At 36.1% G+C, this 288,358-nt stretch overlaps 7 protein-coding genes and 3 pseudogenes across 14 annotated transcripts in view; 4 read left to right on the forward strand and 6 right to left on the reverse strand.

The window, feature by feature from the left end:
• Positions 1-5,863: 5,863 nt before the first annotated feature.
• On the forward strand, positions 5,864-17,339 carry Plek2 (pleckstrin 2). The gene is made up of 9 exons (XM_077800126.1): positions 5,864-5,890; positions 6,041-6,205; positions 9,145-9,326; positions 10,726-10,817; positions 11,117-11,304; positions 11,488-11,589; positions 13,553-13,636; positions 16,393-16,471; positions 17,212-17,339. Exons 1-9 carry the CDS (start codon positions 5,864-5,866, stop codon positions 17,337-17,339), a joined length of 1,047 nt encoding a protein of 348 aa, XP_077656252.1.
• Positions 17,340-20,881: 3,542 nt separating this feature from the next.
• On the reverse strand, positions 20,882-41,610 carry Eif2s1 (eukaryotic translation initiation factor 2 subunit alpha). The gene is made up of 8 exons (XM_026385187.2): positions 41,484-41,610; positions 37,438-37,679; positions 32,737-32,816; positions 30,014-30,165; positions 24,357-24,463; positions 22,953-23,050; positions 22,408-22,551; positions 20,882-21,432 (listed from the first exon to the last, which is right to left on the reverse strand). Exons 2-8 carry the CDS (start codon positions 37,676-37,678, stop codon positions 21,307-21,309), a joined length of 948 nt encoding a protein of 315 aa, XP_026240972.1. The 5' UTR covers position 37,679; positions 41,484-41,610; the 3' UTR covers positions 20,882-21,306.
• Positions 41,611-42,014: 404 nt separating this feature from the next.
• Positions 42,015-59,466, forward strand: Atp6v1d (ATPase H+ transporting V1 subunit D). Its single transcript, XM_026385202.2, has 9 exons — positions 42,015-42,255; positions 46,424-46,541; positions 49,653-49,732; positions 51,561-51,628; positions 51,945-51,989; positions 54,463-54,566; positions 55,152-55,218; positions 56,818-56,896; positions 58,794-59,466. The coding sequence occupies exons 1-9, from the start codon at positions 42,215-42,217 to the stop codon at positions 58,933-58,935; spliced, it is 744 nt and encodes a 247-aa protein (XP_026240987.1). The 5' UTR covers positions 42,015-42,214; the 3' UTR covers positions 58,936-59,466.
• A 1,969-nt stretch (positions 59,467-61,435) lies between these two features.
• Positions 61,436-158,288, reverse strand: Pals1 (protein associated with LIN7 1, MAGUK p55 family member). Of its 4 annotated transcripts, none has more exons than XM_026385155.2 (15): positions 158,115-158,288; positions 128,012-128,096; positions 121,384-121,671; positions 109,769-109,977; positions 101,419-101,496; positions 100,690-100,836; positions 93,178-93,339; positions 92,220-92,297; positions 79,171-79,354; positions 78,312-78,383; positions 77,889-77,960; positions 75,518-75,685; positions 74,337-74,539; positions 70,024-70,134; positions 61,436-64,394 (listed from the first exon to the last, which is right to left on the reverse strand). In XM_026385155.2, the coding sequence occupies exons 3-15, from the start codon at positions 121,646-121,648 to the stop codon at positions 64,218-64,220; spliced, it is 1,926 nt and encodes a 641-aa protein (XP_026240940.1). In that variant the 5' UTR covers positions 121,649-121,671; positions 128,012-128,096; positions 158,115-158,288; the 3' UTR covers positions 61,436-64,217. The 4 variants fall into 4 exon arrangements, with proteins under 4 accessions (XP_026240940.1, XP_026240938.1, XP_026240939.1 ...); XM_026385153.2 differs by having other exon boundaries at positions 121,384-121,923; XM_026385154.2 differs by lacking the exon at positions 158,115-158,288 and adding an exon at positions 157,657-157,715 and having other exon boundaries at positions 121,384-121,923.
• On the forward strand, positions 71,073-72,114 carry LOC113180263 (uncharacterized; annotated as a pseudogene).
• Positions 89,699-90,892, reverse strand: LOC144255338 (prothymosin alpha). Its single transcript, XM_077799814.1, has one exon. The coding sequence runs from the start codon at positions 90,718-90,720 to the stop codon at positions 90,388-90,390; it is 333 nt and encodes a 110-aa protein (XP_077655940.1). The 5' UTR covers positions 90,721-90,892; the 3' UTR covers positions 89,699-90,387.
• A 12,239-nt stretch (positions 158,289-170,527) lies between the features above and the next one.
• LOC113180274 (X-ray repair cross-complementing protein 6 pseudogene) lies at positions 170,528-195,182 on the forward strand (annotated as a pseudogene).
• Positions 195,183-195,344: 162 nt separating this feature from the next.
• Positions 195,345-215,627, reverse strand: Garin2 (golgi associated RAB2 interactor family member 2). The gene is made up of 6 exons (XM_026385113.1): positions 215,541-215,627; positions 212,684-212,837; positions 209,143-209,342; positions 207,819-208,371; positions 204,552-204,799; positions 195,345-195,378 (listed from the first exon to the last, which is right to left on the reverse strand). The coding sequence occupies exons 2-6, from the start codon at positions 212,831-212,833 to the stop codon at positions 195,345-195,347; spliced, it is 1,185 nt and encodes a 394-aa protein (XP_026240898.1). The 5' UTR covers positions 212,834-212,837; positions 215,541-215,627.
• Positions 215,628-226,700: 11,073 nt separating this feature from the next.
• The window catches only part of Gphn (gephyrin), a 602,355-nt gene continuing 540,697 nt past the window's right edge, over positions 226,701-288,358 (reverse strand). For all 5 annotated transcript variants that reach the window (XM_077799519.1, XM_026385121.2, XM_026385119.2 and 2 more), the window contains 7 exons: positions 282,145-282,266; positions 259,613-259,700; positions 247,065-247,138; positions 242,683-242,747; positions 239,756-239,859; positions 228,942-229,038; positions 226,701-227,685 (listed from right to left, as the gene is read on the reverse strand). In XM_077799519.1, coding sequence (XP_077655645.1) covers positions 227,552-227,685; positions 228,942-229,038; positions 239,756-239,859; positions 242,683-242,747; positions 247,065-247,138; positions 259,613-259,700; positions 282,145-282,266 — 684 coding nt within the window. In that variant the 3' untranslated portion in view covers positions 226,701-227,551. The remainder of the gene's footprint in view (positions 227,686-228,941; positions 229,039-239,755; positions 239,860-242,682; positions 242,748-247,064; positions 247,139-259,612; positions 259,701-282,144; positions 282,267-288,358) is intronic.
• On the reverse strand, positions 280,337-280,755 carry LOC113180282 (proline-rich protein 13-like; annotated as a pseudogene).

Below are 288,358 nucleotides of genomic sequence, written 5' to 3' on the forward strand. Positions count from 1 at the left end.
TCTCCATCATTATACAAAGTACATGTATGAAGACTTGAATTAGGTGTCAACATACCTTATATACAAACAGAGATATGAAAAAGTGTGGTATATATGTGTATTAAGAATTGTAATGGGGGCTGGGGTTGTGGCTCAGTGGTAGAGTGCTTGCCTCGCATGTGCGAGGCGCTGGGTTCGATCCTCAGCACCACATAAAAATAAAGTAAAATAAAGATTAAAAAAAAGAATTGTAAAGGGCTGGGGATGTGGCTCAAGCGGTAGCGCGCTCGCCTGGCATGCGTGTGGCCCGGGTTCGATCCTCAGCACCACATACAAACAACGATGTTGTGTCCATCAAAAAAAAGAATTGTAATGCAAAAAAAAGTACATGTATAATGGTATAAATTGACACGAACATACTTTATATACAGAGATACGAAAATTGTGTAATAAGGATTGTAATGCATTCCACTGTTGTCGTGTATTTTTTAAAAAAATAAAATCAATAAAAAAGAAAGAAAGAAAGTGACCAGGTCTCACCAAGTTTCCAAGTCTGTCCTTGAATTTAAGATCCTTCTGCCTCAGCCTCCCAAGTACCTGGGTTACAGATATGTGCTACTGCCCCCAGCAACAAGGGATTATTTGTGAGGCCAGAGAATCAGGCTGGAATGCCTTACAACCAAGAATGTTGCAGCCAGACAAAAGTACCCAATGGCCGTGGGTTAGTGTTATCTCTGTTAGAAGATGTTTCTACTGGAAAATTTGTTGCTGAAAGTTTTGGACACTTGTCTTTGATAACTCTAGGATCTGGGTATCAGAAGAAACTGTCCTACTATTGCCCTTGCCAGAAGTTCCCATTTCCCCATGTTTGTTTGCTGTCAAGCACACATCAGGGCTCTGCCTTGGATTGACAGAAGCCTGGTCACCTACCTATTCTCCAAGTGCAAGGGATTCTGGGAAGTTTAACATTTTGTCCAGGGAAGTACATCTCTGTTTTTGTTTTTTTCTGCTCAGCATCTGTTGGTTACATTTTTCTCCTCTTCCATCACCCGCTGCCTTCCTCTTTTCCCTTTTGGGAAGTTTGGTAGGGCTGTCATAACAAGTATCACAAACTGACTTAAACATCAGAGGGCCCCCCCCTCAAAGTTCTAGAGCCTCAAAGTTCAAGATCAAGGTGTTGGCTGGTTTGATTCCTTCTGCTTGGCTTGTGATTGACTGCCTTCTTGCTGTGTCTTCACGTGGTCTTTCTTGTGGAATGTAGATCTCTGGTGTTTCTGTGTGTGTCCAAATCTCTTCCTATAAGGACACCAGTCAGATTGGATCAGTGCCCACCTAATGATCCCATTTTAACTTGATCACTTCTTTAAAGGGACTGTCTTCCCATACAGTCTCCTTCTGAGGTATGGGGTTCGGACTTCAGCATATGAATTTGGAGGCACGCAAGTCAGCCTAAAAGATCCATGTTTTAAGGTTTCACATTATTTTCCCTCTCTTCACCTGATGACAGCAGCTGTACCATCCATTTACCTTGCATGCTCTTCTCCCTAGTCCAGGTACGACCTTGTGTGCCAGTCATTTGCTGCCTTGAATTCTTCAGCATCCAGAAGCCCCAGGCCAGCCTGGCTGGTGCCAAGAGTGTCAAGACCCCCACAGCAGGGGGCTCCCAGGGAATGAGGTCCTGAGACTGGACCATGTAGAGAGAAGCAGAGGGCCCTAACAGCTGAGGAGTCAGATTTAAACCTTTTTTGTCTTCCTACATCAGATAAAACTGTCAATCCTTGGACTGCATGTACCTTTTGTCAGGAACAAAGGGAAGGGACCCCGCTCTTTTTTTGTTGTGGTGGTTCTGGGGATTGAGCCAGGCTGCTCTCCTACTGAGCTACATCCCCAGCCCTTTCTCTTTTTTTGAGGCAGGATCTCACTAAATTGCCCAGGCTGGACTTAAACCCGCCTCAGTCTCCTGAGTAGTGGGGATTATAGGCCTGTGCCACCGTGCCTGGTTCTACAACTTTTGATAACCTAATAGCTCCCATTATGTGCCGAGCATGGAATAGAATCATAGCACCACAGATGTGAGAACTGAAGGGGTCTTTGATATTAATAAATGCTAGGCAAGGCCATGAGTGATTTTGGGACTTGGTCTTTGATCCAGATAAAGCTCATCTTTCTAGGTTAGAACATAGTTCCAAATTGGGTTCTGCTTAGAAATATGCCAAGAAGGTGCTTTCCTGTGTACCAAACCCTACTTTCCAGTCCCTCAGCAGAATTCCCCTATCCATTGGTATGTTCTAGAAACTAGTTCTCTGCCTGCACCTGACTATGCTGACCCACCTGAGAACATCTCAAACAACCTGCCTTGTATGCCTGCTGCAGCTGGTTAGGCTAGCCTGGAAGGTCCCTTAGCGCTGTAGAGTGACTGACGCTTCAGCCTTAGAGATTGCCCAGACCCTTTGACTAGTTACATTCTTTCTAGGGATTATATTTTAAGGAAAGAAAATCAGAGACACAATCAAAATTTATGTGTGAGAATACTCATTGTAGCATAGTTTATAACAGACAAGAAAACAAACAAACAAACAAATTCAGTCACAAATAATAGGAGATTGGCAATTATACATATGAAGAGTAGTCATAAAGAATATTCCAGGGGGCTGGAGTTGTGGCTCAGTGGCAGAGCACTTGCCTCACACATGTGAGGCACTGGGTTCAATCCTCAGCACCAGATAAAAATAAATAAACAAAATAAAGGTATTGTGTCCATATATAACTAAAAGCAATACTTAAAAAAAAGAATATTTTTAGGGCACAGTGGCACAGGCCTGTAATCTCAGTTAATCTGGAGGCTCAAGCAGGAAGATAGCAAGTTCAAGGCCAACCTGGGCAACTTGGCAAGATCCTACCTCTAAATTGAAAACAAAATTAAAAAGGACTGGAGATGTAAGTCAGTGGTAAAGCTCCCCTGGGTTCAATTCCTACTACAAGAAGAAGAAGAAGGAGGAAGGGGCAGGGAGGAGGAGGAGGAGGAAGGTGAAGGAGGAGGAGAAGAAGAGTTGCCCTGGGGTGGGGAGGCAGAGCTCGGTCTGCACCAAGGCCTATCTGGGCACCCCAGTGCCAGCAGTGAGTACTACCCTGGCAAGTATGGAGAGAGTCCTGGAGGACAAACGCAGAATCCTCTGTGTAGTCACTTTGCTGCTGTAGCAGGACAGGATGAGCAAATAGATGCTGCTGAATTGCAGAGAGGTCTGCCACAGTTGGGCATTGCTGGAGGATACAAACCTTTTAACCTGGTGACTTGTCAGCTTGCAGTTTCAATGGTGGATGGAGACAGGTTTGGCATGATGGGCTTCAATGAATTTAAAGAACTCTGGGCTGCATTGAATGGCTGGAGACAACACTTCATCAGTTTTGATGGTGGTAGGAGTAGAACCGGGGATCCTCAAGAATTGCAGAAGGCGCTAAGGACAACAGGCGCTGAGGTCGACTCCCCAAACCGAGTTCAATTGCAAAACAATACAGCACCAGTGGAAAGATCACCTTAGACGACTACATGGCCTGCTGAGTTGAGCTGAGGGCTCTCACAGAGAGCTTTTGAAGAGGGGACTATCGGCAGCAAGGTGTTGTGATTTTCTTTTAGGATGATTTCATTTAGTGTTTCCTGATTGTCTAAGAGGAAGCTGTAGGTGGAGCATTCATTCTCTCTGGAGTTTGCATTTGCTAACTCTTTGCCTTCAGCAACATGTAAACCTACACGGCTACTTCCCCTGACAGCTACTGTAAAGGTTACAACTGTATACACAAGTGAAGGTTTGTTTGTAGTTTTGATAATGAATTCTTTGGAACTTGATAAGGCCAAGTCTGTTATACCAATTAGAACTCCTTGAGCTATTATCAATCATACTTTATTTTCCTGCTAAAGCTCTTTTATGTAAATCTGAGTGTGCAAAATGTTTAAGTCACGTTATAGACTTTACATTGTGAGACATGTAAAGCTTTTAATGAAGCTACAGTTGTTATCTTTCCTAGGAGAATGTGGTTGAAAGTTTTGTGTATGGAATATTCTTATGAAATGGTGCAGACCCATTTGGATACACAAAATAAACAAATGTGGTATTCCATGTCAGGGTTCACTGAAGTAGAAATTTAGCTCAGGCTTTAGACTGATATATATTTTGATTGCTTTATAAATGGAAAGGGAACATTGAGTGATTATTTTCTGCATCTTTTTTTTTAGTTTCTTTTTTTATATATGACAGCGGAATGCATTACAATTCTTATTACACATATAGAGCACAATATCTCTGGCTGTATACAAAGTATATTCACACCAATTCGTGTCTTCATACCTGTACTTTGGATAATAATATCCATCACATTCCACCATCATTTATAACCCCATGCCCCTCCCTTCCCCTCACACCCCTCTGCCCTATCTAGAGTTGGCTATTCCTCCCACACTCCCTCTCCCTACCCCACTATGAGTCAGCCTCCTTATATCAAATAAAACATTTGGCATTTGGTTTTTTGGGACTGGCTAACTTCACTTAGCATTATTTTCTCCAACTCTATCCATTTACCTGCAAATGCCATGATTTTATTCTCTTTTATTGCTGAGTAATATTCTGTTGTGTATATATGCCACATTTTTTAATCCATTCATTTATTAAAGGGCATCCAGGTCAGTTCCACAGTTTAGCTATTGTGAATTGTGCTCTATAAACACTGAAGTGGCTGTGTATTTCCTGCCTCTTTAAAAAACATATTGATAATTTGAGGGGCAAATACTGTTCCCAAGTCTGTCTTTGTCATCATCCATTCAAACCTTTGTTAATTAGACTGAAGAATCTCGTATACTATAAACTTAATTGTGTAAAAAGAAAATGGATAAAAACAACTAAGGAAGTGTATGAAAATATTAGCTGTGGTTATTTTTGACTAATGAGATGGTAGGTGACTTTAATTTCCTTTACACTTTTCAGTGTTTTCCAAATTTTCTGTGTATGCTTCTACTTTAAAGTCAGAAGGTGTGTTTTTAAAATGCTGGTGACCCATGTTGACATGTCATGTGTTTGTGCTTTTAAAAATATACAGCAAAAGGACTGGAATGAGTGTCTCAATGTTGATCTGGCCACTACCTTGTAAAGCAGGTCATGGATTTGTTTTTATTCCTTCCTACTACTTTCCCAAATATTCTTTAATAAATACTGTTTCATATATATATGCAAAAAGAAATATAATGGTGTGAGAAAATGCTCAGCAAGGCTAAACAAGACAAAAGTGAGAAAATAAAGCCATATGTAATATGGTCTTTTTATGTGTGTGTGAGTGATGCTGGGGATTGAATCCAGGGGCACTTTACCATGGAGCCACATACCCAGTTTTTTTTGCTTATTTTTTATTTTGAGACAGGGTCTCTCTAAGTTACTTAGGGCCTCACTAAGTTGCTGAGGCTGGCCTTGAACTTGCAATTCTCCTGTCTCAGCCACCCAAGTCACTAGAATTATAGGCATGTACCACCACTTCTGGCTTGTAATATGATATTTATTTTTTTTCTTTTCAGAACTGGGGATTGAACCCAGGGCCTTGCATATTCTAGGCAAGTGCTCTACCACTGATAAATATGGTCTATTTTTTTTAAAGCGAAAACTAAAAGGGAAAAAGACTGAAAGGAAGTGTCAAATGTTAACAGTGGCTGTCTCTTAGTAGCAGAATGATAGGCGCGTGACTTTTTTTCTTCTTAATAATTTGCAGTTTATCTCAAGGTTCGTGACCAGGAACAGATGGTGGGTATAGCTCTGTGGTAGAGCACTTGCCTGCATGTGCAAGGTCTGGATTCCACTCTCAACACTACATAACACACAAAAATTTATAACCAGAAAAAGGCCAAATGGCAACCAGAAGGTCAGTGCCAAAGGTATTTGCCAGATATCCCAAAGAAATGTCTGAGAAAGATCCAAAATACTGCTGTGTCTCTGTTTCCAAAGCACATCTGGTTAGCATCTCTCCATGAACATGGTGTCCTCCCCTCTCTCCCTCACCTCGGGGCTTTCCTGTCTGTTCACAGGGCCACATTGTCCACAACTGGAAGGTGCGATGGTTCATCCTTCGGCAGAACACGCTGCTGTACTACAAGCTTGAGGGGGGTCGGAGAGTGGCCCCTCCCAAGGGCCGGATCCTCCTGGATGGCTGCACCATCACCTGCCCCTGCCTGGATTATGAAAACCGTCCGGTAGGTGAAGGTTCCTGCTGTCCAGCTCCCCACCCCAGACACTCCTCACCTCTGGCTCTTTGGGAAGGTGGTGTGGGTAGTGGGAAGAGCTCGGAGTTATAATTGAAAGACTTGGTTCAAGTCATGGCTCAACCATCTTCCAGGTACCTGACCTCAGGCAGGTAGTTAAACCTCTCTCAGTCGTCATTGTCGTCTGTAAGATGGGATGAGATAATTACACCCAAATATCTCCTATGAAGAAATGGGGATATGAAGCCATGGTTTAGATGCTTTATGGAGAAAGGCACGGTGGCACACACCTGTGATCCCAGTAACTTGGGAGACTGAGACAGGAGATCACGAGTTCAAAGCAAGCCTTGGCAAAACGTAAGGCCCTAAGCAAATTAGTGAGACCCTGTCTCAAAATAAAAAAATAAAAATTAAAAAAAAAGGACTGGGGGTGTGGCTCAGTGATTAAGCACCCTTGGGGTTTAATCCCTAGTACAAAAAAAAAAAAAAACCACAATAAATGAAACCCCTGAACTCATAGGTTAATTTGTTGACCTACTACCTCTTTTTTGTGTATCTGTGGTATGGGAATTAAACCCAGGGGTGCTTTACCACTGAACTATACCCCTAGCCCTTTTTATTTTTATTTTGAGATAGGGTCTCACTAAGTTGCCCGGGCTGGCCTTGAACTTGCAGTCTTCCTGCCTCAGTCTCCCAAGTAGCTGGAATTACAGGTGTGAGCCACCACTCCCAGCTAACTTGTTGACCTGCTATCTCTTAATAATCTTTAGGAAACAGTGGAGAGCAGAGGTATTGGTAGATGGGATGGAGATGGGAAAACTATGGTTTAAATTTCAAAAAAGAGAAACAGGCTAAATTTGCTGGAGTTATGAGCTTCATGTTAATTCTACATAAAATTCTCAAACGGGTTTGTTATTTGCTTAGTTCATGAGTATTTGGACTAAAAGAGACTGAGAGTAGCCAACAGATCCACTAAGAACAAATCATAAAGCATATATAAAATTACGGAAGCTGTAAAAAAGGGTGCACCTAGATTTTTTTTTAAATTTCTAGTCTCTCCTGAAATTCTTTTCATTAAAATGGTTAATTGCAGACTGACTGTACAGGTTCTGGATCTGAGTTCACTCTCTTCTTCCATGATAGTGATGAGTGAATGTTAACTTGGAGGAATATCTTCATGGGGTTCCTTGGGGCCGTGAGCCAGCCATGCCTTATTCACCATTTTCACTATTAGTTTAGGTGAAGAATATTAAGATTGCAAGCAAAATAAGTTGGGAGTTGACATTTGGGAAGCAGAATCAGAATGAAGTAGAATGTTTCAGAACTGGCCTACTCGGGTAACATTTAATAGAGTCAGACTGAAAGATCCCACAACTTGTCAAAGAAACTCCTTAAATGCCCATTTACATTAAAAAGTGCCAGGTGCGGTGGCACACACCTGTAATCTCAGTGACTTGGGAAGCTGAGGCAGGTGGAGCTCATGTCCAAGGCCGGCCTCAGCAACTTAGTGAGACCCTATCTCAAAATAGAAAACAAAAATGGCTGGAAACGTGGCTCAGTGGTAAGCCCCTGAGTTCAATCCCCAGGACCAAAAAATAAATAAATGAAAGATGGGAAAATGAAAGGCTCTACAGTGCCTGGAACTGCCCACACTCCTGTGCTCCCAGGCGGTAGCCTCTGATGTTCTGCACCCCTCAGATCCTGGAGCAGGATATTCCATTCCGTGGGCCATCTGTGAGAGTGCTCAGTGTGTGCAGAACACTTAGCAAGAGTGAACTGGTTGAGGGTTGGGGATGTGGCTCAGTGGTAAAGTGCTTGCCTAGTATGCCCAAGGCCGAGGTTCAATCCCCAGCACTGCAAACATAGTAAACTGGTTGAGAAGGAGTGTAAACTATATCATATCCTAACACAGAGCGTGGAGTTGGGTTCTTGTTTCATGAATGTGAAGAATGAGAACCTCAGATACAAGGGTGAGAGTAAAATAACAGATAATAATAAGTAATAATAATAATTATTGATACTATTATTAATAGTTATTATTAATAATAAAATAACAGATAATAATAAGGAATAATAATTACTTATTAGAGTAAGAGGAAGAAAGCAGAGCTCTCAAAGAGAGAGGGGTCCCAAGAGAGGGATATCAAAGAGTGACCCTTGTCTAGGAGTTTATATAAGTTTAAGGAAGTCAGCCCCTGCCGAATCCTGGGTGTGGTGTTTATTGTCCATGTGCAGCCTTTAGGCCCATCAAAATATCCACCAGGCATTTCCCCTCTTTGGAGAGGCATGGATCCCAGTCACGTAGATCCTGATTTTAAAATAACCTTTTTGTAAGTTTCTTAGCAAATATCTGCAAGTGCTGATTGTGCTTTACTGCCCAGGAAGTTCCCCGGGGACCCATCTCCCAGTCCTCCTTGCCTTATCTCTTTCTCCTGATGTCAGTGGAATGTGTGAAAGACCTGGGAATGTTTAAACTGGAGGGAAAATAGGCTCAAAGGTGGTGTCACTAACAGTTTTATTCAAGGGACCATTAATAAGAAACTCAGACTCAGTGAGCATCTCTAGCTAAGGGGCAGAGGTGGGTTTTGGTCCCATTCAGCCTGGCTGTAGAGGCTGAACGGTTCCCATTTCAGTGCAAAGCTGTCGTGGGAGGAGAGACTAAGTGACCCCAGAGGCAGATTCTGGACAGTGTCCTGGAAGCAGTCCTTGTGCTGACTAATCTGTCCCAAGGGGAAAGGCTGCTTTAGGAGGCCGTGAGCTCCCCACTGCTGGAAGTGTCTGAGCGAAGTTTCACAGACCACTGGGGTAGAGACAAGGGGCCAGGGCACAGGCGGTCACTGGACTACCCCACCTTGGCCCTGTGGTTTCTGCTGACCGCGTGCTCTGGCCTGCTGTGCCTTTGAGTGCCGTCTGACTCTTTCTTCCCACAGCTCCTCATTAAGCTGAAGACCAGGACTTCCACAGAGTACTTCCTGGAGGCCTGTTCTCGAGAGGAGAGGGACGCATGGGCCTTCGAGATAACAGGGGCCATCCATGCAGGGCAGCCCGGGAAGGTCCAGCAGCTCCACATATTAAAAAACTCCTTCAAGCTGCCCCCTCACATCAGCCTGCAGTGAGTGCCCTGCCTGCCCCACCCCTTCAGCCTCTGGCCTCTCTGCAGCCTCTCCTGTGCGCCCAGTGGGGAGGGGGGAGGTCCTTGGGGAGGGGGGCTCTATGGTGCTACACAGGCCTGGCTGGGACCACCTTGTGCTTCAGGGCTGTCAGCTGTCCCTGTCTGGGTCATACTGACCTGGGGATGACCTGAACCACTAGCCCCACTCCTATGAAACCTCTTAGAACTTTGCCACTTTTGCCCACCTTGTGAGGAGGTAGAGACCCCCCCCACACTCCATTTTAGACAGGTGCTCAGGGCTGTGTCACAGTTTCTTAGGGCTCTCCACCAACCAGGTCACTGGTCTTTTTGTAGCCTGGTGGCACAGATGATGTTTTCTGGTAGCAGCTGCAGTCTTGCTGGGTGAGGGTTCCTCGTTCATTCATTCAACAAACTGTTACTGAGTACCTCACAAATATGTGCAATTATCATGTACCAATGTTTAAAATCAGAAAGAAAATAAATAGTTATTGAGTACCTACTGCATGCCATGTACTGTGCTGGGTGCTTAGCAGACGCAGGTAGGAGTAAACAGGATCTCATCTCTGGGGCCTTCCAGCCCCAGTGTATACACATAAATGAGGAAAGATCTTCTGTTGGAGGAAGTGATCGTCCCATAGAGCAGAAGGAAAGCTGGTCAGAGGTGGAGGTGATAAAGTAGGGACACTGTTGCAAACACTCCCAGGCAGCCAAACCCTCACACCCATCACAGATGAGGGATGTGGGCTGGGAATGCACCCCACTGACTCAATGGAAGAGCACTTGCCTAGGATGTGTGAGGCCTGGGTTCCATCACACACACACACAGACATTGTGCGTCCATTCTGGGCTTTTAACTCCATGCCAGGCACTGAAATCTGGCCTGTGCACTTTCTGTGTGTCGAAGGGCTGCTAAGCCGTGGCACATGTGGGGAGGACTGGGTGGGTGGGTTGTGGTTGGATTCAGAGAGGCTCAGCATTGAGAAATAGCTGGAGGATTTGCGCTGAATGCAGCAGATCATAGAGAAGCGTGTTGGCTCCTGCACACTCATGTTTTGTGTCTTGCTGTCCTGGGGATTGAACCTAGGGTTTTGTGCATGCTAGGCAAGTGCTATCCCACTGAGCTATCCCCCCAGCACTATTGTTGCTTTTAAGTAAATCCATAGCTCTTTCGCCTCACTACAAGGGTAATGATTAGATGGCTGAGAAGAGAAATGTCTGAGAATCCTATCAGATTCTGATGCGTCATGGAAGGCCCCCTCCCCTCTGGTGTGGATCACACCCCTCGCCACATGCCTTATTCCCTGGCAGTGGCTCTTGGGTCCTCCCTTGAAGCTCTGTGTGACGAGGATCCTTCTCCTTTGCCTTCCTTCCATACCAGCCGCATCGTGGACAAGATGCACGATAGCAGCAGCGGGATTCGGCCAAGCCCCAACATGGAGCAGGGAAGCACCTACAAAAAGACCTTCCTGGGTGAGCCTGCCCATCCCAGGGGCTGGGCGAGGCGGTGGACACGGGACACTTGGGACCCGGGGATCAGTGGAGCGCTTGACCAGCCCCTATTGAAACCAGAGCTATTTGCTGAGCAGTGGTCTGGCCTGAGATGGCCACATGGGTGTGGTCGCGGCTGTGTGTGGCCGGCACAGCCTTCAGTCTGCTCTTGGCTCGAGCCCGAGTCTGCCTAGGAGGAGGGGGAAGGTCACAGACAAGCACCCTAAGGAGGGTGGGTGGGCGCCCGTGGTCTGATGGGTGCTGCCCTTGCCCCGGCGCAGGCTCCTCCCTGGTGGACTGGCTCATCTCCAGCAGCTTCGCGGCCAGCCGTCTGGAGGCGGTGACGCTGGCCTCTGTGCTCATGGAGGAGAACTTCCTCAGGCCTGTGGGTGTCCGGAGCATGGGAGCCATTCGCTCCGGTGACCTGTCTGAGCAGTTCCTGGACGACTCCACAGCCCTGTACACTTTTGTAAGTTAGCGGGGCTCCTCTTGCCACCAGGGGAGAGGGAAGAGGCAGAAAGAATGGGCACAGGGAGAGGCCGAGGGTTGGGGACAGCTTTGTCCCCAGGAGGCATCCTCTTTCTCCTGCAGCCCTGAGCCTGGGCCTGGGGCTATTTCTGTAGCACAGTCCTTGCTCCCTCCTTCCCACTAGGCTGAGAGCTACAGGAAGAAGCCAAGCCCCAAGGAAGAAATCAGTCTGAGCACCGTGGAGTTAAGCGGCTTGGTGGTCAAGCAAGGCTTTCTGTCCAAGCAGGTATGGCTGCCTTTGACAGGGAGGAGGGGGATGCTGAGGAGAGGCAGGAAGGAGCCCCTGGGGGGAGCTGAGAATGCTAGAACACCCCCATTACCAGCAGGGTCTGCAGAGCAGTTGCAGAAGCCAGTCAGACCATCACACGCCCAGGTGTGGGGAGTATCCGGGAAAAGCATAAACACATGGAATCATCACAGCACTAAAAAGTAACTTCTGGGCTGGGTGTGGTGGTGCACACCTGTAATCTGAACAACTTGGGAGGCTGAGGCAGGAGGATCACAAATTCAAAGCCAGCCTGAGCAATTTAGCAAGGCTCTGCCTCAAAATGTATACACAGTGGAATATTACTCAGGCTTAAAGAAGAGTGAAATTATGGCATTTGCTGGTGAATGGATGGAGCTGGAGAATATTTTGCTAAGTGAAATAAGCCAGTCCCCCCAAATCAAAGGTTAAATATTTTCTCTGATATGTGGATGCTAATTTACAGTAAGAGAGGTGGCTAGGGAAAAACAGAGGCAGAGGGGAGTGAAGGGAGGGGAGCAGGTATGGGGGTTAGAAAGGATAGGAGAATGAATCAGACATTATTACCCTATGTACATAAATGATTACATGACTGGTGTGATTCTCCATCATGTACAATCAGAAGAATGAGAAGTTATACTCCATTTATGTATGATGTGTCAAAGTGCATTCTACTGTCATGTATTACTAATCAGAACAAATTAATGAAAAGAAAAAAAGGCTGGGGATATAATTTAGTAATTAAACACCCCTGTGTTTAATCTCTGGTACCAAAAACAAACAAAAAAACCCCAAACAACTTCTGCATGATTGTTTCATTTCAAAAATTTGTGACCTGCTTCTTGCACAACAGGATCCCCGTCTGTGTTTAGGTTCTTTACCAGCCACACGACTGTGTGTTGACCCCAGGCCCCTGCTTCTGCTGAGCCTGGCAGGAGTCCTTACTGAGGGCAGTACTGAGGCCCCTGGAGGAGCATGAAGAGGGTACAGGAGAGACTCATGAGTGTCTTTCAGGCCAGAGGCTAAAGAAGGTTTATGATCTAGGGTCTCAGGCCAAAGAGAGTGTTTCTCCACACACACATCAGATTAACCTTTTACACATTTAGTTTTTATCGAGTTCTATAATGGATTGCTTCTTTTTCTGATGCAGAATGTAATGGTGGTTTTGCTGTAGATGGATGCAAGTGTAAAAATGCACAAGTATACATGCAGCTGTAGTTTTGTTTTTGAACTAAGTTGACCATTAAAGAGCTGGTGGAAGTTGGTGGCCTTGGGTTCAGGTTGACACCTGCTGCCCCTGTCCCTCTCTTTTGCACCAAGTAACGTCAGGATAATGCAATCCCCTTCCTTTTGATGCCAACTGTCCTTGGCTCTGTCAACTAAATATGAGGGTGTTTTTACAGGAGGCTCACTGAACATGTGAAGTCTGTGACATATCATTGCAATCTTCAGGAGTCCTGTGGACTGTTTTTATTTACTTATTTTTTATTTTTATTTTTGACTGGGGATTAAACCCATGAGTGCTTTATCATTGAGCTACATGTTATTTATTTAAAGATTTTTTTAAAAAGTTTAGTTGTAAGTAGACACAATACCTTTATATTATTTGTTTATTTTTATGTGGTTCTGAGGATTGAATGCAGGGCCTCACGTGTGCTAGGCAGCAGCTCTACCACTGAGCCACAACCCCAGCCCCATACTTTTTATTTTTTATTTTGAGGCAGGGCCTTGATAAATTGCTGAGGCTGGCCTTGAACTTGCCATCCTCCTGACCCAGTCTTTTGAGTTGCTGGGAATACAGGCAGCGCCACTGTGCCTGGCCAGACTCTTTTGTTTTTAATGAGGTTTTTATTGGGGTAGGCTGGCTTGTTGGGGTTTGGTGCAGGGAAGTGGAAGAAGATGGAGAGCTGTCACCAAGGACCGTGGATCCGTTTCTTTGCTGCAGGGTCACAAGAGGAAAAACTGGAAGGTGCGACGATTTGTTCTGAGGAGGGACCCCGCTTTCCTGCATTACTACGACCCAGCCAAAGTGAGTGCCGTGGCTCCCTGGGTGCCCTGCTGCCTCCAGACACCTCCCAGCAGAGTAGCAGCCGCTTCTTCCCGCCCTCACCCTGAAGGGCCAGCTGCTCCTTCCTCTCCTGCGCAGCGAGTGGATTCTTCTGTGCCCACTTCTTCCTATGGAAAAGCTTCATTATTTTGAGAAGAAAAACATCTTTTACTTTATTAAAGCCCACTTCCCAGCCTCTTCCCCCTTTGCCATCTGAAGAGCCCATGGACTCTGCCTCTTCCACTCCTTGTTCTCCCCTATGCTTTGAAACATTTCTTTTGTTCTTTTCTTTCTTTCTTTTTTTTTTTTTTTTTTTTTTGTGGTACCTGGGACTGAACCCAGGGGCATTGTGTCACTGAGCTACATCCCCAGCTTTTTATTTTTCATTTTGAGACAGGGCCTTGCTAAGTTGCTGAGGCTGGCATCAAGCTTGTGATCTTCCAGCCTGAGCCTCCGGAGTCCCTGGGATTGCAGGCCTGGGCCACCATTTCTTTTATTTTCTTTCTTCCTGTTCTTTCCTGCTTTTCTTTCTTTCTTTCTTGTACTGGGGATTGAACTCAAGGGTGCTTTAACATGGGGCTACATTCTTTTCTCCAGTTCTTTTTATTTTGAGACAGGTCTTGCTAAGTTGCTGAGGCTGGTCTTGAACTTGCAATTCTCCTGCCTCAGCCTCCCAGGTTGCTGGGATTACAGGTGTGCGCCACTATGCCACGCTACTCCATTTCTTTTTATTATATGTAAGCCATAATTTACTTCTTTTCTTTTTTTTTTTCATAGATCCAAGAATTGCTTGCTCTGAATTTCAGAAAATAAGTAGAGCCTCATGCTGAATTGATCTAAAAAAAAAAAAAGAGTGGTCTTATAGTCAAGGCAGGCCGCTCAGCCTTATCTTGGTACATGTATGATTTTCTTTTTTTTTTTTTTGAGATAATGAAGAGTGTTTGGGTGTAGTGGCTCACCCCTGTAATCCCGGCTACTCTCTGGGTTGAGGCAGGAGGATCACAAATTCTAGGCCGGCCAGGGCAACACAACTTAGTGAGACCTGTCTCAAAATAAAAAAAGTGCTGGGATGTAGCTCAGTGGTAGAGTGCTTTCCTAGCATGAAGCTTTGAGCTCAATCTTTAGTGCCCCCAAAACAAAACACAAAAACACAAAAAGTAAAAGAGTTTCAGTCAGGAACCCCTACCCTAAACACAGAGTTGGTAAGAACCCATGGTGCACTGTTAGGCCCTAAGGAGGGTTAAAGACCAAGGAGGGACATGGCAGGAGGGCTGCCTGAGGGGTCAACCAATGAGCCTTCCAGATACACACGTTGAAGCTGGGTGTGGTGTACTCACCTGTAATCCCCGTGACTCAGGAAGCTGAGGCAGGCGAATTTCAAGTTAGCGAGGCCCTAAGCAACTTCGTGAGAGTCTGTCTCAAAATAAAAAATCAAAAGGGCTGGGGATGTGGCTCAGTGGTAAAGTGCCCCTGGATTCAATCCCCAGTATCCAAAACACAAAATAACACCAACACCTCCCTCAAACAACAACAAAAACCAACAACAAAACCGCACACATTGATCTCAAGCCTACTTATAGGATAAAGGTCAAACTTCTCTGTGGCTACCTCAAGTCCTTTTTTTTTTTTTTTTTTTTTTTTCACTGCTGGGGAGGGAACCCAGGGCCTCAAGCATGTGAGGCAAGTGCTCTACCACTGAGCAACACCCCTAGCTCATCTATTTGAGCAAAATTGGGGGCGGGGGGGGAACAATCAACAAAAAGAATAAAATAAAACTTCAGTTTTGCCTTAACTTAGTCCAAGGGACAACTACTGTCCCTTGATGAATTTACAGAAGCCCAGTCAGCATCCCTTAAAGACAATTTAATTTCTCCCTGGCTTTGCCTTCATCCTTCCTCCTGCATGGGCTCTCTGCCCATTGCCGCACCCAGGGCTCACTTCTCAAGGTTGATTCCTCTTCCCCCAGAGGCTGCCCTTGCTCCGTCCCTCTAGGTGTGGATCTCCTCTTCCCCTGGACTGTCCCTTCCTTAGCATGATCAGTATCATCATCTCTGGCATTGTTACTTAACCATTTCATTTTTGCCCTATTTCTTGCTGCCTGCACCACTTATTGTGAAATTCATTATTGATTAATTAAAGGGACCCAGGGGGCTGAGGCTCCTGGTGTGTAATTGTCTGAACCATTCAGAGATACGACAAGCCACTTTTGCTTCATTCATTTTCATATCCACCATGTAGCAGAGACTTGTATAACCGTGTCTCCTATGCAGGAATATCAGTGTTCAGAAGTATGACTATGTCTTTTTCTGATTGCTTGGCAAGACACACAAGAGGGTTAAGGAACTGGTGCATGTTTCTCCTGGTAGTACTGGATCAGAGGCTCAGTTTGAGATATCTCCAAGAATGAAGGATTGATATTTAACTCTGCTAGACCTGGTGACAGCAATGTTGGTGGCACTCCTGCTACTGGGTATGAAAGGAAGAGGCCCAAACTTCCTTATTGGCAGTAACTTGGACACATGATGCTCAAATTTAGCCTCATCTATTACAATTTATCGACTCCCTCGGTGCTGGGAATTGAACCCAGAAGGCACTGGTTCAACCACTGATCTACACCTCCCACCCTACACATAACTTGGAATCCTTCTTTAACTGGCCTGAGGATGATTATAGGGGAGAGTGCAACTCTTCCTTTTTGTGCGTTCGCAAATCCTAATTAGATCTCTTTTTCTCTGCAGGAAGAGAACAGGCCAGTGGGTGGGTTTTCTCTTCGTGGTTCACTGGTGTCTGCTCTGGAGGACAATGGCGTTCCCACTGGTAAGGTGCAGCTTCAGTCCTGGCCTGAAGATCTCAGGGGCCTTCCTCTGCATTTCAGGAATCCCCCTCTCCTGCCATGGAAGACTGCGCTCTGGGTGCTGAGTAGGGCTTTAATCAATGAGATAATGAATGGTGTGAGTTTTGAAGTCAATTTCAGAAACAGGAAAAGTCCATATGGCATGTTCTTAAGAGTTTTAAGGATACAACTCAATATTTCTCATTTTAAATATTCTCTCTCCTCACATTCTGTGATTGCCCATAAACTCCTACCTATGAATCATAGCTCGGCTCACATGGTGCTTCATTTAGTAGCGCACTTTTGTATCTGTTATCACATTAATTCTACAACAGACAGCTATGGTAGGAAGATATTCCCATTTTGTGGATGTGGAAGTTGAGGTTCAAAGTCATACAATTTCAAGTCAGACACCGTATTCTGTGCCTGCTCTTAACTTTCACATACTGGATTCTTGGATGATTCTTTGAATGACGCTGTAGGTCTGTGGCTAGCATAAGGGGCCAGAGAGAGGATTTCCAGAAATGTCCAGACTAACCAGTAGCAGGCCTTAAAGTGATGAGGAGGGAGAAGGAAGGATAAGGCAAAAACATGCACCTCATGGGATTTTCTAACCATGTACATAAGAAATATTCCTATTTGTCCCTTTCTCAGATGACTTTCATCTGGTTCAAGCTGAAAGTAGACATGGATATTTAATCACTGATTTATTTTTCCTACCTAGGGGTTAAAGGGAATGTCCAAGGAAATCTCTTCAAAGTGATCACTAAGGATGACATACATTATTATATCCAGGCCAGCAGCAAGGCTGAACGAGCAGAGTGGATTGAAGCTATCAAAAAACTGACATGACAAGACACTTCGGGAGCAGGACCAGGATTCCTTCCTCCTACCAGATTGTAGACAGGATTTCCTGAGAATGGAGTGTGTAAAGACTTTCATGTTGGGCTGGGGATGGAGCTCAGTGGATCTGGGTTTTATTTCCAGCATCAAAAAAAAAAAAAAAAAAAATTAACATTGTACATTTTGCACTGCTTTGGAGTGAGACTGCTGAAGAGTGAATTCCTCAGGTGCCAGTGGTGGTGCTATTTCCTTCTCTATTTTCCCATTACCAACCTGGAAAGCTATTCTAGGACAGCCATTAGGCATCAGTATCTTGACTTCTGCCCATCAGGATAGACAGCTATGATCCCTTTTTTGGAACTCTCTGTATATTTAGTTTTTTTTTAATGTGGTCAAACCCAGTGCCTCATGCATCCTTTTTGAAACTCTGGCCATTCTGTAATAAATAAAATTGTACTCTCCAAGTAGCTTTCTCTGAAATGTCAACATCTTATTTTTTTCAAATGCAAATCAACATTTGTTTCTGCTTTTAACTCCTTAATAAAGTTTTATAGTTTTCAAAGGTTTCATAAGTTGAGTATGGAAACATTTCAAGTGATCTGCCACTAAGACTCACTTTTTTTTGCCCAGGAGCATTCTACCTCTAAGGTACATTACTTTTTGAACTGCAAATTGAATCCAGTGGTGCTTTACCACTGAGCTAAACCTCCAGTCCTTATTTCTTGAGGCAGGGTCTTACTGAGTTTCTGGGGCTGGCCTGGAACTGGTGATCCTTCTGTCTCAGCCTCCTTGGAGTTATAGGCCTGCACCTCCATTCCTGGAGAAACTTTGGTTTTAGAATAAACACTGAGACAAATAGGTACCAACGAACACCCCCAGTTGGGAGATTAACCTAAAATAGTGAAAAGTCTGTATCATAGTATTTTTAAAGAACATTTTTATTATTTTCAAGTTTATACAGTGATCTGGCATAAGCCATTGCCAGTGTTCTTGCCAAGTACAAGTGCTTGGACTTCAATGAATAAATAAAATATGTAACCTATATTTAAGGGGAGTGGCTACTTCCATAGTGCTTAAATAAAAACGTGTCCTCTTAAGACTGAACCGTCTCCTCTATTAATTTTGTCCCATAATAACTGACCAGGATTGGGGAGTCCAAGCTGTTTTACCTTATTCCTACTCTTTAAAGCACCATTTTCTATTTGGCCTTTTGCTAATGTCTAAAGTCTATTGAATTTTATTGCTTTAAAACAATTTTAAAAAAACGTTTATTGCTTTTTGAGTATTGATTGGTGCTTATCTGAATTAAAGTACACTTGGTTTAATGACTGCCCAATCTCAAAATTGGCATAATGGTGCCTTTACATGGGAAATAGGATTTCTAAGAATTGGAAAGTAGGTGACCATCAGCTTGAGGCAAATCAGCAAAATGGTACTAGCATTAAAACTTCTTAAAAATCCCTACTATTTAAATTGTTCTTGATGTACACGTGAATTATAAATGGCTGAGGTATGCCAGCTGAGTAATAACTCTGCTTAGCATGATAGTGATTATCATATCTCTGTAGCTCCCCAAAGTATCTGAACATTGTATAAGAATCAGCTTGTCTTGCTATAAAATCCATAAAAATAAAAGAAGTTCAAACCTTCCTATTTCCTTTTCACCATTTTCAATTAAGGTATGCACAAGCAAGACTCAACCTGTTGCTAATTTGGTTCTCAGAACTAACCATTTGACCACAGAGGCTGAGATGGAATAAACAGGTAACATGAATATTTTTAATGAAAAGGCTTTGGTGGAGAATCAGGATTTGGATAGGCTGCTCAACTGTCATTGTCTGTCCTGTTTGAGCTGTTCAGGAATATGTTGTTTACCTTGTCCTCAGGTATCTTGTCCCTATTTTTAGGTCAGCATATAGACACTTTTAAGTTTAATCTGTTCTCGTACTCTTATCAGTGAAACACTGATCCTTTCTTTGGCTAGGGTCAACAATTTACAAAATTGTTGCAGAACTGAGTAAAAGGCCCACATAGGATAAAAAAAAAAATCAGTCACCATGGAAACCACCAATATTTTCCAACAGTTATGGCTTTCAAAGTATGAAAACTTCAGTAAACATTGAATTTCCATGCATACACCAAAGGAGCACCTATTGTATTTTGGTAACATTTTGATGCTAGGAATTTTTATAAAACTTTGATGTTTCAAATATAGAAGTAAAAATTTTGTGTCAATCTTTAATATATCCAGATTCTATTCCCCATGTGGCATGTTGGCTGGCAAACTTCTTGGAATGGGCCATCTGAAGTTAAATCTTTGTATTAAAAAGCTCACACAACCTGACAAAGTAAACAAACGGACAAACTTTCATAATTGGCAGAAACTCTTTCACCAATAAATTCTTCTAAGTATTTTCTAATCAGTTCCCCTTTAAAAAAAAAAAATACGATCATACTTTTGTTGTCAAGGTTGGCCTCAAACTCCTAGGCTTAAGCAATCCTCCTGAAGCAGGTCTGACTATAGCTGTACACTAGAGCACCCAACTCCAAAAGCATTAAAAAAAAAAAGCTGTAATGAGTTACATCTAGTCCTGGGTTGACTAGGATGAGTTGAGTTTGATCTGCAGAGTTTTGTTTTGTTTTTGGCACCAGGGATTGAACCCAGGGGCACTTTACCACTGAGCCACATATATTTAGAGACAGGATCTTGCCGAGTTGCCTACGGCCTTGCTAAGCTGCTGAGGCTGGCTTTAAACATGAGCCCCTCCTGTCTCAGTGTCCTGAACCACTAGGATTATAGGTGTGCACTACCACGACCGGCTGATCTATGTTTTAATAGATGTTCTTAGGGCTAGCAGTAAAGTTCAATAACTAGTACCTCAAATATCCTAAGAGATTAAATCTACAAACACACCAAAGTAAATCAAGATTTTCTACACCCGACTACTGTGGCTGTACCATCAGATATATTACCTGTGAAATTAATTTTGTGCATATACTTTTATAACAACTAGTTCTTGAAGATAAAATGTAAAAAAAAAACCCCACTATAACTGCATTCAGACAAATCTATATTCTGTTATAAAGAGAACCAAAGATCTATGTGGTACCTAGCAGATATTTTAAAGGGGGTGAAAAAATATCAAAATTTGGGTAATGATACTCAAAATAAGTAAATCAAAGAAGCAGCATCTTTAAATACAAACATACTTTACCATCTTGAATGAATCAAACTTAAGCCAAGTGGTTAGTAGATCAATAAGGACCCAGTGTCATAAACTCTCACAACCACAAGTTGTCATCAATCTCAAATAGGTTAAAAGGCACATAACAATGTAATTCTTTAATTGCATTTTAAGGCTTTACACCCTCCAAGGGTCAATATCACTGTGATTGAGTTAAAATCATTTTCTCTTAAAAGGGTTTGTTGTACATATCCTTTGATAACTTGCTCTTATATTTCTGCATCTAGACCAAAATAAAGATAAAAGAATTAGGGTCTTCTCATTCAGAATGCTTTTAACTGGTGACAAGAAGGAAGAGGCCTATAGTTAAATATCCCAGAAATTTATTTGATTTTTGCTTTAATACATTTTATATAGAAAGATTGGGATTGTTATTGTTTATTTTGGGGGCCCCTGGTAAATCTCACGGAGGCACTGAACTCAAAGGGTGCCAATCTGGAGACATCAGAAATGGAAATCAGAAGCCCAATTTTAGGACTGTTCTAAGCTCAAAGATTTTCTCTCGTGAAATTGGGCTGCTCCCTTAAAAAAACGTGTCAAGAGTTACTGTGTGAAAACAGCTGACATTTAGGAGGGCATTTCATGTTTTACAGTGTTGGAATATTTAAATACTTGGAAATAAAAAATATTCGGCTTTGAAGTTTTCAATACTGGAAAACTTTCAAGTCTAGGGTTTATAGCCAAGAAGGGCTGCTTCATGTTCCTCAAATTAGACTATGCTTCCCACAAAGTTAATCTTCAGCTTTTGCTTCCATTTCTTCTGCATCATCATCTCCATCCACTTCTGCATTTTCTCTCTCAAGCCTCTCCAGCTGCCTTGCAAGTTCAGTCTCATCTGTATCTGTGACCACCTTGGGCTGTGGAAGCAGAGGCATAATTTCAAAGTGAAATAGTTAAATAGCAAATTCAATTTCAATACTACCATTGCTTAGTGTTTTAACTCTTTTCCCTGCCCCAGTACTGGGGATTCAGACCAGGGCCAGTCTACCATTGAGTTACATCCCCAGCCCTTTTCTGAATTTTACTTTGAGGAGGGTCTTGCTAAGTTTCCAAAGTTAGCCCCAAACTTGTGATCCTCTTGCTTCAGCCTCCCGATTAGCTTGGATTACAGGTGTGCACCTGGCTAATTTTAACTCTTAAAAAAAAAAAAAAAACCTTTCCTTTCTTAACAACTGTCATATCTATTCACTTTTGAGTGTTGACTTAACACTAACAAATTCTACTAGTTAAAAAATAGAAGAAATTTGAGAAGTACAAGAAAAAGAACTGTGTATTAAAATGGAACTGTATTTTCTATCATCTTTATAATCTAAAACTGTTATCAGTGGATATTACTCCAAGACCAAAAATATCCTACAAAGAATGTATCTTCTGGGCAAAATAAATTACTGCTCCTTTTTAGAGAAAGAATCATACATATATACACACAAGTATACGTATGGAAATTATGTTTCAATTCTTGTTGAGCTGAGGGAAAGACAAGAGCTTATTCCTAATTCTAAGGTCCAATTTTAAACATCCCACATTCAAATTCTAACAATAAATTTCTCATTTCTACTGTTATTTTCTCATTTCTACCAATGTAACATCAGTGAATGTAGGCCTGAATGTCCATCCCACAAAAACATTCTAGTGCTGATAATTCTTATTTATCTATAAAGCCCTTTTTAGGAACTCTCTGCATCAATGATCATTCTATATTTAGTAGATTTACAATCCTAAATATATTCAAAAGGCAGTGATCAGGTATTTTGGAATAAAAATCATTTATAGGTGACTCAAGTTTCCTACAAACTTTAAGAACAAAGGAAAAATGAAAGCACTGAACTCACCTCCATTTGAACATTGAACACACCCCTCTTTTCCTCAATCTTTTCTTTGATAACAGCCATAGCTTGATTGAGGACAGAGAGACCTTCTGTCCTCTCCAGGGTTGTCGTGGTCATCACATACCGAGGAGGAGCTATTAGATTAATCTAAAGAAGACAAAAACTCAATTATGAATGTACCTATACAACACAACTACTAAGATGTTTGAGGATTTGTTTATTAATCTCCTGCACTAACAAATCATCCCAAAACTCATCTCTCAATTCTGTAGGTTAGCAATTTGGAATGTTTATTAATGTAGCAAAAGCTAACTGATATAATGATATTATCTAGTATTATGATACAGTCCACTAAAAGACTAGGAAGAATTATGATTTGGGAGTCTATGGTGGCTGACCTAACTATAGTCATCATTAGCACAATGGTGCTAACTGCCCCTAAACTGAAGAAATCCTTAAGACATTCAATTTTAAGAACATAAAACATGATCTTTCTCATGTGTAGTGCTGGGGATTCAACCCAGGGCCTTGGGTGGAAGATGACTCACCTTGATGGGCATTGTTTCTGTAGAACAATTCAAACCTGCTCTCAGGGCTTCTTTTACAGCATCAATGCCTTCATAACCATAACAAGCCACTTCAATATCTAAAATTATAAAAATCCAAAAACTGATACCAAAAATACAAGAAACATTTAAAGGTTTAAAAGAATCAGAGATATAGCAAATGTACTAGCATTCAAATGCTTATGAAAAGGTCCATCATCCTATCAATTAGAAATCAATCCCAGTTATTAATTTTCACAATTAAAAATATTTGAATATGTAGTAAAACTATCTTCTCATCTATATTAAACCACCTAATAACAAAACTATAGAAGACAAATTTAACAAACACTTTAATAGTAACCTGTCTAGAACTGCTTAGGAATTGCTATTTGACCTAGCAATTCTTAGGAATTAGTCCTAAAGAAAACTATGTAAGTGAGTAATTTATGAAATATTATCCAGCTATCAAAAAGAACAAGATTCTTATGCTCTGCATGGAAGGGTACCAGTGACAACAAAAAAAGCTAAGTGGTGGAAATTCTACATGGTATGATTTAAGTTTTGTAAACAAAAATTATATATGACCCTAGACCACTTTTTTGGGGCGTGGTGGTGATTGTGGTGGGGAATGAACTTAGGGCCTCTTGAAGCATGCACTCTACTATTGAACTACATCCCTACTCCTAGTGTATGTTCTTATATAGTATTTGTATAGAAAAAAATGTCTCAAAGAAAATATTTCCAGCTATTAGCAATCATTCAGTCCAGAATCATAGTCTATTGAAATAGTTTGTTTTGCTGGGCTTGGTGATGCATGTCTATAATCCCAGCGGTTGAGACAGGAGGATCACATGTTCAAAACCAGCCTCAGCAAAAGCAAGGCACTAAGCAACTCAGTGAGACAAAATCAGGCTGGGGATGTGTCTCAGTGGTAGAGTGCGCCTGAGTTCAATTCCTGGTACAAAAAAAAAAAAAAAAAAAAAAAATTTTTTCTTTTTCATCCATGGTGCTAGGAATCAAATCCAGGGTCTTGGTACACACTAGATAAAGTATTCTACCACCGAATCACTCACCCTACTTTAAAAAGGGGCTAACCTCAAGTTAGCTGAACTCATGACAACAATATATACATTTTATGACTCTGAAGAAGCAAAAATAACTTCTTGGACTGGGAATGTAGCTCTGTAGTAGAGTGTCTGCCTAGAATGCAAGGGACCCTGGGCTTGATCTCTAGTATTGGAGAAGGGGAAAAGCACCCAAATCTCAAACTTTTCTTATTGTAAAAAATATTAGAATAATTTATACTCGTAGACGCAGAAACATACTCTTTGATAAATCAAATTACTTAACAGCTTTTTTGGAACATGCAAAATATTTTAAAAAATCATTTAGGAAGTCAATTACCTGCTCGAATTTTGACAGCTTGTGGGGTCAAACGCCTATTAATATTGTTAATAAGTACTTCCCGTTCATCTTCATTCAAATCTAAACTATCCAAAATAGATGGATCTCTGATAAAACAACAACAACAACAAAAAAACAAAGGGCAAGGTTACAATATCGATAGTTATGAACCATGACACAATACACCACAGAATAATGCATGTAACAATAAAGCACTGGCTTCAGTGTCAGAATTAGAGTTGAAAAGCTGGGCATGGTGTTGTTATATGCCTGTAATCCCAGTAACTTGGCGGGGTGAGGCAAGAGGATCACCAAGTTTGAGGCCAGCCTCAGCAACTTAGCAAGATCTTGTCTTTAAAAAAAAAAAAAAAAAAAAAAAATCATGGCTATAAGAATGGAAGAATGGTAACACCTTAACAAGCAAAGGGAAAACAGTTACAGAAAGTTATGATAGATAAGGAATGGCATGAGTAAATATCAGGACTGTATAACATGGGGTATAGTTAGGATGCTGAAGGAAGACAAATGAATACAAAGTTGGCAAATGACATGTTTCATAAAAGAAGAATCATCTATCAATAAATTATCAATAAATGTGATAAGCTGCTAATAACAATGTGCATGCTCACCAATAATCAGAAGCATGCAAATCAAAAGGTATTAGCAAAAGGAAAAAAAATCTTGAGACACACACCAAATGGTGTTGAGAATAAGGGGATATAGGAATATCTACAAAGTTGTTAGAGGGAATTCAAATTAGACAAAAAATCTGAAGAGTAATTTTGAAAATCAAATCAATAAAAAGAATACACGTGTATGTGTGTGCGTACATACTCACACCTATACACATAAAATCTGATGACTTGAAAATTCCATTCCTGTGTACATATCCTAGAAACGTACACATGTACATGATTATTCACCGTAATACTGCTTGAAAATAGAATGAAAGAAAAAAACCCCTAAATATTGCTTAATTTTTTTGGTACTGGGGATTCAACCCAGGGGCACTTTACACTGAACCACATCTCCAATCCTTTTTTTTAAAAAAAATTTTATTTATTTTTGGAGAGAGAGAGAGAGAGGAGGGGGGGAGGAGAGAGGGAGAGAGAGAGAGAGAGAGAGAGAGAGAGAGAGGGAGAGAGGGAGAGGGAGAGAGAGAGAGAGAGAGAGAGAGAGAGAGAGAGAGAGAGAATTTTTTACTCTTCATTTTTTAGTTTTTGGTGGACACATCTTTATATGGTGCTGAGGATCGAACCCAGTGCCCTGCACATGCCAGGCAAGCCCACTACTGCTTGAGCCACATCCCCAGCCCATCTCCAGTCCTTTTTATTTTTTGAGACAGGATCTCACTAAGTTGTCCAGACTGGCCTTGAACTTGCAACACTCTGGTCTAAGCCACATAAATCATTGGGATTACAAGTGTGTGCTACTGTGCCTGGCTAAATATCTCTTAATAGAGGAAAGACAAAGCATATTCTCAAAATGAAATATTATATGGAAATTAATATGGATGTAGTAGGTATACATCTATCTATTTGAAGAAATTCTGCTCAGTAAAGCCTTATAAGGCAAAAAGATACAAGAGATTAAATGTTAAATATACAAATTATTCTACGTGACTTTTATGGATATGTGTACAAGTTGCAAATCCCTTATCCAAAATTCTTAGAACCAGAAGTGTTGTAGATTTTTTTCAGATTTTGAAACATCTGCATATACAGAATACAGTATTTTAAGGGAGGGGATCCAAGTTTAAACATGAAATTCAATTACTTTTCATATATATCTTACACATATATCCTGAAGGTAATTTTATATAGTATTTTTAGTACCTGTATTTTTGGGGGTGTGTGTGGGGGGTTTTGGGAATTGAACTCGGGGCACTCAACCACCGAGCCACATCCCCAGCTCTATTTTGTATTTTATTTAGAGACAGAGTCTTGCTGAGTTGCTTAGTGCCTCACTTTTGCTGAGGCTAGCTTTGAGCCACTACGATTACAGGCATGCGCTATTGCGCCTGGCAGTGTACCTAGATTTTGACTGCATCCCATTACAGGAGATCAGATGTGAAATTTTCCACTTGTGGCTTCATGTCTGTGCTTTAAAAGATTCAGATTTTGGGGTATTTTAGATTTTTGGATAGAGGATGCTCAATGAAATACAATGAAACCATAAAAATAAAATGATAATGATACACACTAGTAACTTCAGAATAGAGGTTACCACTGATAAATGAGGGGAATGGGTCTAGAGAGGAAAAACACTGTTTCTAATGATTTCAGAAGTTTAATTTCTTAATTAAAAAGAAAAACATGAAGCACACACAGCAAAGAATCAGTATTTGTTAAACCTGGGGAGCTGCTACACAGGTTGATGAAGCAAGAGAAGAGTAAAAGGGAGTAATACATACCAAGGCTTAGTGGTAATGGAGGAGGTGCTGGAGACAAAAGCTAAAGGGGCAAGCTAGGACCAGTGATGACAGTGAACCAGAAAATATACTGACTGCCTAGGTGTGGTGGCACACGCCTGTAATCCCAGCAATGCTTAGGCAGGAGGATTCTAAGTTTGCTAGCCTCAGCAACCTGGAGAGACCCTAAGCAATTTAGCGAGACCTAAGTCTCAAAATAAAAAATACAAAGGGGCTGGGGGTTTTGCTCAGTGGTTGGGGTTCAATCCCTGGCCAAAAAATAAAATTAAATTAAAAATAAAAGACTGGGCTGGGGATGTAGCTCTATGGGAGAGCACTTGCTGGGCATATGTGAGAATCTAGGTTTGATCCTCAGTACCATAAAAAAAAATAATAAATTAAAAAAAAAAAAAAAAAAAGGCTGGGCATGGTTGGCATGTCTCCAATCTCTGTGACTTGGGAACTTGAGGCAGAAGGACTGCACGTTCCAGGCTAACTCTGGCAACATAATGAGAAACTACCTAAAAACAAAAAACGAACAAAAATGCTGGAGATGTAGCTCAGCGCTAGAGTGCCCCTAGTTCACTCCCCTGTACTGCAAATAAAGAAATAAAAATGTACTGATCAAAGAATGCAGAATAGAAGAATAAACAGTGCTTAATGGTTAACAGAACAAACTCTGGATGGAGCCACAATGTCTGGGATTGAATACTGGCTCTATGATTTGTTGGCTTGGTTACCTTGAACAAATTATTTACTCTTTTCCTCAATTTCTTCAACTATACAGTAGGGATAATAATGGCACCAAACCACATATTGTTAGAATTATGTGAAGTTAGCTATTATTATTATGATTCCCACCTTTCTACAATGTGATTAAAAAAAAAGTCACATGAAGACAAACTGGAATGGTATGCTGGGGGCTCTACTAGATCCATCCAGGTCTTGCTCATCCACTCTAAAGTTTATACGATCAACACATCCTGGCAGCAAAAAGGTTGGAAAGTAATCTTAGTGGTGAGGCAGCTCTAGAGCATTAACATCTAGGAAGGACTAAGAGGTAAAGAAACAGAGACATCAACTGCAAAAAACTGAAAGATTCTGGCTGCTAAATGAAAACAGTGCTTGCTAGAATTTGACGGAAGGTCAAAACATTTTTTTTTTTAAGTATAAATCAAAGAAACCAGAGAATATTTTTATGCTGATGGAGCAAAATCAATAAAGGGAAAAGATGAAGATCAAAGAGGGAGTAACAGAAATCACTGAGCAGGAGCTGGGCAGGGTAGCAAAGATTAGATTGAACAGGAAGGAAATGAATTCCAGGAGCACAGAAGAAAACAACAGGTAGGACAGAGATAAGTATGTTCATGATAGTGGGCATAAGTGGATAAGTGTCATGGTTTGGATATAAAGTGTCCTCAAAGACCCATATGCTAAATGCTTGGTCCTCAATGCAGCAATGGAGATTATGAGAAGTGATTGGATCATCAGGGCTCTGATCCTGTCAGTGGGTTAACAATTTGAAGATATTATTGGGAACTATAGAAGTGAGACCTGGTTGGAGGAAAGTCACTGGAGGTATGCCCTTGGGATCTGTATCTTGCCCCTGACCCCTTCTTCTCTCTCTGCTACTTGGCTGCCATGAGGTGAGCAACTTTCTTCTATTACACACTCCAACCATGATGTTCTGCCTCACCTCAAGTCCCAAGTCATGGAGCCAGTCAACCACTGACTGAAATCTCTGAACTCTTTCCTCCTCTGTTGTTTTTCTCAGGTTATTTGTCACAGTGATGAAAAGCTAACATGAGGAGTCCTTGTGCAATGGCTCCTATTTTCTTTGTAAAATAAAAAGGGAAGTGAACACACCAGCTAAGAGTGAGAGAAGAGAGGTAGAGTGTTTCTGACAAAGAACATAGAAAAGCTCTAAAACAGTCACTATAAAAATGGGAGGAAGAACTGACAAAGAGCAGAGAGAATGTGAGGCAGCAGTGAAAATCTAGCAGAGGTTGGAAACCATGAATATACAGCGGCACCAACCTGTGAAACTGATTTTTCCTAGCAGCACTCAGCAGTCTATAAGTACACAGAAAGAAAGCAGGAACATCACTCCAAGGCTGGATGTAACAGAAGGGAAAACAGGGCAAAAGCTCATGATATTGGCAAGAAAGTTCTTGAAATGATAGTTCATGGTATCTACACTGGATAAGAAAGAGAAAGCAGGAAAGGGTGAAAAGACAAAAGAAAAAAACAGGTTTAGAGTAGAGTATAAACCTAGTGAGTATAACACATAAAGGAAGTACACAATTTAGGGTCCTAAGACTTGGAATAAGCTTTTATAATATAAGAATTTAAGAAACAGAGTAGGACTAAGTGGGAGCCAAGACAGAAAGAACAGAATATGCATACATGCTAAGGTGGCACACACTTGTAATCCCAACTGTGAGGGAGGCTGAGGCAAGAGAACTCCAAGTTCAAGGACAGGCTGGGCAACTTAGTGAGACTCTGTCTTAAAATAAAATAGGGTTGAGGATGTGATTTAGTTGGTAGAGCACTTGCTTATCATGTGTGAGGCTCTGGATTTAATTCCTAGTAACTAAAACACATGGATGCACACAAATAGAATATGTGGATTAAAGGTTTTAGAGGCACAGCAAAACCTGCTGATAAAAAGGCCCAGAGTGAAACATGGAAGAATGGCTAAAGTGGCATGGTTGAAGGTCAAAGAAATGAGGTAAAGTAAATAAGAAATTATAGTTTTGGATGAGATATCCACACTGGTCTGAAGTCATCTATAATAAATAATGAAACCAGGAAATAAAAATAATGTATAATGGAGTAGTGTTAGATGAAAGCAAGTGGGTTATGAACTATATAACTATTGTATATGAAATTACAAAGACTTGACTATGTAGGATTGTCCTAATGCATGGGGCTTTTGTTTAATTTTTTGGTACCAGGAATTGACTCCATCCCCCCTTTTATTTTAATTTTGAGATAGGGCCTAGCTAAGTTGCTGAGGCTGGCTTTGAACTGGCAATCCTCCTGCGTTGGCCTGCCAAACTACTGGGATTACAGGTGTATGCCACCATGCCCAGCTAGCATGGGCCTTTTTGTACTTAAGATATTTTTATCTAAATATGGCAAGAACTTAATAAATGGATGGTGTGAGTAAAATGCTGGGCTATCAACCTGTATGCCAGACCCAACAGCTGACATATCAGTACAAGCAGAATCAAGGTGTTCTTACGAGACTGCATGCTTAAATGCATCATAGGCACCATAACCAGGTCTCTTGTATTTGTCATCAAAGACCCAGGCAGTCCTCTGGAACAGGCTTTCCAGTTGTTCATCCTTGGTATATTCTAATACCTCAGCAACATGACGAAGAATGCTATAAACCTAGAAACAGAATTAAAAGCTCAGTAATTTCAAGAAATCTATAAAAACGTTATTGCTACATTTCAGTAGATAGCATAATTTGACAGTAATTCTTTAATAACAAAAGTTCTCCACACTAGCTTTTTTGAGCTAAAAAGAAATATTCACTTTCTCATAATAATGTATTCAAGTGAGTATAACACATAAAGGAAGTACACAATTTAGGGTCCTAAGACTGGGAATAAGCTTTGACAATGGGACCAATTAACATCTCTGAATTTGTTTCATTTGGGAAAGGGAGCTCTTACATGTATTAGATATATACAAACACATACTCTAAATAGAAAATTGGTATATAAACATAAGTTCTTATTACTCCACATGAAAACACAGAACCAATTGAAACTTAAAATTTAAGATTTCTTTTTCTCTGCTATCATGTAACAATTATCCTTCAGCATCACTCATTTGCAAAACTACTTTTCTAAGTTCCCAAAAATAACACAGGATTTAAGAGGAGAAAAAGTATTTGTTTTTCTCATATACTTTTTAGTTGTAGATGGACACAATACCTTCATTTAATTTACTTATTTTTATGTGGTGCTAAGGTTCAAACCCAGTGCCTCACACACATGCTAGGCAAGCACCCTACCACTGAGCCACAACCCTAGACCTGAGAAAAAATATTTTAAATGGTTTTAATGTTAGTTACATGTGAATATTGATCGAGGAAAGGTACTAATATTGGCTGTTTCATTTTATCACCTTATCATTCTGGTAACTTTTTTTTTTTTTTTTGAGACAGATGGAGTCTTGTTGCATTGCTCAGGCTGGTCTTAAACTTGTAGGTTCAAACAATCCTCCTGTCTTGGCCTCTTAAGTAACTGGGACTATAGGTACATGCAATCGTGCTGGGCAAGTTTAACAATATAAGGGAGACCCCCCCAAAAAAGAGGAATGTCTTAGAACATTCCTCAAACTTGGTGGGACTTGAGATTCTGCATTGCTATTAAGTAGTGGGGTAATGCCAAGGGCCCATGTTGCTGCTCCAAAGACATTATGAATGTTAAGGTCCTATTAAAAAGAGATTTTACTGATAGTATTTTCAAAGATATAAACCATAATATATTTTACTGATGTGGGAATGCATTAGTAAAACAGAGACAAAGAGAGATCTGGATAATAGTCTGATGGGCATTAACCTTTTTTTCTCTTTTACTGAAATTAACTGAAATTTAAAAAATTGGAACATTACTTCCTTGGTATTTTATCTAGAGGACAGGACCACACATGACAGAAAGGAACAAAAGATATCAGTGGAAAACACAGAAACCATAAACAATGGTATTAAGAAAGGAGGATCCTGGGGCTGGGGTTATGGCTCATCGGTAGAAAGCTCATTAGCATATTCGAGGCCCTGGGTTTGATCTTCAGTACCACATAAAAATAAATAAATAAAATAAAGGTACTGTCTCCAACTACAACTAAAAAAATAAATATTCAAAACAAAACAAAACAAAACAAAAAAAACATAAAGGAGAATCTGAACTGAGGGTATAGCTCAGTGGTAGAGTGTGTGCTTAGAATGAACCAGCCTTGCAGTCCACCACCGGTATCACAAAAGGAAAGAGAGAGAGAATGACCAACCGCCTTATTAATAACAGGTTCCTGTTTTGATATTTTAACATTTGTCTCTGCTACCTTTACCTGAGAACAGTGTTGAAAGACAAGAACTACATTTTACACATCCCAGTCAGAATAATTAAGCTAGGCTCGTGGAATGTGATGATCATTATTATCCAAAGTATGAAGACAGGAATTGGTGTGAATATACTTTGTATAAAACCAGAGATATGAAAAATTGTGCTCTATATGTGTAATAAGAATTGCAATGCATTCCACTGTCATATATAAATAAAAGATAAAAAATTAAAATTAAAATTAAAAAAAGAAATAAGCTAAGCTACCACATGTGGTGGCATATGACTGCAATCCTTGTTACTTGAGAATCTAAGGCAGGAATATCACTTTTTCCCCCTCTTTTTGGTGTTGGGGGATTGAACGTAAGGCCTCACATATGCCAGGAAAGTACTCTACCACTAGGTCATATCCCCAACCCTAGGAAAGCCTACTGAGTTCAAGAGTAGCCTGGGCAACATAGCAAGACCCTATCTCAAAAAAAGTAAAATGGGAGTTGGGGTTGTAGCTCAGTGGAAGAGTTTTTGCCTAGCATGTGTGAGGCACTGAGTTCGATCCACATTAAACAACAACAACAACAACAAATAAAGGCATTCTGTTTACCACTACCAGAGTTAACTTAATCTACAATGGCCTCAAAACACTAACTTCTAGTACTGACTTGAGAACATCAGATCACTAGAAATGCTTTCTGGTAGTGGCTTGATGAGATAAATAACATTGTAATTGTACTCTTCTGGAATTAAGTCTTCAAATTAGATTTCCATGTAACACATAATTGAAAATAGAGTAACAAAAAAATGAAAGTTTTTGTTTTTCATTTTTCTGCCAGGAAAGGCATATACTGCTATTTATTAAACATAGTGCACAAATTTGACTCAAAAATGAACTTACAGTTTTAGATTTTGTGAATTTGTCTTCACATTTGATTGCTTCCTCTGGAGAAACTCTTCTTTTTGACAAATCGATATATCCTATGAGAAAATTTTGGAAAAAATCATCAAGTGCCAGCATACCATTCTGACCAATTCTTACAACCAAGTTGATTACTATAATCTTACAATTATTCCCCACTAAAATCTTATCAACAAAAACTGTGTAAGAAAGATGAGAGATTCTGATCTGTTTTCAGAAATGCCCTTTAAAACAGTCTCTATTACTTTGGTGGAGGAAATTAGCTAGTCAAATGCCTCTCTATCCTCTACTTTCTTCCCTGAGCTTTTACAGAGTAGAAAGTCACTCTAATTTGGTTTAGTTTAAGAGGTTAACCTCAACAGAGGTCACATACAGACACCAAAGGAACATAAAATTTTCATCTAGCAAGTGACTACCATATCCAAGTGATGATGACAGACGCTTTACTTAAGCACCTCATTAAACTCTTACAACAATTCTGCATAGTAGATCTTTCTTCTACATTAACTTGTCAAGGTGCATCTGTAATCCCAGTGGCTCAGGAAGCTGAGGCAGGAGAATCACAAGTTCAAAACCAGCCTTAGCAATTTAGCAAGGCCCTGTCTCAAAATAAAAAAGGGCTGGGGATGCAATGGTTAAGCACCCCCAGGTTCATTCCGTGGTACAAAAAAAGAAAAATAAGTTCTAGTGTGGCAAAAACCCGCAAACTTGTTCCTTGTTAGGATTTCTAGTGCAATGCTAAATAACAGTGATGAGTGAACATTCTTGCCTTGTTCTCTATCCTAGAAGAAAGTCTATCTGTAGTTTTTTCCCTAGACATCCTTTATTAGATTAACAAAATTCCCTTTTATTTCTAGCTTGCTGACTTTTTATTAATAAATGAGTATTGAGTTTTTGTTAAATGCTTTTTTACATTCATTAAAATGAATGACTGGAATTCCTTTGATGTTAATGTTAATGTACCCGGACTGTTTCAGATTCTGAGCATTTCTTTCCTCAAAAAACCATGATTTATACATAGTAAACTTCACCACTTTAGTGTACAATTCTGAGTTTTGTTAAAAAATACAGTCATGTAACCACTAACCCTCAAATCATTATAAAAAAACTAACCCTCAAATCATTATAAAAAACCAAACAGGTTTTGTTGTGAATATACATTTTAATTTCACGTGGATAAATACCAAGAAATTGGTATTGTTGGGTTGCATAGTACATGTACTTAATAACTGCCAAATTGTTTTCTAAAGTGCATGTACCATTTTTGCATTTCCATAAGCAGTTCTTATCTATCAGTTTTTTAAAAATATATATATTTTTTAGTTGTAGGTGGACATAATACCTTTATTTTATGTATGTATATGTGGTGCTGAGGATCAAACCCAGGGCCTCACATGTGTTCGGTGAGCATTCTACCACTGAGCCACAACCCCAGCCCACCAGCCCACCTTTTTTTTTTTTTGAGAATAGTCTCACTTGTTGCCCAGGCTGGACCCAAAACTCCTACACTCAAGCAATACTACTGCCTAGACTAGCCCCAAATCAACCCAGGAAATACCAGACAATAGGCAGAAGCCTTTGTGCCTCCAGATCTGCCCAAATCATTCAAAATAGCCAATTCTAAGTTGTTTATCCTGCCCTGGCCTAGGATTTCCTGCAACTCCCTCTGCTTTCTGACTAAAACTGCAAGGTATGGCATGGTATGGGAATACCCCTTCTCTCAAGAAATATAATAAAAATCTTCCTTTGATGGCATTGACCTCTTTGTGCCATCAGTCATCTTCAACAAATTAAAATCTTAAGTGTACAAAAAAGACAAACAGCTTAATGCATTAAAATTTTTTTTTTTTTTAGCTGTAGACAGACACAATATTTTTATTTTTATGTGGTACTGAGGATCCAACCAGTGCCTCACACATGCTAGGCAAGTGCTCTACCAGTGAGCGACAACCACAGCCTGATAAATGAATTTAAAAAAAATTAATAAGAGGGGTAAAATAGTATTTTACAATTACTCACATATTTCTTGTTACCGTGAAGAATTTCCTTTATCATTTCTTTTTTTTAACACACACACATATTTATGCACATGTGTGTGTGTGTATGTGTGCGTGTATGTATATATTTAGTTGTAGGTGGACAGAATATCTTTACTTATTTGTTTTTAAGTGGTGCCAAGGACCAAACCCAGTGCCTCACACATGCTAGGTAAGCACTCCACCACTGAGTCACAATCCCAGCCCCCGCTTACTATTTCTTATAATGCAGCTCAATTTAGCAATTGATTCTCTGAGTTTCTATTTACCTGAAAATGTCTTTATTTTGACTTTCATTAATCAATATTATCTTAGGATACACAATTCTCATGTGGCAATTTTTTTCTTTCATTGGCTTAGAAATATTAGGCCTCTATTATTTCCAATAAGAACACCATAGTAATTTGTATCAGCATTCTTATGTATGTAACATGTTATTTTCTTCTAGTTATTTCCAAGATTTTCTTTCCTAGTAATTTGGTGTGCCTAGACATAGTTTCATTAGCATTTACCCTGTGTGAAGGCTGTACTTTGCAAAATTTACTTTTCTAAACAGATATAGGAAACTTTTGGCTTTCAAACATACTTTCTGCCCCCTTTCTCTTGTCTCTTCTACTATAATAGAGCTTTTGATATTGGGTAGATGATTGAGGCTCTCTCCATATTTTTGTACCCCTATCTTTTCTGATTTGTTTATTTTCAATGAACCATCTTCAAGTTTCACCGAGCCTTCTGTTTTCTTCAATATATTGTTAGCCCATACAGTGAATTTTTCAGATATATTTTTCAGTTATAATTTATATTTATTTCTTCTTTAAAAAGTTTTTAACTTCTCTAAGATCTCATTTTGTTCATTCCTTACAAGTATATTTTCCTAGTATCTTTAAGCAGTTATAACATCTGGTTTTAAATCTTATTTCCTAATTCCATCATTTGGATCACTTCTGAGCCGGTCTTCAGTGACTGCCTTCTCTTTCTAGAGGTTGTATTTTCCTATTTCTTTGTATGTGTATTAAGTCAGCTTTACACTGCTGTGACCAAAAATATCTGACAAAACAACTTAAAGGAGGAGAAGTTTATTTGGGACTATTTGAGAGGTTCAGTCCATGGTTGCCTGATTTCATTGCTCTGGACCTAAGATCAGGTAGAATTATCATGGCAGAAGGGCCATGATAGTTACTAATGGATCAATTCACCAATTAACTCACAGTCCTTATAAACTAATCACTTCACCTTTTTAACATTCCTGGCACTGTCACATAGCTTTTGGGAAATACTTCATACCCAAACCATTTAACAGAATGTTTAGCAATTTTGAACGCATCCTGGACATTGTTGAGTATTTGGCAGAGACTCTAGATTCCTGCGAGCTACTCTTAAGAATAGGATCCCAAGTTCAAAGCCAGCCTCAGCAACTTAGCAAGACCCTGTTTCTAAATAAAAAATAAAAATGGCTGGCGATATGGCTCAGTATTTAAGTACTCCTGGGTTCAATCGCTGGTAACGGTACCCCTGCCCCCATTAAAAAAAAAAAATGATTTTTAAACTCCACGACTCAGGAAGCTGAGGCAGGAGGATTGTTTATAACTTTGAGGCCAGCCTTGGCAACTTAGCAAGACCTTGTTTTAAAACAAAATACAACAAAAATGGTTAGGGAGTAGCTCAGTAGTTGGTACCCTGGGCACAATCCCCAGTATCCCAATTAAAAAAAAATATTTTAATAGGCAATTTACTGTCTGTGGGAAGTAGCTGAAATCATCAGATTTTAATCCTGTTGGGCTGCTTGCTTAGATACTACTCTTAGATGTTAGTAGTTCATGGGTCAGCCAGAGATTTGGGCAGAATTTACATACAGACTTAAGGGGTCTTCCTTTGTGGATTTCTCCTTTAATGCTATCATTACTACCATTTTCCACTTGCTATGACTGTCTAAAATACAAAACTGCAAAATATAAAACATCCAGTGTAGTTCCTTTCTTCAAAGTATTGACTTGCCTTCAGTTTTGCCCTGCTTTTGCTTTTTTCTCATTGTCTTTTGGTAGTTGTATTTTTCTGTGTCCAGGGTTTATATATGTACACAGTCCTGATAAATAGCTCTTATTTTAAAAGTTTCATCTAATAGGACCCTAACCCTTTTGTATGGGCTCTTTTGCACTGATTTTTTCTTTAATCCTACCCTAGAGATCTTCCCCTATCAGAATATTTAAAATCTCATTTTGAATAAAAAACACACTGATTTATTTAACAAGTCTCCATTTTGATTGTTTCTTTTTAATTAATACTGTACAAATGCTGCTTAGAAATAGTTATATGTATTTAGCCAGGCACAGTGGCACAGCCTGTAATTAAATAAACAAATACTAACCCAAGTGGTCTTGCTTAGATGGCTAACTGACATACTTCTCCAGCAACTTTGGTTTATAAAAAAGAAAGAAAGGAATTTTTAAACAGTAGTACACAAATAAAAAAATACATATATTTAAAAATAAACTGAGTTAAATTCTTATAATTATTTTATTAATTTTCCTCTCCCACTCCTTTTGGATAGTATTGGGGATAGAACCCAGGGCCTTGGCACATGCTCTTGAGCTGAATTACACCTCCAGACTATAATTTTAAAAGTCTTAAGATATTTTTCTCTTACCTTTTTCTTTGTCCACTCTAATAACAACCACACATTCATTCCTGCCAATTCGGATGAGTTTGTTTATAGAACGGATACGCCGTCTGGATAATTCACTGAGAAGAATCATGCCTTCAATGTTGTTGTATTCTAGCAAGCTGACATAAGCTCCCATTTCAGCAATGGACCTTACATTCACCATCACTACATCTTCCACCTCAGGAAATTTGTGTTGGTAAAATCTACAACTTAGACCCGGCATTCTGCAATTTAAGCAAGAGAATCAAATTAAGTGTTCAGTTAAGGTCAAAATAAATGTCAATTTTCTACATCTTGCCAGTGAAAGTAAATAAAAGATTTGTTTTCTCATCTCTTTGAACTTCTTAAATAGTATCAGAAAACAGATGGGTATCCAGGAACCAAGCTTTAATTTTTATTTTGCTCTACCTTTTGTAAGCTTGGGTGATCCTTTGCCATCAGTTTTAGAGAAATCATAAAAAATAATGACCATCTATAAAGTACCCTGAGACTTAAGGATTAAAGGAATACCTCAAGAATAAAATACTATTTTATTACTACCACTTTAAAGAATATGAAATGATGGGAAGCATCACCACTGTTATAAACTTGTCAGCAAAATCCAAGCTACTCTTTCTCCGAGTCAGCTAAGATTGGATGTTACCACCCAGTAAGTAAAGGGAAGAATTTTCTGACAACTTAACCCTTAGCCAATATACCAATGATATATACAATCTTTTTTTATTTTGTAGTGCTGGAAAATGAATACAGGGTCTCAGGCACACCAGGCAAATGCTCCAACCCTGAGTTACATCTCCAGCCCATTATCACTTATTATAGCCAAAATTAAAGTATCAGGTATCAAGGAAACCAAAACCTAAAAATTTATTATAACAAAATGTTTAACAATTTTTTTCCTTTTAAAACACACTTGCCCCTCTAATTTTTATTTTGTTGAGTACCCAATTTTGAGAACAGCTTTATAAATCTCCGTTTACTACAAAGTTCAAGTTTCTCTCAACCCCTAGGCTACTTTCAGTACCACCTTTCTTATGATCCATAAGCTGGCATTATGTCATGGGTAGAAGTATATTTGAACAAAGAGGCTCTCAAATTAATAGTGGCTGATGATTTTCACGTTTTTCTATTAACCTTAACCCATTTACTGTTGGCAGAGTTCAGAAGACAGGGAGTAATAGGACCTAAAAGCCTAAGAAAAATCTATGAAAATTTATTTAATAACATTTTTGTTAACAGGGAAATATGGCTGCCAATAACTGACTTTAGGCAGACCACCTACATTCAGCATATGGAACACCAGAGTTATGCTGCAGTGCAGTAATAGAGCTGCCACCTGTCACCCATGTACACCTTACCACTGGGAAGATATCCATGGGACTTATATTATCTTTCCATTACCTACCAGGTCTTATATGATTTGGTCACCACCCATCTCCTTGAGGTACCACTTTCTTACTTATTTCCACCATTTTACAGATAAAGAAATTGAGGCACGAAACCAACTTGCTCTTTCATATACTGATACCTATGAAGTTTGGATCCAGAGTCTTTGTTCTTACAAATCAGGATATATTTTCTCTCAGTATTACTGGCAAATGTGTTGCAGTAAAAAAATCTTAAACAAAAAGCAACTTCAATATAGATATTCAGTGTTGGTAGCATATACTACAAATTCAGGCAAACTATTAGCATCAATCTATCTTGTTTAACAAACAACAACATATGTGGCAGTCAAGTATTTTTCTTGTAGCTTGACAACATAAGGATTTAGCAAACAAAGGAAGCAGACACTCAATGGCCAGAATTATCCACTAAGAAATAGCTGAAATGGTTGTTTCATTTTAAAACAGGGCTCTTTCAGGGGTGGGGGAGCAGCTGTTGCCAAATATCTGTACATAATTACATTTGAAAGTTTAAAGAGTCTCATATAGATACCAAATTAATGATATGGAGCAATTTTTAGAGATTTAACAGATATCAACTACATTTTCTTTTTTTTTTTTTTTCACAAAGTTTCTCCAAAAAGTAAAAGTGATGCTTTCAGGGAAAAAAGGTTTAATTTAATGGTTAACAAACATAGGAAGTTAGAAAATAGGGTAAAAGAATCCTGAAAAGAGATATAAAAACTATTTCTTTAGGAGGCAAAAAAATCTCTTCGCAACATACAGAATAATGTAATGTTGCTAATGATGCTATTCACAGCAAAGAAGGAAAGTAGCTAGTCACTACAACCATCTGCATATTGTTTAATAGATTTGAACATGTCATCTTATGAAATGCTAGTAACTTTTTTTAAAGTGAGTTTTTTAAAAAAAAACTAGCTCCCCCCCCTCAGGAAAACAGAAACCACACTAGATATTTACTTGGCCTTTTCTATCATTTTCAAAACATTCAGATTTTTAAAATTTGGACTTCAACAAGTGTCAAGTCAGGCCAGTAGCCTCTTGTTCTCCTACTTACTATCTATAGTTGCTAGGGAAAGGTTCCCTTTGAACTGCTTTTCTCATCAATACTTCACAGGTTTGTGAAGGTGTCAATTGAAAATATATGTAAAAATATTTTGAAAAGTGTATCATACTACCCTAAAATTAAAAAAGGCAAACGAAGTATCATTTCCATTTTATAACTTGTTAATCTACTAGGTACTATACATTACTGATATAAGATTCTTACCTAAGGAATTAAATATAAAGTTGGAAACAATCTAATATGCAAACAATTACAATATAAAGTACTACAAAAGACATAGTGAAACAATCAGTTAACAGGGAGCCAAGAAATAGAAATATTAAATGACTTCCTCAATGATAAATGCATACCAATTACCAAAGCAAAAGCTAAACTCAAGTCTTCTGACATTAAATCTGGAGTGTCTAACTAGAGAGCTTCAATAGGCCAAAGCACTACACAGCTATGTGTTCTGATATAAAAGACATCAATTATCTTTTGAAAGATAATAACCAAACTTCACACTAATTTCAAATACTTTGCATTGTCAGTAATGTTGCCAGTGGTCGATAGGACTTATCCCTTAAACCAGAGCATGGTTAAGTCACCATAATGGATACAGAAGTCCACATTCCTTTCCAGTGTATTGTGTTGGGAAAACTCATGCGCCTCTAAAATAATTCTTGGTTTGTAAGTGCTATACAAACAAAACTTTCAAACTGTCTCAATCGGGAGAAGAAAGTTAAGACTTCTATATCAAGTCCTTTCTCAAAAAAAAAAAAAAAGTGCTTCTTGCTTAACGAAAATTAAAGCAGCCTAAGTTTGGCGTATAACTAAAGGGACCGTACGATGTATAGGCATTTAACTCTAAATTTTTGGCTTTAGTTATGCAAAATTCTAAGACTACAGTTCTATTCTCACCGTTTCCAAAATGAGACGAACAGATACTAACAATATTCAAGGGATGATTCATTCTACAGAAACGCACAACTCGAGGGATAAGGTATCCTAAACTTCAGTTTTAATTATCAGATTAATAAACTATTAATAAACTAAATTATCAGATTAATAAACTATTCTAGGACCCAGCTCTTTTCCTATTCTACTGGTTGTCTGAGAGGTATGAATTCCAGAGAATCGGGAAATTTCTGGCAATATCGCTGGGCGGGAGAAGTGGGGACATACAGATTTAAAATAATTCTCAGACTAGGAAAAAGGCCAAGCGCTCAGCGCCCCGGAGCAGGGATGGGGTGTCAGGGCGTTTTCCCGAGGTCGCCCCACCTCGGGGCATGCTCTCTTTAAACATATACTGAAGAGTGAGTAAAATCCACTTGGCCCACTTTCCTTCCCGAGATTTCTCCGCTGATACAACGTTGGCTCTGGCACACAGGAAGACCGACACAGAGCCGGAGAGGAGGCCCTGGCTGAATCAGCGGGCGGTGGCGATGGTGTCCAGACACTTCCCGCGCCGGGTCGGGAAAAGGAGGGGGAGTTAGCTCGGGGCCTACCCTGTGGACCACTCCTGTCAGTAGACAAACTAAAGTGGGTTCTAGGGTAAACCGAACTGCGGGATTAGTCACCTGAGGTATGTGTGTGAATCCCGCACTGAAGTCCCGCGTCGAGCTCTTTAGTCCGAACGTTCAGACTTGGTAGATCAGTACCAGTCGCCGAGCAGCCGCAGCGTGCGCCTCGCACCACCCCAGCGCGCATGCGGAACCACCTCTCACCACGCAAGCGCCGAAGGAAAAGGCCCTTCCTCTCCATCGATCATAGAGTGTGGGTCCTCCGAGGACCAGGAATGTGGACCACAGAAGGATCTAAAAATTACGTTTTCTAGCTATCTTTAGATTTTTACAAGTAACCTCCGAGGCGTGTCAAGCAGGCAAGATTCTGATTCGTTATCCTCGAAGAATGAATCCTCTCAAAGTTTTAATTAACCATGAGATGGCGCTGTGACTAGAGACGAAAGATGGAAGAAGAGAAGAGGTGTTCTCTTTTTTCGCTCAGCACGTGCAGCGATTTGCTCAGCAGCCAGGGAGCTGGAAGGGGAGGGGCTGGGAGTCGAACCGGAATTCCGCGGTGCGCGCGCCTTCATATCCGGGCATCGTCTGTGTCCAGCCCACTCCCTGACGTCTCCGACAACTGGAAGCGGAAGTGAAAAATGGGTATCCCTGCTACCTCTTAGCAACGCGAGGGGTCATGTGACACAAACGTTGACTCCAGTAGAGGAAGGCACGGTAGTGGCCAGTACTGGAGCTCTTGCCCCCTCGATTGCCCGGCCGGGGATCCGAGCCGAACAGTCATCGTCAGAATGTCGGGCAAAGACCGGATCGAAATCTTTCCCTCGCGAATGTAAGTAAAAGAACGAGAGGAGTGGCGCTCTCAGGTTCAGGAACGCCTGTCTGGAGCGTGATCCCTCCGTACCCTGGACCACCAGTGAGGTTCCTAGTTTCCCGGCCTATCCTTTGCTCTCTTCCAGGGTCTTGTCTTGAACCCAGGATTCTCCTGGGTGAACCAGACAGGACAGGGAGATAGGAAAAGGCGCCGGTCCTACTGGCTTCTGTGGAGGTCCGCAGTCTTTATTCGTTAGTCGAGTCATTCATTCCCCTTACGGTTGTTGAGCCACGCACTGGATTTATATAAGTCAAATGTCGCCATCTCTGACTTCACAGAGATCACCGTTTAGCGGCGCGACGGAAAAGTCGAGGGGGTTTGTTAATGAGAAGGGACGTTTACCGCCACGGGAAGCATATAGAAGGTCCCTTAGTCAAAGTGGGGATTGATTCGAGTCGCCCTAGCTTGGACGTCGGATTCAATCTTGGATTCCCTTACTCATTTTCCAAGATCCTGAAGTGTCAGCGGCGGTGGGACTGTATCTCTGCGTTTCTGAGGCAGTCCTCTTGCTATTACCACTGCACCCTTTTAAAAGATCTCTGTTAAGACTGCTCATCACATTGTTAAGAGGATATTTGTTTACTACATATCGTTCTTTCCCATCAGCCTGGGGGGCTTTATCTAGGATGAGAGAGCGTCTTGATTAAATCGTCCATAAAGAATCTACAGAGAATGTTCCTTGAACCAACCCATGCTTTGAATTCTGTTCAGTCCTGTACTGCCTTTTCTATTGCCCTGAAATCATTGTCACATCGTTGTCACATCGTTGGTCAGTTGTAATGAAAGTTTTAAAGTTTTCACAAATGTGCTTAACAACTTGTGAGAATAAATATTGTTCTTGTTTGTGCTCTCTTCTTTCTTTTTTTGTCTTTGAGGAAGCAGAAAATAAGTTTTGATTCTGATACTTAGATCTCTGCATTATCCTGTCCTATGGGGTGTTTTTCCTCATCTTGTAATTTTTCTTACAGTATATGAGGACCCTTAAACAGTTATTTTCAGACTCCAAACTTCTGTCTTTGCCAGTGTCACTATAGCTCTTAATGAAATGAAGGAATTGTAAATTTGCTCTTTACTTTCACTCAACTGACCATTAGGTTGATTGTACTAGGCAGGAAAAGAGCTAGTTGTGGAGAAAAGCGTATCCTGTGAAACAGATAAGGATAGTACTCCGTTGGGGTAACTCCGAAACTCCATCCAAATCTCTGCACTGAGAAACAACAGTGGCTTGGAGCAGCATAAGGCCATGCCCTAGGATGACCTTAGCTCCCCATTAAAATATGGTCATGGGGTATAGCTCAGCAGCAGAGCACTTGGCTAGCATGCATGAAGCTCTGGGTTCCATCTCCAGCACTACAAAAATTTCAAAATAAAATGCTTGCCTGAAAAAGCTGAAAGCTGCTAGGAGAATTAAATATTTGTTCTATCCAACTCCTGATCAATACAGCCATGACTTCCGTTTCTTAGAGCATTTACTGAAAAGAGTTTTTCTGTAAACCTTTAAGAAGTGTCCCTCTGAAGGATCTGAGAGTACTTTTGAAATTTAATCATTGGGAAGGATAAGGTCTCTGTCTCCCAGTCTCTGTGGCAGGATAGAACCCTAACTTCCATAATTGCCAGCTAACAGACACACCAGGCCTAATTGCATTTACACTGACCAAAGCTTTGTTATTTTTCACTTCTCTTACTCAAGGCCCACTCCCTCATTCTCTTTTTTAACAAGCCCAGTTACTTCTACACAAATCAAAATGTAGCCCAGTGCTTTCCCTCATGTGACACAGTGGTTCCTGAATAAAATCTTTCCCCATTGTTTTAGCTAATGTCTTTTCTTTGACAGTAGTCAGAATGATAACATGTTTTTGTTTTTACTTTGGAATTTTTTTGAGTCTAGAGAAGCACAAATGGACTTTGGGCTTAGACAGGAAAAATGATAGGTTTGTGAAGGTGAAAACTGCTATTTGGGAGCACTCAAGTTGAGAGGAAAATCAGTTGCAGGAAGTAAATATTTTCCCCAAGGCTTGACAGCAGTTCTTTGTCATGTAGTCAGATGTCTTTGATTCAGCTGAAAACAAAGTCATTGTCCTAGCTGAAGGTCAACTTTTTTTTTTTTTTTTGGTAGGCCTGAGCAGTTCTGAAATTTGTAAAAGAACAGGTTTTAAAAGTCCTAGGCTAGGGCTTGGGTTGTGGCTCAGTGGTAGAGTGCTTGCCTAGCACGTGTGAGGCACTGGATTTGATTCTCAGCACCGCATATAAATAAAAAATAAATAAATAAAGGTTCATTGACAACTAAAAAATATTTTTAAAAAAGTCCTCAGCTAGAAAATGCACTGGCGACTTCTGTTTCATCAACAGTCCACTCATGATATATCCTCTGAAATGTTGCTTTCACTCACTTATGCACTGGAGAAAACAAAACAAGTGTAGAGTGGAAGCAAAAGAGACATGAAAGATTTGGAGTCAACAGAAGTCAGGCAAATCCAGGTTCTTTTGCATATTAGCTCTGAGCGCTTGGGTGGGTCATTCATAGAGTCTTCTGAAATTAAAATTTGCTCCTTTCATTGAGATGCAATCATCTAGCAGGATACTACTACTAATAATAAATTAGCAGAATATTAAATTATTATTAAAATTGTAGGCAGACACTGTGGTGTACATCTGTAATCCCAGCAGTTTGGACACTGAGATAGTAGGATTACAAATTCAAATTGCCAGCCTCAGCAATTTACTGATGCCCTAAGCAACTTGGTGAGACCCTGTCTCAAAAAATGAAAAGGGCTGAGGATATATAGCTCTGTGGTATATTGTTCCTGGGTCGAATTCCCAATTAACTCCCCTCCCCCCCAAAAAAAATTATCAACCAGTTTACCTGTACACTCTAAACTTATTGGAATCTTCAGTAGTAGGATTTTACCAAAATTTGATCCAAGTCCTTTCAGCCCCAATTCTGGTATGTAGTGTCAACAATACTGTATATTAAATGTACACATTAGTGTGGATAGCTCCTGTTCAGGCTGGAAACTGAACCAGCTTCATTTGATTAGACCTCTTGAGGCCAATCAGGGCACAGTCAGCCACTGCTAACTGCTTTGCAAGGCAAGAAATGTTATTTGCCACTACTAGACATCTTTAATGTGGGATAGAACTGAGAGAGTGCAGCTTAGTGGTAGAGCACCTTCCTAGCATGTGCAAGACCCTAGTTCAATCCCTAGTACCATGAAGGGGTGTGGGGGTGTGGGATGGGGGGGTTGAGGGGTGAGGAGGTTGAGAGGGTATTAAGATGAGGCAGTGTGGCAGTGGTTGGGATACAGTGTCCTAGGTTGAGCCTTTTTAAGAAATGGTACTGGGGTTTGAACCCAAGGATGTTCTACCACTGAACTATATACTCCCAATCCCTTTATTTTAGTTTTTATTTTGAGATAGGTCTCCTTAAGCTGTTTCGGCTGGCCTTGAACTTGTGATCCTGCTGTCTCAGCCTTCCTAGTAACTGGGATTACAGGCATGTGACACTGCACCCTGCTTGAGCCTTAATTTTCATTCTTTTGCTATTACAAATAAGGATGGAGTACTCATCCTTAATTTTAGATGTGTTTTTGTATACATGTGGGAATAAATCTCTAGGATAAGTTCCTCGAAGTGGAATTGTTGGTCTTGAGGTTAATTGCATTGCAAATTTTTCTTTGGGGTGCTGGGGGTTGAACCCAGGGCCACATGCATGCTTGGCAAGTGCTCTACTACTGAAGTAATCAGCACCCAAATTTTGATTTGTGTTAGTGGATAGAATATTTCAATCTCCATGGAAATTGAAACATTATTAAATATAACAAGTTAAGTAAGTATTTGAACTATGCTGTCATCATAAAATAAATTTCCTGATAGAGCATATTATGATTTAATAAATACTCCAGATATTGATTATAGAATTGTTTCTGTTGTAAGTAAATAAACTTTTATGGAACAATAAGGGTAGAAATTTCTAGTATTGAGAAACAAGTTAAACTTCTCAGCTACAAATTTTATATTTTCTCTCATTATATCAAAAGAATAAAGGATAATTTTAACACTATGTTATAGAGATATTTTATGTCTTTGAAGCAAAAACAATGAATGTTTTTGTTTGTAATTTCTGTAGGGCACAGACCATCATGAAGGCTCGTTTAAAAGGAGCACAAACAGGCCGAAACCTCCTGAAGAAAAAATCTGATGCCCTAACTCTTCGATTCCGACAGATCCTGAAGAAGATAATAGAGGTAGAGTGAACTTTGCTTAAGCAGTATTTATTTTATAAATATCTAAGGAAAATCTAGCATGGACCTTGGCATTTTATTATTTCTTTTTTTCTTTTTTGGAATTGGAATTTGAACCCAGGGCCTTGTGCATGCTGAGCACAACTCTACCTCTGAGATATATCCTTAGCACTTAATTTTTAGTTATTTTAATTAAATTTTTTTCTTTCAAAAGTAAAAACACCATTATGACAAGTTTACACTAGAGAAATATATAGAAGTTTATACTAGAGAAATGCTAGCATACATACATATAGATTTTAGTTTTGGGTAGTTCACTTAATGAAATCCAAACTCCTTAATATGCCTGCAAAGCCACAAAGCCTCACTTGATCTGATCTGCCCCCTGCCTGCCTCTCTGACCTCATTTGGAGCATTCTTTCTGTTGTCCTCCAGGGCCTATCAACTTTTTCTTCTCCCTAAAATGCTCTTTAGGAGTGGCTCACCTGGCCATTCCAGTCTCTTCAGAGAGGTCATTGTTGATTACACAATCTGATGTAACCACTATTTTTACTACTGTCACAACTTTTTATTTTATTTGTATTGTAATATGTACTACTATATAGCATTTTCTTCTTTGTTTTGCCCCACTAGACGATACAAGTTTCAGAGACTTTTCAGCACTGTATTTCTAATGCCTAAAATAGTGTTGGCGTATAGTAAGTTTTAATCAGTACTTTTTGGGTGAATGATAAATGAATACAGAATTATATATTTTAAAAAGAAAAGGTTCTCTTATATCTTTTCTTTCCCCACAATAATCCTTTCTTTGTTTTCCAGAGGTAGTTTTTCTTGACATTGGTTTATGGTCTTTCATCCCTATGTCACCTATTTGAAATGAAATATTTGGTAGCGTGTACAAAAATTATCACACATGCAGAGGTTATATACATTTATAAAATCCCATAATATTTCCTGGTCTGCTCCCTTCTCTCCCCTGTCCCATGATGGCAGAATGTGGACAGCTTTCTATATCATTACATAAAAATCTTGTCTCATTCTTCCTCTTCTTTTTTTTAGTTGTTGATGGACCTTTATTTTATTCATTTATTTATATGTGGTGCTGAGAATTGAACCTACTGCCTCACACATGTGAGGCAAGTGTTTTAACACTGAGCCGTAACCCCAGCTCTCTCATTCTTTATAATAGCTTCATGGTATTTCAAAAAATTACATGGATAATGTAATTTAACCTTACCTCTGTTTTTTTTTTGTTTTTTGTTTTTTGTTTTTTTTTTTTTAAGGTACTGGGGTCTGAACCCAGGGCATCCTAGGCAAGTGCTCTACCACTAAGCTACATTCCTAGCCCTTTTTAAAAAATGTCATTTTTGTGGTACAGGGGAGTAAACCCTGGTGTGCTTTACCACTGAACAATATACCCAGCCCTTTTTGCTTATTTTTTACGTACACATTTTATTTTGTAATCATTTTAGATTTATAGAAAAGTTTCAAGGACAATGCAGAGAATTCCCATATATCCTTCACTCACTTTCAGTTTCCTTTAATGTCATATTTCTCGATATGTTTGTCAAATCTAGGAAACCAACATCAATATATTACTATTAACTAGGATTTCACCAGGTTTTCTTTAATGTCTTATTTTTGTCCCAGATCCAATCCAGGATGCCATGTCACATTTTCAGTTTTCTCAGTCTTGGTTTCCTTATTTTTTCCTGACCTCTTCAAATGAGGCTGTGAATCAGGCATTCACATACTGGGTCTGAGCATTCATTTGGCCACCTACACGTCTTTCTCTGCTCAGTGGAGCTCATTATAGTGAATAGGAATATATGTGGTGAACTGAGGTTTTCAACAGCAGATCTGAGTGGTCAGAATAAAAAAAGGCATAGTCCAAGTAGAGTGATTGATATCATCTACTGATTTCAGAGGTTTCAGTCCACTTTTGTCCAGCTCCATTGCTCTGGTCCAGAGGTGAGACAGAACATAATGGCAGAGGAATGCTGCTCAGCTTAGGACAGCCAGGAAATAAAGAACTTTTTAAAAATTTTGCAACAGGGTCTCATTAAGTGACCCAGACTAACCTCAAACTCCTGGGCTCATGTGCTTTTTCTATCTCAGCCTCTTAGGTAACTGGGACTATAGGTGTGCACCACTATGGTTGACTTATAGTTTTTGTTTTTTTTTTTAAACTCTATTTCTAAAATGTCTAGATCATTTTATTTATTTCTGGTTGGGGGCAATGTAAGGGATTTATATTTATCATTTGTAAATGGATGAAGAGTTGAATGGTTGCTTCATTATATTAAATTCCCATTTATATCTAGGCATCTTTTTTTTCTTTCTTTTCCTTTTTTTTTTTTTTCAATACTGGGGATTGAACCCAGGGGTGTTCTACCACTGAACTACATCCCCCACCAGCCCTTTATATTTTTTTATTTTGAGATAGCATCTCACTACATTGCCATGACTGGCCTCGAACTTTCAATCCTCCTGCCTCAGCCTCCTGTCTCTCAGATTATAGGTGTGTTTTGCCACTCCTGGCCTGGGCTTATTTTCCTATAAAAACACTTTGTTCTACTTCTTATCTGTTCCATACTAGATGTATTTCCTTATTGTAGCTGTAGATTTTTACTACTTGGTCAGCCAACTCCCTGTCCATCTGACCCAATTTTTCTCCTCTTTCAAAAAAATTATTGGATATATAAATTTAAATTTATAAAATTAAGTTTTCCAGCTGTCCTTTAGAATTGGTGTGGCATTAGGATTTTTGACTCTTTTTAAATTCACTAGTGAATTTAAAAGATTAATGAGAGCAAATCACATGTTTAGGACCAAGATAAGTTCCTCAGTAAATATTTACTTTTGTATTTACTAATGCATGTGTTCTAATGCTTTAATTATAAAACTCATAGTTTTGCAATGGTGTTAGTGATCATAACCAAAACTGTTCAAAATTGGCAATTTTTATTTGTTTTGTCATTATCAAATCAACATTTGTTACTGATATTTCATACTTAGCATCAAATAGGATAGCTATTAAAGGAACTTAACTTTAATATAATTTTTCCTTATAAAAAACTTGATTGAATCTGCTGTGGGTTTATACTTTTCCAGACTAAAATGTTGATGGGTGAAGTGATGAGAGAAGCTGCCTTTTCACTAGCTGAGGCCAAGTTCACAGCAGGGGACTTCAGGTAAGATGACACAGCAGGCTGGTTTAAAACAAGTTAGTGCTTTCAGTTTGTGATTTCATTGTAAATCAGTCTAAATTTTAAAATGTATAAGCATTAAAGACAAATAAATGACTTAGTAATAATAAGGAGAAACACTTAACCCCCTCACTACTGTTACCATCCACAAGTGTCTTACGTAGTTGCAGGCACAGGATACTTGATTTTTATAGTTCGTTTTTATTTAATGTGGTATCATAAACAATTTTTCCTTATTTTCACATGGTTATACAATCTTCCTCAAGGTGTACCATGATTTACTAATTTTTTTCTCCTGATGCAGGTTCTTTGGGTTGATTTTCACGTGTTTGAATATTAGAGAAAATACATGGGTTTATATTTTTTGTTTCTATTTAGGCTAAATTTTTGAGAATGGAATCCATTAGTTAAAAGGCAGGAGCTTAGCTGGATGTGGTGATGCACACCTGTAATCCCAATGGCTCGGGAGGCTGAGACAAGAGGATCTCAAATTTGATGCCAGCCTTAGCAATTTAGTGAGTCCCTGAGCAACATAATGAGACCCTGTCTCAAAAAATAAAAAGGTCTGGGGATGTGACTCAGTGGTAAAGTGCCCCTGGGATCTCTCCCCAGTACTAAAATAAGCAGTAGCTTTATGGCTTTTGTCATATCAGTATATTCTTTTTTATTTTTATTAACTTTATTTTATTTATTTATATTTATGTGGTGCTGAGGATCGAACCCAGTGCCTCAAACATGCTGGGCAAGAACTCTACCACTGAGCCACAACCCCAGCCCCAGTACATTATTTAGAAAAAGGATACACAGTAGTTTTCAAACAGTCTGTGTCAATTGAAAGTGTTGGTGATTCTCCAAATAACCTTGTGAGGTAGGTAAGCATTGTTATTCTCAGTTTAATACTTCCAGAAGTAAGATGGCTTGTGAGGGACAAGTGGAAGTTGTTTTTAGGATTTTTTAATTTAGTTTTCTTTTCCCAATGACATTATGTCTTCTTAAGTAGGTGCTTTCCTTGGAGGTAGGCCTTACAGTCTGAAGGCCTTATGGCCAAGTGAGGTGGTAGACTAATGTTTGCCAGTGCTGGTAGGATAAACAGCTTGCATTGAAAGTTTTCAGCTCAGGGAGGAAATCAGTAGTATGTAAGTGTGCTTTAGAATGGATATGGGGAAAACACTTTATGTTGGAACCAGATAGGGAGTCAGGTAAAACCTGAAAGGAAGTTGGAGTAAAACATTTGAACCACAGCTTAACCAACTACACACAAACCTAAAAGAAAGAAAGTTTCTTCCAAATTACACTAGCAGAATGGGAACCCCTATCACAGATCCACGTACTGACTGAAAATTAAAAAAATCCATGTACTTTAGAATCATCTGTTGAATATTTCTTTTTTTTTTTTTTTTAAAGAGAGAGTGAGAAAGGAGAGAGAGAGAGAGAGAGAGAGAGAGAGAGAGAGAGAATTTTTAATATTTATTTTTTAGTTTTCGGCGGACACAACATCTTTGTTGGTATGTGGTGCTCAGGATCGAACCCGGGCCGCACGCATGCCAGGCGAGCGCGCTACCGCTTGAGCCACATCCCCAGCCCCCGTTGAATATTTCTTATGCCTAATGTTTTAAGTATTGTTCATTCTCTGTTCTCTGAGCCCTTCCTATGGCAGATTTTCCCCTTTTCTGGCAGAAAGACAATTACCAAAACATACTTCATTGTGACATCTCATTCTTCGTCTCATTTAATGTGGAGACTTAACTCATTGGGTCTGTGTAGGTTGATTTCTAAAAATAAAACTAAATAAAGGCTTTGTCTTTTTCTGTAGCACCACAGTTATCCAAAATGTAAATAAAGCCCAAGTGAAGATTCGAGCGAAGAAAGACAATGTAGCAGGTGACTTTTCAACTCTTTAGAATCCTTGGAGGAAAAAAGGTGACATTTAAAAATTAACATTTGTACAATAATACCTTGATATGCCATTTTTTCTTATACTTAGAACAACTTGACTGACTTTACATGTTAAAACCATTAATAGGTCCTTATCATTCAGAATTGAGAAGACAGGTTCTGAATTCATTAATCGAAACCAATTATAATTCCAGGCCTAATCTCTTGACTTCTGAGTATTTGGTGAAAAAGAAATATAGGAAACAGTAGTTAAGAAACAGTACTTCAAGACCATGTTTATAAATGCTTCTGTATTTAACAGGTGTTACTTTACCAGTATTCGAACATTACCACGAAGGAACTGACAGTAAGTGTGACACTTTTTTTTTTTAATATGTGTGTCTGGGATCACCTTTTTCCCCTTTATTTTTTTTTAATTTTTTATTTTTTTAAGAGGGGGGGAGCTTTTTAATATTTATTTTTCAGTTTTCGGTGGACACAACATCTTTTATTTTATTTTATTTTATTTTATGTGGTGCTGAGGATCGAACCCAGCGCCCTGCGCATGCCAGGCAAGTGTGTTACCACTTGAGCCACATCCCCAGCCCTTCCCTTTATTTTTTAATTTATTTTTTCTTGGGTGCTGGGGATCAAACTGAGGGCCTTGTGCCTGTAGGCAAGCACTCTACCACTGAGCTACATTCCCAGTCACCTCTTTCCTCTTTAAATGAACCTGGTCCTGGAAATGATACTAGTCAGACTGTTTTACAGTTCAGAAGTTCCAGTGTTAGAAGTTCTCTTATTAGCTAAGGTCACATTAGTTAATCAGATAATCAAAAAAGTACTTTGGTAGGAGTCAGAAAACATTGTGCATCTTAGAATATTTCATTTGCCAGGTGTAGTGGAGTGTGCCTATAATCAGCTACTTATGAAGCTGAGGCAGGAAGATCACAAATTTGAGGCTAGTATAGGTAACTTCGTGAGGCCCACAATCAAAATAAAAAAGAATAAAAAGGACTGGGGATGTAGCTCAGTGTTAGAGGGCTTATAGTTTCAATTCCTAGTACTGAAAAATGTTTTATTTTAATGTAGATATATATAATTTTATAATCATTTGCTATTTAAAAAATATTAAGCCTTTTCTTTTGTTAAGAATACACTGATTAGACTTCTGTGTTGTCTTTCTGCAAAAACTATACCTATAATGCATTGTTTATAATTCTTTGTAAAGTGGAATAAAATCTTAGATGCTATGATGTAATCTTTTTCTTTTTTAGTTGTAGTTGAGCACAATACCTTTATTTTATTTATTTACTTTTATGTGGTGCTGAGGATCAGACCCAGTGCCTCACATGGGCAAGGCAAGTACTCACCACTGAGCTACAATCCCGGACAACTATGATGTAATCTTAATGCTGAATCTTTTTTTAAACCAGAATTGAACCCAAGGATGCTTAACCCCACTGAGCCGTATCCCCAGCCCTTTTCACTTTTTAAATTTTGAGACAGGTTCTCACTAAGTTGCTTAGGGTCTCACTAAATTGCTGACGCTGGCTTTGTATTTGTGATTTTTCTACCTCAGCCTCCCAAGCCACTGGATTTACAGGCATGCACCACTGTGCCCAGCTGAATCTTTTTTATAGCTCCTTTCCAGTATTTTGTTCTTGTCTCACTCATTCCATTTCTGATTTGGTAGCATTATTTTGTCTTCCAGAAGTAGAATTGCTTTTTCTCCATAGAAACAATATTCTTTCTTTTGGCACTCGTGCCTTATTGGTTTGTGTTATATATTCAATTATGAAATATGCAATATTAAGTATGGCTTATATACAGAAATAGAGAGCATTTCTGAGAGTCCCCTCTTAATGGAGAGCCACTGTTGTTAGAACAAAGAGACCAGGCTGGATGCAAACTTCGCAAAACAGCCAAAAGCCTTTATTCAGGAATGGGATCATGGTTCTGATGGACCCACTCTCCTGTGGAAAATGAGCCACTGAACAAAGGAGGGGACTGGGTTTATATAGGTTATGGGTGATTTAGTGAGTATGTCAGTTTGGGCACTCAGGAATTTGGTCTTTTGCTTGGGGGTCAGTAGCCAGCACCTGGCAGGATTTATCTTGGAAGAGATTAGTGTTTCCTGGAGACTATCATTCTAGGTTTAATTGAAGCACTTTTTTCCTCGCCTGTGGCCAGCATCTGAAAAGGATTTATCTTGAAAGAGATGAAAGCCGTCAATGTAAGGCTTTCTTTTTCATTCCCCTTTCCCAGGCTTCACTATTTTGGGATTTTTCGTTTTCCATATCTAATACTGTCCTGTGGGCAACAGGCAGTGTAGTTTCAAAGGAAGCTAGTCAATTGAAGGGTGGTCAAAAGCTTCTCTTCTAGGGCTGGGGTGTGGCTTAGTAGTGGAGGTCTGCCTAGCACATGCAAGGCTCTGCCATCCCCAGCCCCAGTACTGGGGAAAAAAAAAGTTGGGGCTGGGGCTGGGACTCAGCAATAAAGTGCTTACCTAGCACGTGCAGGACCCTGGGTTCGATCCTCAACACCACATAAAAATAAATAAAATGAAGGTATTGTGTCCAACTACAACTAAAAAACATTAAAAATTAAAAAAAAAGTTTTCATCTCTAGCTGTAATAGACTAGAATCCTTCAGGGAAACTGTTTAGCAGATGCTTCTACAGTGTCTGGGAAGTGAGATAGGCACTTTATGTTTGCATTTAATAGGAAATAAGAGCATTTGTTTTTCCATGTTTGGTGTTTTTCTGAACTACCTTTTAGGAATTTTATGGGAGATTATTTACTCTCTATTTGCAAATGTTGTCTGACTGGTTTTTTCAGGTTATGAACTAACTGGTTTAGCCAGAGGTGGGGAACAGTTGGCTAAATTAAAGAGGAATTATGCCAAAGCAGTGGAACTACTGGTGGAACTAGCTTCGCTACAGGTAAGTAGCAGCAAAGCTGGAGAACTCCTGTCTGATTTCTCATATGCTCGTGGAGACATTCAGAGATTGTGCAGGAGCACACTGCCCTTTGTACTTTATGCTTTGCCTATGATCCTGTGTAAAAAAACCCTAATGTTTTGATTTCTACAATGGTGGCTTCTGCACAATTGTTCCTACTTTTCCTTATTTATCAAATATATGTGTAGTGTTTCATTTTCACTCTATTGGTGAGAACAGCCATAGTCAATATTAGTTTCAAATGCAAATATAACATGATTTGTGCATGAAGCCATTTTTTTCTTTTTGTGGCCACTTAATATATATCTAGGTTATTAATGAGTCTGTGCTTTTGTAATTTTTGTCTTTATATTGGTGAATCTGAAGTAAACACATTATAATAACATGGAAATAGTGTTAGCTCTATGGAAATCTCTCACAAATTTTGTTTTTTAAAGCATGTTGAAAAGAAGTTATCTTTTAGGTTCCTAAATGTTTTCTATAGTTACAGTCTGAGTGGAGCCAAGTGAACAGGGTATTATTAGGAAGACTTTGTGCTTACAATACTAATTTGTTCTCTTATTTTAGACTTCCTTTGTTACTCTGGATGAAGCTATTAAGATAACTAACAGGCGTGTGAATGCCATTGAACATGGTGAGTCAAAGCTGCTGAGAGGTGCTTTGTTCATTCACTTCTCCCTCCCATCTTGTTAGGCAACAACTAGGACTTAGGCTCAGTACTGAAAATTGAAAGGTGAATAAGACACTGTGCTGCCCTTAGTGTGAAAAATGAAGTGTCAGTAGTACCAAAACTTGTAGTGAAGTGAGAGATCCATGTATATGATCTGGGGGAGTCAAAAATTGTAGAATGTCTTACTAATATTTGGTCAGGCATGCAGGTGGTAAAAGACAAAAGCTGTTTCTCAAAAACCTTGATGTTTTCTTTAGTTCTTTCTAATGGTTGAACAGTGTATGTTAAATATGTAATTTTAAATCCATCTCTTTAGACTATCCTAAAAGTAAATTTTTCATTTGATACATTTGTTTTCTGTTTCTTTATTTCATTATTTCAAAAACTTGACTGTATAGTATTAACAGTGCTTTTTGTTCAAAAAACTGTTTCCATTAAAGTTTTAAGGCAAGAAAGGAGCACAATTTGAAGCAAAAATTTTCCTTTGGTACTCTGTTAATGTTTTAAAGGAACATTTTTTAAAAATCTAGAAACTTTTTTTGGTGGTGCTGGGGATCCAACCGGGGCCAGGCATGTGCTAGGCAAGTGCTCTGTCACTGAGCTCCATCCCCAACCTTCATTGCTTGCTAGGCCAGGGCACATGGAACTGCAAGCAAAACAAAATGGATATGGTTAATAGTTCCCACCTTCAAGGCAATTCATGTTCTAAAAGTTGAAGAGGCAAATTCTGTGTAAAGTAGAGCTAATAACTCACATAAAATTAACTTATTAGTATTCTTACAGCTTGTTTTTTTGTTTTGTGATAATAGGGATTGAACCCAGGGGAACTCTACCACTGAGCCACATCCCCAGTCCTTTTTATTTTCTATTTTGCTGTCCTCGAACTTGTGATCCTCCTGCTTCAGCCTCTCCAATTGCTGGGATTATACGCATGTGCTACAATGCCCTACTCCTCTACTCAGTCTTTTTCTTTCTTTTGTACCCAGGGTTGAACCCATGGGTGCTTAACTGCTGAGCCACATTCCCACCTTTTTTCTCTTTTGGTACTGGGGATTAGACCCAGTGGTGCTCTACCAATGAGCTATAACTCTAACCCTTTTTATTTATTTGTATTTGGGACTAAGTCTTGCCGATTTGCTTAGGGCCTCACTAAACTGCTGAGGTTGGCCTCACACTTCTAGTCCTCTTGCCGCAGCCTCCCATGTTGCTGGGACTATAGATGTGCCAATATGCCTGGACTTTGCTTGATTTTTTTTTTTTTTTTTGTGGTGCTGGGGATTGAACCCAGGGCCTTGTGCATGCAAGGCAAGCACTTTACCAACTGAGCTATGCCCCCAGCCCTCTGCTTGATATTTTTAATCATAGATTGAAATTGTATTTTAAAATAACATTTGTAGTTTAATGTTCCCTATTCATGTATATTCAGTATATTCATTGTTGGATCTATTGTGGTGCAATGTGTTATCTGTATAAAAAAAATAGAAGGGCACATACCAAAATATTCACAGTAGTTACTTTGGGGAGTTTGAATTATATTTCATTTTGTGTTTTTTTAAACTCTAGTCATCATTCCCCGGATTGAACGCACCCTTGCTTATATCATCACAGAGCTGGACGAAAGAGAGCGAGAAGAGTTCTATAGGTTTGTTGAAACTGGGCAGTTACTGATCATTTTTGTTTTCCGTAATCCAAAGGCTCAATTTGTTGAATGATAAGTTGGCTTACGTTCTTTAGAATTAGCATAGCTTGTACTTTGTTGTGATAAATATGAAGCAAAAATTAATACAACAGTACTTTTATGTGCAGTTTTGCTTTTCATGATTTTAGTTATCTGTTGTCAATTGCGGTCTGAAAATATTAAATGGAAATTTCCAGAAATAATCTAGAAGTTCTCATTTGCATGTTGTTCTAAATAGCATGTAAAATCTCATTCTGTCCCAGTGTTAGGAGGTGAATCATACTTTTGTCCAGCTTATCTACACTGTATACCCTACCCAACTGTCACTTAGTAGCCATCTCAGTTCTTAGATCAACCATTGATTGTCTTACTAGTGTAATGCTTGTGTTCATATAACTCTTACTTCATTTTATAATGGCCCCAAAACACAAAGGTATTGATGCTGGTAATTCAGATATGCCAAAGAGAAGCCATAGCATTATATAAGGGAAAAAGTCAAAATTCTTAGTAAGAAAAAAGATCAGTTATTGTATCTAATTTATAAATCAAACTATAATAGGTATGTATGTATAGTATTTTCAATCCACAGTTTGTTTAATCTGTAGATATGAAATTTGCAGACACAAAGGGCCAACTACATAAGAAAAAATACAGTATACAAAGGACTCAGTGCTATCCAGTTTCAGACGTCCACTGCAGACCTTGGAATAAATGCCCTGCATGTAGAAGGGGACTACTGTACTGCCAAAGGCTGTGGAGACAGATCAGTGTCAGGTTTTGCATATATCTTAAATGTGGCATCTCCAGAAATTTAGGCCTTTGAGAGAAACTGTTAAGACCTGATTATTCTTTAAAATGAAACAATTTAGATTGGGTGTCTCCTACATAAAAACTGAAAAAGAAACTAGAATCATTTAATCAGCAAATATGTACTGCATGTTGAGTGTGTGTGGAGATGGCATAAAGTATTTGGGGCATTTCCAGATAAAATTAGCTCAGCTTTGGAAATATTCATGTTCAGGAATTGGTCATGAAGATTTAGAGTTAGTAGGGATAAATATTAAATTGGTGGTGTATGGGGTCAGCATTCCTGGTTCAGAAGAAGCAATAATAACTATCATGTATGAAGATAAGGTTTGTGAATGGCCCTCCCTTCTTCCTTACTCTCAGATAATGCTCTTGTCCCTTCAGCCAACAGAGGAACCATCTTGTTTTCTTTTCAGCACCAAGCAGATCTGCTGGAGGGCCCATCCATCCTCTGTACCCCAGTTCTAAGGAAAGGTCCATTGTCCTCCTTAAATGATAAATCCTTCTCTCCTGGTATAGTAGGTCCTAGCCAATTTTACCACAATGTGATCTCATTATCTGCTTGTCTCTATCTTCAGTCTTTCCACACGTATAGTTACCTACTAAACACATCTACCTAATGATCCTATGGCCCTCAATTTTAAGAGATTCAAAGCCAAACATAGGTAGGTGAAAGAAGTATCGTTTAGGGAAGACATGTTGTCTTAAGTGCTTGAACAGCATCTTTGTATGATGTATACTCGCCTTCAGTGATGTTTAGCATTGATCCAAAATTTTAATACATATCTGAATGCTCAAAATTTGTTCCGTTAAGGAATGGATTTCAAAATTTATTTAACCTGGATAGGAGCTTGTGAAATCAGCTTATAGCTTAAATTAGCATATTATACCCCATATCTTTCTTTAATGGGTTATAAATTACTGATATTGAAATTAATGGTTATCACATTTTGTCCTAGTTAGGTTTATTATCATCCTTGTTACAAAACTAGAAGAAATCAAATCTTCTTAATAGTGAAGATGTGTTTAGAAAATCTCCCCTTTTATCTTACAGGTTAAAGAAAATACAGGAGAAGAAAAAGATTCTTAAGGAAAAAAGTGAGAAGGACTTGGAACAACGGAAAGCAGCTGGAGAGGTGATGGAACCTGCTAACCTTCTGGCTGAGGAGAAGGACGAGGATCTTCTGTTTGAATAATCTTGCCTGCTCTGTTCTTTCAGAAACCCCCAACACTGGTTCCAGCTTAATTCAGTGTAGGTTTGATACATGTGGCTATTTTTTGGCCTAAGAATTTCACTGGTCATAAAATTTACCTGGGTGTCCACTTATGGGGTTACTTTTGCAGACTCATAATTCAGTTATTTATCACAGGTGAATGGGATTTGTAAAACCTGCCCAGTAACTTACAGGATTTACTCGCTGAAATGTCATGCTATTCCATTTACATTGTGTTACACATGATCTATTTACCAAGCACTTTAGGACATACCCTTTAGGGAACATTAGTGGTCCTAGGCCAACTACAGTGGATCTGCCTTTGTTCCTACCTACAAGCCTTGGCGCTGTTTCTGACGTTAGTGCAGTCTTGTTTCACCTTGGTACTTCTCTCCTCGAGCTTTATGAAAATCTTCATTTCCTTGCATGACAGATCTCTTCTCGTCTGTCATGGAACAGTTCTGCCAATTTAAATGTGTGTTATGAACAGAGTAAAATGATTTAAAAAGTTAAGTTGTTTCCTTTTTATTATTAATTTACTGCTAAGAATAGTAGCCACATTCTTATGCTCAGATTAGTGACTGTATTGCCATCCACAAAGCTTTCTCTTGCTGAAGTGTTTAGTAAGTGGTAAGTAAGTTGCTTATTTATTTTTTTTAACTCCCTCTAATTATCAATGTTTTACTAAAAAGCTTTTTTTGAGGCATTTTTGCATTATGGGGTTACTAATAAATGATTGCCAGTGAGTTAGGAACTTCATAATTCTTTCCTAAACATAAATTTTCATTTTGAAATAAATAATGTAACTTTTTATTATTTTATAAGCAATAATAATCATGTATGAAGATGAGGTTTGTGAATGGCCATCACAGGTGATGACTGAGGTTTTTGGTACTATTTGATTTGGCATATTTACCCATGATTCCTCAGCCTTTCAGTCAGTTCCAGGCATTTTGGGCATGACATCCATGGAATAACTCTTAGTTTTAAAATTGTGGCACTAGCCTTAATATGTTTTAATGAGTCGATTTCACAGTTTAGGCTATTTTTAAGTACTAAATGATTTTATAGACATTTAATGCTTGCTATCAAATAATAGATTAGTTATTATGTGTCATCACAATAATCATAAAAGGTATACTAATAATCATAAAAGGTATACTAATAATCATAAAAGGTATACTTTAATCCACATTTCATGGAGGAAAAATTTGAGGACAGGGAACTTCAGTAATGGCCTTAGGTTAAAAAGCTAAAAAGTGGTGACATGGGGTCTCACCAGGTTGCCCAGGCTGGCCTTAAATTCACCATTCTCCTAGCTCAGCCTCTTGAGCAGCTGGAATTATAGGTGTGTGTTTCAGAGTTTTTATACCTTAACTTTTATCCTTTGTGCCTCCCATGTGTTTAAAACTTAAGGTATTTAAAGGTAAAATTAGGACCTATCCAGGAGATGATCGGTAGAAAGCTTGGCTTACAGAATAAAATCTGAGTATAAATTCTTTGGTGATTAGAAAACCAATTACTGAATTCACAAATATTTTAAAAATAGGCAACACTGGCTGTTTAACTTCTAATTCCCCAATATCTTGATGAGGTAAATTCTCTTACACCCACTCTGCAGATGAGGAAATTGAGGTTTAGATGGGCCAAACAGCATAACTGCAATGTAAGTCAAGTGGTATCTTGATTTCAGAAGCTTGGTGCTTAAACAAGCTTCTGAAATCAAGAGGCAAAAGAAGATGGGGGTATAGAACCAGAATTATTTGGTGAATTTTCATTTAGATAAATTCAGTATTTCTTAAAAGCTCTGGAGTTTATTGGCCTTGATTAAACAGCCTTTACAACTGCAAATGATCCTATGGTTTAGCATTTATTAAAAAGAAATCAAGAGAAAATAGTGGACAGTTTGTTGTATGGAACTGGAGTGATCTGATCCATAGGGGAAGGGGATAGATCAGGAATAGGAATTGAAAAATAGAATGGGGTAGCAGGTATTTATGTGGATTAAACTTTTTGCTGGTATATAATTTATATCCTTTGGGAGACACCGAATGGTCTGGTAGAAAAAGGGAAAATGAAGTATGTGTTTGCCAACAATTCACATGCTATCCTTGGCTTCCTTAATTCTTGTTTAATTTAAGGTAAATTTGCTAGAAGTATTATATATCTCATTCCCCTGAAAACTTTTCAAGTTCACAGCCTTAAGTTATCCATTTTTGGTAGTTGTTTTAACTATTATGGAACAGGACCTTCTTACTGTACCAACAGAGGACATTCTGTTGCAACATTCCCACAATAAGCAATAGCCTAAAAGGTAATTTGTGTTCTACCCAGAGGTTCCAATGGTATTACTTTTGGCGAACACTCGCAACAAGAAATTGGTCTTTATATATGTAGAAACCTTGAATGGCAGTGGATATAAACATGGCAAAACAAAGTACTCTGTGGCTTTTTGTATTTGAAATATAATTTTACTCTTTATTTTTCCATACAGTGTGCAGTATAACATCTCAAAATAACAGTGCAGATACAAGAATACAAAGGGGATTAACAACAGATGTCAGAATGGTTACCTTCATTAAGGCTATAACCCTGGTTTATATTTTCCACACACATTCATAAAATTACATTCAATTCATTCCTTATCAATACTTATTCCTTAGGCCAGGAGAAACGGGAAAAAAAATCCAGACGTTAATTTTCATAGAAAGTAAATCTGGATTCGTCTAGATAATATTCTTCCACTTGTTCTGACTTAATGAAAATTTAATAAATGAAGACACTTCCTGGTTTGGATTTCCCAGGCATATTTCATTAGCTGTTGGTATAATTTCTATAATAAGTGGTTAAAACCTCCATGACTGCAGTTTCCAATCAGAACCATGGAGGGACAAGATATAGAACTGGCTAAAATGGCTGTACAACCAGATGTATAGCACGGCTTTTCTCCCGTGTTGTGCTGACGCAGTCGGCACAACAGTTTTCATATTGTTGAAGGACTGTGTTGAATATCAGCACATCTGTATCACTAGGACTCAGGAAAGTTCAAGACAAACATTTCTATCCCCCTACTTCTGCTGATGAAGAAGAGAATGATAGGACTTCATTTTTCCTGGAAATATCTAATACCTTAGAGTTTCTAGACGTCATCATGGTTCCTTGGAATAGATTTGTTTGTGAAAGCCACGTCTTGATAAAGTGGGAGCCTAGTGTGGTCCTATGATCAGCAGTGGCACAACAGCCTCTTACTGACACTACCTAAAACCTTCCTCAAACTTAACATGGACTGTCAAAATTTTCAATCTTGAGGTTGAAAACAGCTGTCAGTTACAATATGCAGTTCACAAAACTCCACTGTTGACCACAGACTACCTTTTGTACCTGAGAAGGAAAACTGGAAAACTGAAAAAAAAAAATTAAGTGCTAAGTATATTCCTTGTTTTTCAATGCAGAATATTGTGTGTCCTTTCCATTTTCCTGCTACCAGCTGGAGTGTTTTGGGCCTGAGGAGACAGTATGAATAGCATTCCTTTCCTCAAACCAGGAATGTTACTTCTTCCCAAGGAATATTATCTTGAAAGTATTTTCAGATAAGACACTCCCCAGCCAACTGAAGAGGCCATGCAAATTTGAATAGAAAAAGGCAACATATAAACTGTCTACATTTGTTCAAATAAAACCATGTAGAAGAGAAAAAAATCACATATATACATGACACCGAGACAAACTACTTATTAATAACAGTTGCTTGTGTTAAATTAAGTGACAAGTCAATATCATTCCAGTGTTTGTTTAGCTTTGGGAACAGGAAATGCTGTAGCTAAAGTTGTTATAAAAACAAAAATAAGGCATTCACATTTGTGGTTGTTTGTCACACATCACACTACCTTAAAGGCACGAAAAGACTACAAATTAAACTTTCTATGACAATAATAAACACTGCATTTTAAAGCTACAGTTACAGAGACAGTATAAAAATCCCATTAGCTTAAAATTTCTTTTACAATTTAGCAAACTGTTCAATTGAGTCAAGAGGCAGACATTGTTAGGATAAACACCTGTTTCTATGTGCTTAGTAACTTTTCCCTTCCAATGTTATTTTCCTAAAATGTTCAAATGACTTTCAGGTCTTCCTTTCCTTCTGATCTCAAAGTCAAGTGTCAAGGTATTCCGTGTGTGTGTGTGATTTTATTCTAATGCTGAGCAAATGTTATCAATGACTATTTGTTGATCTATTAAATATTAGTATATGTCACAGCAGCTATAGTCCTCAACAGAATTCCAGTTTGTTAATGTAGCACAGTCAGAATAATACTGTGCTCATATGTAAAACTGCAAAAAAATCAAATGTGCTATGTCCTCCCATGTATATAAAAAACTATTTGCATCACGAGGAAGAAACTTTTAAACAGTCACACAGTTTGAATGTTTGCCATTCATAAAAAGCATAACTGATACATCCTATTGTACTATTCATATCAGAGAAAGAAAGCAAAGCTATCAAATCACTTGTGACAATTTAACAAAAATATTCAGAAAATTATATCTTTAAAAAGATCAGCGTGTTTTTTATACCTTTAACTACATTAGAGTCTGCTGAGTGTGCAGTCTTATTCACAAAGTTTGAGCTTAAAAAATGGTGCTTCTAATGGAATGTTTTTGATTTGTTTTTTAAGAATTAAAAGACACATAAATGAATAAAAACCCCCAAAGCAGCTCCAAACCAAAGTGGCACGCACCATTTTTATTTTTCTTCTTTAGGAAAGTATTTCTGATTACTTAATCAGTCTCCTAAGCAAATACTGCTTTTGCTCAGTGCATAGAAGCACAGACCCCAAAATACTCCCAATGAAGTCATTTAAGTTAAATGTTAAATAACAGCAATATTTATAACTATTTGAGACATGGAATATTGTGTATATACATCCAAGTTTTTCATAGAAATATGATCAAGCAAGCAGAAAAGATTTAGTTAGGTGAAAACAAAAGTTTTTACCAGGATAAAATGGAACTGCTCTGTTGAAGGCTTTCATTTAAATCTCCAAATGAGCCAAGAGCCCCTAAAGCCATGTATGGAGAATGAAGAATGTTGTGCACAAATAGCCTTAGGGGACTTCTCACTAGTTAAAAAAATCTAAGAGCAGGTCTGCAATTTGTCCTGCTGTCTTCCATCTTTATTCTCAATCTTGCTGAAGTATTGGGGCCATCTTCCTATGGCAGTTTGCCAGATCAAGACCAATCATGCCACAGAAAGAATGTTTCCTTCATCTCAGCCAAGTGGATGGCACCCACTGAGGTTCTGTATCAAGTTTGTTAATTAATCTCAGCAATTCCTGATAAGCTTTATCAAGATCTGAATTCACAATTGCTGTGTCGAAGTAGTGGCCATTGTTCTGCTCCATCTCTCTAGTCTTTTCAATGATTTCTCTCAACTCTTCAGGCTGCAAAGAGAAGTAAAAAAACAAAACAACAACAAAGAAAACTCTTGAGTTCATCCTTATCCTTACCAAAATACAGGATGAGTCAGATGACCCAAGAACAAGGTGTGCCCTTACATTGCTTTCACTGTTTCTCAAACACTTGACCTCAAGACTTCATTTCCAACCTCTCAATGGGGCCCACCATGGTTTGCTCTGTCTAGCACCTTCAGAACTTACACTATGAATCATTTGGGATTGTATTTCCTGTTTTATACCATCATTTAGGTTTTCATATATTTCTGTCTTACTCTGCTATAAGGCAACAAACTCCAAATGTTAGAAACATTTTTTAACATTTTAGGGCATCATAACCTCTTCCTAAAAGAAATATTTTCTGTAACATACAGTCAACTTTTCTAGTTGGAGCAAGGATTCAAAATCCTTCTACTCTTGACTCTGTTAAAAAATGCCTGCTCTTTGTGTATCTGAAACAGTTATGTAGAAATCATTATGGGGAAAAAGAATGAAAAACAGGTTATTTTTTTCTAAAGAAATATCTTGGGTAAAAACTTTTTTTAAAAGTTTTTACAGGTGTCCTATATATAAGACTATGGGACACAATGGGTTAATACTATATTTGAACCCACAAAACAACTTATGTCATTCAACCGAACTAGTTGTAATAGTAGGAAAACTAAAATTACAACTAGCTTGTCCTGAGGCAGCTTCTTTGTATAGCTCTTTAATTTTCATTCTGGAATGCCATGCATCTGAATATGGTACACAGAATCCTTTGTTCCCTAGCAGGGACTCTATTTCACCATTGCAACTAAATACAATATAATATTTTTGCTAAAACTTACATCCACTCAAAGCTTGAGATCAGTTTTTAACAAATTTAAGGCATTATTTCATCTATGCCAAAATGGCTTATTTAGTACTTTATGTCTGAATTTCTTATTGAAATTACAATCCATGACCAAGAGGAAATAAAATATTTTAGCTTAAAATGTTCTGAACTGAAAAGTAGACAAAACTGACAATTTCATATTGCCACTTAACTACTCTTAACCCCTTTCCATTCTAGAACAGATTCAGGAATTCAAAGCACAATTTGTTAATGGATTAAGTGGTTACATTTTGCATCATTTTTTTTAGTTAGTGCAATTTCATTATATTATACTTCACATCACCCGAGTAACAAAGCACTATCAGAAACAGCAAAGGAGACAGTAACATAAGTAGAATAAAAAGACCATCAGATACCACCATCTAATCAACAACTAAGGAATACACATTTTTATAGGTGTGCATGAAACATTCACTAAGACAGAAAAGATGGTGGACCATAAAATAAGTCTCAGTGAATTTCAAATGACTGATATCTGTCAGGGCCTATTCCCTGATTACAATGGTTATAAATCAAAGATATTTTTTTAAAATCCCCAAACAAAAATTAAATAATATACTTCTAAAAAACCCATGGATTAAAAAAGAAAATTTCAAGGGAAATTAGAAAATATTTCTAACAAAATGATAAAATGGGGAAAATATAAATTAAATGATAAAATGGGGACATAGCTCAATGGTAAAGTGCTTGCCTGGCATGCATGAGGCACTGGGTTTAATTCCAGCACTGCCAAAAAAAAAAAAAAAAAAAAGGATAACAATATTAAGCTTTCATCTTCAGAAACTAAAGGAAGTGCAATTAAAGTCAAAATGTAAGACACTAACTGCATAAAGACAAAAAGCCCTCCAACTCAGTTTTTCTGAAGTATTTTGGTAATTCCCTTTACTTTCTACATCAATTTTAAAATAATTATTTCACTTTCTACAAGAAAGACCTGTCAGGATTTTTATTTGAGGGTGGTGGTAGTAGTACAGCAATAGCTTCTTGAGCTATTATGCATATACCAGACAATTCCACACAATTCACCCATTTAAAGTATATCACGCAATAGTTTTTAGTATAGTCACAGAGTTCTGCAATTGACACCACAATCAATTATAGAACATTTTTATCACCTGCCCCTAGCCCCCAAACCAAAACCCATAACCATTAGCACCTTTTTTCCCTAACCCCAATCACTAAACAGCCACTGATGTACTTTAGGATTCCAGATTTGCCTTTTCTGACATCGTATATAAATGGGATCATATAACATGTGGTCTATTACATCCAGATTCTTTCACTTAGTATAATGTTTTTAAGGTTCACCCATGACAGCATATAGCAGTACTTCACTCCTTTTTTATTGCCTGTTTTTCAAGACTTAAAATGATGCTACATAGAGTCCAGACCCATTTAACCATCATTCCAATGTATCTGGTCAGTTCATTTTCAACAAAGGTGCCAACATAATTCACAAGGAAGGGACAGTCTTTTCAGCAAATGATGCCAGAACAATTAAAAATAAAACCTCCACCCTCACCTCAAACTAAAACTAAGATTAATTTAATGTACATTACAGACCTAAATGTAAAACTTAAGAAACTTTAAGAAGAAAATGTAGGATAAAATCTTTACAATCTTAGAGGTAAATATATTAGACATGCACAAAAATAATTGACCTTGGGAAAATGAAAAGAGAACTTTATTAACATTTCTGATCTTCAAAGGATACTTTAAAAAAAATGGTACAGGGCTGGGGTTGTAGCTCAGTGGTAGAGCACTTGCCTCACACTGTGAAGCACTGGGTTCGATCTTCAACACCACATAAAAATAAGTACAAGATATTGTGTCCCTCTACAACTAAAAAATATTTTTTACAAAAAGTATCAAAAAAAAAAATACAAAGACTGGAGAAAATAATTATAATACATACATCTAATAAGGGACTTACATGAAAAATACATTAAAAATTCTTAATCAGAAAACGAAATAAACTTTTTTAAAATGAGAAGGCTTGAGGCATTCCACAAAAGAATATGTACAAATGGCTATATGAAAAATCATCAGGAAAATGCAAATGAAAACTTTAATAATAACATTTCACATCTATTAGAATGGCTTAAAAAAATTACATATAGCCAGGAATTGTGGTGCATGCCTGTAATCCCAGCAATCTAGGAGGCTGAGGCAGGAGGACTGCAAGTTCAAGGCTAGCCTCAGCAACTAAGCAAGGCCCTATAAGCAACTGTCTCAAAATAAAAAATAAAAAGGGCTGGGGATGTGGCTCGGTGGTTATGTACCCCTAGGTTCAATCTTTAATACCAAATATATATGTAGAAAACATATAGATGATAAACATTTCTAAGAATATGGATCAACTGGAACCATTATATACTGGTGGTGGCAGTGTACAATTTTTTTTTATACAGCTAAAATAGCAAAGGAGATAGTAACATAAGTAGGAGATATTATCATATGATGCAGCAATTCTACTTCTAGGTATTTATTCAGAGAAATAAAGACATGCCCACCAAAAGAGTATATGAATGTTTGGAGCAGCTTTGGTCATACCAGCTCAAAACTGGAAACAAATCAAATGTTTTTCAACTGGAAAATGAACAAACACATTTGGGTGTATTTATATCACAGTATATTACGCAGCCTTAAGGAGGAATGAACTATTTTTAGATGCAACATGGATGAATCTGAAATCTTATGATCAAAAGTCAGACACAAACATACTGTATGGCTCCATTTATATGAACTTCTAGAACAGACCAATCTATAGTGACAGTAAACAGATAAATCGTTGCACAGGGAGGAATGGATGAGTAGTAGCTTCAGAGGGGCATGAGAGAATTTCCTAGAGTGACAGAAATGTTCTAAATCTTGATTGTCACACATGGGTAAACATTTGGCTAAATCATACTGAATAAATGAATCATACAATTAAAATGTATATGCACTGAGGTAAAGTATACATTAAAAAATTTAAGTTAAAAGAATTAGGATGTTCTAATTAGAAAATCAAGTATACTGTATATTGGTAAAATATTTTGGTATTAAGTTATTGCTTTAAAAACATTTATAATATGCATCTTTCTAGATTTTGCTCAATTTAACACAGACAGAATTCAATATAAAGAAGACAAAACATCCCTGAGAAAACTGTCAGAAGAAAGTTGCTTAACTTGCTTTGGAAGTGTAAAGCCTATAGTATAATGCTGAATCTTTGTTTATGCATTAAAATAATAGAAAATTAGGCTGAATGAGCAGAAGAGAATTCACTCTATTCCTCAGTGTGCTTTTTTTTTTGGTGGTGCTGGGGATTAAACCCAGGGCATTGTGCATGTTAGGCAAGCACTGTACCACTGAGCTATACCCCAGTACCTTAGTGTGCATATTTTCCTTCAGCAACCATTGTGTTTCTGGTCCACCTAAGTAGTTTTTGGACACTTAAGTTTTATATAGTATTAAGCTAATTTCCCTTATTATATTATATTGTGATCCTCCTCCTCTAGAATAACCAACAACTATGTCTCATATTTCTTTTGTACTGTCCCAAGTGCAGAAGACAACAGATATTCTGACCCCAATTATCTGAATTTACAAATATGCTGCAAAAATGAAAAAGGAGTAAAGCTCTATTTTAACCAGGTAGCCTACTTAGCTTAGATAAAGCAACCAGAATTATGCTCAACATAATTGAAAAGACCCTGATGGGAAAAAAGTCCCTAATGTCTACAGCTAAAGACATTAAAAAATACTATACAACATACAGATTGAATAGGAAATGTTAAATAGATGTAGAATGGAAAAAGATATCTAGGGGTTGTGGCAGGAAGGTTTGTGGTCATGGTAGAAGGTCAAGATTCAAAAGAAAAAAAATTATTATAGTACTTTTGATGTCTATCTTTAAGGAGGTTTAGAGGTACAGCAAATGAAATGAGGCAATGGTGGTGATCCCTCTCTCTTTGCAGTGCTAGGGATCATCCAGAGCCTCACATGTGCTAGGCAAATGCTGGACCATAGAACTATATCCTCAGCCCATGATCCCTGTCTAAAATTGATATATTTAAGAAGTTAGTAACAAAAAAAAAGGGGAAGAGTATTTATTACTTTGCCATACAGCAAGTCACTTGACAGAATTATTTTATATATTTAAATAACATCATTACCTTCTGATTGATGTATCAGTATATTAATAGTCATTTAATTGTTAATAACATTTAGTATAACATGGACTATCTCACCATATCCAGCACAGATCTAAATTAATTTAAATTTTTTTTTTCCTGTTCCAGATTATGTAAGAAGACCCAAAGGAAAATAAGAACAGAACAAAGTTAGAGGTGGGGGGGAAAGCAAGAAGAGCCTTAATTCTGGTACCATACAAATGTGGGTCAGTAAATGAGTGATCCCTAAGAATTTGCTAAGAGTTTTGGGGGTGGACGGTGGCCCACAGAATCCTCTTGGAAATGTCGCAGATTCATGCAAAGAAGATTAAAGAAGCTTTAAAAGAACCCCAGAAGCTATGATGCATTTGGAGTTAACAATAGGAAATGTCTGGGAATAACAATAGCTTCCTCTGATTTGGACAGCTGCCATGGTCTAACCAGTGGCAACTATGGCAATTTTGGGGCAAGAGATAATCAGTTTGAAACCTGAAGCTCATATAGCTTTTAAGCACTGTAATAGGTTAGATCAGGATTATTTTGTCTTTATCTTCCATGAAACAGTACAATAGTACAATTTTACCTTTGGATTCTTGCCCTCTTTGGCCAATAATGCCCGAAGTCTTTCTTGTGAAGGAGGTGCAATGAAGATAATATATGGTTTCAAATCTGAATTCCGGAGGGTCTTCAAAGACTGCAAAGAAAAGATATATGGATTTTAAAAATTATTTTCATCATTGAACTATTTCTTGATAATATACTTGGAACATAATAATGTCATTTAAAAAAACACTGCTGATAAGTATTTTGAAACATCCTCATAACAAACAATTCACAGTATTTTAAAAAAATATTTACTCTTAAGCTTTAGGTGGACACAATACCTTTATTTTACATTTATATGGTGCTGAGGATCAAACCCAGTGCCTTGTGCATGCTAGGCGAGCCACAACCCCTACCCCCAATTCACAGTATTTTAAGATTATTAAGAATATACTACATGACTATAAATTCTTATATATTGTTAGCTTGCTCTTTTTTGTAATGAAATGTAATTGAATGACACTGAAGGACACAACCATGTGATGCTAAAATATCCTGCTAAGACTGCCTAGAAATTATAATAACCAAATTAAAAATCCATTTTGGAGGAATTAGATTCAAGGCAATTGCTTTTCTATGTGCTAGGCACTAAATACAAATAATATTAGAGAGAAAATTTCAAATATATATGTTAAAGAAAATTCTGGGAAAGAATATCCAAGAAAATAGCAGACTGTTTAAATGGAAATTTTCATTTTGTTTTTACCACTGCATCACTGTGTATTCTCCACTGAAGAATTCTACAAAAATGGAGATGATAGACACATTAAGATAATAGGCTTAACTGTTCTGAGTTCCTTGGTAAAACCTGTTAGCCCAAATAATACAAAGAATTCTGAAGGACTTTAGTAAAAAACATTTATGCTTCTCTTAAATCAAATGTTCATAATTGAAATAGTACTGCCTAGTGCCTTTGTCCGCTAAAGAACAAAGAAAATCTAATTACTATTTTAGGATAGCCATTTTAGAGTCAATTCTCCTCCATGTACATCTCTTTAAGACTTTAGGATGCCCTGTAGAGTAGAAGGATTCATTATCTTCTAGCTGAGAGGCTACCCACCCATCCTGGTGGATTCTCTAGGTGTCCTGCTGTCCTCCACCCCCACTTTCCCTCCTGCTCCTGTAGCAGTGCCCCCCACCCCACCCTCTTGCTCTTCCCTGACTTGAGGCAGCTGTGGCCATGGCTAGAGAATGCTGGCACCCACTCAGATGTGATGGGGATACCAACACTACACATACATCATTCTCCTGGTTCTTCAAGCAGAATCCTGTGGGTGCACAACCCGGGGGCCCAGATCTGTCCCTGAATTCCAGGGGGCTGGAACTGCTGGGTGACACCATCTTCAATTACCACTGTAAGACGCTGTGAAGCAGCTGCAAGATGCTGTTTACCTGGCTGCTGAAGGTCTGGTGCCAGCTGGGAACCCTTGCTGCATTTTGCAGCCACTAAGCTGCCCTTCTGTCCCTGGACTACCTGAAAGGAGGGCATCCAGCTGGTGCGCAAGCTGGGCATGTTTGACTGGATCTACTGCAAGCCTCCCTCACCTCCTGCATCCAAGCATGCAGCGCCAGAGGATGTGCCCTTCACCCAGGCATGCAGCAGTGCCAACTGACAGCAGCACCCTTGGAGCTGTGGCTCTCACTAGTCAGCCTGCTGGTCACGGGCATGACAATGCTAGAGGCTGTGATGGAAATCCAGACCATCACTGATGTGGGCTTGCTCTGGTTGCAGAGCTAGCCAGGCTGTCCTAAGATCATGCTGGGGCCCAACCTCACACATAAGGACCTCAAGGGCTACTCAGCCATGGGGTGCCCAGGAGCTGTACAATCAAAGAGGCCAAGTACAGCCAAAGCCAACCAATCTACGGGCTAGGAGAGGAGCAGTTCCTCTTCACTCCACTATTCTAACCAGGCCTGTGGAGAGGAGCCATCCATGTGCTACAACCAGTCCCTTCCTGCTGACAGAGGACACCCAGTGTTCCCAGTGGGTGCGGTGGGAGGCCAGACTCTAGAAGAGATGCTTTCAGCAAAGAATTCAGGGGAGGTAAGCAAGGAGCCTGGGATATTGTAAGGGAGACAGAAGTCTTGGCCTGTGTCTTCTCCATTATCTTAAACACTCTTACTTCATGTTCAGGGATGCCCAAAGAAAGGGATGTCGTTGTCCCCAGCCACTTCCATGGACAACAGTGACCAGAGCCATGAAGGGAGTGAGCCATAAATGCAGCCTCTTGTCCAGTTGGGTTCTGGAGCAGGTGGTTGGGCACAGCAGTGCATCCACCCCTCTACCACTTGAGCCCCAAAGCACTAAAGGGCAAGTGGAAAACCTATGGCCCACAAGTACATCTTAAGTTTTTACTTTTTTAAAAAAAATTTTTAGATGCAATATTTTTACTTAATATTTTAGATGAAGCATATGCGAAACTTTGATTTTAGTGAGGTCTTTACCCTTTGTAATGGCTTCCTCTCAAGGTCGTGTTTTTCTTTAACTGTCTTGTAATGCTTCCCTTTTAATGTGTGCTTGCTGAATGCCCCTCAAGGAGGGGCTGTTAGCCTCTCTAGATGGGTCTGGTTTCTCTTATTTGAACATGTGGCATCAGGCCAGTGTCTGAGATTGGATTTAGGGGTATCTGAGCCAAAAGGACAGTTTTGTTGACAGACAACTCTTTCTGCTTTCACAGGCACCCATAAAATGGCAGATATATTATCTCAGAAAGTGCACAAACATGATATAGGATTGGGCCTACTTTTTCTCCTAATAAGTACAGGGTCTCTGGTCTAATGCTTAGGTCTTTGATCCACTTTGAGTTGAGTTTTATGCAGGGTGAGAGGTAGGGGTTCAATTTCATTCTACTACATATGAATTTCTAAAAATCCCAGCACCATTTGTTGAAGAGGCTATCTTTTCTCCAATGTATGTTTCTGGCACCTTTGTCTAGTACACGGTAACTGTATTTATGTCTCTGTGCCTTCTATTCTGTTCCATTGGTCTTCATTTCTGTTTCTGTGCCAATACCATGCCATTTTTGTTACTGTGGCTCTGTAATATAGGTATTGTGATGCCTCTTGCATCACTCTTCTCACTAAGAATGGCTCTGGCTCTTCTGGGCCTCTTAGTTTTCCAAATGAACTCCTAAAGCTCAAGAAGTACAATCAAGAATCAATAAACGGGGCTTGGGGTTGTGGCTCAGTAGTAGAGCGCTTGCCTAGTGTGTGAGAGACACTGAGTTCAATTCTCAGCACCACATATAAATAAGTAAAATAAAGGTCCAAATAAAATAACACCAACTTTATTAAAAAAAGACTATGTGGTGCCTAATCTTAGGGAAATAAGTTTTAGGAAAAGATGAATGAGTGTTTTAAGTGCAAGATGAAGTGATTTTGAGTAAACATAAAATGGATTAAAGTAACTAAATTTAACTTAAGATACTACGAACACATTTTTGTTCATATCTCAATCTAAAATAAGAACAATTAGGAAATAAGTTTAACCACTGGGTTAGACAAAGGAAATGAAGGGAAAGGGGCAGGACAGGAAGGATAGTAGAATGAATCTGACATAACTTTCCTAGCCTTGTATTTGAATACATGACAAGGATAACTCTGCATTACCATAAGAATAGGATCCTAATTAGAATAAGTTATACTTCATGTAAATATAATATGCCAAAGTACATTCTATTGTCATGTAAAACTAAAAAGAACAAATAAAATAAAAAAGAAAACAAACCACTGTGTGGCCTGAGTTGACATGAGCAACAGATTCAATCACATTAAAGAAACTATGCTGACGCTGAATAGTCTAGAAAAAGTTAAAAAATTTCCATAACAGACACAATCTTTAAAACCCCAAATTTCTAAAAATTTTAAAAATAGAAATCTAAGGAAAAAAAAAGAAATCTAAGAATCACTGATAATTTTAAATTTTTGCTTAGTCTGCCAAATAACAGACACTGACTGAAGTTTCATTATTTACATAAAACCATTTATTGTGACACTTGTTATTACTTGAACAATGACCTTTAAATTTTCTACCTGTTGTCAAATCTGAATAGAAAAATGAAATTCTTTTATAATCTCTAAAACATTCAAAGTATTACCAGATGTTACTATATTTTAAGTTTCCAAAAACAAACATATGTAAAGTGAACCTATTTGATTTTACATAGCAAATTGTTAGAAAAACAATGAGAATTTAATTAGGCTCTGTCATTCTTGGACCAAAACAGAGTTCTTACTGGATTACTTTGCAAAACATGCCAAGTTCAACATCCTAAGCCACAATTCTTGCCTCACCTGTGTACGAAGACTTAGAAGACATATTTTTCCAGAGTTGATCACTTGCCGTACAGAATCTATGCTGGTTCCATACAAATTTTTTTCAAATTCACCGTGCTCAATGAACTTTCCAGCTGCTATATCTGCCTCAAAGGCTTGCCGCGAAACAAAGTGATAATCTCTACCGGCCACTTCATGGTCTCTCCTACTCCGAGTTGTATCTAGGTAAATAAAATTAGATAAGATAATAAGCATGGATAAGAATGAGGAGTGGGGATAAATACATCTAATCAAAAAGAATTTTTACTTTTTAACACAGATTGGCAATTAGTGAATTGAGGAAATATTATGAGCCCATGTGTTTAACATTGATCTTATTTCAGATTGAGATATGAACAAAAATGTGTTCGTAGTATCTTAAGTTAAATTTAGTTACCTTGATTCATTTTTATGTTTACTCTTTAAATAACTTCATCTTGCACTTAAAACACTCATTCATTTTTTCCTAAAACTTATTTCCCTAGGATTAGGCATTATACAGTCTTGAAACACTTTAGTTTTCAGAGATGAAGTCTTAATTTCTTTTTTCTTTTTTTTTTAAAGAGAGAGTGAGAGAGGAGAGAGAGAGAGAGAGAGAGAATTTTTAATATTTATTTTTTAGTTCTCGGCGGACACAACATCTTTGTTGGTATGTGGTGCTAAGGATCGAACCCGGGCCGCACGCATGCCAGGCGAGCGCGCTACTGCTGAGCCACATCTCCAGCCCCTGAAGTCTTAATTTCTATCTTCACAATCAGTTTATAGAACCAGAAGCTGATTATGAAGAGGGAATTGTTCAGTGGTCCAAACTGAAATTCACTTAGAAAATAATTACCATACTGTTAGGAAAATGTAAATTACTCAAGAACTATCTTTACTAAAAATATGCCACAATATTTTGTTAGGCTAGGGCTGGGTTGTAGCTCAGTGGTACGGCCCTTGCCTAGCATGTGTGTGGCCATGGATTTGATTCTCAGCACCACATATAAATAAATAAAGGTCTATTGACAAAAAAAAAATTTAAAAAAATATTTTATTAAAGTTCTTCTTTCATTGACATTGTTTCAATTGAAATAAATGTAAATTTGCCCAGTTAGGTCCTGAAGTGATAAGCTGACAAGCACAGGGAAATGGAAATGTGGAAATGTGTCCAAACTTACGAGGAACTGCAGATGCAAATCGATCTTTTTCTTTGTTCATGAGCTTTTGACGTAATTCATTCTGGCCACAGTTCTGTGGACCAATCAAGATGATAGGTCTTTTCCTATTTGCTGGCTGATGATAAAGTGACATTTCTTCATAAGTTAAGATCTCCTCATTGTCATAATCTTTAGGAAAGAAAAAGTTAAGCCCTTCAGACAGAATTACTACACATCATAAAGATATAAATACCTATAGATCTTCCCCCCCAAATTGGAAAGAAGCACAATTTACTGTCCTTACAATGCTTAACTTTTTGCATTATGATAGAAACATGTGAGTGATATAATATCATGAGCATTTTCCCATGCTATTATATCCTTGCCAGGGTGCTATGAAAATAAATCAGATAAAAATATATTAATCCTTTTAGAAATTTTTACTGCTTCTTTCATACTGTGTTTGAATATCTAATACAACTCAATTATACTAATCCTAACATAAAATCACCAGTTTGGAGTGAATACTTTGACAGAAGGTAGGGTGCCAGGGAATAAACTAAAGAAAATGTCATTTTTGTAAAATGCAGAAACTAACACTCTACTTAAGGGGGTTGTTTTTAAAATCAGTCATAATGGATATGCTTATACAAACAGCAGGCACAGACAAACATTTAAATGTAGTGCTAGAATACTGTCCTACAGCTGTATAACTTGAAAACAAGTCAGACTTATGCTATATACACTTTCTGCACTTATATCTACTTTACTCTGGAATACTAATGCAGAATTATGACTCAAGAGGAGATACAAAATATCATGGGTAGGGTAACATTTGTAAAGTCCATAACCCAAATGAAACGGAGCTAAAGTGGTAAGAACAAAGGTAGACAACTAGCAGCCTGCCATGTCTTCACTCACGTTACTTCACCTAACTAGGAAAGGGCATCAAGTATGAAGTCAAACTTTTTTAGCTATAAATTCCATAGGGTCAGGGACCATCTTAGTCTTGCAAATGCTCAGTATAGAGTCTGGCACAGGGTCAGTGCTCAAACTACATTTGTTTAAATTCCAGCTCAACTGTTTAAGCTGTAAGAATTTAAGCAGATCATTTTAATATATGAACTTGAATCTATCATCTGTAATCTCAAGGAATTTTCTGTGAGAACTAAAAGCATACAGATAGATGCTGCCATGGAATAGAGTAGATATTACAAATGGTAGCTATTCATTAAAAATATTATTGGTATAATTATGAAGAACAAATGTAATTCCTTCCCTTCTCAAAATGCTTTCTCTATTTTGAGTTCCTTCTAACATGTACAACCAGAAAACAGTTGCATTTTGATTTATACAGTTAGTTTATCTCTCTACAGGCTTCAGATTTACCAAGTTTTCCATGGTTTAGTAGCTCTGAGAGATAGACCAGTTAATTTTACACTGTTTCAAAAAATTAAACGATATTAATCACAACTATAGAGATAAGATCAAAAATTCAATAAGTTTTATTTTAGAAAAAAATTAAAGCTAATTGACTTTCAGGTTTAGTATAGTATGGAACAGTTTAGTAATCTGTAACATTTTATCTTCATTACTTTGTTACTCCTAAAGATTTCACATTCTTGAGATAATAGTCTTATAAATTGTTTAAGAAGGGGTGCTTTTATTATTTGCTTTGTTTCTAACATGAACCAAAGCACAGGTAGCAAATTCAAATGCCCATGAAGACCAATCAAGAAGATAATTAAATTGAAAATGAGAATGGGTTTTTAAAAAGCTAGGAATGATGGAGACTGTTGAACAAGACAGCAGGTTCTCAAATATAAGGATAGCAGCTATCATTCATGTCCAGTGATAATTGTCAATTAGGAATACAAGCCCAGAGTTATTAGAGCTCTTGATTTTAAGAGAAGCTATTACTTCAACATTTTTTAATCTTAGCAACCAGTCCAAAAAAAAAAAAAAAAATTCCTGTGCTCCTGACTTAGCTAACAAGTAATGGGCTCTGTGAAATGAGTTGCCTCTGGAATGTGTGCCATGAATGACAAAACATGTATTTTTCACTTCAGACATGTTTTGTAAGAATTAGTTATTTAAGCAAGCCATATTTGTAGAAAGAATTTAAGAAATTAAAAGAAACCATCAATATAACACCACATTTGTTTAATATTACTTTACTTTTTATCAGTTTTTCCCAGAATCATATTACTCACAGGACTCTAAAAGAAAATAATTTCTACTTAATGACTTTCTTAAGCACATGTTACATTTAGGGTCAATATAGGACTGTGGGAAAAAAACTCATTGAAAATACTATTTTAATTTCTTTCTAGCATTAGACTTAAGACTCCTTTCAGATATAAACCCAGGTATACCTGAGAGTAGAACTTACCATCATTTTTATTGGCATTATATAAAACTTTTTTCCTTTTCTTTTTATTCTTCTTTGCACACCACAGTTTTCCTGTTGAGAAATCACAAGTGAGTGTAAATGTGGTATTTGTTTTATTAAACAAAGGTACACATTTCAACCTGAAGAACTCAAACTTGGTTTTCATTTAAATTTATAGATATTCAATACACTATGCATAGACCTATTTCCCAAAAGTATTTATAATTTTCCATTAATACACCACAGAGAGATAATCTTTAATAATTTAAAATCTTTCTTTATCAATCTAATATAATATTTTGCCTCTTACATCATATTTCCCATGAATATATCTTTCTTGACAGTTCTGATATACAAGTTTAAACATGGTTCCAGATGAAAACTCAAGACATCTCTTATTAATATCAAGTATAAACGTCTAACCTGACTTTTCTGGCTCCTTATCTTCTTCTATGGTTTGCTTCATGGCTTCCCTTTGCTGCTGAAAGCTTTTCCCTTAATAACAGAAGGAAAAAGCAGAAAGAGTAAGATATTTAAGATAAAAGGATAAAACTATTTTAAAATTTTTATTAGAAGTAATTCTTCGCGTGTGTGTGTTGTGTTATCCCTTGCAACTCCTTCTGCCACCCATTAGATTAGTAATGTTAGCTATCATATATAAGTCTCCAAATGTTAATCGTTTCAATCCTGCTCAATCAGTCCTTGTATCTCACTAAATTATTATAACTATTATAAAAAGATAAATAATAAATCCATATTAGAAAATGTAATTAGTTCAACTTCCAAAAAGTTTTCATTGAACATTTAGTATGTAGTAAGTACTATGCTAGATCTTATAATGATTTTGGTCACTTAGGATTATCTCAAACATCAATTCTAGGCATTAGCTTTCTAAAGTAATATGTGGGTATTCATCATGTTTTGATTCCAAGGCACAATCAACACGCCCTCTTGGATTTATTATTTGTAATCCCTCCTTGTGTTTGTATGTATGTACACGTTAATAATTTTTGCTTTTTACCTTTAAGTTACCAATGTTACAAACAATGGAAAATGTATTTTCCTCATAAGATTAAGATTTTAGTATAGGAGTCTTTCAAGATGACCGACCTTCATCTTCTTTTCAGACCTATACCTGAAAATAATTTTTTGGGGGGAGGGGTGCTAAGGAATAAACTCAGATCCTTGTGCATGCTAAGCACATGCCCTGCCACTAAGCTATACTCCCAGTCCCTTAAATGTTCTTTTAATACTATGTAGTTTCTATTATATTGCTGTTTACCTGGAACAAGCCCAGCTAGAGGCTGATTATCTTCATCCCCTTCCCTGTAGGCCTGCCACCAGTTTGGATCTTCTTGACTGATGATATGAAGTATGTCCCCTTTTTGAAACGACAGTCCTAACTCTCGACATGGAACATAAGGATCATCTGAGGGGTCATAGTCAAAATGAGCTTTAACATGGATCTAAGGATGGAAAATAAAAAATAAAGACAATAAGCTACAATAATAAAATGGCAACAAAAATATTTATCACAAATATAATTTAAATGTTAAAATGCTTTATCAGTGCACAGAAATGAGCTGAAAAAAGGGTATTTCGTTAAGTAGCAGTATTTTGGGGCTTAATTTGCTAGGCTCATCTGTTGTTTTCTCTCTGTGGATTGCAAATATGTAAAAAGAGTGTCTAAACTACTTTACTGTTCGCAGCTAAAAAGCTAGGGTGCAAAGGTGCCTTAGAAAGCTTGAGAAGCTGAAGAAATGTAATAGAAATTGTCTGACCTTTGAGAACAATGAGACTTCAATAAAGTGTGCAATTTCTAAACCACTGCTTCTCAGTAAACATAGACTCTAATCTCACTATACCTCTCATATGAACAAGTGTTGGTTTCCCTGTGGCTGTTGTAAGCCTCGATCCCACTCTCAGTGCAACTGCACCTTAATCTCTCAGCACTTCTTCGAAAGGTTAATGAAACAAACACTCCAAACTGCTAAAATTATCTATGATTATAATCAATACCTGTTTGAATACTAAGTAGAATTGAAATATTATTGAAAGTACAAGTTATAATTTTTGCTAACATGCTTTTTGCATATCAGAATAAATCAAAGAATTGTGCCATGTTATTTTGCATGAGAGGTAATTAAGAACTCACATTAACTTTATGGAAATGTAAGCTATTTCCTATGCCATTTTTTCCCTATGCTTCTGTAAAATATAACAAAGTATTCTTACTTCTAAGGAGGCAAAAAGGTATTAATATTCTCTTTAATTTCTAATTTCTGCCTAACCTGAAAATATTACATTTCTAAAATCTGTAAAAATGTACCTTCATCTAATGAAATTTAACACCTATACAAAATGAGTGTTTCTGATCTAGAAAGGTTAAACTACAAGTTTTGAGTTCAGTAAGCCAAGCAACATATCAATAGCCTAAGAGTTTTATAATTCTGAGTCCATTTCTATCCAGGTGCTATTTGACTTTTCCTGAATCTTTTACCCTTACCATCACTGTGGTTGTATACCATAAAGATAATACTGGTCTGCCTCAAAAATCACTTTAATGATGATAATATCTTTTAAGCACATGAAACACTGACAAAATTAACTTCTCTCAATCAATGATAACAGACTATATGAAATTTAATAAAATACCTTTTAGCCAGGTATGGTGGTTCACACCTGTAATCCCTACAACTGGGGAGACTAAGATAGAAAGATGACAAGTTCAAGACCAGACTTAGCAGACCTTATCTCAAAATAAAAATAAAAGGGCTTAGGATGTATCTCAGTGGTAGAATGGGTCCAATCCCCAATGTATGAAAACAAACACTTTTTTTTTTTTTGTACCAGGAATTGAACCAAGAGGCATTTAACCACTGAACCACATCCCCAGCCCTTTTCATTTTTTATTTTGAGGATCTTGCTAAATTGTTTAGGGCCTCACTAAGTTGCTGAGGATGGCCTCGAACTTGTGATCTTCTGGCCTCAGCCTCCTGATTTGCTGGGATTATAGGCATATGCCACCATGCTTGACACAAACACTTTCTAAGTCATAAATATAGACACATACATATATGTATATCTGCATTATATAGAGCCTAGAATCCTAATGAAAAGCAACAGCCTCTATTGGCTAAACTGTATTGTTAGAATGTATGCATATATGAATATGTAACAAGTCCCAACATCATGTACAAATATAATACACCAGTAAAAAATAATTGAGAGGGGGGAATATTCTCTTTTAGAAATTTGGTTTGAGGTATCAGATACAGAATATCTCTTAACTATAAAAAAGTTATTAAGTAGTATAAATAAGAGATGAGGAACACTCTGAATATGCAAAAAGCAACACTGAGAAAAAAATGTAAAACAGATAACAAATAGAACTTAAATATTGGCCTGCTTTTGATAGCAACTTTTCATTGATATATTTATACAAGTATAAAAAATAAAAATAATCCTAAGTGTACACAGCACAATACATTTTCATAAATAGACACATGTATAATCAACACCTAATTCAAGAACCAGAATATCACCAGCATCACAGAAGTCCCCACCTTCTTTCACTTGTGCCATGGAGTCACTATTTATCTTATCCTCTCTCCAAGGGTAAACACCATCCTAATTTCTAGGAATACTGATTTCCTTATATTTTACTTCACATGAATGAAATGGTATGTAGTCTTGGGTCAAATATGGTTACGATACCTTGCCCAATTTGACAGTATGCTGCTGGCATCTAACTATAGCCCCAAGGAGCCTTTTCTTGATGTGAAAACATTATAGAGTTTTCTTGAGCACTTTATCAATCAGTACAAAAATGAATTTTAGAAAGTTATGTGGATTAGTAGTGAATTGAAACACAGTTGGGGGCTGGAGATATAGCTCATTTGGTAATGTTTGCCTTGCATGCACAAGGCCCTAAGTTCAATCCTCAGCACCATAAAAAAAAAAAAGGAAACATAGTTGGGAGAGTTATTAAAAAGAGTATATATACAAAATTATAATCTTGATATGAGAAAAGTATCTTATAAGTAGAATGATCTAGAGAGATGCATTTAAAAAAAACGGCTGGAGTGCCATCCCTGTCAATTACTAATGCTTTTAAAATTTGTTTAAATAGTTACCTATTAGCCAAAAAAAGCATCATTTAAGTAGTGGAGGGATCATTTTTTGTTGTTGTTGTAGATGGACAGTATGCCTTTGTTTGCTCTTTTTTTTTTTTTTTTTAGTTGTAGATGGACAGCATGCCTTTATTTGTTTATTTTTATGAATTGCTAAGAATTGAACCCAGTGCTAGGCAAGTGCTCTGCCACTGAGCCACAACCCCAGCCCTAGAGGGTGAATTTTAATCAAGCTTTTCAAAATCTATCAAATTGGACTAGTGGTCAGCCTGACTGAGAATTTATCAAATCACTTTCTGAAAGCACAAAGCGTTTTGCTAAGTGTTTAGCAAAGTGTTTTGCCAGATCACCTGCCTGAGATGTTTATTAAAATGGTGAGTTCTTATGCCACACTTTAGACTTTTAGATTCTGCATTTTCATCAGATTCCTGGGATAACTGTTAGGTAAAGAAATCTTTGAGAACTTCCACCCTAAGAGAAATAAAAAGACCAGTGAAGAGGGAACACCTAGGTTTATAACCTTTGCCACAGGTCAACAAAATCTCCCAGATACTTTTCCATTTATTTTTGCATAAGCAGTTCTCATCCTGACTATCCTGATTTAAATGGGTTGGCATGGAGTCCCTCTTTGTGTAGGATGGGAAGAGGGGTCCATAAAAATGTGTTTTGCTTATATGACAAGTTTATCTAGTCACATCTATAATGTACCCTAAAAATAAGAGCAAAAGCAACATTGAAAAATTAATAATAAATTCTTTAATATTTTTCCAAGCAAAATTTCAGGTTGGAGAAATATAACTATGTGAATGAGCTAAAGTCTGGATACTGCCTTAATATGTATTATATAATGTCTGCCTATATGTTTCACTGATAAAGTCTTGTCAGTTGTAGAAGTTATTTTCACCAATGGTCCCTGTTAGTTGCTTATTTTGTTTTCTATATAAAGAAGAACAAAGTCTTTTATAAATGAAGGAGAGAAGCTTTAGGGTCTAACAGTGCTGTGATAATCCCAGCACAGTGTGGCTGCTCAAAACAGTTTCTAAATATAATGAAATCTTCTGTTTAAATTTCAAATTATAGAACTGTTTGTACAAAATTATCTCTGGCCCAACATTTTTTTTCTCCATTTTTTTAGTACCTATAAGCTGTTCACAGATGAAGTCTTAAATGATGAAATGGGAATAAAGAGATAAGGATTCATTAGTTTATTTACATCTTTCCTATGAAGCAAATGTTCTAAAATAATTTTCTTAGTAATTTTTATTTATATATTATATAGAAATATTATATTATATATTCTATATTATATTCTTATTATAGTATATTTACCTTTAATTTTCAAAACTACTTGTAATTTTTAAATTTTTTTCCCAGTTGTAGTTAGACACAATATCTTTATTTATTTTTATGTGGTGCTGAGGATCAAACTCAGTGCCTCACACGTGCGAGGTGTGCGCTCTACAATGAGCTACAGCCCCAACCCTTGTAATTTTGTAAGAGAAAAATAGTAAATATAGTAAAAGTGAGTCAAAAAATGTTGCAGCATCAAGCCACAGTTTTCAATCACCTCCCACTGACTCTGGGATTTCTCCTCTCCTTCATCCACCAAGAAAGAAATTTTCTTTATAATTTGTTCTCTTCTGTTTTTTTAAATAGGGGATAAATTTGCGTTATCTGTAGGACATCCAATTGATGTTTACTAGACAAACAGATATTACCTTAGAGCAACAATAGCAAACCAAATAGAGCAACTGCCCTAATTTGAAAAGGAACATTCATCCAATATACATGGAATTTATATTTTTAGTATTTTCTGATAAAATACTCATTCATAAAAATGTTCTTCCAAATGAGAAAAAAAATTAAAATGAAAATTGTATAATACGTTTTATTTCTTTGATGGTAAAATAAATGCATCTCAACTTTTCTTTACTCTGTAGTGCCAGGGACAAAGTAAATAGTATCTAATATTTACTGAATAGTCAACAGTCTATGAATTTTCAGGTATTTTTATTCCATCATTAATAAGCAGTGTAATTCCCCCTTCATTTCAATGTACTCCTCTGTTATATTAGGGCATTAAAGTAGATTTTAAAAAGTCTTATTCTTATTTAAAAAAAGCAAATTATGTCCTTTTATATTATTTTTCATTCCAAGATAGAATAATCTACAGTTTTACAGACTTGTTTGGAAAATATCTGACCTTTTAATTAAGGTTCTATGAGAGAAGAAAGCTACACAATTTGAACAATATTTATGTTTTCTATGACTGTGCCAGTCATCCAGGATGTGAACTACAAAGGTGCCAGACTCTTGTCCTGTTCTACTAAAAAAGCAGCCACTGTTTTGCTGTGTGATACAACAAATATTTAACATCTCAGACAGTAGTTCTCTTGATCTATCTAGCTTATTTTGGCTATGTATGACATTATAATTTGGTAAGTGATTATACTGGGGCTGCAGATAATGTCTATTTTGTACATCTTCTTAAATAATTAAATGCTTCTTTTTAACACCACAAAACAGAACATAAAGATATCTTTTGCTGTTCTTATCAAATTCTGATCCATACAATAACGATTCTCAATAAGCTGTTTTTAATTTATATAGACACTAATTCCACAGATATTCCACATTGACACCAAAATTATGATTTCCTATCATTGTTTCCTTTGTGGAAAAGCTTCAATGAGAGTTTTAATAATAGAAGTCTATTTTAAGCAAGATAGCTTTTGATAAAAATTTTGCAAGAGATAGTGCAAAATGAGAGTTGAAAAGGAGGAAAGGAAGGAAAAGAGGAACACTACACATCACTCTTTTTACTTTGAAAAGATACCTATTAATCAAAAGCTATATTTTAACAGAGGTAAACCTGGCATCATTTCTCTTTTCCTCTTTCTCTCCCCTTCCCTTTCTTTTATAACTATTTCTTTTTTATTATTATTAGTTGTTCAAAATATTACAAAACTCTTGATATATCATATTTCATACATTTGATTCAAGTGGATTATGAACTCCCATTTTTACCCCGTATACAGATTGCAGAATCACATCTGTTACACATCCATGTTTTTACATACTGCTGTACTAGTGTATGTTATATTCTGCTGCCCTTCCTATCCTCTACTATTCCCCCGTCCTCTCCCCTCCCATCTTCTCTCTCTACCCCATCTACTATAATTCATTTCTCTCTCGTTTTTTTCCCTTTCCCCTCACTTCCTCTTATATGTAATTTTGTACAACAATGAGGGTCTCCTTCCATTTCCATGCAATTTCCCTTCTCTCTCCCTTTCCCTCCCACCTCTCATCCCTGTTTAATGGTAATCATCTTCTCATGCTCTTCCTCCCTGCTCTGTTCTTAGTTGCCCTTCTTATATCAAAGAAAACATTTGGCATTTGTTTTTTAGGGATTGGCTAGCTTCACTTAGCATAATCTGCTCTAATGCCATCCATTTCCCTGCAAATGCCATGATTTTGTCATTTTTTAGTGCTGAGTAATACTCCATTGTGTATAAATGCCACATTTTTTAATCCATTCATCTATTGAAGGGCATGTGGGTTGGTTCCACAGTCTAGCTATTGTGAATTGTGCTGCTATGAACATCGATGTAGCTGTATCCCTATAGTACATTCTTTTAAGGTCTTTGAGGAATAGTCCGAGAGGGTCAAATGGTGGTTCCATTCCCAGCTTTCCGAGGAATCTCCATACTGCTTTCCAAATTGGCTGCACCAATTTGCAGTCCCACCAGCAATGTACAAGTGTACCCCTTTCCCCACATCCTTGCCAGCACTTGTTGTTGTTTGACTTCATATTGACTGCCATTCTTACTGGAGTGAGATGGTATCTTAGGGTGGTTTTGATTTGCATTTCTCTGACTGCTAGAGATGGTGAGCTTTTTTTCGTGAACTTGTTGATTGATTGTATGTCCTCCTCTGAGAAGTGTCTGTTCAGGTCCTTGGCTCATTTGTTGATTGGGTTATTTGTTTCCTTATTGTTTTAATTTTTTTGAGTTCTTTGAATACTCTGGATATTAGGGCTCTATCTGAAGTGTGAGGTGTAAAAATGTGTTCCCATGATGTAGGCTCCCTATTTACCTCTCTTATTGTTTCTCTTGCTGAGAAAAAACTTTTTAGTTTGAGTAAGTCCCATTTGTTGATTCTTGTTTTTAACTCTTGTGCTATGGGTGTCCTATTAAGGAATTTGGAGCCCAACCCCACAATATGTAGATTAGAGCCAACTTTTTCTTCTATCAGACGCAGAGTCTTTGTTTTGATATCAAGCTCCTTGATCCATTTTGAGTTAACTTTTGTGCATGGCAAGAGAAAGGGATTCAGTTTCATTTTGTTGCATATAGATTTCCAGTTTTCCCAGCACCATTTGTTGAAGATGCTATCCTTCCTCCACTGCATGCTTTTAGCCCCTTTATCAAATTTAAGATAGTTGTAATTTTGTGGATTGGTCTCTGGGTCCTCTACTCTGTACCACTGGTCCACCCACCTGTTTTGGTACCAGTACCATGCTGTTTTTGTTATTGTTGCTCTGTAGTATAGTTTGAAGTCTGGTATCGCTATACCGCCTGATTCACTCTTCCTACTTAGAATTCCTTCTGCTATTCTGGGTCTTTTATTTTTCCAGATGAATTTCATGATTGCTTTCTCTATTTCTACAAGAAATGCCTTTGGGATTTTGATTGGCATTGCATTAAACCTATAGAGAACTTTTGGTAATATAGCCATTTTGATGATGTTAGTTCTGTCTATCCATGAACAGGGTATATTTTTCCATCTTATAAGATCTTCTATTTCTCTCTTTAGGGTTCTGTAGTTTTCATTGTATAAATCTTTCACCTCTTTTGTTAGGTTGATTCCCAAGTATTTTATTTTTTTTGAGGATATTGTGAATGGGGTGGTTGTCCTCACTTCCATTTCAGAAGATTTGTTGCTGATGTACAGGAATGCCTTTGATTTATGCGTGTTGATTTTATATCCTGCCACTTTGCTGAATTCATTTATTAGCTCTAGTAGTTTCTTTGTAGAACCTTTTGGGTCTTCTAGGTATAGGATCATGTCATCCGTAAATAGTGATAATTTAAGTTCTTCTTTTCCTATCTTTATGTCTTTAATTGCTTTCATCTAATTGCTCTGGCCAGTATTTCGAGAACTATATTGAATAGAAGTGGTGAGAGAGGGCATCCCTGTTTTGTTCCAGATTTTAGAGGGATTGCTTTCAGTTTTTCTCCATTCAGAATGATGCTAGCCTGAGGCTTAGCATGGATAGCTTTTACAATGTTAAGGTAAGTTCCTGTTATCCCTAGTTTTTCTAGTGTTTTGAACACAAAGGGATGCTGTACTTTGTCGAGTGCTTTTTCTGCGTCTATCGAAGTGATCATATGGTTCTTATCTTTAAGTCTATTGATGTGGTGAATAACATTTATTGATTTCCATATATTGAACCATCCTTGCATCCCAGGGATGAATCCTACTTGATCATGGTGCACAATTTTTTTGATATGTTTTTGTATCTGATTCACCAGAATTTTATTGAGAATTTTTGCATCTAGGTTCATCAGAGATATTGGTCTGTAGTTTTCTTTCTTTGAAGTGTCTTTGTCTGGTTTCAGAATCAGGGTGATGTTGGCCTCATAGAATGAATTTGGAAGAGCTCCCTCTTTTCCTATTTCCTGAAATAACTTGAGAAGTATTAGTATTAATTCTTCTTTAAAGGTTTTGTAAAAATCTGCTGTATACCCATCCGGTCCTGGGCTTTTCTTGGTAGTCTTTTGATGGCTTCTTCTATTTCCTCAACTGATATTGGTCTGTTTAAATTGTGTGTATCAGGGGCTGGGGATGTGGCTCAAGCGGTAGCACTCTCGCCTGGCATGAGTGCGGCCCGGGTTGGATCCTCAGCACCACATAGAAACAAAGATGTTGTGTCCGCCGAAAACTAAAAAGTAAATATTAAAAAATTCTCTCTCTCTCAAATAAATAAATAAATAAATAAATTGTGTGTATCCTCCTGACTCAATCTGGGCAAATCATATGATTTAAGGAATTTATCGATGTCTTCACTATATTTTATTGGAATATAGGGTTTCAAAATAATTTCTAATTATCTTCTGTATTTCTGTAGCATCTGTTGTGATATTGCCTTTTTCATCCCGTATGTTAGTAATTTGATTTCTCTCTCTTCTTCTCTTCGTTAGCATGGTTAAGGGTCTGTCGATCTTATTTATTTTTTCGAAGAACCAACTTTTAGTTTTGTCAATTTTTTCAATAGTTTCTTTTGTTTCAATTTCATTGATTTCCGCTCTGATTTTAATTATTTCTTGCCTTCTGCTACATTTGCTGTTGTTTTGCTCTTCCTTTTCTAGGGTTTTCAGATGAAGTGTGAGCTCATTTATTTGTTGGTTTTTTCTTTTTTTGAGGAATGAACTCCAGGCAATGAATTTCCTTCTTAAAACTGCTTTCATTATGTCCCATAGATTTTGATATGCGTTGTCTGTATTTTCATTTATCTCTAAGAATTTTTTGATTTCCTCCTTTATGTCTTCTGTAACCCATTGATCATTCAGTAACATATTGTTCATTTTCCAAGTGATGTAGGATTTTTCCTTCCTTCTTTTATCATTGATTTCCAGTTTCATTCCATTATGATCAGGTAAGATGCATGCTATTATCTCCACACCTTTATATTTACTAAGGGTTGCCCTATGGCATAATATATGGTCTATTTTTGAGAAGGATCTATGTGCTGCTGAGAAAAAAGTATATCCACTTGATGATGGTTGATATATTCTATATATGTTGGTTAAATCTAGGTTATTGATTGTGTTACTGAGTTCTATAGTTTCTTTATTCAACTTTTGTTTGGAGGATCTGTCCAATGGTGAGAGAGGTGTGTTGAAGTCACCCATAATTATTGTGTTGTGGTCTATTTGATTCTTGAACTTGAGGAGAGTTTGTTTTATGAAAGTTGCAGCACCATTATTTGGTGCATAAATATTGATAATTGTTATGTCTTGTTGGTGAATGGTTCCTTTTAACAGTATATACTGCCCTTCCTTATCCCTTTTGATTAACTCAGTCTTGAAGTTGATTTCATTTTCTGATTTAAGTGGCTCCTAAGACTGCTCACAATGAATCTATATTTTCCCACAAACCTCTAATAGATATTTCCTTGATTTTCAGATTAAACCAGTCTTTTATTCTAAATAATGAAGGTGAGAGTTAAATAGCCACTGAAGCGCAAGTAAATGCATCTTATGCTGGAGCAATCTGTGTTCTAAATTAATTACTTCAATATTCTGATTATGCAGAAAATATCAAAATTAGTATCAACATAACACTTATATTCATTTTATATACTGAAGATATGGGTTTTCTTTTAGAGAATTCCAGACTGCATGAATAGAGGAAATGTTGATAAAATGTATCAACTTTTGATATTCATCTTTTTGGATATTTATTTTTTAGTTATAGTTGGACATACCTTTATTTTATTTATTTATTTTATGTGGTGCCGAGGTTCAAACCCAGGGTTTCACATGTGCAAGGCAAGTGCTCTACTGCTGAGCCACATTCTCAGCCCCTTGACATTCATTCTTAAAAGACAAAAGTTATTTATTCAGGAAGGATATATTATAAATTTTTTTTTTTTTTTTTTTTAGAACAACTCAGCAAAATAAAATTCCGGTTTATTGTTGGACAACATTGTTTCACACATACATCAAACAGGCCAAAAAAATAAACAGCAACTTCATAGACAAAAAAAAGGAAAAAAAAAAAAAAAAACCTTTTTATCTTTGGCCTTTTTAACCATCTCATACAAACCAACTACTTATAGTACAGCTAAAGTACATACACAAAAAAAGTTACTGGAATGCTCGGAATAAGATTGTTTTTTTGTTGTTGTTTTTGCTTTTTTTACAAGGTTTTTTTTCTCCTTTGAGATTATAATGAACATGGTCACACCACAAGTAAAGTCAGAAGTAGGACAGAGAACGCTCCAAAGGCTGGTTTGGTCATCCGAGATCATTAAAAATGGCTGACCCCTAACAATATGTACAAAAATATAAAATGTAAATAAAAAATACAAACAAATTTTCCTTTTTTAAAGTACTTTTAAGAAAAAAAGCAGGGCCTTGGAAGTTTTGGTTCTTTTTTCCTCCCCTGTTGCAAATTCACGTTGTGGTTTTGGTTGGGTGGTGAAGAGCGCACGTCATCTGCGGGTGGCACTGCCCGTGGTGGGCGGGCGGGCGGGCCTCTCTACTCGAAGGTGACCACGTTTAGATTCTGAGACGGGAAGTGGAGGGTGAATAGGTCACGGTGGCCTTTTATTTTTAGTTTAACTTTTCCTTTTTTGCTGTCTAGTCATCCTCATCGGTCTTCTGCTTCTTGGTATCAACATCATCATCCTCGTCATCTTCAGCTGCCCGTTTGCCCGTAGCTGCCTCAGCCTCCTCATCTTCATCTCCATCCTCTTCCTCACCATCACCTTCCTCCTCCTCCTCCTCTTCCTCACCACCCTCTTCCTCTTCTTCATCTACCTCATTGTCAGCCTCTTGCTCCCCATTTTCCTCATTAGCATTCCCATTAGCAGGGGCGTCTCTTCCATTCTCTGCCTCCTCCACAACTTCCTTCTTCTCCTTTAAGTCCTTGGTGGTGATTTCAGAGCTAGTGTCCACGGCCGCGTCTGACATGGTGGGGCACGCCGGTGATCCGATGCAGTGGGTTAAAAAGGAAACTAGAGTTCAGGGACTCTGGCGATAAAGCTGCCGGAGTCCGCGGCGGAGGAGGAGGTGCGCGGCGGAGGTGGTTGCGGCGAGTGGGGAGCTGGACCCAGGAACAATGCAAAGATGGCTTTTCAGAGCAGCCAGTTATTATAAATTTTTAAGTAAGGGATATTCCAACCCTCCTCTGTTTGCAGAGCTACTTTTGAAGTTCAGGGATTATTTACAGGAGAGATATATGGACAGGAAAAGTGCACAGAGAATCAGACTGTTCAAATTCAGAGAACAACTTTGTGTTTTTTTTTTCATTTCTCTTTCTACAAATTGCAAGCAGAAGGTAGGTTGCAGATGCAGCACCAACTTCAATATGTTCCATAAAGAATAAGGGGAAAACATAGAATAATAGCCAAAATATAAAGCATGCCTATGATGAAATATTGAGAAAAAAATGAAATGGTGTTCTTTCTTAAACCATTATGCTTTTATAAAGATAAAGAATAATCAGTAGGAATAGATCAGGCTTCCCTGTTAATGAAGCACTTTAAAGTTTATCATTTTAAAGTTTGAGATATAATTCATATACTATACAGTTCATTTATGTTTACAACTGGATGATTTTCAGTATATCTGCAGTTATGTAATTATCACCACAAACACTTTAAAAAACATTTTTATCACCCCTACCAGAACAACCTGGGACTGATTAGCAATCATTCCCATTCTCTCCCAAATCCCCACCCCTAAATGTAAGGAACCACCAATCTACATTCTATTTCTATAAATTTATCTATTCTAGATATTTCATATAAATGAACCAATACATGGTCTTTTGACTGGTTTCTTTAACATGGAATAACTTTTTCAAGTTCATCCATGTTGTAGCAAGTATACTTATTGTAGACTTTTTATCATCAAATAGTACCCCATTGTGTGTATAAATCAAACTGTTTTACATTTATCAGTCGGTGGATATCTAGGATTTTCTACTTTCTGGCTGCTATGAATATACATATACAAGTTCTTCTGTGAATATGTTTTCATTTCTCTTGGATACATACCAAAGAGTGAAACTGCTGGGTTTCTAAGTAAATGAAGGCCATCCTTTCATAGAGCTCAATAAATATTTAACATATAGCAATACACTCTAAGACTTACACACACTTTATAAAAGAACTATTTCTCCTATACCAAGTTAAATAAACCTACTTATAACTTGAGAAAAAGACAAAGTTCAGTGTTAGACAAAGCTCAATTTTCAAAAAAATTATGAAACAAATTATTTTCTTTTAATTTTAAAAAGATTCAGAGTTTCAGTTTGAAATGTTCATTATTTTATATTTATTTAAATATAAATAATGAATTGGCCTTTTTTACTTGAGTGTAAGAAATATTCACAGTGAAATTTCTGATATAGATAAGTAATAACAATCAAGGAACAATAAATAATGGACATTTAAAAAATCACTTACTACTGTTTCCTTGGCTGGAGGAGGCTTCATCTGTTGACTGGGAATCAGAACAAATGTCAAAGTACCATGCATATCAGACTACAATGAAAAGATAAAGTGATTGTTAAAATCCATATTTATGAAAATCATCCCATAATACTATGATCAATATTCCCCAAACTGGACTATTCTGGAACTCCTCCATAGTCTTATATGCAAATGTCCATAATTTCCAGATGCCTTGTGTGTGTCATCCATTTTTTAACTATATAGTTTTACTGCTAGGTTCCCTATTATTGCCTAACTGTGTTCATCATTTTTTAACTATATAGAGTTTTACTGCTAGGTTCCCTATTATTGCCTAACACTGACTGCTTCATTCAGCAGAAGCCTTCATTCGCCTCCAAACTTGACAGGAATCATTATAACTTCTGGTACCTAAGCAGCGGGAGCATTGCTCAATCTATAAAGTTAGTCAATAAAAAGGGTTAAAAATAATGATCAGAAGGCATTTTGCACCAGGCATGGTGGTGCATGCCAGTAATCCCAGAAGTTTGAGAGGCTGAGGCAGGAGGATTTCAAGTGTAAAGCCAGCCTCAACAATTTAGTAAGGACCTAAGCAACTTAACAGGGCCCTGTCTCTAAATAAAATATAAAAACAGTTAGGAATGTGGCTCAATATTTAAGCACCCCTGGGGTTCAACCCATAGTACCAAAAAAAAAAAAAAAGAAATTCTAATTCTAACAACAACAACAAAAACCTAATTTCTTAAAAAACAAATTATTTATTTATATATCTTTAGGGTTTTTTTTTTTTTTTTTTTTTAAGGTGGGCACATTATTTTGTTTTTATGTGGTGCTGAGGATCGAACTCAGTGCCTCAGGCATGCTAGGTGAGCACTCTACCACTGAGCCCCAACCCCAGCCCCCCAAAAATTTCTTAAGAGCTATCAATTATTCTTCACCTGTATGAACTTACCAACAAGTCAAAAACCTCATTGACATCTTTCCCCCTAATTTCAATGCCATTAATCTCCAGAACTTCATCTCCTTCATGTAAGAGACCACTTTTCTCTGCAGCACCTCCTTTTACTATCCGGCTAATGATGACAGAATCCATTTCATTACGAACTGTGGCACCCTAAAAAACAACAACACCACCACCTAATTTAAACACAGAAATGCAATTTTTTAAATTAAGAATTTCATCTTTAAATTCTAATTTTTTCTTTTCAACAATACTAGCCTTCAATTATCTTGAGAAAAAAATTTACTTACATAACTAGAGTAATAATTGTAATTAGATTTGAAAGCTGACTATTTTCCCCACAATAGTTTCTGCTTTAGAAACGATTAGAATTCTGAAATCAAGCAAACTTTTGAAGCATACAATAGCAGAAAAAAGCATTTGCTTTAAAAAAGTGTGAAGATCTATAATCATATTTGTTGTCTTTATGCTGATCCTATTCAAATTGTTTTAGTACATGTAGGCATGATTAATGAACATGACTTTTAACTACAAGAGCTTTTTAACATTCAAAACATGATGAAGAGGTGAACTCCAATCTGGTTGATTATGCAAATGTTAAATATTGAAGCTGCATTCAAAAAAAAAAAAAAGAAGCTGCATTCAATTAATATTCAAATGTATTACATGGGCTGGGGCTGGGGCTCAGTGGTACAGTACTTGCCTGGCATGAATGAGGCCCTGGGTTTGATCTTTAGCACCACACCAAAACAAACAAACCAACAAAAGAACCATTGACAACTAAAAATTATTTTTTAAAAATGTACTACACATAAATATTGGTATACAAATTGGAAGCACAACTGAAAAATTGTGTGCTCAAAAACTGAAAGTAAAATATAAAGAATAAAAATTGTTCTGCTAGACTTTTTTTTTTATTTAAACATTTTCTCATGACTTTACCAATTTGTATTCTCTTGGTGGAAGAATTACTTACATAAATTTCTATAAAACTACATTCCTTATATCAAGACACAATCTGAGACACAGGGATTAAAGAATATTTCTCTGATTATAAAGGAAAGATATGTAAGGCAATAATAACAGTCTGAGAAAAGAGATTTGAAAAGTTTTACATCTAAAAACTGTAAGACAAATAGTAAGGAATATATACTTTCTTTAAAAAATTATTTATTTATTCTAATTAGGTATATATGACAGCAGAATGCATTTTGATTCACTGTATACAATCGCAGCACAACTTTTTATTTCTCCAGTTGTACACAATGTAGCGTCTCACCATGCAGAGTCATACATGTACCTAGGGGTAATGATGACCCTCTCACTGTACCATCTTTCTTGCCCCCATGCCTCCTCCCCTCTGCCCAATCACAGTTCCTCCATTTTTCCCATGCCTCCGACCCCCCAATTACTGATCAGCATCTACTTATCAAAAAACATTCAGCCTCTGGTTTTTTGGGATTGACTTACTTCACCTAGCATGACATTCTCCGACTCCATCCATTTACCTACAAATGCCATGATTTTATCTCTTTAAACACTGAGTAATATCCACTGTGTAATATGCCACAGTTTTTTTAATCCATTCATCTACTGAAGGGCATCTAGGTTAGTTCCACAATTTAGCTATTGTGAATTGAACTGCTATAAACATTTTTGTGGCTTCATTATTATAGTATGCTGATTTTAAGTCCTTTGGGTATAGATCAAGGAGTGGGATAGCTGGGTCAAAAGGTGGTTCCATTCCAAGTTTTTTAAGAAATCTCCATACTGCTTTCCAGATTGGCTGTACCAATTTGCAGTCCCACCAGCAATGTATGAGTGTATCTTTCTCCCCACATCCTCACCAACACTTATGGTTGTTTGCATTCTTGATAACTGCCATTCTGATTGGTGTGAGATGAAATCTAATTTTGATTTGCATTTCTCTAATTACTAGAGATGTCGAACATTTTTTCATATATTTGTTAATCAACTGTATATCTTCTTCTGAGAAGTATTTGTTCAGCTCTTTATACCATTTATTGATTGGGTTGTTTGTTTTCTGGTGTTAAGGTTTTTTTTTTTTTTTTTTAATTCTTTATATATCCTGGAGATTAGTGCTCTATCTGAGGTGCGTATGGCAAAAATTTCTTACCAAAATGTAGGCTCTCTCTTCACCTTGCTGATTGTTTCTTTTGCTGAGAAGCAGCTTTTTAGTTTGAAACCATTCCATTTGTTGATTCTTGATTTATTTCTTGTGCTTTAAGAGTCTTGATAAGGAAGTCAGGGCCTAATCTGATGTGATGAAGATTTGAGCCTACTTTTCCCTCTATTAGGTACAGGATCTCTGAACTAATTCCTAGGTCCTTGATCCACTTTGAGTTCTGTGCAGGTGAGAAGTAGGGGTTTAGTTTCATTTTGCTGCATATGACTTTCCAGTTTTCCTAACACCATTTGTTGAAGAGGCTATCTTTTCTCCAATGTATGTTTTTGGTTAGTATGAGATAATTATATTTATATGGGTTCGTTTCTGTGTTTTCTATTCTGTACCACTGGTCTACATGCCTATTTTGGTGCCAATACCATGCTGTTTTTGTTACAATAGCTTTGAAGTATAGTTTAAGGTCTGGTATTGTGATACCATCTGCTTCACTCTTCTTGCTAAGGATTGCTTTGTCTATTCCAGGTCTCTTATTTTTCCAAATGAATTTCATGATTGCTTTTTCTATTCTAAGGAATGATTTAATTGGAATTAAATTTCAATTGGAATCATATTGAATCTGTATAGTGCTTGGGGTGGTATGGCCATTTTGACAATATTAATTTTGACTCTCCAAGAGAATGGGAGATCTTTCCATCTTCTAAGGTCTTCTTCAATTTCTTTCTTTAGTGTTCTGTAGTTTCCACTGTAGACATCATTCACCTCTTTTATTAAATTGATTCCCAAGTTTTCTTTTTCTTTTTTTTTTTTTGATGCTAATGTGAATGGGGTACTTTTCCTAATTTGTCTTTCAGAGGATTCATCACTGATGTATAGAAATGCATTTGATTTATAGGTATTGATTTATATCCTGCTACTTTTCTGAATTCATTTATTAATTCTAGAAGTTTTCTGGTGGAATTTTTTGGATCCTCTAAGTACAGAATCATGTTGTCAACAAATAACGATAGTGTGAATTCTTCTTTTCCTATTCGTATCTCTTTTAAAAAAAATTTTTAGTTGTCAATAGATTTTCTCTCTCTCTCTTTTTCTTTCTTTCTATGTGGTGCTGAGGATAGAACCCAGGGCCTCACACACTCCAGGAAAGTGCTCTACCATTCAGCCACTACTCCAGCCCTCTTTCTTTTTTTCTTTTTTTTTTAAATATATATTTTCTTAGTTGTACATGGACACAATACCTTTATTTATTTTCATGCGGTGCTGAGGATCGAACCCAGTGCCCCAACCCAAATTTCCTTTGTTTGTCTAACTGCTCTGGCTAGAGTTTTAAGGATTATGTTGAATAGAAGTGGTGAAAGAGGGCATCCATGTCTTGTTCCAGTTTTTAGAAGGAAGTTTTTTTCCAATTCTTCTCTGTTCAGAATGATGTTGGCCTTGGGTATAGTATAAAAAGCTTTTATAATGTTCAGGTATATTTCTACTATCCCTAGTTTTTCTTGTGTTTCAAACATGAAAGGGTGCTATATTTTGTCAAATGCTCTCTCTGCATCAATTGATATAATCATGATTCTTATCTTTAAATCTATTGATGTGATGAATTACATTTATAGATTTCCATATATGGAACCAACTTTGCATCCCTGGAATGAACCCAACTTGATCATGGTGCACTATTTTTTTAATGTTTTTATATGAGATTTGCCAGAATTTTATTGAGAATTTCTGCATCTATGTTCATCAGGGATATTGGTCTGAACTTTGTTTTCCTTGATGTGTCTCTGCCTCATTTTGGTATCAGGATGATACTAGCTTCATACAATGAGTTTGGAAGGGTTCCCTCCTTTTCTATTTCATGGAATAATTTGAGAAGTATTGGTATTAATTCTTCTTTGCAGGTCTTATAGAACTCTGTTGTGAATCCATCTGGTCATGGGCTTTTCTTGGTTGGTAGGCATTTGATGGTGTCTTCTATTTCCTTGCTTGAAATTAATTTGTTTAAATTGTGTATGACCTCTTGACTCAGTTTGGGTTGATCATATGCCTCTAGAAATTTATCGATGTCTTCAAGGTTTTCTATTTTACTGGAGTATAAATTTTCAAAATAGTTCCTAATTGTCTTCTGTATTTCAATATTTAAATATGTTATGATATTTCCTTTTCATCACAAATTTTAGAAATTTGAATTTTCTCCTTTTTGTTAGGGTAGCTAAGGGTTTGTCAATTTTATTTATTTTTTCAAAGAACCAACTTTTTGTTTTGTCAATTTTTTAAATTGTTTCTTTTGTTTCAATTTCATTTTCTGCCCTGGTTTAAATTATTTCCTGTCTTCTACTACTTTGGGTGTTGGTGTGTTATTCTTTTTCTAGGGCATTGAGATACAATGTCAGGTCCTTTTTTCTTGTTGACTTTTTCTTCTTTTAATGAATGAGCTTAATGCAATGAACTTTCTTCTTAGCACTGCCTTCATAGTGTTCCAGAAATTCTGATAAGTTGTATCAGAATTCTCCCTGACCTCTAAGAATTTTTTTAAATCTGCTCCCTAATATCTTCTATTATCCAGGCATCATTCAATATGGTATTGTTTAGTCTCCAGGTGTTGGAGTAGCTCCTATTTTTTATATTATCATTGATTTCTAATTTCATTCCATGAATGCAGGGTAATATCTTTACTTTTTTGTATTTGCTAAGACTTGCTTTGTGGCATAACATATGATCTAGTTTGGAGAAGGATCCATGTGCTGCGGAGAAGAAAGTTATTTGCTTGTTGATGAATAGAATATACTATATATGCCTGTTAAATCTAAATTACTGACTGTTTAATTGAGTTCTATAGTTTCTTTGTTTAGTTTTTGATTGGAAGATCTATCTAGTGGTGATATATATTAAAATACATCACAGTGGTGTGGTGTATTAAAGCCACCCAGTATTATTGTGATGTGGTCTCTTTGATTCTTGTAGTTGAGAAGGTTTTGTTTGATATACATAGATGTCCCATTGTTTGGGGCACAGATATTTATGCTTGTTATGTCTTGTTGAACTATGAAATGTCCTTCTTTATCCTTTTTCACTAGCTTTGGTTTGAAGTCCACTTTATCTGATATGAGGATGGAAATCCCTGCTTGTTTATGTGGTCCATGTGAGTAGTGCATTTTTTCCCCAACCTTTCACCTTCAGTCTGTGGATGTATTATCCTGTGAGATGAGTCTCTTGAAGGCAGCATATTGTTGGGTTTCTTTTTTTTAATCCAATCTGTCAACCCTTTAATTGGCTTTTAATTGATGAGTTTAGGCCATTAATATTCAGGGTTATTATTGAAATATGATTTGGATTCCCAATTTGGTTTATTTTTTGTTTTTAACTTGGCTTGGTTTCTCCTTTGATCGGCCTTTCCTTTAGTGTAGTTCCTCCCTTTGCTGATTTTCATTGTTGTTTTTCATTTCTTCCTCGTGGAATATTTTGCTGAGAATGCTCTGTAGTGCAATCTTTCTCGATTTAAATTCTTTTGTTTATCATGAAAGGTTTTTATTTTGTCATCAAATCTGAAGCTTAATTTTGCTAGATATAAGATTCTTGGGTGGCATCCACTTTCTTTTAGAGCTTGGTATATATTGTTCTAGGATCTCGTGGCTTTGAGGGTCTGGGTTGAAAAATCTACTGAGATCGGAATTGGTCTCCCCCATATGTAATTTCACCTCTCTCTTGTGGCCTTTAAGATTCTATCCTTATTCTACATGATAGGCATTTTCATTATAATGTGCCTTGGTGTAGATCTGTTGTAATTTTGTACATTTGTACAATAGTCCTGTAAGTCTACTGTATTTGATTTTCCAACTCATTCTTCATATTTGGGAAATTATCTGATATTATCTCATTGAAGAGATTGTGCATTCCTTTGGTTTGAATCTCTTTACCTTCCTCTATCCCAATAAATCTTAGATTTGGTCTTTTGATGCTATCCCATAATTCTTGGATGTTCTGTTGATGGTTTCTTCGCATCTTCACTGTGTGATCAACTTTATTTTCAAAATTGTATATTCTGTCTTCATTATCTGATGTTCTATCTTCCAAGTGATCTAGTGTGTTGGTGATGCTTTCTATTGAGCTTTTTATTTGGTTTACTGACTCCTTCATTTCAAGGATTTCTGATTGTTTTCTTTCCAGAATCATTCTCTCTTTCTTGAAGTAATCTTTTGCTACCTGTATTTGCTCCCTTATCTCTTTGCTGGTGTTATCAATTTTTGCCTGTATTTTCTCTCTTATGTCATTCTTTAATTAGCAGATCATTTTAATTATGTACGTTCTGAACTCCTTGTCTGATATTTCATCAACTGCACTGTCAATGGATTCTGTTGTAGTAGAATCTTGGTTTGTCTGAGCACTTTCTTCCCTTGTTTTTTCATGTTGTCAATGTGTCTTCCTTTCTTGCAGTGCAGATCTGAAGTATTACAGTTTCTACCCCATAATTTTGTAGGGTAAGGTACAGGTAATCTGCATGGACACTACAAGATTATGGGGTGAACAGTCCATGGCTGGTGTTCACTGCAACTAAAGATGGTGGCAGCAATAGCATTGGTCACTCAAAAAAGCCATGTCCCAAGATGGATGTAATCACTTTCAGAGATGAGTCTAAGCCTGGGCTCTAGGGTAGGTTGACGGGGGTGGTCCTAGGCCTGGGTCTGAGCTCAATCGTGGGTCCAAGAAATATATACTTTTAAAATAATATCTAAAGTATACAAGTAATTGTGTTTTAATAAATTCAACTGAATTAAAAGATTTGTTTCTAATTATTGTTTTGAAAAAGTAAGTTGGGAGAATAATAAAATAAATTACTTATCCTTCTTTGTTCCAAATAAATATTCCATAAGCTATTATATTAATTGAATTATGGATGAGTAAAACACTATTACTGCTGGGAGCAGTAGTGCACACCTGTAATCCCAGTAACTTGGGAGGTCAAGGCAGGAGTATCCAAGTTTGAGGTCAGGCTCAGTAACTTTGCAAGACTCTTAGTAACTTCGTAAGACCCTGTCTCAACATAAAAATAAAAAAAGGACTAGTGATGGAGTTCAGTGGCAAAGGTTCTTTGGGTTCAATCCCCAGTACCAAAACAAAACAAACAAACAAAACCACAAAACCAATCCACATACACACATACAAAAAAATACAATTAACAAATTTTTCTCAACTGAATAAGGAATATAAGATGAGCTAGAACACAGAATGAAGTACTCCAAACAGAACTCCAATAAAGTACTTCAAAAGAGAAAAAGCACTAAGAATATACTGGGGTCTTCTACTACTTTCCATATATGAGATCTCTGTGTAGAAAGAATCACTGGTCAGAGATGTAGGACACTTACCAATGGAATATCACGAGCTTTTTCTATACGAACTATTTTTACAGTTTCTCCTCCATACTGGCCAATGCTTTCATAAACTTTTTCATCTGTAATGGGTTCTAGCTGCATTTCCTGCTCAGCAACCTTATCATGGGCCAATAAAAGTGCCTGTTTCAAAGAAATCCACAGCATTTTAAGTATCAGCATGTTTTATTTCTATAAATAGATTTTTAACCTTATCATATACGTAGTATTCTGATCATTAAATCTTTAAAAGTGCTATATTTAGTTGTATGTGCAGAACCATTTCCAAACCTTCCAACTTAAGTATTGATGCAACCCTGTATCTGTTGGAACTACTGATCACTAAAGGTGTGTTAAGTGTACCACTGAATCCTCTGAAATGGCTTATTAAAGTTCAAAATGCTTATCAAACTTCATACAAACAAAATCAATGTAAAGGCATAATTACTCTAGATAATTAAGATTCATGGAAAATAAGCAAAATATGAACTTTTATCCAATTCTGAAAAAAGGAAGTTGTTTACAAAATAATTTGATTAATTTTAAATATGAAAATATATAATCCAACAATAATAATAAATTTGCAGAGGAGACTACAAACATCAAGACTGTCTAGACAATGTCTAAGGTTTCTTCCAATCCTAGAGAAGTTTGATTTTGCAAAACTAAAACAAAAAACCAGATAAATTTCAGAAAAAACATATAGATGCTGGTTCTGTTTTCTACCTGAATATGTGGAGCACTAAGCAAAGCAGTTAATTCTTGTCCTTCCTTCTGATGAACTGGCCTCAAAATGGTTTGTACCTAAGAAACAAAAACAAAAACTAAGATGATTCTTCCTAGGTTACAGGAAATATCAATTGCACCTATGCAGTACAAATCAAAGTTTAAAAAAATAAAAACAACTTGTAAGAAAAAAAACACAAGGAAAAATTACGAGGAAAAATTAGAATATACTTTTTCACACAGTTTCAAATCTTATGAAAAAAAACAGCACTCCTTATTTTAAAATAAACACTAAATAAGATTTTTGGTATTTATACCTATGAATGAAGTACTTCCATCTTGCAAGTTTCTCCTAACATACTACAAAATACACTAATAATGATTACATAAGGGAAGAAGACTGTTTTAACTTTGCTATTTTATAGTTTTTTAATCCTATGTTTACATAACTGTATTTAAAATCAGAGATGACACAGCAGTCTAACAGGACAAATTTATATGCACATAATAGAGCAAATACTATAACACAATGAACTGCATTAAAAATTTTCCCCAAAGTAGGACAATCTTTGAACTCCTAGGATAAGTACCCATTCTTATGATGAACTGGGGGCGGGCAGACTTTCTATTGCCTCAGCTGTGGGAGGATGGTACTTACCATTTAAATTTTCTTCACAGACTCATGAGATAACCTCAATCTGTGTCTGCATTCATGCTCCTCCTTTCTTTCCTAATGCTACTTGGGTTTTCTTTCCTTCTTTTTTTAAATTCATCTAATTCAATAAACTTTTGTCTATTTTCTTATTCTTTTCAAAGAACCAGCTTTGGAAAGTTTTGAAATCTATTGTTCCTCCCACTTAAATAATTTACACTTTTTCCTTCCCCATGCTGGGGAGTGAATAGAGGGCCTTGTGCTCTACCACTGAGTCACATACCCAGTCCCAAACAATTTTAATACTCTTCTTTTGTTTTATTTCTCTTTTCAGTTTCTAATCACTTGAGTAAGTTCAGTTCATCTATTTTCAATCTTTTCTTCCTAGCATAAATACTGAAAAGTATAATTTTTTTCTCTGTACACACATCACTTTTCCCCAAAGATTATATCATGTGCTTACTGTCAGACCTCTGATTTTCCCCCTTTTTCTATCTCCAAACAGAACTACCCACCAAAAAGAGCACTTTGCAATAATTAGGATTAACAAAACCAAAATTATCACTATTAGTGAAATTATATAGAAGTAAATCCATATATAGACTTTTTAATAAGAGTAATTCATGAGATAAAAAGAAACCCAGTAATTTCCTCTCTTTTATGGCTATTTTATATAATTCCCTATTCAAACCTAAGGGATGATAATCTAGGGATTAATTAATTTTCCCACAAGTATATCACAGCAATTATAAAGTAGAATCAAAACCAGTCTGTCCTTTGGTTTTGGTACCTAGAAAAATGTGTATCCAATAGTGCAGCTCTCTGTGTAAAAACAGGAATCGCACTGCAAATATTATCTTGTTAACTCCATTAAAATCTTATTATCTTCTTAACTCCATTAAAATCTTACTAATGGGGGCTGGGGCATGGCCCAGTGGCACAACACTTGCCTAGCACATGTGAGACAAGCAGTTGGATCCTTAGCACCACATTACAAATAAAATAAAGGCATTCTGTCCACCTACAACTACAAAAAAACAAAACAAAACAAAATCTTACTAATGGACAAAAGTCATGATCTAAAACTATGGATAACAAAAGGCTGATTTTTAAAATAAGGTGTTCTTTAACCTTTATCAAATCTACATCAATTTAAAAGAAAGTCTACAGTCCCTGACCATACACTTTTTAATTGCTGGAGGAAGCAACTCTGAAGAAGAAAGACAACTTTGGATTTAAAATATACCAAGAGTATACAAAAGATACAACTCAACTCAAATATAATTTTCTGTACGAGATATATTTCCCTAGCTCTATTTTTAAGTCAGTTCTTAAACATCTCTTGAGATCTTCCCTTTTAAAGACATTTAAAACTCCTGTAAGTACTCATTCCCTTCCCCTATTAATCCAATTTAAATATTGAGTGTCAATGTACATCATCAGCTACTTCTCAAAGGTCTAAGGCATTAAGTCTGTTCTTATAACTCCTTTCCTTTAAAAATGTTCTAGGGCTGGGGTTGTGGCTAAGTGGTAGAGTGCTTGCCTAGCATATGTGAAGCACCGAATTCGATCCTCAGTACCACATAAAAAATTTAAAAAAATTTTTTTAAATGCTCTAAATGTTTATCTTAAAAAAATACTCTCACTTAATGTTCTACTCTTTGGTAACTGTACTATTATTTCCTATTTTTTCTTCAGAGGCAAGTTTCTTTTTTACTTTAGAAATAATTTTAAATTACAGAAATGATATATATTAAATGTGAAAAATTAGAAAAAATATAATAAAAAGAAAGATATAAAAGGAAGATCTTTTATTATACCTAGGGATAATCATCTCAGTATATATCCTACTTTTATTTTTATATTTCTTTATTACCAAACTATTCACCTTGACATATATATCTGACAAAGGATTATCCATATTAAGAACTCTTGATTTTTACAATGAGAAAATGATCTTACCAGTCATTTCATGAAAGTCAGGGAATTGGGCAAAAAACATATAGAAAATGCTCAGTATCAGTAGTCATTATGGAAATGCAAATTAAAGCAAGATACCACTACAAAGCAGATAGAATAATAAAAAGGAAGACACATTTGACAGAATGATAAACAGGAAACAACCCATATATGCATCCCTACAATAGGAAAGCAGCTTAACAAATTGTGGGATAGTCATATAATGGAATATTACTCAGCAAGAAGTTACAAACTACCGGAACTAAGGATTTAGCTCAGTGTTAGTGTCTGTATAGCATGTGTGAGGCTCTGGGTCTGCAAGGGGGAAGGGGAGAAATAGTTACAAATTACTATTAAATATACAACATGGATGAATCTCAAAAACATTATGCTAAGCAAAAGAGGTCAGATACAAAAGACTATATACAGTCTTATTCCACATTATATGAAATGTCCATAGACTGCAAATTCATAAAATCAAAACACGATCTATGAATGGTACAGGGCTTGGGAAATGGAAGAAGTGGTTATTGTCTATAAAGGGCCATAAGGGAGCTTTGTGGAGTAATGGATGTTTCTACAACTTGATGTTATGGTAGATTTTACAGAATATGCCAAAACACATTGAAAAAACAAAACAAAACAAAACAAAAAACACCCATTTTTAAGTGTATGTGGACTATAGCTCAAGAAAGTTAGTTACCAAAAAAGCAAAAGCACCCTTGATTATGAAAAAAAATCTGTCATCCCTTACCCCCATACCAAAATTCAAGGTCATTCAAGTATAACCTATATACCTTGCTGCCCAGACATTTAAAATCATCTTCAGATTACTTATATTATTTAGGGAATGAATGTATTCAGTTCAGATGCAATTTTTTAAAAATGTTTTATAGTTGTAGATGGACAGAATGCCTTTATTTTATTTATTTTTATATGGTGCTGAGGATCGAACCCAGTGCCTCACACATGCCAGGCAAGCGCTCTGCCACTGAGCTACAGCCCCAGCCTCCAGATGCAATTTTTTTTTAATGAGGTTGGCTGAATCTGAAGATGTGAAAGCAGCTGACATCCTCAGCTGCACTATTTCGTTATTCTTTATACTTATTTTTGCCAAAGAGATAATGCTATTCATACTTTTATAACAGTTTTTAAAAATTACTTGACTTAGTACTAAATTATTAAAACATTATACTTTTCTATTGTCATTAAATATCATTTTCAATTCAAAAACAGAAATTTGACCATTCTAGTTCTTACTAGCTCTATCATTTGCAGGATCAAATCTAATCTCCTTAGCATTAAATATAAGGACTTTCATCATCTGATTCCTCTTTTCCAGCTCTGGCATTACTCATGTCTTAACCTTTTTGTTCCAGCATTAAACTGTTGGTTGTTCCCTACAAATGCTATACCGTCTCTCCACACTTAACTGTGATTGCACTAGATGTTTCAGCTACCTGAATTGCCTTATTCTATTTGCTTAGATACTATATTCTCATTTTATAAGACTGAACACATTTTATTTAAAATTGTGGAGAGACTGTATCCTCACTGGACTGCATTCATTTGAAAATAAAATGGTATTTTATTCAATTTTATATTTGATTATTAGCAGAATGTTTTGCAAAAACAGCGCGAAAGCCAGGCATGGAGGCTTAAACTTGTAATCCCAGTGACACAGGAGGCTGAGGCAGGAGATAGCAAGTTCAAAGCCAGTCTCTACAATTTAGTGAGACACTGCTTCAAATTAAAAAAAATAAAAAGGGCTGGGGATGTGGCTCAGTGGTTAGGTGGCCCTGGATTCAATCCCTGGTACCAAAAACAACAAAATAAATGGTACTCAAATGTTTGATGAATTCAGTGAAAGGAGGAGAGGGCAGGAAATCCTCCTTTAATGTCTCCTTTATCTTTATTCCCCACAAAAGGACAGTATGTCCTATTAATTTTCTGTTTAAATCTCTTTAATTCCATGTCCAAATGCTATTTGAAATCTTACATCTTGACAATAACAAATAGGCTCTCTATGCCTCCATTCTTGACCTCACATACCTTCTACAATGTTGTTAGAATAATACTTTAAACTGGGCACTATGGCATATGCTTGTAATCCCAGTGACTCCGGAGGCTGAGGCATAAGAATCTTGAGTTCAAAGCCAGCCTTAGCAACTGCGAGGTGCTAAATTTTCCTTAGTAACACATAAAAATGGAGAAACACATACAAATCTAAATAAAAAATTACCTATTTATCTACCAATTCATTGAAAGCCTTGTTAAAAATTTATATGATTATAATATCTTAATGGAATATAAATGTGCATATGTATATACTATACCTATATTTTAGCAGTCAATATGTTGAATACCATTTTATCAAATATTTTATTATTGTTCTTCTAAGTAACTAATATGACTCATTCAAATTGGGACAAATTTGAACTTTACCTGTCCCTTTACTTTATATTTCACCACTTCTGGTATTATTGCAGTGGCTACTATTTACAGAAAAATGATGAATCCTAGTGGTGAGTCTGGGTATCTTTAATCTTAATGCAGTCTTAAAAGGTAATGCATTGGCTGTTTCACCATTCAATAAGATGTTATTGGTTTCCAACATCAATCTTTGTCAAGTTAACTAACAAAATATGTCTGATCTTAGAATTTTTAATCACAAGGAAAAAGTATTTAATTTTTTTCAGATGTCTTTCTTGCATCAAATTGATTTCTCCTTTCAACTAGTTATTACTTAAAATTTTTACCAAAGTAGATCAATCATAAGATACTTTTAAATTTATTAATATAACTTACTTGGCCCTCAGGACCTAGATTCCATCTTTTAAGATCATATCCTACCCTTTACTCATTGTTCAAGAAACATGTCAGGCTTTCTCAATCACTATCATCTTTGTGCCCTTTGATAATAGAACGCCTTTTCTTAGGCTTCCTGCTAATTTCTCAATCAACCTTCAAGACTCAGCAAATTAAATCACCTTCTATGCTTCTTCCTCATTTCTATCACTCCTCTCTTCTCCACCACACAAAGAATTTGGCACATCTCATTGTGCTATTGGCTTGTATTATATTCTAAGATGTTTTTGGATAAGCAAAAGTTCACTTAATGAAGTCCAAGTTCTCAATCTTTTCTTTATAAAAGCACTATAATAACCAAAAATTATGTTTTGTGTTTATTAATAAATACCCTAGATGATCAAAGATTTAATTTATATCTTAATACGTGAAGTTTTCTTAGACTTCATTATTATATAATAATGTTTAACTGATATTTTAAGTGTATAAAAACAAAGAACACTTCCTAATGTCTCACTAAAGTCCTTGAGTTTTTCACTTAAATTTCCACTTAAAAATGTTAAAACTGGCTGGGAGAGGTAGTTCATGCCTATAATCCCAGTGGTCAGGAGGCTGAGAGAGGAGGATTGAAAGTTCAAACCCAGCCTCAGCAAAAATTGAGGACCTAAGCAACTCAATGAGACCCTGTCTCTAAATACAAAATAGGGTTGGGGATATGTCTCAGTGACCAAGTGCTCCCGAGTTCAATCATGGTACCCCCCACCCCCAGGTAAAAAAAAAGATACAACTGTCTCAGTGGCTTGGGAGGCTAAGATAGGAGAATGGCCAGCCCCAGCAATGGCAATTTGCTAAGTAACTCAGTGAGACCCTGTCTCTAAATAAAACACAAAATAGGGCTGGGGATGTGGCTCAGTGGCTGAGTGCCTCAGAGTTCAATCCCCAGTACTGCCCCCCTCCAAAAAAAGATACAACTGAAGCATGAGGTAATTTCTTCTTTTAAATTCCAGATTGTTGGAATTATGAATGCTAAAATGTAATCTATGGGCATATGTACAGCCTAATAATTCTTATTTTGTGACTACAAAATCTCACCTTTAATATCCAGAAATACAAAATGGGACAGAGGTGAGGGGCGATAAGCTGATAGCTAAAATTTTTTTCCCAGTAAAATAAATGCAATGGGTTGATTTAACCTTTAGAACTTTGTTATCAGATTTAATAGTCCTCTTTGATGAGGACTATAAGTATGTGCTTTTCTGCAATTGTAATTGCATTAAATATAATGGTCTGAAAGTTAGGGCTATTTCACAACCATGCACTGTACCAACTCCAGGGAAAACCATTCACATTTTAGCTCAACCATGTATTGTAGCCCTGACTAGGTTAGCCATTTGCACTCATTTTAAGACTACACTCAGTTCAAGGTCACTCCACCAACACCAATATAACACAAAATTATCAAGTATTTCCCTTGGTGTGAGTTAACTTTTCTCAATTGGAGCAGTTCCAAACTCTTTTTCTTTTCTCATTCTCTTCTCCAACCATTGTTTTATTCAGCAAAAACAAAGGCTAGCTAGATAAAACATTCTTAACACTTAACTGGAGGGAAGGGAATGATGATAATGATTTATTGGGGATTTCTCTCAACCCCACACATTTATTTTTACAATTACACTATATTTGTGTATAGTAATAAGATCAAAGTAATGCTAGTTATTTTTTAGTTTCTGTAAAGAAAAAGTAATTTTCAGACAAACATTTTAAACTATCATAAGTAAACATAGGGGCTGGGGATGTGGCTCAAGCGGTAGCGCGCTTTTAGAATTATTATTTAAAAAAATATTTTTAGTTGTAGATGGACACAATGCCTTTATTTTATTTTAATATGGTGCTGAGGATCAAACCCAGTACCTCACACAAGCTAGGCAAGCACTCTACCACTGAGCCACAACCCTAGCCCCTATTATTATTTTTTTAAATACATTTTAGTTGTAGATAGACAGAATATCTTTATTTTATTTATTTTTATGTGGTGCTGAGGATTGAATCCAGTACCTCAAGTGTGCAAGGCACTCTATCGCTGAGCCACAACCCATCCCCTGGAATTATTATTTTTATATTATCAAAATAACTTAAAACCCAAGAAGAACGACATAACATCCACTCCCCTGCAACTAGAGATGGTTTATTTATATCTTTTTTAAGCCTTTGATTTGAGAGATATTTGCTGACAGATTAAACATTAGCAACTAGTATCAGAACGTAGAACTTGTCAGCTAGGGTTGTAACTCAGTGGTAGAGCACTTGCCTAGCATGTATAAGGCACTGGGTTTAATTCTCAGCACCACATAAAAATAAGTTAAAAAAAAAGTCCATCAACAACTAAAAAAGAATTTAAAAAAAAAACTAGAATTTAAAGTCAGCATGTTAACAGAAGAAAATTTTACAGTATATTAGAATTCAGTAATTTGGAACATCCACACAGTTTTTTTTATAGAAAAAAACTTCAAAATACCTACAATTAATCAATCTTAAAGAGTTACACATTTATGATCCATGGTTATCTCACTTATAATTTTATTGTATCAGTATTCTTTTTTCTGAGTTTATAATGTCCAATTCTTAAAATTAATAAACCACACTAAAAACATTAAAAACTTGATGTATAGTAATTGAAATAATTTTTACTACTAGTACTACAATTTTATACATAAAATTAACCTTCTACAGAAAACAAAACTCTTGACTCTGAACATTAAATATACATTTTTTTCAGGATAAAATGCATATAACCAACTTTTCCTATCACAAAAATTGTTAACATTTAATTAATTTAAATAAGCTTGATAAGTACATTAGTTACTTTATAATAATATTGACTTACTATCATTATTACCTTACAGATGTCAACAAGAAGTTCAAAATACATACCTCTTGTGCAAGATCTTGTGCGCTGGAACTAAGAGGAAATGGAGGACTGGCCTTGTTCATGTGTACAGTGACAGCATTGTGTATCTTAAATGCATTCTGAAAATCTTTATTTTGTACAAGTTGCAAGAGCAGTGAAATATCCTCCTGGCTCTGAGAATCTACTAAAGTATGTTGGATATGTTTAAGTGAGGAAAACAAGTCTTCCACTTCTAGTAAAAGAAAGAAAAAGTATCAAAAGATTAATTGTTTTGGTCTTAATTCAACATGTATTTTAAGATAAAATTTCTTGAATCAATTTTCAGGGGAAAAAAAACCTGTAAATATTTTGGAGTGTTACAATCCATGTTCTTTTACTTATTTTTAAGTAAAACTATAAACACTGTGTAAGAGGATAATTTGCATCTTTGAAAGTTTTTTAATTACAAACTAATCTATACTCCTTATAAAAAATATACTCCTTTTATAAAAAAAAATGAGGGGAGGAAAACAAATTAATAAAGTTAAAAACTATCAACAGTCCCATCTCCTAGAAGCAATTTTACTTAACAGTCAGTATATTTTCCTATTTTATTTAACAGTATGTTGTAATTGTTTTTTCATATCACTAAGTAGTCTTTTGAAACATATATAATGGCTCCATGATATTTTACTTGGTTAAACCGTTCTTTATAATGACCATTACACAAAAGTTGAACATTTAGGTTGCTTCCATTTTTTGCTGTTGTAAGTAATAATAAATATTTTAGTACATAATAATCAGTGCTGAATATAAATCTGAGACTTACATTTTATTAAAATAGTTCCTAGAAACAGAACTTAAGAGTTTGGCATTTTAAAGTTCGAATAGACTTCTAGGGAGATTTGCTAATTTAAATCCCATTAGCAATATTTTTAATCAGAAGTCATCATTTTCAAAAACTTTGATTTCTTTGATTAATAGGGAAGCTGAAGTTTATTCATGTTTATCAGGAACTTCTGTTGTCCCTAAAACTCTAATGAATATGTGTATTCCTTAAAATTGTACTTGGAAGTTCTGGGCATCTGTTTTGTATCATAGGTCTACTAAATGCATATATAACACATACATTTTTCTGGGAAATGGTTATTCCAAAATGGTTAAGAACCATTGGTAATCTCTTCCCTACTCCCCAAAAGGGTCTATATGTAAGAGCATTAAAATAAAAAGTCATTACATTAAAAGTCATCATTTTAAAATTTTTCTTGGCTTTTAAAATTAGTTAATCATTTTTTCAGTATACCTCCTGTTCCCTTTTCCCCACTCTTCTATAAAGAAAAGTCCTATTGAGGTACTGACTGAAATAAAACCTATAAATGAACCTGGGAAAAAGTTATAGTGGATACTGGTTCATATATACAGTCATATGGAAAAAAGAAACTTCCCATTTAAGTCTTTTTGTTGTTTCTTCCTATAAAATCTAATTTATTGATTGAAACATTTAATGAACTAGTGGAACAGATCAAGTTACCAAACACTCAAGTGTTTTCAAACTAGCATTAATACAAGGAAATATGAACAAAACCAAATGTAGCTAAAACAAATAAATTACTTAAGAGCAAATCTGAAATACCAAATGACACATGCCCTGTGATAAAATGAATATGTACTGACAAATAAGTTTAGCAACTTAAAGGTCATTAAAAGTGATGTGGCTTCTGTCCTATAACATACAAAGAAATAAATACCTATGGCTTTAGCCCTAATGCTGATTATCATAAATGAAATGAGTTCATTTTCTTTACTCAGTTCTTCATTACTATATTCTGACAAGATTTTTTCCTTTGATATTAAGAATGATGTCATAATGAATAATAAAATCAGTAGTATTAATGCAGGGATTCTTATTTTGGTATACATTCTCATTCATATTTTAATTTCATGTAAAAATTCTTAATTTCAAAGGTCAGAATATTTAGTTGTAGATGGAAAACAACTTTGTTCCTAAGGGGTACATCTTAAAAAGTACTTTATAAACTGGACAGAGTGGCTCAAGCCTGTAATCCCAGAAGCTCAGGAGGCTGAAGCAGGAGGATCACAAGTTTAAAGCCAGCCTTACCAACTTAGCAAGGTTCTAAGAAACATAGCAAGACCCTATATCAAAATAAAAAGGGCTGAAGAGTGGCTCAGTGGTTAAGTGCCCATGGGTTCAATCCCAATTAGAAAAAAAAAAAAAAAAAAAAAAGTATTTCATAAATACATATTATTCCAAAATGATTTTCTACTCATTCAGAGAAATGTTACCTTCTCTGATGGCTATATTTATAACTTCAAATAAAAATTCACCTAAGTTCTTCAACGTTCTGTGCAATTTCAGAGGGAATTTTAAAAATCTAATCAGATCCTACACTAAATCAGTACTGTTAAATATGTACACTCTTCTGTAATTAAGATGAAGACAGGGCTGTAGCTGTGGCTCAGTAGCAGCGCGCTTGCCTAGCATGCTTGGGGCACTGGGTTCGATCCTCAGTACCATATAAAAATAAACAAATAAAACAAAGGCATTCTGTTCAACTGCAACTACAAATTTTTTTTTTTTTTAAAAGATGAAGACAGGAGATTAGGCGTGTAGCTCAGTGGTAGAACACTTGTCTAGAATGCCTAAGGTCCTGAGTTCATTTTCTAGTACCATAAAAAAGATAAAGATATACCACAGAAGAGAGGACAGAATACCAATAGAAGAGATTCCCTTCCATAACTCCATTTACAGACAACAGATATAAGGAGAAAGAACCATATACAGAGAAAAAGATGCATGGAAAATCACACAGTTACCATGAAAGACCGACATAAGTACTAACTCAGGGAATGGACAAAGAAGGGAGTACTGAGACAGAGAAGAACCCAGAGCAGGGCAGATTAGGGACATATGGTAGAGGAGAAGCAGAGGCAGGCACAGCAAATCTGCCTTTCATAATAAGTTCTAGTCTATAGCAATTTTCCTACAAGGAAGCTCTTTATATATAGTTTAAATTCCTTGCCCTGAAGTTTGATCTATTTCTCCTTACTTGATTTTCAGTAGAAATTACTCTAAGTTTCATCATGGTCTCTAACATTTCATATAATACTTAAATTCTGATTATTTATGTTAAAAGAAAGGCTAAATGATCTTAAAGGGAAAAAATCATTTTCATTTGCTTTAGAGTACAATTATTCAGATAAATATAAACATATGTAGTGGTCCACAAATCCATCCCTTTAATTCTCCAGTCCTAGCCCTCTCCTGAGAATCTAAAATGTAAAAGAATGAAGATTCTAAAATAGGCAACAAAAAGCAATCACCAGGGTTGAGATTGTGGCTCAGTGGTAGAACACTTGCCTAGCATGTGTGAGATGCTGGGTTCAATTCTCAGCACTGCATGTAAATACGTGAAATAAAGGTTCATCAACATCTAAAAAATAATTTTTTAAAAAAGCAATCACCAAGAGTTATATGAAATCCTATCTTCAAATACATAAGACTCTGGGCAGCAAGATTGGAGAATTTTTTGATTATATAAACACTAAACTTACCTAAGGAAGCTAAGGCATCTCCATCTCTAGAGATGTTTCAAAGCAGATAAATACAAATATAAACAGTAGTACACTCTGAATTAACTTTATTTTTACTTATTACTCCCACTTACCCCACAAGAAAACAGTTTCTGGTGATCTATTTCAGTATTAAGATTTCTTTGTTTAAATATCAGGTAGTCTTTTTTTTTGGGGGGGGGTGGCAACCTTGAGATTGAATCTAGGGTCTTGAACATGCTAAGCAGATTTCTCTACAACTGATGTGATGTCCCCATCCATTTTTCTTGTTTAAATTTAAGAACATAAAAATCCCCGAACTTTGGTTTTCAGTGGCCTAGGGCAACATAAATTTTTATTTTTTTTGAGAGAGAGAATTTTAATATCTATTTTTTAGTTTTTGGTGGACACAACATCTTTGTTTGTATGTGGTGCCAGGCGAGCGCGCTACTGCTTGAGCCACATCCCCAGCCCGCAACATAAATTTTTATAAAATAATCAGAAGCTTAGGAAAGATCCTGAACAGTAATTACTCATTAACAACTTAGTTAACAAATTAAAAGCAAATACTAGATAGGCTTAGTATTTAGCTCAGTGATAGAGCCCTGGCTTAGTATGCACAAAGCCCTGTGTTTGAGCCCCAGCACTAAAAGAAATAATAAAATAAAATCCCCCCCCCATACTAAAGTCCAGGGGGCCCCACAATGTTAGAGGAGTATATACTCAAGGATACTTGAGAGATAACAGAGCAACAATCTTATTCCTAAATGTAGAAAAACAATGGAAAACTGTCTTGAAATGACCTCTACTCAACTAAGTACAAAAACCTCATAGTTGTTTCCTGGACAGAACTGAAACCCACCTGGAAAGGAAAACGTCCTAAATCTACAGTCAGAATGCCTAAATCATAGCAAATGATCACTCTTTAATTGTATTATATGTTACTGGATAACCTACCTCAAGTCTCTGGAACTTTCTATAAGATGAAGGGGTTTGAAGCAAGCATGGTGAGACACACCTGTAATCCCAGTAACTCAGGAGACTAGGGCAGGAGGATCTCAAGTTCAAGGCCAACCTCAGCAATTTAGCAAGATCCTCAGTAACTTAGCAAAACCTGTCTCAAAGTTTAAAAAAAAAGGTCTGGGACATAGCTCAGTGGTCAAGTGACCCTAGGTTCAATCACCAACACCAAAAATAAAAATAGAACGTAGAAAAAAGATTGAAGGGGGTTGACTAGAATAGAATTTCTCAAGCATGTGTTGGTAACTGCATTAAAATATACATAATTTATTTCAACCTAGTATATACACTCGATTTTTAAGTTAAAGGCTAATGTATATTTATGCAATATACTTCCTATTTTCTATTTATTCTAGTTCATTAAAAATGACTGGGTGGGGCTGGGGATGTGGCTCAAGCGGTAGCGCGCTTGCCTGGCATGCGTGCGGCCGGGGTTCGATCCTCAGCACCACATACAAAGATGTTGTGTCAGCCAAAAAATAAATAAATATTTAAAAATGACTGGGTGATAAGATGACAAATATTAAAAGACACTAAGAAGTGGTGGTAAACATGTACAGAAACTGGAACCTCCATACATTGCTGGTACAAATATCAAATAGTATAGCCACTGTGGATGAGTATGGCAGTTCTTCAATAAGTGAAAAACAGAACTACTATGTGACCCAGCAATTGCACTCCTGCATGTATATCTGAAAGAACAGAAAATGGTTGTTCAAACAAAAACTCGTAAATAAGTATTTCTAACACTATTTATAATAGCAAAAACAAGAAAACAACCCAGATATTCATCAACAATTGAAGAGACAAACATAATATGGTACATCTGTACAATGGGATATTACTCAGCCATAAAAAGGGGGAAAAAAGGAATGAAGTACTGATGCATGCTGGATAAACCCTGAAAACATAATGCTAAGTGAAAAGAGGCCAGTCACCAAACGATACATATTGTTTAATTTCATTCATATGAAATATCCAGAATATCCAAGGAGACAAAGTATATTAGTGATTATTAGGGAAGGGAGGAAAGGAGAATAAAGAGAATGGGTACAGGATTTCTTTTAGGGTGATGAAAATATTTTATAATTATACAGCAGTGATGCTTATATAACCTTCCAAATATTCTAAAAACTAATGAACTGTATAGTTTTAATGTAAATTTTATGACATGCACATGATATCTTAATAAAGCTATTATTTAAAAAATGTAACAAAAATTACTAGTTAAGGCTAATAAATTAATTTCATTAGATGATCTCTCTGGTAGTTTCTGGTTCTTACAAAACTTAAATTTTAAGCCTAGAGATGTAGCTCAGCATTTCTGAGGCCCTAGATTCATCCCCAACAACACTGAATACATACAAACATACACACATTTTCTTCAAACCTACACTGTGTCACTTACTTACATATAGTTTTTTCATTTGATCCCAAGAAAGTCCTGAAACTGAGGCTCAGAAAAATTTACATGACCAAGATCAACAGCAATTAAGGGACTGATTAAAAAGTACTCAATTCTGACTCTGACTTCCCTACAATGTCTAATAAACAACTGTGTCAAGTGTTTTTAACATGCCATCAAATAATGAAACAAATCTTTGCAAGAAGAAAAAAAGTTAAAAAACTATTACTACTTAATGAAGTAGAATGAAGTTTTATTTTTTTTATATTTATTTTTTAGGTGTAAATGGACACAACACAATGCCTTTATTTTTATGTGGTGCTGAGGATCGAACCCGGGTCCCGCCCATGCCAGGAGAGTGCTCTACCACTGAGCCACAATCCCAGCCCCAGAATAAAGTTTTGATACATTATGTCAAAGACTAAATGATGTAGCTTTTTCCTCCCCCCACCCCTTTCTTTCTGTCTTTTTCCAGTACTGGAGCTTGAATCTAGGGCCTTGGACATGCTAGGCAAGCTCTGTACCACTGAGTTACATCCCCAGACTCAGAATTATGTATTAATAACCAAAATTTACACATATACATATGGTCAAATGGATTTTTTTTAATGTACACTGTAGGTTAACTCCAATTTTAGCAATTTTATTAAATCATAAAAGTCTTAAATGGTCCCAACACTTTTTAAATACCAACAGGTTTAATCTTTCAATCTCAAGAAAGGGGGGGAGGCAAGGAACCCCCACAAAAGTCCCTTAAAGGAACAATTAATAAAATTTGTTTGAAATTATATACAGCAGTTAAGCAAAAATGTCAAGATTTATTGGCTGTGGAATTTTGTTTATTGGATTAAAATAAATTTTATTTATTAAAAACAAGTTTATCACAATCGGACAAAATTCCAGTTATACCATGGTCAATCAAAAGTAAGTTAATGACAGAAAGAAATGTGGAAGAGATGTTTTACTTTAAAATGTCAAGACTCTTGGGGCTGGGGCTGAAGCTCAGTGGTAGCACACTTGCCTGGCATGTGTGAGGCACTGGGTTCGATTCTCAGAACCACATATAAATAAATAATATAAAGGTCATCAACAACTAAAAAAATTTTTTTTAAATGAAAGAAAAATGTCAAGACTCTTGCAAATAATTTGAACATTCAGAGACATTAGGGGGGAAAATGTGTACACCAATCAAGACTGAAACATGCTATTAAAGTTATGGAAACACCTCACTTTTTGGCTTTATTCACTCTACTTTCCTTCCCCATTGTGTGTCATCTATTTTCTTCACCCTAAAGTATTTGGTATAAATGAGAAAACTCCTAGTCACAAATTTCAAGAGTCTCCTTATTAACCAAAAAACAGCTCCTCCCACTGTATGCTCTTTCCTGAAGTTTCTTCAAAGGTATAACAATTATATAGCCATATATATGATGGCTGGCATACTTCCCTACCTCATTCACTTTAAATATTCTCTCTACTATATTTACTTGTCCACACCCTGACCCCAAATTACTTAACAGTAAACACAAAAACAGTACAAACCATAACCTAAAAGTATTTGATATTTAACCTTTTCTGTCTCATTCCACCCTAACCTGCATTGTTCTTCTTCCAATTTCTTTAAAGAGATAGTTTGTTTTGATTATGAAAAGAGAACAAAGACAATATTTTATTTGCAATAAGGAAGATTTAAAACAAATGATAATTTTAAGGAAGCCTTTTTAATATATTACAATTTTTATAACATATAGTATTAGTTATTCATTTGAAATCACATTCCAAAATCACGATATTCTATTTTTTGATAAGATTTGGTTTTTAAGTAAAATTCAGTTTATCCCTTCAACACATTGCCAAGTGTAGCAACACTTTCATTAAAAACTACTCAAAGTATCTAATCTTGCCAATCACATTTTAAATTCCCAAAAGGGTATGGTATCTACTTACAGATAAATGATGGGCTGTTTAGAAACTGAAGGCTCCCTCTCAAATAAATCAGTTGCCCCATCCTTCCCTCATTTAAAACAAGGTTGCTGTTTCTAGCTGTGAAAAAAGCTGAGAAGTTGTCTCTTGTCATGTGTGTATTAATCAAAATACTGACAAGGAGACACAATTTTAAGGGAGTATTTTTATTGTACTTTGATGTGTTAGCAGATTATGAACAAGAAAACAAATGTTTGGCAAAAAGGTATTACACTGCATTTTAAATGAAAACTTAAACTGAGGCTGTGACTGACTATAGCAATCTACAATTCTATTACTTATGCTAGTTTTTCTTGCACCCTATAATTAACACTCTTTTGCACTGAATCGATTAATATTAAATCTATCATTTATTTCTCAAAAGTATTAAATCTTGTATTTAAGAAATGAATTACAAATACCTGGTAATTTCAAATTGCTTTAAAGTAAAATGTGCAAGACAGCCTCAAGTTCAAGAACCCCACAAATATATTCATGAAAACCACAGTGGATTGGAAGAAACAGCTGTCTTCCAAACCTGTTAAAAAGTCAGCAATGGAAAAGTAGGAAAAAGTGGGGCCTGGGGATACAGTTCAGTGGCATACCACTTGTGTGAAGCAATGGGTTTCCATCCCCAGCACCACACAAAAAGAAAAAGGGGGGGGGGGGGAGAGAAGCAGCAGCAGCAGCAGCTCAGAGGCTTAGTGGTTGCACAACTACATTTGAGAGGCTAAGGTAAGGAGATCACTTGAACCCCAGAATTGTGACTAACCTGGGCAATAAAGTGAGAATTTCTTTGAAAATTTTTTAAAAAAAGAAAAGAAAAAAAACATAAAGAAATAGGAGGGAGGGAGGGAGGGAAATGATCTTATTTCCTATGCTTAGGTCAAAAACCCCATAACATTTCCCCTAAGTGAATTTGATTTTCAGCTATATTTGTTTCTTTACTGTAATTATATGAATATTGTCTATTAGAAAATATTTATGCCTGATTCTATATTCTATATAATGCAAATGAAAAGATACACTAACCTTAGAGGACTTCAAACAGAAAAAGCAGAATCCAGGTTGGATATATTATACCATAAATTTTCTTCAATAAAGAATATTAACAGAAGGGGTTGGGGTTGTGGTTCAGTGTAGAGAGCTTGCCTAGCATGCCTGAGGCACTGGGTTGGATCCACAGCACCACATAAAATGAACAAATAAAATAAAGGTATTGTGTCTATCTACAACTAAAAAGATATTTAAAAAGGAAAAAGAAGATAATATTAACAAAATATTTTAGGGAGGAAGGGAAGGAGGAAAGGAAAGAGAGGGAGGAAGAAAGAAAGGAGTGATGAAAAATAAATGCTAGTAAGAGGTAATTAGGATTGAGGTATTTTCATCACTATAAAAAAATCCCTTATGAAAAAAACATTAAAATTCCTTAATATACGGCTGGAGCAAATAACTCTGTGGTACAGCACTTGTCTAGTGTGCACAAGGCCCTGGGTTAAAGCCCCAGTACTAGCCCCCCCAAAAAATCCTTCATAGATATCTGGGTATGGTGAGTTCACATCCATAATCTCAGCTTCTCCAGCAGCTGAGGCAGAAGAATCACAAGTTCTAGGCCAGCTTGGGCAATTTCTTAAGACCTTGTCTCAAAATAACAAAAAGGGTCAGGGATCCATAGTTCCATGGTAAAGTGCCCCTGGGTTTAATTCACAGTACCACAAAAAGAAAAGAAAGAGGGACTAGGGTTGTGGCTCAGTGGTACAGTGCTCACCTAGCATGCATGAGGCACTGGGTTTGATCCTCAGCACCGCATAAATGTAAAATAAAGATATTGTGCCCACCCCAAAAAACTAAAACATAAATATTAAAAACAAAGAAAATATCTTTCACAATTGGATTAATATATAATCTTTTAATTTACACTGTAATTATGAAATCTTTTTTTATAACACTATTGGTCAACTCTTTTTTAAAAAATAATTTTTAGTTGTAGATGGACACAATGCCTTTATTTTATTTATTTACTTTTATGTGCTGCTAAGGATCGAACCCAGTGCCTCACGCATGCTAGGCAAATGCTCTACCACCGAGCTACAGCCCCAGCCCTAATTATGACATCTTGAAGGCATTTAACTAATTTCACTATTACTCAACATGTTATGTATAAATTCTTAAAACACAGAGAAAAATGCACATTTGAAACGTGAATACATTTCTAACAACAACAAAGAGTCAAATGACGTGACAGTAAAACTGTTTCAGACTTGGAATAAAGAGACCTAGTGAGACAAATGTAGTATATACATGGTAGCTATCAGCAAAACAGAAAAATACTTTACTATGGGTAGCCACCACTATGGCCTGGTGAGTAAAGTGCAGGCTCCACTGGCAGTTTCCATTCAAATTCTCCACTTTGTACAATATGTATCAACTCCAGATCTGGTAAATTAATTCTTAGTTCTACCACTTATAAGCTTTGTGAAAGCAAGTGATTTAACTGGGGTTCAATTTCTTTATCTCTCAAATGGAGATTACAGAATCCTTGGTTCACAGGATTATCCTGAATTACATGGAATGTGCTTATTAGAGCACCTCATATAGGGCTCAATAGACATTTAAATGGGTGGAAAAATGATAACAACAAAAAACTCTTCTTCCATAAAAAAGTGAAAGCATCTCTTTCTTTCACATCTAAAAAAAGTAAACCACTAATAAGTAAAATATTTCATTTGACTTAGCCTAGTTTTAAAGGGAGCAAGAATTAATGTTTAAAGGCAGCATTTTTCAAACTGACTTCTATCAACTTCTAACACTAGTTCAAATGAGAACATCAGCATGTGCAGGAAATATGGCAGTAAATTCAATGATCAGTTTGGGAATATATGTTTGATATCTATTATCAATCTCACTAGATTCATAATGCCTATTAACATTATAAACACTCAAAGAAGTCCTAAAGTGAGAAGCTATTTAACCCAGTTTTCTTAAGAATCTGAGTTAGTTTGTCACAGAATTTACATATAAATAAATCCCACAAAACTAGTTTTATTTTTTCATACTATGAAATTTGGAGATTGTATAAGGAATCGGAGCCATATTCCATGTTTCAGACTTGGAATAAAGAGACCTAGTGAGACAAATATAGTATATATATGGTACCTATCAGCAAATCAGAAAAATACTTTACTCTGGGTAGCCACCACTTATCTGACTCAATAAGATAAACAGCACTTGTTTATCTTATTGAGTCATTAAACAAATAAATATAATTTAAGCTGCAGTTATTTGTTTTACTACTCTTTTATGAAGTTTAATGAAATCAGAAAATCAAACTGAAAATTGCTTTTAATATTCTGATATAAAATTTTGTGAGTATATAGGCCATGTATGTAATTTTTTATACTAAAAAACATGTTGTAGCTAGGCACATTGGTGCACACCTGTAATCTCAGCAACTTAGGAGACTGAGGCAGGACAATCTCAAATTCAAGGCCAGACTCAGCAACTTAGTGAGACCCAGTTTCAAATTACAAATAAAAAAGGGATGGGGATATATGTAGCTCCATGGTAGAGCATCCCTTGGTTAAATCCCTAGTGCCACACACACACTAAAAAAACTACACAAACACGTTGCAGCAATTGAACATTTAAGGCATATATTAACCAAAGCAAAACATTTTTTATTATTCTGCTATGTTTACTTACCTAATATTTTCACAGTATAATGAGGACTTTCTAAGACAATTCCTTCTTCTGTGTCAAACATAGGATTATCTATTCCAGTCTTTGGAGGAATTTGGGCTAGTTTCTTGAGTCTCATGGAAGAATTAAGGTCAAGTTCTTGCTTTTTCCCTTCTTCTTCTCTCCTACGCCTCATGTCCTCCTGCTGCTGTCGAATACGCTCCAACTGTGCACTTCGTCTTACTGGCATCATCCTGGTGCCCAAATCTCCAGGACAGTCAACAGCCATCTCTCGGTGCTTCTGGTGTTCCTCTGGTGATGCAAGACCAACATTTTTTACTTCGCTGTCTGATTCCTCTGTAACATGCCCATTCATATGGGATGTTGTCATGGTTATCTACAAAAACCTGTACCACTTTTTATAAATCAATTTTTCCTATAAAGCCAATTTTCTTGATTCTGTAGTATAAAATCCATGTTACTTCACACACAAAAAAAAAACAAAAACAAAAAAACTTCTCACATCACATAATAATGCTATGAAAAAATATCCATGAGGGAAATCTAAGGGGAAAGATGGGGGAGAAAAAGTGTAAGAATTACAATATAAAAGCAGACTTTACATAGCCCACTTCCACTTCCACAAAATATTTTTTAAAAATCTAACAAGCATATAATACTATTTTGCTATGTAGATTACGTACACACCTTTCAATTTACAGTTAATGCTGAGATAATCAAAGTGCTTTAAAAAAAAAAGTCATCTCCCAATAACTTGAAGTATACTATTCAATCTTAGGGATAAGCAAAATGATACAAAGCAAAGTTTAGCAAAGTAGGAAAGTAAAAAGTTTTGGATACTAATTTTATAAATAATAGGTTGCTTAAAGTATAAAAAAGTATTAACTTAACCTTTCAAAGTTGCCTCAACATGCTATTTTGTTCTCACTTAATACACATAGAATTAGTTAACTGCTAAAGTCATTGATAGTAATCAATCTGGCACATAGCAGGTCATATTGGTGGCCTCCTTAAAATACAGGTAGTACTGCAGGGGAAAATTAATTCATTTTTAGGAATTTTGAGATGAAGAAGTACCCAAATAATGAGAAACTTCAGCTAGCAGCAAAGGCATCTAACTATTAAACATTAAAGTAGGAAAGGATCAGGTAGATTATCTGTCTTTGGCCACATTTATAAAAACAAGTAGAGTTAATTTTTTTTTAAATTTGTTTAGATTGCAGGATCACATTGGTTATACAGCCACGTTTATACATACAGCAATGCAATCTGTACACGTGGAAAAATGAGAATTCATACCCCATTTGAATCAAATGTATGATATGTCAAGATCATTGTATTGTCTTGAGCAACTAATAAAAAAAAAGAAAATTTGTTTAGAGAAAAGGTAGTATCTATTACTACTCAAAAAGTATTTAAAGTCATACTGTACAGGAAAAAGAACATTTTTTAACTTGAAGAAAACTAAATATTCCTTTTGACTCTGCCACTTCCTTTATGATTTGAGTTTCTCTCAAATTTCAGATTCACTTAAAAAATTATTCATAGGATTATTCTTAGCTGTAAATAAGATAATGTATGCAAGTTATAAAATGAAGATACATATACTAGTAATTAGTATTAATTTGTTTCTCCCATTTAAAAAATGTCCCCAAAATATTTTAATATTTATTTTTTTTAGTTTTCGGCGGACACAACATCTTTGTATGTGGTGCTGAGGATCGAACCCAGGCCGCACGCATGCCAGGCGAGCGCGCATCCCCAGCCCCCCAAAATATTTTAGACAAGAAAAATATTTTATAGGATGACACTGGCTTTTCATCAAGCCATTTCTTGTGCATAAGTAGGCAGATTGTTTATACAAGTGTAAACCCACACATTAAATCTAATTAGCCTTCTTTTACTCAAGGCTTTAAAAATATTTACAATAATAAACCTACTACCTCCTTGAGTTGAACATCATTTCAGTAAAGAAAATGGTTAGAACAGAATGCCAACTAAGCAAAAACCATGTTTTTAAATTATATTCCTAACATCAAACTTATTAAAAATGTCAGGTCCTAATGAAAATAGGAACAGAAACTGCTTAAAACAAATCTACCTAGGCTACCAGGAAAACCATCAAAGCTGACAATCAGGAAAAGAGACAAATTACATGTGGCACTAAAAGTCACATTTTCACAAGAATCATGATAGATTGTAGTCTTCCATTCAAATTTTAGCTTCTTTATTTATAACCATGTTATCTACAAATAAGTGCCTCATTTACCATTAGTTTGTATTTTTTTCATTAAAATGGGAGCTATTAGACTTATGCTAGGTGATTCTTGAGCGTTATGTTGATTATACAAATGCAAATTCAGCTTATTTAATATTTTTACTAAAAACAAAATGAAATTTTTGTAGGAGTTACCCTAGCATTATTTATAATTTTAATTTATAAAATCTAGGAGTGTACCTATTTCTAGAAAATTAACTCTCAACCTTCTTTGTTTATATCAATTACTAGATTATTAAAAATTGAACTTAATGAATATTTTAACATATATGCTAGTCTATACAAATTATGATCTAAAATTAAAACTCTTAAAATGTTTCTTAAAAACTCTTAAGAATGTGTGCACATTCACTACACTAGATCATGAAGGAAATTACAGACCATGCAAGAAAGACTGGGCTAGGTGATCTGGGTCAGAATTCTTATGAGTGGACTATTATCATCATGCTTATCTTTCTGGATCTAGTCTTTTACTCTTAGAAAAATTTCTGCAATCCATTAGTAATCCACTTAAAATTCCACTTTGGTTATCTCTTTTGGTGTTCACAGTACACTGGGAAAGATGGTATAAATGAATGAATGAATGAATGATTATTCTCCAGTTGGTTTCTCCTCACCAGATCCAAATGCGTTAGAGACAGTTATTTTTATACCCCTAATATTTAGAACAATCATGTCATATAGAAAATGCTCAAGAAATATTTATTCAACTAAATTTGGAGTGTCACAAATATACAGAGAACATACAGACATGTAAAACTTAGTGATAGAGAATGACTGAAAACTTAAGGATACATTTCTGTGAACAACTTTTTAAAGGACAACTAAAATTTAACCACATAGAGGAGGAGTCTGTAACAGACAGAATCATATAACCAATAGGAAGGTACAATATGAAACAATAGCACCTTCAGAAAATAACAATGCAGTACCGGATGGGACAATGGAAAAATGTCCTACACGAATAACCATAGGAAAGGGAAGTAGGAGGACAGACCAAGGAGAGTTTTAGAACTAAAGAACTTTATCCTGAAAGTAGTTAAGTATCATTAAAGGCTTTTAAGCAGCGGATGATAAAAATCATGTTCAGTTTTACAGAAATATTATTCCCATATAAGGATAGAGGGTTGAATGAAAGAAGGCAATGAGACTAATTTGAAAGTACCTGTAAGAAAAGGGGTCCTGAACAAAGAGAGTGAAAATGAAGAAAAATTACACTCAAGAAATATGTAGATTATATAATCAGTGGAACTTTGTGTCTATTTAATATAGCAGGACAAAAAGAGAAAAGAGACACAGGATGAAAAGGAAGTGGTAGTTACAATTATAACAACAGCAACATTTACTGAATACTTCTTTATGTGCCAGAAATACAGTAATCTGCCCTTACTCAGTTTTGCTTTCTGCAGTTTCACTTTTTTGTGGTTTGTTACTTGTGGCCTCAAAATATGAAATGAAAAATCCCAGAAATAAACAATGTGTAAAACTGAATGCATTCTGAGTAGCATGACAAAATCTTATGCCATCTTGCTTAGTCCAGGTGGAATGTAAATTGTTCCTTTGTCCAGAATATCCACACTCTTATAGTCATGCTACTCACTCATTAGTCACTATTATACACATAAGAATAAACATAGTACACATAGGGTTTGATACTATCCTGGGTTTTTGGCACCTGTTGGGGAGTATCTTAAAATGTATCTCCCAAGAATAAGGAGACACTACTGTGCAATAAGCACTTCACACAGTATTCATTCATTTAATCCTCATGACAAATTTAGAAGTAGGCCCCATTTTGTAAATAAAGAATGGGAACTGAAGTAGGCCTTGAAGAGGAGATTAAGAATAAGGAAGGGCCATATAAACCAGAGATAGAAAGACAAAAGATAGGCGAGAAAAATACAAATAAGGCTAGTTGACTAAAAAAGGAGAATAGCAGATGATAACTTATGAAATATCTTAAAACTTACTTCTGATGACAGCAAGAGAATCATTAAATGTTTATAAAAGGGGGTGATTTATACATAAATTTAATTGAACATTCACCCTTGGTTAGGTACTAGGGTTACAGAGATAAAATCCATGCCCATTACTCTAGCTACCAAAATTTCCAACAGGGACCTAGAAATCAATGTGTACAGAATTAAACTCCTATTTCCCTCTAATCTGTTCATATTTTCTTTGAACCTATTCCTCTGTTTCCAATTCTAATTAATGCTGTAACATCCATGCAGCTACTCAAAACAGCACAATGTTTAAGAAAATAGCTTCCAAGCCTAGTGTTATGGCTCAGATCTGTAATCCCAGTGACTTGAGATGCTGAGGCAGAAGGCTGAGGCAGAAGGATCGCAAGTTGAAGGCCAGCCTTAGCAATTTAGCAAGGCCTTGGGCAATTTAGTGACTACCTGTCTCAAAATAAAAAATAAAAAGGGCTGGAGATGTAGCTCAGTAGTAAAGCACCAATGGGTTAAATCCCCAGTACCCAAAAGTAAAAAGAAAATGGCTTCCAATCAGAATGCCTAGGATCTAGTCTTTGTCTACCCTCCTTTAAGTCTCAGCTCAAATATATCTGTGGAATTCTCCAATCCCTAACACATTCTTGATTAAGATAGATTACAACTATTTATATCTTTGTCTTTCTATTCCATCAGATAGAACATCCCTGAGGTCAGGACTAGGCTAATTTAACTCTGGATCTATAACACTGCTTATGTTCAGGCCAAGCAAATAGAAAACTTCAGAATATAAACTCCAGCAGTGTGACCTCAGGTTCATACTCTTAACCACTACCCAATGGGTTGCTAAGTATATGACAATATCATGAAGTATGACAGAGAACAGAGAAGGAGAGTAAGACAGAAGGGAAGGAAAATAGAGGTTTTGTTCCAGACACATTAATTTCAAGGTGCCTACCGATCACACAGATTAAATTACTTAATTGGCAGGGGTCTGTTTTGTTCATCTCTATAGCCACGATAACTAAAGTAAGGGCTAAATGCTTAATCAAGTATATGAACAAATCATTCCTCTGTTCAGAACCCCTGATAGTTTTAATACTACCTAGAGAATGAAGTCTAAACTTACAAGGTGAATCTAAGCTTTTAACAGTATTTTATACTTTCCTGCATGAGACTTTTAATTTAGTCTCCTCATTTATGCCTATCCTATACCTTTTTTGTTGTTGTGACCCGCCCAAATTCTGTATGAACTATATCTCCTTTCATCTTCTACCTTCAACACATACTCAAAGTCCCTAATTTCTCTAAGAAATCCTTCTAGACCTCCTGGGTTAAATAACAAGCTCACCATAAAATAATCCAAAAGTCTACATTATGTTCACAAGCTAATTCATGAAAGCCATGAAATATACTGAAGTTCTTAAACAAACCAACCAATATATGTGTCCCACAGTTTTTGCATTATAATTTTTATCATTATAATTTTTAAGCAGGCAATCCACAAATACTCTAGTTTGTTTATATATTTCTTTCAATATATATAAAGAGTAAAAGAGTCCTAGTCCAAAGGAACTTCACTCCCCTCCTTTAAAAACAAGTCTTTTTTGTGACAATTCAGAAGCTGGTAAATGACTGAACTAGAGAAATACCTCCTGATATATAAACAATAGACTATCTTATGAACATAATGGAATATTACTAATTTCCCCCTTTCAATCTCCCAATGGTAAATTAAATAAAGCAAAGTTTCAAAGGCCTATATTTCATTTTCTCATCAGAATTCCTGCTCCCACCTCAAAAACAAATATGATAAAAATAAATCTCTACACAGTTCACAAAGCAAGAAAATACATTTTCAGGTTGGCAGGCCAAAGCTGTTTCAATAACTTCAAACTAGTTTGAGGAGAAAGGGCTTTGCTTGCATGAATTGGTTATAGGACAAGGTAAAAGGAAGTTAAATAAGTGTCAATAAGTGCAAATGATTCAGATTGTGGGGATTGAAACAGCTTAACCAGAACAGGCCCACCGAAAACTCAGTACCAACAAACATAATCATTTGTGTAAGAGCTGGGAAACAAGACATGTCAGAAGGAAAACAATTTCCCAAAACCCGGTAACTTAATTTTTAGGCAGGGGCAAATGGAAAAGACATATTTTGTATGTATTAATATGTTCACAGTCTATACTAGTATCCAGAACTCTTCCAAATTTTTTTTTCAATTCATCCTTCCTCCACTTCTCCAGCAAGTAATGCCCTTTGACCAGCAGCTGGGAAGTCTCATTGTAAGTGATCAGCATTCCTCTGACATTCTAAGAGGCTGGACTATTTGTTTCCATAGAAACAGCTTTGTCAGCTAACACAGGATTCAGGCCAAGAATAGTGAAAAGAACTTACATTATGCAAACTGGAAAAAACCTTGTCTACTATCCTTAGTTTCTCTTCTCTGGTTTTTCACAAAACTCAGGATAACTTTCTTACTCTGTAAAATTCAAAAATCAAATAATTAATCAAGTGTCAAAATCTGTTTTTGAGGGAAGGGGAAAGAAGGGAAAGGTTAGTTCCATATGATATCCAATTCTGTTTGCAGAGAACTAGAATTTCTTAGTACAAAGTTATAAAAAGACATCAACATCACCCCTGTGTCTAACAGAAAACAATTAAAATCGGTGCTGTGTATTATTAGTGCTGTTTGAATTGTCAAATGGTGCATTCATATTGAAAACAGTCTGGAAATTCCTCAAAAAGATAAACAAAAGGAAACCATATGCCCCAGCAATTTCACTCCCAGGTAAAAATCCAGAGAAATGAAAACATACTTCTACACACATGCACACAAATTTGTGCAAAAGTGTCCATAGCAGCACTATTCATAAAAGAGAAACAGTGGCAAGACCCGAAATGTTCAACTGATAGAATCAGGGATGAATAAAAAGGTATATATTTATACATAAAATATTATTAGATTTAAAAAAAGAAAGAAAAAAAGTACTGAAACATGCTACAACTGAGATGAAACTTAAAAAACAATGTAAGTCAGTCACAAAGGATCACACATTACTATATAATTCCATTTATGAAATGTCCAGAATTCACAAATCTATAGAGACAGAAAGTAGATTAATGGTTGATTAGAGTTAGGGGTAGGTGTGTGGAAAGGAGAATTATAGTTGGGTGCAGGTTTCTTTGGAAGATGAGGTAAATTAATTATGGTAAGCTACACAACTCTAAAGATCCTAAAAGTCACTGAACCATACACATGAAATGGGTGAGCAGTATGATATATGAATTAAATTTCAATAAAGTTATTTAAGAAACACAATGAAATACTACTAAAAGCAATAAATTGGTTACAAGTGAAAAGACTGATAATACTAAGCAATAAAGAGGATGAGGAGAATCCAAAACCCTCAGAGAGAATTTAAAATGGTAGAGCCTGACCGGCAGTTTCTTAAAAAGTTAAGCATATATGCTTATCATATGACCTAACAATTCCACACAAGAAAAATAAAAATATATTTTTTATTTGTAAAAATCACAAAGATCTGTAAGGAATATGCATAGCAGCATTATCAATAATACCTTAAAACGGGACACAGTGCCCTTCAAATGGTGAATGGATAAACAAAACAAGGGATATTATTCAACAATGAGAAAAGTATATAGTTAATCATAAATGGTATATAGTTAATCATAAAACTACTGATACAACATAGATGGTCTCAAAAACATAATGCCACACACAACAGTACATATGGTATGATTCCAGTTATATGAAATTTCTAGAAAAAGAAAAACTAGTACTTTTATAAAAAGCAATTTGATGGTTTCCTAGGACTAAGGGTCAGAGCAAAGACTGACTGTAAACTGGCAAAGGGAATGTTTCATGTCAAAGAATTGTTCTAAAATTAGATTCCAGTGATGACTGTGCAATCACATAAAATTTATTAAAACCCAAACTGGACCCATAAAATGTGAATTTCATAGATATGAAATATATCTGGATAAAGTTGTTTTAAAAACTCATTAAGTTGAACACTTAATGAGTAAATATTAATATGTTATACCTATTCATCTGATTTTATTTTTTTTAATATTTATTTTTTAGTTGTTGGTGGACGCAATACCTTATTTATTTTTACGAGGCACTGAGGATCAAAACCCACATGTGTTAGGCATGTGCTCTACCACTAAGCCACAACCCCACCCTCATCTAAGAAAACAAAACCTCAAACTATACACTTAAAATGGACATCCTGTTTCATATAAATCATACATCAAAGAAATAATTTTTAGAAGACCATTGCATATTCCAAAAAATAAGACATATGCTGACATCATATAAAAGACCCTGTCATTGTGACAACATGGATAAAACTGGAGAATGCTGTGCTAAGTGAAATAATCCAGGTATAATACGACATGTACATGTAATCTAAAATAACTGAACTCATAAGGAAGTGGAGAGCAGAATGAGTTACACAGGCCAGAGGGTAAAGAATGGGAAGATGATGGTGAAAGGATAAAAATCTCAGGAGAACTATGAGAGGAATATATGTGTGTGTGTGTGTGTATATATATATATATATATATATATATATATATATATATATATATATCATGCAGTGTATCATAGCGTATTTTCCATTTCAAAATTATCAAGAGAATAAATTTCAAATGTTTTCACCACAAAAAAAATGTTAAGCATTTGAGGGGATAGATTAATTAGCTTGACTAATTATTCCATATTGTATTTATAAATCCTAACATCATTTTGTATCCCATAAATACAATTCCTATAATCTGTCAACTTATAATTTAAAAAAAACTATTAAGAGCTTAAAGAATATTTTATTCCCAAATCACCTTGGCTCTTCTGAAACATTTTTTGGATGCCAATGTTTCTTAATCAGCGTGACTGCCTCCCACCCCCATTCCTAGGGAAATTTAACAATCATTGTACACTATTTTAACTGCCATAACTTGGGGAGGGAGGGGTATTACTGGCATCTACTTCATCTCTGATAAGGCCAGAAGGCTTAACATGCACAGGACAGCTCCCCACAACAAAGGGGCCCGAGTTGTGGCTCAGTGGTAGAGCGCTCACCTAGCATGCGTGAGGCACTGGATTTGATCCTCAGCACCACATAAATAAAGATACTGTGTCCACCTACAGCTAAAACATAAATATTAAAAAAAAAGAATTATTCAGTTCAAAGTGTCAATAATGCCAATCCTGAGAAACTCTTCAGTTAAACAAAGCCAACCTAGTATATATTATTTTCACTGACGCATTCAGTCATTCAATATTTAGGATGTTTCTCACATACAAAATTTAGTGAAGTTTCCTTGCTACACAACTAACAGTGGTATTTTAGCTTATTGTGTTTCAAATGTGTTAAGAATTATTGATTTCCAAATAACGAGTAAACAATGAAGCAGAAGATCCTCAGATATCATTCAATTCAGAAAGATTTAATTTAATCATTAAATGTTCAAGAAGAAACTTCAAGGGTCATCTTCACAGTGGATGGGAAGATAAGAGCAGAAGTTCACTTCATCTTATTATCCTGTAATTTTTAAAGGTCCAAGTGAATAAAAGTTCTGCCGACTTAAAATGTTTAAAAAAAAAATAAAGCTGGGCATGGTGGCACTCACATGTAGTCCCAGCTACTCTGGGGGCTCAGGGAGGAGAATCAGTTGAGCCCAATAGTTCACGGCCAGTCTGAGCAATATAGGGGGACCCTGTCTCAAAGAAATTAACAACAACAACAAAAGCCTTTATTCAGATTAATTCCTCGTTTTACAAATGACAAAGGAAGATCCAGAAATTTTAAGTCATTTGCCAAAATTATACTAGAGGCAGAGTACAAAAAAAGAGAAAAGTCAACGTGATAATGATCACCAACAGAACAATAATAAAACAAAGGGAACAAAAACAACTGCCAAGTAAATCACCTTACACTGTCTATTGGGGTCTGAGGAAGAAAGCAAACACACTTACAGTAACATATTCCAATATATGAGCCATACCCAGCAACTGCTTACAACCCAGCTGGAACAGCACAACACATAAAATGATAGTTAAACATTAAGAATGGCCCACACAAGGAAAAACTAAAAACAGATTCAGACAAAACATTTAATGGTTATAAACGACCATTTTGACACTCTCTATGGTGAACACTGTGTTATGTACTTTAAATATGATTAATCCTAAAATTAAAAAAAAACACCTACAGTTTTAAGAGTACTACTGTTATCCTGAAAGACAAATAAGGAGGCAGATTTAAAGAAGCAAAGTGCTACACAGAACCTCAAAATAAACATTCAAAAATTATAGCAGGTATTTCTTTTTTTTTTTTTTTATTAGCTTAACATTTTTTTTTATTGTTGGTCGTTCAAAACGTTACATAGTTCCTCATACATCATATTTCACAGTTTGATTCAAATGAGTTATGAACTCCCAATTTTATCCCGTATACAGATTGCTGTATCACATCAGTTACCCTTCCATTGATTGACATATTGCCTTTCTAGTGTCTGATGTATTCTGCTGTCTGTATTATTCTCTACTATCCCCCCTCCCCTCCCCTCCCCTCCCCTTTTCTCTCTCTACCCCTTCTACTGTAAATCACTTCTTCCATTTGAATTATCTTGTCTTACCCCTCCTTTCCTCTTATATGTCATTTTGTATAACCCTGAGGATCGCCTTCCATTTCCATGCGATTCCCCTTCTCGTTTCCTTTCCCTCCCACCTCTCAACCCTGTTAATGAAAATCTTCGTCTCAAGCTCTTCGTCCCTACCCTGTCCTTGTTTCCTCCCCTTATATCAGAGGAGTCATTTGGTATTTGTTTTTTAAAGATTGACTAGCTTCACTTAGCATAATCTGCTCTAATGCCATCCATTTCCCTCCAAATTCTATGATTTTGTCATTTTTAAATGCAGAGTAATACTCCATTGTGTATAAATGCCACATTTTTTAATCCATTCATTATAGCAGGTATTTCTGTGTAAATAGTTACATGACTATGTAAATAAATGGTTTAATGTTCATTAAACATATCATATAACCCTTAAGATCTTTATTATATAGTAATTTAAAAGTAATTATCCTTATTTTACAGAGAACAAAAGCAGGGTGATTAATTTTAATGGTTTGAGTAATTAGTGATAAAGGTAGTCATAGTAAGAAAAGTAAAAATGCAGCAGCAGTAGTTAGCAGGCATGATGCAAACATTTCCCATATATTCTCATTTAATCCTTCCAACTCAATTAATTTCAGTTTACAGATGAGGTTAAGTGTTGGGTATGGTGGTAGATGCATGTAATCTTAGGGACTCATGAGGCAGGAGGATCTCAAGTTCAAAGTCACCCTCAGCAACTTAGTGAGGCCCTAAGCAACTTAGTGAGACCCTGAATCAAAATTTAAAAAAAAAAAAAAAAAAAAAGTGGGCAGTGTGGTGGGGATGTGGCTCAGTGTTTAAATACCCTGGGTTCAATCCCCAGTACCACCCCACCCCACCCCACCCAAAAAAGAAAGAAAGATGAGGTTATATTGTTTCTCAAGGTCAGAATTCTAAGTAGCAGAGCCAAGACTCATACTAAGTCTGTATGAATCAACACTAAGAAAAAAAAAAAACTTCTATTGATCATTAAGATTAATTCTCAGTTTAGTGTTTTGGGTATTTCCTAAAAAATTTTTTAGGAAAAAATTCTTTTAAAGGTTGAAATTCCATAAAAAACAAAATCATAGATCCAAATACCTAATAACCACTTCTTGCTTTTTTTGTTGTTGTTTTAAATTTTTTTTTAGTTGTAGGTGGATACAGTAATTTTATTTTAATTATTTATGTTTATGTGATGCAGAACCTAGTGCCTTACACATGCTTGACAAGTGCTCTACTACTGAGCTACAACCCCAGTGCCTCTCTTCTTGCTTTTTTAATGCTTAAAATTTAGCTTTAGTTTTAAGTATTTCCAGGGAACAATGGGGCTGCATACTGGATCAGCCTTCACAAATCTGAATAGTATTGTTATAACAGTACTTTGAAATATAAGAAATACTGAGGGAACAAGAGCCATGATTCTTTGTTCCCCTTACCTGATTGATGCTCATGCTGGGGATGGACTGAGGACCTCATCCATGCTAGGCAATCAATGTACCTTAAACTACATCCTTATCCTCCATGATCTTTTTTTTTCCCCCTGCAACCATGTAAGTGGAGTCCCTATATACATATATTGAAATAAAATATTTTGTTTTTAAGCAGTGGTAAGTTTTGCATTTGCTCAAACCAACACAAAGTTCAAGGTCTTTGGAGATAATTAAAGACCACATTCATGGCTGCAATTGGTTAGAAGCCAAATAGTATCAAAGGTATCAAATGACTGGTTACTTGAACTGCCCCATTATCACCTTCAACTCCTCAGTAATAAAAGATTTAATGCATCCAAAGGTTAGAAAAGTTTTTGAAAAAGATATTAGGACTAAAAGTAATTTATAACATTTTCAAACTCACCAGAAATGGATTTTAAAACATGGTTTTAAAAAACCTGCACAGTGGCTTTTCTATATATGGCTACTAATCAAGAATATACAAGACCTAGTTGGAGAATTAAAGCAGTCTAGATAAGGAACAGAGCCAATGTAAGAGAGAAGATAAAGCCAGGGTTGACTCTGACTGCTAAACTAAATTATTTGAATTTTTTCCTGCAAGCAATGGGAGACAACAGGTTTCTGAAATCTAAATCTATACTGTAACCAGAGTTGACAAGGGGAAAATGTAAATAAAGCAGCCAAAAAAGACAGTAATATTTTACACATGAGAAGGATACAAAGGATAATTTGATAGGATTTAATAACCAGGAAATATAATATTCTATCTATCTATACACATACATATATATATACACATACACACACACATATATATATATATACACACACATACATACACACACACACATACACACACACTAACATGTATAATTCTAAAGTACTCAATAAACAACTGAACCTGTGAGAGTTATGTAACCTTAAAATAAGAAAATCCAGAGAATCAGATCCCTCCTCTCACCCTTAGGGAGGCAGAAAAATGGGGATAAGAATTAGAAAAGAGATGATTAATTCCATTTTTAAGCATTACATTTAAAGTGGGAGTTTTAGCAGGCAGTTAATTACTAAAAAGGGCACTAAGGAGACAAGCCAAATAGTTCCATTTTCTAAATAGCACTGAAAAGTTAGATCACATGGCTCGAATGGGATATAAACTAAAATCCAGATGGGTGAACCCTTATGTAGATCCACAGTACTATATTTCTATAAGATGATATCATGCTGATTACATGCTTCCTTTAAAAGTCTCATAGTTACATAATTCTTTTGCCTTTAAAATATGATCAGAGAAAATTAATATTTCCCCTTAAATGATTCATACTATATATGTTAATAGACTACAAGTTTATTTTAGCACCTGATTGCAATAACATCTATTGCTCAGTTACTAAAAACTGAGTTAACCAAGTAGCAGACACAACCAAGTGGAGAAATGGCAAACATAAATGTGAATTTTCCTACTGAACATGAAAAGTGAAACTAAGCTACCAACATTCCAGTTTTCTAGTGATGCTATTTTTAATAATAAAATATTAATTTATAGCTTAAAAAATGAATATCTGAGAAGTACAACAGAACAGCCCATTAGATAAATTAGTTATCCTCTTGGGGTAAAATTTAGATAGCTTGACAATCGTATCTGTAATATCCCTAAATACATTTATAAACAATTGTATCAAATTGCATCAATCCTACTTGAGAATATCTCAATATACCCCAGCTTCTCTGTTCTCATGCCACTACCTTAATCATATACTCCTTATTTCTTGCATTGCTTTTTTTTCCCCTTTTTTAACAAGCTGCTTAACTAGTCTTGCAAACCTTGGTATTTCTCTCATTTTACATAGTATAGCCAGTCAGATTAACTTTCCTGAAGCACCCCTATTACCATGGCAATGTTCTTTTGAATGTTTTTGTTCCTTTTTCCTTTTGTAAACTACTGTTTACAAAAGGCTTACTGTGTACCATTCATGCACCAGGTTAAGCACCTGGCATGAATTATCTCATTTAACCTTTAAAACAGCTCTTTGTTCACTTCTGTACCTTAGCTTAGCAAAATATGCAATTTGCCCAATTTCAAAGGCTAAATGGCACAGCTGGTTCTGACTCCATTGCACTTTAATGATTATTCTGTAGGGCACATTTTAAATTCCTTCACCTGACATTCATATGGCTCCTTTTGACTTAGTTCTAGAATATTTTTCCCACTCTATTTTTCCTTCCCCTATCTCCCAAATCAAACCAGTTGCTATTTTCCATACTAGCCCTGCAATTTCCCACCTCCACAGCTTTGACATATTATTTTATGCCCAGAAAAACATTCTGTCCATTTATTTTTTTAATATGTTAAATTTTACTCCTCCACTGAGTCTTATGCAATCTTCTTTAAACCCACCTGTTCCCAACCACAATCTACCCTCCCAATACACTTAAATCTGTCTCTGCTGTACCGTTTAATGTCTACCTTGAAATCAGAATGCTTACTAGTTTCATCAATCCTAGTAGATAACAAGCCCTCTGAGGCTTAATATGTGCCTCATATCTAATAAGCTTATACTATGTGCAATACAGTCTTCCCCCACTTATCCACAGTTTTACTTTCTGCAGTTTTGGTTATCTACAGTTAATAAGAAGGGTGTAGTAGAGTATAATAAGATATCTTAAAAGAAACAATTTTTTCTTCAGATAATTTTTCTTACAGTATATCATCATAATTGTTTTATTTAATCATTATTATGCTATTAATCTCCTGTCTAATTTATGAATTAATCTTTATCACAGGTATGTACATAAAGGAAAAAAATCACAGTATTTATAGAGCTTGATATTATCCACAGTTTTGGATATCTATTGTGGGTCTTAGAACATGTCCCCAAGGAGGGACTACTGTGCTACAAATATTTTTCTGAATGAAAATCTTTTTGCCCAAAGAACGACTTTTTGTGGCAGAGAACGGGAGTTTCTTACTATAAATGTTCTCATTCATAATTTTACACACACAGTTAAATCAATATGGTCTTCTAAGAAATGGTAAACTGGCCATCAAACTTAAAATACATTCAAAGGTCGGAATATCATTTAATAGAGATATGTACATGAGAGGATGAGTTATGGCCATTCGTCTTCCATCAAGCATGTACTTTCCTTTGAAGCAATGAAGAGTTGATTCCCAGAACAACAAAAATAAATGATGAGAAAGAATAACAAAATGTTTTTGCTTCAGTATCTCTTCTGGAGACAAATGTTCTCAAGACTTGAAGAACCACAAAGTTGGTAAAATGAACCAAAGGTTAAAGTCAAAGAACCTTAAGGTCTAAATCTATTTATGAAATACAGATATTCCTAAGTTAATATGAAGTAGAAGTGCATTTAACAGATTGACTCCTTAGAAAAGTCCCTTTGTGGGGCTGGGGTTGTGGCTCAGTGGTAGAGTGCTCACCTAGCATGCACGAGGCACTGGGTTTGATCCTCAGCACCATATAAATGTAAAATAAAGATATTGTGTCCACTTAAAACAAAACAAAACAAAATATTTTAAAAAAAGAAACGTCCCTTTGTTTTTATCCACCTCAAAAAATAGTCCATTATTTTAGACATTTCTTTACTTTGGATAAACTAAAACCAAGACCACAGCAAACAGAAATACAATATACATACATAGAAATAGGACATATGGCTGGGGGGGTTCATCTCAGTGGCAGAGTACATGACTAGTAAATGTAAGACCCAGGTTCAATTCTAAGAGCCAGGAAAAAAAAAGGAAGAAAGTAAAGAATAAACAAGGTGTATGTATACATAACATATATACAAAAAACATCTAGGGTAATATTTATGACAATGTTAAAACCACACAAACCCATTTTTCTGAAGGAAAGAATCATTAAATAATTTCAAAGAGTTATTATCAAGGCAATATTCTGAAATCACTCAAGTTTAAGGTTCCATGTCAAGCCTCCTGCCTATACTCATCAAAATCTTTTCCACACTAAGAGGGAGGCCCAGAAAGACCTATTGATGTTTCTGATTTAATAATCAAGTCCTAAAGCACTTATTTTTCTGTACTACTTACTTTGTGATTAATATGTCCTACCTGGCATTGTCATATATTATTAATTATTTGCATATGAGTACCAACCTCATCTACTAATAGTGGCTCTTCCAGGCCCTGCACAGTGCTGTATATGCTCACATTATAAACTTGGTACCTATTGCATTAAATCTGAATGAGTATTTAAACAATGGGTGGGGAACATAACTATTACTTCAAAGTACTTAATAATCCAAGGAAAGAAATGTCTGCAAATTCATTAATGACAATTATAAGGAAGTAAAAATAAACTGATACAAATAATCACTAGCATAGTGAGAGCATTGTTTTTTAATTACTTTACAAACTGAGACTCTGATACACTTTTGTGTTGTCTGTACAGTTGTGTAAAAAACCCCTACATATCTGAATATAGTTTTTTAAAAAAAGAAAATAGCCTCATAAAACTTACTAGATGACTAATTCAATGCCTTACCCCCTCTATCTGAGTTCTGCCTAGAGAATAACTGCTTTTTTTGTTTTCATTTTTAAATTGATGCACTGTAGTTGTACATAATGGTGGGATTTGTTATCACATATTCATATATGTATACAACATGACAATTTAGCCAATATCACTCTTCAGAATATCCCTTTTTCCTTCCTTATTTCCTCTCCCTAGTCCTTTTCCTCTATTGATCTCCGTTTGACTTTCACGAGACCCCCACCTTTCTTTTCCTTTTTACTCCCTAGCTTCCACATGAGAGAAAACGTATAACCCTTAATTTTTTAGTTTGGCTTATTTTTCTTAACATTCTCAAGTACCATCCATTTTCCTGCAAATGACATTAATTTCATTTTTCTTTATGGCTGAATAAAACTTCATTCTTCATTGTGTGTATGTGGGGGGGAGGGGGTTCCAGTCTGGCTATTGTGAATGGTGCTGCTGTAAACCTGGGTATGCACATATTCTTAAAGTATGATGACTTCAATTCTTTAGGATAAATGCCAAGAAGCAAATAGCTCGGTCATATGGTGGTCCCATGTCTAGACTTTTGAAGAACCTCCATACTGATTTCTATGGTGATTGTTCTAATTTACAATCCCATCAACAGTGTAAAAAGTGTTCCTTTTCAGAAAATCACTTTTTTTTTTTTAATTTTTTAATATTTATTTTTTAGTTTTCGGTGAACACAACATCTTTGTTGGTATGTGGTGCTGAGGATCGAACCCGGGCCGCACGCATGCCAGGCGAGCGCGCTACCGCTTGAGCCACATCCCCAGCCCAGAAAATCACTTTTAACTCAGCTGTTTTCATCTTGAATTTACCTCCATATTTCTAGCAACATGCATAGAAAGAGACCACATGTATACCTTATGTACACACACACACACACACACACACGCCATTTCCTGTGACTTTTTCAATCACAGCTAATATCTGTTGAGCATTTTCTATAGAAGACGAGAATTACCTCTTCCAATAAGTTATATTTCACTTCTTTGTTAAAGTACTAACATATCCCCACATTCTCTGGTAGAAGAATCAATATATTCAAACTAATCAAGTAATCTATAATTTTCTTCTTTGTGTTTGTGTGTGAGATTGTGGGATGGCTTTTGGAGCCCTCCATCTTCCTCTCTCTACTAGGATATTTTCCCTTTGCTCAGATCCATTGATCATCCTCCTCCATCTACTCCAAGTTCTAGAAAGCTGATTACAAAGACTTTGTGACCTATATTCTCTTATCTTACAGAGAGAAGTATCCATTACCTATGGGACATACTCACTTACCTATGGGAAGAAAGGAAAAGGTCTCTGGGTTCTTCATTCTTCCAGTTTCCTCCTATGGTCTGGCAAGGGTTAAGTTCCTCTAAGGTCCCATCAAGTCAATCCACTTCTATAGCAATAGCTCTAGGTAAATTATAGTAACTATTCCTCCCTTGTTCCTTCAAAATTGAGCTTAATAGGTTTCCTGCTGTTGCTAAGCCTAGGCTGATTCAGGATCCTTTGTTAATTCCTTTATCATCACCTACACCTTTGTGAATAGTCTTTTCATTAAACTCTCTTCCATTACTGCAGTTGATTTTACCACACTATACTGCATGGAATCTGACAGACAATACTCCAATGAGAAATCCTTCTCTCAATGTTTAGCACTTAGAGCCATCATTTCTTCATCCCAATCCTTGAGAATTCTCCTCACACATCCCTCCTCTTTCTTAATATAGCCTCCTCTTCTTGAGAGTCCTCCAAGAATTTCCTGATAAAAGGGGTAAATTTTTTTTGAGATGTTTATATACTTGGTAGTAGAGCAGTTAACATCCTTGAGATATTCTTTTGCTTCCTTGCCTCCTACCTGAATTCCTTATCTTTTTTTTTTTGGGGGGGGGGGTGATGCTGGCAGTTGAACCCTGAGTCTTGTACTTGCTAGGCAAGCACTCCACCACTGAGCTGTGTCCCCTGACTTTTGGCTGTCTTTTTTGTTGTATTCCTCAAGGAAATATTTATAGTGAAATGAATCTTTTCTTCCAATTGGAATAAAAGAAAAACATGGTTGCAAAAATAGTTATTTTGGTATAAGGCTTTGTGTGTCTGTGTGAGTTATCAATAATGCCCACCCAGTACTGGGAACTATACAGGGAAACAAACATTATGTATTTTTGACTCTATAAAACAATTCAATGTTTTGGGAGGGCAATTTTGCCATATCTACCAAATATTTAAAATAAACCACTGCTAGGCTGGGCATGACAGCACCTTCCTGTAATCCCAGTGATCTGGGAAGCTGAGGCAGGAGGATCACAAATTCAAGCCCAGCATCAAAATAAAAAATAAAAACAAATAAAAAGGACTGGGGACATAACTGAGTGGTAAAGTGCCCCTGGGTTCAATCCCTAGTACTTCTCCCAAAGGCTGGGGATATGGCTGGTGGCAGGGTGCCTAGTGAGGCACTGGGTTGATACCTAGCACTACAAAAAATATACTTAACTTCAGATTCATGATTCTGATTGTACTGATTGTTTTATCATGTCAATAACTCACACAGACCTCAAAGAATCCTAATTACTTAACTCATACAGCTGTTTGTTCTCGATGTATTCCTTACAGATTTTTTCCTCCCCTCCAGTTATTTTTCCCAATACATGTTTCTAAAGTTTCAGACACCTCTTTAAAAACTTTACAAGACATTCCAACTTCTGATTTACAGCTTACTAGAGGAAAAAATATGCTCCAAAGGTCAACAAATTAGTAGATGATTACCTCTACCTAGATGGCTTATTGGTATGCAAATAAAATGGGGGGCAGGAATGCATTGTCACTGATGAAATAGAAAATAACTATTTTAGAGTTATCAAAACAATATTAAAGAATATTAAAATTAAAACTAATAAAGACTTATGTCTGAAGTTATCTATAAATTAGACTGAAGCAGTAGCAATGTAGGGCTGGCTGTGTCACCAGAAGAGGAAAGGAAAAGAATCTGACAAGGAAGACTGAAAAGAATACAAATGTCACTGAGTTTAGAATCCAATGAATTTTTAGTACTATGGTACTGAGATATGAGTAATGTTATGTTTTTGGCCAGACTTAAAGGGGAGGAAAACATGTTGGGATATCTTAAATAACAAGAGATTAGAATAAAAGGTCATATAGACGGTTTCTAAACTGTAAATTCTATAATTTAAAAAAAGGGATAACTAAACTACATTTTCATTCAACATTATAAGTACTCACTTGGTACAAAACCCCTGGCACACACACACACAAAAAAGTTCCAAAGGCAATCTTTATCCTTAAGAAACTTAAAATCTAGCATGGACATCAAAAGTAAATAACAATAACAACAACAACAAAAACAACCCCAATACAATTGTAATACTCTTTGATAAGTGCTGAACTAGAACTGCAGAAGATGCCCCAAGGGTTACCTTCAAAGGAAGAGCATCCTAAGATAATTTGCATAAAGATTATAAGGCCTAAGATAGATAGGAAAGGCATCTATTATGCAAAAAGAAAAAAAATTAATACAAACATATTAACATTGGTAAAATTCAATGCTTTATCCAAACATAAGAGTTAATTCACTACAGTAAAATGAACTCTGAAACTATATCATTCTAAATGTAAAATGTAGGCTGCGGGTATAGATCAGGGTAGAGCACTTGCCTAGTGTGGATGAGGCCTTGGGTTCAATCCCCAGTACCACAAAAAAAGAAAGAAAGGAAAGAAAAATGTGTAATGAAAATTACCTAATGAAAAACAACTCCACATAATGCTTAAGAGTCAAACAGAAAAACTGATAAAGCTGAATACTTACACAAGTAAGTAGTTTAAAGTAAGGTAGCAAACTGCTCCCCCATTGACTTTCACTATTATTTCAGAGATGAAAAAACTGACCTCAGTGTACAATTACTATATTCATCACTGACTCAGATTATGACAACCAATTCCACAATTCTATAAAATTACTGAATCAAATTTTTATAATCATACAATCTACTTAAAACATATCTAAATTCAACCGCTCATCACTATTATTACAGTTTGGATACGAGGTGTCCCTCAAAAGCTTCTGTGTTAATGCAGGATTGTGCAGAAATGATAAGACTGTGAGACAGGCAACTCAATCAGTCCATCTTAATTTGAAAGAACTGACTGGATGGTAACTGAAGACAGGTGTAGCATGGCTAGAAGAGTGGGTCACTGGGAGTGTGCCCTGGAAAGGTTCTTCTTCCCTGAGGACCCTTCTCTCCCTCTCTCTGCTTCCTGGCTGCCATGGGGGTAAAGAGCTTTCTTCCACCATGCCCCTCCCCCACATCCTGCCTCATTTTAAGCGCAGAGCAATAGAGTTGCACCTCTGAAACCATAAGCCCTAAATAAATTTTTCCTCTGCTAATTTGTTTCTGTTGGATATTTTGGTCACAGAAATGTAAGGTTAACTACATTTGATTATCTGATTATCTAATATTTATGGAGTACTTAATATATACCAGATACTATGCCTACCATTTTTTTTTTTTTTTGCTATTGTTACTGGGGATTAAACCCAGTGGTGCTGTACCAATGAGCTACACCTCCAGTACTTTTTATTTATTTATTTTGAGATAGTGTCTCCCTAAATTACTGAGACTGATCTTGAACTTGCGATCCTCCTTCTTCGGCCTCCCAAATTGCTGGGATTTCAGGCATATGCCAATATGCCTAGCTTATGCCCACCATTCTTTTTTTCTAATATTTATTTTTTTAGGTGGACACAATATCTTTATTTTACATTTATGTGATGCTGAGAATCGAACCCAGTGCCTCACGAATGCTAGGCGAGTGCGCTACCACTTGAGCCACATGCCCAGCCTCCAATGCCCACCATTAATGATGCACCATCTCAATTAATTCTCAAAGAAGACCTACTGTATTAGGCACTAATACTCTCTCCATTCTGCAGATAAAAAGTCAAACTTTGATAAATTAATTTCCCAGAGTCACACAATTCTAGAAGTTATTTCAGCAAAAGGTGACTTTAGAGTCTGTACAACCACTGTAAGTGCACAAGGATACCTCTAAGTACACACCTGTGGAAAAGCAAGATAAGGCCATTAGTAAATTCATTCTTATAAGTTTATGTCTGTAGAAAAAGTTAATCTAAAACAAATAATAGTTAGATCTCTATCAGCGACAGTGGCACATGTGTGTAGTCGTAGCTAATCAAGTGGCTGAGGAAGAAAGATCACTTGAGCTCATGAGTTCAAGACCAACTTAGGCAACAGAGTAGGACCACATTTGGCTCTAAAAGAAAGGGAGGGAGGGAAAGAAGAGAGGAAAAAAGAAAGAAAACTTAGATTTTCTCCCAATTCAACATATTTATAGCAAACCTAGAATAAATATTATTATTTTCAGTCTCAAAAAGCTCAAGTTTAAACAAACAAATGATAAAACTACAAACTAGAACCAAGCACAAAGTATGTGCCATTCTGATCTGCTTTTCACTATGAATACTTTGGATACCAAATGTGTAGATCTCTTTTCCTTGTACTAACTAATCTCTAATCCTTCAAATAGCAACTGGGTATTCTACAATTCAATTCACTTATGGTACCACCTACCTGCAGTTAGTCTCAGACTCCATAAGCCTTCAAATGCCAACCACAAATCCTGGGCATCTTGTACTTCTAACCATGCAGTTATTAATGGGGGGTTCCTCCTTTAATGTTCATAATTTACTAGAATGGCTCAGGAACACAGGAAGACACTTTACTTACTGTTACTGGTTTATTATAGAGGAATGGCCATATGGAAGAGATGCTCAGGGCAAAGCACAGGAGAATTGGGAGGGGAGAGTGGATTCCATGTATAACACCTTCCTAGCACCTGATATATATACCAACCCCAACAATCTCTAAACACCACTGTTTTTTCTGGAAGCTTTCACTTCACAGGTATGACTGATTAAATCATTGGCCATTAGTGACTAACTACCCTAACCCCTTTTACCTCCCCAGAGGTAAGGGATGGGACTTAAAGTTCCAATCTCTAACATTTCTTGATCCTTCTGGCTCCCAACCTGAGGGGCCCAGGCAAGAAGTATCTCACCTTCTTGCAACAAAAGACACTCTTATCACTCCTATCACTAAAGAAATTCCAAGGGATTTAGAAGATCCATATTAGGAACAGGGACAAAGATCAAACATATTTCTTACTGCATCACAACCACATTAGACACTGAGATACTAAGATTAAAAAGTTATAGCTCCTATCCTTAAGGAGCTTATTTACAATTTATCTGCTCAAAATTCTTCATTTTAATTCAAGTATATTTTAAATACTAAGTCAAAGATGATTTTCTTCAAAATAATTCTAATCTTATCAAGAAGACAATGTTAAACAAAAGTTCCTGAGGCATGCAATAATACCAACTGAGAAAAACAAGGGCCTGGGGTAAAATAAACTTAATTCTAAACAAAAGAACTTTGGGTAAAATATTCTTGAGTCTCAATTTCCTTGTAAAAGGTATAATACTGATAAAGACTTTAAAATGTAGTCAGTAATCTTAAGAAATATATACAGAATATAGCATACTGTTTAACAGAGATGAAACAAGGGATACAATTCTGAATAAGAATTAGGAGAAAACAAAATGTACTAGGATTTGATCAAAAGAACTAACAATCTTGCTCTAAAATTTAATATAAAAGGATAAGGTATAAAGTATAAAAAGATGAGATTCTTTTTAAGATGCCTACAAAAAAAACCTATTAGTTCCTTTTGTCAACTGGTAAGTATCTATTGATTACCCTTAAGTGAATCATTTTGAAAAACATTTGCAGGTCACTTTTATAGACCGTAGATGAATCACCTGGTTCAAAGGATCTGCCTGTATTTCCACTCTGCCCTTGCCCCCCCCACACACACACACACACACACACACACACACACACCTGTGTATGTTTCAGAGGAAGGACCCAAATGACAATCACATTCACAAAATAATCTCATAACACTGGAATCTTTTATTTAATAAGAAACAGTTAAATTTATAGGTTTATTATATATAAAGTGGAGTTCATATAGTTTTTTCAATGGGAGGCCATTTGATTTCTAATACCAAAAGAAGTACTTGTTTAATGCTTAACATTTTCTTCTAGATTTTTGGTCAGGAAATAGATTGTATCCAGAACATAGTTAAATGAATACAAAACAATAGTTACAAGCCCTTGATAAGCTACAAATTAGCTATGAAGAAAGAATATAAAACAATGAATGCATAGTTTTCCAAAGCAATGGCAAGAATATGAAAGGTTCCTACAGGGAACAAGAGTTTGGACAAGTTGAATTTTAAATGAAAAAAATGAACATAGATTCCTGGAGAGTCATTATTCAAGTCTAGATCAGTGGTTTTCATGTTGCAGGATATGACACATTTGTGAGCCATGAAATGGATTTAGTGATTCTCAACCAACTTTTAATTTTATTTTTTAGTTGTAGTTGGACACAACACCTATCTATCTATCTATCTATCTATCTATCTATCTATTTATTTATTTATTTTTAGGTGGTGCTTGAGGTTCAAACCCAGGATCTCACACGTACTAGGCGGGCGCTCTACCGCTGAGCCACAACCCCAGCCCTCAACCAACTTTTAAAAAAACAAAGTAGAATATAAAATCAGAATACATACACTATGTGTAACTAAAGATGTTGTTTCAGAAAACTTTAATGCAAAAACATAAATGAATTGGTTCCCTATGTAAAATATATTTCTTACTGTGGGTCTGGTCAAGCGTTGGAATGCCAAAATTCTAGGTAAAAGGCATGGCATGAACGAAGCCTGAGAGGAAGAAATGCTCAATTATACTCTCCCCTCCGTATCTATGGGTTCCACATCCATGGATTCAACCAACTGTAAATGGAAAATATTTTAAAGAAAAAACTCCATCCGTACTAAACTGGTACAGACATCTTTTGTCACTATTTTCTAAGCCACACAGTATAACAACTACTTTCACAGCATTTACACAGTATTAGGTATAAAAAATAACCTAGCCAAATTAAAGCACATGGGAAGATGTGGAGAGGCTATACACAAATACAGCACCATTTTTACATAAAAAGCAAGCACATTCAGAGATTTGGGATGCTAATCCTCAATGGATACCAAAAAATAACTGTATATGAAAAGAATAAAGAGATTAATTTTGACTGTACACATAAAGGAGCAATCAAAAAAGATGATGACTTGGTGGGTTACACTTTAGGAACGCAGACTTTAGGCTAAGGCTTCAAAAGCTACCATGGGGGCTGGGGGCAGTGGCACACATCTATAATTCCTAACCACAAAAGAGGCTGAGACAGAAGAATTGCAAATTCAAGACTAGCCTCCACAATTTAGGGAGACTCTGACTCAGAATTAAAAAGGGCTCAAGGTATAGCCTGGTGGTAGAGTATCCCTAGATTCAATTCCTCTGTACCACAATAAAAAATAAAAAAGGTAACACTAGGCTTTTGAATAGGTTTTAAATTATTTAGCAAAACACATTATCAAGACAAAAATACGTTGCCTGATATCTAAGAAACCTAAATAATCATATGCAATTCACTGTGTACTGCAAAACAACAGAAACATGTATGTTTTAGTTTTAGTTTGGGGATGAGAATTTAACCCAGGAGCGCTTTATCACTGATCTACATTCCCAACCATTTATATTTTTTTAATTTTTTGCATCAGGGTCTATGTTGCCCAGGCTGGCCTAGAACTTGCAGTCCTCCTGTCTCAGTTTCCCAAGAAGCTGGGATTACAAGCATGTACCACAGCACCTGGTGAAATCTATACTTTCTTATGTATTTTCAGTTAATCTTGTTTCTACAATCCTTTGAATATTTTTTAATTAAATATTTAAGTTATTTCTAAATGTTCTGGTTTTGCCTAATTCCTACCAAAATCTACAGAAATGAATTTTATAGAACATAGATTTCTGGGGAGTTGTTATTCAAGTCTAGATCAGTGGTTTTCATGTTGCAGGATATGACATTTGACAAGCTTATTCTAAAATTTATATGAGCTTAGCCAAAAAAATTCTTGAAAAAGAATAAAACTGGAGAACTCACATTATCTGACTTAAAGACATTAGTAGTTAAGGCTCTACAGTATTGGCAAAAGGACAGACACACAGATCAGTAAAACACAAGAGTTCATAAATACTGATAAAGTCAACAGTTTTTGATTAACAGGGTGATTCAATGAAAAAAAGACAGCCTTTTCAACAACTGGTTATGGAACAAGTGAATAAATTAAATGAAACTCAACTCATACCTCACACTTCATATAAAAATTCACTCAAAATGGATGATAAACCTAAATATAAAACTATGGAACATGTAGAAGAAAATATAAAAGAAGCTCTTTATGACCTTGGGTTAAGGGACACAGTCCTTAGATAAAAACCAAAATTGAAATCAATTTTAAAAAATTAACAAAATTCGTCTTCCTCAAAATTTAAACTTCTGTTTTTTATATAAAGAAAATTATTGTCATTTCCCCTACTGATTTTTTGCCTTAAAGCAGAGGTATGCAAACCAAGTTCAAAGGTCAAATCAGTCAGGTCCTGCTTTTATAAGTACAGCAATAGGAGGAAAAGACATTTCAGTCAAGGACACACCATATATAAAACAATGATCCCATAAGATTATAGTAGAGAGTAAAATTCCTATCATCTAGTGATGTCACAGTTCAATATATTACAAGTCTGTGGTGATGCTTGTGTAAACAAAACCAACTGCATATAAAAGTATAACACATATAATTTATGTATAGTATTTACTTGATATTGATAAAAGTATCTATTTTATGGTTTTTGTACTTCCTATACTATACTTTTTATCATTATTTTAGAGTATAATCCTTCTACTTATAAAAGTGAAACAGTATGCTGGGTAAAAATGACAGCAACCTCATGTATCTCATGTTCTCTGCATCTCTTTACCATCTCAAAAGTGACTTACATCAAGTGACTGACTTATGCCATCTAGATTTGTTTAGGTATACTCCATGATGTTCACACACAAAATCACCTAACTACCTAAGACATTTCTCAGAACATATCTGTCATCAAGTGACACACAACTGTAAAGTTTTATTGTAACGCAATCACATTCATTTTTTGGCTACCTTTGTACTCTAAAAGCAGAACTGAGTACCTATAACAGAGACAATAAGCCCCACAAAGCTTAAAATATTTACAGAAAATATTTCACTACTGTCTTAAAGGATTAAAAGGCCAAGAAATTAGTAAAAGATCTCAAAACTTCAATATTTAGGGTCTTTGAGACAATTATTCAAACAATTATTAAAGAACTATAAAATTATGAGACAAAAGGCCAAAACTGCATGCATTGTTATAATCTTAAGTGATAAGCCCAACTTTACAAAAATGATAAAACAGCTTGATTATAAAGTTTCTGAAACTTTATTCTTCATAATTAAACTGTCTTCTATATTTGAATGATGGGAAAACTTTACAATTCAAATGTATTTAATAAGAATGCACCCACATTTTTCATGAAGGAACATATTGAGTATAAAACAAAATAGTCTGGCTTTTTCTTACATGCACTTTATTTTATACTTCACTTCACACTTTATGATTTAATATAGTCACTGAAATCCTTCAACTCTGATCAAGTCAAACCTTTATGTGACTAATAAGCTGGGTGTGGTGGCACATGCCTGTAATCCCAGTGGCTCCAGAGGTTGAGACAGGAGGATTTCAAGTTCAGAGCCAGCCTCAGCAATGGAAAGCAGCTAAACAACTCAGTGAGACCCTGTCTTTAAATAAAATATAAACTAGGGCTGGGGATGTGGCTCAGTGGTTGAGTGCCCCTGAGTTCAATCCCTGGTACTCAAAAAACAAAACAAACAAACAAAATACACACACACACTTAAGTGACTAATGAAGGGTCTACAGTTGATTTCCTAGTGTAAAGAAGAAACCTAATATTTCCTTTAAACTTCCATAGTTTTTATTCTTAACCTCCAAATTAATTCATCTTCATTCAAAATACAATTCAGTACCTTAAAAAACAGTTTGTCATTTTGTACTTGATCTCTAGAGAATTTCAACCTTATCCCATGGGGCAGACTGAATTAAGATTTCTACACTAAAATTTCTCAAATTTTATGTCTCTCTCTACAGCCACATTGACCTTTTTTCAGCTCTTCAAATGCACACCTGATCCACCTATGCTTTTGCACAAAACTATTCATTCCATCAAGAAAATGTTCCCCTTAGTAAACTCTTATTCAACTTTCAGGTCTCAACTGAAGTTCTTAAGAGAAGTTTTTCCTCACATCATCCTAAGTTAGGTCCATTTGTGCTACATTCACATAAAACTCTGTTCCTTTCCTTCAGAGTATGTAATGTACACCTATGCTTTTATTCTGTCTCCCCCCTTTTTTGATGATCTCAAACCTCCTAGCTCATAGTAAGGGCAGGCAAAGCAAGGCAATCATTAATTTGTTTAAAATGTAACCCACCTTTTCAAGTAAGTAAGCTCTGCCCCTTCTCAGTCTAAGGTCTCTTTTAGGCAGTAATGGTGATGGAAGAATAACAGAGGAAACATGTATGCAGAACTACTTACATATTGATACTTGCTGTACCAAACTTTTGTTGAAATACCTCCTTAAATTCTCAGGTGTGCAAACTCCATTTATTCATTTTATATACCTCAAATTCTTACTCTCAAGGTCTCATCATCTATAAGAAGTACACTTCCTTTCAAGGCATTTCTTCAGATTCTATGTAACAACTTATTAGACATTATTCTACCTTTAAGTACTTCATGATTTTTTTTTTGAAAATTTTTTTTGTAGTTGCAGGTGGACAGAATGCCTTTATTTTATTAGTTTATTTCTACGTGGTTCTAAGGATCCAACCCAGTGCCTCACACATGCTAGGCAAGCGCTCTGCCACTGAGCTATAGCTCCAGCCCACTTCAAGATCTTTTTTTAAAATCTAAATTAGACTTTATATTTTGAGATAATTTCAAATTCACATGTAGTTATAATTAATTATAGAGATCCACATATCCCTTACCAAGTTTCCCCCGACACTAATTTTTTTCCTTCCAGTATGGGGATTGAACACAGGGCACTTTACCATTAAACGACATCCCCATCTCCTTTTTATTCTTTGAGGCAGGGCCTCACCAAACTGCAGAGGCTGGCCTCTAACTTGCAATTTCCAGCATCAGCCTCCTGAGTCACTGGAATTACAGGGTGCATCCCCAAGCCTGCTTTACCCCAAAGCTATTAATTTGAAAAACAATAGTACAATGTCACAATCAGGGTGCTGATAGTGATACAGTTAAGATATACTTCCTCCTTTTACAGTCACACCAACTCCCCTCCCACCTTTACAACTTCCATAAACCCCTGGCAGCAACTAATCTGTTCAATTTCATAATTTTGCATCAAGAATATTATATAAATGGAACCACATAGTAACTTTTGAGATTGACTTTTTTTCATTCGGTATTATCTCTGGAGACTCATCCAGGTTATAGCATGTATCAGTATTTTGTAACTTTTTACTGCAGAGTATTATTTCATGGAATGGATATACAGTTTAACCATTCACCCACTAAAAGATATATGGCTTTTTTTATTATAATACTTTGTTGAAATAAACTCTGCACAAGTAATGTTTGATTAAAGTAATACAAATAACATTTTCTTCCTTCACTTAGCAATTGTATTTATGTTTTTATTTACTTATCCCCAAGCCTATTTTATTTCGAGACAGGGTCTCGCTAAGCTGCTGAGGCTGGCCTTAAACTTGATATCCTCCTGTCTCCTCAGTTGCTACCTTGTCTGGCCTTTTAAACAAGAGTCCTCCAAGTCTGCAAACACCAGTATAGATCAAGTCCTACTAACATGTAAAATGTAGGTAACAGTTATTAAATTATCCTGATTCTTCTGTATACTTTAGTTTATAAAAATCTTATATGACTTTTGTTGTTTTGTGGTTTTGGGGGTTGTTTTTGTGGGGCTGTTTGTTTTAATGCTAGGGATCAAACCCAGGGCTTCATGCATGCTAGGCAAGTGCTCTGCCACAGGAGCTATAACCCCAATCCTCCTTCTTCATTTAAGTATTATTGTATATTTGTTTTTATTTATTCATTCTTGTACTAGTTGGGATAGAACCCAGGGAAATCTACCACTAAGCTACATTCCCAACCCCTTTTATTTCTCAGTTTGAATCAGGTTCTCACTAAGTAGGTGAGGTGAGTCTTGAAATTGCGATTCTGCCTCAGCCATGTGATTATGTTAGTTTTTAAACAAGCAAAATTACTTTTTAAAAAATAACCTTGGATTACTCCCAGAAGCATAAAAGGCTAGCTCAATATTTTTTTAAAGGTTTTTTTTTCTTTAGAGAGAGAGGGGGGGGGGAGAGAGGGAGGGAGGGAAAGAATTTTTGATATTTATTTTTTAGTTATTGGCAGACACAACATCTTTGTTTGTATGTGGTGCTAAGAATCGAACCCGAGCCGTACACATGCTAGGCAAGCGCACTACCACTTGAGCCACATCCCCAGCCCCAGGCTAGCTCAATACTGAAAAATCAGTATAAATAATCATGTTAATAGATTAAAAGAAAAAAAATCTACACCATCTGAATACATGCAGAAAGGTCATTTGACAAAATTCAACTTCAGTATTAAAACAAAAGCAACAAACAAAAACTCTCAGTAATCTGGAGACACACACAAAAAAAACTTTCTTAACCTGGTTAAGAGTGTTCACAAAATGATCTACAGCTAACATATGTTAAAGATAAAATACTGAATACTTTCCCTTTAAGATAGTGATTAAGATAAGGATGCTCCCTCTCACTTCTTTCAACATCTCACTGAAATCCTTAGCCAATGGAATAAGCCAAGAAAAACAAATACAAATAAAGAAAACTTCAAATAAAGAAAAGGAAATGAAAGGTATACAGACTGAAAAGAAAAAAGGCTTCTCTATTCATATACAATACGATTGTCTACTTAGTGAATCCCAGAAATCTATAAACAAACAAACAAAAAACTTTAGCATCAACAACAAAATCAGGCTACAGGGCATGGGGGCAACACCTATAGTCCCAACTATATGGGAGACTAAGGCAGAAGGATTATTTGACCCTATCTTAGGTCAGCCTGGTCTCTAAAAAAAAAAAAAGAGAGAGAGAGATACAAAGTTAATTTATGCAAATTAATTGATCATCTATATACTATCAATGATCAATTTGAAACTAAATTTTAAAAAATTATCCTTTATAGAGGCTGGGGATGTGGCTCAAGCAGTAGCGCACTCGCCTGGCATGCGTGTGGCCCAGGTTCGATCCTCAGCACCACATACAAAACAAAGATGTTGTGTCCACCGAAAAACTAAAAAATAAATATTAAAATTCTCTCTCTCTCTCTCTCTCTTTTAAAAAAAATTATCCTTTATAACAGAACCAATCAAAATACTTAGGTACAGACCTAATAAATTAACTGAAGGATCTATATGTTGAAAACTATAAAACCCTCATGAAAGAAATCAAAGACATAAGTAAATGAAGAGAATACTGTTTTCATAGATTAGAAGACTCAATACTGTTAAAATGTCAGGTTGATTTATCGATCAAACATAATCCCAATCAGAAGCCCAACAGATTTGTGTGTGTGTGTGTGTCTGTGAAAGGCCAAGAAACTAAAATAATCAACAGTTTTGAAAAAGAATTAAGCTGGTGGACTCACTGATGTCAAGATATGTTTAAGTTGTGATAAGACAGTGTGTTACTGGCAAAAGTATAGATAAACAGATCAATGGAATAGAAGTTGTCCCTTTCTTGTGGATTTTAACAGACAAGGGCAATTCAGTGAGAAAGGAGGATGTTTTCAAGAAACCATCAGGTAGCAACAAAAGAAAATAAATAAAAATCTACTTATAGTACTCTCATGTAAAAATTGACTTAAAACAAACATACATCTAAATGTAAAATATGCAAATATAAAATATGAAGAAACAATATAAGAAAAAAAATCTCTGTGATCTTGGATAAGGCAAAAAATTCTGAGCGCAATGGCAAAAGGTAAGATTCATAAAATAAAAAATTGGTGACTTGGGCTTCATCAAAATTTTAAAACTTCAAAAGACACTACTAAGAGAATGAAAAAGTAAACCACAGACTGGGAGAAAATCTTGGCAGGATACTTATTTGACAAAAGACAACAAAGAACTCTCAAAATCTGGCGCTGGGGCTGCAGTTCAGTGGTAGAGTGCCTGCTTAGCATGCACAAGGCCCAAGGTTTAATCCTCAGCATCCTGCCCCCCAAAAAAGAACTCTTTAAGAAAACAATCTAAGCTGGGCAAGGTACAACAAGCATATAGTCCCAGCTCAGGAGCCTCAGGTAGGGGGATCCCTAGAGCCCCAAAGTTCAAGGCCAGCCTGTGCAACAGAGCCAGACCCTATCAATCAATCAATCAACAGACGATTTGGACACTTTACCAAAGATAAAAGACAGCAAAGAAGCACATGAAAAGCTGCTCAACATGATTAGTCACAAGGGAACTGCAATTAAAGACCACAATGAGATACTATTATATACCTTTTAGAATAGCTAAAATTAAAAAGATTGCCCATACCAAGCTGCTGATGAGAATATAAAGTTACTGGAACTCTCATACATACTAGTGGGAATGCAAAGTGCTTTAAAAAATTTGACAATGTTTTGGGGCTGGGATTTTGGCTCAGCAGAAGAGTGCTCACCTAGCATGAGCGGGACCGAGTTTGATTCTCAGCACCCCATAAAAATAAAGGCATTGTGTTGTATCCGTGTACATCTAAAAATAAATAAATATATATTTTAAAAAAAAGTTTGACAATGTTGTCATTTACTATGCTGGTGTAACAAATTAGCACAAACTAGATGTCTTAAAACAACACAGATTTGAGTCGGGCAAGGTGGTACACACCTGTAACCCTGGCGACTCAGAGAGTGAAGCAGGAGGACTGCAAGTCCAGGCAAGCCTCAGCAATTTATGGAGGCCCTAAGTAACTTAGTGAGACCCTTTCTCAAAATAAAACAAAAATTTAAAAGGACTGGGAATGTGGCTCAGTGGTTAAACGCCCCTGGTTCAATTGTCGGGACCAAAACAAAACAAAACAAAACACCCACAAATTACCAGTTTACAGATCTGTAGGTTTACAGAACACTCTGTATACAAATCTATAGGTTTGGGCAGGGCTGCTTTCTTTTCTAGAGGTTCTAAAGATTAATTCTTTTTCTAGCATTTTCCATCTTCTAGAGATCACCTAAATTCCTTCGCTTGGGGCCTCCTCTCCTCTACAAAGCCAGCAACTCTGCATCTTGCTGACCCAATTTCCATTGTTACAAGTTTTTTTTCACACTATTCTTTAGCTTTTCTTATTTCTTCTTTTTTTCTTACATACATGACAATAGTGGAATGCATTACATTCATAATTATCCATTCACAGCACAATTTTTCGTAACTCTGTGTATAAAGTATGTTCACGCCAAATTCATTCCCTTTTTTTAATATTTATTTTTTAGTTGTAGTTGGACATAATACCTTTATTTATTTATTTTTATGTGGTGCTGAGGATGGAACCCAGAGCCTGCATCAAGCTAGGAAGCAGCGTTCTACCACTGAGCCACACCTAGCCCCTTCTCATTCCTTTTTAAAAGGCAATTCTGATACTTGGGCCCTCTAGTATTATTGTATTGAGACTAATTAACAACCTTAATTCAATTTTTCAATTTTGCCTTGTAACCAAACGTATTCACAGGTTCTAGTTATTAGAACATTTTTTTTTGGGGGGGGGGACCAGGGATGGAACTCAGGGGTGCTTAACCACTGAGCCACATCCTTACCTGCTTTTTATTTTTTGAGATATGGTCTTGCTAAAATACCTAAGGCCTCACTAAATTGCTGAAGCTGGCTTTGAACTTGCAATCTTCCTGCCTCAGCCTCCTGAGCCAGCCACTGGGATTACAGGGGTGCACCAATGCACATGCAAGAACATCTTTAAAGACTATTATTCTGCCTATCACAGACTAGGTATTTTGTTTTGTTTAACAAAGCTAAGCAACTTTACCCATATGAGCAGCAATCCCACTTTCAGGTATATACCCAGAAGAAAAGCAGACATGTTCACCAAAAAAAAAAAGAAAGAAAGAAAGAAATCAACTCAAATGTCCTTCAATTGGTGAATGGATAAACAAATGATGGTACATCTATATAAAGAAATAGGATACTCAACAATAAAATATAAGGAATGTGTATTTGCTCAACGACATGGATGAATTTCCAATATATGCAAACAAATGAAAAAAAGCAGAAACAAAAAGCTAAGTATTGTATAATTCCGTTTAAATGATATTCAAGAAAAGAAAATTACAAGGATAGACAGTCACTGGTTCCCAGGGATAAAAGATAGGGGAAAGTTGACTACAAAAGGGTAACACAAGGAGATTTTAGGTGATGGAACTGTTCTGTATTTTGCCTGGTAGTATGCAGTAAAAAATATTTTTTAAAGAAAGGAAACATATAATTTCTTATTCAAATGGGCAGAAACTTAAAAAAATCTGACAATGCCATTTGTAGGCAAGAATGAGAAACCACTACTGGTAGGAATGAAAATCATTACACCTTTAGAGGGTAATATGGCTGTAACTAGTAAAGCTGGAAATGAACATCAACCTATTATCAGCAATTCCCCTTTACAAATGTCATGAATTTTCCATCACACATGTGCTCAGAGGCATGCACAAGAATATTCATTTAACATTGTTTGAAATATTGAAAAAAGGAAAAGGAAGCCAGTATGGTGGCATGCACCAGTAATCACAGCTACTCTGGAGGCTGAGTGAGGCAAGAGAATCTCAAGTTAGAGGCCAACCTCAGCAACTTAGGGAGACCCTGTCTCAATGTACTGTACCCCTGGGTTCAATTCCCTGTACTCCACTAAAAAAAAAAAAAAAAAAAGTGGGGGATGCATAAGGGAAAGAACTGACCCTATCAACCACTTGTATGATTTGGAGATGGGAATATATTAATTTATTTAAGATTAAGTAAGGAGACGCTGAACTTGGAATATGGAGACAATCATTTCAGCATCTAGTTCCAAGTCCATCACTAGTTAGCACTCAAACTATAGGCTATTTCTACAAACCTTTCTTTTTCCTGGAAAATGAAGATAAACTCTATAACCACAGCAACTGCTTCCAAATCAATACTTCTGTGATTCAATAAGTATATAATAAAAAATTATGTTCTAAATCACATGTTAAGATACTCTTTTTTCCAAACACACTAAAATCAGAAAAAAATCAGAGAAATAGGACATCTTAGTGTACTGAGATATAAACAGACCAAATTTCTTGGTATATCTGTGAAGAGATTTTTAATAAAGATAATTCAGGAAGGTCATATAAACAGCTAAACCACTGTACTGACCTGAGTCACTCTTATGTAGAATTTATATAACCTCTCTTATTTTAACATTCTAAAACGAGTTTATATTATTGAGCACCCCTTGTCAAGTCTGTCTTAGCCAAGACATCTAAGTAAGTCATACATGGTAAGATTCACTCAACTGTTTTAAAACAACGAAAAAAATAATGCTTTTCATATTTTTACCTATTTCATACATAAAATGCTTACATTTTGATAATTTCAGTATGCCACATAGTTTAGACAGGCTTTTAAAACCGTAATATGTTATGTTCACAGGAATCTCGTAAAAAAAAATAGTAGTTCATATTCAAGAAAGCTTATTTAATAATTTTCATTACCGTCAATATTTACACTTCAAAGACACCAATAACCAACACATCATTTGTTCCTATGCAGAATTTAATAGGTTATTAATGTCTGGTATAATTCAAAAGGGAAATTACGGTACGATTATTAAAACATGACATTGCTTTTTAAAAATAACACTTTTCATCTTGTAAGTCAAATCAATACTTGAATCAATTTTTGTTATACAGACTTTCTAAATCAAAATTCTTAGACTTGTAAAGGAGAAACGGGACAAACTCACACTATATCGTACTTCATAAAGGGCCTGGAAAAATCTTTCGACCGAAACCTAAATTCCACACGCATTACTGTCAATCAACTAAACAGAAGATGAGTTATCATTAGGAAGTTACATAATTTACAACAGAGATCATCTAAAGGGCCTTTCAATGAAAATAGATTACAATTTACAGGCTTCCAAGTCTAATTTACAATCTCAGAGCAAATTATCAGAAAACATTAACGAAATTAGGTTTTCCTTTCAAAGCGCCACAAGGAAGCAGGAACTGTTTATCTGTTTAAAGAACGCAAGGAGTAGCAGAATACCAGGAGCTGACTCAGTCAGTGGAACGCTGGCTACATTCCGTCTTCTAAAGGAAAGTGTTTCCCCCGCCGATTTCCCGACCCGCCAGAAAGGCGTCCCCAGTGTCGCCAACTCCCGGCCCAGGCTCAGCAGGCAGACGACTCAAAGCCGCGCGACCCGCAACTCAGCTGGGGCGGGCTGGAGCCCGCGCCAAGGTGCGTCCCTGGCCAAGGCACAGGGAGCGGGCACCGCGCAGGCAGCGTTCCTTTGAGGGACAAAGGTTGGACTCGCACCCGCCGCAGCTACCGATCCCACTGCCAGGGGCTGCCGGCCGGGCAGCCTAGGGGTCCAGCCCCCGCCCGAGCGCGGCGTGTGGGGGAGGGAACGAGGGGACCAGCCCTGCCGCCCTTCCCCCGCCGCGCTCCCGCGGACCTGTTGATTAAGATCTCCACAACCTAGCTGCCACCGGTCCGCCTCTTACCTCCGCGCCACGGCGCCGCCAACCTTCGCGCCCCAGCTGCTCCTTAGCACTGCAAAAGCCACAGCCCTCCGGTGGCCCTCAAAATACCGGATAAAGAATCCAGAAACTCTCGATTCCCCACCTCAGGATCTTTAGTCTCCACCCCCTCCCCACCGCCAGCCTCCTCCGTCGCGGCCGTCGCCGCCAGCAACTCCAACTCGAGACCGCGCGAGACCGGCCCCCGCGGCCGCCGCGAGACCGCGCACGCGCCCCCGGGACTCTGGCGCAGCGGACGCGCCTATCCCAGTCCCTCCCCGGCGCGCCCCGCCCACTGTCAGGCTGAGAGGCTGGCGCGGTTCGCCCAATCCCGAGCCGGCGCGAAGAGAGTGCCCACTCATTGGTCTGCTCTGTAGCTCTGTGCGGTCGGTCGCGCGCACTCGCGCGCCTCTAACTGTAAAATGCGAGCCGTGTCGCGCTCTCAGGAATTGGGAGGCCGCTTCGGGTTAAACCCTCGGGTGGGTTTTGTGAGGACCTGATATATCTCTGAGCCAGAGTCGGGAGCGGCTAACGCTCTACAGCCCTGTGGCGCTGTGGCCCCCTGTCCCTGGATGACTGTCATCTCCCAAGAAAAATCCGATTCCCCTTGAGCCGGCTTCTCACGTCCTGTCAGGCACGTCGCAAAATCTTAACACTTGCTTTAAAAAACAAACAAACCAAACAAACAAGACACAAACACCTGGATGTGTGTAATGTCCCACGGAAGAATTCCCTGCTTCCACATACGACTACGAAAAGCTATTTAGCTGGGACAGAGTTCTGCAAACCAGAAAGGAAAGATGCCAAGGGCCACAGCTGTTTCACAAAAACTCACAGGAGTGGATTTAGTTACTTAGGCCAGAGCGTGCCCATGCCGCCCTCTGAATAGGGCGGGACTGGGGAAGGTGCTGTGAAAGCGAGTCCGGGGGAAACGGAATTCAGAAAGGACTGAAATGGGGTCTAGGGAGAAATACTGTTCCAGAATATTTGCTTTAGCACTGATTTTGTTGTTGAGATGAGGGCTCACTGTGTGCCCAGGTTGGTCTCAAACTCCTGGGTTCAAGCGATCCTCCCACTCTGTCTCCCTAGTAGCTGAGACCACAGGCACATGCCAGCCTTGGCCAGCTTGCCTCATCACTTCTGAAAGCCTCCGGCTTGCTTTAGCTCTACTAATATCATAAAGGGTGTTTTGATAGTAAGCAAGAACTCTACAAAGCTTCTTATCCGACTTTGAACAGTTCTAATATTTGCTAATCAAACTTCTATTAAGCCCAAATCTGCCTATTCAGATTAATTCCACAGTCCTAAAGGGTCACACGTAGATTATCCTCACTCAAAGTCTTCTGATATTCAGTTATTGTCTTTCCTCATTTCTTCTTACCGTTTTCTTTATTGTCATTTCCAATGTCCCCCAGGTCCTTCCCACACACATTCTTGCCCTTAACTCTCCTATGGACACCTGTGGGTTGTCAGTGTTCTAGTGAACTGTGATGATCTGACTTTAGCAAACAATCATTCCAAGTAGTCAAGATCTTTTGTAGTCCTACCTTTCCTAGATCATTGTATTCAAATCTAAACAGCAATCTATCCAAGTCTTTTTTCAAGTTGTTTATAAATGTCAAATAATACAAAGCCAAGGACAGAATTCTGCTGCAATGCCACTAGAGACCTTAATCCTCTTGGCATCAAATATTCCTCAATAGACTTTTGAGTACAAATGGACAACCAGCTCCAAATTTATTCAACTGAACTGTCTTCTTGATCTATATTCCTCCTCAAAGTTGCCATGAGAATTTGAGAACTACAGGTAAATAAATGGTCTCCAGAATTCTTAGAAACTGTTAGCCACATTTGAGCAGGAAAAAACAACAATAAAGATTATTTATGTAATTTATTTGCTTTTGCCTTTTTTTGTTTGTTTGTTTTTTTCAGAGAGACAGAGTCTCGCTGAGTTATGTAGGGCCTCACTAAGCTGCTGAGGCTGGCTTGCTTTGAACTCCTGATACTCCTGCCTCAGCCTCCCAAGCTGCTGAGATTATAGTGTCTTAAATACTTAAAGTGTATTAAAAATACATAAAATAACAAGCCAAGAATCTTCCTCCAGTTCCTCAATGAATTTTTCTCCCTCTGATTTACAGATTCTCAACCTTGGCTCTATTTACATTTAGGCTGGATTATTCATCTTGTGGGAGTTGTCCTGTGTATTGTAGAATGATTAGCAGCATTCTGACCTCTAGATGCCAGTTGTATATCCTTTCCCATTGTAACAATCAAAGATGTTTCCAGACATTGCCAAAGGTCTCCTGGGGATCAGAATCACTTCCTGTTAGTTATGGATCACTAATCCAACTGTTGTAAAAATGATCTCTTTAAATAATAACTTTTCATCATACCTTCCAATATCCTGGTCCAGGGCTTTTTCCAAATCACCTCCATTCAAATGAACCCCAGGTATCTACTCTTGCTAACCCAGTCACTTAAATTCCCAAGTTATAGGATCTCACTCTAAAAAAAATGACGATCACTTATTAGTGTGAAATAGCAGAGCAGCTACTAATCTCAAATTATGGAAATTCCTTTATAAAGTGCATTAAAATATTATTTTACCTCTTAAAGATATTTTCATTTTAAAAGATGAATGAAAAATCTACTCTGGTGAAAAGCCATGCCACAATACCCAAATCAAACTGGTCTTGTATGGAAAAAAAATGAAGCTGGAAGAGTAGAAGGTATAGAAATTGGAGGCAAGCTGATTGGATTGCAGTTTCAGCTTTGTTGCTAAATAGTTCTGTGATTTGGATGTGTGACAATCTTCTTGGGCCTCAATTTTCTCATTTGTGACATAAGATAGTTTTTATTTTGTTTCTGGTTTTAAGATTCTGGTATCCTCTGTATTTGAACTATAACATGAATAGCATAAGAGGTTAAGAGAATATAATAGTCATCCACAAATAGAATGAAATGGGTAATCAGTTATTTTGAAACCTTCTGTCTGAAGAGTTGTTTATCCTTGTCACAAAGCAATTGACCTGCTGAGTCACCCTAGCAAGTTTGTAACTAAGTATTATGGGTGAGTAATGAAATCTGAACTGTAAAATCAAGTGAATGGAGGAGAATAACCTTAGTATAAAAAAAAAAAAACACTTTCTTCCTTCTGGGCAATTGCTTACCTGTCATCTGCCAATATCCCTTATTAGATATTTATGTAGTAAAATGTCATGCTGTTTTATTTCATTAAAAATTTTGGTGAACATATTAAGATTTCATTTCAGTCGTTTGTAACAGGTCTGAAATCTCAGTTTTCAAATTCTACCATTCACCATTATGGGTGAAATCTTTAAGTTATTATATATCTTCTTTTTGCTAGTAAAAGCCAGGTTATCATAAATGAATTCATAGCCAAATCACTTATAATTGTATGAACCAGATGATCAGGGATAATATGAATTAAAGGCAGAGTATTCACTGCTTCAGATATAAGAGAAGTTATGAAACAAATAGATATTTTGTAACAAAAAATTACAAAAAGGAAATCATAAGCTTTTCTAATTTGATTGGATTTAGTTAGTATTGTTAGTTTGATATTTTATAATAGTATCTAATCTTTTAATAGATCTAGCTAAAAATATTACATCCCTAAGCTAAGAACATTACATAGTTAATATTACATGGAATATAATATTACAGTGGAAAGTACCACTGTCTACAGTTAGCATTAGTATAATTTAGTACAGGTATTATTCAACTGAATTGACTTTAACACATGTTCACTCATTAGTAAAAAATATGCTGGTTTTTTGTTACTAGGAATTGAACCCAGGGGAATTCAACCAGTGAGTTAGAAACCCAGTTCTTTTTATTTTTTGAGATGGGATCTTGCTAAGTTGCTGAGGGTCTTGATAAATTGTTGAGGCTGACGTTAAACTTGCTATCCTCCTGTCTCAACCTCCTGAGTCACAGGGAGTACAGGTATGAGCCACTACATCCAGCTATACTGAGCGCTTCTTTGTGCTATTATGCTGTAGGAATTGAAACACATGACAAAGGACAAGACAAATAAAATACAAGGGAAAGTATGACAAATGAAAATCAGGTGCTTTGTGGCTTCAAAGAAAGATAAGGTCTTATATGAAGAGGAACTTTCCTAGCTAATTGGGAGGGGGTAGTTATAAACAAAGAATAAACCGCAGTGAAAGACCTAGGGTAAGAAGAAAACCAAAACTTTAATACATGGCTTTAAAAAAAAATAGACATGGGGCATGGCAAGTTGGGAAGGTGTTGGTCAAAGGATAGAAAATTTCAGTTAAATAGTAAGAATAAATTAAAGTAGTAAAGAAGGAATAAACTAAAGACACAACATGGTGACTATTGTACAATATACTTGAAAATCTCTGAGAGTAGAATTTATTGGTCAATTTAAATTTTTTTTAAAAATTAAATTTTAAATAAAGACAAACCTTTTTCTAAATTTGAATGGCACACTAAGATATAATATGCTCAATGATAGAGTGCTTGCCTAGCAGGCACAAGACAGTGCATTCAATTCCCACTACAAAAAAAAAAAAATCTAAATTTGAATGACAAGTACATATAGAAAAGATATTTGGACTTCTTATGAAAAAATAGAAGTCAGCCTGGGGATATAGCTCAGTTGGTAGAGTGCTTGCCTCACATGCACAAGGCTAGGTTCAATCCCCAGCACCAAGATAAATAAATAAATAAATAAATAAAAGTCAATAATTACCTCGGGGCAGTATATTTAATACTTGGGATGTCATTCACTTATCACAGAAGTTATTTGTATGTTTCTGAGAGGTCCTTTTTCAGACTGGGAATATTTAGATATATAAAACATCATTCATAAGAATTTTTATCTGGGAGAGAAGAGGTAGGTAAATTTGGAACTCTGAAAATTTTCAAATGAAGAAAAGATCAAGACTAAATGTTAAAAAAAGAAGAAATTAAAATTCATTTTTGGAAAGGACTGAAAAATTGCTTGTATTTTTCTCTCACCAAGCTCCCAATCAAATTTCAATTTTATTTGTATGGGAAAAAAGTCTCACTGCTGCTTTAATTCATATTCATAGGTGAAAATTTATAAATGAGTCTGAGGGTATCTGGCCTGACTGCCAAAGAATGGACTGTAATGCCTTCTGTTTCTTCCTGAACCTACTATGATTGATTTTTTTTTTTTAAAGAGAGAGTGAGAGAGAGAGAGAGTGAGAGAGAGAATTTTTTAATATTTATTTTTTAGTTATCGGTGGACACAACATCTTTGTATGTGGTGCTGAGAATGGAACCCAGGCTGCACGCATGCCAGGCGAGTGTGCTACCGCTTGAGCTACATCCCCAAGCCCATGATTGAAATTTAACTCTGCTAATTCTTCAAAACAGCTTTTGTGGTAAGCGCAGGGATATGTACCTGTAGTTCCAGCTATTCTGGAAGCTGAGACAAGAGGTTTACTTGATTCCAGAAGTTCAAGATCAGCTTGGGCAACATAGTGAGACCCTCATCTTAAAACAAACAAAAATCAGCTTTGTTGGGCTGGGGGGTGTGAAAGAGAACTTTTTCTATTTGTATGAAGCCCTAGGTTTTCCATCCCCAGCACTGCATAAAACAAACAACAAAAAAGATCACAGATTTTAGCTACTTTGGTAAATGCAAAGTTTAATTTGACGTGAACTGTCAGCAGTATCTGATATAGTTGATTTTTTCCATTTTCTTCTCTGAAAACACTTGTGTTTCTCCTACCTCACTAGAATTTCCTTCTCAGTCTCCTATGCTAGTTATTCTTCATCTCCTTGAATGCTGAAAATTTGAGGTGTCCCAGAGCTGTGTACCATTAAATAATTTACTACTGGCTGCCTGGGTTTGAATCCCACTTGCTAGCTATCTAATCAGAATAAAGTCACAAAATTTCTCAGAGATTCAGTTTCCTCACTTGTAAGATGAAAATAATAAAAGTACTATTCTATTATAAAAGTGAATTTATATGTGAAAATGATTGAAAGGAGCTGGATGTGGTGGTGCATGCCTGTCATCCCAGCAACCGGGGAATCGGAGGCAGTATTGCAAGTTCAAGGCCAACTTCAGCAACTTTGAAAGACTCTTGGCAACTTAGTGAGACCCTGTCTCAAAATAAAAAGGGACTGGGGATATAGCTCAGTGACAGAGTCCCACTGGGCTTAATCCCCAGTACCACAAGAAAAAATAAATAAAATGAAGTGATTAGAACAAAGCCCAGCAGAATGTGCATTAACCATTTTTATCATGCTATTTTATTATTTTGTGTGTTTCCACCTGTGTGTGGTGCTGGGGATTGACCCTACGCCCTTGCACATGCTGGGCACATGCTCTACCTTTAAGCTATATTCCCAGCCCTATCATTGTTATTTATCACTTACTCTCATAGTGATTTCACCTTGTCTCATAGCATCAAATTCCATGTATACACTGTTAACTCCAAATTTATCTCTAGTCTGAACTTCTGCCCCAAACTCCAGAATCATGTATTCAATTGTCAGCTCAAAGTCTCCATTCAAATTTCTAATAAGCACTGCAAATTTAACTGTTAGAACTATAGGTTTTTGTCCCATTTCCAGATGATCAGGCATTCTTTCACACTGTGCAAATTCATCAGGAAGTCTGTCATGTCTACCCTCAAAATATATCCAGATTTCAACCACTTCTCCCTAACACCAGTGCTACCACTCTACTCCAAGCCATAATCATCTTTTGGCTGGATTACTGCAATAACTTCCTTTCCAGTTCAACATAGCAGCCCCAGTGATCTCCCCAACCTCAGCTCTTACTACTCTTTTCTTATTTCACATCAAACATACAGCCATCTTTTTTGTTCCTCTTATGTTCCAGTAGCTTCTGCCTCAAAGCCTTTGAATTTGCTGTTTCTTATATTTGAAATGTCTGGTCTCCAAATGGCTACTCATTCTCTTCCATTAGGTCTCATTTCAAATATTATCAATGAGGCCTGTCCTGCTCTAGATAAACAGCAACATCTCCCACACCCACATCCAGCACTCCCTTACACCCCTATCCAACTTTATTTTTAATTGTTCTTATTCACCATCTGAGTACTATTGTTTATTATTTATCTCCCCAAACTAGAACGAAAGCTCCATAAAGTCATGAACTTTGTCTATTTTTTAAATTTATTTTTTAGTTTTAGGTGGACACAATATTTTTATTTTTATGTGGTGCTGAGGATCAAACCCAGTGCCCCATGCATGCTAGGTGAGCACTCTACCACTGAGCCACAACACCAGCCCCAAACTTTGTCTATGTTATTCAAAACTATTTCTTTTTAGATTCCTCAGCATCTAGGATAGTACCTGATATGTAGATGGTAATCAAATATTTGTTGAATGAGTGAGAAAGGTCAAAGATAAGCTTCAGTTTTGTCAAATATTTGACCTATGACTACCTCATTTTAAGAAAATGTTCAACATAAGGATTATTGTTGTTGTCCCCTGGCCCCTTTCTACCATCCAAACGAATACTAACCAGATGTAGACCTTCTTATCTTCTGAGGTCAAACAAGATTGGGTGCATTCAGGGTGATATGAATGTAGACTGTACCTTGCTTCCATGTGACAGGAGGGAGATGGAAGAAACATTGGCCAATGCAAACAGAAAAACTATTGTCCTTTACAAATTCTTTCCTATGGTTCATGGGTCATCCCAGCTACTATGACAATTCCTCATCTAATTGATACTGCTGAGAATTAGAAAGCAAAATGTCTCCTGAAGGGCTGGGGTTGTGGCTCAGTGGTAGAGAGTTTGCCTAGCACATATAAGGCACTGGGTTTGATCCTCAGCACCACATAAAAAATACTAAATAAAGGTATTGTATCCATCTATAACTTAAAAAAATGTTTAAAAATGTCCCCTCAAAAGACAAAATAGATATAACTAATTACTTGCACTTAACTTTTACTTCTGAACTTATTCAAGTTTCTGACACTTAACAGATTACAAAAGCCTTATGTGAGAACCTTTAATGGCAGTGTCCATTTGGAGCATACACACCTGTGTCATGAGACTGGGGGATGTCAACCACAGGATGAGGATTTCAGATTACAGATTAGGTATAGGAAGTACTTCTAAGTAGGAACTTCTAAGAACTGTCGGTGGAAGCAGATATATAAGACCTTGCAAGTCTCTTACAGAAAAGTCCTAACCTTCCCATGTGGTAGATTCCAATAGAATTGGAAAAGATAGACCTTGGCCCCCAACCAGGTTTTTAAAAGTATATTGGTGGAGTGAGAGATCTGGAACGCAAAGTAGATCCCTTTAGAGCCATTGAGGGAAAAGGATACTGGTTTCTTGTTCTTTTTTTCCAGAGTAATTTTTAGAAGAATGTTTCAAACCATATTTGGAAATATAAACTGTTCTAAATCAAGTAAATGTAAACAACATGTAGCTTGTTCCAGGGTCTGATTAACCAAGTACTTATTAAAAGCCTCAGGGCCTCTGGGTTACATTTCAGGCAATTGCAAGAAGGCAGAATAGCAAACAAGTCTCTCAAGCCTTGTAATCTCAGTTCAGAGCACTGATGAGCTGAGAACGACTTGGTGCCAGGAATAAAAATGAACCAATGTTTTTCCTTTTAAATTTAGAATGAATATGGGAGATGAACATACCTAGGACCTTAGTAAAATATGTGAATTTGCTATAATGAAGAAATGCAGTGGATTAAAGGGCATCCAAAATTTCAGTTAGCATCATTTAATAAAACATTTGGAAATTCTCATATAAAATTTATCCTGAAGGACAAGCTCTTTTAATATTAGAATTAGGGATAAATGAGGTTTTGTTACAAAATTATATATATGATATATAAATAATATAATATATAATAAATAATAATATAATATAGTATATAAATATATAGCATATATTATATGTGTGTATATATGTATATATACACACATATACACACACACACAAATGTAAGCTCTTCATTTCTGTGTGTCAGGAAACCAGAAGCAATTTAATTAGGTGGCTCTGCCTTGGGGTTTCTACTGAGGTTACAATCGGGATGTCAGCTGAAACTGCAGTCATCTGCAGTTTCATCATGACTTGGGACTGAAGGGTCAGCTTCTAGGGAGGCTCACTCACATGGCAGTTAGCTTAGGGCTACAATTCCTATCATTTGACCCTCTCTGTAAGATATGACAGCTGGCTTTCCCCAGAGCAAAGGATCCAAGAGTGATCCAGACAGAAGCCATAGGGTTGTTATTTTGTTGTTGTTGTTGTTGTTGTGTGTGTGTGTTTATGATTTAGTCTCCAAAGTTACACACACACACCACTGCCACTTTATTGGTTAGAAGCAAATCACTGAATCTAGTCCACAGTCAAGAAAAGGCAAGTAGACTCCCCCATTGCAGTGAGGAATGTCAAGTATTTGTGGACATATTTTTTGTTTTGTTGCTGTTTGTTTTGTCTTGCTTTTGTGGTCGTGAGGATCCAACTCAGGGCTTTACAAATCTAAGGTAGGTGAGTGATAGCCTTAGATTTGAGCTACATCCCAACCCTGAGGATTATTTTTATCTGTGACTTTAGAGCTTTTTACTGCTCTCTAAGTAAAGGACCACTAGAATTGGGTAGATAAAATCAAATAATGCCCAAACCATTATCACAATCTATTATCTGTGCCCACATTCGTGGGTAATAAAAGCTGTATTATCTGCTTTCTTCCCAAACCCTCCCATCCTCATCTAATTTGCCCGCTTCAGTTCTTGCAGAAAATCCTTACCCATTCCTTTCTTATGAGTACTAAAGAAAATACCAAACTCCCATAGCAGGGATACTTTTTTATCCATAGCTAAATATTTTTGATGTGGGACTCTGTCAAAAGATGCCAAAATTTCAAATAAGTTCAAACTTCTATTCAGTTGCCCATGTCTTCAAATTTAGTCCTCAGAAAATTTTAATACATTCCTGTGGCATGAGTCTCCTTTTTAGAAGTTTTGTTGCTTTTCCTCTCAGGGAGCCATAGAGACTCTGTACTCCAAATTCTCAATCTGCTTGATGTGTTTGAAGTTATGTCTAAGGCTTCCCCCAAATAAATGAGGATAATTAGATTCCTTGTTGTTCATTTGTTTTTGAGATAGGGTCTCACGTGTGCTACTGTACCCAGCGAATGGTGACGTTCTTATACCAGTTCAACAATGCATACACGCATACACACACACACATTAAAAAAACATATTTCATCTATAAGATAGCTCCTATAGTACTTCACTACAAGTCTATTAGGAAATGTATTCCAAGTTAAATCCCACACTGGGATTTGATTGACAGCAGTGTATACTCATGCTGTCTATTCAGCCATAAAATGTAGGACACGCCTGCATCCCTACTACCATGCAGTGCTGGCAGCAGCATTTCTAATAGTGGGGAAAATAAGCACCGTCTCTGTGGCACAGGCTCCTGTATCAGTAGTGGTGACCAAAGAAGAGTGCACTACTAATGTCTTAGACTGTTTATATCCTAGGGCTCTTCTAACTCAAGTACTTTACATTTAAGGAGTGATTTCATATTAAATCATGAAGATCTACTTCCTGGGAAGGTAACACTTTTCATTCATATGTAACAGCCATGTAATTGGCTTATTAGTCTTTAGCTAAATTTTTCTACAGTACTGACATTATCCAGACCAGTCTATCTAATTTGATAGCTAGATACATGCAACATTAATAGCTGGTGTTTGTATGTATCACTCATTTGTACATTCATGTGGAAAAATCTGCATTTTATTTAAAGATTTCCAAAATATTGCTCAAATTTTTGTTTTTAAGTAGAATAAGTAATGAATATATTTCCCTTATAGTAAGTGTTGTCCTAGGAATCATATTTTAAAGCTATAATTGTCTATGTTGGGCATCACAGGTATTGAGCACAGTTAGTACTGTTCTAAGAAATCAATGTTACTCCATGAATTATTTTTATAATAGGTTGATTTGAGAAATATAAGTATAAAAGGAGTACTAGGGGCTGTAGCTGTAGCTCCATGGCAGAGTGCTTGCCTAGCACGTGAGGGGCACTAGGTTAGATCCTTAGCACTACATAAACATTATCTACAACTTAAAAAAATTTTTAAAAAAGGGAGTACTAGTACAAGATTTTAAAAGCTTAGGTAAATTTAAATGGAGAATGTAATGAAACTTTCTTATGTATTGTTAAAAAGAATAACGAATATTGCAGAAAGTTATGGGATATTTACAAATTTTCTTTGAACACAAAACCTATGTTAAGAAAAAAATTCAGTATATTATTAAGAACAAGCAGTTTTGTGTGTTATTTTTTAAACCTAATAAAAACTATTTGTCAGTTTTCTGTTATTGTGACAAAATACATGAGAAAAGTGAATTTAATAAAAGGTTTTGGCTTATAGTTTCAGAGGTTTCAATCCATGTTTGCTTGGACCTGTTGCTTTGGACCTGTGATGACAATATATCTTGGTGGGAGCACATGGCAGAGGAGAATGCTCACCTTTCCTGGTGGCCAGGAAGCAAAGACAGAGAGAGGGAGGGGCAGAAGTGACCAGGGTCTCAATGTCCCTTTCAAGGGTATTCCTCCAGTAAATTTACTTCCCACTAGGCTTCACATCCTACAGGTTATACTACCTCCTAATAGCATCACAGGCAACTTTCATGATCCAAATTATAGAACTTAAAGGTCCAGTCTATGAATATACAGTATTATCTTTTAAATGACTTATTGAGGTATTAATTAAATACAATTAAAATCACCCATTTTAAAGTATTTAGTTTAATAAATGTATACACCAGTGTAACCACTACACCAAATAAGAGAATGTTTCCATATCCTTAAAAAGTTCCCCTAAAATACTTTGCAGTCATTACCTTCTACCTCCTTCCCCCTGCAGTCACTGATTTATCTTTATAAGTCAGTTTTTTGTTCTAAATCTTCATACAAATCATATAGTATACCCTTTTGGTATCGTATCTAGCTTTTCTTTCACTCATTCAACATGTTTCTAAAATGTACTCATGTGTTGTAGCATTTATTAGCAATCTGTGGCTAAGGAGTATCACTGTATGAACATATCACAATTTGCTTAATTACTTATCTGTTGATGGCCATTTGGATTGCTTCCAGTTTTTTGCTATTATAAAACTCCTATGACCATTTCTGTGTGAGTCTTGTTATAAATATGTTTTTATTTTTCTTGAGTAAATACTTAGAGGTAGAATTGTTTGGTCATATGTTAAGAATGTCTCAACTTTCTACAAGGGAGCTACTATCTCCAAATTAGAAACTGTTGGTTTACGTATGTTCCTAATTTTAAAATGTCCCCAATGGTAGTGTCTTCTTGTTTTTTTGGAAAGCATTTTCACTCCTGATTATGGAGATGGGAAAGACACTTCTTCCACCTTTGGCACAGCAGCAAAAGGAAGAAGAGGAATTCCCTAAGCTGTAAGCCAAGAAAATGAGTAGAGGATTTTTCTCTTGAACGGTGCCTGTTCAATGGAAATATACCATGAATCACATGTGTAATTTTGTGACAAATTATTTAATCGCTACATTTTTAAACTTTTAAAAAGAAACATGAAATTAATATTTAAATATTTTTATTTAAGCTAATATATAAAAAATTAAATAGTCAATATATAACTTATTAATAAGGCATTTTATATTCTTTTTCATACAAAGATTTCAAAAATTTGATGTGTATTCCACATGTAAAATTATCAACCATCAACATGAGAAATGTAGCACCACTGTGCTGGGATATGCCTTAGTGTTTGAGCACTTACCTAGAATGTGTGGGTTCCATTCCCAGAATGGCAAAATTTCTAAAAACGTAGTCCTACTAATAATAAAGTTGTGTTTAATTGAAAAGTATCCTATAATTCTTTCATTTTCAAATTTAAATTTAAATTAATTAAAAGGAATCTAAAATTCAATTTCTCAGTCACACTAACCACATTTTAAGTGCTCAACAGCCACATAGGCCTAATGGCTACCATATTGGACTGCAAAGTTCTAGAGGGTTGTATGTGAGACAGAAAAGAGGAGATGAGGTGAGAGAAAGTAGCTTTGCAACTCAGTTCATAGTAGAAATGCAGTGTTATTCCTGTGAAATTTGAGTTAAATAGATTTCTATAGTCTTTTAAGAATCTAACCTCCTTCCTCTCTAATTTAAAATATGAATGAGTTCTAATGTGAATTGTAAATTTGCTTTTAATTTAGCATATTGCTTGGGATTAAATGCTAACTCTACCATTTTCTATCTGTGTGACCTTGAACACATAACTTCTTAGCTTAATTTTTACCATCTATAAAACAGGGAAAATAATAGTATTTTTTTTGGATTACTGTGGAGACTGAGATAGTGCATGCAAAGCATGTTGTAGAATGAATTTTTTCAGAAAATAAGAGGTGACTTTTAAAAATTTGAATTGTTCTTTGGACAGGGACTGTCTATAGTTTCTTTTCTTTTTTGAATTTTCAATGCTGCGGATCAAATCCAGTGCCTGGAACATCCTAGGCAAACACTTTACCACTGAGCTACATGCCTGGCTATAGTTTCCTTTTAATTTTTAAAATTGAAAATGACCCTATTGATTCAGTAAATACTATCTCCAAGATCTCAGCTATAACACAAAGATGGAAAGAACATAGCCCACATGTTCAAAGACAATGCCCAGCTCATTTTCTTATTTGAAAATGAGAATAAAACCATAGCAAATAATAAGTTTTCTAACAACCTCAAAGAAAAAAAGCATTATAAAATGAAAACTGAGTTTATAAATAAAAAATTATATAGTTTTTCATAATTGTTTAGCTCCATTAAAATAGACATCCACAATTAAAATAGTTAAGATTTAAGAAATTAGATTGACATAAATGTGAATTCTTAATGGTTAGTATTGACTTTATTTCTCCCACTCAGAAGACACTCTTTGTTTTCCCCTTGCATGGTCTTGTCCTGAGATGAGCTTGTTTAGTTGGGTGGTTTGTATTTACCTGACAAACAAACAAACAAACAAAAAGCCAGTTTGTTTAATTCAAAATGTATGAAATACATAATTTCCATACTTTAAATGCAGAATATTTTTAAAGTTATTACTTTCAACACTCGAAACTAATACAAGTAAAATAAATCATTTTAAAAAGTAAAATTATATTTATTATACATCTTTATTTATAGTATAAAAATAAAGCTCCTCTGGCAATATTAGATTTTAATTTTTTACTTTTAGGGCTGCTCATGAATGTTGAGCAGGCACTCTAATATTAAAATATGAGATTGAAGCAATATCTAAAACCTCTTCAGATTTTAATTTCTTAAAATGTTTGTTTTTTTAGAAGCCATCCCCATTTAGGAATCTGAACATGCAAGAGATTGTTTTTTGTTCTTTAAAATTATATAAATGTCACTGAATTATTTGTAAATTTTTTTAAAAATTTTTTTGGCAGACACAACATCTTTGTTTATATGTGGTTCTGAGGATTGAACCCGGGCCTCATACATGCCAGGCAAGCATACTACCACTTGAGCCACATCCCCAGCCCCAATTTCGTAAATTTTTTATCTAAGCTGAACTACATCCTAAAATTTGGTCATGAGATTTACATATATCATAATAAGCTCAAATAACTTTCACATTATTTCAGCTGTAACAGATTTTCACATTTTTTATTTTTTAAATATATAGTATTTCTTAGTAATTAATTAATGCTTAATTTTTTGAGCATTAAAAAAATCTATCTTTGGGCTGGAGATGTGGCTCAAGCGGTAGTGCGCTCGCCTGCTGTGCATGCGGCCCGGGTTGGATCCTCAGCACCACATACAAAACAAAGATGTTGTGTCCGCCGAAAACTAAAAAATAAATATTAAAATTCTCTGTCTCTGTCTCTGTCTCTGTCTCTCTCTCTCTTTCTTAAAAAAAAAAATCTATCTTTTTCCATGTATTAGTAATTCAGTTTAAGTATTTATGGGTCACTTTTTAAATTCCAGAAGTCAAAATTTAAGTATTTATATAATTTTTTTTCATTCTTTTTACTTGTGAGTTTCTCTCAATGAGATACTAATATTTGAAATTTCATTGTTAGAGAATATATCAAAGAAAGAAATTATTGTAAAATATTGAATTATATTTTGAAGATTTCTCTTTTTAAATTTTAAACTATGCTGAGATATGGCCAGACTTGGAATTTTCCCTAGGTGGATGTGGAGACCACCCTGTGTGCTATCCCATCACTGTCTACCAGCACAAAGCAAGCCAAAGGGAATATTAAAAGCATTCTTTTTTTGTGTGTGGGGAGGGGGATGCTGGGCATTGTTAAGGAGGAAAAGAGATGACAAAGAATCAGATACAGACTAAAGAAGGTCTCTGCAGCCAAGGGATTATTGTGTATGGAAATTTGTTTTTGAGCCACATTGTTCTCCTTTAAGGTGCATTCCCTCCAGTCCAGAGTATGTATCTTGGCTCTGTTAATAAACAGAGTGCTCAAGTGCTAAGCTGCTTTGGCAACAAAATGGCAGAAGTGGGGCAGAAGGGTGTGCTCCTCAATTCCATCAGCTGAACAATGACAACGTCATGCCTGGTTCACCAATCTTTCCAATTCTGTGAACTCAGTTCTTAAACATACCTGCACACATGCAGGCACACAGAGTATTAGCTATAATACGGGAGACAGAGAAAAACAATGCCTCTAAAATTACATTGCTTCCTCTCTCTGCTCCTAGGTTCTTTTTACCATGGCTAAGAGAAATTTTGTTCTTTAGCAACTTAATGCAAAGCTGGTGTTTCAAATTTCAAATGCAGCAGGCCAGGGAAATCCATATAGCTGTATGGGTTATGGATTGTACAAAATTGCAGTTTGGTGTGCCCTAAATGATGCCGTATACAAGCTGCATAACTGTACATGACAGCTCTATTGGTGTTCTATAAATATATTTATAATTTGGGTATGAAAGAAAGAGGGTTTTTTCCCCTTATTTTTTACTGGTGCATTATAATTATAAACAATGGTAGGATTCATTGTTACATATTCATACATGCACAGGATATAACTATGTATTTTTTATTGGTTCTTTTTAGTTATACATGACAGTAGAATCCACTTTGACATAATTATAAAAGCATGAAATTTACCTTGTTTTAATCCAGTCCCCAGTATCTTTCCTACCCACTTCAATCCCCCCAACCCCTCTTCCCTTCTCTTTATTGATCTCTCTGCCATTTACCCAGTTATTTTTTTAAATTGATTTCTTATGGATGTACACAATAGTGAGATTCACTGTGGTATATTCATACATGTGCATAATAACGTTATGTCAGATTCATTCCATGGTCTTTCTTTTTCCTATACTTCCTCCCTTCCCTTCATTCTCCTTTGTCAAATCCAATGAACTTGTATTTTTCCCCTCCCCACCTTGTTGTGTGTTAGCATCCACACATCACAGGAAACATTCTACCTATGGTTTGGGGATTGGCTTATTTCACTTAGCATGATAGTCTCCAGAGCCATCCATTTACAGGCAAATGTCATAAAGTCATTCTTCTTATGGCTGAGTAATACTCCGTTATATATATATATATATATATATATATATATATATATATATATATATATATATATATATATAAAAACATTTTCTTTATTCATTCATCCATAAAGGGAACCTAGTTTGGCTACATAGTTTAGCTATTGTGAATTGTGCTGCTATAAAAATTGATGTGGCTATATCACTGTAGTATTCTGATTTTAAATCTTTTGGATATATACTGAGGAGTGGGATTACTGGGTCAAATAGTGGTTCCATTTCTAGATTTCTGAGGAATCCCATACTGTTTTCCAGAGTGGTTGCACCAGTTTTCAGTCCCACCAACAATGTATGTTGTTTCTACATCCTCGTTAACATTTATTGTTACTTGTATTCTCGATAATTGCAATTCTGACTATAGTTAGATGAAATCTCAGTGTAGTTTTAATTTGCATTTACCTAATTGTTAGAGATGTTGAACATTTTTTCATATATTTGTTAACTGTTCATATTTCTTCTTCTGATGGGCTGGGGCTGGGGCTCAGTGGTAGAGTACTTAGCTAACATGCGTGAGGCACTGGGTTCAATCTCCAGCACCACATAAAAAAACTATATAAACATAGTTCTTCTTTTGAGGAGTGTCTGTTGAGTTCTTTTCCCACTGATTTTTTTTGTGTTAAGCTTTTTGTGTATTCTCTGGATATTAATGCCCTATATGAGGTGGGGATGGCAAAGATTTTTCTCTCATTTTGTGGGCTCTCTCTTCATGCTCTTGATTGTTTCCTTTGCTGTGCAGAAGCTTTTTAATTTGATGCCATCCAATTTATTGATTTTTAAATTTTACTTCTTGCACTTTAGGAGTCTTATTAAGGAAGTCAGTTCCTGAATCAGTATGTTGGAGTGTTGGGCCTACATTTTCTTCTAGCAGGTGCAGGATTTCTGGTCTAATACATAGGTCTTTGGTTCACTTTGAGTTTTGTGTAGGGTAAGAGATAGGGGTGAAATTTCATTCTACTGCATGTGGATTCCCAGTTTTCCCAGCACTATTAGTTGAATAGGCTATTTTTTCTTTAATGTATATTTATGGTACCTTTGTTAAGTAGGAGATAACTATTTATGTGGGTTTGTCTCTGTGTCCTCTATTCTTTTCCATTGGTATTCATGCCTGTTTTGGTGCCAATAACATGCTGTTTTTGTTACTGTCGCTCTTTAGTACAATTTAAGGTCTGGTATTGTGATGCCTCCTGCTTCGCTTTTCTTGCTAAGGATTGCTTTGACTATTCTGGGCCTCTTAATTTCCTAAATGAATTTCATGACTGCTTTTTCTATATGAAGAACCTCATTGGAAGTTTGTTGGGAATTGCACTGAATCTATATAGCGCTTTTGGAAGTATGACCATTTATAACAATATTATTTGATCAATATCATTCTCTAGTATTTCCCCTTTCTCTCTACTCCTTCCTCCCCCTGGTCCTTTCCTCTATACTACTAGTATACCTTCTATTTTCATGAGACCTTGCCCTCCATTTCTTTTTTTTAATATTTATTTTTTAGTTTTAGGTGGACACAATATTTTATTTTTATGTGGTGCTGAGGATTGAGCCCAGTGCCTCATGCATGTTAGCTAAGTACTCTACCACTGAGCCACAACTCCAGCCCCCCATTTCTATTAAATGAAGAAGTCTTTTAAAAAAAGATTGGGAAAGAGCATGAGGAAGCAAAGAAGTATAGGTGTGTAAATGAGAAGAATCATTATAGCAGCAGCAGGCAATTCTCTTCCAGTGTGTCTCACCAACGCTCCCCCTTTTCTTCCTCAGGCTGATATTACCTTTTGACCCATGATGGATTCTAAGACAGAAACCATTAAAAACCCCTCATTGTATTCTACCTCTTTTGTAAGATTCACTTTTTTCACCACTAGTATTAAAAGATTCCATTTATTAATAGCTTTTCCTGAAAGCATCATATCTATCATTTGAATCTATAGAAACTCATAATTTAAAAAAGTTACTTACCTTTAGTTTTCTTACACATTTTTTGGGTCAACTTTGCCTCTTTCTGTTTTACTCTCCTTTCCTCACATCTATTCCCCTGAGAAAGGGGGAGACAGGTGAGGCACAGGGTTGAGGAAATTAGAAGTGGATTTGATATGAGAGGATAGAGGTGGAGGGAAAATGGGTAAAAAAGTGCGGGAAAGTGGAAGAGATCATTAGAGAAGAAGTGAGAAAGAAAAAGGCCAAAAGCAGGAGAGAAAAAGGCACAGAAGGAGAAAGAACTTAATTTGGGTCTTAAATTCAAATTATGTTCTAACCACCTCACCTCATCAAAAATGCCTTAATTCTTTCCAGTGGTGTTCACTGTTAGATTTCCACAAACCTGTTTCCTTTTAGGGGCATCCTTCCCTTTTTATTTTTAGCCCAGACTTCATAAACAGGGAATGAACCTGACTGTTTAGGATTCCAAGGAATATGATTTGTAATATTTAAGAGGAAAGTAGAAAAGAGATAGGGGTGGGAAGGAACTCTCAATATGTCATAAATGTTTTTCCTCTCTATATACTTTGTCTCATTTCTTTCCATCTTGGAAAATACCATGGAAGCACAGATAAGCCTATCATTTGGGCTCACTGTAAAGAAATCAGAAAAGCTAATGAGAATAAAGATTAGAAAAACTAGAAATTAAAAGTCAAGAAAGGAGAGAGAGATGGACTTAGATCCAGAGAGACAAGTTTAGCTTGGGACCTTATCATGTAGGTACATAGGCATGTCATAAAAATGGTGTATTGGAAGTATCATTTTACCCCCAAATCTCATGCTGCAGAGATAAAAAGTAAAATTCTCTCAAACTGCTGAGTGGCGTGAGAGATCATTGTCCCTAACTACCATTGAATGCCAATCAGATGAGCGTAATACTACCAGAAATTTACTATTTAGGGGAGAAATTATTATTCTGGTTTCTAGTTAAAATAGAAATTGGAATTACAGACTCATTTTTAGTCTACACTTAGACTAAATTTAATGGAAAAAAATATTAAGATTTGGCTTTTGCGGGAAATAAAGTAGTGTTAAGGGTAAGAGTGTATGAATGGGGAAAAATGAATTAAGAGGAGGGTGAAAAGGGGGAAAGAACTACTAATCAGGGGGAAAACTGAAAAACTATACAAGCCTAAGGAAAAAATGGGAAGATTGGGAGAGAGAAATGGAAAGAAATGAAAAAGTACATAAAAGAAAACAAACATGGAAAATAGTTAATACTTTGTGGAAAACTGTGTTGCCAATTTTGTATATCATACTATCCTTGTTATTTAACAAACTCAAAGTGAACTTTGCTGCTCATTCATTGTATTTTTGCTTAGCTCCTGATTTCCAGAGCCCCATTTTAAGCTGCCTGCTAGATTTTAAAAGATGGGCCACCAAGAACACAAACATTTCAGCTTAAAATATTATATATTATAACTGCCCCAAAGGCCTTGAGACTACTCATGCCCTCCTCGTCCCAGCCCCTAAGCCACGTGCACGCACATTTTATGGTTAGAGAAACAAGGGTCAGAAAAATTAAATGTTCACGTAACAGAGGAGATACAGTTAGATCTAAACCTGGGGCTTTTGATCCTAACTTCAGTGTTCAGTAGCTGATTTCTTCATCCTTTCCAACCTTCCGCTAATTCCTTTCCACACCTCATTTTATGGACTTACTCCTCCTCGTCATGTTGTCTCCCAAACCATCATCCTCAGTATTTTTTTTTCTTGTTCTCACAGGCAGGCTGTGAGTAGCTTGTTGACTGTGTATTTTTGTCCTTATTTTCATTCTGACAGCTACTTACATGGTTCAAGACTTTGTCACTCTTCACCTGGACTATTATAATAGCTTCCTAACTGGTCTCTACTTCTGGGCCTCCTCTGTCTTTTATTGCAGTCAGCATATCGTCCTAAACATGATACCAGTTTTGTTATTTTCCTATATTTTAGCAGCTCCTCTTTAGCTACCTAACAATTGTATACAAATTTCTCAGCAAATATTGTATATCTGGCTCCTGCCTTGCTTTCCAACTGCATGTCTCACTACTCCTAAATGGAACTGAATTGCCTTGCACTCTCCTATTGTTTTGATGTAGCTCACATCATTCTCTATCCAGGGTATCCTCATTTCTCCTTTCCTACCTCAAAACTGCCTCCTTTACAGTTTTGCATGATTTCTTCTCCTGAGCTAAAAATATTCTCCACTTTCAAAGTAGAGAATAATAACATTCTGAATTATGTTATTTGTGCATGTTATAAGGCCAGGTAACCTGTCCTGTTATGTTTTAATCTCTCCCAGAGCCTACACCAAAGACTCTTCCTGCCTCATATGTAATATAGTCAGACACCAAATGCTTGTTCAATTGAACAAAATTGAGTTTGTGGAAGAAGAGAATGAAAGAATTATTCACATACAGAATAAAATATCAATGCCCTATGTCAATTTTAAATTTCCAAAGTCAAATAAACGAATGCCTCAGAATGTATGTAAAATGTACTAATTATATAACAATGTTATTTATAAAACTGCCAAGTAAAATATTTGTCTGTACTAGACATCTCTGAAGTTTCTAAAAATTATCTTGATTTCTTTACAAAATACAATTTGTAGTAGAAATCGACAGATGAAAATTCTATAAACCACAAAGGAAATTTTGTATTTTTCTTATAAATGTCAGTAGTATTTTCCTACCATGTTCTCAGGTTCAAATCTATAATTGGACACAGGCCTCATATTACCATGATGTTATCCAGTACTTTTGGACACTAATACCCAAAAGGAAAGCCTATAATCATTTTTTCTTTATTTTTTTGTAGGTCTCATAAATGTGACTACAAATGCTTTCAAAGTATTCAAGCTTTTTGAAATATTTTTTTTTCTCTCTCCACTTAAGCCAAGTTAAATGTTACTGTTTCTTGTACAATATTTGTATGTGTGTGTATGTGTGTGTGGTACTGGGGATTGAACCCAGAAGTATTCTGAGCTATACCTCCCCTTTTATTTAATCTTTTTATTTTGAGGCAGAGTCTCACTAGGTTGCTTAGGGCCTTGCCAAATTGCCCAGGCTGGCCTTGAACTTGTGATCTTCCTGCCTCAGACTCTAATGTGGCTGGGATTATAGCCATTCACTACAGTACCTGGCCCTATACTTCTATTTTATATGCATAACTTAAGCTGAGGCCTATTCCATCTCCCTAGTTAGAAACTTGGAAGTGGGTCAGTAGCCAGCAAATGGAGGGATACCCATGTATGTCCATAAGACAACCTTCATGTCATAAGTTTGTTATTCTAAGTTATCTTATTAGACAAGGGATTTTATAAAGAAGAAACTGCTTCTCCCCAGAAAATGAAATAGTATCACCTGACACTGAGAGACTAAAGATATAAGCAGGAAGAAATGAGGAGCTAAATGATTTAGATTTACCAAAAATTTAGTTGTGCACAATCCCCCTTATAGTTTGGATTCTTCCTGTTGAGCTAGTCTTGGATTAGTTCATGCCTGATGGGTTATTAAATTCAGGTAATTGGAAAACCAAGTGCTACCAGCACAGAAAAAGAAATGGGAAGCAATGCCTGGCCACTTAAAAAATAGTCTGAGGATAGGCTTTGAGGAAGAATTTCTAAATGTAGGGCTCTCAGAATGGATTTTTTTCCTCTTAACTACTCTACTATTCAAGAACCAGAGGCAACTCCCAGACACCAAACATCACAATGAAATATGTGATGGAATTTGTTCCATACCTGAAGGATGTGAATGAGTTCTCATGCTCCTGTAAAAATAAACAGCACATTTCAAAAGTTTTCCATCATAACCACAAATATTTAGAAAAGAATTATTAGGTATGAGATAACTAGTCATTCTCTAAATGCTTTGTGGGTAGTAATGAACCATGTTTGGCAAGCTGAGGCTGTTATTGATTACAATATTAGATAAAATTATTTACCGATTATCCAACCTGTAAAAGCTATAAAAGCAAATTTTATGTAATAACATATAATCTTTTTATTGCATTTCTTTCCAGTCACTCAGTGAGGTTGCTGGCATCCCCAGTCCTGCTGCCTGTTAGTCCTTCCTTCTGGGCAGAGACAGATTCTTATTGCTGCTACTCAGGAAAGTAAATAAATAAATCAGTTTTATTGGTAATATAAGGTCTCATGGAGACCTTGGAGTAAATTCTGGATTGGATGGTTTGAGAAGTCACCAATCTGCCAGCTTCTTCACCAACCTCTTGCTAGGGGTAACAACAATTGGGAATCTTGTAGGCAAAGAACATACCTTTATGTATACTTATTAATATTTCTTATGGCTTATTGGATTAAACAGGAAATTAGTGGTCAGTTTTTCAGATAATTTAACTTTCAGAAATGTCTTTGGATAAAGAAACTTCTTTTTCAGTACCCCTGATTTATTAAAAAAAAAAGTAGCAATAGTTAAAATACTTATTTTCTTAACTTCATTGGCATGCTAAAATATAAACCTAAGTTATTTAATTTTCTTTTCTTTCCCCCTTGTATTTTTTAATTAGATTTTTATGGTTATACAAGTCATTTAACTTTCAACATATTCTTGCTTATTTGCCAGATTGTCAATAAATATTTTTGACACATGCTGCTTGAGTAAAACACAGAGTTTAGAAAAGTTCCCTAATTATGATCCACTTTAAGGAATCAGGCAAATACATCCAGTTCAAGTTCTAAAATTAGTCTTTCAGGAAGTAAATTTAAAATAGTAATTTTCTGAAAGATTCAAGATGGCAGACTAGAGGAAGGCTACATTCCTAGTTGCTCCAAGGCTCAGGATTCAAGAAGCAGGAGTAGTGTACTTCTGTGCAAGGTGGGTAAAGTAGGGATTTCACTAAAACTCATATTGGACAGACAGGGTGTCTTAGAGATTCAGAAATTTGGGTACATTAAACAAAGAAAGACTACATTGGAGCCAAGCTGTTTGCGACAGCAGTGATAGTGGCATTGGTTCAGCACAGAGGGAAGGGGATCAGAGAGAAACACAATGGACAAATTTAGTTTGGAAAAATCTGAGATCAGAAAAGCAGCCTGCCCTTAGCTGATGCAGAGGCTGTACTGTTCACTGGTGCTTGAAAAGTGGCCTGTGTTTCCCAGCTGGGCAGTTAGAGCTGAGGTGGGACTATCCTGAGGCAGCCATACTGCAGCTGCTGCTGGGGGAGCTGGCAGGTCTGAGTAAACATGGTTACACTGTCTTAGCAAGCACCTTCTACCTTCTGTATAGCCTAGGGTGTACTTAGCAGAATGGGAGCAAAACAGGCACAGAGAATATTTTACCCAGGGGGATGCAAGTTGGAAAAGTGAAGGGGAGCCCAACTCACTTCCGCTTTGAGTCTGGTGGCTCACATGACTAGCTGAAGTGGTCAGGAATCTGAATGGGCAGGTATGAATATACTCACAAACTAAGCCTGGGAAGCCTGGAAAGACTGTGTTTGTGGCCAGCAGAGTAGGTGAAGGATTGGCTCCTTTAACCCATAAGAAGAATTTTTGAGAGGCTCCTGAGATGCACATTCCCAGCAGAGATAATTGCCAGGCCCTAGGGGTATGTTGATCTAATCTCTCCAAAGCAGAAACCACCCAGCAAAGCCACTGAGACCTGATTAGATCTAAGCCTCACCTCCTGGAACTCCACTCAAGACTCTGCAGCAGCAACCCCCAGCCCTGGAGTTCATTGACCTGGTCTGTGTGGATAAAACTCCAACTGACAGTACTTCCCTTCCCATTCTATCTCATAGCGGGGAGAAGAGAAGCTGAGAATTATTTGAACCAGTTTCATTCTTAGGCTATTCCAACTGGTAGTTTGGTGAACAACACAAAAAGAGGAAGGGGTTAACAACCCCCAGCCCTTGCTCTCATTTACAGTACATAGCCAAGAGAAATGAAAAGAAAGACAATTGGGCATAGATAGTGTTCATCTATTCTCATTGACTATTTTGATGACCTCAGTGGAAATAATTCCTTAATTTTTCACTAAAATTTTGTTTTGTTTTGGTTTTGGTTTTGTGTGCATTTGCTATGCTGATTGGTTCATGTACATACATACATATTTTTTTCTCATTAGTAGCAATTTTTAATATAGTTATTTTTCTTTTTTTTAAAATTTTTATTGTTGGTTGTTCAAAACATTACGTAGTTCTTGATATATCATATTTCACACTTTGATTCAAGTGGGTTATGAACTCCCATTTTTACCCCATATACAGATTGCAGAATCACATTGGTTACACATCCATTGATTTATATATTGCCATACTAGTGTCTGTTGTATTCTGCTGCCTTTCCTATCCTCTACTATCCCCCGTCCCCTCCCCTCCCCTCCCCTCTTCTCTCTACCCTCTCTACTGTAATTCATTTCTCCCCCTTGTATTTTTTCCCTTTCCCCTCACTTCCTCTTGTAATTTTGTATACTCTTGAGGGTCTCCTTCCATTCCCATGCAATTTCCCTTCTCTCTCCCTTTCCCTCCCACCTCTCATCCCTGTTTAATGTTAATCTTCTTCTCATGCTCTTCGTCCCTACTCTGTTCTTAGTTACTCTCCTTATATCAAAGAAGACATTTGGCATTTGTTTTTTAGGGATTGGCTAGCTTCACTTAGCATAATTTGCTCTAATGCCATCCATTTCCCTGCAAATTCTATGATTTTGTCATTTTTTAATGCAGAGTAATACTCCATTGTGTATAAATGCCACATTTTTTTATCCATTTGTCTGTTGAAGGGCATCTAGGTTGGTTCCACAGTCTTGCTATTGTGAATTGTGCTGCTATGAACATCGATGTAGCAGTGTCCCTGTAGTATGCTCTTTTTTAGGTCTTTAGGGAATAGACCAAGAATGGGAATAGCTGGGTAAAATGGTGGTTCCATTCCCAGCTTTCCAAGATATCTCCATACTGCTTTCCAAATTGGCTGCACCAATTTGCAGTCCCACCAGCAATGTACAAGTGTACCCTTTTCCCCACATCCTCGCTAGCACTACTTGTTGTTTGACTTCCTAATGGCTGCCAATCTTACTGGAGTGAGATGGTATCTTAGGTTGGTTTTGATTTGCATTTCTCTGACTGCTAGAGATGGTGAGCTTTTTTTCATGTACTTGTTGATTGATTCTATGTCCTCCTCTGAGAAGTGTCTGTTCAGGTCCTTAGCCCATTTGTTGATTGGGTAATTTGTTATCTTATTGTTTAATTTTTTGAGTTTTTTGTATACTCTGGATATTAGGGCTCTATCTGAAGTGTGAGGGGTAAAGATTTGTTTCCAGGATATGGGCTCCCTATTTACCTCTCTTATTGTTTCTTTTGCTGAGAAAAAACTTTTTAGTTTGAGTAAGTCCCATTTGTTGATTCTAGTTATTAACTCTTGTGCTATGGGTGTCCTATTGAGGAATTTGGAGCCCGACCCCACAGTATGTAGATTAGAGCCAACTTTTTCTTCTATCAGACGCCATGTCTCTGATTTGATATCAAGCTCCTTGATCCATTTTGAGTTAACTTTTGTGCATGGCGAGAGAAAGGGATTCAGTTTCATTTTGTTGCATATGGATTTCCAGTTTTCCCAGCACCATTTATTGAAGATGCTATCCTTCCTCCATTGCATGCTTTTAGCCCCTTTATCAAATATAAGATAGTTGTAGTTTTGTGGATTGGTTTCTGTGTCCTCTATTCTGTACCATTGGTCCACCTGCCTGTTTTGGTACCAGTACCATGCTGTTTTTGTTACTATTGCTCTGTAGTATAGTTTGAAGTCTGGTATCGCTATACCGCCTGATTCACACTTCCTGCTTAGCATTGGTTTTGCTATTCTGGGTCTTTTATTTTTCCATATGAATTTCATGATTGCTTTTTCTATTTCTACAAGAAATGCCTTTGGGATTTTGATTGGCATTGCATTAAACCTATAGAGAACTTTTGGTAATATCGCCATTTTGATGATGTTAGTTCTGCCTATCCATGAACAGGGTATATTTTTCCATCTTCTAAGATCTTCTTCTATTTCTCTTTAGGGTTCTGTAGTTTTCTTTGTATAAGTCTTTCACCTCTTTTGTTAGGTTGATTCCCAAGTATTTTATTTTATTTTTTTGAGTATATTGTGAATGGAGTGGTTGTCCTCATTTCCATTTCAGAGGATTTGTCGCTGATATACAGGAATGCCTTTGATTTATGCGTGTTGATTTTATATCCTGCCACTTTGCTGAATTCATTTATTAGCTCTAATAGTTTCTTTGTAGACCCTTTTGGGTCTGCTAGGTATAGAATCATGTCACCTGCAAATAGTGATAATTTGAGTTCTTCTTTTCCTATTTTTATGCCTTTAATTTCTTTTGTCTGTCTAATTGCTCTGGTCAGTGTTTTGAAAACTATGTTGAACAGAAGTGGTGACAGAGGGCATCCCTGTCTTGTTCCAGATTTTAGAGGGAATGCCTTCAATTTTTCTCCATTCAGAATGATGCTAGCCTGAGGCTTAGCATAGATTGCTTTTACAATATTGAGATATGTTCCTGTTATACCTGGTTTTTCTAGAGTTTTGAACATAAAGGGATGCTGTACTTTGTCAAATGCTTTTTCTGCATCTATCGAGATGATCATATGGTTCTTATTTTTAAGTCTATTGATGTGGTGAATAACATTTATTGATTTCCGTATATTGAACCATCCTTGCATCCCAGGGATGAATCCTACTTGATCATGGTGCACAATTTTTTTGATATGTTTTTGTATCCGATTTGCCAGAATTTTATTGAGGATTTTTGCATCTAGGTTCATTAGAGATATTGGTCTGTAGTTTTCTTTCTTTGAAGTGTCTTGGTCTGGTTTAGGAATCAGGGTGATGTTGGCCTTGTAGAATGAATTTGGAAGTTCTCCCTCTTTTTTAACTATTTCCTGAAATAGCTTGAAAAGTATTGGTATTAGTTCCTCTTTAAAGGTTTTGTAAAACTCTGCTGTTTACCCATCCGGTCCTGGGCTTTTCTTAGTTGGTAGTCTTTTGATGGTTTCTTCTATTTCCTCAATTGATATTGGTCTGTTTAGGTTGTCTATATCCTCCTGACTCAATCTGGGCAGATCATATGACTTAAGAAATTTATTGATGCCTTCACTATCTTCTATTTTATTGGAGTATAAGGATTCAAAATAATTTCTGATTATCTTCTGTATTTCTGAAGTGTCTGTTGTGATATTACCTTTTTCATCCTGTATGCTAGTAATTTGAGTTCTCTCTCTTCTTCTCTTCTTCAGCATGGCTAAGGGTCTGTCGATTTTATTTATTTTTTCAAAGAACCAACTTTTAGTTTTGTCAATTTTTTCAATTGTTTCTTTTGTTTCGATTTCATTAATTTCAGCTCTGATTTTAATTATTTCTTGCCTTCTACTTCTTTTGCTGTTGTTTTGATGTTCTTTTTCTAGGATTTTGAGATGAAGTATGAGATCATTTATTTGTTGGTTTTTTTCTTTTTTTAAGGAATGAACTCCAAGCAATGAATTTTCCTCTTAGAACTGCTTTCAATGTGTCCCATAGATTCCGACATGTTGTGTCTGTGTTTTCATTTATCTCTAAGAATTTTTTAATTTCCTCCTTGATGTCTTCTATAACCCAATGATCATTCAGTAACCTATTGTTCATTCTCCAAGTGATGCATGATTTTTCCTTATTTCTTTTATCGTTGATTTTCAGTTTCATTCCATTATGATCAGATAAGATGCATGGTATTATCTCTACTCCTTTATATTGTCTAAGAGTTGCCCTGTGACATAATATATGATCTATTTTTGAGAAGGACCCATGTGCTGCTGAGAAAAAAAGTGTAACTGCTTGATGTTGGGTGGTATATTCTATATATGTCAATTAAGTCTAGGTTATTAATTGTGTTATTGAGTTCTATAGTTTCCTTATTCAATTTTTGTTTGGAAGATCTGTCCAGTGGTGAGAGAGGTGTGTTGAAGTCTCCCATGATTATTGTATGGTGGTCTATTAGACTCTTGAACTTGAGAAGAGTTTGTTTGATGAACAGAGCTGCACCATGGTTTGGGGCATATATATTTATGATTGTTATGTCTTGTTGGTGTATGGTTCCCTTGAACAGTATGTTGTGTCCCTCTTTATCCCTTTTGATTAACTTTGGCTTGAAATCTATTTTATTTGATATGAGTATGGACAATCCTGCTTGTTTCCGAAGTCCATATGAGTGATATGATTTTTCCCAACCTTTCACCTTCAGTCTATGTATGTCTTTTCCTATCAAATGCGTCTCCTGAAGGCAGCATATTGTTGGGTCTTGTTTTGTGATCCATTCTACTAGCCTGTGTCTCTTAATTGGTGAGTTTTAAGCCATTAACATTTAGGGTTATTATTGAGATATGGGTTGTTCTTCCAGCCATATTTGTTTATTTATGTTACTAAACATGGTTTGTTTTCCTCTTTGATTATTCCCCTCCCCCCTTTACTACCTCCCGCTGTTGGTTTTCATTGATATTTTCCATTTCCTCTTCCTGTAATATTTTGCCGAGGATGTTTGGAAGAGATGGTTTTCTAGGTGCAAATTCTTTTAACTTTTGTTTATCATGGAAGGTTTTAATTTCATCTTCCATCCTGAAGCTTTTATTTTCATTGGATACACAATTCTTGGTTGGAACCCATTTTCTTTCAGTGTTTGAAATATGTTGTTCCAGGATCTTCTAGCTTTCGGAGTCTGTGTTGAAAGATCAGCTGTTATCCTGACTGGTTTACCTCTAAATGTAATCTGCTTCCTTTCACTTGTAGCTTTTAAAATTCTCTCCTTATTCTGTATATTGGGCATTTTCATTATAATGTGTCTAGGTGTGGATCTCTTATGATTTTGCACATTTGGCGTCCTGTAGGCTTCTAGGATTTGGGATTATGTCTCATTCTTCAAGTCTGGGAAGTTTTCTCGTATTATTTCATTGAATAGATTGCTCATTCCTTTGGTTTGGACCTCTATACCTTCCTGTATCCCAATGACTCTTAAGTTTGGTCTTTTTATGTTATCCCATATTTCTTAGATGTTCTGCTCATGGTTTCTTAACAGTCTTTCTGAGCTCTCTATGTTCTTTTCAAGTTGAAATACTTTGTCTTCATTGTCTGATGTTCTATCTTCTAAGTGTTCTACTCTGCTGGTAGTATTCTCAATTGAGTTTTTAAGTTGGTTTATTGCTTCCTGCATTTCTAGGATTTCTGTTTGTTTGCTTTTCATAACCTCTATCTCTCTGTATAGTTGATCTTTTGCTTCTTGGATTTGTTTATGTAATTCATTGTCGAAGTGATCTTTCATTGTCTGATTTTGCTGTCTAATGTCTTCCTTGAGACTCCAGATCATCTGAAGCATGTATATCCTGAATTCTTTATCTGAAATTCCATCTGCTGCAGCTATTACCTCTTCTAAAGTTGAGTTGACCTGCATTGCTTGTGTTCCTTTCTTTCCTTGTCTTTTCATACTGCTCGTGTTTCTTTCTGCTTGGTGAAACTGTTGTGTTATTGAATTTTCCTCCTATATATTTATATTGCTCTTGTATAGTTGAAAAGTCTCCCTTGCAGGGGCGGGCGGCGGCTGTGCTCCTCCTCCAATTGGGGTGATCTGTCTACCATGCTGACGGGCCTCTGGGCCTGTTCTGCCAGTCGGTCGCAGGTCTGCCTACCTTGCGGGCGCGGGCGGCGGCTCTGCTCTGCCCCTACTCCAATTGGGATGACGTGACTACCAAGCCAGAGGGTTTCTGGGCCTGTTCCTGGCGCGGGCAGCGGCTCTGTTCTTCCCCTACTCCAATTGGGGTGACATGACTACCACACCAGCAGGCCACTGGGCCTGTTCCGGGCGCGGGTGGCGGCTCTGCTCTGCCCCTACTCCAATTGGGATGACGTGACTACCAAGCCAGAGGGTTTCTGGGCCTGTTCCTGGCGCGGGCAGCGGCTCTGTTCTTCCCCTACTCCAATTGGGGTGACATGACTACCACACCAGCAGGCCACTGGGCCTGTTCCGGGCGCGGGTGGCGGCTCTGCTCTGCCCCTACTCCAATTGGGGTGACGTGTCTACCATGCCGGCAGGCCGCTGGGCCTGTTCCGCCGGTCAGTCGCAGGTCTGCCTACCTTGTGGGCACTGGCAGCAGCTCTGCTCTGCCCCTACTCCAATTGGGGTGACGTGACTACCACCCCGGCAGGCTGCTGGGCCTGCTCCGGCCGTGGGTGGCAGCTCTGTTCTGCCCCTACTCCAATTGGGGTGACGTAACTACCATGCTGGTGGGTCGCTGGGCCTGCTCTGGGTGCGGGCGGCGGCTCTGCTCTGCCCCTACTCCAAATTGGGGTGACGTGACTACCACGCCGGTGGGTCCCTGGGCCTGTTCCGGGCGCGGGCGGCGGCTCTTCTCTGCCCCTATTCCAATTGGGATGACCAGTTATTTTTCCTTATCTTATCTTTTGAGGGTTAGGGATTTTGATTAGTATATTTTTGTTTTATTTTATATTGTTTTTCATTTGTAAATATCTCTTGTTTCTCTTTCTCTCTTCTGCTAACAGCCAAATTCTATTGTTCTCTCCTTTATACCTCTTTACTATGTTATTTCTATTTCTTCTTCTCCTTCCTTACAACCATCACATGTTATATCTTTTCTGCATTCTCCTTGTTCACTTTTTGAAATTATGAACTTTTCCCTACCTTTCTATCACATTTTCTTTTATCTTAATTAACTGCATTCTTACAGTCTTTTGGCACTAATTGACTTATATAACTACTGTCCCCACCATTAATACTGATGCAGTTATTACTGCTGTGGATGACATAGTTGACACTTGTTGTTTGTTTTAATGCCAGATATTGTTAATAGTTACTTATTGGTTTTGCTGTTGGCAATTTATGACCCTACAATTTCTGTTTTTTTTTGGGTTTTTTTTGCAATTAACATTGTAGATGTCATAGTAGGAACCAAGAACTTAGTTTAATGCTTTGTGTTGGTTGTTATTGTTATTTGTGTTGGTTGTTATTGCTGTTGTTTGTTTACCCTTATTCTGTGAAGTGCTGGGAACCTACAGTTCATTAGGTAGAAACTTTGCTGCTGAACTAAACTTTACAAAAGACACAGTGCACCTTGCTCCACACACAAATTAATGACATTCAAGCTTCCACTATACTTTAATATAAGAAATAGATAAAAACCCAAGGTAATGACCAACAACTAGGGGTAGGACCCCAGGTAATACCTATAGATATCCATTGCTATAGAAAAAACAGAGAAATAACACAAAAGCTGTTGAACACCTACAAGGGATCTCAATCCAGATCACTCTAGGACATTTTAGCAAGTGAAGACTGTGCCGTACAAAGGTCCATATATAGAATGGAAGAGAAATTCCTTTCAACAAAGGCATAAAACCTACCATATAAATTTAAGAAATATGAAAAAACAAGCTAGCACAATGCCTCCTAAAGTTCAAATATACCAGCAAATAACCCCAAAGTATTGAAGTGGATTAAATATCAGATAAGGAATTCAAGAGAATCATTATAAAAATGATCAATAAATTCCAAGAGAACACAGAAAAACAACTGAATGAATTAATGAATTAAGTATAAAATATGAATGAGAAATTCAATAAGGAGATAGAAATAGTGAAAAAGAACCAAAAAGAAATCTTGGAAATGAACGATACAGTAAATCAAATAAAATGTCTGGTTGAAAGTCTCTGATAGAGTAGACCATGCTGAAGACAGAATCTCAGAGCTGTAAGACAAAGTGGTTATCCTTGTATATTCAGGTAGTACTAAAGGGAAAAAAGTAATCAGGATCAGAATATAAAAGAAATCTGGGACAACATGAAGAGACAAATTTAAGAATTACTGGAATTAAGGAGGGCCGTGAGATACAGGCTAATGGAATGAGTAAACTCTCCAGGGAAATAATAACAGAAAAATTTCCAAACTTTGAGAATAAGATAGACATCCAGATACAGGAGGCATTCAGAACCCCAAGTAGACAAGACCAAAAAAGAACCTCTCCATGACACATTATAATTAAAATGCCTAACATACAAAGAAGGATAGAATTTTAAAAACCTCAAGAGAAAAACATCAAATCACATTTAGAGGCAAGCCAATAAGAATCACTTCTGATTTCTTTGCACACATTGTACAAGCTAGGAGCGCTTGGAACAATATATTCCAAGTCCTGAAAGAAAATAACCCTCAACACCAAGAATGCTATATCCACCAAAGGTGTCATTCAAAATTCTTCAATATTTCAATTGAAATAAAAACTTTCCATGATAAGTCAAAACTAAAAGAATTCATGACTACTAAACTAGCACTACAGAACTTACTTAAATACCACACATAGAAGAAATAAAAAACAAACCTCAGAGCTCACAAAAGAACAAATCTAATTTGAAGATAACTAATCTAAAATAAACAGGACCAAATTAAACATAATACTGATGCAATACGATAAATAAATCAAATGGCAGTAATTAATAAATATTTCTCTATAATAACATTGGATATAAGTGGCCTCATCTCTCCAATAAAAAGACGTAGGCTGACAGAATGAATTAATAAAACAAGATCCAACTATATGCTGTTTGCAAGAGATGCACCTTGAAGGCAAAGACAGCTACAGGCTGAAAGTGAAAGAATGAAAATTGGTATATAATGCAAAAGGAGCCTCCAAACAAGCAGGATTAGCTACTCTCATATCTGACAAAGATTTTATACCAAATTAATCAGAAGAGACAGAGAGGGTCACTTCATATTGGTAAAGGGAACAATCAAGGAGATATAACAGGGCTGAGAATATAGCTCAGTTGGTAGAGTGCTTGACTTGCATGCTTAGGCTCAGGGTTCAATCAGAAGAAGAAGAAGAAGAAGAAGAAGAAGGAGGAGAAGGAGGAGGAGGAGGAGGAGGAGGAGGAGGAGGAGGAGGAGGAGAAGAAGAAATAACAATAATGAATTTTTTTGCCCAAAATGTGTGTATAACTTATTACATAAGATATACTTCCCAAATTGAAGTCTTGGATAGACCCCAGCACATAATACTTTGCGATTTCAACACACTTCTCTCACCATTAGGTAGGTCATACAGACATAAACTTAGTAAAGACTCATTGGACCTGAAAAATATTATAAATCAAATAAACCTAACAGACATTGATAGAATATTTCATCCAACAACAGCTGAATACACTTTCTTCTCAGAGGCTCAAGGAAACTTCTCCAAAATAGACCTTAAGAGTTGCCACCAAACAACTCTTAGCAAATACAAAATATTGACATAATTCCTCCTCTCTCTCTCTCTCTCTCTTTCTCTCTCTCTCTCTCTCTCATACTAGTGAGTGAATCAGGTGTACTCAACCACTGAGTCATATCCCTAGCCCTATTTTGTATTTTATTTAGAGACAGGGTCTCACTGAGTTGCTTAGCACCTCGCCGTTGCTGAGGATGGCTCTGAACTCAAGATTCTCCTGTTTCAGCCTCCCAAGCTTCTTCTCTATTATTAGATCATAATGGAATGAAATTAGAAATCAATATATCCAAACCCTGCAGAAACTATAAAAACGCATGAAGATTGAACAATACTCTTTTGAATAATTTAATGTATGATAGAGAAGAAATCGATGGACAAATTAAAAAATTCTTAAGACTCAAATGAGAATGGTGGTATAACATACCAGAACCTCTGGGACACTGTAAAGGTAGTTCTAAGAGGGAAAGTATATAGCTATGAGTGCCTACATAAGAAAATCAGAAAGATCCCCAATAAACAACCTCAAGGCCCTTGAAAAAGAACAAATTAATTCTAAAACCAGTAGAAGGGAGGAAATAGTTAAGATCAGTCCCCAAATCAATGTACTTGAGAATAAAAACAATACAAAGGATTGATGAAATAAAGAGTTCATTGTTTGAAAAGGTAAATAAGATTGATAATCCCTTAGAAAAACTAACCAAAGGAAAAAAGGAGGTAAAACCAAATTAATAAAATTAGAGATGTAAAAGAAGAAATCACCATAGGCATCTCAGAAACCCAGGAGATCACATTAGGAACTATTTTGAAAACGTATATTCCAATAAATTGGAAAATGTAAAAGAAATGAAGACGTTTTTGACACATACAATGTGCCAAAATTGAGTCAAGAAGACACAGAAAACAAAGATCAATGACATGTAATGAGATAGAAGCAGTAATAAAAAGTCTTCTGACAAAAAAAAAAAAAAACAAGCCTAGGACCAGTTGAATTCTACCTGACTTTCAAAGATGAACTAATTAATATCACACTCGTTAAACTATTCCATGAAACAGAAAGGGATGGAACATTTCCAAATTCATTCTACGAAGCCAATATCATGCTTATACCCCAAACCAGAGAAGGATACCTCAAGGAAAGAAAACCACAGACCAATATCCCTGCTTAACTTAGATGCAAAAATATTTAATAAGATATTAGCAAATTATGTTCAATAACATATTAAGAAGATTGTATTCTATGACCAAGTTGGTTTTATTCCAGATATGCAAGGATGGTTTAATATATGCAAATTAATAAATATAAATTCATCACATTAACAGAATTAAGGACAAAAATCACTTAGTAATCTCAATAGATGCAGAGAATGCCTTCAATAAAATTTAGCACCCATTCATGATAAAAATATTGAAAAAACTAGAGATTAAAAGGAACCTACATTGAAAAACTCAAAGCAAGTCTCATAGCAATGGATAAAACTGAAAGAATTACCTTTGAAATCTGGAACAAGACAAGGATGTCTACTTTTACCACTCCTATTTAATATAGTGTTAGAAATTCTAGCCAGAGCAATTAGGCAATAGAAAGAAATAAAATGGATGAAATATAGGAAAGGAAGAAGTAAAATTATCACTGTTTGCAAATGACATGATCCTATACATAGAAGATTAAAAAAAAACTCCACCAAAAGAATTAATAAATTTGCCAGAGCTAATAAATTTGGCAAAGAAGCACATTACAAAATCAACGTACAAAAATCAATAGCTTTCTTATTTAACCACAACAAATCTGCTGAGAAAGAAATCAGGAAAACAATTCCATTCACAATAACCTCAAAAAGCAAAAGCAAAACCTAGGAATAATTCTAACCATCGAGGTGAAAAGGTGAGAAAACAAAATAAACAAAAAAGAAATTCTATGATGAAAACTATAGAGCACTGAAGAAAGAAATTGGAGAAGACATCAGAGGATGGAAAGACCTCTCATGTTCATGAATAGGAAGAATTAATATTATTAAACTGGCCATACTATCAAACACAATATATAGATTCAATGCAATCCCTATCAAAATATCAATGGCATTCTTCACAGAACTAGAGAAAACAGCAAAGATATCATCAGCAGAGCAGAGGATGAGAATCTTGGAGTTCACTTTGAGGAATCAAGCAAGCTGGAACACCTATTGAGGAAGGTTTGCCTCAAGGAGCCCAGGAAGCGAGTAGTGTCCAGATTCAAGTTTAAGTTCAACAATAGTATTGCGCTCTCTGTAGGCGTTTATAACTTGGTCCAGAAGGCTAGCAAGCCTTTTCCAATAACCTCCAGGGAAACAAATGAACCAGGAAAAACTAAGACTCGACATTTGATGTAAATACAGATACTTCAGATCTATGGGAGTTTTCAGATTATACTAGAGAAAGAGGAAATGGAGGAGTTGAAGCAGTTTGGTGAACCAGGTTTCATTTTCCTTGACTTCAAGCCCTTGCTCATGCTGAAGAAGCACCATTAACCTGAGACCTTCCCTGTTCCTTTACCCTGAGGAGACCCTGGTAAACGGGAGCTCAACCCTGTTTAGTGCTCTGCTCACCAAGTGTCTGGAGAAGGCAGTCAAAGCAGTATGCAGATACTCATTCCAGGAGAACATCCTCCCTTATTTTGTGGCTTTGGTGCCATAGGAAGAAGAGCTGGATAACCAGAAAATTCCGGTGACCCCTCCAAGCTTCCTACCCCTATGATGGGATAAATGGAAACTGCCTCTTACTAAAAAAGTCATGGCCAACCCTGAACAGATAGCCAAGATGAAAGCCATTGTTAAGAAGCTGTGCTTCAAATACAGAAGTCACAGCTTTGAGAATCCAGTGCTGCAGTACCACTTTAGAAATCTGGAGGCCTTAGCTTTGGATTTGATGGAGCCTAAACAAGCAATAGATCTGACATTGCCCAAGGTTGAAACAATGAATAAAAGACGGGGCTCTCTGGTAGATGAGTTTAAAGGAACTTGTCTACCCCACCAAATTACAATCCCGAGGGCAAAGTTAGTAAGTGAAACCAAGATGATGGAGGTTCTGGAAGCAAAAGGCTCAAAGTAGAGGTATATGAAGAGGAACTGAAGGCCCACGTTGTCAAGGTCATGCTGTCGAACTCACTGTGCCCATGAAGAAAGAGGCCTATAGGTGTACAGGCTGAAGGGGGGGGCTGAAGAAGCAGGAGTTGCTGGCCACTCTCACTAAGCATTTTCAGGACTGACTGGTGACCGCACATCTTTGCTGTGGCCAGGTTGCCTGATTTTTATTCTCAACAAAACGTGTTTTTCCTGAGATGGGAAGAGCTTCTTTCAGAAGCTGAAGGACTTTACATTTGAAACTTATTGGCACTGAGACTGCACAGCTCTCCCACCTGGCCTGTGCCTTACTCTATGAGAATAAAGAACCCCAACTTTGTACTAAAATATAAAAAAAAAGTTCAAAAAATAAAAAAAAAGTTCAAAAGGCTTGTGCCTTACTCTATATGAATAAAGAACTCCAACTTTGTACTAAAAAGTTAAAAACAGGAGATCAGTAGAGGAAAGGGATCAGGGCTGGGAGGAAGGGAGGGAGGGAAGAAGTGTTGGGGAGTGGTTTTGGCCAAATTATATCGTTATATTGTGTGCGTGCATGAATATGTAACAAGTCCCATCAATCTGTACAACTTTAATGTGCCAATAAAAAATGTGGAAAAAATAAAGTAGTAATTTTCTGAAGAGTTAGTAAATAAGAATTCATATGGCCTGTACCAAAATTGACCTGTTGATTTGAATGAGACTGATAATAAAAGTTTTTAAGAGACTGAAGATATAAATTAAGTATATCTTTAATAAATAGGTGCAAGTTAAAATAAAGCCTGCTATTATTCTATTATTAACAGTCATGGTAGCACTATTGTCAAGGCATAAGAAGGAATATATATTCTTCATAGAGTAAATACTTCATTTCTAAAAGACCTGAACTGACAGTAATGAAAAGTTTAAGTCTCCATCTTTTTTAGCTTTCATTCATAATTAACATTCTTAAATTAGACTCCAGCTAGTCATTATGTTCCTAATACAAATAGGCAATAAAAAAGAATTCATGATTGATTACATTGAACTTAACAGGGTTACTTAGAATGAAAATTTGTTTTATTTTGTTTTTCTTCATCTGTTTATTTCTCCCCAGTGAAGTCAGTAGATTAATGGCACAGGAAGCCCAGGGATGAAGCCTTGAAGAATTTAAGATTGGTTAAATAGTATATCTTTTTAAAAATATTCTTTTGGTTGTTAATGGATCTTTATTTATTTATGTATATGTGATGCTGAGAATTGAACCCTGTGCTTCACACTAGCTAGGCAAGCGCTCTACCACTGAGCTATGCCCCTAGCCCAAGATCCTTTATATCTTTAAACTTCTATAATTTTTTCATTTGTATAGGGGTTCATTTTATCATTTCTAATAGTGAGCATAACATGAAACTAAAAACTTAGCACCTGCAGAACATTTTTTATCCTAAAAATGTGTTATCTTCGTAATTTTAAATATTTTAAAGAGCAGTTAAAAGTTAGCTTAATGATGAGGAGGGCTTTTTAGAGAAATAAACTATTCTCTGCAAAGATATAATACTGGTTACCTATTATACATTTGTCAAAATTCACTGAACTGTACAATACAAAGCATGAACCTTAGTGTAAACTATGGAATATAGTTAATAATAACATATCAGTATATCATATATAAGATATATAGGGGAAACTGTGGGGGTGAGGAGAGGAGGTGGCAGTGAGATGGAACTCTATCTCCCATCTGCCCAATTAGTCTGTAAATCTAAAACTGTAATAAAAAGTAAAGTTTGTCAATTCCTTAAATGTTTTTTAAAAGGCATCAAATATTAATCTAACGGTTTTAAGGAATTCGATATGTGCAAAAGGGCAAAGAGGAAGCTTATAATGTTATAATATTTTGATTCATGGTGTGTTTCTTTTTTCTTTTTTTAAAGAGAGAGAGAGAGAGAGAGAGAGAATTTTAATATTTATTTTTTAGTTTTTCGACAGACACAACATCTTTGTTGGTATGTGGTGCTGAGGATCGAACCTGGCCGCACGCATGCCAGGCGAGTGCGCTACTGCTTGAGCCACATCCCCAGCCCCCCATGGTGTGTTTCTTAAGTATTAGACAATAGCTGGGGACACTGTATTTAAGATATGAAAACAAAATAAAACAGGAGGACATCAGAATGATTTGACTTGATCAATAATTATTTAGGGGAAATTGCTAAGTTGGATGAATTGATTTTATCTTGCTCCTATCCCCCCTTTTTAAAATAAATCATAGGCTTTTCTATTAAACCTGTATTTCTTCACAGTAGTGAAAGGAATATTCCCCACTGAGTGGCACCTTTTTATGTCCCTCTGCATCTAACAATTCTGTCTCCCCTCTCTATTTCTGACAGCTTCTCTCTCTCTCTCCCTTTATTATTCTCCTTTCTTTCCTTTTTTTTTTTTTTTAATCTTGGTCTTTCTTTCTCTGTAACACATTAGACTTTCCAATACTCCTTCTGGTCATTGTTTAGTTTCAGTGAAATAATTCAGTGGTTACCATCAAGAAATAATAGGTCAGTGTTCTGGGTGAAATTTGTATCTACTTTAGCTACTCTGTGCCTCCAATAGGTCGTAGTGTGGGTGATAACAGCAATTCTCACTTGAGACACATACATATACAGTCATGTTCTGTTGTTTATTAATATATATATCTATATTTTTATCTATACTTATATATTAGCTCCTGGTCATATAGGAAAGATTCCTGAAAAAGACTCCTTTGAGTTTGAGGGTTCTTTTTATGGCCTTAAAGGGAAATCCTTATTTTGACTCTGAGCCTATAGGAGAGAGAGTATCCTGGCTCAACCCCACTTTGTACATTGTACTCAATCAGGCAATGAATGTTCTCCCAAACTTGGGCATGCATTAGAATCACTTGGAGATCAATTAAAACACAGAATGCTATGTCCCTTCCTCAGATTTTATGATTCAATAAGATAGACCTGAGAATTTAAATCTCTTAACAAGTTCCTAGACACTGCTGTTATTGCTGTTGCTGGTCTAGCAGCCACACTTCGAGAACACTGGCATGAGAACCCTAGATATTAAATGATGTTTCACCCGAGCAGATAATCAGGATCCAACACATTGGATGTCTTGACACTTGGACCTAGAGGCTCTAGAATTAGGGGAAATGTGTTAAGGATACAACGTAAACATTACTCTGATTTCAAGGTTTGTGGCTCTCCTAAGGATCACTCATGTTCCTTTGCTTCCCTTGACCCCTACAACTTTGCTAGGAAAGATTAAAAAGAAAACCAGTTTTGAGTAATTAATCCTTAATCAATTAAGATATTTTAAGATAGCTATTTTTTGACAGAATAGCCTACTTTCTTTAATCTACATGAATGTAAATGAATTACTAGTTACAATAGAGATCATCTAATATATCCCAACTTCTTTATGTACTTCTGTCACTCTACTTTTTATAACCCTACAATATGCCTACTATTTCCATACCACCACACTCCTTTTTAAGGAATCCTCCAGAATACACTTAGATTTAACTTTAAGCTTACATTCTATCATTTGTTTAAGCAGTAGATATTCCCAGTGTTAAAATTATATAGTAATTAGAAACACAAAAGGATCTAGATACCTCAAAGGAGAATGTCTAAAGTCTATCCAGGACAAACGACTTAATGTTCATTTCTGAGATATTTCCAGGGACAGATTCCATAACCTATAGAGACCGCCCTGTTATTTGTTTTTTTAGTACTAGGGATTTAATTTAGGGCTTTGCACATGGTAGTCAAATACTCTACCACTAAGCTACATCCCCAGTCCTTTTAAATTTTTATTTATTTATTTAAATCTTGAGACAAAGTCTTGCTAAATTGCAGGTAGCCTGGAATTTTTAATCTTTCTACCTTAGTCTCACTAGTAGCTGGGATTACGGCTTGTGATACCTTGCCTGGTTCAGGTCTGTTGTTTATTGGTATCAAACCCATGATATGTACTTATTTTTATTTATTTTCTGTGGTACTAGGGACTGAAACAAGGGGTGCTTTACCACTGACCTCATCTCTAAATTTTTATTTTTATTTTGAGACAGAGTCTTGCTAAATTGCCAAGGCTGGCCTTGAACTTGTGATCTTCTTGCTTCAGCCTCTTGAGTAGTTGGGCTTATAGGTGTGTGCCACTGTGCCTGGCTTTGTTTTTGTTATTTTTAACTGACCACATGTCTGCTGTTACTTTACTCCATAATAATTTTTGTTCGTTTGTGTTTAAACTAATTTTTATTTTAAATCTACTTTTTAAATTTAGCCCTCTGGTAGACTTTATCATGTATTAGAATAATAACATTTTCACTTACTAAATTAACATTCTCCTATCACCTCAATTTTTTTGCTGTATTAAAAATATTTAACGAGTTTTGTGCCCTTCAATTTCTTCCCTAGGTTCAGTTTATTGGGTAGTATAATAGAAAATTTTAGAGGTACTGCATAATGTAGAACCATTTTTTTGTACTCTATTCAATGTGAATCAAATCTACATTAGATTTTTTTGCTAAGTCTAATCTAGAATTTGAACCAACCAACCTTCCTTCCCTCCTGCCTTCCTTCTTTTTTTTTTTTAAAGAGAGAGAGAGAGAGAATTTTTTTTAATATTTATTTTTTTAGTTTTCGGCGGACACAACATCTTTGTTTGTATGTGGTGCTGAGGACTGAACCCGGGCCACACGCATGCCAGGCGAGCACGCTACTGCTTGAGCCACATCCCTAGCCCCAAACTGCCTTCCTTCTTAACCTACCTACCTTCTTTCCTTTCTTCTTCCCTTCCTCTCTCTCCTTCCTCTATCCATATTTTATATATATATATATATATATATATATATACACACACACACATTCATATGTGTATATATAATATATATATACATTTATATATACATATATAGAATTTATATATATACACACACATATAGAATTTATATATATACATATGTAGAATTTATACATATACATATATATAGAATTTATATATACATAGAGAGAATTTATATATAGAGAGAATTTTTATATACATATAATTTATATATATAGAATTTACATATATATAGAATTTACCTATATAGAACTTATATATATATATATATATATAGAATTTATATATATAAATTTAAATCAAATATATATAAATTTATATATATAAATTTAAAGCAATTACCATGAGCCCGACATGTGTTTTAATTCCTAAAATAGTTCTATATGGTTGACATTCCCATTTTACAAATGAGAAATCTAATTCCTAAAGAAGTTAAATAACTTGCTAAGATCACAGAGCTAGTAAGAGAGGAGTCAAGATTTGAACATAGAGATCTAACTGCAAAGCTCATCCTTTAGTTGCTGTGTTAAATTTCTCCTAATTAAGGCATCAACCTTCTTTTTAAACTGTAAATGTAATCAATTACATAATAAAACTTTAATAGAAACATCTATCAATAGCTACAATAAATATCAATTCCTTCAATCATCAGCTATGCTCAAACTGTGGTTTCTTCCCATCCCATAGTAGAAATAAACTATCATTGTATATACATTTTTGGAATTTTATTTTTCCAGCTTGTAAGTCCTATTAATTATGTAGCCCTTTTTCATTGAAATTCTATTGCTTTTCCTAATGAGAATCTGCTGTTTCACTAAATAAACATACTATTTCCTGGTTAGCCATTCTTCCACTATTGGTCATTTGGATGAGGTACAGGCTTAAACTATAAAACACTATGTTCAGGACTGGGGTTGTGGCTCAGTGGTAGAGCACTTGCCTAGCACTGCATAAAGATGAATAAATAAAATAAGGGTATTGTGTCCATCTACAACTAAAAAAAAGTTTTTAAAAAACCACTATGTTCAGATAAGTTACTAACTTTCTCCTTTGACTTATTTCTTTAACATGTATTTCTGTAAGTCAAGGGGTATAACCATTTGTAGCATTGAGTTTCCAAGTCACTCTGTAGAAAGCCCTCCACTATTTACGGTGACATCATAAATGTTATGGACAGCTAGTAAAATGCCAACTGGTAACTGCTTTACTTGTATTTCTTTACTGTTAATGAAGTTGATGACTCTTCAAGTATTTGTCTTCTGGTATTTTCTTTCTTTCTTTTAAAATTTTTTTTTTTGGTTATAGATGGACACATACCATTATTTATTTATTTTTATATGATGCTGAGGATCGAACCCAGTGCTCACACATGCCGGGCAAGCACTTTACTACTAAGCCACAACCCCAGCCCCTCTTTTTTTTTTTTTTTTTTTTTTTTGGTACTAGGGATTGAATCAGGGACTCTTGGCCAGTAAGCCACATCCCCTGCCCTGTTTTGTATTTTATTTAGAGACAGGGTCTCACTGAGCTGTTAAGCACCTTGCTTGCTGAGGCTGGCTTTGAACTGGAGATTCTCCTGTCTCAGTCTCCTGAGTTGCTGGGATTACAGGTGTGCGCCATTGTACCCAGCCTGGTGTATTTTCTATTCCTGTTCTTAAACCATTTGTTAATTGGTTAGTTTACAAATTCCTATCAGCCATTTAAGTATAAAGATACTCTATTCTTTTTCCATTCTCTTGTTATACATTTATTTAAAATTGTTAATTTGGCTGATACTTATACTTGTTATGCAGCTTGGAACTCAATTCCCCCAGAGCTCCCATTTCCTCAGCTTTCTGCTCAAAAGTCCCTTCCTCAGAGAGCATGCCCATGACTACCTGTGTAAAATATCCCTCTGCTCTGCTCAAATCACTCTTTTTTCTAAGTTTTTAATCACAGTGCATTCCAGTTGGCATATATATCTTATTTGTTTATGATCTCCCTACTAGAATAAAACATTTCAGGAGACAGGGGCATGATTATTTTTATAGTCTATCTCCAGTGCCTAGCACATAGGAGGAATTTAATAAATATTATTGAGGGAATGACTCCAACTTGGCCATTGAAAATTATTTTTATTGCTTCTGTGGACAAGAAATGAACTTTCCTCTGTAATAAAGGCAATGATAATATTGCATTTTTTTCTTTTTGTATATTGTCTGATCTCATCGATTCAAATCTATTTTTGTATCTTTATTTCTATATTCTAAACTTTGTACTGGTAATTATTTTTAATAGGGTGCCGGGGATTGAACCCAGAGGTTTGAGCATGCTAACCATGTGCTCTATCCACTGAGCTGCACCTCTGACCCCTGTCTTAGAATTCTGATAGTCTTAATTATGACATGCCTTAAGATGTTATGGGACCCAGTGCCCTGAAGACATTTTCTTTTCTTTTTAGTTTTTGATTCTGGGGATTTAACTCAGAAGGGCTTTTACCACTGAGTCACAACCCCAGCCCTTTTTACTTTTTATTTTGAGTAAACTTGTCTTCCTAAGTTGCTTAGGTCCAGGCTAAATTGCTGAGGCTGGCTTTGAATTTGAGATGCTCCTGAGTCACTGAGCGTACAGGTATGTGCCACTGTACTTGGCTCCTGAAGACACTTTCCATCCCAACTGTTTCTTTGAGACTCATACCCCTATCTTTTCCATATATTTTTAATTATTTTGTTTTGGTACTGGAGTTTTATCCCAGGGGTGCTTAACCACTGAGCTATATCCCTAGCCTTTTTTTTTTTTCTTTTTTGAGACAAGGTCTCACTAAGTTGCTAGGTCTCACTGAATGGCTGAGTCTGGACGTGAACTTGAGATCTTCCTCTCTTTGCCTCCTGAGTTGCTAGGATTACAGGCAAGTACCACCATGCCCAGTTTTTTAATAATTTTATAATTTCCTTGAAATATCCTATTGAGATGTTCATTGGTTTTATATTAAATACATAAATCAGTTGAGGATGTCTTCTCAACTTTGCTGTTTTATTAAACTTACTGAACCCATAAGGAAAGCCTCTTTTCTTTTTTCAAGTTGTACTTTATTTCTACCATGTAAGTTTTGTGTTTTTAAAATCAGTTATCTTATTACCACACTTGATTTTTGTTGCTGTTGCTATTAAAAAATGCATTCTTTTTTCAGTATTCTTTATGTTTATTAATTTAAAAAAAATTGAGAGGCAGGTGTAATGATGTACACCCTACTATCAACTACTCAGGAAGCGGAGGCAGGAGGATTGCAAATTCAACATCAGCCTGGGCAACTCAGTGAGACCTTAAAAACAAAAAGAACTAGAGATGTAGCTCAGTGGTAGAGTGCCCCTAGGTTTGGTTTTTAATCCAGCAAAATACAAATAAACAAAATATATATAAATTTGTTACATGTGTTTAAATTATCATAACTTTTCTATTCTTTTGTATTTATATGATTAATATTAATAATTTCCTTAATTTTACAATAAGCTTGTTGTGTTTTGCCTGTTGAGATTCTAAGAATTTAGTATTTATTGTAGACTAAACTAGAATTTTCTTTTTTGTGTTGTCTTTGCCTGGCTTTATAATCCAAATAGATTATTTGCTTCATGAAATTGTGAAAACAAAACAGAATATTTTTTGTATATTTCTATATTAAAACAAAACAGTACATAAAATAGAGACAAGTCTTAGAGTATCTAAAAAACTGTTCTGGAAAAGTCAAAACTGTCTTTTACTTAAATGAGAGCTTTATGATAATTTTTTTCTATTTCTTCAGTTTTCAATTTCTGGTTGCATTAATTTTGCTTTTTTTCTTTTACATTTTTAATCTTATTTAGCATTTTCAAGTTATTGAAACAAAACTGTATTTGACCTTTCTCAATAATGTTTTACCATTCTTCTTGATATAACATCTTTTATATTTTTCAATTTTACTTTAAAAACAAAATAGCCAACCCAATGGTTTGCCAGTTTTGTCCAGTTTTGTTTTGTTGCTCTTTTTGAAGAATCAACCAATCTTTTTAGCACTTCAAATTATTTTAAAATTTTCTAGTTAATTAATTTTTAATGTCAATTTTTTCTGTTTTCCCGTTTATATATGTATATATACATATATATTTACATTCCTCATTTCATTCTTACTAATAGGGGTCTTGCTTTGTGGCCCAGGCTAGTTTTGTTTTGTTTGTTTGGTTTTTTTTTTTGCATTCAAGTTTGCTATTGAAATTATGAAAATAGTTTTTTGAATTTTCATTAGTGCAAATGTCACTCATTAGATAAATATAAGAAATATATAGAGGCTATGTAGAGAAGAAGATATAGAGAAGTATAAAGATAAAAGAAAACATACCCACACAAGCCCTCCAGAACTCAACATCCTGGCTTCAAAATGTGAACACTGTGATTCTCTTATATTTTGTAAACACAAAATGGACAATAGGCCAATAGCCATAATACTAACTGAGTGGTGTAAGAAGCTGGTTTAAAAATAAAAATTATCCAAGGTTGAATCAAGGTTGTGGGTAGTTAAGAGTTGACTATATCATTGGGCAATTACACTGTATCTGTCTCTGAGAATCTTCAGAGACAAATGGCTCAATTATAAGGACTTTAAAGCACGCACCTATTTACATTGCTTTACATCTTAGAAACCCCCACAACATTTTCTTTCCACATACCTGGAGTCTACTGCCTTGAGAGCTGTGTTTTTTAAATCAGTTGTCTTTTCTTCAGAGGTTTTGTCACTCATTTCTTTTGATATGTTTGCCTCACTTCTTGCTGCACTCAAAGTAGTATGAAAACACCTTTCACCTTGGAAAGTAAGTGTTATGTCTGAGATGGTGACATGTTTTGAGGATTCTTTGAATTCACTCTTACTTCTTGTATCTCGTAGACATCCAGGCTTCATAGTGCTTTCCACTATTTCCTTTGAAAATGACAAAGCAATAGCAAGTCAGGTAATAGAAGAGTGTGATATAGAAATAGATTATTTATGGAGCAGTATCTAGTATAGTAATCATTTCATTCACATTTACTGAGTGTGCACAGGTGTTGGAGGCAGGCAGTGTGGGAACCATGGCCTGCCCCACTGCAGCCTGATAGCACATTCAGAAGCTCATTTTGTGATGTGCACCAATGTCACCTCACATAAAACAAGTAGCACTTATAATTACAGCATTTCTTGTCTGCGAATTGTAGGGGCAAGGAATGTTTTCTGAAAATGTTAGTCTCCTAGTCTACGAGCAAGAAAGATATGATAGAGGCTTGGAGTTCATAATAATACTAGTCTTTGTTTTTCAAAAGATTTAAAGCCTGTACCTAAAATCTAATACCCTCAAATCTCTCCCCATTCTTCTTATCTCCTGGAATCTGTTACTGTGCCACTTCTTAGTCACTTACTGATCACAGCAGAGTCTCTCATTCAAGCTGGTGAACCCCAAAGCTGTGTTAACATTCCTCACATCTGTACTTCTTTCTCCCATTGCCCCTACCTGGTCCATTACCTCTATTATATTTCCTTAAAAATAATGTAGTAATCTGGATCTGGGGTTGTGGCTCAGTGGTAGAGTGCTCAGCACTACCTAAAAAAATTAATAAATAAAAATAAAGGTATTAAAAATAGTGTGATAATCTTATTTTAAAAGATAACACTTTCCTTTTTTCCCTGAAAATTAAAGCTACTTATATTATAGAATATTTGGAAAATCCTCTAAGGAATAAAGTGAAAGGTAGAAATTATTCCTTGCATGAAGCCACTGTCCAAAAAAAGCCATTCCTCTGGTACAATTGATTCCCATCTCTTTGTTCATTTATTTATTTTTTATTATATCTGCTTTGACATTGTTTTGAAGTTGCTGCCTACATTTTTTCACCTAACATTTCATTACTATAAGCATTTTCCTCCTGTCATTAATAATTGTGTAAAAACACTTGATTTTTTCATAATTAAAAATAATTTATCTTTATTATAGGAAACAGAGAATCCAAAACAGTATAAACAAGACATAAGTGGCCCATAGTCTTACAATCTAAAGATTAACTGCTATTCACAATATATATATATATATATATATATTTATTTGTATGTGTGTGTAAATGTATTTTTACATCCCAGAGAACATATTATTCATTTTTCACTCAAATTTATATCATATACACTTTTCCAGGTTAAGAAACATTCTTAAATAATTTTAATAACTACAAAATAGTAATTCATTTAACAAAGTTTTACTCAGTGCCTATGATATTATCAGGCACTATGGTAGCTCCTGAACAAGATAAATATGATATCTGCCCTTCATAAGCTCAAATTTGTTTAGCTATTCCTAGTAGATATTTAGGTTGCTTCCGTGCTTTCATTATTATAAGCATGGGAAGCATAAGATATGATTAATGTGTGCTAAGTATGTTCTACCACTGAGATGCACTCACAGCCTATAACTAACATCTTTGTAATTAAATCTTCATTTCTGTCAAAGGGTACAAATATTTTTAAGGTTCTTGACTCAGAATTATTTCAAGAAAACTGACCCAATTCTCATTTATACTATAAATCTCTACAAATTCCCAGTTGACTACACTTCTGCTAATATTGATAGTGTTTATTCTTTTAATTTTTAACTTTTTTGCAGTGCAGATTCAACCCAGGGCCTTGAACATGTCAGGCAAACACTCTACCTTAAGTACACTTACAGCTTTTTTTTTGAGATGGGATCTCACTAAGTTGCCCAGACTGGTCTCAAACTTGAGATCCTCTGTCTGCCTCAGCCTCCAAAACAGCTGGAATTACAAGCATGTGTCCCTGAGTCCAGTTCTGTGTCTGTTCTTTTTTTTTATTTTTTATTTTTTTAGTTGTTGATAGACCTTTATTTATTTATATGTGGTGCTGAGAATCTAACCCAGTGCCTCACACATGCCAGGCAAGTGTGCTACCACTGAGCCACAGGTCTCAGCCCCTGTGTCTGTTCTTTTAATTAACAATTACATGGGTTAAATATTTTTTGTAGGAGCTCCATGCATGGAAAAATAGGAGTCGCTGGTCAACAGGAAGAACAAGTTCTGATATTCTATTGCACAGCATAACAGCTATAGATTGTAAAATACCAAAAAAGAGAAATTTAATTTTTTTCTAGTATTATTTATGCTCAACTTCTTCTGTGAAACTTCTGTCCTCACCCTTTGATCTATTTCTGTTGTGAACCTAGTGGAGAAATTTTAGCAGTTTTCTTCAGACTGATCTCTTTACCTATTATGCATCCTGCCATAAGATTAATCTTTAAAACAAACAAAAAACAAAACAACTCCTTCATTTCCTTACACAGCCCTTAGTTGCTAAGGTTTTCTCAGAGTGAAGTCTCCACTTCTTGATTTGGCATTCAAGGTTTACAAGCAACTTTCCAATCCTATATGCTAATATTCTCCACATATATTATGCTCCATCCTACTTGAATTAATCCGAACATGGCTTTGTTTTTCTACTTCCTGGACTTTGCCTAGTGAAGTTTCATCCCTTTCTTCAAGTTACTGGGCACTTTTCTATATATTTAAAATTTAAAACAGTCTTACTTTTATTAATGTCCTCATTTTGGAGGTGAAGAAACAGAGGATCACGTAGGTTCAGTGAGCTATTCAAAGTCACACAACTAACATGCAGCAGGTTAAGAATCTAACCCAGGTTTTCTGACTACATCCTCATTTCTTTTCATTACACCATAGCTTTCAGGCACTAGGTTAAGTTTGACAGTAAGGATGGTTGCTGCCTATTTCAAAAGATATCATACAACCCCTTTACACCAGGTCTCAGGGATCAGATCTCATTTTTAAACTTAGGTCACTCACAGACAGTTCCACAGGTGATAACTAATGTCACCTGACTGAGAACTGTGACCTTGTTTATTGCTCTAGTGCTTGATAATTAAAGAATCAAAGTCTTCCATGTCACATACCTTTTCCTCTTGTTTGGCTCTTATTATGTCATCATTTTCAAACACCACAGTGACTCCTGAGAAGTTTGAGGCATCAGAGCTATGTGTGTCTTCTGTGGCCTCTACGACTTCTGTGATTTCTGTGACGATATTTACATCTGGAACCTCTGGGACCTCATTTTCTGGAACATCTGTCACATCTGTGACGTCGGTGACATCTTCAAGTTCCGAGAAATCTAGGCTGTCCATGACATGAATGCCTTTGGTCCATGTGTACGGATGTGGGTTCTGTATAGTTGAGAACTCTGTAATGTCCATGATGTCCACGGAGGCTGTGATATCTGTGCTATTTGTGATTTCTGAAAAGCTTGAGACCTCTGATGCTTTGAGAACTTTGATTTTCTCATGATTCAAGAGGGAGATGAGGTCCACCCACTGAGAAAATAAGGCCTCCTGTTTATATGGAGGAGCACAGAGCTGTAAGTAGTAGGCTCGGCCACTCACCAGCTTTAATTTGAGGCGCAAGTTCTTAGCATCATGCACAGAAAGAGTAACAAACTGCAGAGGGAGAAACCTGAAAATGAATGCAAATGTAACATTATCTGGAGACCTGGTTGGAGACCTATAAAACAGGCTTTCCTTTTATATTTTGTATCAGCTTGAAGAGTGAGACTCAGGAAAAGGACTTTTGTCTCAGATAGTTCTAAAGGAGGACTCCTCAGAGTCATCTCAATCTAATCATGTGTCTAGACCTCTGATGTACTAAAAATCAGAATGCCACCTATTTATCATGAGAAAATATTCATTTTAATTAACTAAAAGGGCTGTTTCTCAGAGAAATTAAGTGATTTGCTCAACATTGTAGAGCAAATGACTGACCGAGAGAAGACCAGAGCTAATTCTGATGGCAGCCAGGACGTTGCGTGGAGAGGAGGTGTGTTCTTGGGAGATTATTTATTATGAGTCATCAGTTTTTGTTACTTAGGTTTATTTATTTATTTTATTTTTAAAAAATATTTATTTTTAGTTGTAGTTGGATACAATACACTTATTTTATTTATTTGTATGTGGTGCTGAGGATTGAACCCAGGGCCTTGCACATGCAAGGCAAGTGCTCTACCGCTGAGCCACAACCTCAGCCCCAGGTTTATTTATTTTTAAATTAACTGCCTGTTTGACTTTGTCATAAACCATGTTCCTTGACTTTGAGAACACTTTTTGGTCATTTGCATCAGGGTATGCAAGTGAGATGCTTCTTTGGAGCAATTGTCATCAGCGGTTCCATTTCCACAGGGCTCATGCATATTTTCTAAGAGATTCTTAACCTCTTCTCTTTGTAACTCACCTTGTAAGCACCAGCTTCCCTGTAGAAGGGGATGTCAGGAGACTTTCAAACAGGGGTTCTGAACGTTTTTTAGCAGCAGGTGTCAGATGTGCCAGCAGCATCACATTGGGAGTCTTCTGGGTGGAACTGGAAGAACAGATGCCTACAGTCACCCAGTTGGCTCGATTATGAAGGTAAATGGATTCACCTCTTCTGTTGACCTGAGTGCAGAGAACAAGACAATGATTTAAAAAAAAAATATATATATATATATTTAAAGTCACACAACTATATATATAGTTGTTGTTGGACCTTTATTTTATTCCTTTATTTATATGTGGTGCTGAGAATTAAAACCAGGCCTCATGAGAGACAAGCGTTCTCCCATCAAACCACAGCTCCAGCCTGAAGATGATTTTTGATGAAAGTCACAGAACAGGTAGCCTCCCTTACTGGATCAATGTAAGAGAAGTCAGGATACAGAGGGGAAATTAATCATGATGTATTTATTCCTTTGCTTGTTTGGGTTAATTTTTGGAGATACCACAAGTGAATAGACATAATCCCTTCATGTGTGGGAGTCTCCCAGGGAAGACAAACATTAAACAACTTAAGTAACTAATTATTACTGTAGCAAGTATTACCAAGAACAAATTCTGGGAACATTTAACAGAGCACTTAGCTTAGGGTAGGGATATAGCCAATGATGTGACAGTAAATGTTTAACAGTTCTCAGAAGATTCACTTACACATAAACTTTTTGAAAATGTTACTGATAGTTGGGTGGCAGGAAGATCAAAGCTAATCTCAGCAACTTAGCAAAACCTGCAGCAACTTTGTGAGACCCTATTTTGAAATAAAAAAGGACTAGAACTATGATTCAGTGGTAAAGTACTCCTGGGTTCAATACCCAGTACCAAAAACAATAACAACAAAATGTTACAGATACATTGGGCAGTGGTAAGAGTGCTTACATAGCATGCATGAGGCCCTGACTTTGATCCCTGGCAACACAAAAAATAAATACATAAATAAATGAAAACTAAAATAAAATGTTACTGATATAAAAGATGAGCGCCATACAATTTACATAAAACACAGAATATTCTTTACTTTTAATACCATAGAGTCAAGTAACGTATTCTATAAACCTTTATCAAACTCTTGCATCCGTAACCTCAAGAACATAGATAATAGTAAAATGTAGTAAAAAATAGGAATTGTGAGTTTTGGCTATTTATTATCATTGGTTTGGATGTAAATTTATATATGTTATTATAATTATTACTATTATTGTTATTTTGAAGTACCAGGGATTAAATTCCAGGCTCACACATGCTATATCCCACTGAGCTATATCCCTAGTAATATAACTTAATTTTTAATAATGGCTGGATTAAGCCAGGCATGGTGCATATTTAATTTCAACTACTCAGGAAATTGAGGCATAAGGATCTCTTGAGCCTAGAAGTTTATTGCCAGCTTGGACAACACAGCAATACCTTGTTTCTATTAATAAACAAATAATAAAATAATGATAATAATGGCAGGACTTAAAGACCAACTTGTAAACTTCCTGAACACTTGCCAGTAGGCCCACTCCAGCCCACCATTGGATATGGGGTCATGGAAATATACTCTGAGGAGGGGACTCCTAGCTGAGACCTGAAGAATGTGAGAGGTAAACTGACTGGTGGAGGGAAGAAGTTTCTGGGCATAGGAACAGTATATGTAGAAATCCCAAAGTCCAATAATCTTGGGCAATAACATCTCTGTTAGTTGGCAAAAGAACAGACTGGTAAAGGGGTTGACAGAAATGTGAAGGAAACCATAGAGGAGCTACACTGGTTTCTCAGTTGTATGAGAACTGGTTCAATTAAAAAATAAACCACTTATAAACAAATATATTCCAAAAGAAGTTGTGATCCACACTCCTCACAGCCTACCCAAAGCTGTGCCTCTGATGAACAGAATCCTGGATTTGTTCATTATCCACTCTTCAGAGATGGTGACTCAGTTCTGAGATTAAATCCCAATTAACCTAAAACTGACTTGGGACCCCTCCTGCTTGCCTGTGACTAATTTCAACAGGGGCATGTGGAGAAGGCCTGGCCAGTGAGAAGCAAGTGGGGGCCTCCTGGTGGCTCTGGGAAGGTTTCCCAATCCTCACAAGAACACAGCAGGATGAGATGTTTCTCTTGTGTTCCTGGCAGCTGTCACTGCAAATGTCTTGTTAGAGAGCAAAAAGAGAACCCAGCACCCTGGGCTCTTCACTCTATTTGAGATTATTGTTTTTGTTTGGATTTTTTTTTTCATTTGAATCCACTGAGTCAGGAATCTGAGTAGCTTGCTACCAAGGACATACTGACCAGGAGAGGTTGTGGTGTATCTTGAAGGGTATGACATTTTTTAAAAATAGTTGTTTTAGTTGTGTATGGACTCAGTGCCTTTGTTTTTATGTGGTGTTGGATCCATCCCAGTGCTTCACAATTGCAAGGCAAGTGCTCTGTAACTGAGCTACAATACAACTCTAGCCCCGAGGAGTATGACTTTTTCCCAAATTATCATGTGGGGCTGTGTCTGATCTATAGACTGTTAACTATCTCCCCAGTGTAGGTCAAGTGTCATGCAATCAATGAAAATATTCCAAAGGTAATTTGAAAAGGGCATAGGAAGAAAAGTGAAAAAATAAAATATTATTGGTAGGAAACAAATACGTAGAAGGCAAAGAGCATCAAATCATGACTTGTTATTAAAACAAATGTTTCTGGAGGCTTCACTTCTTGCTATGGTATATGCTATGGGGCTGGAAGGGTCATGCTAAGTCAGGAATCAGTGCCCAAAACATGTTTACGAAAGGTGAAGTCTCCTTACCTTTGAGGAAGGGTTTGTTATCCTCCCTGTCACCCCTCTGTGGAATCAGCTGAGTAGCTGCTAGAATGTGTTGGAATTGGAATTCAGTGTGGCTGTTAGGCATTGATGAGGCATTTCCCAACCTTTTCAATTAGAAGTATGGCCCATCCACTGAGCTCCTTTCTCCATTTATTTTCTGAATATTCCAATGTCAAATGTGTAGAGGAGAGTTTGTACAGATGTGCTGACAAGCAGTTTAATTCCCAACATAGGCACGTTTTTTAGGAAAAAGTCAGGTTTTCTCCCTGACACTATCTGAGCTAACATTCATTATAATCCTTAGTTTGTTACAGATGTTTTTCTTTCAAACATCTTGTAAGTCTAAGAAAGAAGTTATCTGAATATTTTCCTGTGACAGGATGCTTTAAAAGTCACTTGCTATGACTTTGGGAATATTATGTTAGAATGACAATTATGGTAGCATCAGGACAGAATTACTAAGAGTTTGTTGGGAACATTTGAAATTAATGATCCTTCAACATTGTTATTATTTCAGTTTCTTTGAAGTTCCAAAACTGTTCCCTTTAATGTTATCACATATTCCCTCACTACATTTAAGACAAGTTTCCTCCAAACCTTTTCAATTGTCTTTGAGAAAATTAAATGCTATGATTACTGGAATTGAAATTAGGGCCCAAGTTTTATTTACCTGTATAAAATTGCTCTCTAACATGGGAGGAGACACAAAAGGGGCATACTCTCCTCCATCCAACATATTTTGAAGACCTCCTGGACTGCAAGGTTGTGGGGCGCAGAGTGCATCTTGCTCATTGGTCGACTTCCTATTGATTTTCTTCATTATGCTTATATGCAAACATCAAAAAATTGAAGGAATGGAAGTGCAATTAATGAATACAGAGAGAATATAATATAATTAAATTGGCTCATTTTTTCATTAATTCAGCAAATTTTATCAACATCATGATATGCTTGGCATTTTTCCAGGCACTATAGATACATCTAAATAGGATTGATAAGATCCCTCATGTAGTTTATATGTTATGGGGTGACAGATAGTAAGCAAGCCTAAAAAGTGGGAGAGGGATTGGATAATAGGAACTATAAAGACCATAAAAGAGATATCTGTAATAAAGGTGGCTGAGATCTGTGGCTGGCAACAACACCTATAGGGTAATTAGGAAAGACCTTTCTAGGAGTTTTCTCAATATATGCCCTTTCCCCAAATATTATTTCTTACCTCTGTAACTAATGATCCCACTGTACTTTCTGTCATCCAGTGTTCTCTAATCCTTTTGTGTGAGTAGGATATCAAAAGTAAACTAAACTGGTTAGCTTCCTGTTCTAAACTGAGAACAGTTCTTTCATGCTATTCACCTATGACTGAGGCTTAGCTTTTGGTTGAGAGGAACTGGTGGATATTTGTCTGCTGTCTAACTCTTGTGCTCTCTTGCGTGCTCGCTCTCGCGCGCTCTCTCTCTTTCTCCCTCCCTCCCTCCCTTTGAAAACCACTTCAACAGACAACAGTGACTCTATATATTTGGATTTCACCTTTCACTTATCAGAAATAACAATTCTTAACAGAGTAAGAACCCAGAATGTAGTGTGATCAGACATTAAAAAATCACCTTTCCCACTTAAACAGATGTTCCTCCAAAGATACACAAATGGCCAATAACCACACATGGATAGATGCTAAATATCACAACTCCAATAATACATCATATCCTTCAGGATGACTGCTATTACAAAAAAAAGAAAGAAAAGAAAAGAAAAGAAAAAGAAACAGGACTGGGGGTGTAGAGTGCTTGTGTAACATGTAGAATGCCCTAGGTTCAATCCCCAGTACTGGAGGGAAATAAACAAAAAACAAACAAACAAACAAAAAAAAAAAAAGAAAATAAAATTACTGGAAAGGATGTTAAAAAATTTGAATCCTTGTGCACTGTTGTTTGGAATATGAAATAGTATGGCTGCAATGGAAAACAGTATGGTGTTATCTCAAAATACTAAACATAGAAATGCCACATAACCTAGCAATTCCAGTTCTGGGAATATACCCAGAAGAATTGAAATCAGAGCCCTGAAGACATATTAGTACACCCATATTCATAGCAGTATTATTAACAACAGTTAAGATGTAGAAACAACTTAATGCCCATTGGAAGATGAATGAGTAAACTAAATCTTTCTCTCTCTCTGTCTCTCTCTCTCACACACTCACACCCACACACACCCACACACCCCCCTCCACAGGAATATAAAATGCAGCAAAAAAAGGAAGGAAATTCTGACACACACTACAACATGAATGAAACTACTTGAGGACGTTATGCTAAGTGAAATAAGCCAGTCACAAAAAGACAAATGCTCGATGATCCCACTTATAAGGAGGTACCTAGAATAGTGAAATCACAGAGGCAAAGTAGAATGATGGTTGCTAGGGGAACAGAGGATTGGAAGATGGGGAACCAATGTTTATAAAAAATGTTTCAATTTTACAACATGAAAAGAGTTCTGGAGATGAATGATGGTGATTGTTGCAACATCATTATAAATCATTTAATGCCACTAACATATATTCTTAAATATAGTTAGGGTGACAGTTTCCTTCCTCAGAGACCCCTCACCCAAGCAAAAGGATAAGTAGTGAGCATGTTTGTTGTGGTCCCAGCCAGGACTGCAGGATACAGAGACCTCTGCTGCCACATGTGCTCTGAGCAAGGGCTTTGGGCACAATAAGCTGTGGCCAAGGCACAATTCCACTGGTGGCAACTCCATGGCACCCCTTGACCACATCTTATGCATGTACAGGGAAAATCAAATGATTCAAGAAGAGCAAGAAAATAAATAAATTGAAATAATCCATACAAGCAGAAATGTGATGGGGCTGGGGATGTGGCTCAAGCGGTAGCGCGCTCGCCTGGCATGCGTGTGGCCCGGGTTTGATCCTCAGCACCAACAAAGATGTTGTGTCCGCTAATAACTAAAAAATAAATATTGAAATTCTCTCTCTCTCTCTTTAAAAAAAAAAGAAATGTGAAAATCAGACCCCAAAAAGAACAATCAGAAAAAAAAAGAGATAACCACCACCACCACCACCACCACCACCACCACCTAAAAACAAGAGGATGAGAAATAATAATTAAAAGAATGTATTTAGTGCTTGTTAAGTGGCAGGCAATAAAGGCTTTAATGCACTCTCTCATATAATTCAGATAACACTATGAAATAACAGCATTAAGACACTCACTTAAGGCAACTGAGACTTAGAGAAATTAACTTCCCAACATAACATAGCCTGGAAGTCCCCAAACCAGGATTCAGACCCTCCTAGCCTGACTAGAAGAGCTAATGTTGTTGCCCAATGTTCCGCCTTGCCTGAGGTGCTTGGAGAGGTGGGTGTGAGAACTGGAAAGGGTGAGAGGTGGAAGGAGGAAAAGAGGACAAAAGAATACAGAAAGCACCCTTCCCCTCTCTTCCTGTTCCCTCCTCTTCCTGAGCAATAGAGCCCTAAATGTGTTGATGGGACAGAGAGATCCTCTCACCTCTCTCAAGGTAGGAATCTGTGCTGGAAGAAGCAGGAAGCCTCAGTTCAGAACGTTAAGGAAGGAAGAACGATCCCCATCGCTTCCGCACACGCCCTGCTCAGCTCAGACTCTCCTATCAGTTCATACATCTCCTCTAAAGTCTAGAAAAGCTGTTCCTGTGGGCAGACCTCAGGAGTGAGGAAGGGAAAAAGAGAACTTGGAAAGGGAAGTGCAAAAGGAAGGGAGAGAGAAAGGGAGGAAGAGAGAAAAGGGCAAGAGTAGGAGTGGCACACCCTGTGCATGTCACACCCACAGGACTGTCAAATCTTACCTCCACTCAGGACTGAACCACATCTTCTTTTGGAAAAGAAGTTTGTTACTCACTTCAGTTTGGGCTTCCTCCTTTTCATGATGAAACCTTTTGTGAAAGAATCAAAAAGAAAAGTAAAGTATTTAGCAAGGAAGCTAATTTTATTCCCCACTTCTATTTCATATTCGAGGTCCATGAGTTAGTCTTCTAACTATACTAGGGTGAGACCTGGTCAGAGAGGGCTGTTGTTGATTATCCTATTTATGGTCTGTGAATAGAACTGGAGTCATGAGTCCCTAGCTCATTGTTGGCCTGAAACTGCCAAACAGGGAAATCCTGGGCTCTTGTAGCCAAGGAAGATATTTGATAATGTGGCAAAGGAAGTAATATCAATTGTACCACCTGGGTGTGTTCAATTGCCATTAAAATGTGTTCTTGTGATTCCCTGAAGCTTTTTGTTGACAACTTCTGTTAAGACTAAGAATGTCTCAGTACAAAACCAACAGAACACATGTCAGAGACTTGGAAGAAGTTCCTAGGATAGCCCTTTAAGAAATGTGCAGAAGATGATGGCAGAGAGGAACAACAGGTAGATTTTGTAAGGGAAAAGTCTAAGTAAAAAGAAGCATCAAGTTATATGATTAACAACATTTTTTTTTTCTTAGTGATCCATAAAATAGTGTCATGTCTCATCATGATCTTGAGGAAATGAAGTAGTCAGCTTGTTCTAACAGAGGTGGGTGAGGGACCTGGGGACATAGGGCAGTGTCAAAGCACTTGCCCAGCATGTGTAAGACCCTGGGTTCAATCCTTGTGCCACACAAACACAAACAACAACAACAATTAAAAACCCAGAGGTGGGTGATGAAGTACACATTTTTGAAAAGAAAAGAAAAAAAACCCCACAACATTCCAAAAAAGTGAAAACATCCATGTGTTGGAGGGTATGTCTACTTTTTACAGATACTTGCTAATCAGTAGGTGCCACATGGTCACTGGGTCTAGGGAGTGTTCCTTCTCAGTGCAGTTATTTATGTGGCCACAAGATCCCTTGGATTTAAGACCTAGTCCTCCAGAGATCAGTTGAACAGTCAGCAGATGATCTCCCAGGGGAGCTGGTGGACACAGAGAGGAAGGAGAAGATGAGAGAAAGGGAAGTGATGGAAGTAATGCAGGAAATCTGCAGCCATAAGGGGGTGTTGTCCCTATTTTTGAACTCTGGCACAAAGGTGAGGTCAGCTAAGGGGCAGAAAATGTTACAGGTTCTTTTATAATGTGGTGTGATGACTTTTGTTTTTATATATTTTTTCTAGAATTATTTTGACTTTTGGACTAATGGTTAAATTTTGATTAATTTTTTTGTAACTATGATTTTATGTTATCTGTGAATTGTACTGTCTGACCTCTCCAATTTTGTGTGTGTATGCACACACACACACACACATACACACACACATATATGTATACACACACACGCATATATATATATTTGGTTTACAATAAAAATATATATGTATTTTGGTCTACAGTATATAGATGGTCTAAACATAAAACTCAAAAATAAAAAAACTAAATTTTAATATTTAAAGACTAATTACATTAAGGCATGACCAATATATAAAATGGAATTATAATACTTACCTGTTGAACAGATTTGTAAATTAAAGCAGAGAAACAAAGCAGGATTTCTACAGACTGTTGTGGGGAAGCAGAGTTAGCTTTATTCATGGATGTACAGTATGTTTTGGTTTTGAGGTCCTGGAGCAAACCCAGGGTCTAACACCCGCAAGTACACTACCACTGAGCTACACCCCCAGCCCCAGAATCTTTTGTTATAAGGTTCTACCAGGATTATGTATTAATTTTCCCAGTCATAGTTAATGTTTTTCCCCCTAATTTATGCCTTTTGCAAGGTCCATCCAACATCCTATACATTTAATTAGTAAGCAAGCAATATACATAATAATATCATAGATAAGGGCTTTAATTATGCTATAGAGCAAGGACTGCACAAAGGAATCTAATTTTATTTGAGAGGGACCCTGACTTATCCTATCACTAGAAGATCCTTAGTCTCTGTTATTTCGTTTAACTAGTGCTTCAGTCATTTATTTAGTAGACAGTTCCATTGGGCTGTATTTTTCTGCAGAATTGCAGTGTAATTTTCATCTGAAAAAGCATTGTTGGCTTTTTTAGTTAAAGAAAAGGCAGAGAGATTCCATATTAAATCTGATTATAGACCACAAATCATTGCCTGTCATGCACTGGAAACCTATCACAGCTGTCAGGATGGGAGCTGCTTCAGCTTTGCCCTTGACTCCACGTGGTGCTGCTGTCCCCAGGACTTCCCCGACTGTGCTTACTGTTTCAAGAATGACCAAGGCCTGTTAAGGATGAGTTCAGTATTGGTATGGGGTATATGAATACTGCATTGATGGTCGGGTATCTTTATTTTTCCAGAATAAATGCAATCATCAGAAATTTTTTTGAAATGTGAGAGGTTGAGTCTTAATGGAAATCAGGAAGGGGAGGCAGTGGGAGCCCAAGGAGCAATCATGGAAGTGTTTCGCTTGGGTTTTCTGGTTGCTTAATTCAGTGGAATGTCTATACACACCCCTAAAATGTTCTCTGTAAATGTTTACATTCCCATGTGGTCTTTTCCCATCACTGTTTTATTATAAATAATTTTGAAGCCTATGGAAAAGTTGAAAAAAATTCTATAGTGAACATCCATATATCTACCATCTATGTTTTCGTGTGGTCTTTATTGTGCTTTTTTCCCCTGGTGCCAGGATGGAACCTAGGGCCTCACATATGCTCGCAAGCTCTCCATCGATGAGTGGCATTGCCAGCCCCTATTATGCTTTTTCTTTGTAGTTGTATGATAGCTCTTAAATGATGGTGTTTACCAGTCATTCATTAATATGTTCTCTGCGGTACTTTGCACTTGAGGTTAATTCTTCACAGTACTTTGAAGCATACTATTTTATCAACAGGATTTTTTCTAAGATTCATAATACATTAAAAAACATTTTTAGGATAGGTCTGTCATGATTCTAGGTTGCAATTCTGGTTTCCTCTTGGAAAAAGATCTGACTGTGTAGCCTCTTCTTTCTTTACAACCATGCTCCCACCTCAATCTTTCAGCTTTGAACAGCAGACTCTGCATTTTGGATCTTCTTTTGCATTTTAGTAACTAAAAATAATGTTACTCCAATATATTTATTCAACTCATAATTTCTAATGGAAGAAAAGTAGATTAGTAGTTTGAAAAATCAAAATTTAATAGTAATCCTGATAGCAAGGTTTCATTTCAAACTCAAACTGTCAATAAGATTTTTAAGAAAAAGGAATTCAATCACTCAGGTTTAAGTTTCTGAGTTTCCTGATTGTTCTGGTTGAAGTACAAGAAAAGAAAATAGAAGGAAAAGAAGAAGATGGAAAGAAAGGAGACATTTCTACCCTCAAATGATCAGCAATACTCAAATTATCCATTCCCTTGTCCCTCAGGTTCACATCAAAGTTGCAGCAACCAAACAGACACTTACATGGAGATGAGGCTGAAATAGGTCTCTGGAAATCTGGATGTTGAATAGGAGAATAACCTCCCAAAACACGTTACCACTCTTTTCACATTGCTTTAGGAGGAGGTGTTTATGTCTACCAGGCAGGAAACTAACCACTGGCAAAAGAAGTGCAAGCCAGGCTGCTCTGGGCATTGTTCTATTGCTCCTGCATCATAATGTGCTGACATAGCCCTGAAGTAAGAGAAGAGCACCTGCGAGAAGCAGGCCTGGAGATCAGCCACTGAGGTGACTTATCCTCAGCATTCCTGGGGAACAGGTAGAAGTTCTTGTGGCCTGTGACAATTTCAGGATTTCCTTGGGGAGAAAACAACCTAGAAATAGTATTACAGTGGAAAAGATATTATACAGTGAAATTTGAAAATACATTACATCGTTTATCATTCAACTGATAATGTGTCATTCAGTCTTCCTATATCCTGATTTTCAGATTTAAACATATTTAAGCTACTTTGTGAAGAAAAGCTGCAAAAGGATGCAGCATTCTTATAGGGCAGCTCTGCTTGGAAACAGGGTTGAGGGCCAGATGTATAACTTGGTTGTTTTATCTTGGTATCTTCAGCATCTAGTGTTTTCTGGACACTTGTTAAGAAGGAACTCAACAACTGTTCATCAGATGAATAAATGGCTAAAAATAAATTCATGGTATCCTTTTTCTGAAGGAATCATTTCTCTTGATAAAATGTGATTAGGTTGTTTGTTCCTGCCTTTCTGTGTGTCTGGGGTTCTCCCTACCATATCATCCTTCACTTTTATATCTAAGTCAAGTGCTACAGATGCCCATCTCTCTTGCTCCCTTATTGCCTATTTATGAGGACACACACCAGGGGTTGCTAGCTAGCTACTCAGGCCTGGGAGGGGAATTCAGCCACTCAGGTTTAAGTTTCTGAGTTAACTCTAGTGAATTCACTTCATTTAAGTCTTTATATTCTGCTTGCTTTTGGCCAGGCCCAGATAGTATTATAGTTTCTCAGAATAAACATGAACAGTGATGGTGTTCCTGTAACAAGAGAGTAACTGCCATTTGGGATCAGGTGTGGCTGTCAGGTAGTTGATGGCATTCATTCACACAGGATATGCATCAGGAAACTTTCCCAGAAGCAGAGTAGAGGGCTGGATGTATAGCTTGAAGAGTTGATGGCTCAGGCTTTGCAAAGAGTTCAACGCGTATGTATGTTCAGTCTTCAGAAAAGGGCAGGCTCTCCCTGTGAAGGCACTGGGAACGTGTTGTTTTTTTGCCTTGGAAGCTCAGTTCTCCATATTTTATGCTGAGTACCAACTTTCAGATGGATGAACTCTTCCTGTAGTCATACCTCTAGGACCAGTGACTAGGTTTCTAGTCACCTATTCAGCATATTTCTTACCTAATATAGCATAATCAGGAATACTTGCCATGTTCCTATCCTTCCTGTTCCACAACCAGGAAACATTTTTGCATAAATCTAGTTGCATTTATTCAGTTTTGATGATATTAATTTAATTCTGAAGTAGCTTGATAAAATCATTTGGTGTTTCTTCTTTTTTGAGGTTACTGAAGTATGAAAAAGTGAAGAAATACCAAAATAGAGAAATAAAAATTATGGTATGTTTTAATTATTTACTTTTCAAATATTAATGCTTTTTAACATGCACAAAATATTAAAACATATTTATGACTTTGTCTGGAGATGATGCCATAAATCAAATTTGAAGCACTTTGTCAACATGAGATCCGTGACCCCTGTCCTTGCTCCCATGACTGGGCCTGCTTGTTCTTGCCTACATTGGGTCCTCTCTGCTGTGTGTTGTAAGCTTTGAATAAGAAGGTTCTTCCATGTTCTGTCTCTGGCTTTCTGGTGAGTGCTATGCAAGATCAGTTCTGTTGATCAGTTCAGGAATGAGCACCTATTACACACTGGGAACCAAGCCTTGATAGTCTACAAAGATGAACAGTCTCTGCCTTCAAGGAACCTGCCATAGAGTTGGGGAGACGGGATGTAAACAAATTATTTCAAGGTGTAGTGAGACAGAGGGGACTCTGGAGCACAGATGAGAGGCACTTTGTTCAATCTGGGGATTTAGGGAAGGCTTCCTGGAGGAGCTACTGCTTAAGCTAAATCTCTGTGTGTGGTGTACTAGGCAAGTGCTCTGTAACTGAGCTTTATCCCAGCCCTCAAGTAGAGTCTTGAAAGATTAGTTAGCCTGAGCAAAGTCAATGAGGCATCAAATGACAGGGTTTGAGGGAGTAACTGGAAATGGTGTGGTCTTACATAAAGTTGGAGTGGAGAAAAATGAGGTTAGAAGAGGGAGGGAGTAGACTGTAAAGGCTTTGAATGTCATAACTGGGCACTGGAACCTCATCTCTGCAGAGGTTTTCTACTAAAGAGGTTTCCATGGGGAGATTTATTTTCTGAATTGATCACTCTGATAGCAGTGAAAGGGATAGATTTTGGGAAAGCAATTCTGGCGAGGCACAGAGTCCAAAGTAGTGGCAGAAGGAATGGAAAAGAGGGAGATAATTTAGGAACTGTTAGTAGAGTCAGAATTTGGTGACTCAATGGATGTGGGGAGTGAGAAGTAAGATGACTCAGAAATTTCTCATTTCAGAAACTGAGTGAATGATGGTGCTATTAACTAGGAAACAAAATCTAGGCAGAGAAACAGGTCTGGGAGGCAGAGGGAATGAGTTACTTGTCCAGGAACCTTGTTTAACATGGCACCTTGCATCCAATTGGTGTTTAGTAAATAACTGCCTTCTTTCTTTCTTTCTTAAATTCTAGTGGCTTCCCAGTGCTCTTAGATTATGTGACACACATCATAAGTTGTGGGTGTCTATTTAATGCTACACCCACAATACTATACTCTGGCGAGCATGATCTGACTCTGTCCTGGCTTCAGTTTTCTCCAGTTGTATTTCAGACCACTTTCTCCTTCCTCATCATACTTCTGTCTCCATCCTGATGTTATATTCTTTAAGCCCTTTCCTCTGAAATGCTCTTTTCTCAACTTTTCACATATGGGGCTTATTTTCATATATTAGAACCCAGCTCAAATGTCACCTATTTGGAGAATTCCTCAGTCATTTGATAAGTGATGATCTCTCAGCTCGATTGCCATGTGTACTGTGGCTGGAACTTGGCAAACTGCATTTCTCTCTCCACCTGACTTTGTTAGGTTCAACACTGGGTTGTACTAGGTTAGAGAGAGCTTGGAAAGCAGTGGGAGGGGAGAAGGGACTGCTCCTTCCTATTCTGTCAACATCACCCTGGCAACAGCAACTTGTTCTAGCTTGCATTTGCTTCCCCTCTTTGAACTCAGCATCTGGCAGTGCCCTCCCCTTAACCTTAGCTCCAAAGTGTCTGACCTCTGAGGGTTTAGATCTGATCACTTTAACCTCTCTCTCCCTTCTAATTGCCCAGTTCATTGTAGGTACTTCCTGTTGTTATTGTCTGATATCTCTGTATTTTCTTTATGCTTTTCTAGACCTCCAACATCTATTTAATTTATTCCTATATTTAAAGCTTTGTTTTGAAATACTTAGTGTGCAATTTTTGCCTTTCATAAAATGTCTGGGCCCTAACATAACTACTGAACCTGATTTAGGCCTTCACCCAGTCATTCTCTAACACATAATAGTATTTTCTTCAGAGACATTTCTTAGTCTATATTTAGAATATCTTTTCCTTTCCTGTAATCTATATTCTCCACTTGAATATCAAAAACTTTGTGCTATTTATCATTATATCCTCAGTGCCTATCATGGAAACCAGAATACTATAGGAACTTAGTTAATACTTGTTACATAAATTGAAATATTACAAAGGACCACGTGAGAAATTCTCCATACCAAAAAAAAAAAGTCTACAAGAGAGCACTTTCTAATCTTTTTGGTCTTAAGCCAAGTTATTAATTAGCTATGTAACAATGTAAATCTCTTGAGAGTCAAGCATAATACTTACAAACATTATTTAATCTATACCCATCATCATTACAATAACAACACACAATTTATTTGCTTTGAATCTTTACTTACATAAACCCAACTTTCTTTACCTAGGAACGATAATGACTTACCTTGTTAGGGTTTCATAAACATCAAGAGGGGTAATCAGATCTACAGAATTTTGTTGGTTAGCAAATAATTTAAAAAATGAAAGTCATCCTACTTGCTGTAACATGTAACATCACTTAATAACATTTACTTGGTAAACTTAGTCTGTTTGTGTTCTTTTTTTATTGTGTGGTATGCATTAAAACAACCAAAACAGAACCAATAAAACTAGTTAACTTCTGTATAGCTATATGTAAGAATCTGAGAACATCTTCTGTAGTCTTTAAGTATGAATTACTAAGACAAAGAAGACTTGTTGTTATTTCATATATGCTTAATTCTTAAAAATTTTTGGTCAAATAAATGTGAAGAAAGTGAATGAAATTAATGTTCACCTTGCCAAGTAAAGCCATTCTGTTGATCTTCAGGGTTTAAATTTCTTTTGTGTTCACTTCAAATATGTTCATATGTTTTCCAACTCAGAAGGAAAAATTTCCTTTTTCTTCCTCAGGTTAATTGGGCTACCAGAATCCTTAAATCCAGCACTTTATTCTTTTGCTGTTGTTTCTCCTTTTTTCAAAAGATACAAACAAAAATCTTCTTTCCACCTTGTTTTCAGTTCAAGTTATAATTTTGTGTCTTTCCTTTTTCAAATTTTATTCTCATACACAATTTCCAAAGAATTCATATTCACAGTTCCATTTTATAATCTTTTGCTTTCAAACCGCTATTGAAATTCTTACTCTTAGAGCTCACAAATGATTGCATAATCAATAAATCCTTTTTAGGCTTCATCCTTCTTACTTCTTTTGCATTTGACAGTTGAGTCTTCTTCCTTTTTGAGACTCTTCTCCTTGGCTTGTGGAATGCTGCACTTCCATTTCTTTTCTTCTGCAAACTGCTTTCCCCTTCATTCCATTTTCCCTCTAACCCCAAGATCTCTTCTCTTCTCTTTACAAAGCTTTCCTTGACAATCCTTTCATCCGCCTATGGATCATTTATTTATGAACTCCTAACCTGAACTTTCAAATGCCAACAGGACATGGTCACTCAGTACTCCTTTGGCATCTTAAACACATGCCCAAACTTATCAGCTCCTCCATAAAATCCAATTTTCTGACTTTTTTTAAAAAATTAAGTTTTACATTTTTCTCAGTCAAGATTGAAGACTTTGAATTAGTTCTCCTCTAATCTTCCCATTCTCATCACTTCTACCCCTCATCTGAAAACCTCAATTACTGGTTCCTTCCTTTTTTTGCAGTGCCAAGGATCAAATCCTCAGCCCCTTTTGAAATCTTATTTTGAGACAGGGTCTCACTAAGTTGCCCAGGCTGGCCTTGTGATTCCTTACTGTGTGCCTCAGCCTCCAGAGTAGCTAGAATGACATCCAGAAGCCACCGAGTCTGACTTGATCACTTAACTGGTTTCTCTCATTTCAGTTTCTCCCTACCCTAATCTGTCCTACTAGATTCTGCCAAAGACTTTCCCCTAAAAGGATAGCTCTGATCATGACACTTCCCTGATCAAGAATCTCTAACAGTTTTATCATCTCTAGAATAAATCTAGACTCCTTAACTTGATATTTAAGAACTTTATAGTTTGGGCCTTAACTATGTACCTTTTCAGCCTTAAAATATATCAACTTTCTGTTTTTATAGTCCAGTGTTCAAGAGTATGGACTCTGGAGCCAGAGTGCTAAAAATTTGAATCCTTGGTCCTTTCCAAAGCTAGCCATGTAACCATGGTCAAGTTTCTTATCTTTTGGTGCCTTGGTTTTCTCATCTGTAAAATGGGAATAAGAACTACAGGGTATTGTGAAATAAGTGCTTACAATGGTGTCTGGCATATAGTAAGCTCCATATAATGTATTTACATATATTTACATATGCTAGGAACTTTTCTAAGGATTTGGGAGATCAATGAACAAAATAACAAAAATCTTTGCCTTTGTGGCATTTAACTTTTATCATAAAACAATAATTATTATGGTCCTTAATTCTGTTTTTAGAATATTCTTCTTCCTGTACCATCATTTTTAAAATTCTACCCTTCCTTCAAGATCCACTGTAATGTCATTTTACACCTTGAAATTTTACCCTATAGAAGTTATCATTTGAACCCCTCCAATCCTTTCTAGTCCGCTATAGAAACCACCACTTTCTACATACTCTATCATATATTATCAAATATTAAATATATACAACATTATTGTTACTTGCACATGTTTTGTTATCTCCCCTGATGGAGTGCAATATTAGCTACTCTGTCCTATTCATTTCTATAAATAGTAGCTTAGCGTACTTTATACCCAAGCACATAGTAAATTCTTAACAAACATTTTGTAAATGAATGTAAGTAAAGAACTCTGCATGTGCTTTCATTTGACTTCTATTAACTAATCTTTCCTCAATTGTACATACAAGAGAAAACTTAAGGGGTTGGAGGGGTAGATCAGTGGAGGCTTATGAGTTAGACACCCTCGTTTGATCCCTAGCACAAAAAGAAAAAGTAAAAAAGAAAGAAAACTTAGAAAAATTTGTTTTCCACTCTGGAATTATTGAGTATTAGTGTCCAATATTGTCGTCTACAACTTGCCTTTGTCACTGTCATCTGGCACCTTTATAGTCATTTGCCAGCCTTTACAGTTTGCTTTACTATGCCTACTCTACAACATATACATCTCCCTGTCACCATGATTTGAAAAGTACCCCTAAGTTTTTATTAAAGGAATCATTATGGATAGAGTCTATTTTATTTGTTATATTTTTTATGGTCAACACAGATTTTCCCTACTTCTTACTTCATTAAAAAAATTTCCATGTACTTATCTGAAATTTTCTAGTTCATTCCTTAATTATTTCCCTTCATTTTAAAGAACAGTAGCTATTTGAAATTTGCTTTTATGGCATCTAAAGTAAGATTTCTCCCTCTAAATCATTAAGTATCTTTCCTCTATAGTGCTTAGATACTGTTCTCCAACTATAACCAGCAAGGCCACACTAATGGGAGGTTCTTTTATTTTCTAATCTATATTTTCACAAGGCTATAGATCATGATGTTTTTTTTCTCCAAACACTGTAGTAAGATACAGAGTTTTATTATCCACATTCTAAATTTCCCTCATGCCATTGAACCTTGGTAGGCCATCTTAACTGTTCCTTTTATACAGGCAGAACCCCAACAGAATGGCATGTCAATCAATCTTTTTTTAATAAAAAGGCCAACACAATAAATTTTTAAATAATGATCAAGGATTTTTTTTATTCATTAAGTTTTAGTATCATTACAGAAAATGTTATGGTACAGAGTTGTTTAACATTATTTTGTCTTTGCTCTTGATTTCCATGTGAATGCTGGTAACACTAATATCTGTACAAGATCAGTCTTTGATTTTTTGTTGTTGTTGTTCTGTACAATTTTAAATGTATTGGTTAAAAAGGCTGTCAGCACTTAAGGAAGCATTTTCTCCCCCAGTTTGTTTGTTCAAATAAAAGGTATCCAGTTACTGCCCAAGAGTACTGTGCCACGAGGCTACTAGGGTAAGAATCTTCCCCGATGCTCTGCAGAGGATGGTTCTTGAGGCAGGGCAGGGCCTCCACCCAGTTACTCTTCTTTTGGCACAGTGCACATAAACACGAGATACATGATAAAGAACAAGCAAAAGCTCTCTGTAAAGCGGTTATGAAGCATACTAAGAAGGGAAATCCAAGTGTTGTCTAAGCTAGTATAAATAAGCAGACAGCCTTGATTTAAGAGTATAAGTAGTTGTATTTTAAAGATGAGAAAAACACAAGTTCTGCAGGCACCTACCGCTGTCTACTAAAAGCTATCGCTATCAGACCTAGCATTGAACACACAAAGCAATTTGCAAGAAAGGAAAAAATTTGCTTTGATATAATCAGAATAGAGTTGTCTGTTAAGATTTATTCTTAGGTGTTTTTTTTTCTTTTAAAAGGTATTTAAATTCATTTGAAATATAGTTCAAGATGTTGACTATACAGATCAACTTTTATCCAAATCAGAAAACTAGCTGTGCCGATGCATATTACAGGATACAGTCAATGATATGTGGACATGCATCAAAGCTTTCTCCTGCTGGTGATCATCATAGCCGTCCAATGACCATGACATCCACCACCTCGCCCTTGTGGAGCTCCACATACTGCTCTGTCTTTGGAGGTAGCATCAACAATCCATTGGCACTGCGCATGCTCATCAGACGGCTGCTCATCTGATTACCTGGAATGAAATACTCTCATTACAGCAACATAGGCATCACAGTGTATATACTTGAAGCCCTTGCAGACATTTTTTTTTAATTTAAAACTGGCAAACTAAAATGCAGGGCCACAAGAGGGAAAGAGATGATTAATCTTCCTAGTACTTTTTCAGTTGGCCTATAACCTATACCTTATCTCTAGAACTTCAAAATTAGACATTATAAATTTCTATTTAAAAGAATAAAAATGAGGATTTTATAGCATTATGCAAAATGCCACAGATTTTTCCCAATTCAGATCAAAATGTTATATTTAAAATAAAGGCATATATATACATATACACACACACACACACACACACACACACACATATATATATATATTTATATTTTGCAGATGGACACAATACCTTTATTTTATTTATTTATTTTTATGTGATGCTGAGGATCGAACCCACTGTCTCATGCATGCTAGGCAGGTGCTCTATCACTGAGCCACAACCCCAGCCCAAATACAGGCTTTTAAAACCTACCAAAACAATAAGGATAATAACAGTAGCAGCTACCATTTCTTTACTAAATGTCAGACTAGGTACTAGGCATTTTACTTAACTATCTTATTTGACTTTCACAAGATTTAAGAGCCTTAGGTAACCAGTTTAGGTCACGCTAACTGACCAATTAGAAAGCAACTTTCTCTGACAGCAAAGCCCATGTGTTTTGCTGATGTTGGCACTTCATAGGTCCTTTGTTTAAAGGGTAATACAATTTTTGTGGAGTTGCATCAAATTTAGGCAAAGTATGCCTAGAGAAGCTGGGGACAAATGTTGAAAGCCTAGGGCAGGTAACTATAAAATTCTGAATTATCAGCATTGATCTTTCTACCTTAAAATTTACCATAATATTTAGAAAATAGTATAGTCTACAAAGATCATATTATAAGTTAGGTTTTCATCTCACACTTCAGGGTGCCCTCCTTTTCCTACAACCAAAATTATGCTTAGAATATTGCTTGAACAAACAGAACAAAATCTTCTGTAATTCTAGATTTATATTTCAAGTATTCAGAAAATATGGCTCAGTGAAATAACTACATTTTTATTAATTCTTCTTGTCCTGTCATTCTGTTTAGGAATGATTTAGCTCATCTAACCTTTCAAAAAGAAAAAAAGTGCATAATAATTTTAAAATTAGGTATAACCAATGAAGATTTTATATAAATTTGTGTTTTAACAGAATGAGTATACAAGGGTACCTGCAGATCTGAATGACTAACCTGTACTCTGTGCCCAAGGCAGTGGTTCTTGGTGATGCCAAGTCAATATACAACGATGATATTCTGGGCGAGGATCTAGTTTTACATCACATGATAACTATAGAATAAAGAGAAAAAGAAAGCAAACTTGGTTACCTCATAATTTCTCAAAACTACAGGGTAATGGAGGTCATACTGAAAATACAATTGACATGGAAGATATCCTTGGCATTCTGCTCTTTTTATCAATTCCACTTCATGTTTTCAGTTTGGGCAGTCAGTCTAGGGGTTTAGTTGCTCTGATGGAAAGAAAACACTAAGAAACTAGTTTTTTAGTAGGGAGAGATGAAAAAGATAAAGTCTAATTCTGCAGTCTGTTTTTATGGGTTGTGAGGACAGAAACTCCTTCCTATGAATTGGTAAACAGAAGTAGTTATAGTGACAGTAAAGGAGGTAGACCTAAATGAACAAATTTAGTATCCATTCATCCATCCATCTATCCAACTATCCAGTAAATATTTACTGAGGACCTAATATGCACTAGGTACTCTTTAGCTACCCCAATCCCAAAGTTGAAATATATAACTATTTTTTTTTAAAGAGAGAGTGAGAGAGAGAGAGAGAGAGAGAGAGAAAGAGAGAATTTTTTTTAATATTTATTTTTTAGTTCTCGGCGGACACAACATCTTTGTTTGTATGTGGTGCTGAGGATCGAACCCGGGTCGCACGCATGCCAGGCGAGCGCGCCACCGCTTGAGCCACATCCCCAGCCCCATATATAACTATTTTCAACATAAAAGGTGCTTTTCCTTTTCTCACTCTTTGACTTGATTATTTGCATTTATATTTACTGATAGGGTAAACTGTCATTATTCCTAAGTCATTTTATGCTTCTCTCAATCTGTGTGTTCCCTAGTACTAAACTACAAGAGCTACTCATGTGGATCTTTTTTTTTTTTTTTTTTTTGATAGTGGTGGTTATCAAACGCCAGGCCTCATTGATACTAGGCAAGTACTCTACCAGTGCACTACATCTCTGGTCTTCACATAGATATTTTATTTGCTAGTGTTTCAGAAAGGTTTTTGTTTCCCCAAACTAGTAATAGCATTATTTGGTTCATGGTGATACTGTGGATGGACACTGGACTAGGATGATAACAGACATCTAGGTTCTTTGAGCTCTACTGCTAACCAGTCTTCTGTGTTAACAGGCTATTTTGCTTTTCTATACCTGTTTATTTATCTTCAAAATGCAATTGTACTACAAATGGCTAAACTGTCTTCAAGCATTATGATCCTATTTTTTAAATAACTGAATTGGGAAACAGTTATATTATTTTCCAGTAATATATGTGATGACTGAATCTTAAGAGTAAGGAATTCACCAAGCTAGGAATTCACCAAGAAAGGAATTATGGTGGTCAGAGAGAACTTCCTAGAAAGGAGAAGAATCACAGTATATATACATATTATTTTTCAGTCTTAATCTAACTCTTAAAATTTATTTTTAGAGGAAGATATTTATGTAAATTTAAGAAACAAAAGTCAAATATATAAAATTGAAGTGAATGAAAAAATTATTTTTTCATAGACTCTTTACAAACAGCTGTTTCTAGCTGGGCATGATGGCATGTGTCTTTAAACTCAGCTGCTCAGGAGGCTGAAACTGGAGGATTATAAGTTTGAGGCCATCTTGGTCAACTTTGGGGGACCCTGTCTCAAAATAAAAACAAAAAAGGGCTGGGGATGTAGTTCAGTACTAGAATGTCCCTGAGTTCAATTCCCAGTACTGAAAACATACAAAAACAAAAGCACACAAACAGTTATTCCTTTTGTAGTCAGAAATGAAACTGACTGGGTTTTTTTTTTTGGGGGGGGGAAGGTACTTTATTGAAATGCAGAAGTTTATTAACCATTTTTTTTCTTTTTTTTTGTATTAACACTGTTCTGGTCTATTACACTGCTTAGTTTAAGAAAGCACTTTTTACTGAGTTTCAATGCTTTAAAGAATGATGAACACTTTGTAAACATAGACACATTCTTTGGTGCTCATTCCCACAATATCACTATGAACCATATAGTGCTATTATTGGGGGAAGAAATGAAAGCCTTGCTGAAACACTAGTGAATAAAATAGGCCTTTGAAGGCTGGGGTGTATAGCAGTGGTAGAACAACTTGCCTAATACCCATGAGGACTGGTGAAAATGGTTGAGATTCCTTTTCCAATGACTTCCTTTATTCATTAAAAAGTGGGCAAAAGGCTGGATGTAATGGTGCATGCCTGTAATTCCAGAGGCTCAGGAAGGTAGGAGGACTGAAAGTTTGAGGCCAATCTCAGCAACTTAATGAGGCCCTAAGGAACTTGGTGAGCCTCTGTCTTAAAAAAAAAAAAAAAAAAGCCTGGGGATGTAGTTTAGTGGTAAAGTGCCTCTGGGTTCAGTACCCTTCACCTCCACAATGCCCCCAATAAGTGGGCAGAAGGATGTGGACCAAGAGTGTTTTTGTTTTTTTAAAAATATGTGCCTGGTACACAATAATTATTTAAAAGAAAAATAATATTATTTGCTATAAGTAGTATTATATGGTGTGGTCTACATGTAAATGTCTAAGGGAAAGAATTAGTTTTAAAAAAAAGTCTAGGAAATGAGAAGACTAGCCATAGACTGAGAGAAAAATTTTAACATAAGCTAACATCTGATAAAAGATAATTATTCAAAATATATAAAGAACCATTGAAACACAATTATAAGAAAATGAATAATACAAATTCAAAAATGGACAAAAGACATGAGTAGACACCTCACCAAAGAAGATCTATAGATGGGAAGTAGGGATATGAAAAGATGTTCAACTTAATGTCATTATGAAATTACACATTAAAAACAACAATGCATGAACTATATGAACATACACCTATCATAATGCCCCAAATCTAAAACACTTATCAAATCCTCACAAGGATGTGAAGCAACAGGGACTCTCATTCACTGCTCATGGAAATGTAAAATGGTATAGCCACTTTGGAAGACTGGTAGTTTTTTTATAAAATAAATATACTTTTGCATAAATCCAATAACCATATTCATTGGTATCTACCCAAATGATGTGAAAAACTTAAGTCTACACAAAAGTCTGCACATGGAGGCTTCATTCAAAATTGCCAAAGCTTGGAAGTAACCAAGGTGTCCTTCAGTAGGTTAATGGATAAACTGTGTACATCCAAATGATGATATCGTTCAGTACTAAGAAGAAATAAGCTACTACTCCATGAAAAGACATGGAGGAAACTTAAATGCACATTATTAAGTCAAGTTAATCCTAAAAGGTGACATATTGCATGATTCCAGCTATATGTTATTCTGGAAAAAAAAAAGATCAATGATTGACAGGGGTTGAGAAAAGGAAGGACAAGTAGGCAGAGCACATAGGACCTTTAGGACAGAGAAACTATTCTGTATGATATCATAATGATGGATTACATGTCATTATACATTTATCAAAACCTATAGAATATACAACACCAAGAATAAACATGAATGTAAAGTATGGGTGATCACAATATGTCAATGCAGATTTGTCAATTCTAACAAAAATGTACCACTCTTGTGCCAGATGTTGTTAGTGGGCAAATCTTTTTATTTTTTTCACTCAATTCTGCTATGAACCTAAAGTGCTCTAAAAATAAAATTTTTTAATTAACAAAAGGGAGAATATTCTGTTTTTCCTCTTTGTCCTGCTCATCTTGTAGAAAAGTGACCTCAAAGTGACTTTAAGAAAAGCTTTACAGGGGATGTGATGACTGAGTCTTGAGAGTAAGGAATTCACCAAGCTAAGAAAGGAATGATGGTGGTCAAGAGAGAACTTACTGGGAAAGAGAAGAATCACACAGACAGGGAACCTAATTTTCTTTCTAGAAGCTGCAAATACCTTGTTATGGTCAGAGTGAGGATGGGAAGAAGATGAAACTTGAGAAGAAAACTGGGGCCTTCAGATGAAGGTCCTATGCCCTTTTGAGGAATACGGATTTAACCCTGGTATCATGGCAAGCACTGATAGATTTTAATTGGAGATAGATTTTAATTTGAATTAGACATAAAAAGGATTTAAGAGCAGTTAAGATTACAAATCATTAAATATGTCCAAAGTTATAATATTAGTTAATGCTAGGCTATCATTCAAACCCAGGATTATTTGACTATGAAATTCAGGGGGTGTGTGGATGGGAGAGAGGCTTGAGGAGAATGGTGAAGATTTCAAAGACTGCAGTAGGGAATGAAAGAAGTTGATCCATTTGTATAAAAGAACAGGTAAGGTGAATTTTATCTTCTGCTGCTAAACTATAAGTTGGAAGTGGTAATTCAAAGAGCTGTATGCTCTTTTTAGTGCTTAGTGCCTTGGAAATAAAAATGAAGAGCAAAGAAGAGACAACTGCCAGTCAGAATGTCAGTTATCAAGAATACAAACAATAATATCTGTTGGTGAAATTGTGGGGGAAAAGGCACACTCATACACTACTGCTGGGACTGCAAACTGGTGTAGCCAATCTGGAAAGCAGTATGGAGATTCCTCAGAAAACTTGGAAACCACCATTTTACCCAGTTATCATACTCCTCCGTATATACCCAAAGGACTTAAAATCAGCATACTACAGGATGCAGCTGCATTAATCTTTTTTAAAATTATTTTTTATTTATATATGACAGTGGAATGCATTACAATTCTTACTACACATATAGAGCACAATTTTACATATCTATGGTTGTATACAAAGCACATTCACACCAATTCATCTCTTCATACATGTACTTTGGATAATAATGTCCATCACATTCCGCCATCATTTCTAACCCCATGCCCCATCTCTTCCCCTCCCACCCCTCTGTCCTATCTAGAGGTCCTCTATTCCTCCCATGCTCTACCTCCCTATCCCACTATGAATCAGCCTCTTTATATTAGAGAAAAGATTTGACATTGAGTTTTTGGGATTGGCTAACTTCACTTAACATTAGCTTCTCTAACTCCATTTATTTACCTGCAAATGCATGATTTTATTCTCTTTTATTGCTGAGTAATATTCCATTGTTTATATAGGCCACATTTTTTTTATTCATTCATCCACTGAAGGGCATCTAGGTTGGTTCCATAGTTTAGCTATTGTGAATTGTGCTACTGTAAACATGATGTGGCTGTGTCCCTGTAGTATGTGGTTTTTAAGTCTTTTAGATATAGACCGAGGAGAAGGATAGCTGGGTCAAATAGTGGTTCCCTTCCCAATTTTCCAAGAAATCTCCATACTGCTTTCCAGATTGACTGCACCAATTTGTAGTCCCACCAGCAGCATGTGAATGTACCTTTTCCCCCACATCCTTGCCAACACTTATTGTTCTTTGTATTCATAATAGCTGTCATTCTGATTGTAGTGAGATGGTATCTTAGAGTAGTAATTGCTAGTGATGATGAACATTTTTTCATATATTTGTTGATTGATTGTATCCTCTTCTTAGAAGTGTCTGTTAAGTTGCTTGGCCCATTTATTGATTGGGTTATTTGTCTTTTTGGTGCTTAGCTTTTTAATTCTTTATATACCATAGAGAATAGTGCTCTATCTGATGTGTGAGGGGTAAAGATTTGCTCCCGGGCTGGGGATGTGGCTCAAGTGGTAGCGCACTCGCCTGGCATGGGCATGCGGCCTGGGTTCAATCCTCAACACCACATACAAACAAAGACGTTGTATCTGCCAAAAGCTAAAAAATAAATATTAAAATTTCTCTCTCTCTCTCTTTAAAAAGAAAAAGATTTGCTCCCAAGATGTAGGCTCTCTATTCACCTCACAGATTGTTTCTTTTGCTGAGAAGAAACTTTTTAGTTTGAGTCCATCCCATTTATTGATTCTTGATTGTAATTTTTGTGCCAAAGGAGTCTTATTAAGTTGGGACCTAATCCCACATGAAGGAGATTAGGGCCTACTGGGATAGGTAAAATTAATATTCCCAAATGACCACACTACCAAAAGCACTATATGGATTTAATGCAATTCTGATCAGAATCTCAATGACATTCCTCATAGAAATAGAAAAAGCAATCATGAAACTAATTCCTGCTAAGGATAGCTTTAGCTATTCTGGAAAAATAAGAGACCCAGAATAGCTAAAGCAATCCTTAGCAGGAAGAGTGAAGCAGGTGGCATCACTATACCAGACCTTAAACTATACTACAGAGCAATAGTAACAAAAACAGCATGGTACTGGCACCAAAACAGACTGGTAGACCAATGGTACAGAACAGAGGACACAGAGACTAACCCACAAAACTGCAACTATCTTATATTAAACCAAGGTGCTAAGAACATGCATTGGAGAAAAGATAGCCTCTTTAACAAATGGTGCTGGGAAAACTGGAAATCCATATGTAACAAAATGAAATTAAAACCCTATCTCTCACGATGCACAAAACTCAACTCAAAATGGATCAAGGACCTAGGAATAAAACCAGAGACCCTGAGTCTAATTGAAGAAAAAGTAGATCTTAATCTCTGTCTTGTGCGATTAGGCCCCAACTTCCTTAATAAGAGTCCTTTGGCTAAAGAATTAAAATCAAGAATCAATAAATGAGATGGACTCAAACTAAGAAGTTTCTTCTCAGCAAAAGAAATAGTCAGTGAGGTAAATAGAGAGCCTACATAATGAGAGCAAATCTTTACCCCACATTAATCTTTATAGCAGCTCAATTCTTAATAGCCAAGCTATGGAACCAACCTAGCTGTTTGTCAACAGATGAATGGATAAATAAAATGTGGTATATATACACAATGGAATATTACTCAGCCTTAAAGAAGAATGAAATTATGGCACTTGCAGGTAAATGGCTGGAGTTAGAGAATATCATGCTAAGCCAAGTAAGCCAATCGCCAAAATCCAAAGGCTGAATGTTTTCTCTGATAAGTGGATGCTAATCCATAATGTGGGGAGGGTATGGGACGAATGGAGGAACTCTGGATTGGCCAAAGGTGGGGAGTGCAGGGGAGGGGACATGGGGATAGGAAAGATGGTGGAATGAGATGGATATCATTACCCTAGGTACATGTATGATTGCACAAATCATGTGACCCTACTTTGTATACAACCAGAGAAGTGAAAAACTGTGCTCCATTTGTGTACAATGAATTGAAGAGCATTCTGCTGTCACATGTAACTGATTAGAATAAATAAATAAATAAAAGAGGGGAGAATTGAACCAAGTTTGTCAATTCTTAGAGTGAGTTATAGAAAGAAGAAGAGGCAAAAAAAAAAAAAATAAATAAAAGGTTGAGTGTTTTAGAAAATGTTGTGTGGGGTGTTGTATCACACATCCCAGGATTTGGGCTGGATAAAGAAAGCTGTGAGCCAGAGGGGTTTACAGACTGAGGGAAAAGGGGAAGAGTTGTAGGAGTGAATATTTATGCTAGATTTTCCATCTACTGCTAAGTAATTTGCTATTATTCCTAAATGGTCTACCAAAACCGTCAATTTTTGAGATGGAGCCATTCAGAATATGAAAAGGGTGAGCATGTGAGTTGCTGAAGCAGAAATAAAGGTATAATGGAGGTAAAGCATCTAACGGTCGGAGACAAGGTAAAGAGGAAGATGTAAGCAATTTCCAGATCTGAAAGTCTGTGGAGAATGGTGTCTGGAAGGTTTGATGGTAACAATGGGGAGCTGAATGTACCAGGGGATTCAGGGGAACAGTTGGTACTAAGAGCTGCACAGTGTGGAGGAGAGAGTTTGTGAGAAAATAGGTATCTAAAGTGGATTCTATTTGAGATAGAGGCCCAGGATGACAAAGGTGACACTGGGTGTTGCCGGAGTCCTCACCTTAGCTGGGGTTTGGTTGAAGCTTCCAAAGAATGGTTAAATGAGCTTTATCACACTAACTTTTTTGATGAGTGCTATATAAGTTATGAGGTGCTATTTCCATTATTCTACCTGAGAGGGCTTTGAGCATATTTTCCTTGTAAATCATTTATCTAAAACTTGTCAAGAAGCTTCAAAATCCTTGCATTTGCTGGTACGGATCAGTTTCAAGTTCCTGTTTCCAAAGTTTCCATAGCCTAGTTATAGTTCTCATTTCCTAATAAGTTAAAGTACATTGCTTCTAAGTAATGTGAAGTTCTGTTGTTTTAAATATTTATTTTTTTAAATCTACAGGCCATAATATTCTCATGTAACAGGCATTTCATAATATCTTTTAATGATCAATCATTGATCTTACCACAATAAACAACCATATTTCCCTCTACAAATGCAAATACCTCAGCAGTTTTCAAAAAATAGGAACATTTGTTGAAATGCTCTGTATTTCACTGCTTATAACACACTCAGGAGCAACCATCAAGTTCTTATAGTGTGCGGTTCAGCAACGCTCAATGAAATGAAAAGGTGGACACATCAGAAGTCTGGTGGATATCCAACATACTCATACTCTCCCCAGACTGACCAGCCCCGTGGGAGATGAAGGTATTTTCCCCTTTTTAATTTCTCAATCACTGCCTGAGGTGAGTTGTTAATACTAATGGGAGCTACTTCAGGTACATTTTTAGTGGGGAAAATGTTGAGAACAAGGGCAGTATAGGGTACTTTGATGGGATATTAAGGAAACACATGATAGGATGTCCTTGTGTGGAAGGATTGGGTCAATAATTCTATTTGATAAATTTCTAGGATTCTGTTTCTTACAATGGAGTGAAAATCAGAAGTATTTCAATTCCAAACCATAAGGGGAATATTTATTTTAAACTGTTGTTCTTCTTAATGCTTTGATATAAAAGAATGACTTTTTCTGTGCTGACATTTTGAAAATAATGCAGTGAGTTAGTCAGCTTTTTGTTGCTGTGACTATGGCCAGCAGGCTCCATTGCATCTAATTCTTGAACCAGTTCTCAGTTCCCTGAATTGACAGGAAATGTGCATCATGTGAACAATATATCAAGCATCAGTTTGATTATAGAACACAAACTCATCATTGCTGTCAGAATGAATGGCTGCCATATGTAGGCTTTAAGGAGGAGATGGTGGAGGTTAAAATAAGAAATAAATGAAAGGATTCAAAAGAGTTTTGCAGAGTCAAAGAGAAGCCATCTTAAGCTGCTTTTCTCTCTTTCTTATATCAATATAGATTTTTTCTTATTTTCTTAGTGTTGCAAATATGAAAATAGTGAATTCATTATTACCAGTTTGGATGTCTAAATCTAAGCTTTAGGACTCTGTCTTTTTGACTTGATTGGAATACTTTTTGTTCAATGATGGCTTTTTTTCTTCTGCTGCTTAATTTCAAATAAGACCAATACTTCACATGATTATAAAAAAATCCAGCTGATTCTTTAATGAAATTTTAAGGAAAAGAGATTTTTCTATCTATCTGTCCACAAAATCTCAGTATTTAGAAAGTCAATTATAAGAATATCTAAAGCCTAAATTTTCTTAGTGTTTTGTCCTATGTATTATTAGAGTAATATTTTATTTCCTCTTCCTCTTATATGCTTTATGTTCTTTCAGCTAATCATAACACTCTGTCATATCTGAAGTTATTTCAAAATTTTTTGGGGGTACTGGACATTTAACCCAGGGGCAATTTACCACTGAGTCACATCCCTAACCCTTTTTTAATCAAATGTTAATTTTGAAACAGGGTCTTGCTGAGTTGCTTTAGGGTCTCTTAAGTTGCTGAGGCTGGTCTTGAACTTGCAATCCTCCTAGCTCAGCCTCCCAAGTTTCTGGGATTACAGCACCTTGGTGTGCACCAGTATACCCAGTTATTTCAGAACTCTTGAAAAGTAATGTTTTGGAACTATAGTTTAAATTGCTAAGAAAGTTGTTCATCAGTAATGTAGAAAGTGTACAATTAGTTGAGTAGTAAGTTAAATTGAGTGGTGTTGCTGGAGAAAGACTCTAATTTCCAAGTAACTTGTACTATACTTCCTCAGTTTTAATAGTCCTTTTCTAAACAATATCATCACCTTTTCCTCTTGAAGCACTAGGATCTCTTTTTAGTTTTATGATTGTTTTTTATTTTTTTTTTAATTTAAAGACATTTTTAGGTTTTGCTGGACAAAATACCTACTTATTTATTTATTTACCAGGTATTGAACTCAGGAGCACTTGACCACTGAGCCACATCACCAGCCCTATTTCATATTTTATTTAGAGACAGGGTCTCACTGAGTTGCTTAGTGCTTCGCTTTTGCTGAGGCTGGTTCTGAACTCACAATCCTTCTGCCTCAGCCTCCCAAATTGCTGGGATCACAAGAGTGCACCACTGTGCCTGGCCTATTTATTTATTTTTATGTGGTGCTGAGGATTGAACCCAGTGCCTCACATATGCTAGGCAAGTGCTCTACCACTGAGCTACAACCCCAGCCCCTCTTTGATTTTTTTTTTCTGAACTGTTTGAAATTTATCAATGACATCACTGAAAAAGTAGATTAACTGCCATTCTCTGTGGTTTATATTAGAAAAAGAATTCTTATCTCTCATTCCATACAGGTCTAGTGTTAGGGCTGTGTTAGCTGTATTGTATTGCTTGTCTTGTTCTTAAGTATCCACTCAAAAGTTTTAAGTCTTTCTCTCTGGACTCCCTTTATGGACGTCTAGCTGAAGAAAATAATTCACTTCAGAAGCCATGTAGGAGGGTAATAAATGCAACCCTTTCTTCTCCATTTTCTAACTTGAAGGGGTGAATATTACATTTGCCTACAAGATTACTATAAAATCCTAGATGCTTATTCTGAGCAGTTAGAAAACCCTATTCTTAACTGGTCATCAGACTTCCATGTTGGTTTCTGATCATTAGAAGACATTACCCTGGCTTTGATGATGGTTGGCCGAGGATCCAAGATGCCTTGCATCTTTCTCAGTGCAGGCACAACAAAGAGATTACAGGTGACCACGGCTGATACAGGATTCCCTGAAAGTCAACCAAACAGTTATTTATAGTACCTACCATAAAATTTTGCCAAATAATGACATCTTACTATATCTTTAGTCATCACTGAATATGACAAGTGACTAACCACTGACTTCCTCTTCTGAAACACTTAGAACCCAACAGGATGACCAAATAAAGGTATAGTCAACCAAATGTCATGGAAGGTATAAACATTTGGGTCTTCCAGTAAAATGAAGAATTCTGATACCCAGAAGCTCTTTGACACTACTTATTTCTACTTTCCTGAAAGCCATGAATTGAAGGCCATTACTACTTACTAATCTTGATAATTCTTTTTTTTTTTTTGTGCTGGGGATTGAACCCAAGACTTTGTGTATGTGAAGCACATGCTCTACTATTGAGCGGCAGCCCCTTAATCTTGGTAAATTTAAAGCAGTTAAAATAAACCTTTAAGATTTTAAAATTACTATACTAACAGTGTTTTGTAAATATGACTTAAATATGAAAAACTACTGTAGTAACATAAGCTTGGTACCAAAAAATTAAAAAATATAGATAAGCATAAGGAAATTTACCTGTAATCATCTCTACCTAGAAATGACTTTAAATTTAAAAAATGACATCAATTTAGCCTGTTATTATATAAAATCATAACTTCAATTATCTTTTACTTACAAAAATTGGTTAAAAAGGACTTATTTTTAAGTAGCAGAAAGTGATGAGGGATACTAATATCAAAGAAAAAATGAGTTGCCCAACAGAACAGAACCTGGGAAGAGGATGGTGAACCCAACGTTTCATACACACTACGTAAGCACTCCACCACTGAGCTACATCTCCAACCCCCTTTTAAATTTGAAACAGGATCTTGCTAACTTGCCCAAATTGTCTTCAAACTACAATCCTTCCCCTCAGCCTTAGCAGTAGCTAAGACTATAGGTATGCATCACTACACATGGCTAGAAAAGCAGATTTTTAAGGAGAATACATTACTTTACCAATTGCCTCAAAAATACATCACCAATGATTGTAAAATTCCCACAATACTACTTTATATACAATTACTGTTAAGAAAGTAATTGCTCTTTATAAGAAAAAGAACTAGAAGGAAAAAGAATAAAAAGTTGTAAATAATGGTTATTTCTGGGTGGATGGGGATTATGAATAACATTTCTTTGCTTATCTGTATTTTCTATTTTTTTTTTGGTAGGGAATATGTGTTACTAAATAATTTTAAGAAGTTAAAAAATAGGGGGCTAGGGTTGTGGCTCAGGAGTAGAGTGTGTGCCTTGCACATGTGAGGCACCGGGTTCGATCCTCAGTAACACATAAAAATAAAGGTATTGTGTCCAACAACTAAAAAAATAAGTAAGTAAATGTGCAAAACTTTTAGGGCTGGAATTATGGCTCAGTGGTAGAGTGCGTACCTAGTTCGTGTGAAGCACTGTGTTCGATCTCAGGACCACATAAAAATAAATAAATAAAATAAAGTCATTGTGTCCATCTACAACTAAAGAAAAATATTTAAAAAATATGCAAAACTTTTAAATTGTTAAGATTAGTGATCTTTAAATATATGTCCTCAAGGAAAGTAGAAGTATACTTTAGAAATTGAAAATCCTCAGGGGGGCTATATGTATAGCTTAGTGGTAGAGTGCTTGCCTAGCATGCATGAGGCCCAGAGTTCTATCTCCAGCCCTGTAAAAAAAAAAAAAAAAAAAAAAAAAAAAAAAAAAATTTTGCAAAGTCTTGTTTGTAAACTGAACAACTTTGCTGTTTCTGGAATCCAAACATTTGTGTTGCTGCTGCCCTCTTTTGGTTCATTCCGGTTAAGCAGAGAAAATTTAAGTAGCAATTTGAAGATAAGGTTTATTTATTTATTTGGCAGATCATCAACACTTTTATTAGTAATGATAAAAATGTTTCCCAAAATAACGTTATTATACTACCACTGATGCTGTGTAGATTAAGTCAAGACTTCTGTAGACAAAGTAAATAGTCTCTTCAAGGCAAAATGAAACTTGGAGGAGAAATCCATTTCTTTTATCTAGTGGTTTTTCAGAGAAGTCAAGGGAACATTAAAGGCCCTATGGAGTTTCTTGCCATAGATATATGGTGAAAAAAATACTTAAAAAATTGATTTTGAAAGTGCATGTAAGCTGAATCACTTTTCTTTTTCTACAATCTGAACTTGTGAGGTTCTACTCACATGGGAGTAAGAGTGGTGATGGTAATGTTGTCAGACTGAAAATGTGAGGGATCTGGCTGAGATGTCACAGTATCAGTAGTCCCTCCTCTCTTTCCCTTTCCTCCTCTTTCCAAACCACCCCAAATCTGGCAAGGGCCAGAGGCTGTTTTATTTTTATTTGTTTATTTTTCTCCTGCATGCTAGGCAAGTGCTCTATGACTGAGTGATAACCCCAGCCCTGGCTTTGTATTTCTTAATTTAGTATTTGCACAAGTGAATTAAGCAAAATGCTTATAGTTGTGAGAGGTGATTCAACTGTTAATTTTGACAAATGTTCTGTAAAAGGCAGGTGCCTTGAAAAGATTTAGTGATAGCTAATACTTGATTATCATCTTAGGGTCTGGAATGTGCTTTGGAAGATACTCTCTAGTTAGATTTTCATACCATCCTGTGATGTGGACGTTAGTTTCATTTTATACACAAACAGCCTCAGAGAAGGTAAGCAATTTTTAGTTAGTAAAGCTGAGACTTGAATCTAGGACTTTTAGATTCCACTTTGAGTGATCTGATTGGGGACTCGTCAAATGAGAAGTCCAAAACCGTTTTGGTTATTTTTTCAGAAAAAAACAGAGAATAATTTCAATGATTCTTACCTGGTAGTGCAAAAATAATTTTTCTTACACCATCAATATCCAAAGTTGCAAATGTTGTTGGCAGGCTAGAGTAAAAAAGATTTATACTTGTTAGTGATTGCTAAATAACATGACAGTAAATTAAGTGCTCAGTTTTTCTGTTATGTGACTACCCATACATATCACTTATCATGTAAAAATACTTTTCTGTTGACTTACTTGTAAATCTATATACTCTGAAGTATTTCAGTACTATTTAAATACATTTTTTTAGCATCTTTTGTTTTCAAATAACCAAACTTCTTGGTTTTCTGAAATTCACATTCTTTTCTTCTTGACAGTCCATAGAAATATATTTCAAACACCAAAGCATCTATTTCCCCACCGTTGTAGTCAACAATATCTATACCATTTTTGCTGGATATTTACAACAATCATTCTTTTTATCAGAATACAGCCTGATATGTCTAACTGCTGATTGTTGAAGGTGAACATTTCTTATCCTTTTAAAAATTATATTCACCAGTATATATAAACCTCCTTTCTATCAAATGAGTTTTTTCTTAAAATATTTATTTTTTAGTTGTAGTTTGACACAATACATTTATTTTATTTATTTATTTTTATGTGGTGCTGAGGATTGAACCTAGGGCCTTGCATGTGCTAGGCAAGCGCTCTACCACTGAGCCACAACCCCAGCCCTCAAAGGAACTTTTGAAACATCTAAGTAAATAAAATACCATGGCTAGAACAGAATTAAAACAATAAGCTAAAAATATTATCAAATTATACTTCCTCAATATTCTGATTCGAACTCTTATCATAGGGAGTTCATGAGGGGTGAGTAGCATGGAGGAAGTAGGCAGTTGATATCAGTGATTTTTTAAAAAATTAATTATCCTTATGTGAAAATTTTGCTATAATCTTCTTTATATTACTGAAAACTAATCAATGCAGAATCCCTAGAGAAGGCTGAAATTTCCATATGGGTAAAATTTTATCCTTTTAAGCACACAAATTATTTTTATTTTTATAGGTTGATGATTCAAAACTGAATTATTCATTATTACTTCCTGCAAAAATATGGTGACACTGGCCGGGCTGGGGTTGTGGCTCAGTGGTAGAGCGCTTGCTTGCCTAGTGTGTTCGAGGCCCTGGGTTTGATTCTCAGCACCACATTAAAAAATAAATAAATAAAGATATGAAAAATTTTTTTAAAATGTGGCGATACTGGCATTTTTGATCATTTATAGCTATCATTAGTATAATCTATTTAGCAGATAATATAATACAGTCATGGTAGTTCACAATGGTACTACGGGCTATTTTCATCTAGAAATCATAACTTCACAGTGTTGTTTCTATGGTTCTCATTTCTGTTTTATTACCCTCGTTTTTTTCTGTCTTCCCTTAATGCCAGACTGTTATTTCAAACATTAAAGCTGGCTTCAGGAATAAAGGTCAAAGAGAAGGAGTAATAGTCACATTGTTGGAATGATAATATAAATTACTATTTTAAAATAATATCTAAGTATAACATCAACTATATAAGTCTCACAATAATCCCAAGAGGTGACAAGTATAATCCCATTTCATAGATGAGGAAAAAAGTGAGAGATTATACAATTTGGTCAAAAAATCACTGAGCTACTAAGTTGGGAAATAAAAGAGTTGAACCAAGGTTGTTTTAACATTATGGTTCATAAATCTTTGTGGGATGTTCTGTGAAGTGTTAGTACATGAACTTTGTGACCTCTATTTAGATCTTCTGAGACTTTTTTTGTTGTTGTTTACTTCTTGATTCTTTGCTGTGTTTTAGAAAAATGAGATTAGATTGTCATATAGATTTTTGGATAAGCAACTTAGCAATGATTATTACTGTGTGATGAAAATAATTTCCAAGATGTATTCTTGATAACAGCTATGCTCACTATAGATGACCATAAAATCAGTGATTGGTAGATTGGTTGATAATAATGCTTTTCTGAGTATCTTTGTCTCTAAAATGACAAAGGTAATTATATTGGAATGCACTAAAAAGAACAAAGCTAAACTGTATTTGAGCTTTTTATGTTTCCTTTTCTTCTACTAGTAATAATTACCTTTAAATTCATCTTACCTCTAGACAAGTATAAGTATAAAATTCTGACTAATTAAAGGAAGCCCACTTAAACTTAAATCACTTTATTATAGCAAACCAGCACCCAGATAATAAGAGTAAGAAAGGAATGCAAAATACTTCTTGCTTCTAGTGTACGTAAAATAAATTTCAATTATAAGGCCACTTAAATTTTGCATCTTGCAGATAGGTCATAATAGGTAACGTGGTTTCTCTAAAGGTACTCACTTTAAAAAGATTCTACTTACAAGGAAACATTGTGCTCTCATGCATTATTAACCCAAGTGTCTTACTGCTAATCTTCGAGATTTCTGTTTAAACTCTGGAAACCTTTTTTCTTGGAATTCAACACTTATTGTTCGTTTTGATCTCTTGAAATCAGAGTGTAACAACATTTATACAATGACTGAGGTCCCAAAGTATTTGTAATGAGTTTAGAGAGAATAAACATTAGGAACTGAAGAAGCAAGTAGTAAATACAAACTGAAAAAAAGCGTGAAAATTATCACCATAGGTGTTGCATTTTAAATAACAGATATTATGCAAATAATTCTCTCGAGATAAGGGCAAGTTATGTCAACTTCCTTCCTGCCATGAAAGGAAAAATTAATTCAGTTTTTGAGATTAATGGAAAGTACATTGATGTGCTTTTGGGATGTGTTCTTTCTTCTAATCAAATTAATACCATCTAAAGGAATACTATCTAAACCTAGCATAACAATATTTGCTTATGACAAAATATTATCCTTAATAAGAATGATACAAATCCCACAGTTTGAACAAAAAATGGCCCTGTCAGCAATAGCCACATTGGGGCACATTCAATACAGAAATATACTACTAAGATGATAAATTCTATCAAACTGTGGAAAAAGCTTTAGTGATAATCTTAACTTTATATAAAATGACCAAATCATGGAGGTAAAGCCTAATCTCTGTCCTAGAATTGAAACCAGGTACTAATAAATCGGGCATATTAGAAGGGCTGGCTTGACACTCAAAAGGCTTTGGGAATGTATTGATGCTTCCCATAGCTCCCTGAAAACAACTGGGAAGCCACTACTCCATTCTCTTAGAGCATTTGACAACATATCATTCTAAACTAATGCATCATTACTGTTGCACTTTACAACACAGAGGTGTGCTGAAATGCTCACCCATATGCCAAAGTCTTTGAAGAGGGAATCAAAGGTTCATTGAGTAGCAGGGCTCTGAGCAGGCAGACTACGCTTGAAGACATGGCTATTCATGTTTCACTAATACCAATGTTTGGCATTCTTTGAAGACTTACAATTAACTACAGAACTTCCCTCCACCTGCCCTTCCTTAGATTATTATTAGATTTTAGTAAATATGAAAATATTGGTATGTGGTTACTTTTTTTCCTCCCCAAAACAATGTGAAATCCCACTTATGAAGTATTCTTGTGAAGAATAAAGAAATTAGATCTAAATCTAATTAAATCTTTAGATCTAACTTTCAATCTATAGAATATATGGGAAAACAGGAACATTTTAAACTCAACCCATGGATATAATTAGCCAAATCCATTCTCAGGACAAGTGATTCAGTTTCTCTAACAATTCAGTGGCATAACCAAAAGGGAGAAAAATGTCAAAGAGGAGTAAATATTCTCATTTAATAGAGACTTAACTAAATACAAGGAGTGGAACTTACTTGAACCCTGATTCAAATGGAACAATTATAAAAAGGCATTCTTTTTCTTGACATGTGGGAGGGATTTGAATATGATAAGCATATTAGATGCTATTAAAATATTATGTTTATCTAAGAGAATGCTATGGTTATTATTATTTGAGATGTATACCAAAATGACATGATATCTACCAGCCCTCTCCCACCCTCCAAAAAAGAGGCAGGGTAGGGGGGATTAATAAAACAATTATAGACAAACATTGATAGGTACTGAAGCTGGGTGATGGGTACATGGCCCCGAGGGGTTCATTGTACTTTCTTCTTTTATGTGCATTTGAGAAGTTTCATACTAGACTGTTTAAAAAAAAGAGGATAAAGTAGTTTGGGGAGAAAGAAAAAGAGGAAAAATAAACTGGTCATGGGAATTAAAAAGGAAAACCTGCTTTGCTTTGTTTATACCAAATTCACTGATTCATAAGGAAGATGAATACTTATTTGAAATAGGAGTTGCACTTATTTCTTTTATTAGCACAGTTAACTTAAAACAGAAAATGTAAAAAGAATGCAATTAAAACTTGATCAGTTAGAGTAATCCCAACCAACCCAAGAGATAAGATTATTTTCATACCCTGGTTTCATAAAAACCCTGCCAAAATGGATCTGAGCATGAAGATCAATGTCCAGCACCTGCTTGAGATAGTCCTGCAAACATCAAAAAACAATCACTTTACTTTCAAACATTTTAATATCAGATTTTCAACACTTTAATGAAGATAAAATGAATTTATAAGATTGTAAAGAAACATCTTTTTATTTTAATGAAGATGATTTACTTAAAAATATGACTTTATTCCTTATTTGTTCATTCATTCATTCAATACATACTTGTTGAGTGTCTGGTAAATGTTGGTACCAATATAGGTGCATGAGGATATAGCTTTGAACAAAAGAGAAAATGTCTCTACCTTCATAGAAAGTACATTCTAGGGGCTGGAATTATGGCTCAGTGGTAGAGCGCTCGCCTAGGATGGGCAGGACCCAGGTTCAATTCTTAGCACCACATAAAAATAAAAAGGCATTGTGTTGTGTCCATCTACAAAAAAAAAAAAAAAGATTCATATTCTCTCTCTCTCTCTCTCTCTCTCTCAAAAAAGTACATTCTGGTAGAGGAAGCTAGATAATAAGTAAAATAGCTAAATAGCAAAATAGTATAATATCTTTACTTGATAGATTATTGTCTCATTTCAGACAGAATTTTATGCCCGAGAAAGAATGTTAACAAATATATCTTATGAAGTTATACCTAGGAAGAGAAGCCACATCTATGTGTCCTACCCTATTCTTCTTTTTTAAATTTTTATTTATTTATGGTGCTGGGGATTGAACCAAGGGTCTTGTGCATGCAAGGCAAACACTCTACCAACTGAGTTATATCCCCAGCCCCTCTATTATTCTTTATATATATATATATATATATATATATATATATTTAGTTGTAGTCGGACACAATACCTTTATTTTATTTATTTTTCCTGGTACTGAGGATTGAACGAACCCAGGGCCTCGCACGTGCCAGGCAAGCGCTCCACTGCTGAGCCACAACCCCAACCCTCCTCTATTCTTCTTAATGGACTTAAAACAATATACTTTCCTTGAAGAGAGACTTGGACATTTGCTCACAGATTACCAAATCTAAATAAGTCAATTAAAATGAAAAACAGAAGCAAACTGTGAAACATATTCTGCTAACAAAAACCTACACTACCCTGTGGTTATGACAACCCAGAGTGATCTGATAAAACCTGATCTTTGGAATGAAAGGTAACACTCATTGCCCTGCAGTTGGCTTTGTAAAGAAAAAAAAATTACAGTCCTTAAAATTTCTCTTAATTAATGCAACCTCTAGATCTATAACTGAATTTCTTCTCAGTAGATTAGAGTATCTACCAACTTGCCAAAATTTTTTATGTTTTACAAGCTATGTATGTGTGTTTTTATATATTTTAAGTCTATATATTTTAACTCTATATAATTTCCTACACATACAGACAATATATATTCTACGTATATATTTATATATATTTTAAATATCACAAGACATTTTGCTTCTTAATCCTTTTTGCATTTCCAAGATTCTGAATCCTTTTCCCTAAAAAATTCTAGTGCAGATCTGAACAATTTTTGTTTGAAAATTTTTTTATTTCATCTTCATTTTGGAAGATAATGTTTTGCTGGATATACAATTCCATATTGGCAGTTTCCTGAAATTTAGAATGCCAGTTCATTATTTTGTGGGTTCTATCATTTATGCTTAAATCATTTGTTATTTTCTTGTTCTTCTGAACACAATAGGTTCTACTGGAACATTCTATGTTGTTGGTTTTCATTAATTTTTCCATGATTACCTAGGTGTAGTTTCTTTGCATTTATCCTGTTTGAGATTAGAAGAGATCCCTGAAACTCTGGCTTACTGTCTTTTTATCATCTTTGGAAAACTACTAATATCTCTTAAATATGACTCTTTCTTTCCCCACTCCTTGAACTTCAATTATACATGTTAGACCTTTTTACCATATCCCCATATGTCTTTTATGTACTTTTCCATATTTTCTATTCTTTTAATAAAAATTTCATTTGGTTCTTCTCAGATTTGTTTTCTAGTGAAATCTATGTATAAGAACCAAATAAAAAATTGTTATTTTTTGTAAATATACAACACTTATTTAAAGTCCATGTGAGACAATATAAATACTGGGATCATTTTTAGGGCTATTCTAGAAATTTTTTTCTTCCCTTAATTTGTAGACATTTTGTTCTTTCTCTGGTAATGTCTGGTAATTAAAAAAACTAAAGCCCAAATATTACGTATAAAAAATCTGAAGAGGCTCTGGATCATAATACATTTCTTCAAAACTTATCCTGGCAGTTAGTTAAGGTAAACTCCAATTATACTGATCTTATTAGGGACTGAGATAATTTGATGGTAGATTTCTGTCCCTGTGAAGGCTAGTTTATTTCTGATATGTCCTTATTTCTAGAGCAAAACCCTTCAAGGGTTTAAACTGATTTAAGTCTCAAAGTTTGTGGCAGGTTCTGAACTCCTAGGCTGATAAAAAAAAATCTACTTATTTCATTAGCTTCTTAGCTACTCTTTTATGCTTGGCTTCTTGTTTCATTACCTCCCTCCCACCTCACTTTGGTTAGGAAATTAGTAAATTCTTTGAGGGAAAATATGGTGACCAGGTACAATGGCACACACCTGTAATCCCAGAGATTCAGGAACCTAAGACAGGTGGATTCCAAGTTTGAAGCCCTAAGCAATTTAGTGATTAAATTAAAAAATAAAAATAAAAAGGGCTGGTAATGTAGCTCAGTGGTAAAGCACCCCTAGGTTCAAACCCCAGTGTAAATAAATAAATAGATGAATAAACAAATAAGGTGAAAGAATTCCAGTTTGATTTCTCAGTGGTTCATTTTTCTCTGAGATCTTGGTGTCTTGAATTCTTGCTATCTTAGTTGTTCTCTTCAGACACTGCCTTTTCTTTTATTCTTCTTTAAAAAGTTTTCTACAGCTTTTATAGATGAACTTGATCTAAATATTCTGTTTTATCATAGCAGGTACAAAAATCTCTGGGTATTTCTCATGTGCTCTTACAGCACTATGCCCTTCTGACATCGTGCATGTAAGTTCTACTGCTCTTGCTTATAGTTCCTTATTGGACTACAAAGTTTGTGAGCCCAGGGACCCTTTCTATGTGTGTGTGTGTGTGTGAATGATTGTTTATATATATATATATATATATAAAATCAATGTATCCCTAGTGAATATCACATACCTTTCACTCATTCATTAGTTCAACAAACATATTTTAGTGCTTTTTGAATATCAGGAATTCTATGCTGAGGATTTAAGAGTAAACAAGACAGACACAATCCCTGCTACAAAAAGGTCATTCTATTTTACTAGGTGCAAACAGACAATATCAGGTAGAACAACAAATAAAATAACTGCCATTTTTTACATGTTATGAAAAATATAAGCAGGTGCTAGCATAATGAATAAGGGGTGGGGTGGAGAACAAGGAAAGTCCATTTTAGAAGAGATGGTAATATATTATCTATTCTTGAAGGATAAGAAGGATTCAGGCATGTGATGTGTAGACAAAAGAGAAATCTAGAGTAAGGGAAATAATATATGAAGGCTTCTAAAACAGTAAAAAGTGTGTCTAGAACTGAAAAGCCAACTGGAAGCAGTGAATGAGTAGGTCAGAGGCATAAGCTGTAGCTGCTGAGACAGGTAAAGGTTATTCCAGCAGGGCCTTAGGTTATGACACAGAGTTTGAAAAGCAGATGCTTACTAAATGAATGGGAGGAGTATATAATTTTTCTTGAAAAAAAATTATTGTTTTCAAAAATTCTCTTTTTAGATCTTTTAGAACAGGAAGGAGTGGTTCATTTTCCTGTGGCATAGGGAAAGCATTTATCAGATGTAGTGATACAGACAGACTGAGGATCACCATTGTTCTTAAATTTTTGTCTGCTTATTGAAGCAGGAAGAATATTTTGGTATTCTGAAACCTGGCATCAGATGAGAAGAAGAAAAACAAATAGATGAAGGAGCAAGGTCTTTTTTTTTTTTTTCAACTCTGGTAAAGACAAATATCAGTGTCAGAAAAGTTGTAAAGACTTTGAAACAAACAAAAAACATTGCTGGGTTTGTCTTTGAGCTATTTTATAGCAATTATCTGTAGAAAACTGATGTAAATGTAATGGACTAAATGTACCCCCCTCCTCCTAATTCATATGCTGAGAACCTAATCCCAATGTGATGGTAGGGCCTTTGGGAGGTAATAAGGTCATGAGTGGAACCGTCATAAATGGAATTAAAGCTCTTAGAAGAAGAGGCCAGAAAATTAGCTAGCTCTTTTTCTACTACATGAAGATATAAGGAGAAGTCAGCTGTCTGCATCTGACCTCTGGAGGAGAACCCTCACCAGAACCCACTGTATTGCCATCTTGATTTACAAATTTCCATGCTACAAACTGTGAGAAATAAATAAATATATGCTGTTCAAATTACCCAGTTTATGGTATTTTATTACAGCAGCTTGAGCTATGACAGTGAACTAAATGTTTAGCCAAAGAAATATGCAAATGAACACTGTCTGATGAATATAATTGAATACACCATGGGTATCAAACAGTTTTGCATCTATTAGCAACTTTATTTCAGCATTCCTGACTACCTGTGTGGGTGTTCTTTGAATTCCCTTTTGAATCAGTTGTAATATCTTATGGTTTCCATAATATAAAGTTAAATAAAATATGTTACACATGTTCATTTTACATATGTATGAAGTACATAGTTTAATCTTTAAAAATTGTACTTCAATTTTAGAGACTCCATTGAGATGCCCCACTGATTTATTTGATAGAATCAATTAAACTTCATTGCCAGATAAGTGTTTTTTTTTTTGGGGGGGGATAACAGGGATTGAACGTGGGCACTTTACCACTGAGCTACACCCCCAGTCCTTTTTACTTTTTGAGACAGAGTTTCACTTAATTGCCCAGGCCGTCCTCAAATTTGTGATCTTCCTACCTTACCTTTGGAGTTGCTGAGATTATAGCCATGGGCCACAGCAACTGGCTTAGAGAAGTGCATTTTATGGGTTGCTTGAACTTGGAAATAACTTTTCTTGGTTCCTGGGGTGAATTCAAAAGAGCAGTATAACTCTTTTAATTTCTCTATTTTGCCTTGGTCCTTTTTTTGTTTCTGTGCGCAACCAAGAATGTATTCCCCCATGTGACAGCAGTGATTGGAAATCTGGTTTTATGGCCTAAGCATGTGGTGATAGCTGTAAGTGGATAATACAAATCTATTCTTCATAGAAGACAGACAATCTAGTTTATTAGTCTTTCTTGTTTATTTCTCTTATTGTCCATTTCAAGCCCAAATTAAGAATTCTGTGCTTTCTAGGAAAGAAAATAGCCCTTTATTAGTATACAGATTAATTTATGAGTGGCTGAAATTGTAGAACTTAAGTGATCATGTTCCTTATGGGTCTAGGTGTCTGTAATCCAGAAGAGCACTTATCTTACTAAGTGTGTGATGTTTTCTTGTTTCAGAGAGGTATTCATAAATTAGATTATATTGTATCTTAAAAGTGCTCTGTTCTGATTGGGTTAAAGAGATAATAAACGCTTATATAAATAGAATATTTATAAAATTCTAGATAATAAAGAAACTTAGAGCATTTATTTATTTGTTTATTGATTTTATTAAGAGATGGTAAATAGCTATTTTGCCCAGGTTGGCCTCAAACCCAGGGTTCAAAGGCTTCTCCTGCCCCATCCTAATGAGTAGTTGGGCCTACAGACACATGCCACTGTACCGGGCAAGTTAACATATTTTAAATGTGCTACACTGAGAAAAAAAAAATCATACAATTTTAAGACTCCAAGTTCATATAGTGAAGATAAATCTTTGGCAAATGTGACTAGTGTAATAATTTTAGTTAATAAGAACCCCCCTACCACCAAAAAAAGAAAACTCATCCATATTATTTTCTTTATCAGTGTTAAATATAACAAAAAGTATGTATTTTATTTCAATTGGGTGTTTCCCCCCCAAATGAACTAACAATATTCTTTACATACCAAATGAATTAACAATATTCCCTCATAGAATTTAAGATTATAAGAATGTAAAACTGGCATGGTGGTGCACACCTTAATCCCAGTGACTTGGAAAGCTGAGGAAGTAGGATCACAAGTTCTAAGCTACCCTCTACAACTTAGCGAGATCTTAAGCAACTTAGCAAGAGTGTCTCTCAAAATAAAAAATAAAAAAGTGATTAAGCAACTCTTGAGTTCAATACCCTATACCAAACAGACAAACAAACAAAAAAACCAAACCAAACCAAACTAAAACTAAAACTGAGATCAATGAAGGAAAATAATTACTCTGAGAAACTTAATTTCTTTAGTTATGTTTTTTGTTTGTTAGTTTGAAGGCATGGGAAGTGTAACTGTAGAAAATTGTATTCTGTGTGTTTATGAGATTTGCTAGTCTGCTAAAATGATTATATATGATTTCTCAACTATCAGTGTTTTCTCAGAGAAATAGAAATTAGTTATTTTCTTAAACAGTATAATTAATATGGGTATTTATAATTATGCTAGGATTAATAATGACAAAGTATATATGTAAAAAGAAGTATAATTATAAAAAGAAGTATAATTATGTGTGTTCTTGTGTTTTCCAAGGGAAAATGATATTTTTTCTTTTTCTTGTTTTAGTTTTTTAGTTGTATTTCTTGTGTTTTCCATGGGAAAATGATATTTTTTCTTTTCTTGTTTTAGTTTTTTAGTTGTATATGGACATAATACCTTTATTTTATTTATTTTTTATGTGGTGCTGAGGATTGCGTCCAGTGCCTCACATGTGCTAGGTAAACACTCTACCACTGAGCTATAATTGCAGCCCTAATTTTTTTTCTTAAAGTCAAGTTCCCCAAATTTTTGGTCTCATGACCCCTTTACATGCTTTAAATTAAAATTCATTAATAATTTTTGTGTATGTGTTTTTTAACCTATAAATATTTACTGTATTAGAAGTTAAAACTAAGAAATTAAGAAAGATATTTGTTGGTTCATTGGAAAATAGAAATGATGAAGCCATTTCATGTTAATAATACAAGTAACTTTTTTGGGGGTGGGTACTTCAGGTTGAACATAGGGGTGCTTTACCACTGATCTGTATCCCCAGCCCCTTTTAATTTTCTATTTTTGGGACAGGTTCTCATTACATTGCTTAGGGTCTTGATAAATTGCTGAGGTTGACCTTAAACTTGTGATTCTCCTATTTCAGCCTCTCAAGTTGTTGGGATTAAAGATGTGCACCTCTGTGCCCATCAAATAATAAATTTTTAATAGATTGTTTTATAATTTTGAAGATCTCTTTAATGTTTATCTTAACATAAGTCTGCTAGTCTCCTGTCTGATGCATTCAATTGAATGAGATATCACGCATCCTTTAGCTGCTGGGAAAACTACACTGTATACTCAAAAAAGAAAAAGAATAAAAAAGGTAAATAAAGTCCTAATATTCTTAGGAAAATAGTTTTGACCTTGTAGGCCACCTAAAAGGTCTCAAGGGCTCTGGTACTCTTTATTTGAAAGTAAAGTGTCAGTTTTTACAGAATATAAAAGAGTAAAATCAAAAACAAAACTTTGAAAGTGACTTTTATTTGCCTTGGTTTATAGCTCTGAAATGAAACTGAGAAATACATAAAAATTTTAGTGAGTTCACCTCATCCCTATTCCTTTTTTATTTTGAGACAGGGTCTTGCTAAGTTACCTACAGCCTTGCTAAGTTGCTGAAGCTGGCCTAGAAGATCCTCTTGCTTTTTTGGGGGGTATTAATGCTTTCTCTATTATATGAAAAGCTTTAATTATTGTGTATTCTGCCTTTTGTGCTTTATGTTTGTCTCTAAGAAATAAAAAAGCAGGGCTGGGGTTTTGGCTTAGTAGTAGAGCGCTCATCTAGCATGTGTAAGGTGCTGGGTTAGATCCTCAGCACCACATAAAAATTAAAAAAAATAAAAAAGCAAAGAACAAAGATTCCTCATTTATGAATGAGTCAAACATTAAAAACATGTTATTTACAATCATGTTATATTTCAGTGTTGCTTTGAAAAATTAGGTAACTAAGTAATTCTTAAATACATATGATCCTATCATAATCAAGTACCCATTTCTCTTTTGATAACTCCTTTGATTTTGTTTTCTAAAAGTCAGACCTAAATTTAGAGGGGAAAACTCGGAGTATCTTTTACATCTAAAATCTTTGAAATTTCCTAGATAAATTGGGTGTGGTAGTGCATGCCTATAATCCCAGTAATTTAGGAGGTTGAGGCAGGAGGCAGGATTGAAAGTTCTAGGCCAGCCTCAGCAACTTAGCAAGGCCCTGTCTCAAATAAAAAACGAAAAGGGCCAGGGATGTAGCCTTGTGGTGAAGCACCCTAAATTTAATCCCCAGTAGGGGAAAAAAGAAAAAGAATTCTTGACCAGAAAAATCACAGGTTTGTTTTCTCATAAGAAGACATGCTGGAGCGGGGCTGGAGTTGTGACTCAGCAGTACAGTGCTTGCCTCGAATGTGTGAGACCCTGGGTTCGATCCTCAGCACCACATAAAAAATAAATAAATAAGTGAAATAAAGGTATTGTGTCCAACTACAAAATAAATTAAATAAACCAACAAAAAAGATGCTGGAAATAATTAGGTTTGTTTGATGTGCTACTATTTTAAGAGCTGTCATATCTGAGAAGATATGCTCAGTCTGCCCTAGGTTAGATTCATATAGGTAAAATTGTAATAATATGAAGATTTTCAAATTGTTTGCTTTATGGAAAGTCTCTGGAGATTTGACAATGTCCTCCATGTTTTTGTCTCAGGGAAACAGTGAGCAAAACATTTATGAAATTGGGCTGGGGATTAGCTCAGTGGCAGAGCACTTTTCTAGCATGCATGAAGCTCTGCATTTGATCCCTAGCACTACAAAAACAGAAAACACACACACACACACACACACACACACACCGAGTTATAAAATATATCCCAATACACAGTTTTACTTATTGGCAAATTAAACAGTCATTGAGAATTCATTATCTATAGAAAGTTTGTTTTATTCTAATGTTTGTCTGAAGGCTATGATAAGCAAGTTGATAATATGTGTCTGGGACAAGACAGATTCAGTGCACTATTTAATAGGTACACTAAACTACAGACATTTCAAAGAATAGCCTCTTGGATACAGTTTCTGTATTGATAAACTTTGGATAACTTTTATTCCACAGCAGTGGACTGAATCAGGAATTCCAGAGCTCTTTTGTTTGTAAGCAGATAATTTCATGAAAATTAAACTGCTAACCCAAGATCTAACAGAACTAGAAGACATAGGACTGAATGAAGTGTAAGGAAGATTTTACTGTGTATATTTATTTGGGATATTGGTAATTAGTTTAAAACATTTTTGTGGCTGCATTGCTCTAGATTTGGAAAACAAAGAAGGCTTATATGGTCAATTAATACTCTTGTGTTCAAATCTGGCTAAACCTACTGAGATTAACCCTTTTTCGTGTTCAATAATAATATCTGAGATACTTTGATCATCTGGGTGGTGGAGACACTGTTGGGCAAAAGTAAGAGACTTTGAAATGGGCAAAAAAGATTATTGCTGTCAATTTAGGTATCCTTCTGGCATATTTCATTATCTTTGAACTATTTTATCATTTTGTAGGGTGTGAGCAACTTACAGTAATGCATATGATTCTTTAGTTTTCAAGGCAAAAATCAGTTACTATTTAAATTTAACTGAAAACTTTCAGTGTTGTATAAAGATGAAAACTGTGAAAAAGCTGTGTGGGGGCAGGATGAGAAGATCTGTAGGGAAGCAATAAGCAATGGTGGAAGAGGCATTTCTTCTTGGCAGGAAAGAGGACAGAATTCTGTGGGTTCTGCAAGCAGTAGGGGCCTCTCCTTCCACTCTGCTTAGCAGGTAATTTGCTGGGGAGGTGGCCAGACTTCAGAAGAGATGGCTGAAGGAAAGAAGCTGGCTTCCCTGAGGCTCCCCACCTCCCCACCATCCTAATGCTGGTAGCATGGCCCAAAGAAGCAAAGACCTGAGATTGAAGGGCACATAAGAACACTCTGGACATTTACAGTGTAGACTAGACCAGATGTGTTTCCCTGATGCTTTCATGCTGCTTGAGCCCCTCCAGATTCTTTGGCATAATTCTTGGAGGAAGTGGGTCTCAGTTGTGGCTTAAATAAAATTTCCTGCCAGTTCTGTTGCATAGGTGATTAGAGTACAATTTAATCAAATAAATTTCTTGCATACCTAAATTTTTACACTTGATTCATGTGTGTCTTCTACATAATGCCTCTGGATCTTCCTTTATTTCCCTGTCTTTTCAGTGACTGGTTTTCAGGCTTTTCTTTCTGCTACCAAAGTACAATGAATTTCTTTTTGGGAATATAATTGGCAGGAGTTTGCTGCATGTTTTACTTCTTTCTTCCTGGTTCCTCTACCATCTCATTGTAGTTCAGAAGGTAATAAAGACAATTATAAGCTCCTAGGGCATACTTTGGCAGGCCCAGGTCCTAAAATCTCTCTCTTAGTAAATTAAAGGTGTAGCGTAAGTGTCTAACTGCACAGAATATAACATAAATAAAACCAATATACTTTATTATGTTGGCCTTATTTACTTGTAGTTTATTTGTAAGCAAATCCCTAGGATAACTGACATCTTTGTTAACAATAATGAGGAAGGTTAGGTTCACAAGTGTTCTGTCCTTTCTAAGGTTGAGCCATACTGCCAAGCCCATGTGTGCTATAAGCTTCTTGCCTCTCTAGAAGTACTAGAAAAGACAAACTTTACGTCTGTCAAATAAGTATTATCCCACAATTAAATTCATTAGAAATTAAGACAAACCCTATATGAAACAATCCCTGAAAATAACAAATTTGTCATATAAATAATCCTGGCTTCAGGATATGTTCTTGTGATACTGAGAGCAATCTTGTAGTAATGAAAATAGACAAGCTGCAAATTATTTTTTATAGTCCGAAGCAACTGGCTCTACTTGGAGCTAAAGACTTCTGGGAGACTTGGAGGAAAGACTAATCCAGCCACCTATCTGAGAATACTTACCTATGTTTAAATATTCTTACACCTGAATGTACTCTTGAACTGAGATTCTTTTTTTTCCTCTAGTTTTTGGTAGCAAGTGCTGTTCTCAAATACTCTATCATGAAAGTTTGTGAATGGAAGTTAGTAATTCCTTGTTCAGGGTATTGAATTCTGAATTTGCTTTCAAAGCCAATGCTCTCAAATTCTAACATTTGCTCTTAAAGTTCACTGTCTAAAGAGGCAGATTATAAATTTAGGCAGTTTTGTAACTACAGTGGGCAGGGACTAAGAACAAGTGTATAAATGCTAAATATATACTACATGTAAAATACAGCTTAAAATAAATCATATTCTTAAAAATATGAATCTTGTTATAATTTTCAGTTTAAGATTAATATGAGATAAAAGAAAACAATGGGAAGGAATTATAAACTGGCAAAACATTCTGTGATCTGAAATATTTTTGAGTCAAAACACAAGTTGGTTATTGTAGTAAAGAATATTTTACTTTAATAACATTCAGGCTGGGTATGGTGGTGCATGCCTTTAATCCCAGCTACTTGAGAGGCTGAGGCAGGAGGATCACATGTTTGAAGCCAGCCTGAGCAATTTAGCAAGACTCTGTCTCAAAATAAAATAAAAAAGGCTGAAAATATAGCTCAGCAAGTGTGAAGCCTGAGGTTCAATTCCCAGTATGAGGAGTGGAGACCATTATTCATGGATCCAATAATCATCACAGCTAACACATTTCATTAAGATATATAAACTTAATGACGCCAAAATATTCAAATTGGGATTTTTATAGGACTAAGCACATACCATGTACACATATACTTAGCCCCAAGAAATCATACATATTCATGTATTTATACATATATTCATTACATTATTATTAAAGAAGGGCAAAAGGAGTGTTTAGTTTTTTCTTTCTTTCACTTCTGGGAAGGTGAGCTAAAGGATCTTGTAAGGTCTGCAATAAGTATGTGGTGAGTGAGATATGTGGTTGGCTCTGGGAGATCATGTTTTAATTTAAGTGGACGTCTTGGGGTGCAGCTTATAGGTTTAGTGCATGCATAGGCCCCAGGTTCAATCTCTAGCACCTAAAAAAAAAAAACTGAGTAGAAGGGAAGACATTGGAGCTTTACCTTGGGCATAAATATCATACAAAAAGGAAGTCCTAATATACTAAAGTTCATGACAACCAAACAAAAAACAGAGGTCTCCAGGGAAAAAGAAAAACAAACAAAACCAAAAAAACCAAAAAAGCATTCTGCAAGTTGCAAGATTCTCTAGGCTGTTCCTGAGGTATGCTCTCTGACCTATGTGCACTGTATTCTTTTTGTAGAGACAAGTAATTTCTGAAGGCCCATGGCTTTCATCTTTATGGGGGACTGGTTAAAAATACCAGACCACAGTTAAATGACTGTAGGCAAGAATGTTAAAGGGGATAGATCTTTATGAGCCCATTTTTCATACCTTTTCCCCCATGGATACGCCCCCCGATGTGATGATGACATCAGCACGACTGATACCCTCATTCAAGGCATTGAGTAAGTCATCTGGGCTGGAAAAAATAAAGACAAATAAATTAATAATACATATTAGATATAGTGCCAACTTAAAACTGAACCAACTTATTCACTGAGTAGGCATTACCATGAGTACAGCAATAGATTTTGCATGAAGTGAAAATTAAAAGTGTCTCTGATCAATAGAAGCATTCGTCTTATTGTGGAAAAAGGATCTTGTAAATGTTCAAGTAGTGACTACTGGTGCTTTCACAGTGCTTTTGTCTCAGCAAGGCTGTCCAATGAGGGGAGCCAGTGTGGTGTTATAGGATGTCTAACAGTTTTGGATTGTCTAGGAATATCCTAGTTTCAGTGCTAAAAGTCACATGTCTTCGCAAATCCCAGGCAAACCAGGATAGTTAGTCATGCTAGATGTTGGAAAGATCCCATAAGTCTCATTAGAGGGAGTGACTTAAGTGAGCCCCTGAGAAATGGACTGGATTTTGATAAATGGGAAGGAATAGGAAAGGGCTTTGTATGCAAGAGGATCTGCACTATCAAGAGCTGGAACAGTGATTAAATCTCTTCTGTTACCTAGGTTGATGTGGATGATGGTTTGACTAGAGTAACAGACTTGACTGGAAATGACTGGTTTAGACAGGGTAAGGTATGATTTTACAGGGCCCTCACATTCAAGATTAAGGAGTTCATCTAACAGGAAATAGAGGGGGAATCCCTAGAAATATGAAGAGCCCATAGGTATTTATTGGGAAAAGAAAAGGTAGAGAGAAAAAAAAAAAGAAAAAGGATAAGGAAGGCAGAGGCTGTAATGAACTTTTCTGAGAGGGTAAAAGTTCAGGATGAATCTTAGGGATTGATACTAAGCACATTCTTGACTGTCAGCAGAAAAGGCCAGTGTACCAGGCCCTTTGATGACATATATGAAAGGCCTGGGGAAAGAGATGAAAAAGATGAAGGTCCTCATTATTGCATGTTAGGAGGGTTGTAAAACATCCCTATCTTGGGATTCATGAAGTGAAAATAAACAAAATCAGAACTTAAGGAGGGACTGAATGGCAGAGCGCAGCTGAAAGGAACTGTTAAACTGTTAAACTACTTTAAATCCAAGTAAAGTTCTTGGGCAATGTGACCTGAACCTAGAATTTCCCTTTAACTGATGGAGTGTAGAAAAAGTGTCTTTGAGGACTACATGTTCAGTCTCTTGTTTTTCTGAGAACTTCTAAGATAGAGGAGAGGGTATTTCCCTTTATATTACTTGACTTCTTTTCCCTTCTCCTCCATAGATATCTAACATGGTCATCTGAAAAGGAAATGATACTGGCTTCTGGTTTTCTAGTTTCTGCTTTTAGTCCCTCTTGAGGCTGAGCTGTATTTTTGCTCTTGAATTCCATGAGATAACTCTCTATCCTCCCATTATCTGAAGTCCCTCTTCTGTAAAGCTAACTTCAGCAGACTGTTATTTGAAATCAAGTGATCTCTAAATGAGACAGCATATGTTTTTCCAAATTTCTCATGACTGTGAAGCTTAATGTCCCCTCACTTTAATGCACAACTTAGTAAGAGAGGAAGAAGGAAAGTCAGGGACTACAGATGGTAAGAACTATAACAAGAATATCAATTTACTTTTTTATACAGGCATGAGAGAGGGGAGAAGAGGAACCTAATATCTATCAAATACACAACCTTCATAGACTTTATGAGATAAGCTAGTTGGTAGGTGGCATAGCACAGAGATTAGTACCATGAACTCTAGAGTCAGACTGCCTGAACTTGAATTCTGGCATCACTACTTGCTAGATGTCTAACCTTGGACAAGTTGATTACCTTCTATTTGCCTCATTTTTCTCTAAGTAAAGTAGGGATAATAGAATTGTTATGAGGACTTAATAGCATAACATATAAAGCACTTAGAATAGTACCTTGAGCAAATTAAGTTTTAAAGAAAGCATAGAGGTTGCCGTTACTATTGCTGTCGAACAGATAGAAGTTGTTATGGTTTAGATATAAAGTATCCTCCAAAAGCTTAAGTGGAGACAATGCAAGAAAGTTTATAGCTGAAATAATTGCATGACAGCCTTAACCTAATAAGTACATTAATCCACTGATAGGGATTAACTGGGTGATAACTGTAGGCAGGTAAGATGTGGATGGAGAAGATGGGTCATTGGAAGAATGCCTTTGGGGTACATATTTTGTCTCTGGTGAGCAAAGCTTAGTCTCTCTGCTTACTGATTGTCATGTCCTGAGCAACTTTCCTCTTCCACATCCTTCTTCAGATGTTCTGCCTTACCTTGGGCACAGAGTACTGGAGTTGGCTATCTATGGACTGAGACCTCTGAAACTGTGAGTGCCAAATAAACTTTTCCTCCTCTAGAATTTTGTCAGGTCTTCTCGTCACACCAGCAACAAAGCTGACTAAGACAGAAGTTAAGCACATGAACATACACAACAACCTGGAAAAATACAACTTTAGCACCTGGGCAGTTTTTATTCTGGAGAATACCTATGACTAACAGAAGAAAATCTTAGATTGGGATGTAAATACATTCACAGAGTATCATGTGGAAAGTCCAAAGGGCAAGATAGGCCACATCGAGTTTGAATAGTTTCATTTACTACAGGATATGAGTAAAATTTCCTTGTCCTTTAGATTGGCATGTCCAAGGGTATACTGGGATTGTTCTGGCTCTGAGAAGTAATCTCCCAAGGAGAAGGAAGAAAAGTAAAAGTTTGAAAAATGGCTCACATAAGGTCCAGCCTACCAATAAAGGACCCTTTCGAGTCATTCAGTTAATTGTTTATGCAACCACAAAATTACCCAGCTATTCCCTGAAAGTAAAATCTATGTGTAAAATTAGAAACTTTAAAAAAATTCATGGTATAGATTTGAAATTAGCTGTTTGGGCAAATATCTAAGAAGAATCATACTGAATAATGGGTATATTGAAAGTATTTTTGAATCAAGTATTTTGAACATATTTCTCATTAATCCTTTTAATTTTGCTTTAGGGAAAAAGAAAGGCAAAATCAATATATTGTATGGAAGCACTATGTGATATACATACAATAGGTTCCTGATGCTCAGAGTTCTGGACTCCTTGCCTTTCTGGATCACATTATCATTGAATTGAGCCAAATGAATAAACAATGGAGTAAGTGGGGAAAGCACCATGTAGACTGTGGTTCCGGTGAATGGCTAATGAATATTATCAATAAAATACGATTTTCTGCCATTACACAGAAACATTAACTAATTTCATTAAACTCAAAATATATAATTTATAACATTGATTCTATTAGGATTACTGTAAAGCCAATAGAAACAAAGAAGCCATGATATGTATATCATCATGGTACTAGTAGTCTTTGTAGGTGGATAAAGTATGGTTCTTTATTAGAAATAAACAAATTTATCAGTGATTTTCAAAAATTCATTATTTTCATATTATCCAGAAAGTTTTTTCCTATTTTATAAAACTATGGAGTCAACACTGTCCACATAAATTTTCTAATTTGCAGAAATAAATTAGAAGGGATTTTGTTCACAATCTTTACTATAATATACCATGTTTCAAAGAGTATGCTCAGTGCTACTTTCTACTCTGTGGCCAGGAGATTAATAAAGTCATTGACTCTGAAGTTGGAAAGGTTATCTTGTCCATCATCACAGCTGGGCCTTTTATTTGGGTCCTGCTCTTTCTGTTCTTATTTGTCCCTCTCTCTCACTCTACTTTCTGCTACATACTCTGGTGTTTGAGGATCTGGTCAAAGATCATGGGTGCTACAGATGCAGATCTGACAACACTTAAAATGATCTATAACTTCATTTATGTTGCATACTAGATCTTCACTTATTACCTCATAATAAATCCATAAAGTAAACTGAGTATTATTATATCCATTTTATAGAAAAAGAAAGTGATATTCAGATAGGCAAAGTAGCATATTAAAATCTAGTCAAAGCAGTAAGTGGCAGAACAGCTAGAATCACAACCTCTACCTCCTCATGTTTGTTTTATTCCTTCCCTAATCAGAAGTGATTGTGCATTTTTTTCCCCAGGCATATGATATGTAATAAAAGCAAGATTCTCATGAAACTGGACCCTTATGTAAGGTACCTTTTACCACTTGTGATCCTCTTTACCACTGTGATGGCAAGCATATGAGGTCCAAAGTGCCCTACCAGCTTCTTGAACCCTTAAGGTAAACAGGACTTTCAATAAAAAAAGGAAAACACTGTGAATATAAGAAGCCAGAACGGGAAGCTAGAAGAATAAGCACAACATTTAGTACAGCTCCTAATGAAATAAAAGCCTGGGAGAAGAGATAATTTAACAACAGCAATAATAATAACAACACAAAAAACACTAATGGATATTCAATTTCAACATTAGAAGGGTGTTATAAAACAAAAAAAATTCAAATTTAGTAGATAGAGGTGAGCATAGTCTCCATGGAAAACTCAAATAGTGGTCTAGAAGATCAAGTGTTGTATCTCCAAGGATTGTATAAAAATACAAAAAGATGGAAGTCATACAGAAAATAATAAGAAACTTGGAGGACACAGCAAGAGACTGATATAAGACAAACAGGAATAAGGACAAAAAGAAGGGGGGGGGGGATAGGAACATTTCATTTATTTGGAAAGAGCTGGACTTGAAGAATGAAAAGGTCTACTAAGTCCAGGTAAGGACTGTGAAAAAATACAAATGTAAGCATGTTTTGATAAAATTTTGTAATTTTAAGAATAACTTTTAAATCTTAAAAAGCTGCCAGATAGAAAGATTGGTTAGTAACAAAGGAAAAATGATATTGGCCTTGGGCTTCTTATCTATAATATAAAAAACTAGAAAACAGTAAATTAACATCAACATTTCTCTCAGAATAAAGGTGTACAACCCCCAAATCCTGTACCCAGTCACACACTTTCACCAGTCAGGATAGAAGAATATTTGTTAAAATGCAAACATTCACATAACAAATCAAGTAATGTTCTAGAAAAGTGATTGTAAATAAAAAAGTGAATCAAAATAGAAATCCCAAGATAGGGGAAGATAGAAGGAGAGAAAACAGTACTGAAATACACTCAGAGACACATATTCACTCATTTATAAAAATATATAGCTAAATCTAAATGGCTAATGATTGAATAAATTGGGTAGTTATAATTGTGTTTTCAATATGAATTCCTGAAGTTATAGAGATTTACTATAAAATAACACTTATAATAATACTCTAGAATTAAAAACATTCTAAAGCATTTAAATAAAGCATTACTCAGAATTACCTAAAAGTTGAGAGATTGGGAGGAGATGGAATGTAAAAGTACTCTGATGTTACTGCCTTATTGATGCAGGGAGTGCACAAGAGAAATAAGTACATCTTGTGGGAGCGATATAGTCAGCACCTTGTTTTTATATAATAGTGAATAAATATATATTTGATTATGAGTATCACTAATTGGAAGGAGAACATGAAGGGAATTAGAAGATATAGCATGTCTTCCAAAATAATAAGGTGATAAAGGATAGCAAGTAGTGTCTGAGTCTAACCACAACAGAGGAAAGGAAAGTTAGAAATAATAAAGTTGCATAATTCATAATAAAAAGTAAGATGGAAGCAAAAAAATCATGGGCATTATTTATAGCACATTTGGGTAAAGCAAGAAGAATTTTATGCTAGAGTTACAGTAATTTAAGGCAAATAAAAATTAGATTTTTTGTTTTTAATCTCAAATCCCATTTTAATATGATTTATAAGGGACAGACTTAAGAAATAAAAGACTGAAAATAACAAGTAGGGCAAAAAGTCACGAGGCAAATGTTAATGAATAAAAAACAGGAGTGCCAATGTTAATGTTAAAATGGATTTTAATGTCAAAAGAACAAAAAAGGATAAAAGAGAGTCAACAAATTGTGATAAAAGGTAAATCTGTAAAGTATATCTGTCTTATAGGATGGTCTCATCTCATCTCATCTCGTTTAGGCTTGGTGACTAAACTGCCAAATCTTTGTAAACTGTGGCCACTCTGTAAAAGTGCTGAATGAATCCTGAATTCAAGTCAACCTCTCTGTAGTAGCTTTGGGAATAAAGAGTAGTTAGTTATTACATTTGTAACAATATTGTAGAAAATACTGTCTGACCATGGAGCAGAAGATGCTACTTAACATTTACATAATCATGGTTTCCTCTTTGAGAAGATATTAATGCAAAACAGGACTGTGTATTAAAATATCTGAAAGGCTACCACGCAAAGGGTGAGTGAACTTATTTGGTATTGCTTCAAAGGGCAGAATTAGGACTAATGGATGGAAGAAACAAGAAGACTTTGGCTCAGTGTCATGAAAAATCATCCTTTCTAGATAGCCATCCAACAAGAGAATGTGCTGCCTCATGAGGAAATGCAATTTTTTCATTAAAAAACAAATTAAAACAAGGGCATGGGATGTGGCTCAGTAGTTAAGTGCCCCCGAGTTCAATCCCTGGTACCAAAACAAACAAACAAACAAATAAACAAACCTCAAAACAAAAACCTGATGGCTACCAGGAAGGGATTTTTTTAAATTTCTCTATTGAGTAAAGGCTGGACTAGTTGATAACAGAATTTCCTTTTAATTTTAAGATATTGTAAGTCTATAGAAATACTAAAAGTTACATAAATACTATTCTCTTTGCACATCAAGACTGAAGCATTGAGGGAAAAACTGATTTGAGCATTGCAATGAGATACTATCTTTTAGATCAAACTCTTTTTTTTTCTCACTTTGTGAACATTAGGGGCATTATTATTCCATCATTTGACTTCAGTGAAGGGGAAAAAAATACAAGTATCTTTTTTTCCTAAAGCCATGCCATTAATTTTCAACTTGGGAGATGGCTACCAACAAAAGTAACAACCTTGGGCTGAGGTTAGCGGTAGAGTGCTTGCCTAGCACATGCGAGGCCCTGGGTTCGATCCTTAGCATCACATAAAATAAATAAAATAAAGGTATTGTGTCCAACTATAACTAAAAAATATATATTTAAAAACAAAACAAAAGTAACAATCTTCCTAGAATTCTAAGTCAGTCCCCATGTCACAAAAGTATAAACTTAATAGTTAGAAAAAGAGAAAGGAGAAGTATATCTCAAAATAAATGTATCGGAGAATGAATGTGGCTTTCTCAAAACTATATGGACTAATCAGTTTCTGTGAAGGAAGAGTATAGTGTTTAGAGACTATAGACCATTTGTTTTTTGCTTTGCAAATCAGCAAGTCTGATTGCATAGGGGCCCTACTTCATTAAGAGTTTTTTGCTTTTTAAAATTTGAATCTGCCTTAAATGACTATAATCCTGATTCTGGCATATATTTCTTTTTGCTTTACTATGAAGTCTGCTGCAAAATCCAAAACCAAGACAGAGCATTTACCCAAGTTTAGGATTTGTAAATTTCAGACAGCATATTCAGAATGCAAATGCATTTTTATTTTAAAATATTTAATATAAACACACAGATGGACAACAGCTGCTAATTAGTTTTCTGTTTCATCTGTTACACCAACTGTAAGTTGTATCATTTTAAGATGAGTGATGATGACAGTTGAATGGTGAGAAAAATTCTAGAATTTGTAGATTAAGGAATGGTGAACCAGGCGCAGTAATTCCAGCTACTTGGGAGGCTGAGGCAGGAGGATCACATGTTTAAGGCCAGCATCAGCAGTTTAGTGAGACCCTATCTCAAAATAATTACAAAGGGCTGGGGGTGTAGCTCAGTGGTAGAGCATCTTTGGGTCAATACCCAGTTCCAAAAAAAAAAAAAAAAAAAAAAAAAGGAAAGGAAAAAAAAAAAGGAACAGTGACAGTTAATCATTTGAAGATAACAAAAAAGCTTAGGATATATATTAATTCTTCAAAGGTCAAGGATAAATTCCTCAATTACAAAATTTTCTGTGTGTCTACTTCATGTATGGAATAAAACTATACTATATATAGTCATCATTTTGCCCTTCATCAATTCCATAGATGTTCTTGTGCTAAAGAGTCATATAAAGAAAAAAGAGAATATGGTTCCAGTTTGAATTTTTAAAAAAATTTTTAAAAATTTTTTATTTAAAAAATTTTTTTAATATTTATTTTTAGGTGTACTTAGACACAACACAGTGCCTTTATTTTTATGTGGTGCTGAGGATCAAACCCAGGTCCTGCCCGTGCTAGGGGAGCGCTCTACCGCTAAGCCACGATCCCAGCCCTCCAGTTTGAAAATTAACAAGCTAGTGTAAACAACATTTGAAAGAAAATTTAAAAATGAATAAGCAAAATAATATCATTAATTAAATTCAATTATATAAAAAATTAAAATGAAATACAAATAGTGAGAATGATCAGAATTGGTTTGGGACAGTTAAGAAAGGCTTTCTGGAGGATATTACTTTTTATGAGGTGAGGGTAGGAAAATAATTTCTAGAGGTACAGTAATACCTAGAGGTTATTATTAGAAGAAACGGAAATATCAACTATAATAGCATTTTTTAAGGATTAAGAAAGGCAACTGTAATAGCCACTAAAAAAATCTTTCATAGTATGAAGAATCTCATCATTAAACATAAGTTTGTTAAGGTAGGAAGAATATTCTTTGTTAATCAAAAGAAAATGAGAGATGTTTGCTGATAAAGTGATCAGAAAATAAATCTATTATTTCGATTTAAAAATTAAAATTTTTTATTTTGAGCACAAAAGGGTGTTTATTCCATAAGAAAACCAGGCAGTTATAAAGACCAATTCACCAATTAAATTAAAGTCTAATTTCTCTTTGATGATTAGAAAATTCCTTTAAGAACATTAGGAAATAAGCACTAAGAAGTTAGGACACATTTGGTTCAAAAATTGGAAACTGTAAAGCACTGGGCTTTGCCCATGTAATCACCATACTGTAGTCTATCTTGGTAATTTCTGCTAAATGTGCTAGTTTTGTAAGAACTCAACTTACAAACTTGCTATCTCAGTACTTGTTAATCTTCTACTTCATGCTTTAATGTGAAGAGGCAGCTTCACAAATTGGCAACGTTGAGAGCAAGCAATTCAAATCCACTACGCAAGACTATTACAGAGGCAAGCAAACCAAGAATGATTTGAGTGGGGCAGGCTTTTGTTTTTCAGAAGGGGGACCCTTTTTTAAAATTTCCCAGTTCTTTAGGTCTTGAAAGGCTATAAGGTCCAAGTCAGCATTTGGTAAGCTGTATTAAAGCTGAAGTAGAAACACAACTCAATATTCATAGTTTTAGGAATGATTTAAACTCAATTAATGCTGAATTTTATTTTTAAAAAAGTTTCTCAAGTGGATTCTGTATATTTGGAGCATGATTACCACTTGTTACATTAAAGAGGTAAATGTGTAAGATTTAAGCCCAAGAGAGAAGCTCCCCAATATTTAAAATAGCCTTTTAAATTCATTTTATTTATTTATTTTTTAAGATGATGGAACATTTTATTTATTTTTTTATTCTTTTTATTCTTTTTATTGGTTGTTCAAAACATTACAAAGCTCTTGACATATCATATTTCATACATTAGATTCAAGTGGGTTATGAACTCCCATTTTTACCCCAAATACAGATTGCAGAATCACATGGGTTACACATCCACATTTTTACATAATGCCATATTAGTAACTGTTGTGTTCTGCTACCTTTCCTATCCTCTACTATCCCCCTCCCCTCCCCTCCCATCTTCTCTCTCTACCCCATCTACTGTAATTCATTTCTCTCCTTGTTTATTTTCCCATTCCCCTCACAACCTCTTATATGTAATTTTGTATAACAATGAGGGTCTCCCTCCATTTCCATGCAATTTCCCTTTTCTCTCCCTGTCCCTCCCACCTCATGTCTCTGTTCAATGTTAATCTTTTCTTCCTGCTATTCCTCCCTGCTCTATTCTTAGTTGCTCTCATTATATCAAAGAAGACATTTGGTATTTGTTTTTTAGGGATTGGCTAGCTTCACTAAGCATAATCTGTTCTAGTGCCATCCATTTCCCTGCAAATTCCATGATTTTGTCATTTTTTAGTGCTGCATAATACTCCATGGTGTATAAATGCCACATTTTTTTTTATCCATTCATCTATTGAAGGGCATCTGGGTTGGTTCCACAGTCTAGCAATTGTGAATTGTGCTGCTATGAACATCGATGTGGCAGTATCCCTGTAGTACGCTCTTTTAAGGTTTTCAGGGAATAGTCCGAGAAGGGCAATAGCTGGGTCAAATGGTGGTTCCATTCCCAGCTTTCCCAGGAATCTCCATACTGCTTTCCAAATTGGCCGCACCAATTTGCAGTCCCACCAGCAATGTACAAGAGTACCCTTTTCCCAAAGTCCTAGCCAGCAATTGTTGTTGTTTGACTTCCTAATGGCTGCCAATCTTACTGGAGTGAGATGGTATCTTAGGGTGGTTTTGATTTGCATTTCTCTGACTTCTAGAGATGGTGTATGTCCTCCTCTGAGAAGTGTCTGTTCAGGTCCTTGGCCCATTTGTTGATTGGGTAATTTGTTATCTTATTGTCTAATTTTTTGAGTTCTTTGTATACTCTGGATATTAGGGCTCTATCTGAAGTGTGAGGTGTAAAAATTTGTTCCCATGATGTAGGCTCCCTATTTACCTCTCTTATTGTTTCTCTTGCTGAGAAAAAACTTTTCAGTTTAAGTAAGTCCCATTTGTTGATTCTTGTTATTAACTCTTGTGCTATGGGTGTCCTATTAAGGAATTTGGAGCCCGACCCCACAATATGTAGATTGGAGCCAACTTTTTCTTCTATCAGACACAGAGTCTCTGATTTGATATCTAGCTCCTTGATCCATTTTGAGTTAACTTTTGTGCATGGCGAGAGAAAGGGATTCAGTTTCATTTTGTTGCATATGGATTTCCAGTTTTCCCAACACCATTTGTTGAAGATGCTATCCTTCCTCCATTGCGTGCTTTTAGCCACTTTATCAAATATAAGATAGTTGTAGCTTTGTGGATTAGTCTCTGTGTCCTCTATTCTGTACCATTGGTCCACCCGCCTATTTTGGTACCAGTACCATGCTGTTTTTGTTACTATTGCTCTGTAGTACAGTTTGAAATCTGGTATCGCTATACCTCCAGATTCACACTTCCTGCTTAGAATTGCTTTTGCTATTCTGGGTCTTTTGTTTTTCCATATGAATTTCATGATTGCTTTACCTATTTCTACAAGAAATGCCGTTGGGATTTTGATTGGCATTGCATTAAACCTATAGAGAACTTTTGGTAATACCGCCATTTTGATGATATTAGTTCTGCCTATCCATGAACAGGATATATTTTTCCATCTTCTAAGATCTTCTTCTACTTCTCTTTTTAGGGTTCTGTAGTTTTCATTTTATAAATCTTTCACCTCTTTTGTTAGGTTGATTCCCAAGTATTTTATTTTTTTTGAGGATGTTGTGAATGGAATGTTTTTCCTCATTTCCGTTTCAGAAGTTTTGTCGCTGATATACAGAAATGCCTTTGATTTATGCATGTTGATTTTATATCCTGCCACTTTGCTGAATTCATTTATTAGTTCTAGTAGTTTCTTTGTAGACCCTTTTGGGTCTGCTAGGTATAGAATCATGTCGTCAGCAAATAGTGATAATTTAAGTTCTTCTTTTCCTATTTTTATGCCTTTAATTTCTTTCGTTTATCTAATTGCTCTAGCCAGTGTTTCGAGAACTATATTGAATAGAAGTGGTGAGAGAGGGCATCCCTGTCTTGTTCCAGATTTTAGAGGGAATGCCTTCAATTTTTCTCCAATCAGAATGATGCTAGCCTGAGGCTTAGCACAGATAGCTTTTACAATGTCGAGGTAAGTTTCTGTTATCCCTAGTTTTTCTAATGTTTTGAACATAAAGGGATGCTGTACTTTGTCGAATGCTTTTTCTGCGTCTATCAAGATGATCATATGGTTCTTATCTTTAAGTCTATTGATGTGGTGAATAACATTTATTGATTTCTGTACATTGAACCATCCTTGCATCCCAGGGATGAATCCTACTTGATCATGGTGCACAATTTTTTTGATGTGCCTTTGTATCCGATTCGCCAGAATTTTATTGAGGATTTTTGCATCTAGGTTCATCAGAGATATTGGTCTGTAGTTTTCTTTCTTTGAGGTGTCTTTGTCTGGTTTCAGAATCAGAGTGATGTTGGCCTCATAGAATGAATTTGGCAGAGCTCCCTCTTTTTCTATTTCCTAAAATAACTTGAAAAGTATTGGTATTAATTCTTCTTTAAAGGTTTTGTAAAACTCCGATGTATACCCATCCAGTCCTGGGCTTTTCTTGGTTGGTAGTCTTTTGATTGCTTCTTCTATTTTATCCATTGATATTGGTCTGTTTAAATTGTGTGTATCATCCTGACTCAGTCTGGGCAAATCATATGACTTAAGAAATTTATCGATGTCTTCACTATCTTCTATTTTATTGGAATATAGGTTTTCAAAATAATTTCTAATTGTCTTCTATATTTCTGCAGCATCTGTTGTGATATTGCCTTTTTCATCCCGTATGTTAGGAATTTGAGTTCTCTCTCTTCTTCTCTTTGTTAGCATTGCTAAGGGTCTGTCTATCTTATTTATTTTTTCGAAGAACCAACTTTGAGTTTTGTTAATTTTTTCAATAGTTTCTTTTGTTTCAATTTCGTTGCTTTCCACTTTGATTTTAATTATTTCTTGCCTTCTGCTACATTTGCTGTTGTTTTGCCCTTCCTTTTCTAGGGCTTTGAGATGAAGTGTGAGCTCATTTATTTGTTGGTTTTTCCTTTTTTTTGAGGAATGACCTCCAGGCGATGAATTTCCCTCTTAAAACTGCTTTCATTGTGTCCCATAGATTCCGATATGTTGTGTCTATATTTTCATTTATCTCTAAGAATTTTTTTATTTCCTCCTTTGTGTCTTCTGTAACCCTTTGATCATTCAGTAACATATTGTTCATTTTCCATGTGATGTAGGATTTTTCCTTCCTTCTTTTATCATTGATTTCCAGTTTCATTCCATTATGATCAGATAAAATGCATGGTATTATCTCCACCCCTTTATATTTACTGAGGGTTGCCCTATGGCATAATTATAGTCTATTTTTGAGAAGGATCCATGTGCTGCTGAGAAAAAAGTATATCCACTTGATGATGGTTGATATATTCTATATATGTCAGTTAAGTCTAGGTTATTGATTGTGATATTGAGTTCTATAGTTTCTTTATTCAACTTTTTGTTTGGAGGATCTGTCCAATGGTGAGAGAGGTGTGTTGAAGTCACCCATAATTATTGTGTTGTGGTCTATTTGATTCTTGAACTTGAGGAGAATTTGTTTTATGAACGTTGTAGCACCATTATTTGGTACATAAATATTGATAATTGTTATGTCTTGTTGGTGAATGGTTCCTTTTAACAGTATATAATGTCCTTCCTTATCCCTTTTTATTAACTTAGTCTTGAAGTCTATTTTATTTGATATGAGGATGGCCACCCCTGCTTGCTTACGAGGACCGTGTTCGTAGTATATTTTTTCCCAACCTTTCACCTTCAGCCTGTGTATGTCTTTTCCAATCAGATGTATCTCCTGGAGGCAACATATTGTTGGATTTGTTTTTTTTAATCCATGTTACCAGCCTATGTCGCTTTATTGGAGAGTTTAAGCCATTAACGTTTAGAGTTACTACCGATGTATGGTTTGTACTGCCAGCCATGTTTGATTTTTTTTTTTTTTAATTTAGTTTGTTTCTCCATGATTAGCTTTCCCACGCCCTCTGTCATTACCAAGGCACTTCCCACTGATGGTTTTGGTTGTTGTTTTTTATTTCTTCCTCGTGCAGTGTTTTGCTCAAGACGCTTTGCAATGCTGGTTTTCTGGCTGCAAATTCTTTTAGCTTTTGTTTATCATGAAAGATTTTTATTTCGTTGTCGTACCTGAAGCTTAATTTTGCTGGATACAGAATTCTTGGTTGGCATCCATTGTCTTTCAGTGTTTGAAGTACGTTGTTCCAGGATCTTCTTGCTTTCAGCGTCTGTGATGATAAATCCGTTGTTAACCTTATTGGTTTACCCCTGAATGTAATCTGCCTCCTTTCTCTTGTAGCTTTTAATATTTTCTCTTTGTTCTGTATATTGTATATCTTCATAACAATGTGTCTTGGCGTTGGTCTACTGTGATTTTGTGTGCTCGGTGTCCTGTATGCATCTACAATTTGTATATCCGTTTCCTTTTTTATTTCTGGAAAGTTTTCTGTAATTATTTCAATCAGCAGGTTACTCATTCCCTTGGTTTGAATCTCTGTACCTTCCTCTATCCCAATGACTCATAAGTTTGGTTTTTTATGTTATCCCATATCTTTTGGATGTTTTTCTTGTGATTTTTAACCAGCCTTCCTGAGTTGGCTAGACTCTTTCCAAGATGATATATTTTGTCTTCATTATCTGACGTTCTGGCTTCTACTTGCTCCACTCTGTTAGTGATACTCTCAATTGAGTTTTTAATTTGGTTTATCATTTCCTTCATTTCTAGAATTATTGTTTGATTTTTTTATAATCTCTATCTCCTGATAAAGATGCTTAACTTCTTTTATCTGTTTATGTAATTTATTTTCAATGTGTTCTTTCACTGTTTGGATTTGCTGTCTCGTATCCTCTTTAAGGTTCCATTCCATCTGTCGAAGGTGTTCCTTGAGTTCTTTATATGACCATTTTTCTGATGACTCTAGGTCCTCCTGAATATTTAGGCTGTCCTTCATTGTTTGTACTCCTTTTCTTCCTTGATTTTTTATGCTGCTCATGTTACTTCTTCTTCTGTTTGACTGCTGTTACTGTTTACTCTTATCAATTTATTTGATGCTTGGGAGGAAAGATATTCGAAGGGAAGAGATATTAGAAGGGTTTCAATGAAGTTATCTCCTCCGCCCGTGATGTCAGTTCTCTGCCATGGTGGTATCCCATGCAAATGGTGTCCGTTCATTTCCTTTGCCAGGTGACCAATGCAACGGGTGGGTCCTGACTGTGTCTCCCAAGCCCTGTTTCAATCCTGTGGCCACTGCCTATGAAGGCTCAGTTGGCTTTTACCTCTGAAGAATGTATTTTCTTTTGTAAATATTCTCTTCCATTTAAGGATGGCACCCAGACCTGGCTTAGCAAAACCAGCAAGTGACTTGGAGATCCCCAGCAATGGAGGGCATGGATTCCTTGCTTTTCACAACAACTGAACTCTCCTGTCTTCTCCAAAGATTCCTCTTGTGTTCTCTTCTTCCACAGTGAAAACATTTAATTATTTTCCTGTGTTACATTCTTTCTTAGCACCTTTATTAAGAACCTCTCCTGCTGTCTCCTCCACTGCCTTAAATTCATTTTAATTTTCACTTCTTTCTTTCCCCTAAGATCCTTTTCTTCAGAAATATAAAACAAGTCATCCCAGTCACAAAACTTTTGCATTGTGCAATTTTCAGGGATTCATTTTGTTAGGTTCAGAGACACACAGATGGCAGAAACAGAGTATTAGAAAGAAGCTGCTGTAGGAAAAGACAAGGAGACAGTCCTATCCCTGTTTAAAATAAACCCCATTATCATGACAACTGAGGACTTATCACCATTACAACTCCTGCCATAGGTTCAAATTTTAAAATGACCAATGGGAGTAAAATGGCAGTATTCTAATTAGGTTTTCTAAAGTAAACAATGGGGGGAACTGGAAAGTATTCTAATCAGTATCATATGGCAGCCAATGAGAGAAAATGGGGTGAGGTCTTTAATATGATCTGTATAGGGAAGAGAATGCCCCATAGTTCAGGATACAAGACCCAGATTTCCAAACATTGAGGTTTTGAGCCTCTCTATTTTGCTCGCCCACTCTGCTTTACCTAACAGAGTAATGTCTTCACCTTCAAGCCTATATAAGGGCTCAGGAGGCTGGGGTAGGAGGATCTTGAGTCAAAGCTAGGCTCAGCAACGGGGAGGCATTAGGCAACTCAGTGAGACCCTGTCTCTAAATATAATACAAAATAGGGCTGAGGATGTGGCTCAGTGGTTGAGTGCCCCTGAGTTTAATCCCTGTTACCAAAATCAAAACCAAAACCCAAAAATAATCAGAGATGCACATATGTCCAAATGACCAATATCTTGAGTAAATTCTGGCCTCACTGTATTAGCTGGCACATATAGTACTCTGTACTTATATATTTATCCAAACTTCCTCCTTTGTCTTAGAGTCTTGCCCCTGTAATAGCTCATGCTGCCTAGAAGGACAAAAAGGAGGCTAGTAGGTTACTGAACCAGCCACAGGAAAAAGAAAACTAGGACATCTATGATCCCATATTCAAGGTAGCTAGAAATAGGTTGGCCAGTGAAAGAATATAAACTCACAAAAATCTGTGACAATTTGGAATATCTGTGCTTGACTAGGTTCACATTCAGGGTAGGGACATAAGATTTGGGAGTCCTTGGCATAAAGAAACAGAAGGACAGAAAATTAATGGTGAGCCATGGGAAGAGTTATTTTTAGGGAATAAGCATAGGAAGAATTATTTCAAAGTCAAAAGAAACAGACTGCAAATGGAGAATAAAGATGGGGAAAGAATGTTGCTAGAGGGGGGATATAAAATTGTGGCAAGAGGCCTAATAGCTGGTTTTGTGGGCATTTAGTTTGTGCTTATAGATACCATTTCAACAAGGTATTGTTATTCAGATGAAGATAAATCAAAGCTGACATCATTCTGTGGTAAAAGTCACAATTTCTGTTAATTTAATCTTTCTTTTTTATTGGTGGGGATTGAACTCAGGGGCACTTAACCACTGAGCCACTCCCCAGCTTTTTCTTGTATTTTATTTGGAGACAGGGTCTTGCAGAGTTCCTCAAGGCTTTGCTAAGTTGTGGAGGCGGGTTTTGAACTTGTGATCCTCCTGCCCCAGCTTCCTGAGCTGTCAGGTTTACAGGCATGCCCCACGAGGCCCTGGCTAATCTCTTTATTTTTAATTCTACTTTCAAATATGATATTAAGTGCTGGGGAACTTTCTAAAATATTTTTACTATTAGGCTATAATTTCTTAGTGGTAGGATCTATGTTTATTTATTTCAACTTCGTATCTTCAATATGAGTTGGCTTAGAATTCAGGGTAAACACATGATTGAATTTATTATATCTTTGCTTCTTCCTGCAATCAATGGATCAGTAGTTTGGTATCAACTGGAAGCTTGTTAGAAATGCAAAATCTTAACCCATCACAGATTTGTGAAATCACAATCATCATTTTCAATAAGATCTCCAGGTGATTCTCAGAGGAATCAGTACTTACTGGTGACTGAAAAAACAGTGAATAAATAAATTGTATTGGTCTTATTTCCAGTCCCCTTCATCATAGCTCATGTGATACATCTCAGTTCAATTATCTTTCTAAAATAATCATTTATTATGTCATTTTTGCTGAAAAAAAAAGTTTCAAATTTGACATAATTGGATAGTTCTGCCTGGATTGCAAAGCCTTTCAAAATATGGCCTCAAATTTTTACTATATTTACCTGCATTATCCTTCTACTAGAACTTCCTGTTCTAATCATTTGAACTGATCTGAGTAGATACTTTTTTCTTCTTCTCTATATTTATTTGGTTCTATTTCTCTATTTTTGATCATTCAGTGTTCCCTGTTTGGATTAACACCTTATCTTTTCCCACCTAAATCTCACTCATTCTTCTAATCATAGCTAAAATTGCACCTTCATAAAAACCTCTGACCACTCCAGCCCATAGTGCTACTACTCTTCTGACATATAACATCTTGGCTTCATGATGATACCAGAGAATTGTGGACTCTTAGTCTCAAGAAATTTAGATTCCATTTCTACTTCTGCCACTAACTAGCTGTATAATGTTGAGTAAGTTATTTAACATCTCTGAATTCCAAAATTTGCCTTTTTAAAGAAAAGAACTAGGAATCCCAACAGTATTATGTTCCATATAGTGTATGAAAATATAATTTGGGGAATGTATTTTAATATACACATAATATTTGTAAATGAATGCTTTTCAAATACAGTTGTTAACTCTCAGGTATCTGAAGTACCACTTCTATAATTTTACTGTACTAATAAACTATCCTCTTCTTAGATAAAAGGTCCAATAAATGAAGACAAATTTTAGGCCAACTTAATCTAAATATGTAATGGCTTACTCTTTTACTTTACATTGTCAAAATTATGGTAGGTTTAGATAAGACCAAGAACTGAGAGACTGAATCATATAGAATTTAAAAACCAGATTCTATCCTTTTTATATGACAAGAAGAGAACTGTCACTCTCTACCCATATGTGTGATAGCTTAGACAGGGTTCTGTGCTTGCTGACATTCTTGAGTAATTTCTCTCCCTTGCTTTAAACACAGAGCAGAGTTTCTCCTATGACCCTGCTTGTATTTCTGCAGAGTTTCTTGCAGAAGCTTATATATAACATTTGCATTCATTAGCAAAAGGCTATGAGAAAGAATGAAGTGGGAGCCAGCCTACACAGAATATCAAAAGGCTGTAGGAGAAATGTACTTGTTTTCTTTGCTAAAGTCCTAGCGCAAATTTCCATTAAAATGGTTATAAATTCTTTTCTCCCACATTCTACCTCTGCATTCTAAACCATTCACCTTGGACCTCTAAGAGTGACAAACCTAAATTTGCATGTTGTTTTAAAAAAAACAACCAAAAAATTGTTCTCAGTTTGATATAAGGCACTGCTATCAAATAAAAGGGTAAACAGTAGAGACTGGCACATTTCTTGAATTGTCTATACCTGCTTATAGTTTGTTGTTTACGGCTATACTGAAGGTACATCTTGGAGTTAAACGTAACAGCAACATTAATTATTAGGAAATGTTCATAACAAATCAACAGTTTGGATTCTACAAAATTAAATATTATCATACCAAAATAAGAACCTTTCAATGGTGTTTGGTCTTTATAGAAAAATGTCAATATAATATAGTAACTTTAAAAAAACCCCAAAAGTCTAACAATAGAATTAAGAATGGACAGAATTATAGTCCAGAGCAGTTTAAGGCTAAGAAGAAAAAGAAAGCTTCTTTTATCTTAGAATATTTCTTAGAGCTTATTAATGCACTGGAGGCAGGGCTAGCACCATCGTTGGTTGGAAAACAACTGTACTAAATCTAGTGAGTTTGTTTTCTACAGTTTGGGGCCTGCTTGCCTTATTTCTTTCTGTGCTTTTAAAACTCTTAGATTCATATTGTCTCTTTTCAGAAGTTGATTTTTGTGTTCTTTAAAGCTATGTCTGCATCAGGATAAGTTCTAGGTGCTTGAAATTTATGTAAAAGAACAGACTAATTCCCTTTCCTTGCAGTAGGTCTTTTCTACTATCTTCCTAGGACTACCAACCCTGATACTGCGTAACTTGTACACTGGCTACATCAGTATGGGTTCTGAGTTGGCTGGTGGACTTCTTCAGAACTAAAAATCCAGGTAAATAACAAATGGCAAAGATTTAATAATAACACTTATTATTATAAGTGTTGTGTTAGTAGTGGGATGCTCAGAAAGCAGACTTGCTTTTGATCACGTGAGACACCATTAAAGAGTCATAGAAATATTTGGGAAATTTACAAGAGGGCTGAATTAATTTGGTAGGTGGGGATAATATTGTGGTGAGCCGTTTCTGTGAACTGTGGCCGCCATTACAAGATGGCGCTGGTTTCCCCTGTAGTCTGTGACAAACAACTCCTTATCAGAATGAGTTGGCACGCTGTGACTTGGCACCCTATGAGAAAAGTCCACGTGGCAGTTGTGCATTGGGGCTTTATCTGCTTTATTAAGGCTGGGGCACACGGGAGTAGTAGTAGTGGCAGTAGTAGTAGCAGTAGTAGTAGTGGCAGTAGGAGTAGCAGTAGAAGTAGTAGTAGGAGTAGCAGTAGAAGCTAAAAGACATGTCAATACAAAGGCCTGAATAAACAGCTGAAAGAAGAAAAAGTATCAAGGACCTGAATAAACTGCTGAAAGAAGATTCCTGAGTTGCGTCCTCCTTGCGGGCAAGGGGTCGCGACATAATATACTCTTTTTTTTTTTCCAGGAGAAATAGTTTTATTTGGACCCAGAGTTGAAGAATGAGAGTAGGACCTGCAATAGCATATTGAGTTAAGGAGTAGAGATTAGCTTACAAAAGGGCAGTCAGAGATCATCAGCCAAGTGGACTCTACTTCCCAGCAGCCTTGCTGTTAATACAATCAATAAAAGGACTGCTGGGAAATATATTTGCCACTAAATCACCCCAGTGTGCCATCATTACAAAAATGTACAGGTTTTTCATCATAGTGAAATTTCCACAAACCCACCTTTTAAAATGAAATTTTAAAAGATCATATTTTACAGAACTTATACTTGTCTTCAGCATTTAGCTCAGAGGTCTCACCATCTTCAAAAAAGCAGCTTCCCTGCTAAACTTTTCAGCTATAAAATCTATTAAGCAGTGAGAAGGCTGCCTTTGCTAGCCCATTGCAATTCTCTTCCCATTTTCCCTAGCCAGTCAGGACTGAACAGCAGGGTAAGGCTCAGGTAGGGACAGGATGGAGGGGCACAAGGGCTAAATTCCCCCAGTATAACATGGCAGCTGGAGCTTGATGGGACAGCAGAACTGGTGAGACTTGAGGGGAGGGTCCAGGCCCTGTATTCAGTCAGAGTCACTGCTGGAAGAGGAGGAATACTTGCCATGCTTGTGGTGTTTGTGCATCTTTTTATGAGCTTTCTTCATTTTCTTCTGCATCTTCTTGTCCATTATCATTCCTGGGCCTACGATGCTAGGAGCCATGGGGTTCACAGGAGGCATACCGGGGGCAGGTGGTAGGTATGGAGGAGGGTAGTGACCTGAGGGTTGATGTCCTGATATCCTGGTTGTGGAACAGGATAAGGGGACACACCTGGAGGAAAACCTGGCATCCCCTGGGGAAGTCCTGGGGGACAGGGACCAGGAGGAAAAGCTGGATTGACAGGTGGTGGATATGGTGGATACCCAGGATTGGAACCTCCAGGGTACTTCAAGTTGAGGGGATGTGGATTTGGTCCTGGGTGCCTGGCACTGAGATTCCACATATTCAGGTGTTTCCCCAAGCCTTCCCACAGTCGCCTGGGCTTGATCCATCCTCCTCCAGTCTCAGCTCTCACTTCCTGGTTACTCCCATACCATGCTTTGGCACCCGCCTCTATTATCCGTCATAATATACTCTTAAATATGGGCAATCATAGTCACTCTGCTTCCGTTTGTATTTTCAGTAGGTGGAGTTGGGAGAAACTTGTGTTACTCAAGGATTCAAAACTCAATATAAAAATCCTAGAAAGCTATTATACTTAAATTTAAAAAAATTAATAATGAAAAATCTGACCATCTCTCTTACTCTTCTCACCTGTGTTTTTCGTGTATTTCTTGAAACCAGTGGAAGTGTGAATAGGAATAACACTATCATTAGTAGTTCTGATAGGTAATAGACAGTCACGAGTAGTGGGAACATGAAATTAAAGGAATAATTCTATAAACTGGGCCTTCTGTGCTGACTCCTTCACACTTGCTTGCTTATTTATGGTAATGGAGATTGAACCCAGTGATGCTTTACCGCTAAGCTACATCTCCAGCCCTTTTTTATTTTTGAGACAGGGTCTTAATACGATGCTACGGCCTTGCTAAATTGCTGAGATCACAGTTATGGGCTACCACACATTTGTCTGCAGGAGAAATGCAGCTCTGAAATGCTGATAAGTTATCCTGAAGAGGGGGACTTTTGTGACTCTATACAGACTAGATTCCAGAACTCAGGGACAAAAGGATAATTCCCCTTAACTATAAAAATTTGTCAGAATAGGTTCCAGTTAGAACCTGTGTGCATGGGCTAATGTGACCCAGAGTTGTCTTGGATCTTTGCCATGGACAGTGGGGGCTTGAAACTCTGATGCAATCCCATTGTCAGTCAAAAGTCAGAGAATGGATCTGGGTGAGACTCTGGAAATTTACTTGGGATTCCCAATAAAATTGGAGAGAAGAAAGAGCATGCAATCCCTCTTTTCTCTGAAAGAATCTACTCTCTTGGGAGTATCCCCTTTTTACTTTTCCTATTCTTTCTAAAAAACTCATTCCTGCTACACTGAGTAACTTTCTGGAGTGATGGCAAGAACCAGTAAGATGAAACTTTATAGCTGCCTTGCATCAGTTGGCAGGTCCAGGCATAAAGCAAACACTATAAAAAAAAATCTCTGTACACCTAATACATCCATAGCAAAGTAAAATATTATAATAACATTCCAAGAAAATGTCTATTCTCAAAGTACATAAACACCTCTATAATTCTTTAGCCTCTGAAGAATGTGATCAGTGAAAAATTATGGTATTAGATTTTTCTCTTTGGCAGCAATTCCAACTAGTTAGTGTTTTAAAGTTAAATTTGTAGTAACAATAACAATTTTTCAAAATAAAATACAATCAATACTTACTTGTCTCCAACAATTCCCAAGTTGATTGTGGGGTAACCATGTTCCTGAATTGTTGCCAAGAGGGTTGAACGATTGCTGTCTCGAATCTTTCCTGGTAAGAGGTCATCTTCAGGATTTAGCAGCTAAAAGCCAAAAAAACACCACTAATTATTTTCTTAGAATAATGTTGCCTATTTCTAATGGAAAAATAAACAGAACCAAACAAAACAAGAGCCCCAGATGTACTAAGCAGAGTTCGGCACTCCTAACACCTAAAACAGTATCTGGCATCATATGCTCAAAGGATCTTTGGAAAAATATTCAAGTAAAGGAGAATGAGAAAATGTAGTTAAAGAATTTAAAACAACAACAACAACAACAACTGCAACAACAGAGATTTCCACTGTGTTGAACAGCAGATCAAATATCACACCATCTTTGGCTATAATTTGACAATAATGTTCTGGAGATACTGGGCCTTCCTAGTAATTGGTCCAAAAACAAAAACAAAAACAAAAAACAATGACCTTTTGTCCTCCCAAAATTATTTTCCAACATGTCTCTCAATGAGAACATTTGAAGTAGAGAATGTGTGACATTATATTCTAAAGTTTGAAGAGAATGATCATTTTTTTTTCAAAAATTTTTTCTTTTTTCTGAAGTGGGATCAACAGTAATAAAGAAATTAGACCTTTCTAAAGGAGGCAGATGTATCGTCTCTGAGACAAACTTAAGTAATACTTAGCTCACATTCATAATTCTGTTACTCTGAATTTAGTCGATCTTTAGATATTTAATATCTATTATTAGTATGTCTTGGGGAAAATCAGAAAATACTATTCTATGGTATGAAGTTCCAATAAGATAGAGCATATAATAGGAGGAGCTTTGGATTCAGACCCAAACTCTTTTTCTTAATTTTCTCATTTGTAAAATAATTATAACAACTACCTTCATGGTACTTCTTAGCACTGAGATAATGAGTACTCATTTTTTGGCAGATAAATATACAATAAATGTGTTTCTTTTTCCTTCTTTATGATATATGATGTTGAAAGGGTTCCTATTTTCTTCCTAGTTGTTCTTATACTGTTATTCTTAGATGCTCATACACATGGAATTAGTTAACAATGTGAACATAGACTGTTAGATTATAAAATACTTAAGAAAGGGAGTCCTTAACACAGAGACACACACAAAATATAACTTTAACATTAGGTGTAAAATACACTTTGACTTCAGAAAGGTTGAATGTTTTCTCTGATATGCAGAAAGTACATCAAAATAAAGAGTGGTAGGGTAAAAAAGGGGGAGAGAAAGGGAGAGAAAGGGGAGAGGGAATTTTATCAAAATAGAGGAAAGATCAGTAGAGGGGATTGAGGAGGACGAAAAAGGGACAGGAAAAGGGAAGAACAGTGGAATGAATTTGACCAAATTTTCATATGTGCAAGAGTGGATGTGGCATGGTGGGTCCCAGAATCAGGTGTATCCAAAGGACAGTATTTTTTTTAAAGTATGTATTTTAAAAATGTAAATAGATTGAAGAGAGATCAATCAATGGAGTGGAGGAAGGGGAATGGGATGGAGCAGTGGCAGATGAGGGAGTGCTGGGGACTGAATTGGAGCAGGTTGTGTTCCATGCTTTTGTGATAATATCAGGGTGTATCCTAGTGTTGTATATAACTGAAAACAACCAATTAAAAAAGACACTTTAATTTCAGAAATGTCACAAGGTTTAAGAAAAGTATTGTTTTTCTTTTTGTGATGTGGAGAATTAAACCCAGGGCCTTACCTAAGCATGTACTCTACTGTTAAGCTGCATCTCCAGCCTAAAAAGTACTTCTTTGAAGTGAGAAAATCTGAAATATTTATTTAGGAGGTCAAAGGCAAGCCTACACACCCCAGAAGCTTAAGATAGTCATACGGCCAATACCTAGGGCTTCATATATCAGTTCTCTTAAACAGTAACTGTAAGCCTCTTTCATCTTTATTCTGACTCAGTGATACTATGAGGTCAGACTTCTGGCTTTATGTTGCAAAAATAGCTTTGTAGTCACCTGTCCCCTTATATAGATTAAAGAAAAACTATGAGTATCTCAGGTAGAATCACCTGAAATTCTCCCCTTTAAATACTATGCTGATTTAACTTAATCACATGCTTTGTGACACTGCAACCCACTTTCATCCTTGGTCATGGGTAGGCAGTGCTTGAAAAGTTGCTATGCTAATATAGATTAATTTTCTGATCTTAGTTAACATATTATTGAAGTCACTCTAATTTTAAAAAGTCAAGGCTTGTAGCTCTTTAACTTGTATGGTTACATTTTTTTCCTTTCCCTCACAGCAGTGTACTTATTACCAATTAAGTAAGATTCTCTCGATATTGGGGTATTTTCTTTGCATTCATATTCATTTCTCATTTTGCTGCAGTTCCAGAAATAACAGAAGAATTAAAGATCATTAGAGGATGAATTATGTGTCTGAAAAGTTCACCTAATAATAGTTGGTTAAATGAGGGTGTGGAATTTACAGTATATTTTGAGTTATTTTTAAAGAAAACACAAAGAATTAAATAGAAGATTCTAAAGCTAAATATACTAGGAAAAACCTCACAACTTTCCTGTCTATAACTAAAACTTATTTTCTCTTATACTTCTAGTCATTTTGGAAATGATACCTGACATTTATTATAGTTAAAATACAAAAGAGAAAGAAAAAGAAAAGAAAACAAAAACCCCTCAACATCTCCATTTTCTATCTACAACATATTAAATTTCAATTTCCTTTTTTTTTGGCATTGTAACTGGTGCCATTATCTTCTCAGCTTTCAAATATTCAATTTTGAACCCTTTCCTCTCTTTATAGTCTACTTTCTTCCCAAAGGCCTTGATTATTAAGATTCTAATCTATTTCCTCCTTATCCCTACATTTTTCATTCCTCCAATTCCACAGTAACAGCATTCATTATATTATGTATGAATTTTTGTGAAAGCCTTATAATTGGCTGCCTTACTTACAAATGCTTTCCTTTTGAGAAATAAATCAGACATCAACTTGCAAAACCATACTGTTACTTGCGTAACAGATGTTTTGTACCAAACTTTGCTACATAACTCAAACTATCTTAAGTTAAAAATTTTTAAACATAAGTTTGTTCAGATCTATATCCTCTGACATAGAACCAAGAACAAATTGATTAAGAGTAACTTCACATTGACTTAAGTGCTCCAAAGATAAGACTGATTGTTCCAGCAAGTCACTTACTTTACAAATTCTAACTTGGCAAGGACCTTACTTATTATCTTATGCCTTAAAACCAGCCCATAATCAACCCTAGTTCTCAAAATGTTTAAGTACCTTTCTGTAACTTCCTCATTTTGAGACACTACTGAGATTTGTTGAAGGGCAGTGGAATATGCCACTCCAAAATATACCAATTTGGTTTAAGGATGATATTTGAGCTGACAGCATTTGAGAAGAAACAGATACAAGAAAAGCTCTCTGCTTTCCCCTTATTTACAAAAAATAGGACATAAATTTCCAAATGTGTCCCTCCTTCCCTCTCCACAAGGAAGGACAAACTTATTGGTCTGAAGATGGAACTAGAGGTATCTACAGAACAAACTTTATTAGCTTTTATCTATCATTAGTATCCCATATATCTGCTGTCTTGTCACTAAAAGTTTAAGATAATTGTTCAATGTTAAAGATGCAGTACAAGCCAGACTTATAACCATGTCTTTGAGAATTACTCACTTTACTTTGGGTATTGGCCATGTATACATACATGAGGTATACATGGTAATAAATTTGTTTTTCTCTTATTAATCTGCCTCCTGTTATGGGGGTCCCAGCTAAAAATTCAGAAGGGTAGGTTCTTCTCTTACACTGATAAGGTGATATCCTCTCTTGCTCAGAAACTTTAATATATTCAGCTTGCTTTGATCATCAGGTTTATGGTGGTCTTTGTATTAGGACTAGGATAGTTATGAAGGTCTTACTAAGACTTAAGCAAGAACCCTTGCCATTGGTATTCTCATATTGGTTACATTGCATTTCACTGAATTCTCTGAGACTCTGCTTGGGGGATCTTTGTTTATGATGAAGGAGTAAGTCTAGAGCTTATCTTGAGTTATAATTCTTTTTGTTGAGCTTCGAAAGCTAGGTGATATTTATTTTATTGGTTGTAAGAATAAGAGTCTCAGGACTTTTTGGTTATTTGGTTAGATTTGTACTATTTTTGATTTTCATTGGTGGAGATCTGCTAAAGCATTGACTTGATACTAACAATCCTATATAAAATGGCTACACTGTGTCTACAAGAATTAAAAATTTTGTCCATGTTTGAGAGACAGCTTTGGGAAAGAGCTCCTCTTAACCAATCCTGGCCTGTTAATTTTTACAGTTAACATTCAATGGTTTTAGTGTTAGCTAATATATTGATAGATTCATCATAAACTTGTGTTACCATCCTGGAATAACTTTGGCTTCTGTTTTTTCTTTCTTGCATTTATCTTTCTAAAATGCATAACTGCATTAAGGAAAACTTGAAATTACAGTGGCCATTTTGGAGTAGTTTTGACACATGATTATATAACTATTCACTTAAAAGTACTTTAAGAACAAAAGGGGAATATTATTCTGGGTATTTTATGATTAGCACTTTTAAAAATTATTATATAAACTTGAAAATGAAATTCTAACGAAAAAGTAAAAGTTCTTTTGTTAAACCCTCTTGAAGAATTTGTCTTATGGTTGTAGTGTTAGCTAATACATTGATAGAGAAATCATTTAATTTATTTATTGTTTTTTAGAGAGAGAGAGAGAGAGAGAGAGAAAGAGATATTTTTTAAAATGTTTATTTATTTATTTTTTTTAGTTTTTGACGGACACAACAGGCTTCCTCTTTAATTTCTGTTCTTCAGAGATTTAATCCCACAGGCTTGACAGCAAGGGCCTAAAGATAGTATCTGAACTGGTTGGTCACTTTCTCTTTTTTTCATGTACTGAAATGGGTTTGCCTGCATCTAACACTTTTCCTCTTTTTGCAAAGGGAGGATGATTAAACTTTTTAGAGTGGTCAATAACTCTTTACATACTCACTTTTCTTTCTCCCTTTTCTGGAAAATTTAATTTATTAATTGATCAACAATTCTGGTCAGATGTTCATAACCTTAAATACTGAGATTGTCCAGATAAACAGATTGATATCTCTCTCTCTCTCTCTCTCTCTCTCTCTCTCTCTCTCTCTCTCACACACACACACACACACACACACACACCACACACACACACACATGAAAAGTCACATTATAAAGTCTGATGGAGCACATTACTATTCCAAATAGCTTTTAGTTACACTCTGGGAAAAAAAGTTTTAACTGAGAACTATGACAATTGCCTCAGTTACTTGGTTATAAGATAAAGAGGAATATTCAGAGATTTTAGATATGATTTAAGGAGTGTCAAAAATTTTGGTTTATAGAGAGCTGTGGAATTGCTCAGAAGTAGACCACTTCTCTAGCATGCATGAGGCCCTGGGTTTGAGCCTTGCACTGCAACAAACACCCAGAGAGAAAAAGAGAATTTGTTTTATAAATATAGATTTACAAATTATATTAGACAAATGTATATAATGTTTCTATTAAGATGATTTTTGATTATTTATTATTTTAAAACTTATTTTGATTTTTTCCTTTTTGAGGCTGGGTAGTGGGGATTGAACCCAGGGGAGCTCTACTACTGAGCCACATCTCTAGATCTTTTTATTTTATTTTTGAGACAGGGTCTTGCTAAGTTGCCCCGGCTGGCCCTAAAGTTGTGATTCTTCTGCCTTAGCCTCCTGAGTTGCTGGTATTACAGGCATGCACCATCAATGATTCTTTAGACAGATTAATAGTTTTGGTTTAAAAATTGTGTTGTTTTCTTCCTAACTTTGTGACCACGTAAGAAAATTATATTAGAAGAATATTCTAATTATGAAAGCCTTGGATTTATTTTCCACACAAAAATCCTAATTTGAATAATTTAAATTCCTTTAGTGGTTTTGCTAGAAAATAGCAAAATTTATGTTTATCTAAATTGAATAATGATATGGAATGACTCTGAAAAGAATTTTTCTTTGCAGTGAATCTAGGGCCTTATGAATGCTAGATGAGTGCTCTACCATGAGTTACACAGAGTTACATATCTAGCCTAAGATGAATTCTTATAATGCTTCTAAAATCATAAGATT

This window comes from Urocitellus parryii, chromosome 6 (assembly GCF_045843805.1).
Source record: "Urocitellus parryii isolate mUroPar1 chromosome 6, mUroPar1.hap1, whole genome shotgun sequence".
NCBI lineage: Eukaryota > Metazoa > Chordata > Mammalia > Rodentia > Sciuridae > Urocitellus > Urocitellus parryii.

Bases quoted from the DNA above. Each gene is read 5' to 3' on its own strand.
- Garin2 (XM_026385113.1), bottom strand. From the start codon at position 212,833: ATGAAGAAAATCAATAGGAAGTCGACCAATGAGCAAGATGCACTCTGC. The intron at 204,800-207,818 runs GTATGTGACATG...TCATTTTCAAAG, and splicing joins GAGCCAAACAAGAGGAAAAG to GAAATAGTGGAAAGCACTAT. The intron at 195,379-204,551 runs GTATGTGGAAAG...TTTATATTTTAG, and splicing joins CTCAAGGCAGTAGACTCCAG to TACAAAGTTGGGGTTCTTTA.
- Plek2 (XM_077800126.1), top strand. From the start codon at position 5,864: ATGGCAACCAGAAGGTCAGTGCCAAAG. The intron at 11,305-11,487 runs GTAAGTTAGCGG...CCTTCCCACTAG, and splicing joins CCACAGCCCTGTACACTTTT to GCTGAGAGCTACAGGAAGAA. The intron at 13,637-16,392 runs GTGAGTGCCGTG...TTTTCTCTGCAG, and splicing joins ATTACTACGACCCAGCCAAA to GAAGAGAACAGGCCAGTGGG.
- LOC144255338 (XM_077799814.1), bottom strand. From the start codon at position 90,720: ATGTCAGACGCGGCCGTGGACACTAGCTCTGAAATCACCACCAAGGAC.
- Atp6v1d (XM_026385202.2), top strand. From the start codon at position 42,215: ATGTCGGGCAAAGACCGGATCGAAATCTTTCCCTCGCGAAT. The intron at 51,629-51,944 runs GTGACTTTTCAA...TGTATTTAACAG, and splicing joins GAAGAAAGACAATGTAGCAG to GTGTTACTTTACCAGTATTC. The intron at 54,567-55,151 runs GTAAGTAGCAGC...CTCTTATTTTAG, and splicing joins TGGAACTAGCTTCGCTACAG to ACTTCCTTTGTTACTCTGGA.
- Eif2s1 (XM_026385187.2), bottom strand. From the start codon at position 37,678: ATGCCGGGTCTAAGTTGTAGATTTTACCAACACAAATTTCCTGAGGTG. The intron at 30,166-32,736 runs GTAAGTTCATTT...TTCTGTTTCTAG, and splicing joins AATTCACAAAATCTAAAACT to GTTTATAGCATTCTTCGTCA. The intron at 22,552-22,952 runs GTGAGTCATCTT...TGTCTTCTTTAG, and splicing joins CAGAAACAATGCCCATCAAG to ATTAATCTAATAGCTCCTCC.
- Pals1 (XM_026385153.2), bottom strand. From the start codon at position 121,750: ATGACAACATCCCATATGAATGGGCATGTTACAGAGGAATCAGACAGC. The intron at 100,837-101,418 runs GTAGAAAACAGA...TCTTTGAAACAG, and splicing joins TTAGTGCTCCACATATTCAG to GCACTTTTATTGGCCCATGA. The intron at 79,355-92,219 runs GTAAGTGATTTT...TTCCATCCTTAG, and splicing joins CTCCAGCCAAGGAAACAGTA to ATCCATGTTAAAGCTCATTT.